Genomic DNA, 247,154 nt, shown 5'->3' with positions numbered 1-247,154 from the left:
CGATCAAGATGTCATTATCCAGCTTCAGTTAACCCGATGTTCGAAGCCGGGATTTTCCTGTTTCACAAAGGTGGATTCAGTCTCGTTAACTCAAGCCAGACTTGCGAGTCAGGCTAAATGCGCGCGGCCGTTTTAGGTGAAAAGCCAGCACGTATCGATGGCAGAGATCCTGATTCTCAACGGCATTGATTGATTAATTGATTAAGACTTTATTGACAGATTGCAATACGGCTCAATCGCCTCGCCGACAAGTTAAATGCGTTATCTATAGGCTAATTCTAAGTCCCTCATTACCTCAATCAATCAGATTATATTTCTTTAAACTTGCCTGCTGGAATTGAATAATCAAATGAGATCTTGCTAGCGAAAATTATTAGTTAACTGTTATACAGAATTACGATACGGCTCTCTTACCCATTGATTGATGTATAGTCAATCTTTTACTTATCTTCTCTGTGGTGTAACGGGTTCTTCTTTTGACTTTCACACGGACGACCCGGGTTCAAGACCCTAGTCTTTTCCTTCTTTTTGCAATATAGGAATCATTCAATTTGGTGCACGTTGAGAGCTATATAAAGAATGACATCCTCAATGCATGTAGATTTATAATATTTTAACTTAAAACCAGGCTACTTTGGCGTATAATCATTAATATTATATTCAAAAAAATCATATTGGGAAACACCAGGATTTGAACCCCTCGGTCGCTGGATTGGCAAGCTTGAGCACTACCGCTGGGGCCACTGGGCCAGATGGGATAAATTCATTGTTTATACATTAATGAACGAGAGACCCGTGTTTAGAATATCCTTTGTTTTGAATGAAGTTTATCTCTTTATCCTCATTCATTAATGTGACGTCAACGGCTCATTCAATTTCTCAAATCCGTCAAACAGCGCATCTCATCAGACATCTTAATCCCAGTTACAATTAAAAATAACCACATCATGTGTACATCGCACGAGCGAGCGCCACCGTCGCCACGGTATATATAACGTGCATTATTTAGGACAAAGTGAATTTTAATATCAGCATTTTGGGGTCTATTTTACATTTCAAAAGCCCCCTCTGGAAGAATGGAGCACAAAAAACGTAATTCAGAATGGTATAATGCAGATCGTAGACTGTGGGAATAGTTTCAGGAAACGGGCTGTCACTTCTTTGCGGGGGCGTGGCGATAGTTCAGGCTAACTTGAACTTGAACTCTGCTTTCGACCAGGCTCAAACTTTTGGATATGTTGTCATGGTGATTTGGAAAATCCACGTACATGAAACCGGAAAGTCCAGCTAACCCAGTTAGACAGCTAAAGTTATCCGGCTAACTCAGTTATCCAGGTACAAGAAACAGGGCCCTGGTGACCTGTGTTTAACAGACAGACAGACCATATAGACCTTTTCTGAGGACTTCTGTCGCTGTTCTGTTGCTAGAGCATCGGCCATGTTTATCTCCTGTCAGCTATTATTATTGGCAAACCGTGCAACAGGAAATAAACGTGGGCCCGATTTAGAACGTTTGTCAGTTATAAAAGGTCTGTAGAAAGCCTTCTCAGGCCACTGTCTGTGATTTAGACATGTAGCTACATTTAAAAGATGTGACAAGTTAAACCTTGACTGCGCTTGATGACAATGAAGCATACTGCAACGACGTCTAGACTCAGATGTTTATTACGAGCCTTCAAATCTGGTGGACATTTTGTTGTTAGTGGGGCTATTCCTAGATATAAAGTGTAACTTTAGAGTGACGTAAACACAAGTTCAAGACAATTACAGGTGCTGTCAAATAAATGTTAAATAGCTCTACATTCTGACAGCCATCACTGAGTGTTTGGTCCGTAACATGGGTCTCCCAGTCCCTCCTGCTCTGCAGTAAACAGCCATCACTGATATAGTGTCTGGTCAGTAACATGGGTCTCACCAGTCCCTCCTGCTCTGCAGTAAACAGCCATCACTGATATAGAGTGTCTGGTCAGTAACATGGGTCTCCCAGTCCCTCCTGCTCTGCAGTAAACAGCCATCACTGATATAGTGTCTGGTCAGTAACATGGGTCTCCCAGTCCCTCCACTCTGCAGTAAACACAAAATACATGTTCTGGTATCCATTCCCACTTCAATCAGGAGAGATATTTTACTTATTTCAAGAATAAGCCAAATTTACTCACTGCACTGGTAGATTATTTTACTTGTTTCAAGCACATTATTTGCTTAAACCCAGTTTTTATTTTGCAGTGTGAATTCTCTCTCCTGATTGGATTAAAACGCACTTTTTGTACAAAAGAAAGAGCAAACCCCTCGCCTCCCCTCTGCTCTCTCAGTGGCTGCTACCACTGCTCCACAGTGCTCAGTTGGAGCCAGTATACCGTAGTCTATCTCTCTCACAGACGAACACAACATCTGTCAACATCGTTTGGGAAGAACGAACACACATCTTGTTTTCAACACAACATTATGTGCTTAGTTACATAATACACATGTTGACAAAACATGTGTTGCCGGTAATGATAGATGTGTTGAGAGGTAATGCGTAATATGCTGTCACAAGCAGCAACACACATACAGAGATAGTTATTATCTCCTCCAGACGGCACATATTCTCAGTCTGGTCTGTGTGTGTGTGTGTGTGTGTGTGTGTGTGTGTGTGTGTGTGTGTGTGTGTGTGTGTGTGTGTGTGTGTGTGTGTGTGTGTGTGTGTGTGTGTGTGTGTGTGTGTGTGTGTGTGTGTGTGTGTGTGTGTGTGTGTGTGTGTGTGTGTGTGTGTGTGTGTGTGTGTGTGTGTGTGTGTGTGTGTGTGTGTGTGTGTGTGTGTGTGTGTGTGTGTGTGTGTGTGTGTGTGTGTGTGTGTGTGTGTGTGTGTGTGTGTGTGTGTGTGTGTGTGTGTGTGTGTGTGTGTGTGTGTGTGTGTGTGTGTGTGTGTGTGTGTGTGTGTGTGTGTGTGTGTGTGTGTGTGTGTGTGTGTGTGTGTGTGTGTGTGTGTGTGTGTGTGTGTGTGTGTGTGTGTGTGTGTGTGTGTGTGTGTGTGTGTGTGTGTGTGTGTGTGTGTGTGTGTGTGTGTGTGTGTGTGTGTGTGTGTGTGTGTGTGTGTGTGTGTGTGTGTGTGTGTGTGTGTGTGTGTGTGTGTGTGTGTGTGTGTGTGTGTGTGTGTGTGTGTGTGTGTGTGTGTGTGTGTGTGTGTGTGTGTGTGTGTGTGTGTGTGTGTGTGTGTGTGTGTGTGTGTGTGTGTGTGTGTGTGTGTGTGTGTGTGTGTGTGTGTGTGTGTGTGTGTGTGTGTGTGTGTGTGTGTGTGTGTGTGTGTGTGTGTGTGTGTGTGTGTGTGTGTGTGTGTGTGTGTGTGTGTGTGTGTGTGTGTGTGTGTGTGTGTGTGTGTGTGTGTGTGTGTGTGTGTGTGTGTGTGTGTGTGTGTGTGTGTGTGTGTGTGTGTGTGTGTGTGTGTGTGTGTGTGTGTGTGTGTGTGTGTGTGTGTGTGTGTGTGTGTGTGTGTGTGTGTGTGTGTGTGTGTGTGTGTGGTGTGGTGTGTGTGTGTGTGTGTGTGTGTGTGTGTGTGTGTGTGTGTGTGTGTGTGTGTGTGTGTGTGTGTGTGTGTGTGTGTGTGTGTGTGTGTGTGTGTGTGTGTGTGTGTGTGTGGTGTGTGTGTGTGTGTGTGTGTGTGTGTGTGTGTGTGTGTGTGTGTGTGTGTGTGTGTGGTGTGTGTGTGTGTGTGTGTGTGTGTGTGTGTGTGTGTGTGTGTGTGTGTGTGTGTGTGTGTGTGTGTGTGTGTGTGTGTGTGTGTGTGTGTGTGTGTGTGGTGTGTGTGTGTGTGTGTGTGTGTGTGTGTGTGTGTGTGTGTGTGTGTGTGTGTGTGTGTGTGTGTGTGTGTGTGTGTGTGTGTGTGTGTGTGTGTGTGTGTGTGTGTGTGTGTGTGTGTGTGTGTGTGTGTGTGTGTGTGTGTGTGTGTGTGTGTGTGTGTGTGTGTGTGTGTGTGTGTGTGTGTGTGTGTGTGTGTGTGTGTGTGTGTGTGTGTGTGTGTGTGTGTGTGTGTGTGTGTGTGTGTGTGTGTGTGTGTGTGTGTGTGTGTGTGTGTGTGTGTGTGTGTGTGTGTGTGTGTGTGTGTGTGTGGTGTGTGTGTGTGTGTGTGTGTGTGTGTGTGTGTGTGTGTGTGTGTGTGTGTGTGTGTGTGTGTGTGTGTGTGTGTGTGTGTGTGTGTGTGTGTGTGTGTGTGTGTGTGTGTGTGTGTGTGTGTGTGTGTGTGTGTGTGTGTGTGTGTGTGTGTGTGTGTGTGTGTGTGTGTGTGTGTGTGTGTGAGAGAAGAGCCAAACAATTAGCAAGATATTGCTCAGTGTCAGCAATTATTGGCAGCCGCGCAATTTGGAGAAGACGCTGCTATCTGTATCCATGAGCTGTGTGTAGATTGTCAGGTTCATCATCCATGTGTGTGTGTAACTTTGGTTGCCATTGTCAATTTGGGCACGAATGTATCAGAATAATCCACAATGTACAAGTGCACTGATAATATTTGTGTCCTTTAAATATTGTCTTTATGTGGACATAAATAAAAAATTCTAAATGTGTGTGTGTGTGTGTGTGTGTGTGTGTGTGTGTGTGTGTGTGTGTGTGTGTGTGTGTGTGTGTGTGTGTGTGTGTGTGTGTGTGTGTGTGTGTGTGTGTGTGTGTGTGTGTGTGTGTGTGTGTGTGAGAGAAGAGCCAAACAATTAGCAAGATATTGCTCAGTGTCAGCAATTATTGGCAGCCGCGCAATTTGGAGAAGACGCTGCTATCTGTATCCATGAGCTGTGTGTAGATTGTCAGGTTCATCATCCATGTGTGTGTGTAACTTTGGTTGCCATTGTCAATTTGGGCACGAATGTATCAGAATAATCCACAATGTACAAGTGCACTGATAATATTTGTGTCCTTTAAATATTGTCTTTATGTGGACATAAATAAAAAATTCTAAATGTGTGTGTGTGTGTGTGTGTGTGTGTGTGTGTGTGTGTGTGTGTGTGTGTGTGTGTGTGTGTGTGTGTGTGTGTGTGTGTGTGTGTGTGTGTGTGTGTGTGTGTGTGTGTGTGTGTGTGTGTGTGTGTGTGTGCATGCGTGCATGCGTGCGTGTGTGTGTGTATGCATATGTGCAACTGTGTGTGAGTTTGCCGGCATTAGGGATGCAACAACTAATTGACTAATCAACAACTAATCAATAATGAAAATAGTTGGCATTAGTTGGGTCTATGTTATGATGCACCTCCATGCCCTGTTGTTGAAGCCGTTTGATGTGAAGCCTGTTAACCCAAGTTTCAAGTTTCTTTAATAGTTGTCATACAGAAGTACAGAATACTTTTATACAAAATGCTTCTTACTGTTACGCTCCAGAGACTGTGCTAGACAAGATAAGTACGAAATAAAATAGTATAGCATGTAGAATAGAAGTAAAAATAGAGGTCACAGTGTTCAGTATAGACATATGTACAATGTTCGATGCAGAATAGAAGTAACTGAGTTACCATACAATATACAATATACTATGCAATGTACTAATATACAATACTATATAGTGCAGAGCAGAAATGGGATGAGGTACAATTTAGGTACAATTTACAGTAAGGTGTACGAGTTGTAGTGCAAATTCTTTACCAATAAATATAAAGTGTAAAGTGTGTTTCGGTGATCTAAAGTGTGGAGAGTGGGTGCTGCAGTGTGTTGTTTGTTTAAGTGAGTGTGTGCGTGTGGGTGTGTGTGCTGTGTGCATTTGATGGTTGTTGCATAGTGTTTATTGTTCGTTGAGCAGCCTGATGGCCTGGGGATAGAAGCTTCTTCTGAGTCTTTCTGTGCTCGCCTTAAGACTCCGGTATCGCTTGCCTGACCGCAGCAGTTCAAAGAGGCAGTTGTTCGGGTGGCTGGAGTCCTTTATGATTCTCTTAGCCTTACCCCTGCACCGCTTGTTGTAAATGTTCTGGAGGGTGGGAAGCCCCCCTCCAATTGTGCGTTCGGCTGAACGTGTCACTCTTTGTAGTCTGCTACGGTCTTGTGCAGTGCTATTCCCAAACCAGGAGGTGATGTTGCCAGTCAGGATGCTCTCTATTGTACATGAGTAGAAGTTCTTAAGGATCTTCTGACTGACTTGGAACTTCCTTAGGCGCCTGAGGAAGTAGAGGCGTTGTCGTGCCTTCTTCACTACACTGTCAATGTGTGTGGTCCATGTCAAGTCCTCGGATATGTGGACTCCGAGGTACTTGAAACTGTTCACTCTCTCAACCGGTGCCCTTAGTTTGTGTTTCATGTTGTCTTTATTATTATTTAAACCGTTCAGCTCCTTTCAAACTGAAACCATAAACAGGTTTTTGTTATGAAGACATCAACAACTCTTGATGTGTATAGCATACGTTTGCTTTTTGTTTTATAACCGTCATTTTGCAAGTCGTTTTGAAAGAGCATTGTACAAAACAAGGAATAACCTTTCGTTTTTTTTTTGTGCATAAAACTTAGCTTTTTTCTTTAGATCAGATTAAGCGAAGTAATAACCGGCAGATGTTAGTCTGAGCCGGCATGCGTCTCTGAGTGAATGAAGGCACGCAGGTCCTTGTGTCTATCTGTGACTTCCTGCAGGGTTCTATAAATAAGCCCACAGGCGGGTCAGGTAATGGCAGATACTGTTATTATCCTCCTCCAGCAGCAGCAGGCTTCTCTTACTGAGGTCTCGGCTCCAGGGCTGACCTTCCCACCCAGAGCCTCACAGAGAGAGAGACACACCCTGGACAATGTGGACTGTATTTAGTACCACTAGGCCACAGACTCTCTGGATTCATGTGGTCGGATTTCCTCTTTCACTTGAACTTGGTTATTCTTATTTTAGTGAAGAAGAAGAAGAAGAAGAAGAAGAAGAAGAAGAAGAAGAAGAAGAAGAAGAAGAAGAAGAAGAAGAAGAAGAAGAAGAAGAAGAAGAAGAAGAAGAAGAAGAAGAAGAAGAAGAAGAAGAAGAAGAAGAAGAAGAAGAAGAAGAAGAAGAAGAAGAAGAAGAAGAAGAAGAAGAAGAAGAAGAAGAAGAAGAAGAAGAAGAAGAAGAAGAAGAAGAAGAAGAAGAAGAAGAAGAAGAAGAAGAAGAAGAAGAAGAAGAAGAAGAAGAAGAAGAAGAAGAAGAAGAAGGGGGGGGGGGGGGGGAAACGACTTTGAAGTTTTTGTGAAACTTTTTTATACATTGCCCATCTGGCCTGACATGGTTTTACTGTTTGCGTGGTTTAGATTATATTTTCCAAGATGTGGGTTAAATGTGAGTCATATGAAAGAGGAGAGAGAGAGGTTCTGGGGGGCTGGGACGAGGACGGGACGGGGGCCACCCCATTTATAAATATCAAGAGTTGCCGGCACTTTAAATATAGTGTCTGAGAGGGTGCGGATGAAATGCTTCCATGAGCTCTCTCTGTAAACATAGTAGCCCACACCAAGAACCCTTTGGGGGGTTACATTTGACCCAAGTGCAGTACACACACACACACACACACACACACACACACACACACACACACACACACACACACACACACACACACACACACACAGACTGTCCTAGAAGTACACTTTGTACTGGCAGAAGTACAGTATGACCTTTGTTCATTTTACGAGGTTGAAAAGGTGTCATATGGAAGATGGCTTAACCGGTATATGTTTATTGCTCCGTGTAATAGTCCTGTTAAATGTAATGCTTAGCCATAACCGGAGACACAATGTACAGACAATAAAGCGCTAGTTTCCGACATACCATAAGTGCTTATAAGCGCAATATTCATAGTATTATGGGGTGTTAACGCCTTCCTATATGGCACAGTGCTACACGACTAATTGATTACAATCACCTGTTGCTTGCCTACCAAGATGTCTGCTATGATCACAGACTTGGTACCTTACAGCTTGACCAGTATCACTTTGCCTTGTTTACATTTAGGCTGATTATCTATTTCACTAGATTACATGTAGATCTATATCTATACATATCCTACTCTTACTAGGTACGCTGCTAGACAGTATGGCTTACTACCATAGTGTCTTTATACCTGTATCACTGTACATATTAATACAACAACTCTACATACACATCTGATTAGCAGTAGCACTATTACTCAGTAGTATTAATTTATATATTTTGAGTTTAATCACCTGTACGTTGTATATTACTGTTGCACTTTACTGTTACATTTGCACTCAAACCTCTTTTTGTTGTACTATACTTGTTGCTGTATAATTACAATATATTTGAATTAGTGGTGGGACTCGATTAAATAATTTGATCGGATTAATTCGAGATTTTATAGTTAATTAATTGAATTTAATCGCATTTTAATCGCATATCAATATTTGATGCAAAAAGCTAAAATGTTCAATTCAAATTAATTTTGGTATACGAGTGAATAAATGAATAATATACATTATACATACATTTAACCAACAGATAAATGCAATTTTTAACAAAGTGCAGCAATTTTAGGAATAATATATATATATATAGTGCAAAGGACCTTTTGTAAACTCAAGCACTTTCGAGGTAAAAGTAAAACGCAGTACTTTCAAGTACATTCCAGAACAGTTGACCATTGGAAAAAAAAAACTCTCAATTGATCTCAATTTGTATTCTGCATGAACAAACCAGACTAAGAAAAAAAGTTATTTGCTATGTATTATACTTTATACTTATAGCACATGCATGAGTCTGGTCTCCTTTGAAATGTAACATCCTTACACAATAAAGAAAAATCATCATGCGATTAAATGCATGAATTTTTTTAACTTTTAATTCTTTCTGTAGTTAATTAATCGAAATTAATGCGATAAAGACCCAGCCCTGGGGCGCCCCAGTGGCGAACCACATAGTGTGCTCAGCCGCGACATGGCCGACCCGGGTTCGACTCCCGAACCCGTCGTTATTTGCCGAATGTCTTCCCCCCACTCTGTCTCCCATTCCTCCTCTGTCTCTCTCTACTGGACTGCCCAGTAGCAATAAACCGATAAAAACACCAAAAAAAAAATCTTAAAAAAAAAAAAGACCCAGCCCTAATTTGAATCTAATCTAATCTACAAACACAAGTAACAAGGAGCTATTTTCCTGTGCAGGGGACCCAAATAAAATCATCAAAACCCAAAGCTTCTGTCTTGGTTTAATTACAGTTATAACAGTTAATAACGGTTATGTTGTGCAAAAGCAGGAACATGTTGAAGGTCGTACGAGGTTGTGATTATCTCTGTGTGCTGACCTCTAGATTACAAGCAAACAGAGAAGGTAAAGACAACTTTAAACTGTTAAACAGTAAACCAGAACTATTCTATTGCACTGTAAAAAATGTAAACTGATTTTATATGTCTGCACTTTATGTGCTCATTTCATGTCTATTCTATTCTACTACTTATTGCACTATTTTACTCTGTCAATTCTATCTTACACTTTTTATTATTGTCTATTTTTATTTTATTTTTTATCAACTTTTTCTCCCGATTTTCAATTTTTCTCCCTTCCCCAATTTCGTATTGTCCAATAAACCTGTCGCTAAACCACGCCCCAAATAGAATTTGTCCAATCATATCACACCGAAAATCCTCGCTGGCAAAAAACTCGGACATCAACAGAAAAGCCATTTGTAGGGCGCATCAAACCAAACGTCTGTGATCTCAACTGGTCTAGCCTCGGGACCCAACATTTTCCCTAGTCATTAAGTCGCGACCCACATTTTTTAACCACTATGATTTATTAAAAAAAATTAAAAAGTGCAACAAAAGTGCAACTAGGGCTAAAAACCCAATGAAATTAAATAATAATAAATAATATATGCTTCTTAGCAGACTTCTTAGCTTAACATAACAGACCGACAGTAAATTTGGGGGAACTAATGGGATAACTGGGGTTGCAACAAAAGTGAAACTAGGGCTAAAAACACAATGAAATAAAAGAATAATAATAAGTAAGGGATAATGTATAGCTTACGAGGTCATTGTCGCAAAATAATTGACCGACACAGAGTTTAGAACACAGAGGCGCCTCGCCGAGGTGTTCTTTAAACGTAGTGAAGGTCAATTATTTTGCGACAATGACCGAGTATAGCTATACATTATCCCACTTATTACATGGCTAACTTACTAACAATATACCTAATTCATTTTACACCATCGACAAGACGAGATCAAATGCAGACGCAGTTCTGTTCTGTCGCTCCGCTGTCATCGCCGGCAGCTTCGCCAGCAGCCGGCAGGTGTGTCTGAGTGGCTGCACTGATGCAGTGTGTGTCAGTGGGCTTGATTGCTACAGCTGCGCACAGCTGTCATTATTGCTCGGCAGAGGTCCGTTATCGAGTAATAACGGACCTCTGACGAGCGCTATTGACCAATCACAATCAAGCATTTCGGCAAATGTTAAAACGCCATGTAATAATAATAAATAATATATCCTTCTTAGTAGACTTCTTAGCTTAACATCCCAGGGAACTAATGGGATAACTGGGGATGTTGTTTGCTCCTGACAAGAGTCTCAAAGTCTGGGGTGATGGTAGACAAAGCAACTCTGAGGTCATGCTCAATGTCCAATCTGTTCCTCTGCTTTGTCTTCAGCTGGACCAGAGCTGAGAAGCCACGTTCACAAAGATAGGTAGTGCAAATATATTCACATCCGCGACCCACTCAAAATGGCCCCGCGACCCACTTTTGGGTCGCGACCCACCAGTTGAGAAATACTGATCTAAACCACTGTGAAGAGTTCAGTTTCTATGTTTATTATCTAGCTAATATCTGATGGTGAAACTCTGTGCGTGGGGTACCTGTAATTGGGACACCAGGTACCCTGAAAGACTGGATGGAGGAGTATATTTTGTACCTTTTCCGAAGCCCAAAAGAAAACTCTGCAAATGCAAGCGGTGGATTCTACTGTGTCGTCGACCACATACACAACTGAATGTGAAGACCATTTCCAAGGACACTTATGTTTGCTCAAAGGTAAGGTCAATTCATAAAGACATAATATTTGACGGCATGTATTATAAACGTAGACCAAACTATTAGTTAGCTAACTAACGTTTGCTAACTGTCTTTTCCCCTCAAAGCACTTCTGCCGGCCTGTGGAGCAGCCTCCCCCAAATGGAAGAAGGTGGACAAGAGGAGCGAGATGAACGATTGAGAAATCAACAAGCACAAATCGAATCACTGACGAGTATAAATACTGTTCTGAGACATAATCAAGTACCAAATAGATTAACACCAGAGGTCTTGCAGAACAGCCTATGTACCAGCCTATTTCAAATATGCCACTGGATTCACTTATGATCAATTCAATAATCTATGTACTGTGTTTAGCATACCTAGCAGTGAAACAGCACAGCAAACGTCAGTCCCATTGACTTGACATACTGTAGCAGAAGTGATTAGCAAATTAACACAATGCCCCTGCGTGTGCAGCTCTTGCTTGTTCTTATGAAACTGAGACAAAATCATGATTTAAAAGATTTGGCATTTAAATTTATGATTGATGAATGAAGTGTTGGTACTTTGTTCAATGCATGGGTGGACTGGACTACATGTTCACAGTTCTAGGGGAACTACCCGCATGGCCTCATAGAGACATAATAATGGCACAAATGCCAGGAAAGTACAGAGAGGAATTTCCTACAACAATGGCAATATTAGACTGTACAGAGTTAAAAATTCAAACCCCAACTTCCAAAGCTACTCAACCTACAAGTCTGCAAACACATTGAAATCCCTCATAGCATGTGATCCACGAGGTTCTGTAATATTTTGTTCAACTCTTTTCACTGGATCTATGTCTGACAAAAAAAATTGTTAGGCAGAGCAACTTTATTAAGCCAATGAAAAATCTGCTTAAACATGGCAGGAAGGGGATGGGCTTATGGTAGATAAAGGATTTTTAATTTAAAATGATCTACAAGAAATTGGACTTGAAATAAACATCCCACCCTTCGTCAGAGGAAAAAGGCAGATGCCCTCTACAGATGTCTGCCTGACAAAAAAAAGTGGCTGCACACAGGACACATGTTGAACGTGCTATATGAAAGATAAAGAAATAAAAAATTGTGTCAGAGAGGATCTCTAACATAAGGTTGACAAACATCAACCAGATCTGGTATGTTGTGAGCATGCTGTCTAACTTCCAGCCAAGAATACCATTACCTGATAGCTCAAGCCACAACCAATGGGCTATTATTCTTTCACATCAAACTGCATGACAGTGCAAAAACCTTTTTTCAATAAACTGTGAATGAGCACCATTTTGCCTTTATTACCAAATGTATCTGTGTTTTTATTGTGCTTTGAAACTACCTGTTAGGAGTGTAAGTGGGGATCACTTTTGCCACCACTGCAAAGGTTATAGGCTGGCCTGCTACCGTCTTCCCTCTGGGTTTATGCCACTGCTGTGGCCGACTTGTACAGGAGGCAGTGTCTTCATTTTATGCACGAGAAATGTCTAAACTGTACATGAGCCCAATGATGTGTGCACAGTACCCTGGTGCCCTATGGTTTCAACAGAAATGAGAAGGGGAGAAAAGAAATAGGCTACTGTTTGAGAACACTGCTCGTACTAGCTGCTACTTGAATATAGCTCCCCTCTCCACTAAAATGTATCAGCAATAGTAGTAATCATGGATTATCGTCATAGTTCTTGTAATCTTCAATCAAGTCAACTGTAAGTAATGCTTGAGAGTAGCTAGCTAACGTTATATATAGCTAATGCTTCCATCACCATGGAGGTCTAAGGTAAATATGTATCTCATGAACGTACTTTTCCACTGCATATTGTAACCCTCTCTGTCTGCTTCTAGATGAAATATTTGTGTTATCTTTAAAAAACAGGTCTATTACCTGCTGTGGTAAATCTCCCGCGGCCTAGCCCCTTTCGTGACTGTGAAGCAAGGCTTGCATCACAGTCAGGAAAGGGGCTACCTGCGGCCATCGTCAACAGTCATTCACGGTCGACTTTGTTTGTTCGACTTTTCAAAGGGGGCGTGGCTTAGCGATAGGTCTATTCTACCCTCCCCTGTCTCGAACGTTGTTAGGCCATGCCTCCCACAAGCCGGCTGCAATGTGGACGAAGCCTTGCATCACGTGTCCCCTCCGGTACACGAGAAGGCAGCCATCGCATTTTTTCACCTGCACAGCACGATCTCTCAGCGGCGAGGGTCTGCGTGGGAGGGACACGCCGCCCTCGTCGCTTCCTGATTCTACTGCGCGTGCGCACCAACCGACCTGTAGGAGTCACTGTCGACAACGTCCGATCCCCACCCACCAGCTTCCCACCCCCTAATACTGCCAATTGTATTAGTATGAACGACCAGCCAAGCTGGTAGCAACGCCAAGAGCTGGGCTCGAGCCCAGCATCTCCTGCGTTGGTGGCGAGCGCCTTGCCCACTGCGCCACCTAGCCGCCCCATTATTGTCAATTTTTAAAACTGAATCACATCATAAACAAGGTGGCCTGTTGGGATGTTAGATCCTAATGTGAAAAACTGTGATTTTATATGTCTGCACTTCCTGTCTTTTTCTGTTGTGAAGGAAGCACTTTGAGCTGCAGTTTCTGTATGAAAGGTGCTATACAAATAAAGGTTATTATTATTATTATTATTATTATTATTACAGCACCTCCCTGCAGCGGCCTAGAGGCTGTGTACCTGCTAGCAGTGACTAAAATTTGGTAAATAGTGCATTTATATAGTGCTTTTATCCAAAGTGCTTTACAATTTGTTCCTCACATTCACTCATTCACTCACAGCAGGTGAATCGAGAGCAGTTAGGGGGTTAAGTGTCTCGCTCAAGGACACTTCGACATGCTGCCCGAGAAGAGCGGGAATCGAACCAGGAACCTTCCGACGACCAGACGACCGCTCTACCTCCTGAGCCACCGTCGCCTGACTAGTACAGGTTGAACGTACTTGACTAGAAGACAAGTATAATTGACTTAATGTTTTCTAATAAGACTGATAAAATTAGTGCTTGTGGTGTTTTTGAATTAGGTGTTAGTGATCACTGTCCTATAGCTTGTGTTAGAAACTCTCGATTAGAGAAATCACAGTCTCGCATTATTAACAAAAGGAATATGAAAAACTTTAGTGATCAGGCTTTTCTAATTGACCTATTCCATAGCGACATCCACTACACACTGGAGATTCCCGATGTCGAAGTAGCACTCAACTTTTTTTCAAAAACCTTTCTCTCAATTGCTAATAAACATGCACCTTATAAAAGGCTTAGAATAACAAATAGATTAATCCCTTGGTTCACACCTGAATTATCTGCCTTGCTTAAGGAGAGAGATAGAGCCTGGTCACTTGCCAGACGCTCTGGTGATCAGTCACACTGGGCAGCATTTAGACGGCTCAGAAATAAATGTACAGCATCTGTGAGAACGGCTAAAGTTGAGTATCACTTAGAACTAGTAACCAGATCCTACTCAGATCCTGCAAAACTTTGGAAGGTGGTGAATTTAAATAAGACCAGAACCACAATTTCCCTCCCTACAGAGATTAGAAAGGGTGAATCCTTGATCTCGGAACAAAAAGAGGTCTGTTTAGCCATAAACCAACATTTGATGGAAGCTGGTCATCTATTTGAGAATAGCCATGTAGGGCCACCAGGTGGACAGGATCAGGAGCCCTGTACATTCCCTGTGCAGATAGGAAATGATTTTCAGTTTAATTTACAACCCTTGTCTGTAAACTCTGTTCTTGAGGCACTTCAAGCCATTGATACCAGGAAATCAACTGGAGAGGATGGGTTGGATCCTTTTTTCCTCAAACTAGCTGCACCATTGGTTTCAAAGCCAATAACACACATATTTAATCTTTCACTACTAACAGGTGTGGTTCCTGTTGCCTGGAAAACAGCCCATGTGACCCCCTTGCATAAAGGGGGGGATAAAAGTGACCTAAATAATTACAGACCAATCTCCAAGTTATCCTGTCTAGCAAAAATCCTGGAGTCATTGGTAAACAACCAACTTAAAACATTCATCACAAAACACTCTATATTAAACCCACACCAATCTGGTTTTAGAGGAAAAACACAGTACAATCTCGGCGGCTACTGTAGTTATAAATGACATTGTATCAGCCCATGACAAAGGAAAGCATTGTGCTGCCCTGTTTGTAGATTTGTCTAAGGCGTTTGATACTGTTGACCACCTTCTCCTCTTACAAAGATTGCAGAGTGTTGGCTTTGACACAGGTGCTTGCAGTTGGTTTCAAAACTATTTAACAGAAAGATTTCAGTGTGTGAAAATGGGAAATGCCCAATCAGAGCTTCTACCCATCACAAAAGGTGTTCCACAGGGATCAATCCTCGGCCCGGTCTTATTTACCATTTATATTAATAATATTGTCTCATCTCTGAGCAGCTGTCAAAGCCACCTTTACGCGGATGACACGGTTCTCTATTGTACTGCTGATTCTGTGCAACTGGCCACTAAATATTTACAACTCTCCTTTGACGCCCTGCAAGATGCACTTATTAGTCTAAAATTGGTGCTTAATGCCAGTAAAACTAAATTCATGTTGTTTTCCAAAGCCAAAAATATTGTTTATAGTGACTTGCATATATCGACTCTGAACAGTTCTGATATCGAGAGAGTTTCAGAATACAAATACCTTGGTATTTGGATTGATGAAGGACTTACATTTAAATATCATGTGGGCGTTCTCGCCAGTAAATTACGGAAAAATATTGGCTTTTTGTATAGAAATAGAGCCAACTTGATTAGTAGAAAGAGAGTTGTTGAAGCAGTGTTCCTATCTGTTTTGGATTACGGAGATGTGATTTATAGACATGCAGCGGCTTCCACTCTTAAGCCCTTAGACTCTGTTTATCATTCAGCCATTAGATTTATCACCGGTGATAGTTATGGTACTCACCATTGTAGCCTATATAATGAGGTCGGATGGGCCTCTCTGGCAGAGAGACGTAAGTTGCATTGCAATCTTTTTATCTATAAAGCCATAATTAGAGATTGTCCAAATTATATTAGTTCTTTATTGGAATGGACCACTGGACCCTGTCGTACACGATCCAGTTTTTGGCTTACACTGAGGTCGCTTTCACACAGGGGCTGTTTGGTCCGGACTATCGGACCAGAATTCGATAGTCCGGTTTTTCGGGTTTGTGTGAATGCGCGTCGAACTCGGTCCGCGGACCAAACACACGAACTCTGGTCCGCCTGAAAACGTAGGTCTCGGTTCGCTTCATCGGACCAAACGCGAACCAAATATAGGAAGTGCTTATTATTACCACTGCGCTCGGCATTCACTGCAAAACAAGCACACTGTACACATATGGGCAGAAGACCAAATAAAACAGCTACTTGTGGGCACTCATAAAAACAACGCGGTGTACAAGTTGTTTAGCGAGAGGATGGTGGTAATGGGCTTCAATAGAACAATGGATCAATGTCACGTCAAAATAAACAATTCCGCCTCCGCTGATCTGGAGGGCTCGCAGTCCACACACAGACGCGCGCGCGCACACACGGGCTCGCAGCCACACACACACATTTGCGTCCAATAGACGAGCGCCCTTTTCGACCGCGTGACATTGTTCAGAAAGTTCGGTGCGCCTGACAAATTGCTATGTGAACGCAGACGAACCAAATGAAGAATGCAACAATGTTGCAACTTCACCACCAGAACCGCACCGAGTCCACCAGAACTATATGTGAAAGCGACCTTAGAGTGCCTAGAGTTTGTACTGAACTTGGTAGATCTGCTTTTGGCTTTTTTGCCCCTACATCATGGAATACCCTGCAGGAAACACTGAAACTAGACACTCTAGTGTCTATGGGTCGGTTTAGAACCTTAATGACCAATCAGGTCACCACAATATGTAATTGTTTTTAAATTATTACCTCTGTTTTAATTTTGAGCTATTTTATTCTTTTTAAAAGATTTTTTATTATTATTATAATATTTTTTTTTGTATTTTAAAATGTGCTCTCAATTATTCTGATTGTCTGATGTCTTTATATCTATGAACACACTGTGACACTTGTGTATGTAACATCTCGACGGCACTGTAAATGAGTTTAATTACTCAGTGTATTATCGAGTATAAATAAAGATTGAATGAATGAATGATCCTTCCGTAATGAAAACACGACTGGCTTTTTGTTTATATTTACTGGCCACTATCCACACCACAGGAAGGACATCCATATTGTCTTGTGATTATTTGGTTTTGTGGAGCTCATTATCTTATCAGAATCAGAATCAGAAAGGTCTTTATTGCCAAGCAAGTTTGCACATACAAGGAATTAGTTTTGGTCGTTTTGGTGCAAGTTCAAGTTTCAAGTTTCAAGTTTCAAGTTTTGCTCCTGAGAGTGTGCTAGATAAAAAATAGATAAAGTATAAAATAGAAAGTCAAAAGTACGTAAAAACAAAGTGTAAACAAAAGTGTTCAATATACAATAATGCATAATGCAATAATGCATCGACATTAACAGACGATTAAAGTAGAATAAAAATTGTATGGAATATAAAAACTAAACATCCACATCGGTTCCGTCTCGGTTGACAAACACCACCATCGTTCTGAAGGCAGCAAATATCACCTATCGGCACATTGAGTGAATACGATGTCCACCTGTATCTGCCTGACAGCCCGCGGTGGATCTGCTCCTCCGCACGGCGTGTTATGTGGCCGGCCCGGCCCAGCCGCCTGCGCCTATTTCTGGAAGCAGGCTGCCGTCAGATGGTTACCGCTCTGGTATGTGGGCTTGTGGGAACGGAAGAAGACACGTGTGTGTGTGTGTGTGTGTGTGTGTGTGTGTGTGTGTGTGTGTGTGTGTGTGTGTGTGTGTGTGTGTGTGTGTGTGTGTGTGTGTGTGTGTGTGTGTGTGTGTGTGTGTGTGTGTGTGTGTGTGTGTGTGTGTGTGTGTGTGTGTGTGTGTGTGTGTGTGTGTGTGTGTGTGTGTGTGTGTGTGTGTGTGTGTGTGTGTGTGTGTGTGTGTGTGTGTGTGTGTGTGTGTGTGTGTGTGTGCGTGCGTGTGTGCGTGCGTGCGTGTGTGTGCGTGCGTGCGTGCGTGCGTGTGTGTGAAATAGACTACTGTGCACTGGCCCCGACCACATAACGTTGTGCTGAAAACAAGATGTGTGTTCGTTCTTCCCAAAACGATGTTGACAGATGTTGTGTTGGTCTGTGAGAGAGATAGACTACGGTATACTGGCTCCAACTGAGCACTGTGGAGCAGTGGTAGCAGCAGCCACTGAGAGAGCAGAGGGGAGAAATGGTCAATGGAATGGAGTGCATTTATTTATTCACTCACACATCCACACACACTGACGGCAAAGGCAAGCCGTGCCAAGGTGCCCACCTGCTCATCGGGAGCAGTTAGGGGTTCAGTGTCTCGCCCCAAAGTGACACTTCGACACGCTGAAGAGCGGGAATCAAATGGGAAACCAAGTCAAGTCAAGAGTCAAGTCAAGAGTTTTATTTGTCACGGCATACGAGTATACAATGAAATGCGGGGGGGGGTATTGACCGCAATGATGTGCATAATACAATAGTAATATATAATAAGAATCCAATAGAACGACATTGTGCAATAAAACAAGTAAACAAAGTAGGGCATATCGGTATATGTACATGAGTTATTTACAGAGCATGGTAGGACATGCTAGGTCCTGTGGTAGTGCAATACACTGTTAGCTACGGATGAGGCACTGGGTCTTTATGTACACATGTGTTATACAATGCTATATTATACAATCTCAAGTTATACTATACTATTCTTAAAGTGACCTTTCCTTTTGTAAAGTGACCATAAGTGTGAGTGTGTGCAGCATGAGTGTGTGTGTGCTCATGTTAAAGTGGCTGCTAGTGTGTGAGCGTGTACAGTGTGTGTGTGTTGTGTGTGTGCTCATGTGTGCTTGTGTGTGGAGAGTTCAGTGTTCAAGGCTCTGATGGCCTGGGGGAAGAAGCTGAGCCGCAGCAGCATGAACAGGCTGTTGTTGGGGTGGTGAGGGTCTTTCATTATTCTGCAGGCTCTGGATTTGCACCACTTGTTATATAAGGCCTGCAGGGGTGGTAGTGCAATACCCGTGGTACGCTCGGCTGAGCGCACCACTCTCTGTAGGGCCTTCTTGTCCTGTGCCGTGCTGTTTCCATACCAGGCAGTGATGTTTCCATGCAGTCAAGATGCTCTCTACAGCTCCGGAGTAGAAGGACTGGAGTATCTTCCCAGATACTCTGAACTTCCTTAACTGTCTCAGGTGGTAGAGGCGCTGCTTCGCCTTTTTTACGACTGAGTCTATGTGTGTTGTCCATGTCAGATCCTCTGATATGTGGACCCCCAGGTACTTGAAGCTGCTCACCCTGTCCACGGTAGCCCCGTTTATCCTCAGTGGTGTGTGTGTCTCCTGCTGTCTCCTCCTAAAATCCACGATCAGCTCCTTGGTTTTACCAATGTTCAGGAGCAGGCTGTTCCAGTACCTCAACCTCCTCCCGGTAGGCCTTCTCGTCGTTGTCCGAGATCAGCCCCACCACCACTGTGTCGTCCGCAAACTTCACTATGGAGTTGGAGCTGAACGTGGCCACACAGTAATGTGTGTATAGTGAGTACAGCAGGGGGCTCAGAACACAGCCCTGGGGGGACCCGATGCTCAGGGTGATGGTGTTGGAGGTCTGACCCCCCACCCTGACCGCCTGGGGCCTTTCACTCAGAAAGTCCAGTATCCAGGCGCTCAGAGCGGAGCTCAGACCCAGCTCGGTCAGCTTGTCCACCAGTCTGGTGGGGACTATGGTGTTGAACGCTGAGCTGTAGTCAATGAACAACAGTCTCACATAGCCCCCCTTCTGACGGTCTAGGTGAGAGAGGGTGCTGTGCAGTACAAGGGAGACCGCATCATCAGTGGACCTGTTTGGCCTGTATGCAAATTGCATAGGGTCCATATCACTGGGGAGGGAGGCACAAATGTGATCATTGACCAGCCTCTCAAAACATTTCATGGCCACAGAGGTGAGTGCCACCGGTCTGTAGTCATTGAGACCTGTTGGGGAGGATTTCTTTGGTACCGGGATAATGGTAGACATCTTGAAGCAGGCAGGGACCACTGACTCCGCCAGGGATCGATTAAATATGGTGGTGAACACAGGGGCTAGCTGGTTAGCACAGGACTTAAGTATGCGTCCTGTTATTCCATCTGGGCCAGCAGCCTTTCTGGTGTTCACCTGCATAAATGCTCTTCTCACACTGTGTACCGTCAATGAGGGAGCGTCCCCGCCCCCCCGCGGATGCCCCCCCCCCCCCCCCTCCACAACAGCTAGCGGCGCCACTGTTTGCACCAAACCGTGCGTAGAAGGAGTTGAGCTGGTCCGCGAGAGAGGCGTCGTCGCTCCCCATTGAGGGGCCGCTGACTTTGTAGCGAGTTATCGTCCTCAGTCCCCGCCATAAGCCTCTTGTGTCATTCTGTGCCATTTGTGCCTCCATTTTGTCAGCATACAGCCTTTTGGCAAGTTTAACAGCCTAGTTTAAAACCATTCGATTACCAGACGACTGCTCTAGGGCTGACCTTCGAATTTTTTTGTGGAATTCGAAGCTTCTGGGCCGAGATTCGGATTTTAATTCGAAGCTTCGAGATAAAAAAAAAAAATATATATATATATATATATATATATATATATATATTTTTTTTTATGTTGTGGGACTTGTACAGCACTTTGTTCAACTTTGTCAGTGCTGTAAAGTTTAAACCTTTTAAAATCTTAGACAAATGAAACACTTTGCTTTCATGAAATATTGTAAGCCGTCATTTGAGGCTTTATAAAAGCAGCACAATGAACACAAATCTGTCAGTGCCGAGTCCGACCTCATCTTAAATAACAAACAGCATTGCTTGTTGTAATTAACAAAGAGAGGCAGAGTTGATTTTGCACAAATTATTATTAAAATGTTTTATAAATACATATATATTATTATTTTAATATATTCAAATTTTATTTTCATATTCGAATCCCATGCCCATCGAACAAAGCTTCGAAGCTTCGAAGTATTTAAGGCCTAGACTGCTCTACCTCCACCGTTGCCCCAAAAAGGTTGAATGTGTGCATCTGTTTTGTCTGGTTTTTTTTTTACGTATTATCTGGAATGTGTTCATTTATTTGGATAATAAATGGTCAACTAGTCCTTTATCAGACTTTGTTTTAAGACGTCACTGCAGGGACAGACAGGCAAGGACACCACCACGTTAGAGAATAACAAACAAGGTTCCAGACAGTCAAGTAAAATGTGCAGCTGAGCTGAATATGAGTCATTTATTGTTACTTAAAGGGAAACACCATCCATGAGAGGGCATACATACCCTCATCTCGCACCTTGTTGCCCATATACGTATGTCCAGAGTTAATTATATTGTATATAGTTTACACTTTTTATTCTATTTTTATTTTTACTTCTCCACTGTACTATAATTCTGTGACCTGTACCTGTATGTCTTCTACTACCTGTACCTCCCCTCCCCCCTGCTGCTATGATGCCTGAATTTCCCCAAGGGGATCAATAAAGGAATATCTTATCTTATCTTAAATTAAAGGAGCTGTAAGCTGTATTATTTTGTTAATAACAGCCATCACAGATATAGAGTGTCTGGTCAGTAACATGGGTCTCCCAGTCCCTCCACTCTGCAGTAAACAGCCATCACTGATATAGAGTGTCTGGTCAGTAACATGGGTCTCCCAGTCCCACCACTCTGCAGTAAACAGTCATCACTGATATAGAGTGTCTGGTCAGTAACATGGGTCTCCCAGTCCCTCCACTCTGCAGTAAACAGTCATCACTGATACAGAGTGGCTGGTCAGTAACATGGGTCTCCCAGTCCCTCCTGCTATGCAGTAAACAGCCATCACTGATATAGAGTGTCTGGTCAGTAACATGGGTCTCCCAGTCCCTCCACTCTGCATGTCTTCTACTACCTGTACCTCCCCTCCCCCATGCTGCTATGATGCCTGAATTTCCCCAAGGGGATCAATAAAGGAATATCTTATCTTATCTTAAATTAAAGGTGCTGTAAGCTGTATTATTTTGTTAATAACAGCCATCACATATATAGAGTGTCTGGTCAGTAACATGGGTCTCCCAGTCCCTCCACTCTGCAGTAAACAGCCATCACTGATACAGAGTGGCTGGTCAGTAACATGGGTCTCCCAGTCCCTCCTGCTCTGCAGTAAACAGACATCACTGATATAGAGTGTCTGGTCAGTAACATGGGTCTCCCAGTCCCTCCACTCTGCAGTAAACAGCCATCACTGATATAGAGTGTCTGGTCAGTAACATGGGTCTCCCAGTCCCTCCACTCTGCAGTAAACAGCCATCACTGATATAGAGTGTCTGGTCAGTAACATGGGTCTCCCAGTCCCTCCACTCTGCAGTAAACAGCCATCACTGATATAGTGTCTGGTCAGTAACATGGGTCTCCCAGTCCCTCCACTCTGCAGTAAACAGCCACACTGATATAGAGTGTCTGGTCAGTAACATGGGTCTCCCAGTCCCTCCTGCTATGCAGTAAACAGTCATCACAGATATAGAGTGTCTGGTCAGTAACATGGGTCTCCCAGTCCCTCCACTCTGCAGTAAACAGCCATCACTGATATAGAGTGTCTGGTCAGTAACATGGGTCTCCCAGTCCCTCCACTCTGCAGTAAACAGCCATCACTGATATAGTGTCTGGTCAGTAACATGGGTCTCCCAGTCCCTCCACTCTGCAGTAAACAGCCATCACTGATACAGAGTGTCTGGTCAGTAACATGGGTATCCCAGTCCCTCCACTCTGCAGTAAACAGTCATCACTGATACAGAGTGTCTGGTCAGTAACATGGGTCTCCCAGTCCCTCCACTCTGCAGTAAACAGCCATCACTGATATAGAGTGTCTGGTCAGTAACATGGGTCTCCCAGTCCCTCCACTCTGCAGTAAACAGCCATCACTGATATAGAGTGTCTGGTCAGTAACATGGGTCTCCCAGTCCCTCCACTCTGCAGTAAACAGCCATCACTGATATAGAGTGTCTGGGTCTCCCAGTCGCTCCACTCTGCAGTAAACAGCCATCACTGATATAGTGTCTGGTCAGTAACATGGGTCTCTCAGTCCCTCCTGCTCTGCAGTAAACAGCAATCACTGATACAGAGTGTCTGGTCAGTAACATGGGTCTCTCAGTCCCTCCTGCTCTGCAGTAAACAGCCATCACTGATATAGAGTGTCTGGTCAGTAACATGGGTCTCCCAGTCCCTCCTGCTCTGCAGTAAACAGTCATCACTGATACAGAGTGTCTGGTCAGTAATAGGGATGCACCGATATGAAAATTTGCCACCGATACCGATACCGATTGTTCAACTAACACAATCGGCCGATACCGATACCGATATTTGTGGCAACAATTTTTTTTTTTATATTTTTTAAATATAAATTTTTTTTGTAATATTTAATTTTTTGTAATATATATATATTTTTTTTATGAAACTACTGTATATTTGTGTTACAAATTGTGCTCACCGATATGAACATAGGCCTCTTTACTTACTTAAAAAAAGGAAACATCAAGAAATAGCACTATCTCTCTCCCAGTATGTTCTGCAGGGCTGCAGCTAGATACTAGTTCTCCCAGCATGGTCTACCTGCTGGGCTGCAGCTAGGTACTATTGTCTCAACCAATGACATTTTGATTGACAGTCGATTCTGCCAATTACGTCACACACCGCTTGCACCCGCCTCTGCTGTTACCACCAATCGGCAAGCGCGTATAAATTTTTTACTTCGGCTTTTGTCCGCCATTGATTTTGACAAGAGCTTTTCTACAACAGCAAAGCGGCTGACGTTTAGCTTTTTTTTTTTTTAAACTTTGACCAGTCAGCTGGTTCTTTTCGCGTTTATCGCTTTTTCTGGTCAAGTATGACCGACAGAAACAGGTTGAATGGGGGTATAGATGGGGGGAAAGACACTCTGAGAAAGTACGGCTTGTCCGGGAGTCGAACTCGCTACCCCAGATCCGTGACGCGCACGGTTGTCCCCGACGCCGAAATGGCGTTCGAGGTACGCGGTGAGCTACTGGAGCTCCCCGACGTTTAGCTTTTAGCTCCGCAGGATGACTTAAATGAGGCATAATGATTTTACTGCAACTAATGTTATAATAAAACAAAGCCTTTCTATACATGTGTCTGGTTGAAAACGTTATTAACAGATTGCAGAATGGGTAAAACTCAGGGCTCTGTGAGCAACGGAAGGAACTGAGCTAGTATGAACGCTTGCTACGTTCGGGTAAATAATATGCTGATGTTATTGAACGTGTAACACTAACTATATAACGTTAATGCCACAAAACGAATGCCTTGTTAATCATAAGTAGTAACTTTGATGCAGTAGCTTGTGTGTGTGTGTGTGTGTGGGGGGGGGACTGGGGACGGCGTTGTGCAGGTCGCGAGTGAACTTTTTTTTGTCTTGACGCCACACAAATTGATGGATATTTATCGGCTACTGCCATCGGCACATTCGAGCTTATCGGCCGACAGGCCGATTGCAGTCAACAAGGCACTTATTGGCCGATACCGATACCCGACCGATACATCGGTGCACCCCTAGTCAGTAACATGGGTCTCTCAGTCCCTCCTGCTCTGCAGTAAACAGCCATCACTGATATAGAGTGTCTGGTCAGTAACATGGGTCTCCCAGTCCCTCCTGCTCTGCAGTAAACAACCATCACTGATATAGAGTGTCTGGTCAGTAACATGGGTCTCTCAGTCCCTCCACTCTGCAGTAAACAGCCATCACTGATACAGAGTGTCTGGTCAGTAACATGGGTCTCCCAGTCCCGCTCTTTACTGCAGAGCGGAGGGACTGGGAGACCCATGTTACTGACCAGACACTATATCAGGAATGGCTGTTGTAATGTGGAGCTACTTAACACTTGTGATCGCTCTAACATGTGATCGCTCTAACGTGTGATCGCTCTAACATGTGATCGCTCTAACATGTGATCGCTCTAACATGTGATCGCTCTAACATGTGATCGCTCTAACATGTGATCGCTCTAACGTGTGATCGCTCTAACGTGTGATCGCTCTAACATGTGATCGCTCTAATGTGTGATCGCTCTAACATGTGATCGCTCTAACGTGTGATCGCTCTAACATGTGATCGCTCTAACATGTGATCGCTCTAACTTGTGATCGCTCTAACATGTGATCGCTCTAACGTGTGATCGCTCTAACATGTGATCGCTCTAACATGTGATCGCTCTAACATGTGATCGCTCTAACATGTGATCGCTCTAACATGTGATCGCTCTAACGTGTGATCGCTCTAACGTGTGATCGCTCTAACATGTGATCGCTCTAATGTGTGATCGCTCTAACATGTGATCGCTCTAACGTGTGATCGCTCTAACATGTGATCGCTCTAACATGTGATCGCTCTAACTTGTGATCGCTCTAACATGTGATCGCTCTAACGTGTGATCGCTCTAACATGTGATCGCTCTAACATGTGATCGCTCTAACATGTGATCGCTCTAACATGTGATCGCTCTAACTTGTGATCGCTCTAACATGTGATCGCTCTAACATGTGATCGCTCTAACATGTGATCGCTCTAACATGTGATCGCTCTAACATGTGATCGCTCTAACGTCACATCTGCTTCTCTCTCTCTGCACAAGAGAATCACAAAAACGCCCATTAAACTCCCCAGAGGTCTGTTAAACCCCCCAGAGGGTCTGTTAAACCCTTTGACGATTGCAACAACAATATAACCTCAGAGGAAAACCGTTTACATGGAATGCAATAAATTTAAGGCTTCGGCGTTCACTTAAGGGTGAACCGTAAAAACGCCAGTTTAAATCTGTACTTTATTTTCTTACAAGCGGTGGCTTCATTTGTCGACGCTCGTGTCAGATAAGAGAAGCTGAATGCCGCTTCTAGTTGTAGGTAATTGAACGCAGGAGGGTAGAACTAACACCACATTAATCAGAAGACTGTTTAAACTGAGACGTACAGTAGCCTATTATGTATTAAATGTACATGTAATGTATAGAAGCGTATTAACATAAAGTGGCTCGGACTCCTCCCGCTCCAACTCGACACACACACATACACACACACACACACACACACACATAAACACACTCAGATAACACACACTCACATAACACACACTCACACACACGCACACATAAACACACACGCATAACACACACTCACACACACACGCAGACACATAAACACACTCACATAACACACACTCACACAGAAACACACACTGACATAACACACACTCACACACTCACATACCACACACTCACATAACATCAGTGGTGGAAGAAGTACACAGTTCCTTTACTTAAGTAAAGGTAGAAATACCCAGATAAATGAGTACTCTGGTAAAAAGTAAAAGTCCTCCATTCAAACGTAAGTAAAAGTAGAGAAATATTTTCTATTGGATGTACTTAAGTATCTAAAGTAAAAGTATGCATTCTACATAACGTCTGTGTGTTCCAGTGCTTGGGAGCATTCAATCCTCGATCCATTTACCTCTAAAATGTATGTTAAAGTGGTATGTGGTCCACGTATGCTGCTCTGATGAAAGGTTATGTTAAAGTGGTATGTGGTCCTGCTGCTCTTTATACATAGTTTTATACATTTTTGCCATGTTTTCTATGCAAAATATTTTTCTTCAAAGTAACTAGTAACCGATGGGTTCAGATAAATGTAGTGGAGTAAAAAGTACAATATTTCCTTTGAAATGTAGCGGAGTAAAAGTATAAAGTTCCCCTAAAATTTAAATACTCAGTTAAAGCACAAGTAGCTCGAAATTGTACTAAATTGAAGTACAGTACTTGAGTAAAAGTACTTAGTTACTTTCCCACCACTGCATAACACACACTCACCAGGTCTAAACATGTACAGTAAGAAGATGGCAGAGCGAAGCGGCATTGTGCTGCTAATTAAGACTGTTGTGCACACTGCAGAAGTAGAGACCAGAGAGACTGGGAAACACACACACACTGTTCCAACACATACCCTCTAGAACTGAGCAAAAAACAACAACTAAGGAGGGAACAGGACCTGGAGACATTCTGCAGGGAGGCGCAAATAACAATTAAAACCCTTTCACTGCCACACTACAGAAGGTTAACCCTTTACTATCACACTCACCGTCGGTCGTGTGATAGTAAAGGGTTAACCTTCTGTAGTAGTGCGGCAGTGAAAGGGTTAACCGGCTGTCGTGTGGCAGTGAAAGGGTTAACCTTCTGTGTGTTGTTGTCGCAGTGAAAGGGTTAACCGTCGGTAGTGTGATAGTAAAGGGTTAACCTTCTGTCGTGCGGGAGTGAAAGGGTTAGCATGCTGTGTTTTGTCGCAGTGAAAGGGTTAACCGGCTGTCGTGTGGCAGTGAAAGGGTTAACCTTCTGTGTGTTGTCGTCGCAGTGAAAGGGTTAACCGTCGGTAGTGTGATAGTAAAGGGTTAACCTTCTGTAGTGCGGGAGTGAAAGGGTTAACCTTTTGTGTGTTGTCGCAGTGAAAGGGTTAACCGTTTGGTGGTGCGGCAGTGAAAGGGTTAAGTTAAGTACCTAGGAAACGAATGAGGAAATGTATGTTAACCAAGCGTAGGCTATATTAACAAATGTTGTTTAAAGGTTTTAAAGGATCAATAGCTGGACTGGCCGCCCTATTGGAAACATTTTAGATTTCTTATCATATCTCGACGGTAATCAATAGTACTAAAAAGAAGGGGGGGAAAAAATCTGTCATTCCGCTAAGGGGCAGGAGCGAAAAAACAACGACATCCAATCAAACGACCGACCGAGTCGAAACGATTGGAGCGAGCGAGCTGTCTATCAAAACCCTCTAGTGACAGACTGTTAACTGACTAATGCTACCTGGCTAGCTAGCGAGCTGTACCCCTCTCAATAGACTACAGAATAGAGTACCCTAAAAACAAGGGTACATTTATTTTTTGAGACAAAACTGTACACCTGAATCACTCGTGGTTCCTCTGTGCTGGGAGACTCCCTGCTCTCAGATGGTATAAAAGGCCTCAAAACAGGGTTCGATAACTACCGTCGTCCTCAGTTCCTGCAGTGCGAACACAAACAAAAATGGAGTATTTACGGCAACAGTTCCTGAACTATGAAAAGGTCCCCCCCCCCCCCCCCCCCCCCCCCGATGTAGTTGATCATCACTTCCTCATCACTTCCTTAACCACTTGGTAGTGTGGCAGTGAAAGGGTTAAAGTGTTGACCATTTCCAGCACTTCCTCATCACTTCCTCATCACTTCCTCATCACTTCCTCATCACTTCCTCATCACTTCCTCATCGCTTCCTTTGTACTTGATCATTACTGCTGTGCTAAAATAAAGCGTTACCATTTTCATGATATTCACTTGTATGAAATAAATAAGTGAGATTTAAAACAATGCAATGCTGAACTCAACTGGATGGATCAAGTTGTACGTGTTTTAATTGATTTGTTATCCTTGCTCTTTGCCTCGTCTTGTTGTCTTATTGTTATGATTTCATATACTGTGTGATTTTATATATGCTTTTCTTTGCTTATTTCTGTGTACACTCAACATGAGGGAAACCTCAGTTGCCTTTCGAGTTCAAACAAAGGTTAGATATTTTACAACAAACACACACTTGCATAACACACACTCGCACACAAACACACACTCACATAACACACACTCACATAACACACACTCACACAAAAACACACACTCTCATAACACACTCACATACAGACACAAACTCACATAGCATCAGTGGTGGAAGAAGTACACAGTTCCATTACTTAAGTAATGGTAGAAATACCCAGATAAATGAGTACTCTGGTAAAGAAACGTCCTCCATTCAAATTCTAAAAGTAAAAGTAGAGAAGTATTTTCTATTGAATGTACTTAAGTATCTAAAGTAAAAGTATGCATTCTACATAACGTTTGTGTGTTCCAGTGCTTGGGAGCATTCAACCCTCGATCCATTTACCTCTCAAATGTATGTTAAAGTGGTATGTGGTCCACTTATGCTGCTCTGATTAAAGGTTATGTTAAAGTGGTATGTGGTCCACTTATGCTGCTCTGATTAAAGGTTATGTTAAAGTGGTATGTGGTCCACTTATGCTGCTCTGATTAAAGGTGATGTTAAAGTGGTATGTGGTCCACTTATGCTGCTCTGATTAAAGGTTATGTTAAAGTGGTATGTGGTCCAGTTATGCTGCTCTGATTAAAGGTTATGTTAAAGTGGTATGTGGTCCACTTATGCTGCTCTGATTAAAGGTTATGTTAAAGTGGTATGTGGTCCACTTATGCTGCTCTGATTAAAGGTTATGTTAAAGTGGTATGTGGTCCACTTATGCTGCTCTGATTAAAGGTTATGTTAAAGTAGTATGTGGTCCAGTTATGCTGCTCTGATTAAAGGTGATGTTAAAATGGTATGTGGTCCAGTTATGGTGCTCTGATTATGTCCTCTTGAAATTGACGGGCGTCAAATGTGAATTATATAATCTTCTTTATGCATTTTTGCCATGTTTTCTATGCAAAATCTTTTTCTTGAATAATGAATGAATGAAAAAGTTTATTTTTGAACATGTTTTCTCCACATTCCTCCAAACAAATCACAGCTCAAGCTCTGTCAAACAGAACAATCATAATAAAAAAGAAATTATAAACAAAAAGTCAAGAGCAATGTAGTTAGTTGACATGTTCAAAAAAGGAGCAGAGGGAAGCTAAGCTTATTGATCCCTACCCCCTTACATTTACATTTGTTCTTCCATTAATTTTACTTACATAATACACATAAATAAACATAAATAAAGGTTAGATCTTTTACCAGTGTCGCTCGGTACTGTACATGTTTTCAAATCTTAAGAGCCTGTGAGAAATAACGTACAAATACTAAAACACAACAAACGGTTAACAACATTAAAGGTGGCGTGTCAGGTTTTGGGTTCATCTTAATTCCAGGTCAGCTCACTGTTTGTGGAATCAAACGTTCTGTGAGGTCAGAGAACAAGCGAGCTGTTGTGTCACAGTCTTTAATTACTGACTGAGCTGAGCTGGGAGCCAAGGCTTCAGTTAGTCAACTCTTTCCACCACTCTGCAAACTACACACACACACACACACACACACACACACACACACACACACACACACACACACACACGCACGCACGCACACACACACACACACACACACACACACACACACACACACACACACACACACACACACGCACACACACGCACACACACACACACACAGACAGACAGACAGACAGACAGACAGACAGACAGACAGACAGACAGACAGACAGACAGACAGACAGACAGACAGACAGACAGACAGACAGACAGACAGACATGTCATGTATACACACACACATACATTCGCATACACACGCATGCACACGTACGTGCACACAAACACACTTAAATCACCTACTAGCCTACTCATATTTCCCGTCGTCAGCCAAATATGACCTCATAGCAATTCCCCTCCTTCAAAATAGCAGCTTCTTCTTCTTCCTCCTCCATTATGTTTATTTGTGTATGTGACGTATGAGCGTGAGTGTGTGTGTGTGTGTGTGTGTGTGTGTGTGTGTGTGTGTGTGTGTGTGTGTGTGTGTGTGCGTGCGTGCGTGCGTGCGTGCGTGCGTGTGTGTGTGTGTGTGTACCCTAACGTGTGTGTGTATACCATCCCAGTTTCATTAGACCCAGTAAAGCTGCTAAACTCCCCCGGCTGATGACGAGAGAGAGCGCTGGTGGCGACACAATGGCCGTTGTCATGGTGATTTATATGTGGACAGAAATGTCACACGACGCTGACTGGATAAAAAGGTGTTTCGGCTCCGCCGCCGGCCCCCGGTGAACCGCTGGGCTTTGTGCCGCGGCCAAGAACGCCTCGCATGACTGAAATACAACCTCTCTTATGATCCAGCCGCGGGTTAAGGAGGCCTTTCCTCCGCTTCCTCTCTCCCTGGTTTGTTAGTGACGATAAGAGGAGGGTCAGGGGGGAGCGCACCTTAACCCTTTCACGGCCGCACTACCAAACGGTTAACCCTTTCACTGCCACACTACAAAAGGTTAACCCTTTACTATCACACTACCGACGGTTACCGGTTAAATAGGACGGTTAAATAGGATGCCCGGGGTGACACCTTCCGCTAACTGGCAAGGTGACGGGTACAGTGTAGATACGGTGATATATACGGTTTGATTGATTGATTGAAAACTTTATTAACAGATTGCAGAATGGGTACAGTATGCGTCTATTCGAAACCCAAACGGTGCATGCTTCCGCGTTCGCCTTTTGCGCTCTGATTGGCTACTGACCTACGCTAGTTTTCCCCCCCGCGGTATGAGCGTAGAAATAATGCGTGGACTGTACACTTTGAAATGGGTATCACAGTAGTACGCCCTACTGTAGAACATATTATTAGCATGACATCTGAATGCGTGGACACTTTGAAATGGGTATCACAGTAGCAAGTCCTACTGTAGAACATGACATAGTAGCATGACATCTGATTTATTAATGTCAATCGTCTTCTCCAGAGACAGAGACAAGAAGACAGATACCAGTTTCCTCTCTGTGCGCTAACAGGCACTGTCCGCTTCCATTCATTGTGCTAAGCTAGGCTAACGTGCAGCCAGATGGCTTTTCTACAGCTTCTCTCTGGAGAAGACGGTAAGCTAATTTCCCAAAATATTGGCGTGTTCCTTTAAGCATTTAAAGAGGTCCTTATTACCTCTGTTTACATTTTCTGCTATTTTATTCTTTTAAAAATATTTTCTTTTATGTATTTTAAACTGGGCAGCGTGTCGAAGTGTCCGTGAGCAAGACACTTAACCCCTAAGCGCTCCTCCCGATGTGCAGGTTGTAGGGCTGACCCCCTAATCTACTAATCGGTCGAAAGGAGCCGTAGTCGACTGCCAACCTCTTAGTCGAATACAAAAAAATTCGAATACAAAAGAAAAGAGGCCTAGAAACGTGGCTAACGCTAATGGCACGCATACCAGAGGCTAACTGCCTACGAAAACAGGCACAGAGGCACTGAAAGAGGATTTCACCCATCTAATGAACACACTAGACTAGACAAATATCAAGATGTATCCATCAGTCAGTGGACCAATTGCATGCTTTTGCAGAGGACAAGAAGCCTTCAGTCGACTCCTTCAGACATTAAGCACCCCCCACAGCCCAAATGGAATGATAAAAAAAAAATAATAATAATAATAATAATTAAAAAAATATTATACTTTTTTTTATTTATTTTTTTTGTCTACTAATAGTCGACTAACTGCAAATGTTGGCGAATCATAGTCGACTATCCAAATCTTTAGTCGGGGACAGCCCTAGCAGGTTGGCACTTTGCATGGTTGCCTCTGCCATCGGTGTGTGAATGTGTGAGTGAACGGGTAAAATGTGAGAAAAAAATTGTAAAGCGCTTTGGATATGAATGCAGCCATTTACCATTTAACTAAGAATCGATTTAGTCAAAAGGCTGCCCGAGATATTGTCGTGTCACTTTGCATTCTGTGCTGAATCCATTTCCCATCAGCGACCTGTAACAGTCATAGACCACTGCACTTCCGCGTTACATTGAGCTCATGGAGGAGAGAGCGGGGCGAGAAAATTAATTAATGTGGATGAGAGCCTTGACATTAAGTGGTTGTAGTTGTGTGGGGGGGGGGTGCTGGAGACATGATCCAATAGACCTTTATACGCCTGAGTCTCCTGAACACGGAGCGACCAGTCCCAAGTCGATCGGCACTTTCTCTGCCGAGCTATAGTCACTTTTCCGCACCTACTCCCGAACTCCGCATGCGCAGATTGCCCACGAGGTCTCTCTGGATTGTACAGAGATCTAGATTTATCAATCTGCGCCTGCAGAGTTCGGGAGTAGGTGCGGAAAAGTGACTATAGCTCGGCTGAGAAAGTGCCGATCGACTTGGGACCCCCACAGCCGTAGCTACGACCACTTAATGTCAAGGCTCTCATCCACATTCATTCATTTTCTCCCCCCGCTCTCTCTTCCATGATCAGAATACCGGAAGTGTTGCGGTGGTCTATTCCATAGATATATATAGAACACTAGATAGCTTGCCCGCGCTGCCGGCCAATGGAGAGCGACGTCACTGAACCGCCGCCATCTTGCGGAGGTCAGCCTTGAGTGAGAGTGAGTGAGCTGCACAGACAAAAATACTCATAACTCGCTGAAATATTGACGGATTTACAAACGGTTTGGTTTATTACAAGCATTATTAACGTGGCTATGATTCAAGCGGTTTGTAAAAAAAAAACATCTTTAATTTTTTTTTATAAGTATGCATTATCATAACTACATATTTGATGTTTATAGCAAACCAACCCGTTTGTAAATCCGTCAATATTTCAGCGAGTTATGAGTATTTTTGTCTGTGCAGCTCACTCACTCTCACTCAAGGCTGACCTCCGCAAGATGGCGGCGGTTCAGTGACGCTGGTGACTCCGCCTTAAGCTATCTAGTGTTCTATATATATCTATGGTCTATTCCCTACAGATGCTGCCATTGTAGAGGTCCTGCTGTTCACACGCCTGTCTACTGCTGCTGCAATGCTGCTTCACTCCCAGAAATGCTTGGAGAATCCTGGATGATCGATGGAGGGTAGGGGGACATCTGCAATGGTTATCCCCAAAGTTTAGGCAACCACTGTAGGACACCGAGTCCTATTAGGTTATGATATTTAAAAGGTGCTGTAAGTGGTATTTCTTTGTTAAAATAAGTGTTAAATAGCTCTACATTCCGACAGCCATCACTGATATAGAGTGTCTGGTCAGTAATGTGTGTCTCCCAGTCCCTCCGCTCTGCAGTAAACAGCCATCACTGATATAGTGTCTGGTCAGTAACATGGGTCTCCCAGTCCCTCTGCTCTGCAGTAAACAGCCATCACTGATATAGAGTGTCTGGTCAGTAATGTGTGTCTCTCAGTCCCTCCGCTCTGCAGTAAACAGACATCACTGATACAGAGTGTCTGGTCAGTAACATGGGTCTCTCAGTCCCTCCACTCTGCAGTAAACATCCATCACTGATACAGAGTGTCTGGTCAGTAACATGGGTATCCCAGTCCTCCACTCTGCAGTAAACAGCCATCACTGATATAGAGTGTCTGGTCAGTAACATGGGTCTCCCAGTCCCTCCGCTCTGCAGTAAACAGCCATCACTGATACAGAGTGTCTGGTCAGTAACATGGGTCTCCCAGTCCCTCCTGCTCTGCAGTAAACAGCCATCACTGATACAGAGTGTCTGGTCAGTAACATGGGTCTCTCAGTCCCTCCACTCTGCAGTAAACAGTCATCACTGATATAGAGTGTCTGGTCTCCCAGTCCTCCACTCTGCAGTAAACAGTCATCACTGATATAGAGTGTCTGGTCTCCCAGTCCTCCACTCTGCAGTAAACAGCCATCACTGATATAGAGTGTCTGGTCAGTAACATGGGTCTCTCAGTCCCTCTGCTCTGCAGTAAACACAAAATACATTTTCAGATTTGCTGCACTGGCAGATTATTTCACTTGTTTCAAGCACATGTTAGCTTAAAACTAGTTTTTATTCCTTATTTTTGTCAGACCATTTTTGCAGTGTGGAGTTCTCTCTCCTGATTGGATAAAGTGAGATATCAGAAAATGTATTTCCTGTTTACTGCAGAGTGGAGGGACTGGGAGACCTATGTTACTGACCAAACACTCTATATCAGTGATGGCTGTCGGAATGTAGAGCTATGTAACAGGGAAATAGAGAGAGAGAGAGAGAGAGAGAGAGAGAGAGAGAGAGAGAGAGAGAGAGAGAGAGAGAGAGAGAGAGAGAGAGAGATACCCAGGCACGGAAAAGAGAGAGAGAAGAGAGAGACAGAGACAGAGACACAGAGGGACTTTACAGATAGCAGAGGGGAATTCTCGGCAACTGGTGTCTTTAAATAACCTCTATTTATCATGTGCTATATTGCGTGTCATAGATAGCAGATAATATGAAAGCATTTGGGGAATACAGGCCTCCAGTATGTCAGGTGGTATATAAAGTATCAATGTGGCCACAATATAAACATTAATAACAAACACTGAGGAAGATGGTATTCTACTTTGTTGTCCTGTAGGCGGTTTACAGTGGAGTTGTGTTGCTAGAGAGAGCAGCTGGGACCCAAGTGTATTCCCTGTTGCAAGTGTTTGATAATATCAATGGGGATTCCCTAAAAACCAGGCATCTCATGTACCTGCGCCGTGTACCGTGTCAAATGGGAGGTCCAGTGAGCTTAAGGTTAGGCTTAAGGTGAGGGGTGAGGTTAAGGTTAGGCTTAAGGTGAGGGGTGAGGTTAAGGTGAGGGGGTGAGGTTAAGGTTAGGCTTAAGGTGAGGGGGGTGAGGTTAAGGTTAGGCTTAAGGTGAGAGGTGAGGTTAATTAAGGTGAGGGGTGAGCTTAAGGTTAGGCTTAAGGTGAGGGGTGAGGTTAAGGTTAGGCTTAAGGTGAGGGGTGAGGTTAAGGTTAGGCTTAAGGTGAGGGGTGAGGTTAATTAAGGTGAGGAGTGAGCTTAAGGTTAGGCTTAAGGTGAGGGGGGTGAGGTTAAGGTTAGGCTTAAGGTGAGGGGTGAGGTTAAGGTTAGGCTTATGGTGAGGGGGGTGAGGTTAAGGTTAGGCTTAAGGTGAGGGGTGAGGTTAAGGTTAGGCTTATGGTGAGGGGGGTGAGGTTAAGGTTAGGCTTAAGGTGGACAAACCACCGCACATGTGCACCGTGACTCGTGACTGGAGTCTAGCTCTGCTAGCACACATAGCCTACTGTGTACAGACAGTTTCAAACTGTATTTTAAATTAGAAAGCAAACAAAATAAATGGACAAGAGAAAAATAAATCTCAATTTGGTCAGTATTGTCATTTGGACAAGCAAAGCCATTACTTTAAGTTGCAGGCAAGAAAGACAAGTCTGTCCACTTTCTCGATTTTTATTTTATTTCGATATTCGATATCGATTATTAAAATATATCGCGATATTTATCGTTATCGTTATATCGCCCAGCCCTAGGTTAAGGTTAGGCTTAAGGTGAGGGGTGAGGTTAAGGTTAGGCTTAAGGTGAGGGGTGAGGTTAAGGTTAGGCTTAAGGTGAGGGGTGAGGTTAAGGTTAGGCTTAAGGTGAGGGGTGAGGGGTGAAGTTAAGGTTAGGCTTAAGGTGAGGGGTGAGGTTAAGGTTAGGCTTAAGGTGAGGGGTGAGGTTAAGGTAAGGGGTGAGGTTAAGGTTAGGCTTAAGGTGAGGGGTGAGGTTAAGGTTAGGCTTAAGGTGAGGGGTGAGGTTAAGGTGAGGGGTGAGGTTAAGGTTAGGCTTAAGGTGAGGGGTGAGGTTAAGGTAAGGGGTGAGGTTAAGGTTAGGCTTAAGGTGAGGGGTGAGGTTAAGGTAAGGGGTGAGGTTAAGGTTAGGCTTAAGGTGAGGGGTGAGGTTAAGGCTTAAGGTGAGGGGTGAGGTTCGTTAAGGTAAGGCTTAAGGTGAGGGGTGAGGTTACGGTTAGGCTTAAGGTGAGGGGTGAGGTTAAGGTTAGGCTTAAGGTGAGGTTAAGGTTAGGATTAAGATGAGGGGGGTGAGGTTAAGGTTAAGGGGTACGTCACCAAAAAACAATGCTGATTTATTTTGCACATAATCTCACACACATCCAAAAGTTCTAAACGGTTTTGCACACGCTCATTCCGTTTGACAGTTATTAAGAGTAAATTAGTTTGAATATTTATTTAACCTTTATTTGACCAGGTACTCACCAGTGATGCCATCTGAGATATGTTGTGTTAATTACAGCTCAATGAAATAATAATGTAGCATGTAACAAGATATTGCTATTGTTTCATCGACGTCGTTTCATGGAGCTGTAATTAACACAACACAAGGATTCAATGTCCCCGATGACATCACTGGTGGCAATATTCAAACTCATTTACTCTCAATAACTGTTACTAAATCTTACTAAATGAATGTGTGCATAACTGTTTAGAGTTTTGAGATGTGTGTGCGATGATGTGTTTAATAAATCAGCATTGTTTCTATTGGTGAAGTGTCCCTTTAAGGGTGGGTTTATATACGATGTTGTACATGAGACACCTGGCTTCAACATCGACATCAACAGCTGACGGGAAATCAAGTGTAGTCCACTCCAGAATGTTTGTTTGTTTTTGTTGTCAAGTCGTGGTAAACAGAAATGGCCAAACTGTTGTTTTCCCCAAACACTTCCTCTTCTGAGATGTATAATTAAAAAGGTGAGGGGCATTGATTGATTGAAAATTGTATTAACAGATTGCAGAATGGGTCCAATACAGTACAGCTCAATACACACAATTGTTAAGGGGATGCAGACCAAGAGAAAGACTTTCATCTTGTTTACATCAGGGTCCCCCATTTTCAATTCATCATAACATATATGACATACATGACATACAGATAGACAGTACTGCTACATCTATACATTTATGACATACCAGATTTACAAATACAGTACTGTTTGTGATACAAAAAGAGTCTAAAAAAAGAGAGTATATACATTTGAGGAAGAAACTGTACATTGGAGGAGGTTGGGTAGGTGGGGTGGATGGGGGGGGGTTGGGTAGGTGGGATGGGGGGGGGGGGCTACTGTACATTGGAAGTGGTTGGGTGGGTGGGGTGGGGGGGGGGTAACTGTACATTGGAAGTCAAGTCAAGTCAAGAGTTTTATTTGTCACGGCATACAAGTATACAATGGTTGGGTGGGTGGGGGGGGGGGTAACTGTACATTGGATTATCCACGAAACCTTACTTGGTCCCCAAGAAGAGGGTCTTATGTATATCAGCTAAAGAAAACGACAGGAGGACTGTTTCCGACTGGACGATCTTAGCTCTTAGAGTGATCAGGTGTTGGCGGGTCAGAAACACAGACCGCAGTGGAAAAGGACTATGTTAAGACTAGCGTGTTATTACGTCTATTTGAGAAACGTGCTTATGGGTCTCCGCCAATAAGTGTACACGAATGCGACTACTACTATAGCCTTTCCGGGGACCGTGCAGGGGTATACTTTGCGAGGGGGGTAGAGGTTACAGAAGCATGTTGATTCAACCCATGATGATGAGGTGACAAAAGAACTAAAGAGACAGTACAAATTCAGTTACAGGGGCCGAGCCCCAAACAAAAGACACTTTTGTGCAGCGAAGGCCACGGTTGTTGTGTTTTTTTCTCCTCTCCTATACCAGCAGTCAAACAAGTCTCGTTCCAATAGAAACCACACACATTAGGCTATGGACCCTCTCCTGTTTGTGCTTATTGTGCTTACTGTTGTGTGAAGGCAAAAGGGCTGTAGGCTGTGGTAGTGAGGGATACAGACGGGACACCCCTGGCAACTGGAATCCTCCCTCTATTCTCTGACTACTACTCTGCTGTGACATGGCATTTAGGGTACATAATACTGTTATTTGTCGCCAGCTGCTATCGTGGTCCTGAACTTGCTGTAATCACTATTGCTACTAAGTAAACGCAGTATACCTGTATGCCGTGACAATTAAAACTCTTGACTTGACTTGACTTGACTTCCCTGATTAGATTCAAATGTAATTGTCATCATTCAGCACAAGTACAGTACAACGAGAAAAAAAAAGTTTGGCATCCGACCAGAGTGCAAATGTAAAAGTGGAACAGTAATATACAATGTACAGGTGATCAAATTATATTTAATGAGTACTAGTAGTGAGTAATAATGCTAATCAGATGTATGTACAGAGTTGTAGTATTAATATGTACAGTGATACAGGTATAAAGACACTATGGTGGTAAGTCATACTGGCCAGCAGCGTAACTAAGAGTAGGTAAGGGATAAGTACAGATATAGATATAGTGTGTATGTAAAGGGAGATTGCTGTAATCAACACTATTGCTAAGTGAATATAGGACTTCACTTCATTGATGGTATCAATCATCATAATGCTGATGATGATCAAATAATTTTATTGGACGTTATATTCCTATATATAGGAAACGTATTATGTCTGGTATTATACAAACGTTATAGACTAGTAGTAGAGAACTATGCCTACTACCTTGAGGTGAATGATTATCATTTCAAATTATAGGCTGTTTGAGAAGAATTTGGAAAGAGAAAAAGTGAAGAGCAATTTAGAAGGCAATAAATTCAGTTATTTCAAATAAATAAATAAATAACTTATGATGATGATGATGATGATAACTCACCCTATAGGCGGCTTCGTGGCTGCAGCGTTGACCTCCCCGTGGTTCATCATCATCACGCTGGGAAAGTGACACAACGCCGGCGACAGCTTTTTATTAATATCCAACTTCAAAATGATATGATCCGCGACAATATCCTTCTGCCTTTGCTCTCAACCAAGGAGGACACCCGAATTTCGCCGATTTCAAAACCCATTTATGTCCACAATCATCACCTGTGGGGGAAAAGACAGGCCACGTCAATAATGCTGCTATAATGTCTGTAAATATAACACAAATATGAAATATCAACAACAACATGACATTTCTCAAGTGACTGTGACAGTGAAGCGCAAAGATGAAAGGGAAGGACAAAGTAAAAATAATAATTAATAAAACGGTCTCCACGTAGACTAACATTATATAACTTTTTGTTACAGTGTCAAATAAACAACTTACAACTGGCCAAAACATGATGTCTTCTTCTCATTCATACACTTGTTGTTGTCAGAGAGTTGATCATAATAATCCATGTCTTCTCCTCCCGACTCTCTCTCTCTCTCTCTTCCCCCCTCTCGCTCTCTCTCTCTCTCTCTCTCTCTCTCTCTCTCTCTCTCTCTCTCTCTCTCTCTCTCTCTCTCTCTCCCCCCTCTCTCTCTCTCTCTCTCTCTCTCTCTCTCTCTCTCTCTCTCTCTCTCTCTCTCTCTCTCTCTCTCTCTCTCTCTCTCTCTCTCTCTCTCTCTGGCCCCGTTGTCCCTGCTGCGCCAGCGAGAGCCCGCCTTTTTTCGTCATCAGCAACAACTCTCACGTCAATCAAGCTATTTGGGAATTCATTTTACCACCACAAGAGGTCGCTCAACCGCCATCTGTTGCATCTACTTTTTTTTAGATATATTTTTAATTTCATTTTATATTTTTTAGATCATTGTACAAACATGACAAACAGTATACTAACATGACAGACAAACACTCAGACGGTGAAAGTAAAAAATGCATTAAAGAAAAAAATAAAGAAAAGTTTAACATTTGCTGTTGTAAGTGGGTCTCATTTCTGGGTCAACCCCCTTTTCTGACGTCTATTTTACGTAACCACTCCCCTTTCTGACGTCCATTTTACGTAACCACGTCTCCCCTCAACCCCCTACATCCAACAACTCTCACGTCAATCAAGCTCTTTGGGAATTCACTGAGCGCGCGCACCAGCAGCTGGCAGGCGGCGACAGAAGCAGCTGCTCTAGCGGACGGGGAGGAGGGGAAGCGAACTATTTAGTTAAATAAAATAGCCATTTAGACAAACGTGAGACTTATTTAGAGTAGTCTATAAACCCCAGTTGAGAGGCAGAGCATAAAAGTGTGTGTGGGCCGGGGGGGGGGTGTTTGAGGGTCGAGTTTGAGGCATCGAGTGGAACAACTTTCAACAGTTAGGTTTTTGTTAAAACCTTTTCTGAATAGTCCTACGTTTCACCGTAGATAGTTGTATATAAAACCATTTGAATGAATTCATTGAGATCAACGTTTTTTTCCCAACATGCTTTGTGAACTTTCACCATGTTCGCTCCTCCCTCTGCAACTCCCCTTTACCGCCACAAGAGGTCGCTCAACCACCATCTGTTGCATCTACTTCACTGAGTCTCGTGCAGTGGGTCTGATTGATTGAAAATTGTATTAACAGATTGCAGAATGGGTACAATACAGTACAGCTCAATTCAGTTCAGACTGTATTGTCCCTCAAGGGGAAATTTGCTTTGCAGCAGTGGTAGAGACAACAACAACAACAAATAACACAACACAAGAAACATCACATCTTACAGAATCCAACCAGGAAAAAGAAAAGGAAAATGCATTACTGTTATTTTAAAGGAAGTTAAATGCATTTAGTGGGGATGTACAGACATTTAAATCTGTTGCTCTTTAGCCTGGGGAGCCTGAGGGAGGGGGACAAACAGAGCTGTCTTAAGATCGTCTGAGCCTTCCGCAGAATTTGTCTGTTATAAATGTCTGTCAAGGAAAGCTGCTGGGTCCCAATTATCTTGCTGGCCATCTTGACTATGTTGGCCAGACTGTTTTTGTTCTGTATTGACAGGTTGCCATACCAGGAGACAATACAAAAGGTTAAAATGGACTCAACAAAATATTTGTAAAAAATAAACATAAGTGTCAACGCCCCCTTTCTGGCGTCCATTTTACGTAACCACTCCCCTCAGTCAACCCCCTACATCCAATGGGAATTCAATTTTCGGGTCTCAATTATGATTATTTTATAATAATAATAATAATAATAATAATAATAATAATAATAATAATAATAATAATAATAATAATAATAATACATTTGCTTTAGAGAGAGAATCGCCTTTCTCAGACTCAAGGACACTTTACATAAAAAGAGAGAATCCATATAAAATATAAGAATATGAATACAATCAAAATGAAAAGGAAGCTAGATGCAGTCCATTTGCAAGAAACAGAAACACCAAAATAAACAAAAACAACAGGATCAGTAGCTTAAAAAGAGAGTCAGGGGGAGAATGGGGTGCTTGGGGCAGCACCGTGTTGCGAGAAGTGCATGTTTATTGACTGATTGATTGAAATTTGTATTAACAGATTGCAGAATGGGTACAATACAGTACAGCTCAATACACACAATTGTTAAGGGGATGCAGACCAGAGAAAGACTTTCGTCTTGTTTACATCAGGGTCCCCCATTTTCAATTCATCATAACATATATGACATACAGGTATCTGAAATTCTCAACCATTAATGTTTATATTTGGCTCAGTTTGTACGGTCAATTAAGTCAGTGTTGTCAAAAAACCCTACTAACCTTCGTACTGTTTTACTATTATGTACTTTGCTACTAAGGATTCTCCCTTGCCTATATTACTACCTAGTGACCGGCCCGGCCCCTGTAACTGCTTGTGTAATAATGACCTTTCCTCTAGAATCTAACCATAGTTGTAACAGATTACAGAAATTCAAGAAGCCTATTGAGGTCCTGATATGATTTGATTAATATATCTGCATTATTTTATCCCACTTTATGCTTTGCTCTTGTGTATACCTTTGGGTTTAGTGTGGGATTAATAGTGCTTTAAGATCCATACTGTACAAACCAAATCAGTGCTGTTGAGAGAATGTACTGTGGTAACACAGGGTATGAAAGAGAATGGTGTGAGTGTTCCCTATACAGGTTATGGAGAATGATGACTACCTGATACCAGATAATCAACAGCTACTGGATGAGGCCACAGCCGTCTATAATCAACTGCCACTAGATGAGACGAGAGCTGACTATAACCAACAGCGAGTGATTCTATTCTCCAATAAAGTGGAAAGAATCACCAAAACATATAACTACTTAACAGGCCTCTCAGACCACAATATAATTTAATTTTCTAGAAAACTGAAAACAACATTTCAGTAAAACTCAGCCCCAACCATTAATCAGAACCATCCCAAAGCATCTCCAACATAGCCTTGAGGTCGCCCTACAAGGGCTTGAGTGGAATGAAATCTATACATGTGATGATGTTGAAATGGGGTGTAATGTCTTGCTGTCTAAAATAAGCAAAGTAATGGAATCTTTCACCAGAAATAGGAGCCAGGGGAAAGGGCAAAAAATCACTCTTCCCTAGATAGATAATGAATGCAGAGGGCTAATGACAAAAAGAGATATATTGCTTAAACAAGCATTAAAGTCTGGCCTAACAGCAGACAGGCAAAAGTTATCCCATGCACGAAACCTAGTCACCCACTTCTTAAGGAAGGCCGAAGCCAAATATTACGTCTACATCATAGAGAGTGCTAAAGGAAACGGCAAAAAAGTCTGGGAGTATATAAACAAAATGACAGGGAAATACCATAAGCAGAATAACAACAATTTAGAACTAAAGATAGACAATGTCCTGGTGAAAGATCCCTGCACTCTTGCTAGTAACCTAAGTATGTTCTTTCTAGACTCTGTTAATGAAATCACGCAGATGTTTAAACCCTCCGAGTTTGTACCACGCCCTGTCCAAAATGACCTCCCCATCTTTAATTTGGAGGAAATCACTGAAACCGAGGTGGAAAATACTATTATATCACTGAAAGCATCCAAGGCCAAGGATGCTCATGGGCTTGATACAAACTTTCTAAAAACAAATGCTGACTCCCTGGTGACACCTATTACACACCTGGTTAATTTGTCCATTAGACAATGTACTGTCCCATCTCAGTGGAAGGTTGCAGTAATAACACCAATCTTCAAATCTGGCGCCAAAACAGACATATCAAATTATAGACCCATAAGCATCTTACCAATGATCTCAAAAGTGGCTGAAAAGTGGATTGTTAAGTCCATTATTAAACATCTAGACAAAGGTCACAACACCCCACTACATCCTATGCAGTTTGGGTTCCGGGCCTTCCACTCCACTGAGTCGGCAAACTGCCTTTTCACTGAAAAGGTGAAGTGTGCTTTGGACAAAGCCCCCTGCGCAATGGCAGTGTTTCTGGACTTCAAAAAAGCCTTTGACTCCGTCAGTCACTCCAAATTATCACATTTAAATTTGTCCCCAGAGGCTATCCAGTGGTTTAGCTCATATTTATCCAACAGGGAACAGTATTTAAGTGTTAACGGTATCAAGTCTCCTTACCACACTTGCTCGGTTGGTGTCCCCCAGGGATCAATACTAGGACCAATTCTGTTCTCACTGTTTATAAATGATCTACCTGATGTGTGTAACAATGTACATGTCCAGATGTATGCAGATGATGCTGTTATATTTACCCATGGCAAAAGCTATGCAGAGGTATCAACAGTCTTAACCTCTGTCTTGACCAGTGTTCAGGACTGGCTCATAGACTCATGTCTGCTCCTGAACGCAAAAAAGACAGTCTGCATGGCTTTAAAAAAAAATCTGTTGTATTAGAGTCCTCAAATGTGTTGCTGGGCGGGGAGGAACTTGAACTTGTGTCAGAGTTCAAGTACCTCGGGGTCATGCTAGACTCAACCTTAACCTTCAAAAAACATGTGAAGAAAGTTACAAATACAAACAATCAAATTCAACCTTCAAAACTTCAAACATATTAAACCCTTCCTGACGGTCAGTGCTGCTAGATGCTATCTTCACTGTATGATTCTATCACAAACTGGTCTTGCACACAGGTGTGACGATCCTCAAACCCATAGAACAGCTATACAAGAGTGCACTTAAAGTATTCGATAAGAAACCTCACTCATATCACCACTGTCACATTCTTCAGAGGTAACATTTTTTGAGTTTTGCCAATAAATCTTTTTTTAAACAGGCCATTGTTATTTACAAGACCCTACATGGTCTGTGCCCGCTCCCTCTGAGGGAATTCATAGAAAGGAAGCCCGATAGAGGAATCAGCACTAGAGCAACTACTAGAGGGGATTGTGAAGTGTCCGGCCGGCAAACAGCCTCTCAGTCCAGGGATGTTTAATCTGGAATGATCTACCACTGACCATACGAGATCGTACATCATTTCCATCTTTTAAATTCAATCTAAAAAAATGTGTTACTCGACAACCAAACCTGTGACCATGTATAGTCAAATAGTATTGTAGTGCACCCTTTATACCTTGTATTTTTTTCTGTATGTATGTTTGTATGCCTTGTCTCATATGTTATGCTTCACTGCCTGCATGTTTCGTTTTTATGCTTTGTGTGGGGACTGTGGATGAAAATTAGCATCCTTGCTAAATCCGGTGTATTTACACTGCATTTATTTGTAGTGTCCAATATGCTCTGTCCCGTCTAAATAAACAAAATAGGGATAGGGAACAGCTGCTGGATGTAGCCACAGCAATCGATAATCAACATGCTTGGATGAGAGCCTCGATAGGGAAAGAATATATCCCCATGTCTTTGTTTTTCTTCTTCTCTCTGTCTGCTATCAGGTGACCTGGACATCGGGACAAGCGCAACACATTAGAGTTGCGCCCACAAACACAAGGAAATTAAGAACTGTGCTGAATGGCTATGTGCATTAAAGATTGCTTGCTTGCGGTTATGTATGAATTGCCAAGAATAAAATACACGCTGGACACATAATCACTCCAATATAGGACTCATGTGGGATAAGTGGGACATCAAAGGAAACTGTTGGTAGCTAGGATGATGGGAAAGGGTTGGGCAGGGGGACCACCCACATACGTAAAGACGCTGTCACTAGCTACCCGCTTTTATAGGTTTGACACAATAATTAGGTCATGTCAACAAGGGGGATATAATGACTAGATGTTGAAGTTAATTGTATTTCTTATTACTATAAAGTAGCTGCAATTTTCTTTAATTAATTTAAATTATTCTTATATCTTATTTTCTTTTTATAATGAGTAAGCATCTAGCAATGTGAAACTAGGGGAAGTTTAGATGATGCGTGCTGCTGACTGACTGAGCTTAAAGTGGTGACATAATTATTATTATGTCAAAATGGGGATTGTAAGTAATTTAATTAATCTAATTCGGCCTTATAAAGATTCATTGTTCTTTAAAGCATCTATGAGTGAATCCTCACCCATTGTAAATGTACTGAGAAACACCTTATCTGTTGTGATAGGACTGCAGGCCTTATAGTGCCCCATTGTATGAGAACATTCTTAAAATGTATCTTCTCCAACCAGAACAGACTGGATCTCAAGGATGTTTCGACTGGGTGAGGTTGAACTCAAGTAACGCAACCCATGACAAACGCTATCGCCTTTTTGGCGTGAACAACCATTGCCTCATCACTTTATTGACCAGTCACCTTTCAGTACGTATCAAAGCTCTCTCCCTCTTTCTCCAGCTTGTAGGAGACTGGCTGGATGGCCACAGCGGCTGGACACGCTCCACCTCCAAGATCTTATGTTGTCATGGTCCCAGCCGGGGTTCCTTCCTGAACAATGTAAACAGTGGTTTTCTGCCGCCCTCTGGTGGCCAAACGCAGCAACTCCAGATACTGAACCTTCTCAGGCATTTAGGCCTAGGTTTGCTGGATACTATTAATGCTATGATTAATGTTCTGCATCTGTTCATGTTGTCTTTCCCCGGTCTGGGTTGTGTTCCAGGGCCCTGTTTCATGTACGTGGTTCAACTAAGTCGATCAACATGTCCATTATCCAGCTTCAGTTAACCCGATGTTCAAAGCCGGGATTTTCCTGTTTCACAAAGGAGGATTCAGTCTCGTTAACTCAAGCCAGACTTGAGAGTCAGGCTCAAGTCAGGCTAGATGCGCGCTCCCGTTTTAGGTGGAAAGCCAGCACGTATCGATGGCAGAGACCCTGATTCTCAACGGCATTGATTGCTTAATTGATTTAAGACTTTATTGACAGATTGCAATACGGCTCAATCGCCTCGCCGACAAGTTAAATGCGTTATCTATAGGCTAATTCTAAGTCCCTCATTACCTCAATCAATCAGATTATATTTCTTTAAACTTGCCTGCTGGATTGAATAATCAAATGAGATCTTGCTAGCGAAAATAACTAGTTAACTGTTATACAGAATTACGAGACGGCTTTCTTGCCCATTGATTGATGTATAGTCAATGTTTAACTTATCTCCAATGTGGTCTAACGGGTTGTTCTTTTGACTTCCACACGGACGACCCGGGTTCAAGACCGGGGTCCTTCTTTTTGCAATATAGGAATAATTCAATTTGGTGCACGTTGAGAGCTATATAAAGAATGACATCCTCAATGCATGTAGATTTATAATATTTTAACTTAAAACCAGGCTACTTTGGCGTATAATCATTAATATTATATTCCAAAAAATCATATTGGAAACACCGGGATTTGAACCCAGATCGCTAGGTTGGCAGACTTGAGCGCTACCGCTGGGCCACTGTGCCAGATGGGATAGATTTATTGTTTATACATTAATGAACGAGAGACCCGTGTTTAGAATATCCCTTATTTTGAATGAAGTTTTATTTCTTTATCCTCATTCATTCATGTGACGTCAACGGCTCATTCAATTTCTCAAATCCGTCAAACAGCGCATCTCATCAGACATCTTAATCCCAGTTACAATTAAAATAACCACATAATGTGTACGTCGCACGAGCGAGCGCCACCGTCGCCACGGTATATATAACGTGCATTATTTAGGACAAAGTGAATTTAGTATCAGCATGTTGGGTCTATTTTACATTTCAAAAGCCCCCTCTGGAAGAATGGAGCACAAAAACGTAATTCAGAATGGTATAATGCAGATCGTAGACTGTGGGAATAGTTTCAGGAAACGAGCTGTCACTTCTTTGCGGGGGCGTGGCTCTGCGTGATCGGGCTAACTTGAACTTGAACTCTGCTTTCGAGCAGGCTCAAACTTTTGGATCTGTTGGCATGGTGATCTGGAAAATCCACGTATATGAAACCGGAAAGTCCGGCTAACCCAGTTATCCAGCTAAAGTTATCCGGCTAACTCAGTTATCCAGGTACATGAAACGGGGCCCAGGACTCAGTAGCCCCCCTTAGACTAAAAAAACAAACAAAGTCTAAAGGCCAGCCGTGGCTAAATGACACCACCAGAGCCCAGAAGAGAGAGTACAGGAGAGCAGAGCGTAAGTGGAAAAATTATAGACTCCATATATGGTCATGAAAATGAGGAAACACCCCCCATGGGATGTGAAATAATGGACTGACCCGAGCGGAACCCTGAGAAACTCCACGAAGATTGTTCACTGCTGTCGAACCAAGAAGACACTATCGCGTATTATGGGATAAATAATAAAAGGCGGACTTGTAAACGGTGATGTCAGATATCAACGGCTCCCTAAGACCATTGCTGCAATTCTGCCTGGACAGCTCAGAATACTAATAAAGACCGTTCGTTGACCACTGTTTGGCGTTGGTTGTGTGTCATTATAACCGTGCTGTAATATGAATGCCTTTATTAGTTGTGTTCGATTGGCTATATGATTTTTAGAGGCATCTATTTTGTTGTCGGCTAATAAAGACCAAGCTGGAATATGACTGCCTTTTCCCGTGTTGTTTGATTGATACCCAGGGATTAAAGTTCTCCTCAATTCTATTCCAAATCGCGATGGATCTCCCGTCAATTTTCTACCTGCTGCATATGATTTCTATACTACAATCTATTTTGATGTCAGTATTGGGTAGCCTATATAAACAATAATAGAGAGCATATACAAGAACAATGAATCTCACTGCATGTATGATAGCCTGCCTTTCAATACATGAACTTGAATTCCATCATGTTTGTGTGCGGGACTCACAAGGCTGTTGTCACAATGGGTGGTACCGGTACAGTAATAATTACAGTCCACACAATATCACGATCCATGCCATAGCCTATGTTCTATTAGGACATGATCTGTGACGACAAATGTTCTAGAATGTTTGATTAAGATATCATACTCTGACAGCATGCCTATGAGCAACAAAAACGCGAACTTGAATCCCATCATATACATAGTCTGTCCACTATCTGCATGGTGTCATTGCAATGCGTTTTCTATTCTTTCTTATACAGTAAAAAGGGGGAAGAACACTATATTCATATGACTTATTCTGCTTACAGCTTCGAAATTCCACTTGTTTCGTTTAACGTAAAGCCTTTTAAATATAATCAAAACGTTCCCGTGTTTCGGCGGTCTGTGCGCAAAATAATAACGAGTTGAGCTTTATGATTTATGATGAATTGAAAATGGGGGACCCTGATGTAAACAAGACGAAAGTTGGTCTGCATCCCCAATTAACAATTGTATGTACTGAGCTGTACTGTACTGTACCCATTCTGCAATCTGTTAATAAACTTTTCAATCAATCAATCAATCAAGCTACGCGGAGCGCAGTCAGTCAGTAGCCTACACCCCGTATATTCCGATAATGCTATATAAACCATGCTGCATTCATTCTGAGAGAAAGATCTATTATTCCAAATGCTATTTATAGGGTTTTGACCATAATTACACTACTGTTGCTATTTTACAATGAACTATAATCAGGGGTGTAAAAAGTACCCAGAAATTATACTTAAGTGAAAGTATGGGTACTGTCTCAAAATCTGACTCAAGTAAAAGTCAAAGTATCTGGCTAAAAACACACTTGAGTAAAAGTCAAAAAGTCCTACTTTTAAATGTACTTAAGTACTAAAAAGTAAAAGTACATTTTTTTTAAAAGGGTAATACCAGGGGTCTCAAACTCATTCCATCGTGGGCCATGTTTTCATTTTAACTACACATTGCACCAGGTGAGTTAGTTGAAGAGGTGAGCCAATTAGTGAAATCATCAGCTGGTGTTTAGGCAAGGCTGGAATAAAACCAAGCAGACACTCTGCCCACAATGGAATTTGTTCTGTGATAGACCATGCTGAAATGAAAGAACAGAGGACACTTTTTTTGCATTAAAATTATTTAATGCACTTCTCCATTGAAGGTAAACTAACATGGACGGCATTCACATCACAGCATGAATAATATCACAATATTAAAAACAATGGTGTATCCTGAATAATATCACAATATTAACCACAGCATACTGGATTATCCTGAATAATATCACAATAAAGGCAGAATACTGGAGTACCCTGAATAATATCACAATATTAAAGACAGAATACTGGAGTATCCTGAATAATATCACAATATTAAAGACAATACTGGAGTACCCTGAATAATATCACAATATTAACCACAGCATAATGCGGATCTGACTGTCTATTCTTCTGATAGCAGGTGTTTAATCAAAGATCCCCGCTTTCTAGTTTTGCACAAGGACCAATCAGCATGGGTATGGGCGGGTTCATTTTCCATTGATGGGGATTTGATTGGCTGTTTACCTGCGGTCACAGGATTAATAAAGTTGAATGAATGAATGCATGAATGAAAACTATTTAACAGATTGCAGAATGGGTACAATACAGTACGGCTCAATACACACAATTGTTAAGGGGATGCAGACCAGAGAAAGACGTTTGTCTTGTTTACATCAGGGTCCCCCATTTTCAATTCATAGTGACATTTATGACATACACAACATACATGACATCATGACATTTATGGCATAGGGACATACATGACATACAGGTATTTAGTACTGTTACATTTGTGACATATACGACATGCAAATATACAGTACTGTTACCCATAGATCCTGCCAGAGTATATAGATATGATGTGGTGGGGACTTTATATTAGGAGGGGGTGGGTGGGAGAGAAATATACAATAGAATATATAACTAACGTTAATGTTAGTTCGGCCTGATAAACAATTCAAATATACTAATTAAAATGGTTGGACCTGTGAGATTTGTACTTTGTACTTTGTAGGTCTGCATTTTAAATGTAAGGAGTAAAAAGTGTGTTTTTTTCCTCTGAAATGTAATGGAGTAAAAGTACAAAGTATACAAACCTAATAATACTCGAGTAAAGTACAAATCCCCCAAAACAGTACTTAAGTATTGTAATGAAGTACAATTACTCAAGTACTTTACACCCCTGACTATAATGAACTACGGTTCGTACAGAACATGCCAGTGTTATTATGCACAGAAGCTCATTTCCTTGTTGTAATAATATATTCTACCACTGGGCGTCAGGTAAGTGTGGTCTGACCTGTGCGTAGATGTAAGCACGGAGTCAAGTTCAAATCGAAATTGATGAATCCCACTCTTTGCTTAGAAATGATCGTACGCACAGGGTAAGCACAGATCTGTGCGTAGAACACGCAGACCAGGCTGCAGAAACAAATGAGTGGGGGGGCATAAAATGTTCTCGGGGGGGCACAATGGTTTTTCAACACAGGTTCCCTTTTATACATTTCAGCTGGGACAACGGCGCTGTGGCTTGCTTGGCGCTGCCCACGGTGCTGAACTAAACAGCAGAGAGGCAATTGAAAAATCTAATTTCTCTCTATCTTAAGAACATTCACTTATACAAAAACAGACTGAACGGATATATATATAACAGACCTGCTGGGGCAGCGGACTTAAAGCAGGGGACACAAACAGGCTGGATAAGATGGTCAGGAAGGCCAGTAGCGTGGTTGGGGTGGAGCTGGACTCTAGCGAGGGTGGCGGCGAGGAGGAACCTTGCTAAGCTCCAGGCCATCAGGGAAAACCCCTCCCACCCACTATACACAGACTTGGCTGACAGGAGGAGCATGTTCAGTGCTAGGCTCGCACTACCTAAATGCAGCACTGAACGGCACAGGAAGTCCTTCATTCCGACAGCCATCAGACTATACAATGCATCACTGTGCCTCACTGCATCACTGAGCACAGAGTGACAGTTACCATTTCCTGGACTCTTACTTTTTAAACAGCACTGTGCAATATTACACCTACTGTAGACCTCAGTATATTTTTACTGTATTTATTTACTGTATCTTTTATTCTATTTTTATTCTAGTTCATTTTATTCTATTCTTAGGCCATTTGTTTTGTTATTCTTATTTGTGACTTGTTCTGTCTAAATGTTTAATGTTGAGTGATTTGCAGTGTCAAATTTCCCTCAGGATAATACATTTCTATTCTATTCTATTCTATATCTTTGAAAAGTCTCCATTTATTCAACACTTCTGAATTCACTGACAAACTGAACTGAACTCACAAAAATAAGGTGCATAAAAAAGCAAACAAAATTCCTCCACAGGCTACTCACCATCATTAGTAGAGCGACAAGCAGCGTTTGGGGACAGAGTGAAATCTTCTTAAAACACTGCCCCTCCACTCATTCCTGAACTTTTTTGTTAAGTCCTTCTCAAATGCCAACTGAATTAAATTGGCCTTGCGTCGATGAAGCATACTAAGGCGATGTTCTGTAAAGATGTTCTTGAGGGTAGAAAACGAATTCTCACAGAGTGCCATGCTAGCTTCAGTAGTGTTGTTGTTGACATCAGTGCCCACTAGGGCTGTCCCCGACTAAGGATTTGGATAGTCGACTTTGATTGAAAAAAAAAAAAAAAAAATTGTTATTTTTTTTTTTTTACCAGGGTGGGCACAGCTGACTCAGTGGGCGGGCCCGGCCCCCTAATGCCCGCCCATGGCGCCGGGTCTGAGAACACGTTGATGAATGAGGGCCATGTCTCTCTCGAGATGCTTAGAGACACTCATATCAGATATCAGTTAGCAGTTAAAGCAGCGAGAGCCGCATACTTCTCAGACCTCATCCGTAACTCTCAAAACCCCAGGACCCTCTTTGCCACCATTAACTCTTTCATCAGCCCCCCCCTAGAACTAGCCTGAATGTGTCTCCAACCAAATGTGAGGAATTCTTAAAATTCTTCATAAACAAAGTTGAGGTAATCAGAAACAACATCATACCACCTACACGTAGCTTACTGCGTACAATTTTGCTTGTTTGTGATTGATTGATTGATTGATTGAAAACTTTATTAACAGATTGCAGAATGGGTACAATACAGTACAGCTCAATACACACAATTGTTAAGGGGATGCAGACCCTGTTTCTTGTACCTGGATAACTGAGTTAGCCGGATAACTTTAGCTGGATAACTGGGTTAGCCGGACTTTCCGGTTTCATGTACCTGGATTTTCCAAATCACCATGACAACATATCCAAAAGTTTGAGCCTGGTCGAAAGCAGAGTTCAAGTTCAAGTTAGCCTGAACTATCGCCACGCCCCCGCAAAGAAGTGACAGCCCGTTTCCTGAAACTATTCCCACAGTCTACAATCTGCATTATACCATTCTGAATTACGTTTTTGTGCTCCATTCTTCCAGAGGGGGCTTTTGAAATGTAAAATAGACCCAAAATGCTGATATTAAATTCACTTTGTCCTAAATAATGCACGTTATATATACCGTGGCGACGGTGGCGCTCGCTCGTGCGATGTACACATGATGTGGTTATTTTAATTGTAACTGGGATTAAGATGTCTGATGAGATGCGCTGTTTGACGGATTTGAGAAATTGAATGAGCCGTTGACGTCACATTAATGAATGAGGATAAAGAGATAAACTTCATTCAAAACAAAGGATATTCTAAACACGGGTCTCTCGTTCATTAATGTATAAACAATGAATTTATCCCATCTGGCCCAGTGGCCCAGCGGTAGTGCTCAAGCCTGCCAATCCAGCGACCGGGGTTCAAATCCCGGTGTTTCCAATATGATTTTTTTGAATATAATATTAATGATTATACGCCAAAGTAGCCTGGTTTTAAGTTAAAATATTATAAATCTACATGCATTGAGGATGTCATTCTTTATATAGCTCTCAACGTGCACCAAATTGAATTATCCCTATTATTGCAAAAAGAAGGAAAAGACTAGGGTCTTGAACCCGGGTCGTCCGTGTGAAAGTCAAAAGAAGAACCCGTTACACCACAGAGAAGATAAGTAAAAGATTGACTATACATCAATCAATGGTAAGAGAGCCGTATCGTAATTCTGTATAACAGTTAACTAATAATTTTCGCTAGCAAGATCTCATTTGATTATTCAATCCAGCAGGCAAGTTTAAAGAAATATAATCTGATTGATTGAGGTAATGAGGGACTTAGAATTAGCCTATAGATAACGCATTTAACTTGTCGGCGAGGCGATTGAGCCGTATTGCAATCTGTCAATAAAGTCTTAAATCAATTAATCAATCAATGCCGTTGAGAATCAGGATCTCTGCCATCGATACGTGCTGGCTTTTCACCTAAAACGGCCGCGCGCATTTAGCCTGACTCGCAAGTCTGGCTTGAGTTAACGAGACTGAATCCACCTTTGTGAAACAGGAAAATCCCGGCTTCGAACATCGGGTTAACTGAAGCTGGATAATGGACATCTTGATCGACTTAGTTGAACCACGTACATGAAACAGGGAAAGACTTTCGTCTTGTTTACATCAGGGTCCCCCATTTTCAATTCATCAGGACATATATGACATACATGACATACAGATAGACAGTAGGCTACTGCTACATCTATACATTTATGACATACCAGATTTACAAATACAGTACTGTTTGTGATACAAAAAGAGTCAAGAAAAGGGAGTATATACATTTGACGTAGAAACTGTACATTGGAGGAGGTTGGGTGGGGTTGTGTGGGGGGGGGGGGTTGGGTACATTGGGAGATTGACAACCATACTGGGTAATTTACATTAGAGGTGGTTGGGGGGGGGGGGGGGGGGAGAAACACTGTATAAACAAGCAAAACTGTACATTGGGGGGGGGACACACACTGTACAAACAAGCAAAATTGTACATTGGAATATTGACAAAACCATACTAGGTAAATTACTGTACATTGGAGGGGGATGGGTTAGGACATTTACAGGGGCCAGTTTCGAATTGCAGTCTCCCGTAGGTGTCCCTTGAGAGTGGTTTTGAAAGTGGGTAGTGATTCACATTCCTTTACAGTTTTGAGTAGGGCGTTCCACATTGATGTGGCATAAATGCGAAACGTGTTTAGTCCCTTGTTTGAGCCGAATCTGGGTTTAACATGATTTGTGGAGCTCCCTCTGGTGTTGTGATCGTGGTATTCACCGACCTTTGGGAAGTATTTTGACATGTACATGGGTACCTTGGTCGTGTAGTGTATCTTGTATCTTGTAGACCAGCCCCCCCCCCCCCCCCCCAATGTACAGTTTTGCTTGTTTATACAGTGTTTCTCCCCCCCCCCCCCCCAACCACCTCTAATGTAAATTACCCAGTATGGTTGTCAATATCCCAATGTACCCAACCCCCCCCCCCCACACAACCCCACCCAACCTCCTCCAATGTACAGTTTCTACGTCAAATGTATATACTCCCTTTTCTTGACTCTTTTTGTATCACAAACAATACTGTATTTGCAAATCTGGTATGTCATAAATGTATAGATGTAGCAGTACTGTCTATCTGTATGTCATGTATGTCATATATGTCCTGATGAATTGAAAATGGGGGACCCTGATGTAAACAAGACGAAAGTCTTTCTCTGGTCTGCATCCCCTTAACAATTGTGTGTATTGAGCTGTACTGTATTGTACCCATTCTGCAATCTGTTAATAAAGTTTTCAATCAATCAATCAATCATGTATGTCCCTATGCCATAAATGTCATGATGTCATGTATATTGTGTATGTCGCCATAGCCAGGATCAAGGCCATTCTCTCCCCCTCAGACCTGGAAAGAGTAATTCACACCTTCATATCTTCACGCTTAGACTACTGTAACTCCCTATACCTGGGGCTTAATAAGTCAACCATAGCCCGTCTACAACTTCCCCAAAACGCTACCGCTGCTCACAGGTACCCGGAAGAGAGCTCACATCACCCCTGTACTTGCCTCCCTCCACTGGCTCCCGGTGCGCTTTAGAATAGACTTCAAGGTCCTCTTATTGGTCTACAAAGCCCTTAATGGTAATGCCCCTGCTTACCTAGCAGACCTCCTCACCCCCTATACCAACATCAGGGGCCTCAGATCGTCTGACTAGGGTCTCTTAACCACCCGTAGGTCTAATTTCAAGTCTAGGGGCGGACGTGCTTTGCGGTCGCAGCCTCTGACCTCTGGAACAGCATCCCCATGTCCATTAAATCTGCCCCCTCCATCGAGTCTTTTAAATCGAAACTCAAAACCCACCTATATCGCCTGGCCTTCCCTGACTCACTTTGACTCTTGCCTTGCTTGTTGACGTGTTGTTCAGTTTTCCTTTGTCTATCCGTTGGTTGTTTTTTCTGTTTATTCTATACTTTTCTTTGTTCTTAGCTATGTGAAGCACTTTGGTTGACAAGCGTCATGTCTAAATGTGCTATATAAATATATTTGATTGATTGATTGATTGATGTCATAAATTGATTGATTGAATAGTTTATTGGTTTAGAATGGAAAATCACACATATACATTTGATCACAATATGAAAACAGGTATACATTTTCTCCATTTACCAATAGGATTTCATAAAACACAATAAAGCCATAGGCTTGTTTCCATTGTGGTCCTTCATCATTGGTGTCAGTGGATTTATGTACTGGTGTGTGGGCGTGGGTGTTTGTAGTGTCTGTATGTCAGGATGTGTGGTATAAAAACAAAAAAAAACATACAATAATATTCCATTTTATAGACAATAAAAGAATAAAAAAGGAACAACACATATTAAAACCCTTTGTTCACTACTCCCAGCTTCTACTACTTATGATCCACCTCTTTATAGCTAATTTAAAAGTGGAGAAGGGGCTTATGGTCTTCAACTCCATTGGTAGGCTATTCCATTGTACTGCTGCTGAATATAGGAATGCGTTTTGGCCTATTTTCCTATTGCATCTCACTGGGACGATGTCTGTAGGGCTCCCCCTGGTGGCGTGTCCGTGTACATCCCTTACCATGTTAAAATATCCACTGAGGTACTGAGGGACAGTATTCCCGAGTATCCTATGTGTTATGTTGAGTTTTATTTGAGAGACCCTCTCCTCAACCCTGAGCCATTTGAGGCTGTTAAAATGTGTCTGTGTAAGGAGAGTCCTGGGATGGAGTTTTAAAATCATTCTAACTAATTTGTTCTGAGCTGTCTGTAGCCTACCTTTCAGTGCTACTGTGATGCCAGTGTACCAGGAGGAGCATGCATAGTCATAATGACATTGGATCAGTGCCCCTGCCAGGACTTCCATTGCTGACCTGTTAATATAGGTGGACACTCTACTGAGACATTTTATTCTCTGATTGATCTTTGTGATCACCTTTTGTGCCATGCTCACCCCTGATAAGGTGTTGTCCAAAATACATCCTAAGTATGTGACTTCCTCCTTTGCTGTTAACTCGATATCTCCTACCACTACCTTGAACCCAGGAGACCTCTTAAGTCGTATGGCCGAGCCAAAAAGGATAGCTTCGGTTTTACCCAGGTGTAGGGATAACCTGTTTTCGACCAGCCAATGACTGATCTTGACAAGCTCTAGACTGAGTGACCTCTCTACTTCTCTTTTGTCCTGATGGGAGACCATGAGTGCAGCATCGTCCGCAAATAAAAACAGTTTACAATCACATGCAGTTTTCATGTCATTGATATATAAAAGAAATAAAAGTGGTCCTAAAATACTTCCTTGCGGCACCCCGCACGTCTGTTGGAGTGAGGAGGATATGGTCCCATTAATTTCCACTACTTGTTTCCTGCCTCTCAGATAAGACTCCATCCACCTTAAGGATATACTGTTAAAACCCATAGCCTTCAGTTTATATAAAAGTATGTCGTGGTTAACAGTGTCGAAGGCTTTTTGTAAGTCTATTAAAACCATCCCACAGAATTGACCTTTGTCCACCTCTGTTCTAATTTGGTCTGTCAGATATAATAAACATGTGTCTGTGGAATATGATGTTCTAAATCCAGACTGGAGCTCGTACAACAGGTTGTTTGTAGAGAGGTATTCGTTTATTTGATCATTAATGATCCTTTCTATGACTTTGGATATTGCACTAAGAATCGACACAGGCCTATAGTTCCCTATGTCACTATGAATTGAAAATGGGGGACCCTGATGTAAACAAGATGAAAGTCTTTCTCTGGTCTGCATCCCCTTAACAATTGTGTGTATTGAGCCGTACTGTATTGGACCCATTCTGCAATCTGTTAAATAAAGTTTTCATTCATTCAGATAATAAAACAATGATAATAAATAAAAATGTGGCCTATTTTATTTAAATACATTTATTGATATAGATAACCAGCTATGATGTCCTATTTTGACAATATTTTGTAACAAGATCAAATCTAAATAAATATATTACCTTATATAAATTAGTAGTCTCTCTCCCCATCTCTCTCTCTCTCTCTCTCTCTCTCTCTATCTCTCTCTCTCTCTCTCTCTCTCCGTCTTGCGCCAGCCTGCCTCTCTTCCGGTGTGTTGGTTGCCGGGGCAACAGTACACACAAATATAAACCAAACCTGACGCTGCCTGCAATAGAAAAAGCTACTTCGCTTAAAGCTCAGAGACCGTCGTAAGAAGTGGTTTTGTAGGACAAATTTACAACACTTATTTAAAACATTTAGTTCGAAGGTAGATTCTGTTGTTTTTGAGCCAACTTTAAAAATGAGCCAACAACGACAGGCATTGCAAGGTACGATCTAATAACGTTTGAGTTAAGTTACCTATAATAGCTCTACAAATCAAAATCAAATCAAATCAAATTTATTTATAACTGTTTCGATTTGACGGTGTTGCGCTAACTAACGTTCCACACCTTGTGCAGTGTTTGAGCAGTACCAGGCAGCACGGTTGCAGTTTGTTCAGACTATCGCTGTACTCTCAACCAGACCGCAGAACATAGAGACCCTGCAGAATGCAAGTAAATATGCAGGTCTATATTCATGTGTTTACATTACAGTAAATATGCAGGTCTATATTCATGTGTTTACATTACAGTAAATATGCAGGTCTATATTCATGTGTTTACATTACAGTAAATATGCAGGTCTATATTCATGTGTTTACATTACAGTAAATATGCAGGTCTATATTCATGTGTTGACATTACAGTAAATAATGTTTCATGTGTTTACATTACAGTAAATGTGCAGGTCTATATTCATGTGTTGACATTACAGTAAATAATGTTTCATGTGTTTACATTACAGTAAATAATGTTTCATGTGTTTACATTACAGTAAATCTGCAGGTCTATATTCATGTGTTTACATTACAGTAAAGCTGCAGGTCTATATTCATGTGTTGACATTACAGTAAATAATGTTTCATGTGTTTACATTACAGTAAATAATGTTTCATGTGTTTACATTACAGTAAATCTGCAGGTCTATATTCATGTGTTTACATTACAGTAAAGCTGCAGGTCTATATTCATGTGTTGACATTACAGTAAATAATGTTTCATGTGTTTACATTACAGTAAATAATGTTTCATGTGTTTACATTACAGTAAAGCTGCAGGTCTATATTCATGTGTTTACATTACAGTAAATATGCAGGTCTATATTCATGTGTTGACATTACAGTAAATAATGTTTCATGTGTTTACATTACAGTAAATAATGTTTCATGTGTTTACATTACAGTAAATATGCAGGTCTATATTCATGTGTATGTGGAAAGGAAACAATTCTAAAAAAATAATATTAAAACAATAATTTTTTTTTTTATAAAAATAATAATAAAATTACTATGTTGGTCATTCTTGTACGTGTCTAAATGAGAATGATGGTCGACAACAACTGAATTTGGAGGAACTTTGGTCCCCCCTCTCCCAGACGTGATGTCCCTGCTGCGCCCGCTGCTTCTGGACGCGGTGCCCACCATCCAGCAGACGGCGGCCCTGGCCCTGGGACGCCTGGCCGACCACAGTGACCACCTGGCCGAGGCCGTGGTGAAGGGAGACATCCTTCCCCTGCTCGTCTCCTCTCTGGCCCAACAGAACGTACGTATCTCAGAGACATCCTGCCCAGGGGCGTAATTAACGGGGGGGGGACACGGGGGACATGTCCCCTGCATGTTTTCAGAATGCAGTTCTTGTCCCCTGCACTTTTTTACCGTCCAAAACAATGTTACACGATAATAAACGGGGACGCGACGCGGCACTATAGGACCACACGGAAAACGTCTGCTTGTTCCCTCTCTGAGCTCAGGTCTCTGACGACCTGCTATTGTTATGCAAAGACAAGTAGCCAGGTGGGCGCGGCCGGGTAGCGCAACGGACTAAGCGTCTGTCTACCACCACAGAGACAGTGGGATCGAATCCAGCTGTGGTGCCTCCGGCTGTCAGCGGTACCTCCGGCTTGGTCGGTCGTCCATACTGACACAATTGGCAGTGTCAGCGGGTGGGAAGCCGGCGAGGGTGGGTCCTGGTCGTTGTAAAACAGCGACTCCTACAGTTCGGTCGGGGCGCCTGCACAGCAAGGGAAGGATCTGGGAGAGGTAGTGTGACCTTCCACACATTACACTCTCCCAGTGAGAGTCCGCGCTGCCAGGTGAAAAGAAGCGGTGGGCTTGTATACATACCTTGCTGGCTACATGTGTCGGAGGAAGCATGTGATAGTCTCCGCCCTCCCAGACCGACGGTAGGGGGTAGAGTGCGCAACGACCAGGAAGGGGATTGGGAATTGGCATAACGACTAACATTGGGATGGGAGAAAAACGGAAAAAGAAGGAGGAAAAAGATAAGAAAAAAAAGAAAAAAAAGGGGGGGTAGCCAGGTCGGTACTTGATGAGGGACGAGTCACATTTTTGTGCGCACACGCCAAGTACCGACCTGGCTACTTGTCTTTGCATAACAATAGCTCAGGTCGTCAGGTGTGTTCAAATACATAGGACGGAACACACAGAGCTCCCTGCCCCCTCCCCTCAAAGTTAGGTGTGAACGATGGTCTGCGTGATTGCCATGCCATGCAACAGCATTGCTTGGTGTCTGTGAAATATCTGTCTATGACCTTGTTGTATTTAAAAGCCTCTCTAGGCTGTTGTTTTATACATACAGTATGTTGTCTACTTGACCCTCAAAGTGCACCAGATTGATGCATTTGAAATTCTAAATGTTCAACATTTTCGCCGGACCACGGCCATTAAAACACAGTGCCACTAGGTATGAAATCACCAACGCACCACCGACCACGCCCCCAAATGTGTCCCCTCCCTCCACCATTGAAAACAAAACTACGCCCTTGATCCTGGTCTCCTCTCTGGCCCAACAGAACGTAACATAGCCCCTTCTCCACTTTTAAATCAACTATAAAGAGGTGGATCATAAGTAGCAGAAGCTGGGAGTAGTGACCAAAGGGTTTCTAATATGTGCTATTCCTTTTTATTCTTTTATTGTCTATAAAATGGAATATTATTGTATGTATGCAATGTATTATTGGTATTACACAGTTGAACAATTTTATTGTAAGTTGTATGCAATATATCGCCCCCCCCCCCCCCCCCCCCCCCCCCTACCCCCCTCCCTGTTTTCACCCATGCGTGTGGATACTACGTTTGTGGCTGCCTCCCCCTCCTCCCCGGATTCAGCTGAAGCTAACCCGGCCAGCGGCAGCAAGACTGGTGAGCAACATATAGCAGCTTTTTTTCACGCTCCGCTGGCTAACAAGTCTACCCGTTCCAAATCAATAACAAACGCTATCGGGAAAACCTGAAAGTAAGATATATGAGTTAAATCACTCAGTGAGGTGTTATGTCCATGAGAGTGGTGTTTAGTTTACAGCAGCCTTTGAATGAATGAATGAATGAATGAATGAATGAATGAATGAATGAATGAATGAATGAATGAATGAATGAATGAATGAAAACTGTATTTAACAGATTGCAGAATGGGTACAATACAGTACGGCTCAATACACATTTAAGGGGATGCAGACCAGAGAAAGACGTTTGTCTTGTTTACATCAGGGTCCCCCATTTTCAATTAATATATGACTGCCAATAATAGTTTAAATGTCTTCCTTACAATTGTAAGCAGTTATGAAAGACCTGTTTGTGAAAGGCTATTTTTTATTGTTCATATAGAAATCACACCACTGCTTTCTGCTCACTGCTGAGTTAGTCTACCTGCTGAAAGAGTGTTAAGCACATCAGCCTGGCAGACAGTAGTATGGGCATTGCACTATGGTAATTGTATTTTTGCACATTGTTAATCGTGGGCAATGCATCCTTAAATTGTTCAACTGTGAGGTGTTATAAAAGTGTACTGTAAACTGGAGACGGAGAACAATTTTTAAGGTAAAAAATAAACAGCATAATGGGATGCGCAGCAGGGGCATTTTTAGGGTTAGAACACATTGGGGGCTTCAGCCTCTAATGATTCTAGTTCTTCAGTATTCATCTCTAATTACTCTAAAATTGCGTATTTCTGTGTTTTTAAACGATAGCTCCTGATGGGGCTGGTTTCCCAACAAGAGACTCGGTTGATGAAATATGAATTCAGATCGCTAATAAAAAAAATAACATGCGAATTGTCGTGGTGGGCATTCAGGGGGCGGGCTGATAACACGTGTTATGTCGTGGTGGGTTCTCCAATCGGAAAAAAAACTGTATTGTGTGTTTCATTATATACATATGTTTCAGTCTTCTCATAAAAAAAATATTCGATTTTGGGTTCTTTTCCTGCCTTTGGTCCGCTTTGCATTCACATCTCAAATGAACCGCAGCAGGGTTCACTTGCAAGAGTGAATGAGCTTTCACACCACCCGAAACCAACCGGACTATCCGAGGAAATGAACCAGGGTTCGATTAAAGTTTATTATAGTTTGTCACAGTATCATGAGCATGTCTTTGTCAGTGGACACTGGACATGGGTATGGATGGCTCCAGGTGCTGCTGCGTTAAAGTGCACATCTTCAATACCTATCTGTACTATTTAAAAGCACAGTGCAGGACACACTCAAAGGTTATCGCACCTCAGAGATGGCAGTGGATGTATGACAGGACAAAGGCCATAATGGCCTTTGTTGGATTGAGGAACATACTACCAGCCAAAGGAGGAAGCAGAAAAGGATGGACGAGTATGTAGTTGAGTCATCTACTCATCTTGTGGCACAAGCTCAGACCTCAGCTCAGGAGATCAGCTGAGACAGAGACTGTTCTATCCAGTCGTCGACAGAATGCTGCAAGAGCTTGAGAGCAGGTTCTCATGAGTTGGATAACAACTTATGAGAGGCATACAGGCATGTTATCCAGCCTCAGACCAGTTTCTCTCAGTGGAATTGCTGCAACCCCTCGCCAATATCCAACAATTGCCAGAGGAGATCACAGTTGCAAAGTGTTTCCTGGTCAGGACAGGCAGAGATGCAGTCCCTACTATCCAAAGTGTCTTTTCCCTCCTGGATGATAATAATAATAATAATAATAATAATAATAATAATAATAATAATAATAATAATAATAATAATAATAATAATAATAATAATAATAATAATAATAATAATAATAATAATAATAATAATAATAATAATAATAATAATAATAATAATAATAATAATAATAATAATAATAATAATAATAATAATAATAATAATAATAATAATAATAATAATAATAATAATAATAATAATAATAATAATAATAATAATAATAATAATAATAATGCATTTGATTTATAAGGCGCCTTTCAGGACACTAAAAAAATAAGTCCACAAATCGGTGAATGAAAAAATTATAGGATCAAATGAAAACTACTTACTAAAAATGGATGTTTAAAAGTACTAAAAACCAACAATGGGGATGCTGACATCTTAAAAAAAAAATCTTTATTTTATTTTTTTAACTGTACATTTTTTCTTTAAAGCTCCGGGGCTAGAAGAAAAACATCCGGGGCTTTAGGGCTAACGACGCCACTGATGCGCAGTACTAGTAGAGAGAACCAAATATGTAAATCCCTTTTTGTTAATTTATGATTTGCTGCATATATAAGTTATAAAACCAAATCCTATGTCATACCATAGAATTGTATCATTATTTTGCATCGCGTTGAATCGCATCGTATCGCCCTGAATCGCATTATGTTGAATCAAATCGTATCGAATCGAACTGTATCTCAACAGAGGTGAATCGTATCGCATCGCATCGCCCAGTGCTTCAAATGTATCTTTAATGTCCTCAGTGATGGAGATGCACATCCCTAGTGTCCACAGACTCTGACCATGGTTTGTTTTTCTTGTTTTTCTTTTTTCTTTTTATACCACACATCCTGACATACAGACACTACAAACACCCACGTCCACACACCAGTACACAAATCCACTGACACCAATGATGAAGGACCACAATGGAAACAAGCATATGGCTTTATTGTGTTTATTTTTAATCCTATTGGTAAATGGTGATATGTGTATGTGTTATTCCATTCTAAACCAATAAACTATTCTATCTATCTATCTATCTCTCCCCTCCAAACATCCGCAGTGCTACATCCCTGGACTCATTCAAATCTCAACTAAAATCTCACCTCTTCACCAAATTTATTAATGGCTGCCTGATTTCCCTCTTTTCTTTTATTTTTTTTAACTTAATTGTTCCTCTGATCTCCTTCCCCTTAGTTGCCCCCCCCCCCCCACGATGAAAGGCGCTATATAAATCTAAGAAATTATTATTATTATAAATTATTATTATTTTTATTATATTAGTTAAACCACTGGCTATAATGATTTATTACCATAGTGTATTCATACTTGTACCACTGTATATAATAGTTTGATTGTGTTATCTGCATGTAGGCTCCTCTCTGGTCCCAGTCAAGTTGTTGTCCTGATAATAAAACTGTCGTAGTCTATTTATCAAGTCAAGTCAAATGTATTTATAAACCACATTTCATACACAGAGGCGATCCAAAGTGCTGTACACAAAAAAGAAACGATAAAAAGGAGCAGGCACAGCATAAAAGAAAGAATGATTATCTGGAATTAAAAAAATATATAAAAGGAACACAGAAGGGTACAGTATAAAAGTGGTACATTCTCACAAATCTAAGATCTTCTGGCAGTTTATTCCAGCTATGTGTGTCATCATAGTAGCAGAATCCGGCTTCACCATGTCTTGTTTGTGTCCTAGGAACAGTTAGCAGACCAGTCCCTGATGACCTAAGTGGTCTAGAGGAACAGTTAGCAGACCAGTCCCTGATGACCTAAGTGGTCTAGAGGAACAGTTAGCAGACCAGTCCCTGATGACCTAAGTGGTCTAGAGGAACAGTTAGCAGACCAGTCCCTGATGACCTAAGTGGTCTAGAGCAGGGGTTCCCAAACTTTTCAGGCCGGGGCCCAGAAAATAAAGCGTCAGAGAGCCGCGGCCCAATGCACATCGTCTGGCTTTTATTTTTATTTTTTTTGCCAGGCGACCGATTTTTTAAGCCAAATATCACTTCAATCCTATTAAGTTAGTTCAAGTTAGTTATTCATTTATATGTGCTATTTATGAGAGGGCTAACTTGTTGCAAAATAATAATGATAATAATAATAGCCTCATTAAAATACTATTGTTGCTTCGGTTGTTTTCAGCGTTTTATGTGCATAATCTGTTATTTAGTTTGAAATGTTCGTTGAAATAAGTAGATTTTTCGTTTTTGTTTATTTATTAAGTTAATATAAAACCATATAGTCACATTTTAGAATACAATAGAATAGAATTTTAGAATACAACTAGAAACACTGTCCTGGCCTGCTTCTAAGTTCAGTGGCCTGACAAAAAAAAAAAAAAAAAAAAAAAAAAAAAAAAATTTAAATCATCTCGCGGCCCATCCGTGACTGCTCGCGGCCCACCTTTGGGTCGCGACCCCGACTTTGGGAACCACTGGTCTAGAGGAACAGTTAGCAGACCAGTCCCTGATGACCTAGAGGAACAGTTAGCAGACCAGTCCCTGATGACCTAGAGGAACAGTTAGCAGACCAGTCCCTGATGACCTAGAGGAACAGTTAGCAGACCAGTCCCTGATGACCTAGAGGAACAGTTAGCAGACCAGTCCCTGATGACCTAGAGGAACAGTTAGCAGACCAGTCCCTGATGACCTAAGTGGTCTAGAGGGTTCATAGTGTAGAAGCAACTCAGAGATATATTTAGGACCTGACCCGCTAAGTGATTATCGGTTGGTTTGGTCTCACATTTAACTATATCTGTATACATATATCCATACCTATTTCATATTAGTTAAACCACTGGCTAGAAGGATTTATTACCATAGTGTATTCATACTTGTACCACTGTATATAATAACACTGTACATACATTAGCTTAGCATATATACTCCACATTATTCACACTCCACACAAAGTATATCACGGCATACATACCTTATATGTATACTGTATACTTACGGTACTTCATCAGAGCATACATTTAGCATTTTTAGCTTTTAGCATTTTTAGATTATATTATATTATATATATATTGTAACTATATTTATTGTAGGGCAAATATAACTGAGACTCTGAGAGGGCATACATACATACATACCCTCATCTTGCACCTTGATCTTTTTACACTGCCTACTTGCCCATATGTGCATGTCCAGAGTTAATTATATTGTTATATTGTTTACACTGCCTATTTTTATTCTATTTCTATTTTTACTTCTCCACTGTACTATAATTCTATGACCTGTATATCATGTCTTCTACTACCTGTACCTCCCCTCCTCCCTCCCAATGCTGCTATGATGCCTGAATTTCCCCATGGGGATCAATAAAGGAATATCTTATCTTGCACGCACACACACACACACACACACACACACACACACACACACACACACACACACACACACACACACACACACACACACACACACACACACACACACACACACACACACACACACACACACACACACACACACACACACACACACACACACACACACACACACACACACACATGCTATACTGTATACTGCAGTGCACTTTACTGCTATGTTGCACTCTGGTTAGATGCAAACTTTATTTCGTTGTACTCCGTACTTGTACTTGTGCAATGAGTCAATGACAATAAGATAAGATATTCCTTTATTGATCCCCTTGGGGAAATTCAGGTATCATAACAGCATGGAGATGGGGGGGGGGGGGGGGGGGGGGTACAGGTATGGGCAGGGTAATAGTAGAAAGACATAAATGCAGGCAATACAATTATAGTATAGTAGAAAAGTAAAAAAAATAGGCAGTGTAAACATAAACAATATAATTAACTCTGAGTATACACATAATGAGCAAGTGGGCAGTGTGATCAAAGGTGCAGATGGGGGTCTGTCTGCCCTATCAGTTATATTATACATAAATATGGGGGGCGACAGTAATTCAGGAGGTAGGGCGGTCATCTGGTAATCGGAAGGTTTCCGGTTAGAATCCCGCTCCTCCCGGGCAGCGTGTCGAAGTCTCCTTGAGCAAGACACTTAACCCTTAACTGCTCCCAATGAGCAGGTTGGCACCTTGCATGGTCGCCTCCGCCGTCAGTGTGTGAATGTGTTGAGTGAATGAGGGAATGTGAGGGACAAAATTGTAAAGCGCTTTGGATAAAAGAGCTATATAAAATGCACCATTTATAACAATAAATATGGTTACAATAAACACTAGAATCTAAATATATACTAGATTGAAATGTAAACTAATCTATCCACACAGCCCCCTCCGGACCCCTTGTTGCGACTCAGCACCCTCTTGCCCTGCAAGACTCTGTGTAAACCATAGATATATATAAGAAAGGCTAGATGACTCAGCCGCGCTGCTGGCCAATGGAGACCGACGTTGCCACATGGCGGCCATCTTGCCACAGGCAGCACATAACATGAATGTCTATGTCGCATGTACTATTGAAATAACCATAGCTTGCTCAATTCTCAACCGATTTGCAAACAGACAACATCAACAGCTCTACAAAGACGCCCTCAACTCTGCACGCTCCTCCCACTACTCCACTATAATACAGTCTGGCAGCAACAACCCCAGGACTCTGTTTTCCACCATCAACACACTTCTTAAACCCTCTCTGACACAATCTCCTGTTCCTTCACTGTCAGTAAATGTGTCTCCTATCTGTCACATCTCCAAACAAAAATTTACTAAATCCACACCCAACTAACAATTGCCTCCGCCAACACGATCCCCCCTCCGGATTCAACCCCCCCCACCACCGCCCAACCCCCCTTTTACATCCTTCACTGAAATCACCGCATCGGACCTATCCTCCATTCTCTCTACAATGAAAACTTCAACCTGCATCCTGGACCCTATCCCCTCCATCCTAGTCAAGGCTTGTCTCCCTGCCCTTTCTCCCCTAATCACCTCCATCGTAAACTCCTCTCTGACCACTGGCCTATTCCCCCCCGCCCTCAAAATTGCTTCCGTCACCCCCTTACTAAAAAAGCCCGGACTCAACCCTGATACCCTTGATAATTTCCGCCCCATTTCCAACCTCCCCTTCCTCTCAAAAATAATTGAGCGAGCCATTGCCTCCCAATTAAAATCCTACCTCGACAACAATAACCTTTATGATACCTTTCAATCCGGATTCCGCACCAGACACAGCACCGAAACTGCTCTTCTAAAGGTCACCAACAACATACTCCTCTCTGCCGACTCTGGTTCCCTCTCCATCCTCATCCTCCTAGACCTCAGCGCTGCTTTTGAAACCATCAGTCACCCCATCCTCATCACTCGTCTCCAGTCCTCCGTTGGCATCTCCGGAATCCCCCTCACCTTGCTCCAATCATACCTCTCATACAGGCACCAATTCATCTCCATCAACAACTGCAAATCCCCCACTGCCCCCATCACTCATGGTGTCCCCCAAGGCTCAGTACTTGGTCCCCTGCTCTTCATCCTCTACATCAGTGGTGCCCAACCAGTCGATCGCGATTGACAGGTAGATCGCGGGCTGATTTCAAGTAGGTCTCGATTAATAAAATCCGATAATTTTTTTTTATTTATAATTTTTTTTTGCAAAATCAACTCTGCCTTTGTTAACTACAACAAGCAATGCTGTTTGTTATTTAAGATGAGGTCGGACTCGGCACTGACAGATTTGTGTTCATTATACTGCTTTTATAAAGCCTCAAATGACGGCTTACAATATTTCATGAAAGCAAAGTGTTTAGTTTGTCTAAGATTTAAAAAGGTTTAAACTTTACAGCACTGACAAAGTTTAACAAAGTGCTGTACAAGTCCCACAACATTAAAAAAAAATATTATAATTCTCGAAGCTTCGAATTAAAATCGAATCTCGGCCCCAAAGCTTCGAATTCCCCAAAAAATGTTGGTCAGCCCTACTACGGATAGCTCATTATATCAACAGCGTTGTTGTTTGCAGGCTTGCAGCTGTTGGTTAGCTAGCTATCGGTTTCAGTTGGCTAACGTTAGCTACTAGCTAGCTAATACTGGCCTACCTTTTAATTCGCAATGGAATGGCTAGCTAACTAACTGTACAAATCGATGTGATAGGCTGAGACCGTAATTTGTACGGTTGGCTGGATTGGGGGTGGCCAGCTGGCTAGCTTTTCAATCAATCAAGCTGGCAGTTCGTAGTGCAGTAGCTGGCTGGATAGCTGTTGTATTGTGGGTTAAGGTAGCCAGCTGGCTGGCTGGCAGTTCGTGGTGCAGTAGCTGGCTAGATAGCTGTTGTATCGTGGGTTAAGGTAGCCAGCTGGCTGGCTGGCAGTTCGTGGTGCAGTAGCTGGCTAGATAGCTGGCTAATGTTGGCCAATATAGCTGTAACTGAATGATGCTAGCCTTATGTGGTCTTATGAGTTTCAGTTAATAGGAAAATACTTTGACTATAATGGTCAGAAGTAAATTAACTGTATATACTCTCTTTTAGAAACGCTGTCTCTTAAACAGTACTGTATATCTTGTATGTCATAAATGGCTGGATGAGTGGATGTAACAGTACTGTTTATCTGTATGTCAAATGTTATGAATTGAAAATGGGGGACCCTGATGTAAACAAGATGAAAGTCTTTCTCTGGTCTGCCTCCCCTTAACAATTGTGTGTATTGAGCCGTACTGTATTGTACCCATTCTGCAATCTGTTAATAAAATGTTCAATCAATCACTCAATCTGTTATGCTTAACATGCAGTACTATTAACTTTACTTAATTTCTAAGATTAGATTATTTAGTTATTTTTAAATGTCTGATCTAAAGATAAACAAAGGGTTTTAAAAGTGTTATATTTATCTTCTCTTATAGTACCAGAGAGAAGCTGAGGAGAATCGACCAGCAACAAAAGCAAACTTTAGTTAAAAAAAATATATATATATATATATCTTTATTTTAAATTTTTTTACATTTTAAGATTTAACATTTTTCCCTGTGGTATCGAAAATGGTATCGAATATCGATACTTTTCAAGGTATCGTATCGAAGTTCGAAATTCCAGTATCGTGACAACAATTGTCAGTTGCAATGTGACAGCTCTGTTTACACATCATTCCTATTCCCTTTTAATTGTACATATATCATTTTTGTTTTGATTGTATTGTTCCACTTTTGCTTTGGCAATGTAAACTCATGTTTTCTCATGCCCATTGAATTGAGTGTGTGTGTTGTCTGTGTATGCAGAGTGTGAAATAAATGGGTCATGTTGCCTGCATGCCCAACGTGAGAAGTTAGTCTCGTCATTCTTGTAATTGCTACACTACACCGTTACAATTATATATAAAATATCATATTATATTATATACCCATTCAATATGCACATGACAGAAAATATTATATGCCATATAATATGTTCTGTCATGTGCATATTGAATGGGTATTACTAATACTATTAATACTAATACTAGCCGAGAGTAGGTACAATTTTGGCTGGTAGCTCTCGGCTAGGTGGTAAATTAAAAAGTAGATCTTGGTTCAAAAAAGGTTGGGCACCCCTGCTCTACATCCTTCCACTTGGTCTGATTCTCCGCCAACATGGCCTCCGTTTTCATTGTTATGCAGACGACACTCAGCTCTACCTCTCCACCAAGACTATCACTCCAGCCACTCTCTCCACCCTCACCACCTGCCTCACAGACATCAAAACATGGATGCAAAATTACTTTCTCAAACTAAACTGCAATAAATCAGAAATCATCATTATCGGTCCAAAATCCCTCACCAGCCACACCCAGGATTTCTCCCTAAATATTGATGGTTCCATTGTCACCCCCTCCACTCACGTCCATAACCTTGGCATCATCCTGGACTCCACCCTTTCTTTCCTCCCCCATGTGAACCACATAACCAAAACAGCCTTCTACCACCTCCGGAACATTGCTCGTCTCCGCCCCTCCCTATCACTCCCCGCTGCTGAAACACTGGTTCATGCATTCATATCATCAAGACTAGATTACTGTAATAGCATCCTCTACGCCGCCGTAGACTCTACGGCTCACCAAACACTATCCTCAATAAACTCCAATATGTCCAAAACTCTGCTGCCTGCATGCATGCTCACCTCCACCCGTCGCTCTGATCACACCACCCCTGTCCTCCACAACCTCCACTGGCTTCCAATCAAATACAGGATACAATTTAAAATACTACTCATCACATTTAAAGCCCTCAACAACCTTTCCCCTCCCTACCTGTCCGACCTCCTCCACCGTCACACGCCCACCCGTCGCCTTAGGTCTGCAGATGCCAACCTCCTAACACCTCCCATGACGACCAAGCTCCGGACCTGGGGCGACAGGGCCTTTGCTGTTGCTGCCCCCTCCCTCTGGAATGCCCTCCGCAGCCATATCCGTGATGCAAACACCCTGACATCTTTTAAATCAGCCCTCAAAACCCACTTTTTCAATCTTGCTTTTGACCTCTAATTCTGTCGGTTTTATTTTATTTTGGCATGTATTATTTTTGTTCTGTTTTTCTTCTGTTTTTTTTGTTTGGCCATAGTTTTGTCTCTCCTACCCATGTAAAGCGTCTCTGAGCACCTGGAAAAGCGCTATATAAGATAGATGTATTATTATTATATATATCTATGGTGTAAACACTGTGTGTGTGCGTGCGTGTGCGTGTGCGTGTGTGTGTGTGTGTGTGTGTGTGTGTGTGTGTGTGTGTGTGTGTGTGTGTGTGTGTGTGTGTGTGTGTGTGTGTGTGTGTGTGTGTGCGTGCGTGCGTGCGTGCGTGCGTGCGTGCGTGCGTGCGTGCGTGCGTGCGTGCGTGCGTGCGTGCGTGCGTGCGTGCGTGCGTGCGTGCGTGCGTGCGTGCGTGCGTGTGTGTGTGTGTGTGTGTGCGTGTGCGTGTAGAGGTTCTATAAGAAGGCGGCAGCATTCGTGCTGCGCGCGGTGGCCAAGCACTCCCCTGCGCTGGCCCAGACGGTGGTGGACTGCGGAGCGCTGGATGAGCTGGTCTACTGCCTGGAGCAGTTCGACCCCGACGTGAAGGAGGCGGCCGCCTGGGCCCTGGGCTACGTCGCACGCCACAACGCACGTAAGGACCGCAGAGAAACAGGCACTTTCTGTCTGTCTCTCTTTCTCCATCTCTCTCTCTCTCCAACACAGCCTAGTTTTTTTTGCACTATTACTCAGTAGTAGGTAGGGTGTAACGGTACACAAAAACCACGGTACGGTACGTACTTCGGTTTTGAAGTCAAGGTTCGGTACGGGTTTTTGGTACAGTGGGGGAAAGTTTGGCTTTCCATGTTCCACTCAGGGGTGATGTAGTGTGCAGTAACTTAATTGTACGTGTAGGGCTGTCAACGAATATTCTATATTGAAATGAATAATCGACTTGTAAATTATTAATTTTTTTTATCCACTTTTTCTCCTCCTGTTTTTCTGTGTTTTTCTCCCATCCCAATTTAGTCGTTATGCCAATTCCCCCCTCCCCTTCCTGGTCGTTGTTCGCATGTGCCCCCCACTGGCCGGTCTAGGGAGCCCTGAAGTCTATCAGATGCTTCCTCCGAGACATAGGAGACAGCCAGCAGCATCTTTTCACCTGCCAGCACGGACTCTCATTGGTGTAACGTGTGGGAGGCTCACACTACCCTCACCATCTCCCTTCCTCGCTGTGCAGGCGCCCTGACCGACCTGTAGGAGTCGCTGTTTACAACGACCAGATTACCACCCACCGGCTTCCCTCCCGCTGACATTGCCAATTGAGCCAGTATGACGGCCGGCCAAGCCGGAGGCAACGCTGACAGCCGGATTAGATACCGGTGTCTCTTGCGTTGGTGACGAGCGCTTAGTCCGCTGCGCCACCCAGCCGCCTCAACTTGTACATTTAAAAAAATATATATAATAATTATATTAGATTGTGAAAAAAACATCCCCCGGTGGGCGGTCGTTAGTGGTTAACATACCGTTGTATTTGTTCGGTACACTACACAGCCATTCGGTACAGTACGGTACACACTGAAACGGTTCGCGTCTATTCTTATCCTAACGCATGTTTGCTTCCGCGTTCGCGTTTTGCTAATCTGATTGGCCACTGCCGTTTCTGGTGCGATCTGATTGGCCACTGACGTGTCTGGTCATGTGACATGTGCGCCCAATCGCGTGATGCGCCCATTTCCGCCTCGACCAGCAGCAAACTACCTAACGCCTAGTTTATCACTGGTTAAGCTTAGGCGACTCTTTCGAAGTTGGTTAAGGTTAGAGTTTGGAATCAGGGCTGGTGTTATATCGCCCTGCTCTAAGACAAACTCTAACCTTAACCAACTTCGAAAGAGTGCCTAAGCTTAACCGGCGAAAGAACTTGCCGTCACACGATTGGCGCGACCAGAAACGTCAGTGGCCAATCAAAACACAAAACGCGAACATGGAAGCATACATGCGTTAGGATAAGAATAGACGCGTTCGGTACGGATACGTGAACCTTTACACCCCTACTCAGTAGTACTAATTTATGTATTTTATATACAGTTCAATCTCCTGTACATTGTATATTACTGTTGCACTTTACTGTTACATTTGCACTCTGGTTGGATGCCAGACCTCTATTCGTTTGTACTGTAGGCCTACTTGTGTTGTATGATGACAATACATTTTAATCTAATCTAATATTCACTCACTTCCTGCCATTAACCCCTTTACTCACCTGTCTGCTGGCTGTACTGGACTCCATCACTAACTCTCTCCTCCTCTTCATCACTAACTCTCTCCTCCTCTTCATCACAGGTTCTGCCCCACGACAGTAAAGCACGGCGTCTCTTCATCACTAACTCTCTCCTCCTCTTCATCACTAACTCTCTCCTCCTCTTCATCACTAACTCTCTCCTCCTCTTCATCACTAACTCTCTCCTCCTCTTCATCACTAACTCTCTCCTCCTCTTCATCACTAACTCTCTCCTCCTCTTCATCACTAACTCTCTCCTCCTCTTCATCACAGGTTCTGCCCCACGACAGTAAAGCACGGCGTCTCTTCATCACTAACTCTCTCCTCCTTTTCATCACTAACTCTCTCCTCCTCTTCATCACTAACTCTATCCTCCTCTTCATCACTAACTCTCTCCTCCTCTTCATCACTAACTCTCTCCTCCTCTTCATCACAGGTTCTGCCTCACAACAGTAAAGCACGGCGTCTCTTCATCACTAACTCTCTCCTCCTCTTCATCACTAACTCTCTCCTCCTCCTCTTCATCACAGGTTCTGCCCCACGACAGTAAAGCACGGTGTATTTTCGTTGTACTGTACTTGTGCTGTATGATGACAATACATTTTAATTAGGGATGTCTGATATTATCGGCCTACTGATATTATCGGCCGATATTGGCATTAAAATGTAATATCGGAAATTATCGGTATCGGTTTAAAAAAAAATTATTTACATTTATTGAACCTTTATTTACCCAGGCAAGCAAGTAAGAACAAATTCTTATTTTATTTATTGTCAGAAGTATGCATAATGTTGTGTTAATTCCACGACAAGAGATATGTAATGTTAATTACCTGAAATTATTCCGTTTTTTTGGGGGGGAAATCCTGCATATGTAACGGATATGTGCCGCGATAGTGTGACTACGGCACATAGAAGTAAAACTCACTCCCCAGAGGCATCCAAACTGAGCGCTTAGGAGGGAATTCCTTTCTTGGCGCAGCGGTTTGCGATGCTGGCCCCGGTGCGGACGCCCGGGGTTCGACTCCCACTCAAGGCATGGTCGAAATAGTGGCAGGTTCAGCGTTGGACCAGCTACACATATATCGGTATCAGAAATTAAGAGATGGACAATATCGGTATATCGGATATCGGTAAAAAAGCCAATATCGGACATCCCTAATTTGAATCTATAATCTAACCCGCCCCCTGCCCGCCTGTCTCTGTGAAGAGCTGGCCCAGGCCGTGGTGGACGCGGGGGCCGTGCCCCTCCTGATCATGTGCCTCCAGGAGCCCGAGGTGGAACTGAAGCGCATCGCGGCGTCGGGCCTCAGCGACATCGCCAAGCACTCCCCCGAGCTGGCCCAGATGGTGGTGCACTCCGGAGCCATCGCTCACCTGGCGCGGATGATCCTCAACCCAGACGCCAAGCTCAAGGTGGGGGCCCGCCGCTCCGTTCAAAAGTCATGCAACGGTTATTTTGATTGATACTGAAATCACGATCATTTGATTTTTTTTTTTTTTTTTTATCTTTATTTCGAACATGTAAATAAATACAAACAATATAACATCAAAACAAATCATTGATCAAGAAATTAAATGGAAAAAGAATATATATAAATAAACAAAAGCAAAACATAACTCAATTTACATTCGAAAAGAGTAGGAAGAAGTATACACTTATTTAATCCTACCCCTTTTCCACTACTCAAATGAGTATACTCATTTAAAACCTTACAAAACAAATATATATATATATATATGTAAAACATGAAAGAAATCAAATAAAAATGTAAACACCTGTGAATGTCAAATCCCTTCCTCATCCCTGTACCTCGTGAACATCATTTGCTTATAATTCAGTTTGAATTGTCTCATATTTGGACATTGCTTTAGCACCACATTCAGACTGTTCCACAGTTTGATTTTATTTTATTAGACATTTAAAAAATATACAAGATTCCAGAAAAGTTTCAAGGATGCTACACAAAAAAGTCAAGACTTATTTCCATTGTGGTCCTTGGTCTCAGACAGACAAGCAATACAAAACATGACCACAAATAACAATTTGACAAACTACATAGACATGAACATTTAAAATGCAGTAAAAACGTATCCACAGGCAACAATGTAACAGACAACATTTTCATGCATTTTAAAATCTAGTTTTTGACATTGTCGAGGAGCCATGATTTCTTCTTTTTTCTTAAAATTGTGTCGGCTACTGATGCATTTTAGCTGTGAAGGTAGCAAATTCCAATTTGTGGCTCCCCAGAATTTAAAATAACATTTGCCCATATTTGTTTTGAACCTTGGAATACGCAGGTCAGCAATGCTGGCTCTGGTGTTATGGGTATGTATGTCCCTGTTCCACTGAAAATAATTTGTAAGATAAGAGGGGGCCCTATTATTATAAATGTTGTGAACTATGTTGAGCTGAAGTTGAACGGACCTGCTTCCAGAGGGACCCAGGCTCAGCCAGCCCAGCAACTGGAAGTGTTGTTTGCCCACATGTGCTCTAGACGTAATGTCAATTTAGCAATACAATTGAAAAAGTTATAGCCCTGTAAAGAAGGTGAACATCTCCATAGACAAATAGCGCTGGCAGAGGATGGTTTAGGATGATCAAAGTGGTGGCAGAGAATGGGTTAATCTTAACTTTGTTCATAGGACTTACCTGACCCCTAGACGATTGCACCTAATGGGTCTCAGACCGGACTCTCGATGCTCCTTGTGTTCAAACGATGCTATTGGTACATATATGGATATGTATTGGGAATGCCCTCCTGTCAAGACTTTCTGGGAAAATGTCACCACTCAATTATCAGAATTCTTGTCTCTGACCATACCGACACTTCCTTCTGTATTGTTGTTGAATGATGTTTCTCAGTTATCGTCCTCTGTACATGTAAAGAGACTCATTTTGGCGGGTCTTACGGCTGCCAAAAAGTTGATAGCGTCACGCTGGATTCAACCGGATAAAATGTGCCGGAAGGTATGGGTTCTCACCTATCTTGATGTGATTTATCTAGAGATATCCACTGCAAAAATGTTAGGTGTTAATGAAGCCAGCATAGCAGTCTGGGTAGCTGTGGTGGATAAGATAAAGGAACGCATATACATTTGGAATTTTCTGATGTTGAATGAAGTAGTGGATGTATAGTCCAAGTGGGGGTCCTGAAGGGGGGGGGGGGGGGGGGGGGGGGAGAGCGAGCAAGAGCCCATGTATATTTTTATGTCTTTTAATCTGCTTTCATTCTGATTTAATTACTGGACTGTCATTATTGTTATTATTAGAGAGAGAGAGAGAGAGAGAGAGAGAGAGAGAGAGAGAGAGAGAGAGAGAGAGAGAGAGAGAGAGAGAGAGAGAGAGAGAGACAAACACAGACATAGACACAGACATCAGGGCGCAGGGAGCGCTTATTGATTTGCGTCATCTATTATTAACTCGCTAAACTCTATCTCATTTGATCGCGAAATGCTTTATCCGAGAGCAAGAAGGGTTTAAACCCCATGGCTATAGCAAACCAACTATGTGCATACGCCACCTGCTGTAGCGGAGTGTTGCTCTCCTCCTCTTGTGCTTGGGAACGAAACGAGACTGTAGTGTGTACACAGACCAGAGGGGGGGGCTATCGTTCTCGAGGGCGGAGCTAGGACGGAACGGACCTACCGTGCCTAATGAGAAAACGCCCTTAGGCTGGTCATCGGTATCGAAGTCAAAATTGTTGGTATCGCGACGCCGCTATTCCAGACGCGCTTTGAGTTCTACGTGTGGCGATGACCGATGAGGACGAGCAGATCGGTGTTTGAACCTGTCCGTCCGCTCTCTCTCTCTCTGACCTCTGACCCTCCAGAGGCAGGTGCTGTCGGCCCTGAGCCAGATCAGTAAGCACTCGGTGAACCTGGCGGAGATGGTGGTGGAGGCGGAGATCTTCCCCGCGGTGCTGCGCTGCCTGAGGGACCCCGACGAGTACGTGAGGAAGAACACCACCACACTGATCAGAGAGGTGGCCAAGCACACGCCTGAGGTAAACACACACACACACACACACACACACACACACACACACACACACACACACACACACACACACACACACACACACACACACACACACACACACACACACACACACACACACACACACACACACACACACACACACACACACACACACACACACACACACACACACACACACACACACACACACACACACACACACACACACACACACACACACACCACGCTGATCAGAGAGGTGGCCAAGCACACGCCTGAGGTAAACACACACACACACACACACCACCACGCTGATCAGAGAGGTGGCCAAGCACACGCCTGAGGTAAACACACACACACACACACACACACCACCACGCTGATCAGAGAGGTGGCCAAGCACACGCCTGAGGTAAACACACACACACACACACACCACCACGCTGATCAGAGAGGTGGCCAAGCACACGCCTGAGGTAAACACACACACACACATCTGAGGTACGAATGTAGACGTACATTCAAGATACAACACATGATACAAGTACATACATGATACATGTCTTTCTGGACTTCCGGTTTGAGAACGACATGTAGCAGACACGTTTGGTCAACGCTCCGCTCCCGTCAACGTTAATTTAGCTTCAAAACCTTATTTGCACAACACTAATGAGTTTAAACCTCATCGTATATATTAAATAAGACCTTCTACTAACTATATCAAAAGAAATAAAGATTCAACATGGGACCTAAGGAAAAGAAAGAGACTGGAAAGAAACACGGAGTAGACAGTACAACGGATCAGGCTGTTACACGCTCAGCGAGGGATGCAGCAGCGGCCAGTACAACGGCACCGATGTTGACTTGCCCCGTTGGGGAGACAGTAGCTGATAATATAACGGGCCCGATGACGACTTGCCCCGAGAGGGAGACAGCAGACGACAATATAACGGCACCGGCGGGGACGAGCTCCGTGAAAGAGAAAGCAGTGGAAATTGAGAAGAAAATATCCGACAACACCGCCGTGACTCCCAACGCTCCTACAACCACAACTGATACAGGCAGGGAGGATACACCACCCGATTTCAAGTCTCTGACTAACCTGATAAAGGATCGGATGAATAAAGCGGACGTTAACTGGGTTAAGGCGGATGCCAAGGCTGACGCTTTCAAATTACACATCGACGACTTCAAATTACACATTGAAGCTAAATTCGAAGAGGTTAAAATAGCGGCCGCAAATCAAACCGAGCGTATTACTGCAGTGGAAAGCACTGTGCTCGAAATCACATTGAAAGTCGAGGAGAACAAGAAGACTGTTCACGGTGGATTCATGGAGCTAGCGGCGGAGATACAACAGGTGGACAAAGCGATTTGGAAGAAAATACAAGACATCGAAGAGGAAGCAATGGAGAGGTGGCTCGAGACCGAACGTCACTACCGTAGATATAATGTCCGTATTGTGGGATTGGATGAATCAGTCAATTGCACAGACGACACATTTCCAACAGTGTTAGCTGGAATTCTAGGTAAACAGATCCTCCCCACAGTGCCGTTAGTGGACCATTGTTATAGAATCGGTACACGGGACCCCAAAGGCAACAAGACGAGGGTTATCATTGCTACTCTGCGCAAAACAGAAATAAGAGACGCGATCATCAGAGAGGCACGCAATCAATGGGGGACACTGAAATATAATGACAAACCAGTGTCTTTCTACAAGGATTTATGCAGGGAGGCCATTTCCCAACGTGCATCTTACAAAGAGGTGCTGCAGAAACTCTACAGGAGAAAACTCAAACCCAGCCTTCGCTACCCAGCGTCTCTCTCCATCTTGGGGGAAGATGGTAAAAGATTCGGGTTACGCTCGCCTAAAGACGCAGAAGAATACATGAAGCAACATGATATCGGCCCCCTGGGGCCGGTCGCACCATAGGCCCGTCTCAGAAGACAAGCCTATTCATCTCTCTCTTTTTCTTACTTTTTATTATGTTTATTAGAATGACTTTGCCACGGCTCAACTACAAAAGCGACAGCAGATATGCCTGTAGGCAACACTGAGGTACAAAGTGTTTAATACGAAACGATAGGCACTATATTTATAGATTTCTGGTTTTTGGGCAGGCAATAATCCAACATTGACATTGGGAACACTCTGGAATATTCTGGATTCTTCTTTCGACCACTCAGGGACACACTGGAATATACTGGAAAACACTAGAAGGACATAACTCTTGGACAGGAAGAATATTCTGGAACATAACATCAGTGTTTACAAATTTACAAGGGTATTCTACAACTTTCTAGATCTAGAATACACTGTACTCCTACAATGAAGGCCTGTAACAATAACATCCGGTATGTATATGCATATGAACCAGATATGGAAGTTCAATAAGGTTTTAAAAACATCATCCTCATCTAAAGGTATAAGCATGACAAGGTTATTTTAATATTTTAAGCAATTGCTCCACTGCTTTAGGGATTTGCATAATTTAGTTCTAAAAATCTATTTTTTTTGTTGAGTTTTATTTTATTTCTTATTTGTTTAGTTTTTTTTCTCTCTTTTCTTTTTCTCCTTTTTTTTTTTTGAAGGTTCCAACATATACAAGTTAGTAGAAGGTTCAAATAAATATACCAATGGAGGTATATTTTTCATTTTTCACACTATTTTTATTACATTAATGGGAAGGCGCTAGACCAAGAGTGACATTCTATTAAATTAGAATGAAAGTTTTAGATCCTATGGCAATTAGCATAGGAAGGTTAGGGTTAGAAGGCTCATTTTGGGCAACCCGTGGTTTAAGGGAGGGAGTCATACGCGTAGGGTGTGTCTATGGAACACAGCCCTGTACGACTCTCTGAGGGAGGGGGACTTAGGGGATTATTATTTGTATATATGTATGTTTTTAAGCTCGGCTCTCAACGGGACCTCAATAGTTGGATGTATATCCATTGTAGATTCGCACTCCAGAAGCATTACCAACAACTACACAACAACATGTATAGATTACTCGTTTCACTCCTGTATTTCCCTGTGAGTCCGTTCCTTATCCTTAGTCCACTTTTTCCAGCAATGCTGTGTTTTATTTCCGGGTTTTACAGTTTGCTTTGTTTTGTACCGTTTCAACGTGTATCCCTGTTTTGCAACTGTTAAAGTAAAAGCCCGTTCATCTTCATCCCGTCGTCTCTGCCTCTACTCTCTCTGCTAGTGTCCTGCTTTTGGGGTCTCCTCATCTACCCATCGAACCCTCACATATATATATATAATATATATATATAACTTTCACTTTCTCAGACAAAGAACGTACAACTTTGCAGCTGAATTGTGTAGGGAACTGAGTAAATATATATATATATATATATTTATTTATGTATTGTAAAACCAACGTGTGTGTGTGTGTGTGTGTGTGTGTGTGTGTGTGTGTGTGTGTGTGTGTGTGTGTGTGTGTGTGTGTGTGTGTGTGTGTGTGTGTGTGTGTGTGTGTGTGTGTGTGTGTGTGTGTCCAGCTGTCCCAGTTGGTAGTGAATTCTGGTGCTGTCGCAGCCGTGGTCGACTACCTGGGCAACTGCAAGGTAATTAAACTGCAAGGTAATTAAACTGTAACGTAATTAAACTGCAAGGTAATTAAACTGCAATGTAATTAAACTGCAAGGTAATTAAACTGCAAGGTAATTAAACTGCAAGATAATTCAACTGTAATGTAATTAAACTGCAAGGTAATTAAACTGCAAGGTAATTAAACTGTAACGTAATTAAACTGCAAGGTAATTAAACTGCAACGTAATTAAACTGCAAGGTAATTAAACTGCAAGGTAATCGGGGCGCCCCAGTGGCGAACCACATAACGCGCTCAGCCGCGGCACGGCCGACCCGGGTTCGATTCCCGAACCCGTCGTTATTTTCCAAATGTCTTCCCCCCACTCTGTCTCCCATTCCTCCTCTCTCTCTCTACTGGACTGCCCAGTAGATAAAAGCGATAAACGCTAAAAAAAACACCTAAAAAAAATAAAAAACTGCAAGGTAATTAAACTGCAACGTAATTAAACTGCAAGGTAATTAAACTGCAAGGCAATTAAACTGCAAGGTAATTAAACTGGCAATTAAAGGTGGTCTTGTCAACCCTTTCAACATGTATCCCACAATCCTTCACAATCTCTCTGCATGGGTCCAGAGGAATGAATGGGATTCGATTGGCCTGATATAATCAAAGTGTAAAATATCCATTAAAACATCCATTGTGAATATTAGATTAGATTAGAAAATGTATTGTCATTATACAGCACAAGTACAGTATGACTGCCCATTTTGACAACCTAGGATGGCTTAGAGTAGATGACAGAGTACAGCAACTTGCAATGGGCCTGGTCTACAAGATACACTACACCACTATTAAGATACCCATGTACCTGTCGAAATACTTCCTAAAGGTCAGTGAAGTCCACAACCACAACACCAGAGGGAGTTCCACAAATCACGTTCAACCCAGATTCGGCACAAACAAGGGACTAAACACGTTTCGCAATTATGCCCTACCCACAGCCGTAAAGGAATGTGAATCCCTACCCTCCTTCAAAACCGCTCTCAAAGAGCACCTACGGGTGGCTGCAATTAGAAACTGGCCCCGGTAAATGTCAAAATCAAAATATTTTTCTGGTCTTCATCCTCTTAGCAGTTGTTAGTATTGAGCTGTATTTCATGTACCCATTCTGCAATCTGTTAATAAAGTTTTCAAACAATCAATCAATCAATCAATGACGAAAAGAGGTTTGGCATCCAACCAGCGTGCAAATGTAACAGTAAAGACGTGCAACAGTAATATACAATGCATAGGTGATTAAACTAGATATGAAATATATAAATGAGTACTACTGAGTAATAGTGCTAATCAGATATATGTACAGAGTTGTAGTATTAATATGTACAGTGATACAGGTATAAAGACACATAGTAAGTCATACTGCTAGGAGGATTAAATGCAGGTATATTCAGACAGTATGTATATATACAGCACTGTTGTACATGCCATCATACAGAGTTATATGGGTAGACTATAGTATGAGGTAGGTAGTTATGATTATTATATGATTACAGTGTAGGGCAGTTGTAGAAAGCAGTAGGTAGGTATAAATCGAGTCTAGGCAAGTTTAGCAGGGTTGCTGACTGACTAGTTTGCTGCTTTTCAGTGGATCCTATTGATTGCTTGATTGAATTCTTTATTAACAGATTGCAGAATGGGCGGCCGGGTAGCACAGCGGACTAAGCGTCTGTCTACCACCGCAGAGACAGTGGAATCGAATCCAACTGCCAGCGGTACCTCCGGCTTGGTCGGTCGTCCGTGCTGACACAATTGGCAGTGGGTGGGAAACCCGGCGAGGGCGGGTCCTGGTCGTTGTAAACAGCGACTCCTACAGTTCGCTCGGGGTGCCTGCACAGCGAGGGAAGGATCTGGGGGAGGTAGTGTGACCTTCCACACGTTACACTCTCCCAGTGAGAGCCCGCGCTGCCAGGTGAAAAGAAGCGGTGGGCTGGCTACACATGTGTCGGAGGAAGCAATGACCAGGAAGGGGATTGGGAATTGGCATAACGACTAACATTGGGATGGGAGAAAAATGGAAAAAGGAGGGGGGAAAAGATAATAATAAAAAAAAAAAAAAAAAAAAAAAAGATTGCAGAATGGGTACAATACATACAGTACGGCTCTTACTTACTTACTTACTTAGGCCTTTTTATTCCTTTCGGAACATAGGCCATTGATGAAAAGTTTCCACCCCCGTCTGTCTTGGGCCATCCTCTCCAGCTGTTTCCACGTCAGTCCCCTTGTCTTGAGTTCCTGCTCAGTGTCTCTTCTCCAGGTGTTTTTGGGTCTTCCTCTGCCTCGCTTGCCTTGTGGGTTCCAGGTTAATGCCTGTTTGGTTATTGCGGTTTTGTGTCTTCGAAGTGTGTGCCCAATCCAGCTCCATTTTCTCCTGGTCAGCTGGACCTCCACTGATTCTTGCTTGGTGCATTCCCACAGCTTGATGTTGGTGATTGTGTTTGGCCAGAAGATCCTGAGGATACGTCTCAGACAATGGTTGATGAAGGTCTGCAGTTTATTGTTGATGTTAGTGGTGGTTTTCCAGGTTTCAGAGCCATATAGCAGAATGGATTTGACATTGGAGTTGAAGATTTTGAGCTTGGTGTTGAGTTTGATGTTTTGGGTTTTCCATATCTTGTTTAACATGTTGAATGTTGCTCTTGCTTTTCCTATTCTTGCCCTTACGTCTTCCTCAGTCCCGCCATCAACAGCTATAACACTACCCAAGTATGTGAATTTGTCAACCTCTTCCAGTGTCTGGCCCCCGATGGTTATGGGGTTTGTGCTTTTATTATTGACTCTGATTACTTGAGTTTTTTGTCCATTTATTTTGAGCCCAAGTCCAGCTGCAGTTGTTTCTAGCAGCTGGGTTTTGTCTTGCATCTGTTGATGGTTGTGTGAGAGTAGTGCGATGTCATCCGCAAAGTAGGTCTTCGAGGTGCTCCGTTAGACTCCACTGGATGCCAGTCTTTTTATTGGTTGTGGTTTGCCTCATGATCCAGTCGATGCATAGGAGGAAGAGGAAGGGGGAAAGTAGGCAGCCCTGTTTCACGCCGGTGAGCACTTTGAAGTGTTCTTGTGCACATCCGTTATGTAACACTTGGCATTTCATGTCCTGATACATGTTCTTGATTATGCTGATGTATTTTTTAGGGATTCCATAGTGTGCCATGAGTTTCCAAAGCAGCTCGCGGTCTACACTATCGAATGCCTTTTCAAAATCTATGAAATTGACATAGACAGGTGCGTGCCATTCTATGGATTGCTCGATGATGATCCTGAGGGTGGCAATTTGGTCAGTGCACGATCTACCGTTCCTGAAACCGGCTTGGTTTTCTCTCAGTTCATCATCGACCCCTTTTCGCAGTCTGTCCAAGATAATGCGGTTGAAAACTTTGCCTGGTGTTGAGAGCAACATAATCCCACGATAGTGGGTATAATAGCAATGAGCCCGTCCTTCCAGTCTGTTGGTACATTTCCTTCTTTCTCCCAGATCCTTTTGATCAGCTGGTGTAGCATGGTGGCTGAGGTTTCAACGTCTGCCTTTAAAGCTTCTGCTGGAATGTCATCTGGCCCTGCTGCCTTGTCACGTCGCAATGCATTGATAGCCTTTTTCACCTCATATCTTGTTGGGGGGGCACAGTTGATCTCCAGCATGTGGCCAGCTGGCGGAATCTCCACCTCTTGGACAGGGGGCTCTCTGTTGAGGAGCTCCCTAAAGTGCTCAGTCCACCTTTGGTGTTGTTCTTCCTTGGTGGTGAGCAGTCGTCCTTGTTTGTCACGGATTTGTGTGTTTGTCTGTCTAAACCTCCCGGTTAGTTTCTTGGTGGTCAGGTAGAGTTCCTTGAGGTTATTCTTTCCCGCTGCTTCCTCTGCTTCTTGCGCCAAGTCTTCTATGTATTTCTGTTTGTCGCGTTTGATGCTTTTCTTCACCTCCTTGTTTGCTACTTCGTAGTCTCTGTGAGCTGCTCCCTTTTTTGCTCGAGTTTTGCATTTGTTTATTGTGTCTTTTTTTGCCCTCCTCTCCTCTATTCTTTTCAGTGTTTCAGTGGATATCCAGGGTTTGTTGCTTGTTTTCTTTCTCCCTACCACTTCTAGGCATGTCTCCTTCCATACGGTTTTCAGGTTGTTCCAGTGCTCTTCCACTGGTTTTTGAGCTTGTTCTTGCAGAGCTTGGAACCTGTTCTGTAGGGTGATTTGGTATAGTTCCGTTGTTCCTATGTCCTGGAAAAGCTGGATGTTGTACTTTGCTCTGTTGTCAGTGGGGCTGTTACAGCGCTTCAGCTTGAGTTGGAGTTTTGCAGCCAGTAGGTGATGATCTGACCCCGCATCTACCCCCCTCTTCACTCGTACATCCAGGAGGGAACGTCTGAACTTCCTGTTTATACATATATGATCTATTTGGTTTTCTGTGGTGTGGTCAGGTGATATCCATGTGGCTTTGTGAACAGGTTTGTGGGGGTAAACTGTCCCTCCTATGACCAGGTTGTAGTCCGCACAGGCGTTTGCTAATCTTTCACCATTTTCATTCATGCTGCCGATTCCATGCTTTCCCATAATCAGCTCGTATCCATTGTTGTTGTTCCCAACCTTTGCATTCATGTCGCCCATGAGGAGAAAGATGTCTTTTTCTCTCCTGGCCTGGAGTAGCTGTTGTAGCTGGTTGTAGAAGTTGTCTTTTATTTCCTCATCTGTGGTGTTGGTGGGTGCATAACATTGGATGACATGTAGGTTAATTCTTTTATGGGTGGTTTTAAATCTTGCGGTGATGATTCTGGAATTGATGGGCTCCCAACTGATGAGGGCCCTCTGCGCTTCTTTGGAGAGCATGAGTGCCACTCCCTCCGTGTGTGGTGCTTTCTCATCCGGGTGTCCAGAGAAGATTATGGATTCACCACTGGTCAGTTTGACTTCTCCTGTCTGGAGCCATCTGGTTTCACACAAGCCGAGGATAGAGAGCTTGTATCTTTTCATCTCTTCTGCGATGACTGACGTTTTCCCCGCTGTGTACATGGTCCTGATATTCCAGGTTGCGATGTTGGTAGACCGCCTAGGGGATAGAAGGTTCTGACGCACCCTCTCCATGTGGTTTTCAGCATGCGTCTTCATAGTCTCTTCAGCTCGTATGCTTGAAGAGCTTCCATCTCCTAGGGTGCAGAGTTTCTTACTTTTCTTCAATGTTTCTGTAATCCAATTATCCACTTCACAGGGGATTGGCCCATGAGTTTTACCATTGCCCTATTTGTCAGCTTAACCTGCTTCCCCCTCCCACGACGAGGACGTTAGGGTTGGATTTTGGGAGGGACAGTACGGCTCAATACACACAATTGTTAACCCTTTTACTGCCGCACTACCACACGGTTAACCCTTTCACTGCCACACAACAGCAGGTTAACCCTTTCACTGCCACACTACAGAAGGTTAACCTCCTGTAGTGTGGCAAGTGAAAGGGTTAAGGGGATGCAGACCAGAGAAAGACTTTCGTCTTGTTTACATCAGGGTCCCCCTAGTGGTTGAAAACAGCTGCCTTGACACTCGACTTACCATCTGTTGGCATACTGATGGTCGTGTCTCTGCTTGACCCCTCCCTCTCTGTGACCCCTCTCCCAGGGACGTTGCCGTGGAAACCTGCAGCTGCCAGGCATCATGATGCTGGGCTACGTGGCGGCTCACGCGGAGAACCTCGCCATGGCCGTCATCGTCTCCAAGGTACGACCTCGCCGACCTTGAGACCCTCCTCAATAGTTTTTATTACAGGGTTCGGTTAACCATCTGTAGTGTGATAGTAAAGGGTTAACCTTCTGTAGTGTGGTAGTGAAAGGTTTAACCTGCTGTTGTGTGGCAGTGAAAGGGTTAACCTGCTGTATTGTCGCAGTGAAAGGGTTAACCATTTGGTAGTGCGGTAGTGAAAGGGTTAAAGTGCTTGATTTTTTTAAAAAGAAAGAAAGTCAAGGCCTGGAATTCCTTGAAACCACCCCATTTTTTTAACAAGGTGCTTAAAATTCAAATCAACCATTCGCATTGAAAGTTTTTATTATAAAACTGCATTTAAAAGTGAATTGTATCCTTTTAAATGCCCTTTTAAAATGAAAAATAGTGCTTGGAAAATTACTTGAAAGTCCTTGAATTTCATTTAGCAATGTCTGTGGAACCCTGTTATTATTTTTATTTAACCAGGTCCAGGCAGGTATTTTCAGTGAGGGCCTGGTGAGAGGAAAAAAGGTCCCCTCGAAAGGGTAACAGGGAAAGTAAAAGAAATGTATAAATAAAGAAATAGAAGAGAGACAGGTGGTACAAACATCACAGAGGCACGGGGAATAGTGAAAACACACATCAAACAAGCAACCAAAGGAAATGACATACATGATACCTGATACAGTGGGGACTGAATCCAGAGGTTCCCAGTTCGGTTCCCGCTCCTCCCGGGCAGCGTGTCGATGTGTCCTTGAGCGAGACACTTAACCCCTAACTGCTCCCGATGAGCAGGTCGGCACCTTGCATGGTTGCCTCTGCTGTCGGTGTGTGAATGTGTGAGTGAACAGGTCAAATGTGAGGAACAAATTGTAAAGCGCTTTGGATAAGAGTTAATTATATTGTTTACACTGTTCATTTGTTTCTTAATATTTTTATATTCAGATAAAATTGTATTGCCTATATTTATATATTTATGTCTTTCTTCTATTACCCTGCCCATACCTGCTATGGTATGAAGCCCTAATTTCCCCCAAGGGGATCAATAAAGGAATACAATACTAGATGCATTATGCTGTGTGTCCACCAGGGGGTGCCCCAGCTCAGCCTGTGTCTATCCGAAGAAGACCCCGTCCCCGAGGATCACATCAAGGCGGCCACAGCCTGGGCCATCGGCCAGGTGGGGCGACACACCCCAGAGCACGCCAGGGCCGTGGGGGCGTCAGGCCTGCTGCCCAGGCTGCTGGCTCTCTACATGGACGCCAACAGCTCAGAAGACCTGCAGGTCAAGGTGAAGGCAGAGGAGGTGTTTAAATCATGAGTCTGAGATGCAGTGTGGGGGCTTGGTTTTACATTGAGCGGATTATGTCTTTCTCTTGTACTCAATCGACATTCAATTTGATTCGATTCGATTATAAGTTTAAAATGTGAGTGCCGCCCCCCCTCTCAAAGATTTACTCAAAGGGTAACTGGAGACTGCCACCTATCGGGATTCGATCGTCATCGCAGTTTTACGAAATCCATACAGAAGGGTCAACGGGACTAGTCTAGTATCATAATTAAAAATAAAAACATAAAACGAGTACACTCGCTTTTGGCGTTCAACGCATGGGCGCCACTCATTTTTGGCAGTCAATGAGTTTTAAGGTACATTTACACATAAACTGGAAGACTAGGGAAGTGATAAATCAGCACTCCATTGATTAAATACTTGCCTCATACAAATATGATACAATTCTAATTCCTACAATATGTGATTTAATTCATGCATGTGGTGGTTATCACGAACTTGGACAGGCAAAACCGTGAATCTCTGAACGACTGCAGGTCCACTCTCTTCCCCATCTGTCCTTATTTGACTGTGTCTCTGTCCTGTGTCTCTGTCCTGTGTCTCTGACTGTCCTGTGTCTCTGTCCTGTGTATCTGACTGTCCTGTGTCTCTGTCCTGTGTCTCTGTCCTGTGTCTCTGACTGTCCTGTGTCTCTGTCCTGTGTCTCTGTCCTGTGTCTCTGACTGTCCTGTGTCTCTGTCCTGTGTCTCTGTCCTGTGTATCTGACTGTCCTGTGTCTCTGTCCTGTGTCTCTGTCCTGTGTCTCTGACTGTCCTGTGTCTCTGTCCTGTGTCTCTGTCCTGTGTCTCTGTCCTGTGTCTCTGTCCTGTGTCTCTGTCCTGTGTCTCTGTCCTGTGTCTCTGTCCTGTGTCTCTGACTGTCCTGTGTCTCTGTCCTGTGTCTCTGTCCTGTGTCTCTGACTGTCCTGTGTCTCTGTCCTGTGTCTCTGTCCTGTGTCTCTGTCCTGTGTCTCTGTGTCTCTGTCCTGTGTCTCTGTCCTGTGTCTCTGTCCTGTGTCTCTGTCCTGTGTCTCTGTCCTGTGTCTCTGTCCTGTGTCTCTGACTGTCCTGTGTCTCTGTCCTGTGTCTCTGTCCTGTGTCTCTGTCCTGTGTCTCTGTCCTGTGTCTCTGTCCTGTGTCTCTGTCCTGTGTCTCTGTCCTGTGTCTCTGACTGTCCTGTGTCTCTGTCCTGTGTCTCTGTCCTGTGTATCTGACTGTCCTGTGTCTCTGTCCTGTGTCTCTGTCCTGTGTCTCTGACTGTCCTGTGTCTCTGTCCTTTGTCTCTGACTGTCCTGTGTCTCTGTCCTGTGTCTCTGTCCTGTGTCTCTGTCCTGTGTCTCTGTGTCTCTGTCCTGTGTCTCTGTCCTGTGTCTCTGTCCTGTGTCTCTGTCCTGTGTCTCTGACTGTGTCTCTGTCCTGTGTCTCTGACTGTGTCTCTGTCCTGTGTCTCTGTCCTGTGTCTCTGTCCTGTGTCTCTGTCCTGTGTCTCTGTCCTGTGTCTCTGTCCTGTGTCTCTGACTGTCCTGTGTCTCTGTCCTGTGTCTCTGTCCTGTCTAGTGTAAGAAGGCACTGAAGAGCGTCCTGCAGAAGTGCACTGACTTCCCGACCCTGGAGCCCCTGCTGCACGACGCGCCCTCCAACATCCTGAAACACGTGGTCAACCAGATGAGCAAGGTACGGTGCACGTTTAGATTAGATTAGATTTGTTTAGATTAGATTAGATTAGATTAGATTAGATTAGATTAGTTTAGTTTAGTTTAGTTTAGATTAGATTAGATTAGATTAGTTTAGATTAGTTTAGATTAGTTTAGATTATATTAGTTTAGATTAGATTAGATTCGTTTAGATTATATTAGATTAGATTAGTTTAGATTAGATTAGATTATATTAGATTATATTAGATTAGATTCGTTTAGATTATATTAGATTAGATTAGTTTAGTTTAGTTTATATTAGTTTATATAATTAGTTTAGATTAGATTAGATTATATTAGTTTAGATTAGATTAGATTAGATTAGATTAGTTTAGATTCGTTTAGATTATATTAGTTTAGATTAGATTATATTAGTTTAGATTAGATTAGATTCGTTTAGATTATATTATATTAGATTAGTTTAGTTTAGTTTATATTAGTTTATATAATTAGTTTAGATTAGATTAGATTAGATTAGTTTAGATTAGATTAGATTAGTTTAGTTTATATTCGATTAGATTCGATTAGTTTAGATTAGATTAGTTTAGATTAGATTAGATTAGATTAGTTTAGTTTATATTCGATTAGATTCGATTAGTTTAGATTAGATTCAATGAGATTAGATTAGATTAGATTAGATTAGATTAGATTAGATTAAAATGTATGGTCATCATTCAGCACAAGTACATTACAACAAAAAGAGGTTTGGCATCCAACCAGAGTACAAATGTAACAGTAAAGTGCAACAGTAATATACAATGTACAGGTGATTAAACTAGGTATAAAATATATAAAATAGTACTACTGAGTATTAGTGCTAATCAGATGTATGTACAGAGTTGTATATATGTTATACCCAGTTTAATCACATGTACATTGTATATTACTATTGCACTTTACTGTTACACTTGCACTCTGGTTGGATTCCAAACCTCTTCTTTTAGTTGTACTGTACATCATACTGTTGTATGATGACGATACATTTCAATCTAATCTAACATTCACTCACTTCCTGCCATTAACCCCTTTACTCACCTGTCTGCTGGCTGTACTGGACTCTCATCACAGGTTCTGCCTCAGGACAGTAAAGCAGGGTGTCTCTTCATCACTAACTCTCTCTCTCCTCCTCTTCATCACAGGTTCTGCCCCACGACAGTAAGGCCCGGCGTCTCTTCGTGACCAGCGGAGGACTGAAGAAGATCCAGGAGATCCAGGCCGAGGCCGGCTCCGCCCTGCAGGAATACATCACCGCCATCAACAACTGCTACCCCGAGGAGATTGTCAGGTAGTAGGTCCTGTTGTCAGGTAGTAGGTCCTGTTGTCAGGTAGTAGGTCCTGTTGTCAGGTAGTAGTAGGTCCTGTTGTCAGGTAGTAGGTCCTGTTGTCAGGTAGTAGGTCCTGTTGTCAGGTAGTAGGTCCTGTTGTCAGGTAGTAGGTCCTGTTGTCAGGTAGTAGTAGGTCCTGTTGTCAGGTAGTAGTAGGTCCTGTTGTCAGGTAGTAGGTCCTGTTGTCAGGTAGTAGAAGGTCCTGTTGTCAGGTAGTAGGTCCTGTTGTCAGGTAGTAGGTCCTGTTGTCAGGTAGTAGGTCCTGTTGTCATGTAGTAGGTCCTGTTGTCAGGTAGTAGGTCCTGTTGTCAGGTAGTAGTAGGTCCTGTTGTCAGGTAGTAGTAGGTCCTGTTGTCAGGTAGTAGGTCCTGTTGTCAGGTAGTAGGTCCTGTTGTCAGGTAGTAGGTCCTGTTGTCAGGTAGTAGGTCCTGTTGTCAGGTAGTAGGTCCTGTTGTTGTCAGGTAGTAGGTCCTGTTGTCAGGTAGTAGGTCCTGTTGTTGTCAGGTAGTAGGTCCTGTTGTCAGGTAGTAGGTCCTGTTGTCAGGTAGTAGTAGGTCCTGTTGTCAGGTAGTAGGTCCTGTTGTCAGGTAGTAGGTCCTGTTGTCAGGTAGTAGGTCCTGTTGTCAGGTAGTAGGTCCTGTTGTCAGGTAGTAGGTCCTGTTGTCAGGTAGTAGGTCCTGTTGTCAGGCAGTAGTAGGTCCTGTTGTCAGGTAGTAGGCCCTTTTGTCAGGTAGTAGGTCCTGTTGTCAGGTAGAAGGTCCTGTTGTCAGGTAGTAGGTCCTGTTGTCAGGTAGTAGGTCCTGTTGTCAGGTAGTAGGTCCTGTTGTCAGGTAGTAGGTCCTGTTGTCAGGTAGTAGGTCCTGTTGTCAGGTAGTAGTAGGTCCTGTTGTCAGGTAGTAGGTCCTGTTGTCAGGTAGTAGGTCCTGTTGTCAGGTAGTAGGTCCTGTTGTCTGGTAGTAGGTCCTGTTGTCAGGTAGTAGGTCCTGTTGTCAGGTAGTAGGTCCTGTTGTCAGGTAGTAGGTCCTGTTGTCAGGTAGTAGGTCCTGTTGTCAGGTAGTAGGTCCTGTTGTCAGGTAGTAGTAGGTCCTGTTGTCAGGTAGTAGGTCCTGTTGTCAGGTAGTAGGTCCTGTTGTCAGGTAGTAGTAGGCCCTGTTGTCAGGTAGTAGGTCCTGTTGTCAGGTAGTAGGTCCTGTTGTCAGGTAGTAGTAGGTCCTGTTGTCAGGTAGTAGGTCCTGCTGTCAGGTAGTAGGTCCTGTTGTCAGGTAGTAGGTCCTGTTGTCAGGTAGTAGGTCCTGTTGTCAGGTAGTAGGTCCTGTTGTCAGGTAGTAGGTCCTGTTGTCAGGTAGTAGGTCCTGTTGTCAGGTAGTAGTAGGTCCTGTTGTCAGGTAGTAGGTCCTGTTGTCAGGTAGTAGGGGTAGTAGGTCCTGTTGTCAGGTAGTAGGTCCTGTTGTCAGGTAGTAGGTCCTGTTGTCAGGTAGTAGGTCCTGTTGTCAGGCAGTAGTAGGTCCTGTTGTCAGGTAGTAGGCCCTTTTGTCAGGTAGTAGGTCCTGTTGTCAGGTAGAAGGTCCTGTTGTCAGGTAGTAGGTCCTGTTGTCAGGTAGTAGGTCCTGTTGTCAGGAAGTAGGTCCTGTTGTCAGGTAGTAGGTCCTGTTGTCAGATAGTAGGTCCTGTTGTCAGGTAGTAGTAGGTCCTGTTGTCAGGTAGTAGGTCCTGTTGTCAGGTAGTAGGTCCTGTTGTCAGGTAGTAGTAGGTCCTGTTGTCAGGTAGTAGGTCCTGTTGTCAGGTAGTAGGTCCTGTTGTCAGGTAGTAGGTCCTGTTGTCTGGTAGTAGGTCCTGTTGTCAGGTAGTAGGTCCTGTTGTCAGGTAGTAGGTCCTGTTGTCAGGTAGTAGGTCCTGTTGTCAGGTAGTAGGTCCTGTTGTCAGGTAGTAGGTCCTGTTGTCAGGTAGTAGTAGGTCCTGTTGTCAGGTAGTAGGTCCTGTTGTCAGGTAGTAGGTCCTGTTGTCAGGTAGTAGTAGGCCCTGTTGTCAGGTAGTAGGTCCTGTTGTCAGGTAGTAGGTCCTGTTGTCAGGTAGTAGTAGGTCCTGTTGTCAGGTAGTAGGTCCTGCTGTCAGGTAGTAGGTCCTGTTGTCAGGTAGTAGGTCCTGTTGTCAGGTAGTAGGTCCTGTTGTCAGGTAGTAGGTCCTGTTGTCAGGTAGTAGGTCATGTTGTCAGGTAGTAGGTCCTGTTGTCAGGTAGTAGGTCCTGTTGTCAGGTAGTAGTAGGTCCTGTTGTCAGGTAGTAGGTCCTGTTGTCAGGTAGTAGGGGTAGTAGGTCCTGTTGTCAGGTAGTAGGTCCTGTTGTCAGGTAGTAGGTCCTGTTGTCAGGTAGTAGGTCCTGTTGTCAGGCAGTAGTAGGTCCTGTTGTCAGGTAGTAGGCCCTTTTGTCAGGTAGTAGGTCCTGTTGTCAGGTAGAAGGTCCTGTTGTCAGGTAGTAGGTCCTGTTGTCAGGTAGTAGGTCCTGTTGTCAGGTAGTAGGTCCTGTTGTCAGGTAGTAGGTCCTGTTGTCAGATAGTAGGTCCTGTTGTCAGGTAGTAGTAGGTCCTGTTGTCAGGTAGTAGGTCCTGTTGTCAGGTAGTAGGTCCTGTTGTCAGGTAGTAGTAGGTCCTGTTGTCAGGTAGTAGGTCCTGTTGTCTGGTAGTAGGTCCTGTTGTCAGGTAGTAGGTCCTGTTGTCAGGTAGTAGGTCCTGTTGTCAGGTAGTAGGTCCTGTTGTCAGGTAGTAGTAGGTCCTGTTGTCAGGTAGTAGGTCCTGTTGTCAGGTAGTAGGTCCTGTTGTCAGGTAGTAGGCCCTGTTGTCAGGTAGTAGGTCCTGTTGTCAGGTAGTAGGTCCTGTTGTCAGGTAGTAGGTCCTGTTGTCAGGTAGTAGGTCCTGTTGTCAGGTAGTAGGTCCTGTTGTCAGGTAGTAGTAGGCCCTGTTGTCAGGTAGTAGGCCCTGTTGTCAGGTAGTAGGTCCTGTTGTCAGGTAGTAGGTCCTGTTGTCAGGTAGTAGGTCCTGTTGTCAGGTAGTAGGTCCTGTTGTCAGGTAGTAGGTCCTGTTGTCAGGTAGTAGGTCCTGTTGTCAGGTACTGTTGTCAGGTAGTAGGTCCTGTTGTCAGGTAGTAGGTCCTGTTGTCTGGTAGTAGGTCCTGTTGTCAGGTAGTAGGTCCTGTTGTCAGGTAGTAGGTCCTGTTGTCAGCTAGTAGGTCCTGTTGTCAGGTAGTAGGTCCTGTTGTCAGGTAGTAGTAGGCCCTGTTGTCAGGTAGTAGGCCCTGTTGTCAGGTAGTAGGTCCTGTTGTCAGGTAGTAGGTCCTGTTGTCAGGTAGTAGGTCCTGTTGTCAGGTAGTAGGTCCTGTTGTCAGGTAGTAGGTCCTGTTGTCAGGTAGTAGGTCCTGTTGTCAGGTAGTAGTAGGCCCTGTTGTCAGGTAGTAGGCCCTGTTGTCAGGTAGTAGGTCCTGTTGTCAGGTAGTAGGTCCTGTTGTCAGGTAGTAGGTCCTGTTGTCAGGTAGTAGGTCCTGTTGTCAGGTAGTAGGTCCTGTTGTCAGGTAGTATGTCCTGTTGTCAGGTAGTAGGTCCTGTTGTCAGGTAGTAGGTCCTGTTGTCAGGTAGTAGGTCCTGTTGTCAGGTAGTAGGTCCTGTTGTCAGGTAGTAGGTCCTGTTGTCTGGTAGTAGGTCCTGTTGTCAGGTAGTAGGTCCTGTTGTCAGCTAGTAGGTCCTGTTGTCAGGTAGTAGGTCCTGTTGTCAGGTAGTAGGTCCTGTTGTCAGGTAGTAGGTCCTGTTGTCAGGTAGTAGGTCCTGTTGTCAGGTAGTAGGTCCTGTTGTCAGGTAGTAGTAGGTCCTGTTGTCAGGTAGTAGGTCCTGTTGTCAGGTAGTAGGTCCTGTTGTCAGGTAGTAGGTCCTGTTGTCAGGTAGTAGGTCCTGTTGTCAGGTAGTAGTAGGTCCTGTTGTCAGGTAGTAGGTCCTGTTGTCAGGTAGTAGGTCCTGTTGTCAGGTAGTAGTAGGTCCTGTTGTCAGGTAGTAGGTCCTGTTGTCTGGTAGTAGGTCCTGTTGTCAGGTAGTAGGTCCTGTTGTCAGGTAGTAGGTCCTGTTGTCAGGTAGTAGGTCCTGTTGTCAGGTAGTAGGTCCTGTTGTCAGGTAGTAGGTCCTGTTGTCAGGTAGTAGTAGGTCCTGTTGTCAGGTAGTAGGTCCTGTTGTCAGGTAGTAGGTCCTGTTGTCAGGTAGTAGTAGGCCCTGTTGTCAGGTAGTAGGTCCTGTTGTCAGGTAGTAGGTCCTGTTGTCAGGTAGTAGGTCCTGTTGTCAGGTAGTAGTAGGTCCTGTTGTCAGGTAGTAGGTCCTGTTGTCAGGTAGTAGGTCCTGTTGTCAGGTAGTAGTAGGCCCTGTTGTCAGGTAGTAGGTCCTGTTGTCAGGTAGTAGGTCCTGTTGTCAGGTAGTAGGTCCTGTTGTCAGGTAGTAGGTCCTGTTGTCAGGTAGTAGGTCCTGTTGTCAGGTAGTAGGTCCTGTTATCAGGTAGTAGGTCCTGTTGTCAGGTAGTAGGTCCTGTTGTCAGGTAGTAGTAGTAGGTCCTGTTGTCAGGTAGTAGGTCCTGTTGTCAGGTAGTAGGTCCTGTTGTCAGGTAGTAGGTCCTGTTGTCAGGTAGTAGGTCCTGTTGTCAGGTAGTAGGTCCTGTTGTCAGGTAGAAGGTCCTGTTGTCAGGTAGTAGGTCATGTTGTCTGGTAGTAGGTCCTGTTGTCAGCTAGTAGGTCCTGTTGTCAGGTAGTAGGTCCTGTTGTCAGGTAGTAGGTCCTGTTGTCAGGTAGTAGGTCCTGTTGTCAGGTAGTAGGTCCTGTTGTCAGGTAGTAGGTCCTGTTGTCAGGTAGTAGTAGGTCCTGTTGTCAGGTAGTAGGTCCTGTTGTCAGGTAGTAGGTCCTGTTGTCAGGTAGTAGGTCCTGTTGTCAGGTAGTAGTAGGTCCTGTTGTCAGGTAGTAGGTCCTGTTGTCAGGTAGTAGGTCCTGTTGTCAGGTAGTAGGTCCTGTTGTCAGGTAGTAGGTCCTGTTGTCAGGTAGTAGTAGGTCCTGTTGTCAGGTAGTAGGTCCTGTTGTCAGGTAGTAGGTCCTGTTGTCAGGTAGTAGGCCCTGTTGTCAGGTAGTAGTAGGTCCTGTTGTCAGGTAGTAGGTCCTGTTGTCAGGTAGTAGGTCCTGTTGTCAGGTAGTAGGTCCTGTTGTCAGGTAGTAGGTCCTGTTGTCAGGTAGTAGGTCCTGTTGTCAGGTAGTAGATCCTGTTGTCAGGTAGTAGGTCCTGTTGTCAGGTAGTAGGTCCTGTTGTCAGGTAGTAGTAGGTCCTGTTGTCAGGTAGTAGGTCCTGTTGTCAGGTAGTAGGTCCTGTTGTCAGGTAGTAGTAGGTCCTGTTGTCAGGTAGTAGGTCCTGTTGTCAGGTAGTAGTAGGTCCTGTTGTCAGGTAGTAGGTCCTGTTGTCAGGTAGTAGGTCCTGTTGTCAGGTAGTAGGTCCTGTTGTCAGGTAGTAGTAGGTCCTGTTGTCAGGTAGTAGGTCCTGTTGTCAGGTAGTAGGTCCTGTTGTCAGGTAGTAGGTCCTGTTGTCAGGTAGTAGTAGGTCCTGTTGTCAGGTAGTAGGTCCTGTTGTCAGGTAGTAGGTCCTGTTGTCAGGTAGTAGGTCCTGTTGTCAGGTAGTAGGTCCTGTTGTCAGGTAGTAGGTCCTGTTGTCAGGTAGTAGGTCCTGTTGTCAGGTAGTAGTAGGTCCTGTTGTCAGGTAGTAGGTCCTGTTGTCAGGTAGTAGGTCCTGTTGTCAGGTAGTAGTAGGCCCTGTTGTCAGGTAGTAGGTCCTGTTGTCAGGTAGTAGGTCCTGTTGTCAGGTAGTAGTAGGTCCTGTTGTCAGGTAGTAGGTCCTGTTGTCAGGTAGTAGGTCCTGTTGTCAGGTAGTAGTAGGCCCTGTTGTCAGGTAGTAGGTCCTGTTGTCAGGTAGTAGGTCCTGTTGTCAGGTAGTAGGTCCTGTTGTCAGGTAGTAGGTCCTGTTGTCAGGTAGTAGGTCCTGTTGTCAGGTAGTAGGTCCTGTTATCAGGTAGTAGGTCCTGTTGTCAGGTAGTAGGTCCTGTTGTCAGGTAGTAGTAGTAGGTCCTGTTGTCAGGTAGTAGGTCCTGTTGTCAGGTAGTAGGTCCTGTTGTCAGGTAGTAGGTCCTGTTGTCAGGTAGTAGGTCCTGTTGTCAGGTAGTAGGTCCTGTTGTCAGGTAGTAGGTCCTGTTGTCAGGTAGTAGTAGGTCCTGTTGTCAGGTAGTAGGTCCTGTTGTCAGGTAGTAGGTCCTGTTGTCAGGTAGTAGTAGGCCCTGTTGTCAGGTAGTAGGTCCTGTTGTCAGGTAGTAGGTCCTGTTGTCAGGTAGTAGTAGGTCCTGTTGTCAGGTAGTAGGTCCTGCTGTCAGGTAGTAGGTCCTGTTGTCAGGTAGTAGGTCCTGTTGTCAGGTAGTAGGTCCTGTTGTCAGGTAGTAGGTCCTGTTGTCAGGTAGTAGGTCCTGTTGTCAGGTAGTAGGTCCTGTTGTCAGGTAGTAGGTCCTGTTGTCAGGTAGTAGTAGGTCCTGTTGTCAGGTAGTAGGTCCTGTTGTCAGGTAGTAGGTCCTGTTGTCAGGTAGTAGGTCCTGTTGTCAGGTAGTAGGTCCTGTTGTCAGGTAGTAGGTCCTGTTGTCAGGCAGTAGTAGGTCCTGTTGTCAGGTAGTAGGCCCTTTTGTCAGGTAGTAAGTCCTGTTGTCAGGTAGAAGGTCCTGTTGTCAGGTAGTAGGTCCTGTTGTCAGGTAGTAGGTCCTGTTGTCAGGAAGTAGGTCCTGTTGTCAGGTAGTAGGTCCTGTTGTCAGATAGTAGGTCCTGTTGTCAGGTAGTAGTAGGTCCTGTTGTCAGGTAGTAGGTCCTGTTGTCAGGTAGTAGGTCCTGTTGTCAGGTAGTAGTAGGTCCTGTTGTCAGGTAGTAGGTCCTGTTGTCAGGTAGTAGGTCCTGTTGTCAGGTAGTAGGTCCTGTTGTCTGGTAGTAGGTCCTGTTGTCAGGTAGTAGGTCCTGTTGTCAGGTAGTAGGTCCTGTTGTCAGGTAGTAGGTCCTGTTGTCAGGTAGTAGGTCCTGTTGTCAGGTAGTAGGTCCTGTTGTCAGGTAGTAGTAGGTCCTGTTGTCAGGTAGTAGGTCCTGTTGTCAGGTAGTAGTAGGCCCTGTTGTCAGGTAGTAGGTCCTGTTGTCAGGTAGTAGGTCCTGTTGTCAGGTAGTAGTAGGTCCTGTTGTCAGGTAGTAGGTCCTGCTGTCAGGTAGTAGGTCCTGTTGTCAGGTAGTAGGTCCTGTTGTCAGGTAGTAGGTCCTGTTGTCAGGTAGTAGGTCCTGTTGTCAGGTAGTAGGTCATGTTGTCAGGTAGTAGGTCCTGTTGTCAGGTAGTAGTAGGTCCTGTTGTCAGGTAGTAGGTCCTGTTGTCAGGTAGTAGGGGTAGTAGGTCCTGTTGTCAGGTAGTAGGTCCTGTTGTCAGGTAGTAGGTCCTGTTGTCAGGTAGTAGGTCCTGTTGTCAGGCAGTAGTAGGTCCTGTTGTCAGGTAGTAGGCCCTTTTGTCAGGTAGTAGGTCCTGTTGTCAGGTAGAAGGTCCTGTTGTCAGGTAGTAGGTCCTGTTGTCAGGTAGTAGGTCCTGTTGTCAGGTAGTAGGTCCTGTTGTCAGGTAGTAGGTCCTGTTGTCAGATAGTAGGTCCTGTTGTCAGGTAGTAGTAGGTCCTGTTGTCAGGTAGTAGGTCCTGTTGTCAGGTAGTAGGTCCTGTTGTCAGGTAGTAGGTCCTGTTGTCAGGTAGTAGTAGGTCCTGTTGTCAGGTAGTAGGTCCTGTTGTCAGGTAGTAGGTCCTGTTGTCAGGTAGTAGGCCCTGTTGTCAGGTAGTAGGTCCTGTTGTCAGGTAGTAGGTCCTGTTGTCAGGTAGTAGGTCCTGTTGTCAGGTAGTAGGTCCTGTTGTCAGATAGTAGGTCCTGTTGTCAGGTAGTAGTAGGTCCTGTTGTCAGGTAGTAGGTCCTGTTGTCAGGTAGTAGGTCCTGTTGTCAGGTAGTAGGTCCTGTTGTCAGGTAGTAGTAGGTCCTGTTGTCAGGTAGTAGGTCCTGTTGTCAGGTAGTAGGTCCTGTTGTCAGGTAGTAGGCCCTGTTGTCAGGTAGTAGGTCCTGTTGTCAGGTAGTAGGTCCTGTTGTCAGGTAGTAGGTCCTGTTGTCAGGTAGTAGGTCCTGTTGTCAGGTAGTAGGTCCTGTTGTCAGGTAGTAGTAGGCCCTGTTGTCAGGTAGTAGGCCCTGTTGTCAGGTAGTAGGTCCTGTTGTCAGGTAGTAGGTCCTGTTGTCAGGTAGTAGGTCCTGTTGTCAGGTAGTAGGTCCTGTTGTCAGGTAGTAGGTCCTGTTGTCAGGTAGTAGGTCCTGTTGTCAGGTACTGTTGTCAGGTAGTAGGTCCTGTTGTCAGGTAGTAGGTCCTGTTGTCTGGTAGTAGGTCCTGTTGTCAGGTAGTAGGTCCTGTTGTCAGGTAGTAGGTCCTGTTGTCAGCTAGTAGGTCCTGTTGTCAGGTAGTAGGTCCTGTTGTCAGGTAGTAGTAGGCCCTGTTGTCAGGTAGTAGGCCCTGTTGTCAGGTAGTAGGTCCTGTTGTCAGGTAGTAGGTCCTGTTGTCAGGTAGTAGGTCCTGTTGTCAGGTAGTAGGTCCTGTTGTCAGGTAGTAGGTCCTGTTGTCAGGTAGTAGGTCCTGTTGTCAGGTAGTAGTAGGCCCTGTTGTCAGGTAGTAGGCCCTGTTGTCAGGTAGTAGGTCCTGTTGTCAGGTAGTAGGTCCTGTTGTCAGGTAGTAGGTCCTGTTGTCAGGTAGTAGGTCCTGTTGTCAGGTAGTAGGTCCTGTTGTCAGGTAGTAGGTCCTGTTGTCAGGTAGTAGGTCCTGTTGTCAGGTAGTAGGTCCTGTTGTCTGGTAGTAGGTCCTGTTGTCAGGTAGTAGGTCCTGTTGTCAGCTAGTAGGTCCTGTTGTCAGGTAGTAGGTCCTGTTGTCAGGTAGTAGGTCCTGTTGTCAGGTAGTAGGTCCTGTTGTCAGGTAGTAGGTCCTGTTGTCAGGTAGTAGGTCCTGTTGTCAGGTAGTAGGTCCTGTTGTCAGGTAGTAGTAGGTCCTGTTGTCAGGTAGTAGGTCCTGTTGTCAGGTAGTAGGTCCTGTTGTCAGGTAGTAGGTCCTGTTGTCAGGTAGTAGGTCCTGTTGTCAGGTAGTAGGTCCTGTTGTCAGGTAGTAGTAGGTCCTGTTGTCAGGTAGTAGGTCCTGTTGTCAGGTAGTAGGTCCTGTTGTCAGGTAGTAGTAGGTCCTGTTGTTAGGTAGTAGGTCCTGTTGTCTGGTAGTAGGTCCTGTTGTCAGGTAGTAGGTCCTGTTGTCAGGTAGTAGGTCCTGTTGTCAGGTAGTAGGTCCTGTTGTCAGGTAGTAGGTCCTGTTGTCAGGTAGTAGGTCCTGTTGTCAGGTAGTAGTAGGTCCTGTTGTCAGGTAGTAGGTCCTGTTGTCAGGTAGTAGGTCCTGTTGTCAGGTAGTAGTAGGTCCTGTTGTCAGGTAGTAGGTCCTGTTGTCAGGTAGTAGGTCCTGTTGTCAGGTAGTAGTAGGCCCTGTTGTCAGGTAGTAGGTCCTGTTGTCAGGTAGTAGGTCCTGTTGTCAGGTAGTAGGTCCTGTTGTCAGGTAGTAGTAGGTCCTGTTGTCAGGTAGTAGGTCCTGTTGTCAGGTAGTAGGTCCTGTTGTCAGGTAGTAGTAGGCCCTGTTGTCAGGTAGTAGGTCCTGTTGTCAGGTAGTAGGTCCTGTTGTCAGGTAGTAGGTCCTGTTGTCAGGTAGTAGGTCCTGTTGTCAGGTAGTAGGTCCTGTTGTCAGGTAGTAGGTCCTGTTGTCAGGTAGTAGGTCCTGTTATCAGGTAGTAGGTCCTGTTGTCAGGTAGTAGGTCCTGTTGTCAGGTAGTAGTAGTAGGTCCTGTTGTCAGGTAGTAGGTCCTGTTGTCAGGTAGTAGGTCCTGTTGTCAGGTAGTAGGTCCTGTTGTCAGGTAGTAGGTCCTGTTGTCAGGTAGTAGGTCCTGTTGTCAGGTAGAAGGTCCTGTTGTCAGGTAGTAGGTCCTGTTGTCTGGTAGTAGGTCCTGTTGTCAGCTAGTAGGTCCTGTTGTCAGGTAGTAGGTCCTGTTGTCAGGTAGTAGGTCCTGTTGTCAGGTAGTAGGTCCTGTTGTCAGGTAGTAGGTCCTGTTGTCAGGTAGTAGGTCCTGTTGTCAGGTAGTAGTAGGTCCTGTTGTCAGGTAGTAGGTCCTGTTGTCAGGTAGTAGGTCCTGTTGTCAGGTAGTAGGTCCTGTTGTCAGGTAGTAGTAGGTCCTGTTGTCAGGTAGTAGGTCCTGTTGTCAGGTAGTAGGTCCTGTTGTCAGGTAGTAGGTCCTGTTGTCAGGTAGTAGGTCCTGTTGTCAGGTAGTAGTAGGTCCTGTTGTCAGGTAGTAGGTCCTGTTGTCAGGTAGTAGGTCCTGTTGTCAGGTAGTAGGCCCTGTTGTCAGGTAGTAGTAGGTCCTGTTGTCAGGTAGTAGGTCCTGTTGTCAGGTAGTAGGTCCTGTTGTCAGGTAGTAGGTCCTGTTGTCAGGTAGTAGGTCCTGTTGTCAGGTAGTAGGTCCTGTTGTCAGGTAGTAGATCCTGTTGTCAGGTAGTAGGTCCTGTTGTCAGGTAGTAGGTCCTGTTGTCAGGTAGTAGTAGGTCCTGTTGTCAGGTAGTAGGTCCTGTTGTCAGGTAGTAGGTCCTGTTGTCAGGTAGTAGTAGGTCCTGTTGTCAGGTAGTAGGTCCTGTTGTCAGGTAGTAGTAGGTCCTGTTGTCAGGTAGTAGGTCCTGTTGTCAGGTAGTAGGTCCTGTTGTCAGGTAGTAGGTCCTGTTGTCAGGTAGTAGTAGGTCCTGTTGTCAGGTAGTAGGTCCTGTTGTCAGGTAGTAGGTCCTGTTGTCAGGTAGTAGGTCCTGTTGTCAGGTAGTAGTAGGTCCTGTTGTCAGGTAGTAGGTCCTGTTGTCAGGTAGTAGGTCCTGTTGTCAGGTAGTAGGTCCTGTTGTCAGGTAGTAGGTCCTGTTGTCAGGTAGTAGGTCCTGTTGTCAGGTAGTAGGTCCTGTTGTCAGGTAGTAGTAGGTCCTGTTGTCAGGTAGTAGGTCCTGTTGTCAGGTAGTAGGTCCTGTTGTCAGGTAGTAGTAGGCCCTGTTGTCAGGTAGTAGGTCCTGTTGTCAGGTAGTAGGTCCTGTTGTCAGGTAGTAGTAGGTCCTGTTGTCAGGTAGTAGGTCCTGTTGTCAGGTAGTAGGTCCTGTTGTCAGGTAGTAGTAGGCCCTGTTGTCAGGTAGTAGGTCCTGTTGTCAGGTAGTAGGTCCTGTTGTCAGGTAGTAGGTCCTGTTGTCAGGTAGTAGGTCCTGTTGTCAGGTAGTAGGTCCTGTTGTCAGGTAGTAGGTCCTGTTATCAGGTAGTAGGTCCTGTTGTCAGGTAGTAGGTCCTGTTGTCAGGTAGTAGTAGTAGGTCCTGTTGTCAGGTAGTAGGTCCTGTTGTCAGGTAGTAGGTCCTGTTGTCAGGTAGTAGGTCCTGTTGTCAGGTAGTAGGTCCTGTTGTCAGGTAGTAGGTCCTGTTGTCAGGTAGAAGGTCCTGTTGTCAGGTAGTAGGTCCTGTTGTCTGGTAGTAGGTCCTGTTGTCAGCTAGTAGGTCCTGTTGTCAGGTAGTAGGTCCTGTTGTCAGGTAGTAGGTCCTGTTGTCAGGTAGTAGGTCCTGTTGTCAGGTAGTAGGTCCTGTTGTCAGGTAGTAGGTCCTGTTGTCAGGTAGTAGTAGGTCCTGTTGTCAGGTAGTAGGTCCTGTTGTCAGGTAGTAGGTCCTGTTGTCAGGTAGTAGGTCCTGTTGTCAGGTAGTAGTAGGTCCTGTTGTCAGGTAGTAGGTCCTGTTGTCAGGTAGTAGGTCCTGTTGTCAGGTAGTAGGTCCTGTTGTCAGGTAGTAGGTCCTGTTGTCAGGTAGTAGTAGGTCCTGTTGTCAGGTAGTAGGTCCTGTTGTCAGGTAGTAGGTCCTGTTGTCAGGTAGTAGGTCCTGTTGTCAGGTAGTAGGTCCTGTTGTCTGGTAGTAGGTCCTGTTGTCAGGTAGTAGGTCCTGTTGTCAGGTAGTAGGTCCTGTTGTCAGGTAGTAGGTCCTGTTGTCAGGTAGTAGGTCCTGTTGTCAGGTAGTAGTAGGTCCTGTTGTCAGGTAGTAGGTCCTGTTGTCAGGTAGTAGGTCCTGTTGTCAGGTAGTAGTAGGTCCTGTTGTCAGGTAGTAGGTCCTGTTGTCAGGTAGTAGGTCCTGTTGTCAGGTAGTAGTAGGCCCTGTTGTCAGGTAGTAGGTCCTGTTGTCAGGTAGTAGGTCCTGTTGTCAGGTAGTAGGTCCTGTTGTCAGGTAGTAGTAGGTCCTGTTGTCAGGTAGTAGGTCCTGTTGTCAGGTAGTAGGTCCTGTTGTCAGGTAGTAGTAGGCCCTGTTGTCAGGTAGTAGGTCCTGTTGTCAGGTAGTAGGTCCTGTTGTCAGGTAGTAGGTCCTGTTGTCAGGTAGTAGGTCCTGTTGTCAGGTAGTAGGTCCTGTTGTCAGGTAGTAGGTCCTGTTGTCAGGTAGTAGGTCCTGTTATCAGGTAGTAGGTCCTGTTGTCAGGTAGTAGGTCCTGTTGTCAGGTAGTAGTAGTAGGTCCTGTTGTCAGGTAGTAGGTCCTGTTGTCAGGTAGTAGGTCCTGTTGTCAGGTAGTAGGTCCTGTTGTCAGGTAGTAGGTCCTGTTGTCAGGTAGTAGGTCCTGTTGTCAGGTAGAAGGTCCTGTTGTCAGGTAGTAGGTCCTGTTGTCTGGTAGTAGGTCCTGTTGTCAGCTAGTAGGTCCTGTTGTCAGGTAGTAGGTCCTGTTGTCAGGTAGTAGGTCCTGTTGTCAGGTAGTAGGTCCTGTTGTCAGGTAGTAGGTCCTGTTGTCAGGTAGTAGGTCCTGTTGTCAGGTAGTAGTAGGTCCTGTTGTCAGGTAGTAGGTCCTGTTGTCAGGTAGTAGGTCCTGTTGTCAGGTAGTAGGTCCTGTTGTCAGGTAGTAGTAGGTCCTGTTGTCAGGTAGTAGGTCCTGTTGTCAGGTAGTAGGTCCTGTTGTCAGGTAGTAGGTCCTGTTGTCAGGTAGTAGGTCCTGTTGTCAGGTAGTAGTAGGTCCTGTTGTCAGGTAGTAGGTCCTGTTGTCAGGTAGTAGGTCCTGTTGTCAGGTAGTAGGCCCTGTTGTCAGGTAGTAGTAGGTCCTGTTGTCAGGTAGTAGGTCCTGTTGTCAGGTAGTAGGTCCTGTTGTCAGGTAGTAGGTCCTGTTGTCAGGTAGTAGGTCCTGTTGTCAGGTAGTAGGTCCTGTTGTCAGGTAGTAGATCCTGTTGTCAGGTAGTAGGTCCTGTTGTCAGGTAGTAGGTCCTGTTGTCAGGTAGTAGTAGGTCCTGTTGTCAGGTAGTAGGTCCTGTTGTCAGGTAGTAGGTCCTGTTGTCAGGTAGTAGTAGGTCCTGTTGTCAGGTAGTAGGTCCTGTTGTCAGGTAGTAGTAGGTCCTGTTGTCAGGTAGTAGGTCCTGTTGTCAGGTAGTAGGTCCTGTTGTCAGGTAGTAGGTCCTGTTGTCAGGTAGTAGTAGGTCCTGTTGTCAGGTAGTAGGTCCTGTTGTCAGGTAGTAGGTCCTGTTGTCAGGTAGTAGGTCCTGTTGTCAGGTAGTAGTAGGTCCTGTTGTCAGGTAGTAGGTCCTGTTGTCAGGTAGTAGGTCCTGTTGTCAGGTAGTAGGTCCTGTTGTCAGGTAGTAGGTCCTGTTGTCAGGTAGTAGGTCCTGTTGTCAGGTAGTAGGTCCTGTTGTCAGGTAGTAGTAGGTCCTGTTGTCAGGTAGTAGGTCCTGTTGTCAGGTAGTAGGTCCTGTTGTCAGGTAGTAGTAGGCCCTGTTGTCAGGTAGTAGGTCCTGTTGTCAGGTAGTAGGTCCTGTTGTCAGGTAGTAGTAGGTCCTGTTGTCAGGTAGTAGGTCCTGTTGTCAGGTAGTAGGTCCTGTTGTCAGGTAGTAGTAGGCCCTGTTGTCAGGTAGTAGGTCCTGTTGTCAGGTAGTAGGTCCTGTTGTCAGGTAGTAGGTCCTGTTGTCAGGTAGTAGGTCCTGTTGTCAGGTAGTAGGTCCTGTTGTCAGGTAGTAGGTCCTGTTATCAGGTAGTAGGTCCTGTTGTCAGGTAGTAGGTCCTGTTGTCAGGTAGTAGTAGTAGGTCCTGTTGTCAGGTAGTAGGTCCTGTTGTCAGGTAGTAGGTCCTGTTGTCAGGTAGTAGGTCCTGTTGTCAGGTAGTAGGTCCTGTTGTCAGGTAGTAGGTCCTGTTGTCAGGTAGAAGGTCCTGTTGTCAGGTAGTAGGTCCTGTTGTCTGGTAGTAGGTCCTGTTGTCAGCTAGTAGGTCCTGTTGTCAGGTAGTAGGTCCTGTTGTCAGGTAGTAGGTCCTGTTGTCAGGTAGTAGGTCCTGTTGTCAGGTAGTAGGTCCTGTTGTCAGGTAGTAGGTCCTGTTGTCAGGTAGTAGTAGGTCCTGTTGTCAGGTAGTAGGTCCTGTTGTCAGGTAGTAGGTCCTGTTGTCAGGTAGTAGGTCCTGTTGTCAGGTAGTAGTAGGTCCTGTTGTCAGGTAGTAGGTCCTGTTGTCAGGTAGTAGGTCCTGTTGTCAGGTAGTAGGTCCTGTTGTCAGGTAGTAGGTCCTGTTGTCAGGTAGTAGTAGGTCCTGTTGTCAGGTAGTAGGTCCTGTTGTCAGGTAGTAGGTCCTGTTGTCAGGTAGTAGGCCCTGTTGTCAGGTAGTAGTAGGTCCTGTTGTCAGGTAGTAGGTCCTGTTGTCAGGTAGTAGGTCCTGTTGTCAGGTAGTAGGTCCTGTTGTCAGGTAGTAGGTCCTGTTGTCAGGTAGTAGGTCCTGTTGTCAGGTAGTAGATCCTGTTGTCAGGTAGTAGGTCCTGTTGTCAGGTAGTAGGTCCTGTTGTCAGGTAGTAGTAGGTCCTGTTGTCAGGTAGTAGGTCCTGTTGTCAGGTAGTAGGTCCTGTTGTCAGGTAGTAGTAGGTCCTGTTGTCAGGTAGTAGTAGGTCCTGTTGTCAGGTAGTAGTAGGTCCTGTTGTCAGGTAGTAGGTCCTGTTGTCAGGTAGTAGGTCCTGTTGTCAGGTAGTAGGTCCTGTTGTCAGGTAGTAGTAGGTCCTGTTGTCAGGTAGTAGGTCCTGTTGTCAGGTAGTAGGTCCTGTTGTCAGGTAGTAGGTCCTGTTGTCAGGTAGTAGTAGGTCCTGTTGTCAGGTAGTAGGTCCTGTTGTCAGGTAGTAGGTCCTGTTGTCAGGTAGTAGGTCCTGTTGTCAGGTAGTAGGTCCTGTTGTCAGGTAGTAGGTCCTGTTGTCAGGTAGTAGGTCCTGTTGTCAGGTAGTAGGTCCTGTTATCAGGTAGTAGGTCCTGTTGTCAGGTAGTAGGTCCTGTTGTCAGGTAGTAGGTCCTGTTGTCAGGTAGTAGGTCCTGTTGTCAGGTAGTAGTAGGTCCTGTTGTCAGGTAGTAGGTCCTGTTGTCTGGTAGTAGGTCCTGTTGTCAGGTAGTAGGTCCTGTTGTCAGGTAGTAGGTCCTGTTGTCAGGTAGTAGGTCCTGTTGTCAGGTAGTAGGTCCTGTTGTCAGGTAGTAGTAGGTCCTGTTGTCAGGTAGTAGTAGGTCCTGTTGTCAGGTAGTAGTAGGTCCTGTTGTCAGGTAGTAGTAGGTCCTGTTGTCAGGTATTAGTAGGTCCTGTTGTCAGGTAGTAGGTCCTGTTGTCATGTAGTAGGTCCTGTTGTCAGGCAGTAGTAGGTCCTGTTGTCAGGTAGTAGGTCCTGTTGTCAGGTAGTAGGTCCTGTTGTCAGGTAGTAGGTCCTGTTGTCAGGTAGTAGGTCCTGTTGTCAGGTAGTAGGTCCTGTTGTCAGGTAGTAGGCCCTGTTGTCAGGTAGTAGGTCCTGTTGTCAGGTAGTAGTAGGTCCTGTTGTCAGGTAGTAGGTCCTGTTGTCAGGTAGTAGGTCCTGTTGTCAGGTAGTAGGTCCTGTTGTCAGGTAGTATGTCCTGTTGTCAGCTAGTAGGTCCTGTTGTCAGGTAGTAGGTCCTGTTGTCAGGTAGTAGGTCCTGTTGTCAGGTAGTAGGTCCTGTTGTCAGGTAGTAGGCGGGCGGCTACGTGGCGTAGTGGGCAAGGCGCTCGCCACGAAATCTGGAGACGCTGGGCTTGCCTGTTCGAGCCCAGCGCTCCACATTTGCTCTCAGTTTAGCTGGTCGTCCATACTAATACACATTGGCCGTATTAGGGGGTGGGAAACTGATGGGTGGGGATCGGGCGTTGTGGACAGCGACTCCTACAGGTCGGTTGGTGCGCCTGCGCAGTAGAATCAGGAAGTGTCGGGGGCAGCGTGAGCCTCCCACGCGTTACTCCTCGCCACTGAAAGATCGAGCTGCGCAGGTGAAAAGATGCGACTGCTGTTACCTCAAGTACCGGAGGGGACTTGTGCTATGTATGACTTAGTCCACATTGCAGCCGGCTTGTGGGAGGCAAGAAACAGCGTTTGTGACAGGGGAGGGTTGAATTGGATGATACGAAATTGGGATGGGAGAAAATATAGAAAATGGGAGAAAAAGTGGATAAAAAAAAGGTAGTAGGTCCTGTTGTCAGGTAGTAGGTCCTGTTGTCAGGTAGTAGGTCCTGTTGTCAGGTAGTAGTAGGTCCTGTTGTCAGGTAGTAGGTCCTGTTGTCAGGTAGTAGGCCCTGTTGTCAGGTAGTAGGTCCTGTTGTCAGGTAGTAGGTCCTGTTGTCAGGTAGTAGGCCCTGTTGTCAGGTAGTAGGTCCTGTTGTCAGGTAGTAGGTCCTGTTGTCAGGTAGTAGGTCCTGTTGTCAGGTAGTAGGTCCTGTTGTCAGGTAGTAATAGGCCCTGTTGTCAGGTAGTAGGCCCTGTTGTCAGGTAGTAGGTCCTGTTGTCAGGTAGTAGGTCCTGTTGTCAGGTAGTAGGTCCTGTTGTCAGGTAGTAGGTCCTGTTGTCAGGTAGTAGGTCCTGTTGTCAGGTAGTAGGTCCTGTTGTCAGGTACTGTTGTCAGGTAGTAGGTCCTGTTGTCAGGTAGTAGGTCCTGTTGTCTGGTAGTAGGTCCTGTTGTCAGGTAGTAGGTCCTGTTGTCAGGTAGTAGGTCCTGTTGTCAGCTAGTAGGTCCTGTTGTCAGGTAGTAGTAGGCCCTGTTGTCAGGTAGTAGGCCCTGTTGTCAGGTAGTAGGTCCTGTTGTCAGGTAGTAGGTCCTGTTGTCAGGTAGTAGGTCCTGTTGTCAGGTAGTAGGTCCTGTTGTCAGGTAGTAGGTCCTGTTGTCAGGTAGTAGGTCCTGTTGTCAGGTAGTAGGTCCTGTTGTCAGGTAGTAGTAGGCCCTGTTGTCAGGTAGTAGGCCCTGTTGTCAGGTAGTAGGTCCTGTTGTCAGGTAGTAGGTCCTGTTGTCAGGTAGTAGGTCCTGTTGTCAGGTAGTAGGTCCTGTTGTCAGGTAGTAGGTCCTGTTGTCAGGTAGTATGTCCTGTTGTCAGGTAGTAGGTCCTGTTGTCAGGTAGTAGGTCCTGTTGTCAGGTAGTAGGTCCTGTTGTCAGGTAGTAGGTCCTGTTGTCAGGTAGTAGGTCCTGTTGTCTGGTAGTAGGTCCTGTTGTCAGGTAGTAGGTCCTGTTGTCAGCTAGTAGGTCCTGTTGTCAGGTAGTAGGTCCTGTTGTCAGGTAGTAGGTCCTGTTGTCAGGTAGTAGGTCCTGTTGTCAGGTAGTAGGTCCTGTTGTCAGGTAGTAGGTCCTGTTGTCAGGTAGTAGTAGGTCCTGTTGTCAGGTAGTAGGTCCTGTTGTCAGGTAGTAGGTCCTGTTGTCAGGTAGTAGGTCCTGTTGTCAGGTAGTAGTAGGTCCTGTTGTCAGGTAGTAGTAGGTCCTGTTGTCAGGTAGTAGGTCCTGTTGTCAGGTAGTAGGTCCTGTTGTCAGGTAGTAGTAGGTCCTGTTGTCAGGTAGTAGGTCCTGTTGTCTGGTAGTAGGTCCTGTTGTCAGGTAGTAGGTCCTGTTGTCAGGTAGTAGGTCCTGTTGTCAGGTAGTAGGTCCTGTTGTCAGGTAGTAGTAGGCCCTGTTGTCAGGTAGTAGGTCCTGTTGTCAGGTAGTAGGTCCTGTTGTCAGGTAGTAGTAGGTCCTGTTGTCAGGTAGTAGGTCCTGTTGTCAGGTAGTAGGTCCTGTTGTCAGGTAGTAGTAGGCCCTGTTGTCAGGTAGTAGGTCCTGTTGTCAGGTAGTAGGTCCTGTTGTCAGGTAGTAGGTCCTGTTGTCAGGTAGTAGGTCCTGTTGTCAGGTAGTAGGTCCTGTTGTCAGGTAGTAGGTCCTGTTGTCAGGTAGTAGGTCCTGTTATCAGGTAGTAGGTCCTGTTGTCAGGTAGTAGGTCCTGTTGTCAGGTAGTAGTAGTAGGTCCTGTTGTCAGGTAGTAGGTCCTGTTGTCAGGTAGTAGGTCCTGTTGTCAGGTAGTAGTAGGTCCTGTTGTCAGGTAGTAGGTCCTGTTGTCTGGTAGTAGGTCCTGTTGTCAGGTAGTAGGTCCTGTTGTCAGGTAGTAGGTCCTGTTGTCAGGTAGTAGGTCCTGTTGTCAGGTAGTAGGTCCTGTTGTCAGGTAGTAGTAGGTCCTGTTGTCAGGTAGTAGGTCCTGTTGTCAGGTAGTAGGTCCTGTTGTCAGGTAGTAGGTCCTGTTGTCAGGTAGTAGGTCCTGTTGTCAGGTAGTAGGTCCTGTTGTCAGGTAGTAGGCCCTGTTGTCAGGTAGTAGGTCCTGTTGTCAGGTAGTAGGTCCTGTTGTCAGGTAGTAGTAGGTCCTGTTGTCAGGTAGTAGGTCCTGTTGTCAGGTAGTAGGTCCTGTTGTCAGGTAGTAGGTCCTGTTGTCAGGTAGTAGGTCCTGTTGTCAGGTAGTAGGTCCTGTTGTCAGGTAGTAGGTCCTGTTGTCAGGTAGTAGGTCCTGTTGTCAGGTAGTAGGTCCTGTTGTCAGGTAGTAGGTCCTGTTATCAGGTAGTAGGTCCTGTTGTCAGGTAGTAGGTCCTGTTGTCAGGTAGTAGGTCCTGTTGTCAGGTAGTAGGTCCTGTTGTCAGGTAGTAGTAGGTCCTGTTGTCAGGTAGTAGGTCCTGTTGTCAGGTAGTAGGTCCTGTTGTCAGGTAGTAGGTCCTGTTGTCAGGTAGTAGGTCCTGTTGTCAGGTAGTAGGTCCTGTTGTCAGGTAGTAGTAGGTCCTGTTGTCAGGTAGTAGGTCCTGTTGTCAGGTAGTAGGTCCTGTTGTCAGGTAGTAGTAGGTCCTGTTGTCAGGTAGTAGGTCCTGTTGTCTGGTAGTAGGTCCTGTTGTCAGGTAGTAGGTCCTGTTGTCAGGTAGTAGGTCCTGTTGTCAGGTAGTAGGTCCTGTTGTCAGGTAGTAGTAGGCCCTGTTGTCAGGTAGTAGGTCCTGTTGTCAGGTAGTAGGTCCTGTTGTCAGGTAGTAGTAGGTCCTGTTGTCAGGTAGTAGGTCCTGTTGTCAGGTAGTAGGTCCTGTTGTCAGGTAGTAGTAGGCCCTGTTGTCAGGTAGTAGGTCCTGTTGTCAGGTAGTAGGTCCTGTTGTCAGGTAGTAGGTCCTGTTGTCAGGTAGTAGGTCCTGTTGTCAGGTAGTAGGTCCTGTTGTCAGGTAGTAGGTCCTGTTATCAGGTAGTAGGTCCTGTTGTCAGGTAGTAGGTCCTGTTGTCAGGTAGTAGTAGTAGGTCCTGTTGTCAGGTAGTAGGTCCTGTTGTCAGGTAGTAGGTCCTGTTGTCAGGTAGTAGGTCCTGTTGTCAGGTAGTAGGTCCTGTTGTCAGGTAGAAGGTCCTGTTGTCAGGTAGTAGGTCCTGTTGTCTGGTAGTAGGTCCTGTTGTCAGCTAGTAGGTCCTGTTGTCAGGTAGTAGGTCCTGTTGTCAGGTAGTAGGTCCTGTTGTCAGGTAGTAGGTCCTGTTGTCAGGTAGTAGGTCCTGTTGTCAGGTAGTAGTAGGTCCTGTTGTCAGGTAGTAGGTCCTGTTGTCAGGTAGTAGGTCCTGTTGTCAGGTAGTAGGTCCTGTTGTCAGGTAGTAGTATGTCCTGTTGTCAGGTAGTAGGTCCTGTTGTCAGGTAGTAGGTCCTGTTGTCAGGTAGTAGGTCCTGTTGTCAGGTAGTAGGTCCTGTTGTCAGGTAGTAGTAGGTCCTGTTGTCAGGTAGTAGGTCCTGTTGTCAGGTAGTAGGCCCTGTTGTCAGGTAGTAGTAGGTCCTGTTGTCAGGTAGTAGGTCCTGTTGTCAGGTAGTAGGTCCTGTTGTCAGGTAGTAGGTCCTGTTGTCAGGTAGTAGATCCTGTTGTCAGGTAGTAGGTCCTGTTGTCAGGTAGTAGGTCCTGTTGTCAGGTAGTAGTAGGTCCTGTTGTCAGGTAGTAGGTCCTGTTGTCAGGTAGTAGGTCCTGTTGTCAGGTAGTAGTAGGTCCTGTTGTCAGGTAGTAGGTCCTGTTGTCAGGTAGTAGTAGGTCCTGTTGTCAGGTAGTAGGTCCTGTTGTCAGGTAGTAGGTCCTGTTGTCAGGTAGTAGGTCCTGTTGTCAGGTAGTAGTAGGTCCTGTTGTCAGGTAGTAGGTCCTGTTGTCAGGTAGTAGGTCCTGTTGTCAGGTAGTAGGTCCTGTTGTCAGGTAGTAGTAGGTCCTGTTGTCAGGTAGTAGGTCCTGTTGTCAGGTAGTAGGTCCTGTTGTCAGGTAGTAGGTCCTGTTGTCAGGTAGTAGGTCCTGTTGTCAGGTAGTAGGTCCTGTTGTCAGGTAGTAGGTCCTGTTATCAGGTAGTAGGTCCTGTTGTCAGGTAGTAGGTCCTGTTGTCAGGTAGTAGGTCCTGTTGTCAGGTAGTAGGTCCTGTTGTCAGGTAGTAGTAGGTCCTGTTGTCAGATAGTAGGTCCTGTTGTCTGGTAGTAGGTCCTGTTGTCAGGTAGTAGGTCCTGTTGTCAGGTAGTAGGTCCTGTTGTCAGGTAGTAGGTCCTGTTGTCAGGTAGTAGGTCCTGTTGTCAGGTAGTAGGTCCTGTTGTCAGGTAGTAGTAGGTCCTGTTGTCAGGTAGTAGTAGGTCCTGTTGTCAGGTAGTAGTAGGTCCTGTTGTCAGGTAGTAGTAGGTCCTGTTGTCAGGTAGTAGTAGGTCCTGTTGTCAGGTATTAGTAGGTCCTGTTGTCAGGTAGTAGGTCCTGTTGTCATGTAGTAGGTCCTGTTGTCAGGCAGTAGTAGGTCCTGTTGTCAGGTAGTAGGTCCTGTTGTCAGGTAGTAGGTCCTGTTGTCAGGTAGTAGGTCCTGTTGTCAGGTAGTAGGTCCTGTTGTCAGGTAGTAGGTCCTGTTGTCAGGTAGTAGGTCCTGTTGTCAGGTAGTAGGCCCTGTTGTCAGGTAGTAGTAGGTCCTGTTGTCAGGTAGTAGTAGGTCCTGTTGTCAGGTAGTAGGTCCTGTTGTCAGGTAGTAGGTCCTGTTGTCAGGTAGTAGGTCCTGTTGTCAGGTAGTATGTCCTGTTGTCAGCTAGTAGGTCCTGTTGTCAGGTAGTAGGTCCTGTTGTCAGGTAGTAGGTCCTGTTGTCAGGTAGTAGGTCCTGTTGTCAGGTAGTAGGCGGGCGGCTACGTGGCGTAGTGGGCAAGGCGCTCGCCACGAAATCTGGAGACGCTGGGCTTGCCTGTTCGAGCCCAGCGCTCCACATTTGCTCTCAGTTTAGCTGGTCGTCCATACTAATACACATTGGCCGTATTAGGGGGTGGGAAACTGATGGGTGGGGATCGGGCGTTGTGGACAGCGACTCCTACAGGTCGGTTGGTGCGCCTGCGCAGTAGAATCAGGAAGTGTCGGGGGCAGCGTGAGACTCCCACGCGTTACTCCTCGCCACTGAAAGATCGAGCTGCGCAGGTGAAAAGATGCGACTGCTGTTACCTCAAGTACCGGAGGGGACTTGTGCTATGTATGACTTAGTCCACATTGCAGCCGGCTTGTGGGAGGCAAGAAACAGCGTTTGTGACAGGGGAGGGTTGAATTGGATGATACGAAATTGGGATGGGAGAAAATATAGAAAATGGGAGAAAAAGTGGATAAAAAAAAGGTAGTAGGTCCTGTTGTCAGGTAGTAGGTCCTGTTGTCAGGTAGTAGGTCCTGTTGTCAGGTAGTAGTAGGTCCTGTTGTCAGGTAGTAGGTCCTGTTGTCAGGTAGTAGGCCCTGTTGTCAGGTAGTAGGTCCTGTTGTCAGGTAGTAGGTCCTGTTGTCAGGTAGTAGGCCCTGTTGTCAGGTAGTAGGTCCTGTTGTCAGGTAGTAGGTCCTGTTGTCAGGTAGTAGGTCCTGTTGTCAGGTAGTAGGTCCTGTTGTCAGGTAGTAGGTCCTGTTGTCAGGTAGTAGTAGGCCCTGTTGTCAGGTAGTAGGCCCTGTTGTCAGGTAGTAGGTCCTGTTGTCAGGTAGTAGGTCCTGTTGTCAGGTAGTAGGTCCTGTTGTCAGGTAGTAGGTCCTGTTGTCAGGTAGTAGGTCCTGTTGTCAGGTAGTAGGTCCTGTTGTCAGGTACTGTTGTCAGGTAGTAGGTCCTGTTGTCAGGTAGTAGGTCCTGTTGTCTGGTAGTAGGTCCTGTTGTCAGGTAGTAGGTCCTGTTGTCAGGTAGTAGGTCCTGTTGTCAGCTAGTAGGTCCTGTTGTCAGGTAGTAGGTCCTGTTGTCAGGTAGTAGTAGGCCCTGTTGTCAGGTAGTAGGCCCTGTTGTCAGGTAGTAGGTCCTGTTGTCAGGTAGTAGGTCCTGTTGTCAGGTAGTAGGTCCTGTTGTCAGGTAGTAGGTCCTGTTGTCAGGTAGTAGGTCCTGTTGTCAGGTAGTAGGTCCTGTTGTCAGGTAGTAGTAGGCCCTGTTGTCAGGTAGTAGGCCCTGTTGTCAGGTAGTAGGTCCTGTTGTCAGGTAGTAGGTCCTGTTGTCAGGTAGTAGGTCCTGTTGTCAGGTAGTATGTCCTGTTGTCAGGTAGTAGGTCCTGTTGTCAGGTAGTAGGTCCTGTTGTCAGGTAGTAGGTCCTGTTGTCAGGTAGTAGGTCCTGTTGTCTGGTAGTAGGTCCTGTTGTCAGGTAGTAGGTCCTGTTGTCAGCTAGTAGGTCCTGTTGTCAGGTAGTAGGTCCTGTTGTCAGGTAGTAGGTCCTGTTGTCAGGTAGTAGGTCCTGTTGTCAGGTAGTAGGTCCTGTTGTCAGGTAGTAGGTCCTGTTGTCAGGTAGTAGTAGGTCCTGTTGTCAGGTAGTAGGTCCTGTTGTCAGGTAGTAGATCCTGTTGTCAGGTAGTAGGTCCTGTTGTCAGGTAGTAGATCCTGTTGTCAGCTAGTAGGTCCTGTTGTCAGGTAGTATGTCCTGTTGTCAGGTAGTAGGTCCTGTTGTCAGGTAGTAGGTCCTGTTGTCAGGTAGTAGGTCCTGTTGTCAGGTAGTAGGTCCTGTTGTCAGGTAGTAGGTCCTGTTGTCAGGTAGTAGGTCCTGTTGTCATGTAGTAGTAGGTCCTGTTGTCAGGTAGTAGGTCCTGTTGTCAGGTAGTAGTAGGTCCTGTTGTCAGGTAGTAGGTCCTGTTGTCAGGTAGTAGGTCCTGTTGTCAGGTAGTAGTAGGTCCTGTTGTCAGGTAGTAGGTCCTGTTGTCAGGTAGTAGGCCCTGTTGTCAGGTAGTAGGTCCTGTTGTCAGGTAGTAGGTCCTGTTGTCAGGTAGTAGGTCCTGTTGTCAGGTAGTAGTAGGTCCTGTTGTCAGGTAGTAGGTCCTGTTGTCAGGTAGTAGGTCCTGTTGTCAGGTAGTAGGTCCTGTTGTCTGGTAGTAGGTCCTGTTGTCAGGTAGTAGGTCATGTTGTCAGGTAGTAGGTCCTGTTGTCAGGTAGTAGTAGGTCCTGTTGTCAGGTAGTAGGTCCTGTTGTCAGGTAGTAGTAGGTCCTGTTGTCAGGTAGTAGGTCCTGTTGTCAGCTAGTAGGCCCTGTTGTCAGGTAGTAGGTCCTGTTGTCAGGTAGTAGGTCCTGTTGTCAGGTAGTAGGCCCTGTTGTCAGGTAGTAGGTCCTGTTGTCAGGTAGTAGGTCCTGTTGTCAGGTAGTAGGTCCTGTTGTCAGGTAGTAGGTCCTGTTGTCAGGTAGTAGTAGGCCCTGTTGTCAGGTAGTAGGCCCTGTTGTCAGGTAGTAGGTCCTGTTGTCAGGTAGTAGGTCCTGTTGTCAGGTAGTAGGTCCTGTTGTCAGGTAGTAGGTCCTGTTGTCAGGTAGTAGGTCCTGTTGTCAGGTACTGTTGTCAGGTAGTAGGTCCTGTTGTCAGGTAGTAGGTCCTGTTGTCTGGTAGTAGGTCCTGTTGTCAGGTAGTAGGTCCTGTTGTCAGGTAGTAGGTCCTGTTGTCAGCTAGTAGGTCCTGTTGTCAGGTAGTAGGTCCTGTTGTCAGGTAGTAGTAGGCCCTGTTGTCAGGTAGTAGGCCCTGTTGTCAGGTAGTAGGTCCTGTTGTCAGGTAGTAGGTCCTGTTGTCAGGTAGTAGGTCCTGTTGTCAGGTAGTAGGTCCTGTTGTCAGGTAGTAGGTCCTGTTGTCAGGTAGTAGGTCCTGTTGTCAGGTAGTAGTAGGCCCTGTTGTCAGGTAGTAGGCCCTGTTGTCAGGTAGTAGGTCCTGTTGTCAGGTAGTAGGTCCTGTTGTCAGGTAGTAGGTCCTGTTGTCAGGTAGTAGGTCCTGTTGTCAGGTAGTAGGTCCTGTTGTCAGGTAGTAGGTCCTGTTGTCAGGTAGTAGGTCCTGTTGTCAGGTAGTAGGTCCTGTTGTCTGGTAGTAGGTCCTGTTGTCAGGTAGTAGGTCCTGTTGTCAGCTAGTAGGTCCTGTTGTCAGGTAGTAGGTCCTGTTGTCAGGTAGTAGGTCCTGTTGTCAGGTAGTAGGTCCTGTTGTCAGGTAGTAGGTCCTGTTGTCAGGTAGTAGGTCCTGTTGTCAGGTAGTAGTAGGTCCTGTTGTCAGGTAGTAGGTCCTGTTGTCAGGTAGTAGATCCTGTTGTCAGGTAGTAGGTCCTGTTGTCAGGTAGTAGATCCTGTTGTCAGCTAGTAGGTCCTGTTGTCAGGTAGTATGTCCTGTTGTCAGGTAGTAGGTCCTGTTGTCAGGTAGTAGGTCCTGTTGTCAGGTAGTAGGTCCTGTTGTCAGGTAGTAGGTCCTGTTGTCAGGTAGTAGGTCCTGTTGTCATGTACTAGTAGGTCCTGTTGTCAGGTAGTAGGTCCTGTTGTCAGGTAGTAGTAGGTCCTGTTGTCAGGTAGTAGTAGGTCCTGTTGTCAGGTAGTAGTAGGTCCTGTTGTCAGGTAGTAGGTCCTGTTGTCAGGTAGTAGGTCCTGTTGTCAGGTAGTAGTAGGTCCTGTTGTCAGGTAGTAGGTCCTGTTGTCAGGTAGTAGGTCCTGTTGTCAGGTAGTAGGTCCTGTTGTCAGGTAGTAGTAGGTCCTGTTGTCAGGTAGTAGGTCCTGTTGTCAGGTAGTAGGTCCTGTTGTCAGGTAGTAGGTCCTGTTGTCAGGTAGTAGGTCCTGTTGTCAGGTAGTAGGTCCTGTTGTCAGGTAGTAGTAGGTCCTGTTGTCAGGTAGTAGGTCCTGTTGTCAGGTAGTAGGTCCTGTTGTCAGGTAGTAGGTCCTGTTGTCAGGTAGTAGTAGGTCCTGTTGTCAGGTAGTAGGTCCTGTTGTCAGGTAGTAGGTCCTGTTGTCAGGTAGTAGGTCCTGTTGTCAGGTAGTAGGTCCTGTTGTCAGGTAGTAGTAGGTCCTGTTGTCAGGTAGTAGGTCCTGTTGTCAGGTAGTAGGTCCTGTTGTCAGGTAGTAGGTCCTGTTGTCAGGTAGTAGGTCCTGTTGTCAGGTAGTAGTAGGTCCTGTTGTCAGGTAGTAGGTCCTGTTGTCAGGTAGTAGGTCCTGTTGTCAGGTAGTAGGTCCTGTTGTCAGGTAGTAGGTCCTGTTGTCAGGTAGTAGTAGGTCCTGTTGTCAGGTAGTAGGTCCTGTTGTCAGGTAGTAGGTCCTGTTGTCAGGTAGTAGGTCCTGTCAGGTAGTAGGTCCTGTTGTCAGGTAGTAGGTCCTGTTGTCAGGTAGTAGGTCCTGTTGTCAGGTAGTAGGTCCTGTGGTAGTAGGTCCTGTTGTCAGGTAGTAGGTCCTGTTGTCAGGTAGTAGGTCCTGTTGTCAGGTAGTAGGTCCTGTGGTAGTAGGTCCTGTTGTCAGGTAGTAGGTCCTGTTGTCAGGTAGTAGGTCCTGTTGTCAGGTAGTAGGTCCTGTTGTCAGGTAGTAGGTCCTGTTGTCAGGTAGTAGGTCCTGTTGTCAGGTAGTAGGTCCTGTGGTAGTAGGTCCTGTTGTCAGGTAGTAGGTCCTGTTGTCAGGTAGTAGGTCCTGTTGTCAGGTAGTAGGTCCTGTTGTCAGGTAGTAGGTCCTGTTGTCAGGTAGTAGGTCCTGTTGTCAGGTAGTAGGTCCTGTTGTCAGGTAGTAGTAGGTCCTGTTGTCAGGTAGTAGTAGGTCCTGTTGTCAGGTAGTAGGTCCTGTTGTCAGGTAGTAGGTCCTGTTGTCAGGTAGTAGGTCCTGTTGTCAGGTAGTAGGTCCTGTTGTCAGGTAGTAGGTCCTGTTGTCAGGTAGTATGTCCTGTTGTCAGGTAGTAGGTCCTGTTGTCAGGTAGTAGGCCCTGTTGTCAGGTAGTAGGTCCTGTTGTCAGGTAGTAGGTCCTGTTGTCAGGTAGTAGGCCCTGTTGTCAGGTAGTAGGTCCTGTTGTCAGGTAGTAGGTCCTGTTGTCAGGTAGTAGGCCCTGTTGTCAGGTAGTAGGTCCTGTTGTCAGGTAGTAGTAGGTCCTGTTGTCAGGTAGTAGGTCCTGTTGTCAGGTAGTAGGTCCTGTTGTCAGGTAGTAGTAGGTCCTGTTGTCAGGTAGTAGTAGGTCCTGTTGTCAGGTAGTAGGTCCTGTTGTCAGGTAGTAGGTCCTGTTGTCAGGTAGTAGGTCCTGTTGTCAGGTAGTAGGTCCTGTTGTCAGGTAGTAGGTCCTGTTGTCAGGTAGTAGGTCCTGTTGTCTGGTAGTAGGTCCTGTTGTCAGGTAGTAGGTCCTGTTGTCAGGTAGTAGGTCCTGTTGTCAGGTAGTAGGCCCTGTTGTCAGGTAGTAGGTCCTGTTGTCAGGTAGTAGTAGGTCCTGTTGTCAGGTAGTAGGTCCTGTTGTCAGGTAGTAGGTCCTGTTGTCAGGTAGTAGGTCCTGTTGTCAGGTAGTAGTAGGCCCTGTTGTCAGGTAGTAGGTCCTGTTGTCAGGCAGTAGGTCCTGTTGTCAGGTAGTAGGTCCTGTTGTCAGGTAGTAGTAGGTCCTGTTGTCAGGTAGTAGGTCCTGTTGTCAGGTAGTAGTAGGTCCTGTTGTCAGGTAGTAGGTCCTGTTGTCAGGTAGTAGGTCCTGTTGTCAGGTAGTAGGTCCTGTTGTCAGGTAGTAGGTCCTGTTGTCAGGTAGTAGGCCCTGTTGTCAGGTAGTAGGTCCTGTTGTCAGGCAGTAGGTCCTGTTGTCAGGTAGTAGTAGGCCCTGTTGTCAGGTAGTAGGTCCTGTTGTCAGGTAGTAGGTCCTGTTGTCAGGTAGTAGTAGGCCCTGTTGTCAGGTAGTAGGTCCTGTTGTCAGGTAGTAGGTCCTGTTGTCAGGTAGTAGGTCCTGTTGTCAGGTAGTAGGTCCTGTTGTCAGGTAGTAGGTCCTGTTGTCTGGTAGTAGGTCCTGTTGTCAGGTAGTAGGTCCTGTTGTCAGGTAGTAGGTCCTGTTGTCAGGTAGTAGGTCCTGTTGTCAGGTAGTAGATCCTGTTGTCAGGTAGTAGGTCCTGTTGTCAGGTAGTAGATCCTGTTGTCAGGTAATAGTAGGTCCTGTTGTCAGGTAGTAGGTCCTGTTGTCAGGTAATAGTAGGTCCTGTTGTCAGGTAGTAGGTCCTGTTGTCAGGTAGTAGGTCCTGTTGTCAGGTAGTAGGTCCTGTTGTCAGGTAGTAGGTCCTGTTGTCAGGTAGTAGGTCCTGTTGTCAGGTAGTAGATCCTGTTGTCAGGTAATAGTAGGTCCTGTTGTCAGGTAGTAGGTCCTGTTGTCAGGTAATAGTAGGTCCTGTTGTCAGGTAGTAGGTCTTGTTGTCAGGTAGTAGGTCCTGTTGTCAGGTAGTAGGTCCTGTTGTCAGGTAGTAGGTCCTGTTGTCAGGTAGTAGTAGGTCCTGTTGTCAGGTAGTGGGTCCTGTTGTCAGGTACTGTTGTCAGGTAGTAGGTCCTGTTGTCAGGTAGTAGGTCCTGTTGTCTGGTAGTAGGTCCTGTTGTCAGGTAGTAGGTCCTGTTGTCAGGTAGTAGTAGGTCCTGTTGTCAGGTAGTAGGTCCTGTTGTCAGGTAGTAGGTCCTGTTGTCAGGTAGTAGGTCCTGTTGTCAGGTAGTAGGTCCTGTTGTCAGGTAGTAGTAGGTCCTGTTGTCAGGTAGTAGGTCCTGTTGTCAGGTAGTAGGTCCTGTTGTCAGGTAGTAGGTCCTGTTGTCAGGTAGTAGGTCCTGTCAGGTAGTAGGTCCTGTTGTCAGGTAGTAGGTCCTGTTGTCAGGTAGTAGGTCCTGTTGTCAGGTAGTAGGTCCTGTTGTCAGGTAGTAGGTCCTGTTGTCAGGTAGTAGTAGGTCCTGTTGTCAGGTAGTAGTAGGTCCTGTTGTCAGGTAGTAGATCCTGTTGTCAGGTAGTAGGTCCTGTTGTCAGGTAGTAGATCCTGTTGTCAGCTAGTAGGTCCTGTTGTCAGGTAGTATGTCCTGTTGTCAGGTAGTAGGTCCTGTTGTCAGGTAGTAGGTCCTGTTGTCAGGTAGTAGGTCCTGTTGTCAGGTAGTAGGTCCTGTTGTCAGGTAGTAGGTCCTGTTGTCATGTACTAGTAGGTCCTGTTGTCAGGTAGTAGGTCCTGTTGTCAGGTAGTAGTAGGTCCTGTTGTCAGGTAGTAGTAGGTCCTGTTGTCAGGTAGTAGTAGGTCCTGTTGTCAGGTAGTAGGTCCTGTTGTCAGGTAGTAGGTCCTGTTGTCAGGTAGTAGTAGGTCCTGTTGTCAGGTAGTAGGTCCTGTTGTCAGGTAGTAGGTCCTGTTGTCAGGTAGTAGGTCCTGTTGTCAGGTAGTAGTAGGTCCTGTTGTCAGGTAGTAGGTCCTGTTGTCAGGTAGTAGGTCCTGTTGTCAGGTAGTAGGTCCTGTTGTCAGGTAGTAGGTCCTGTTGTCAGGTAGTAGGTCCTGTTGTCAGGTAGTAGTAGGTCCTGTTGTCAGGTAGTAGGTCCTGTTGTCAGGTAGTAGGTCCTGTTGTCAGGTAGTAGGTCCTGTTGTCAGGTAGTAGTAGGTCCTGTTGTCAGGTAGTAGGTCCTGTTGTCAGGTAGTAGGTCCTGTTGTCAGGTAGTAGGTCCTGTTGTCAGGTAGTAGGTCCTGTTGTCAGGTAGTAGTAGGTCCTGTTGTCAGGTAGTAGGTCCTGTTGTCAGGTAGTAGGTCCTGTTGTCAGGTAGTAGGTCCTGTTGTCAGGTAGTAGGTCCTGTTGTCAGGTAGTAGTAGGTCCTGTTGTCAGGTAGTAGGTCCTGTTGTCAGGTAGTAGGTCCTGTTGTCAGGTAGTAGGTCCTGTTGTCAGGTAGTAGGTCCTGTTGTCAGGTAGTAGTAGGTCCTGTTGTCAGGTAGTAGGTCCTGTTGTCAGGTAGTAGGTCCTGTTGTCAGGTAGTAGGTCCTGTTGTCAGGTAGTAGGTCCTGTCAGGTAGTAGGTCCTCTTGTCAGGTAGTAGGTCCTGTTGTCAGGTAGTAGGTCCTGTTGTCAGGTAGTAGGTCCTGTGGTAGTAGGTCCTGTTGTCAGGTAGTAGGTCCTGTTGTCAGGTAGTAGGTCCTGTTGTCAGGTAGTAGGTCCTGTGGTAGTAGGTCCTGTTGTCAGGTAGTAGGTCCTGTTGTCAGGTAGTAGGTCCTGTTGTCAGGTAGTAGGTCCTGTTGTCAGGTAGTAGGTCCTGTTGTCAGGTAGTAGGTCCTGTTGTCAGGTAGTAGGTCCTGTGGTAGTAGGTCCTGTTGTCAGGTAGTAGGTCCTGTTGTCAGGTAGTAGGTCCTGTTGTCAGGTAGTAGGTCCTGTTGTCAGGTAGTAGGTCCTGTTGTCAGGTAGTAGGTCCTGTTGTCAGGTAGTAGGTCCTGTTGTCAGGTAGTAGTAGGTCCTGTTGTCAGGTAGTAGTAGGTCCTGTTGTCAGGTAGTAGGTCCTGTTGTCAGGTAGTAGGTCCTGTTGTCAGGTAGTAGGTCCTGTTGTCAGGTAGTAGGTCCTGTTGTCAGGTAGTAGGTCCTGTTGTCAGGTAGTATGTCCTGTTGTCAGGTAGTAGGTCCTGTTGTCAGGTAGTAGGCCCTGTTGTCAGGTAGTAGGTCCTGTTGTCAGGTAGTAGGTCCTGTTGTCAGGTAGTAGGCCCTGTTGTCAGGTAGTAGGTCCTGTTGTCAGGTAGTAGGTCCTGTTGTCAGGTAGTAGGCCCTGTTGTCAGGTAGTAGGTCCTGTTGTCAGGTAGTAGTAGGTCCTGTTGTCAGGTAGTAGGTCCTGTTGTCAGGTAGTAGGTCCTGTTGTCAGGTAGTAGTAGGTCCTGTTGTCAGGTAGTAGTAGGTCCTGTTGTCAGGTAGTAGGTCCTGTTGTCAGGTAGTAGGTCCTGTTGTCAGGTAGTAGGTCCTGTTGTCAGGTAGTAGGTCCTGTTGTCAGGTAGTAGGTCCTGTTGTCAGGTAGTAGGTCCTGTTGTCTGGTAGTAGGTCCTGTTGTCAGGTAGTAGGTCCTGTTGTCAGGTAGTAGGTCCTGTTGTCAGGTAGTAGGCCCTGTTGTCAGGTAGTAGGTCCTGTTGTCAGGTAGTAGTAGGTCCTGTTGTCAGGTAGTAGGTCCTGTTGTCAGGTAGTAGGTCCTGTTGTCAGGTAGTAGGTCCTGTTGTCAGGTAGTAGTAGGCCCTGTTGTCAGGTAGTAGGTCCTGTTGTCAGGCAGTAGGTCCTGTTGTCAGGTAGTAGGTCCTGTTGTCAGGTAGTAGTAGGTCCTGTTGTCAGGTAGTAGGTCCTGTTGTCAGGTAGTAGTAGGTCCTGTTGTCAGGTAGTAGGTCCTGTTGTCAGGTAGTAGGTCCTGTTGTCAGGTAGTAGGTCCTGTTGTCAGGTAGTAGGTCCTGTTGTCAGGTAGTAGGTCCTGTTGTCAGGTAGTAGGTCCTGTTGTCAGGTAGTAGGTCCTGTTGTCAGGTAGTAGTAGGTCCTGTTGTCAGGTAGTAGTAGGTCCTGTTGTCAGGTAGTAGGTCCTGTTGTCAGGTAGTAGGTCCTGTTGTCAGGTAGTAGGTCCTGTTGTCAGGTAGTAGGTCCTGTTGTCAGGTAGTAGGTCCTGTTGTCAGGTAGTATGTCCTGTTGTCAGGTAGTAGGTCCTGTTGTCAGGTAGTAGGCCCTGTTGTCAGGTAGTAGGTCCTGTTGTCAGGTAGTAGGTCCTGTTGTCAGGTAGTAGGCCCTGTTGTCAGGTAGTAGGTCCTGTTGTCAGGTAGTAGGTCCTGTTGTCAGGTAGTAGGCCCTGTTGTCAGGTAGTAGGTCCTGTTGTCAGGTAGTAGTAGGTCCTGTTGTCAGGTAGTAGGTCCTGTTGTCAGGTAGTAGGTCCTGTTGTCAGGTAGTAGTAGGTCCTGTTGTCAGGTAGTAGTAGGTCCTGTTGTCAGGTAGTAGGTCCTGTTGTCAGGTAGTAGGTCCTGTTGTCAGGTAGTAGGTCCTGTTGTCAGGTAGTAGGTCCTGTTGTCAGGTAGTAGGTCCTGTTGTCAGGTAGTAGGTCCTGTTGTCTGGTAGTAGGTCCTGTTGTCAGGTAGTAGGTCCTGTTGTCAGGTAGTAGGTCCTGTTGTCAGGTAGTAGGCCCTGTTGTCAGGTAGTAGGTCCTGTTGTCAGGTAGTAGTAGGTCCTGTTGTCAGGTAGTAGGTCCTGTTGTCAGGTAGTAGGTCCTGTTGTCAGGTAGTAGGTCCTGTTGTCAGGTAGTAGTAGGCCCTGTTGTCAGGTAGTAGGTCCTGTTGTCAGGCAGTAGGTCCTGTTGTCAGGTAGTAGGTCCTGTTGTCAGGTAGTAGTAGGTCCTGTTGTCAGGTAGTAGGTCCTGTTGTCAGGTAGTAGTAGGTCCTGTTGTCAGGTAGTAGGTCCTGTTGTCAGGTAGTAGGTCCTGTTGTCAGGTAGTAGGTCCTGTTGTCAGGTAGTAGGTCCTGTTGTCAGGTAGTAGGCCCTGTTGTCAGGTAGTAGGTCCTGTTGTCAGGCAGTAGGTCCTGTTGTCAGGTAGTAGTAGGCCCTGTTGTCAGGTAGTAGGTCCTGTTGTCAGGTAGTAGGTCCTGTTGTCAGGTAGTAGTAGGCCCTGTTGTCAGGTAGTAGGTCCTGTTGTCAGGTAGTAGGTCCTGTTGTCAGGTAGTAGGTCCTGTTGTCAGGTAGTAGGTCCTGTTGTCAGGTAGTAGGTCCTGTTGTCTGGTAGTAGGTCCTGTTGTCAGGTAGTAGGTCCTGTTGTCAGGTAGTAGGTCCTGTTGTCAGGTAGTAGGTCCTGTTGTCAGGTAGTAGATCCTGTTGTCAGGTAGTAGGTCCTGTTGTCAGGTAGTAGATCCTGTTGTCAGGTAATAGTAGGTCCTGTTGTCAGGTAGTAGGTCCTGTTGTCAGGTAATAGTAGGTCCTGTTGTCAGGTAGTAGGTCCTGTTGTCAGGTAGTAGGTCCTGTTGTCAGGTAGTAGGTCCTGTTGTCAGGTAGTAGGTCCTGTTGTCAGGTAGTAGGTCCTGTTGTCAGGTAGTAGATCCTGTTGTCAGGTAATAGTAGGTCCTGTTGTCAGGTAGTAGGTCCTGTTGTCAGGTAATAGTAGGTCCTGTTGTCAGGTAGTAGGTCTTGTTGTCAGGTAGTAGGTCCTGTTGTCAGGTAGTAGGTCCTGTTGTCAGGTAGTAGGTCCTGTTGTCAGGTAGTAGTAGGTCCTGTTGTCAGGTAGTGGGTCCTGTTGTCAGGTACTGTTGTCAGGTAGTAGGTCCTGTTGTCAGGTAGTAGGTCCTGTTGTCTGGTAGTAGGTCCTGTTGTCAGGTAGTAGGTCCTGTTGTCAGGTAGTAGTAGGTCCTGTTGTCAGGTAGTAGGTCCTGTTGTCAGGTAGTAGGTCCTGTTGTCAGGTAGTAGGTCCTGTTGTCAGGTAGTAGGTCCTGTTGTCAGGTAGTAGTAGGTCCTGTTGTCAGGTAGTAGGTCCTGTTGTCAGGTAGTAGGTCCTGTTGTCAGGTAGTAGGTCCTGTTGTCAGGTAGTAGGTCCTGTCAGGTAGTAGGTCCTGTTGTCAGGTAGTAGGTCCTGTTGTCAGGTAGTAGGTCCTGTTGTCAGGTAGTAGGTCCTGTGGTAGTAGGTCCTGTTGTCAGGTAGTAGGTCCTGTTGTCAGGTAGTAGGTCCTGTTGTCAGGTAGTAGGTCCTGTGGTAGTAGGTCCTGTTGTCAGGTAGTAGGTCCTGTTGTCAGGTAGTAGGTCCTGTTGTCAGGTAGTAGGTCCTGTTGTCAGGTAGTAGGTCCTGTTGTCAGGTAGTAGGTCCTGTGGTAGTAGGTCCTGTTGTCAGGTAGTAGGTCCTGTGGTAGTAGGTCCTGTTGTCAGGTAGTAGGTCCTGTTGTCAGGTAGTAGGTCCTGTTGTCAGGTAGTAGGTCCTGTTGTCAGGTAGTAGGTCCTGTTGTCAGGTAGTAGGTCCTGTTGTCAGGTAGTAGGTCCTGTTGTCAGGTAGTAGTAGGTCCTGTTGTCAGGTAGTAGTAGGTCCTGTTGTCAGGTAGTAGGTCCTGTTGTCAGGTAGTAGGTCCTGTTGTCAGGTAGTAGGTCCTGTTGTCAGGTAGTAGGTCCTGTTGTCAGGTAGTAGGTCCTGTTGTCAGGTAGTAGGCCCTGTTGTCAGGTAGTAGGTCCTGTTGTCAGGTAGTAGGTCCTGTTGTCAGGTAGTAGGCCCTGTTGTCAGGTAGTAGGTCCTGTTGTCAGGTAGTAGGTCCTGTTGTCAGGTAGTAGGTCCTGTTGTCAGGTAGTAGGTCCTGTTGTCAGGTAGTAGTAGGTCCTGTTGTCAGGTAGTAGGTCCTGTTGTCAGGTAGTAGGTCCTGTTGTCAGGTAGTAGTAGGTCCTGTTGTCAGGTAGTAGTAGGTCCTGTTGTCAGGTAGTAGGTCCTGTTGTCAGGTAGTAGGTCCTGTTGTCAGGTAGTAGGTCCTGTTGTCAGGTAGTAGGTCCTGTTGTCAGGTAGTAGGTCCTGTTGTCAGGTAGTAGGTCCTGTTGTCTGGTAGTATGTCCTGTTGTCAGGTAGTAGGTCCTGTTGTCAGGTAGTAGGTCCTGTTGTCAGGTAGTAGGCCCTGTTGTCAGGTAGTAGGTCCTGTTGTCAGGTAGTAGTAGGTCCTGTTGTCAGGTAGTAGGTCCTGTTGTCAGGTAGTAGGTCCTGTTGTCAGGTAGTAGGTCCTGTTGTCAGGTAGTAGTAGGCCCTGTTGTCAGGTAGTAGGTCCTGTTGTCAGGCAGTAGGTCCTGTTGTCAGGTAGTAGGTCCTGTTGTCAGGTAGTAGTAGGTCCTGTTGTCAGGTAGTAGGTCCTGTTGTCAGGTAGTAGTAGGTCCTGTTGTCAGGTAGTAGGTCCTGTTGTCAGGTAGTAGGTCCTGTTGTCAGGTAGTAGGTCCTGTTGTCAGGTAGTAGGCCCTGTTGTCAGGTAGTAGGTCCTGTTGTCAGGCAGTAGGTCCTGTTGTCAGGTAGTAGTAGGCCCTGTTGTCAGGTAGTAGGTCCTGTTGTCAGGTAGTAGGTCCTGTTGTCAGGTAGTAGTAGGCCCTGTTGTCAGGTAGTAGGTCCTGTTGTCAGGTAGTAGGTCCTGTTGTCAGGTAGTAGGTCCTGTTGTCAGGTAGTAGGTCCTGTTGTCAGGTAGTAGGTCCTGTTGTCTGGTAGTAGGTCCTGTTGTCAGGTAGTAGGTCCTGTTGTCAGGTAGTAGGTCCTGTTGTCAGGTAGTAGGTCCTGTTGTCAGGTAGTAGATCCTGTTGTCAGGTAGTAGGTCCTGTTGTCAGGTAGTAGATCCTGTTGTCAGGTAATAGTAGGTCCTGTTGTCAGGTAGTAGGTCCTGTTGTCAGGTAATAGTAGGTCCTGTTGTCAGGTAGTAGGTCCTGTTGTCAGGTAGTAGGTCCTGTTGTCAGGTAGTAGGTCCTGTTGTCAGGTAGTAGGTCCTGTTGTCAGGTAGTAGGTCCTGTTGTCAGGTAGTAGATCCTGTTGTCAGGTAATAGTAGGTCCTGTTGTCAGGTAGTAGGTCCTGTTGTCAGGTAATAGTAGGTCCTGTTGTCAGGTAGTAGGTCCTGTTGTCAGGTAGTAGGTCCTGTTGTCAGGTAGTAGGTCCTGTTGTCAGGTAGTAGGTCCTGTTGTCAGGTAGTAGTAGGTCCTGTTGTCAGGTAGTGGGTCCTGTTGTCAGGTACTGTTGTCAGGTAGTAGGTCCTGTTGTCAGGTAGTAGGTCCTGTTGTCTGGTAGTAGGTCCTGTTGTCAGGTAGTAGGTCCTGTTGTCAGGTAGTAGGTCCTGTTGTCAGGTAGTAGTAGGTCCTGTTGTCAGGTAGTATGTCCTGTTGTCAGGTAGTAGTAGGTCCTGTTGTCAGGTAGTAGGCCCTGTTGTCAGGTAGTAGGTCCTGTTGTCAGGTAGTAGGTCCTGTTGTCAGGTAGTAGGTCCTGTTGTCAGGTAGTAGGCCCTGTTGTCAGGTAGTAGGTCCTGTTGTCAGGTAGTAGGTCCTGTTGTCTGGTAGTAGGTCCTGTTGTCTGGTAGTAGGTCCTGTTGTCAGGTAGTAGGTCCTGTTGTCAGGTAGTAGGGCCTGTTGTCAGGTAGTAGGTCCTGTTGTCAGGTAGTAGGTCCTGTTGTCAGGTAGTAGGTCCTGTTGTCAGGTAGTAGGTCCTGTTGTCTGGTAGTAGGTCCTGTTGTCAGGTAGTAGGTCCTGCAGGTAGTAGGTCCTGTTGTCAGGTAGTAGGCCCTGTTGTCAGGCAGTAGGTCCTGTTGTCAGGTAGTAGGTCCTGTTGTCAGGTAGTAGTAGGTCCTGTTGTCAGGTAGTAGATCCTGTTGTCAGGTAGTAGTAGGTCCTGTTGTCAGGTAGTAGGTCCTGTTGTCAGGTAGTAGGTCCTGTTGTCAGGTAGTAGTAGGTCCTGTTGTCAGGTAGTAGGTCCTGTTGTCAGGTAGTAGGTCCTGTTGTCAGGTAGTAGGTCCTGTTGTCAGGTAGTAGTAGGTCCTGTTGTCAGGTAGTAGGTCCTGTTGTCAGGTAGTAGGTCCTGTTGTCAGGTAGTAGGTCCTGTTGTCAGGTAGTAGGTCCTGTTGTCAGGTAGTAGGTCCTGTTGTCAGGTAGTAGTAGGTCCTGTTGTCAGGTAGTAGGTCCTGTTGTCAGGTAGTAGGTCCTGTTGTCAGGTAGTAGGTCCTGTTGTCAGGTAGTAGGTCCTGTTGTCAGGTAGTAGGTCCTGTTGTCAGGTAGTAGTAGGTCCTGTTGTCAGGTAGTAGGTCCTGTTGTCAGGTAGTAGGTCCTGTTGTCAGGTAGTAGGTCCTGTTGTCAGGTAGTAGTAGGTCCTGTTGTCAGGTAGTAGGTCCTGTTGTCAGGTAGTAGGTCCTGTTGTCAGGTAGTAGGTCCTGTGTCAGGTAGTAGGTCCTGTTGTCAGGTAGTAGGTCCTGTTGTCAGGTAGTAGGTCCTGTGAGGTAGTAGGTCCTGTTGTCAGGTAGTAGGTCCTGTTGTCAGGTAGTAGGTCCTGTTGTCAGGTAGTAGGTCCTGTTGTCAGGTAGTAGGTCCTGTTGTCAGGTAGTAGGTCCTGTTGTCAGGTAGTAGGTCCTGTTGTCAGGTAGTAGGTCCTTGTAGGTAGTAGGTCCTGTTGTCAGGTAGTAGGTCCTGTTGTCAGGTAGTAGGTCCTGTTGTCAGGTAGTAGGTCCTGTTGTCAGGTAGTAGGTCCTGTTGTCAGGTAGTAGTGTTCCTGTTGTCAGGTAGTAGGTCCTGTTGTCAGGTAGTAGGTCCTGTTGTCAGGTAGTAGGTCCTGTTGTCAGGTAGTAGGTCCTGTTGTCAGGTAGTAGGCCCTGTTGTCAGGTAGTAGGTCCTGTTGTCAGGTAGTAGGTCCTGTTGTCAGGTAGTAGGTCCTGTTGTCAGGTAGTAGGCCCTGTTGTCAGGTAGTAGGTCCTGTTGTCAGGTAGTAGGTCCTGTTGTCAGGTAGTAGGTCCTGTTGTCAGGTAGTAGGTCCTGTTGTCAGGTAGTAGTAGGTCCTGTTGTCAGGTAGTAGGTCCTGTTGTCAGGTAGTAGGTCCTGTTGTCAGGTAGTAGGCCCTGTTGTCAGGTAGTAGTAGGTCCTGTTGTCAGGTAGTAGGTCCTGTTGTCAGGTAGTAGGTCCTGTTGTCAGGTAGTAGGTCCTGTTGTCAGGTAGTAGGTCCTGTTGTCAGGTAGTAGGTCCTGTTGTCAGGTAGTAGGTCCTGTTGTCTGGTAGTAGGTCCTGTTGTCAGGTAGTAGGTCCTGTTGTCAGGTAGTAGATCCTGTTGTCAGGTAGTAGGCCCTGTTGTCAGGTAGTAGGTCCTGTTGTCAGGTAGTAGTAGGTCCTGTTGTCAGGTAGTAGGTCCTGTTGTCAGGTAGTAGGTCCTGTTGTCAGGTAGTAGGTCCTGTTGTCAGGTAGTAGTAGGCCCTGTTGTCAGGTAGTAGGTCCTGTTGTCAGGCAGTAGGTCCTGTTGTCAGGTAGTAGGTCCTGTTGTCAGGTAGTAGTAGGTCCTGTTGTCAGGTAGTAGGTCCTGTTGTCAGGTAGTAGTAGGTCCTGTTGTCAGGTAGTAGGTCCTGTTGTCAGGTAGTAGGTCCTGTTGTCAGGTAGTAGGTCCTGTTGTCAGGTAGTAGGTCCTGTTGTCAGGTAGTAGGCCCTGTTGTCAGGTAGTAGGTCCTGTTGTCAGGCAGTAGGTCCTGTTGTCAGGTAGTAGTAGGCCCTGTTGTCAGGTAGTAGGTCCTGTTGTCAGGTAGTAGGTCCTGTTGTCAGGTAGTAGGTCCTGTTGTCAGGTAGTAGGTCCTGTTGTCAGGTAGTAGGTCCTGTTGTCAGGTAGTAGTAGGTCCTGTTGTCAGGTAGTAGGTCCTGTTGTCAGGTAGTAGGTCCTGTTGTCAGGTAGTAGGTCCTGTTGTCAGGTAGTAGTAGGTCCTGTTGTCAGGTAGTAGGTCCTGTTGTCAGGTAGTAGGTCCTGTTGTCAGGTAGTAGGTCCTGTTGTCAGGTAGTAGGTCCTGTTGTCAGGTAGTAGGTCCTGTTGTCAGGTAGTAGTAGGTCCTGTTGTCAGGTAGTAGGTCCTGTTGTCAGGTAGTAGGTCCTGTTGTCAGGTAGTAGGTCCTGTTGTCAGGTAGTAGGTCCTGTTGTCAGGTAGTAGGTCCTGTTGTCAGGTAGTAGGTCCTGTTGTCAGGTAGTAGTAGGTCCTGTTGTCAGGTAGTAGGTCCTGTTGTCAGGTAGTAGGTCCTGTTGTCAGGTAGTAGGTCCTGTTGTCAGGTAGTAGGTCCTGTTGTCAGGTAGTAGTAGGTCCTGTTGTCAGGTAGTAGGTCCTGTTGTCAGGTAGTAGGTCCTGTTGTCAGGTAGTAGGTCCTGTTGTCAGGTAGTAGGCCATGTTGTCAGGTAGTAGGCCCTGTTGTCAGGTAGTAGGTCCTGTTGTCAGGTAGTAGGTCCTGTTGTCAGGTAGTAGGCCCTGTTGTCAGGTAGTAGGTCCTGTTGTCAGGTAGTAGGTCCTGTTGTCAGGTAGTAGGTCCTGTTGTCAGGTAGTAGGTCCTGTTGTCAGGTAGTAGTAGGTCCTGTTGTCAGGTAGTAGGTCCTGTTGTCAGGTAGTAGGTCCTGTTGTCAGGTAGTAGGCCCTGTTGTCAGGTAGTAGTAGGTCCTGTTGTCAGGTAGTAGGTCCTGTTGTCAGGTAGTAGGTCCTGTTGTCAGGTAGTAGGTCCTGTTGTCAGGTAGTAGGTCCTGTTGTCAGGTAGTAGGTCCTGTTGTCTGGTAGTAGGTCCTGTTGTCAGGTAGTAGGTCCTGTTGTCAGGTAGTAGATCCTGTTGTCAGGTAGTAGGCCCTGTTGTCAGGTAGTAGGTCCTGTTGTCAGGTAGTAGTAGGTCCTGTTGTCAGGTAGTAGGTCCTGTTGTCAGGTAGTAGGTCCTGTTGTCAGGTAGTAGGTCCTGTTGTCAGGTAGTAGTAGGCCCTGTTGTCAGGTAGTAGGTCCTGTTGTCAGGCAGTAGGTCCTGTTGTCAGGTAGTAGGTCCTGTTGTCAGGTAGTAGTAGGTCCTGTTGTCAGGTAGTAGGTCCTGTTGTCAGGTAGTAGTAGGTCCTGTTGTCAGGTAGTAGGTCCTGTTGTCAGGTAGTAGGTCCTGTTGTCAGGTAGTAGGTCCTGTTGTCAGGTAGTAGGTCCTGTTGTCAGGTAGTAGGCCCTGTTGTCAGGTAGTAGGTCCTGTTGTCAGGCAGTAGGTCCTGTTGTCAGGTAGTAGTAGGCCCTGTTGTCAGGTAGTAGGTCCTGTTGTCAGGTAGTAGGTCCTGTTGTCAGGTAGTAGGTCCTGTTGTCAGGTAGTAGGTCCTGTTGTCAGGTAGTAGGTCCTGTTGTCAGGTAGTAGTAGGTCCTGTTGTCAGGTAGTAGGTCCTGTTGTCAGGTAGTAGGTCCTGTTGTCAGGTAGTAGGTCCTGTTGTCAGGTAGTAGTAGGTCCTGTTGTCAGGTAGTAGGTACTGTTGTCAGGTAGTAGGTCCTGTTGTCAGGTAGTAGGTCCTGTTGTCAGGTAGTAGGTCCTGTTGTCAGGTAGTAGGTCCTGTTGTCAGGTAGTAGTAGGTCCTGTTGTCAGGTAGTAGGTCCTGTTGTCAGGTAGTAGGTCCTGTTGTCAGGTAGTAGGTCCTGTTGTCAGGTAGTAGGTCCTGTTGTCAGGTAGTAGGTCCTGTTGTCAGGTAGTAGGTCCTGTTGTCAGGTAGTAGTAGGTCCTGTTGTCAGGTAGTAGGTCCTGTTGTCAGGTAGTAGGTCCTGTTGTCAGGTAGTAGGTCCTGTTGTCAGGTAGTAGGTCCTGTTGTCAGGTAGTAGTAGGTCCTGTTGTCAGGTAGTAGGTCCTGTTGTCAGGTAGTAGGTCCTGTTGTCAGGTAGTAGGTCCTGTTGTCAGGTAGTAGGTCCTGTCAGGTAGTAGGTCCTGTTGTCAGGTAGTAGGTCCTGTTGTCAGGTAGTAGGTCCTGTTGTCAGGTAGTAGGTCCTGTGGTAGTAGGTCCTGTTGTCAGGTAGTAGGTCCTGTTGTCAGGTAGTAGGTCCTGTTGTCAGGTAGTAGGTCCTGTGGTAGTAGGTCCTGTTGTCAGGTAGTAGGTCCTGTTGTCAGGTAGTAGGTCCTGTTGTCAGGTAGTAGGTCCTGTTGTCAGGTAGTAGGTCCTGTTGTCAGGTAGTAGGTCCTGTTGTCAGGTAGTAGGTCCTGTGGTAGTAGGTCCTGTTGTCAGGTAGTAGGTCCTGTTGTCAGGTAGTAGGTCCTGTTGTCAGGTAGTAGGTCCTGTTGTCAGGTAGTAGGTCCTGTTGTCAGGTAGTAGGTCCTGTTGTCAGGTAGTAGGTCCTGTTGTCAGGTAGTAGTAGGTCCTGTTGTCAGGTAGTAGTAGGTCCTGTTGTCAGGTAGTAGGTCCTGTTGTCAGGTAGTAGGTCCTGTTGTCAGGTAGTAGGTCCTGTTGTCAGGTAGTAGGTCCTGTTGTCAGGTAGTAGGTCCTGTTGTCAGGTAGTATGTCCTGTTGTCAGGTAGTAGGTCCTGTTGTCAGGTAGTAGGCCCTGTTGTCAGGTAGTAGGTCCTGTTGTCAGGTAGTAGGTCCTGTTGTCAGGTAGTAGGCCCTGTTGTCAGGTAGTAGGTCCTGTTGTCAGGTAGTAGGTCCTGTTGTCAGGTAGTAGGTCCTGTTGTCAGGTAGTAGGTCCTGTTGTCAGGTAGTAGTAGGTCCTGTTGTCAGGTAGTAGGTCCTGTTGTCAGGTAGTAGGTCCTGTTGTCAGGTAGTAGTAGGTCCTGTTGTCAGGTAGTAGTAGGTCCTGTTGTCAGGTAGTAGGTCCTGTTGTCAGGTAGTAGGTCCTGTTGTCAGGTAGTAGGTCCTGTTGTCAGGTAGTAGGTCCTGTTGTCAGGTAGTAGGTCCTGTTGTCAGGTAGTAGGTCCTGTTGTCTGGTAGTAGGTCCTGTTGTCAGGTAGTAGGTCCTGTTGTCAGGTAGTAGGTCCTGTTGTCAGGTAGTAGGCCCTGTTGTCAGGTAGTAGGTCCTGTTGTCAGGTAGTAGTAGGTCCTGTTGTCAGGTAGTAGGTCCTGTTGTCAGGTAGTAGGTCCTGTTGTCAGGTAGTAGGTCCTGTTGTCAGGTAGTAGTAGGCCCTGTTGTCAGGTAGTAGGTCCTGTTGTCAGGCAGTAGGTCCTGTTGTCAGGTAGTAGGTCCTGTTGTCAGGTAGTAGTAGGTCCTGTTGTCAGGTAGTAGGTCCTGTTGTCAGGTAGTAGTAGGTCCTGTTGTCAGGTAGTAGGTCCTGTTGTCAGGTAGTAGGTCCTGTTGTCAGGTAGTAGGTCCTGTTGTCAGGTAGTAGGTCCTGTTGTCAGGTAGTAGGCCCTGTTGTCAGGTAGTAGGTCCTGTTGTCAGGCAGTAGGTCCTGTTGTCAGGTAGTAGTAGGCCCTGTTGTCAGGTAGTAGGTCCTGTTGTCAGGTAGTAGGTCCTGTTGTCAGGTAGTAGTAGGCCCTGTTGTCAGGTAGTAGGTCCTGTTGTCAGGTAGTAGGTCCTGTTGTCAGGTAGTAGGTCCTGTTGTCAGGTAGTAGGTCCTGTTGTCAGGTAGTAGGTCCTGTTGTCTGGTAGTAGGTCCTGTTGTCAGGTAGTAGGTCCTGTTGTCAGGTAGTAGGTCCTGTTGTCAGGTAGTAGGTCCTGTTGTCAGGTAGTAGATCCTGTTGTCAGGTAGTAGGTCCTGTTGTCAGGTAGTAGATCCTGTTGTCAGGTAATAGTAGGTCCTGTTGTCAGGTAGTAGGTCCTGTTGTCAGGTAGTAGGTCCTGTTGTCAGGTAGTAGGTCCTGTTGTCAGGTAGTAGGTCCTGTTGTCAGGTAATAGGTCCTGTTGTCAGGTAGTAGGTCCTGTTGTCAGGTAGTAGATCCTGTTGTCAGGTAATAGTAGGTCCTGTTGTCAGGTAGTAGGTCCTGTTGTCAGGTAATAGTAGGTCCTGTTGTCAGGTAGTAGGTCCTGTTGTCAGGTAGTAGGTCCTGTTGTCAGGTAGTAGGTCCTGTTGTCAGGTAGTAGGTCCTGTTGTCAGGTAGTAGTAGGTCCTGTTGTCAGGTAGTGGGTCCTGTTGTCAGGTACTGTTGTCAGGTAGTAGGTCCTGTTGTCAGGTAGTAGGTCCTGTTGTCTGGTAGTAGGTCCTGTTGTCAGGTAGTAGGTCCTGTTGTCAGGTAGTAGGTCCTGTTGTCAGGTAGTAGTAGGTCCTGTTGTCAGGTAGTATGTCCTGTTGTCAGGTAGTAGTAGGTCCTGTTGTCAGGTAGTAGGCCCTGTTGTCAGGTAGTAGGTCCTGTTGTCAGGTAGTAGGTCCTGTTGTCAGGTAGTAGGTCCTGTTGTCAGGTAGTAGGCCCTGTTGTCAGGTAGTAGGTCCTGTTGTCAGGTAGTAGGTCCTGTTGTCTGGTAGTAGGTCCTGTTGTCTGGTAGTAGGTCCTGTTGTCAGGTAGTAGGTCCTGTTGTCAGGTAGTAGGGCCTGTTGTCAGGTAGTAGGTCCTGTTGTCAGGTAGTAGGTCCTGTTGTCAGGTAGTAGGTCCTGTTGTCAGGTAGTAGGTCCTGTTGTCAGGTAGTAGGTCCTGTTGTCTGGTAGTAGGTCCTGTTGTCAGGTAGTAGGTCCTGTTGTCAGGTAGTAGGTCCTGTTGTCAGGTAGTAGGCCCTGTTGTCAGGCAGTAGGTCCTGTTGTCAGGTAGTAGGGCCTGTTGTCAGGTAGTAGTAGGTCCTGTTGTCAGGTAGTAGATCCTGTTGTCAGGTAGTAGTAGGTCCTGTTGTCAGGTAGTAGGTCCTGTTGTCAGGTAGTAGGTCCTGTTGTCAGGTAGTAGTAGGTCCTGTTGTCAGGTAGTAGGTCCTGTTGTCAGGTAGTAGGTCCTGTTGTCAGGTAGTAGGTCCTGTTGTCAGGTAGTAGTAGGTCCTGTTGTCAGGTAGTAGGTCCTGTTGTCAGGTAGTAGGTCCTGTTGTCAGGTAGTAGGTCCTGTTGTCAGGTAGTAGGTCCTGTTGTCAGGTAGTAGGTCCTGTTGTCAGGTAGTAGTAGGTCCTGTTGTCAGGTAGTAGGTCCTGTTGTCAGGTAGTAGGTCCTGTTGTCAGGTAGTAGGTCCTGTTGTCAGGTAGTAGTAGGTCCTGTTGTCAGGTAGTAGGTCCTGTTGTCAGGTAGTAGGTCCTGTTGTCAGGTAGTAGGTCCTGTTGTCAGGTAGTAGGTCCTGTTGTCAGGTAGTAGGTCCTGTTGTCAGGTAGTAGTAGGTCCTGTTGTCAGGTAGTAGGTCCTGTTGTCAGGTAGTAGGTCCTGTTGTCAGGTAGTAGGTCCTGTTGTCAGGTAGTAGGTCCTGTTGTCAGGTAGTAGGTCCTGTTGTCAGGTAGTAGGTCCTGTTGTCAGGTAGTAGTAGGTCCTGTTGTCAGGTAGTAGGTCCTGTTGTCAGGTAGTAGGTCCTGTTGTCAGGTAGTAGGTCCTGTTGTCAGGTAGTAGTAGGTCCTGTTGTCAGGTAGTAGGTCCTGTTGTCAGGTAGTAGGTCCTGTTGTCAGGTAGTAGGTCCTGTTGTCAGGTAGTAGGTCCTGTCAGGTAGTAGGTCCTGTTGTCAGGTAGTAGGTCCTGTTGTCAGGTAGTAGGTCCTGTGGTAGTAGGTCCTGTTGTCAGGTAGTAGGTCCTGTTGTCAGGTAGTAGGTCCTGTTGTCAGGTAGTAGGTCCTGTTGTCAGGTAGTAGGTCCTGTTGTCAGGTAGTAGGTCCTGTTGTCAGGTAGTAGGTCCTGTGGTAGTAGGTCCTGTTGTCAGGTAGTAGGTCCTGTTGTCAGGTAGTAGGTCCTGTTGTCAGGTAGTAGGTCCTGTTGTCAGGTAGTAGGTCCTGTTGTCAGGTAGTAGTAGGTCCTGTTGTCAGGTAGTAGTAGGTCCTGTTGTCAGGTAGTAGGTCCTGTTGTCAGGTAGTAGGTCCTGTTGTCAGGTAGTAGGTCCTGTTGTCAGGTAGTAGGTCCTGTTGTCAGGTAGTAGGTCCTGTTGTCAGGTAGTATGTCCTGTTGTCAGGTAGTAGGTCCTGTTGTCAGGTAGTAGGCCCTGTTGTCAGGTAGTAGGTCCTGTTGTCAGGTAGTAGGTCCTGTTGTCAGGTAGTAGGCCCTGTTGTCAGGTAGTAGGTCCTGTTGTCAGGTAGTAGGTCCTGTTGTCAGGTATGTCAGGTAGTAGGTCCTGTTGTCAGGTAGTAGGTCCTGTTGTCAGGTAGTAGTAGGTCCTGTTGTCAGGTAGTAGGTCCTGTTGTCAGGTAGTAGGTCCTGTTGTCAGGTAGTAGGCCCTGTTGTCAGGTAGTAGTAGGTCCTGTTGTCAGGTAGTAGGTCCTGTTGTCAGGTAGTAGGTCCTGTTGTCAGGTAGTAGGTCCTGTTGTCAGGTAGTAGGTCCTGTTGTCAGGTAGTAGGTCCTGTTGTCAGGTAGTAGGTCCTGTTGTCAGGTAGTAGGTCCTGTTGTCTGGTAGTAGGTCCTGTTGTCAGGTAGTAGGTCCTGTTGTCAGGTAGTAGGTCCTGTTGTCAGGTAGTAGGCCCTGTTGTCAGGTAGTAGGTCCTGTTGTCAGGTAGTAGTAGGTCCTGTTGTCAGGTAGTAGGTCCTGTTGTCAGGTAGTAGGTCCTGTTGTCAGGTAGTAGGTCCTGTTGTCAGGTAGTAGTAGGCCCTGTTGTCAGGTAGTAGGTCCTGTTGTCAGGCAGTAGGTCCTGTTGTCAGGTAGTAGGTCCTGTTGTCAGGTAGTAGTAGGTCCTGTTGTCAGGTAGTAGGTCCTGTTGTCAGGTAGTAGTAGGTCCTGTTGTCAGGTAGTAGGTCCTGTTGTCAGGTAGTAGGTCCTGTTGTCAGGTAGTAGGTCCTGTTGTCAGGTAGTAGGTCCTGTTGTCAGGTAGTAGGCCCTGTTGTCAGGTAGTAGGTCCTGTTGTCAGGCAGTAGGTCCTGTTGTCAGGTAGTAGTAGGCCCTGTTGTCAGGTAGTAGGTCCTGTTGTCAGGTAGTAGGTCCTGTTGTCAGGTAGTAGTAGGCCGTGTTGTCAGGTAGTAGGTCCTGTTGTCAGGTAGTAGGTCCTGTTGTCAGGTAGTAGGTCCTGTTGTCAGGTAGTAGGTCCTGTTGTCAGGTAGTAGGTCCTGTTGTCTGGTAGTAGGTCCTGTTGTCAGGTAGTAGGTCCTGTTGTCAGGTAGTAGGTCCTGTTGTCAGGTAGTAGATCCTGTTGTCAGGTAGTAGGTCCTGTTGTCAGGTAGTAGATCCTGTTGTCAGGTAATAGTAGGTCCTGTTGTCAGGTAGTAGGTCCTGTTGTCAGGTAATAGTAGGTCCTGTTGTCAGGTAGTAGGTCCTGTTGTCAGGTAGTAGGTCCTGTTGTCAGGTAGTAGGTCCTGTTGTCAGGTAGTAGGTCCTGTTGTCAGGTAGTAGGTCCTGTTGTCAGGTAGTAGATCCTGTTGTCAGGTAGTAGGTCCTGTTGTCAGGTAGTAGGTCCTGTTGTCAGGTAGTAGTAGGTCCTGTTGTCAGGTAGTAGGTCCTGTTGTCAGGTAGTAGGTCCTGTTGTCAGGTAGTAGGTCCTGTTGTCAGGTAGTAGTAGTAGGTCCTGTTGTCAGGTAGTAGGTCCTGTTGTCAGGTAGTAGGTCCTGTTGTCAGGTAGTAGGTCCTGTTGTCAGGTAGTAGTAGGTCCTGTTGTCAGGTAGTAGTAGGTCCTGTTGTCAGGTAGTAGGTCCTGTTGTCAGGTAGTAGGTCCTGTTGTCAGGTAGTAGGTCCTGTTGTCAGGTAGTAGGTCCTGTTGTCAGGTAGTAGGTCCTGTTGTCAGGTAGTAGTAGGTCCTGTTGTCAGGTAGTAGGTCCTGTTGTCAGGTAGTAGGTCCTGTTGTCAGGTAGTAGGTCCTGTTGTCAGGTAGTAGGTCCTGTTGTCAGGTAGTAGTAGGTCCTGTTGTCAGGTAGTAGGTCCTGTTGTCAGGTAGTAGGTCCTGTTGTCAGGTAGTAGGTCCTGTTGTCAGGTAGTAGGTCCTGTCAGGTAGTAGGTCCTGTTGTCAGGTAGTAGGTCCTGTTGTCAGGTAGTAGGTCCTGTTGTCAGGTAGTAGGTCCTGTGGTAGTAGGTCCTGTTGTCAGGTAGTAGGTCCTGTTGTCAGGTAGTAGGTCCTGTTGTCAGGTAGTAGGTCCTGTGGTAGTAGGTCCTGTTGTCAGGTAGTAGGTCCTGTTGTCAGGTAGTAGGTCCTGTTGTCAGGTAGTAGGTCCTGTTGTCAGGTAGTAGGTCCTGTTGTCAGGTAGTAGGTCCTGTTGTCAGGTAGTAGGTCCTGTGGTAGTAGGTCCTGTTGTCAGGTAGTAGGTCCTGTTGTCAGGTAGTAGTAGGTCCTGTTGTCAGGTAGTAGTAGGTCCTGTTGTCAGGTAGTAGGTCCTGTTGTCAGGTAGTAGGTCCTGTTGTCAGGTAGTAGGTCCTGTTGTCAGGTAGTAGGTCCTGTTGTCAGGTAGTATGTCCTGTTGTCAGGTAGTAGGTCCTGTTGTCAGGTAGTAGGCCCTGTTGTCAGGTAGTAGGTCCTGTTGTCAGGTAGTAGGTCCTGTTGTCAGGTAGTAGGCCCTGTTGTCAGGTAGTAGGTCCTGTTGTCAGGTAGTAGGTCCTGTTGTCAGGTAGTAGGTCCTGTTGTCAGGTAGTAGGTCCTGTTGTCAGGTAGTAGTAGGTCCTGTTGTCAGGTAGTAGGTCCTGTTGTCAGGTAGTAGGTCCTGTTGTCAGGTAGTAGTAGGTCCTGTTGTCAGGTAGTAGTAGGTCCTGTTGTCAGGTAGTAGTAGGTCCTGTTGTCAGGTAGTAGGTCCTGTTGTCAGGTAGTAGGTCCTGTTGTCAGGTAGTAGGTCCTGTTGTCAGGTAGTAGGTCCTGTTGTCTGGTAGTAGGTCCTGTTGTCAGGTAGTAGGTCCTGTTGTCAGGTAGTAGGTCCTGTTGTCAGGTAGTAGGCCCTGTTGTCAGGTAGTAGGTCCTGTTGTCAGGTAGTAGTAGGTCCTGTTGTCAGGTAGTAGGTCCTGTTGTCAGGTAGTAGGTCCTGTTGTCAGGTAGTAGGTCCTGTTGTCAGGTAGTAGTAGGCCCTGTTGTCAGGTAGTAGGTCCTGTTGTCAGGCAGTAGGTCCTGTTGTCAGGTAGTAGGTCCTGTTGTCAGGTAGTAGTAGGTCCTGTTGTCAGGTAGTAGGTCCTGTTGTCAGGTAGTAGTAGGTCCTGTTGTCAGGTAGTAGGTCCTGTTGTCAGGTAGTAGGTCCTGTTGTCAGGTAGTAGGTCCTGTTGTCAGGTAGTAGGTCCTGTTGTCAGGTAGTAGGCCCTGTTGTCAGGTAGTAGGTCCTGTTGTCAGGCAGTAGGTCCTGTTGTCAGGTAGTAGTAGGCCCTGTTGTCAGGTAGTAGGTCCTGTTGTCAGGTAGTAGGTCCTGTTGTCAGGTAGTAGTAGGCCCTGTTGTCAGGTAGTAGGTCCTGTTGTCAGGTAGTAGGTCCTGTTGTCAGGTAGTAGATCCTGTTGTCAGGTAGTAGGTCCTGTTGTCTGGTAGTAGGTCCTGTTGTCAGGTAGTAGGTCCTGTTGTCAGGTAGTAGGTCCTGTTGTCAGGTAGTAGGTCCTGTTGTCAGGTAGTAGATCCTGTTGTCAGGTAGTAGGTCCTGTTGTCAGGTAGTAGATCCTGTTGTCAGGTAATAGTAGGTCCTGTTGTCAGGTAGTAGGTCCTGTTGTCAGGTAGTAGGTCCTGTTGTCAGGTAGTAGGTCCTGTTGTCAGGTAGTAGGTCCTGTTGTCAGGTAGTAGGTCCTGTTGTCAGGTAGTAGATCCTGTTGTCAGGTAATAGTAGGTCCTGTTGTCAGGTAGTAGGTCCTGTTGTCAGGTAATAGTAGGTCCTGTTGTCAGGTAGTAGGTCCTGTTGTCAGGTAGTAGGTCCTGTTGTCAGGTAGTAGGTCCTGTTGTCAGGTAGTAGGTCCTGTTGTCAGGTAGTAGTAGGTCCTGTTGTCAGGTAGTGGGTCCTGTTGTCAGGTACTGTTGTCAGGTAGTAGGTCCTGTTGTCAGGTAGTAGGTCCTGTTGTCTGGTAGTAGGTCCTGTTGTCAGGTAGTAGGTCCTGTTGTCAGGTAGTAGGTCCTGTTGTCAGGTAGTAGTAGGTCCTGTTGTCAGGTAGTATGTCCTGTTGTCAGGTAGTAGTAGGTCCTGTTGTCAGGTAGTAGGCCCTGTTGTCAGGTAGTAGGTCCTGTTGTCAGGTAGTAGGTCCTGTTGTCAGGTAGTAGGTCCTGTTGTCAGGTAGTAGGCCCTGTTGTCAGGTAGTAGGTCCTGTTGTCAGGTAGTAGGTCCTGTTGTCTGGTAGTAGGTCCTGTTGTCTGGTAGTAGGTCCTGTTGTCAGGTAGTAGGTCCTGTTGTCAGGTAGTAGGTCCTGTTGTCAGGTAGTAGGGCCTGTTGTCAGGTAGTAGGTCCTGTTGTCAGGTAGTAGGTCCTGTTGTCAGGTAGTAGGTCCTGTTGTCAGGTAGTAGGTCCTGTTGTCAGGTAGTAGGTCCTGTTGTCAGGTAGTAGGTCCTGTTGTCAGGTAGTAGGCCCTGTTGTCAGGCAGTAGGTCCTGTTGTCAGGTAGTAGGGCCTGTTGTCAAGTAGTAGTAGGTCCTGTTGTCAGGTAGTAGATCCTGTTGTCAGGTAGTAGTAGGTCCTGTTGTCAGGTAGTAGGTCCTGTTGTCAGGTAGTAGGTCCTGTTGTCAGGTAGTAGTAGGTCCTGTTGTCAGGTAGTAGGTCCTGTTGTCAGGTAGTAGGTCCTGTTGTCAGGTAGTAGTAGGTCCTGTTGTCAGGTAGTAGGTCCTGTTGTCAGGTAGTAGGTCCTGTTGTCAGGTAGTAGGTCCTGTTGTCAGGTAGTAGGTCCTGTTGTCAGGTAGTAGTAGGTCCTGTTGTCAGGTAGTAGGTCCTGTTGTCAGGTAGTAGGTCCTGTTGTCAGGTAGTAGGTCCTGTTGTCAGGTAGTAGTAGGTCCTGTTGTCAGGTAGTAGGTCCTGTTGTCAGGTAGTAGGTCCTGTTGTCAGGTAGTAGGTCCTGTTGTCAGGTAGTAGGTCCTGTTGTCAGGTAGTAGGTCCTGTTGTCAGGTAGTAGTAGGTCCTGTTGTCAGGTAGTAGGTCCTGTTGTCAGGTAGTAGGTCCTGTTGTCAGGTAGTAGGTCCTGTTGTCAGGTAGTAGGTCCTGTTGTCAGGTAGTTGGTCCTGTTGTCAGGTAGTAGTAGGTCCTGTTGTCAGGTAGTAGGTCCTGTTGTCAGGTAGTAGGTCCTGTTGTCAGGTAGTAGGTCCTGTTGTCAGGTAGTAGGTCCTGTTGTCAGGTAGTAGTAGGTCCTGTTGTCAGGTAGTAGGTCCTGTTGTCAGGTAGTAGGTCCTGTTGTCAGGTAGTAGGTCCTGTTGTCAGGTAGTAGGTCCTGTCAGGTAGTAGGTCCTGTTGTCAGGTAGTAGGTCCTGTTGTCAGGTAGTAGGTCCTGTGGTAGTAGGTCCTGTTGTCAGGTAGTAGGTCCTGTTGTCAGGTAGTAGGTCCTGTTGTCAGGTAGTAGGTCCTGTTGTCAGGTAGTAGGTCCTGTTGTCAGGTAGTAGGTCCTGTTGTCAGGTAGTAGGTCCTGTGGTAGTAGGTCCTGTTGTCAGGTAGTAGGTCCTGTTGTCAGGTAGTAGGTCCTGTTGTCAGGTAGTAGGTCCTGTTGTCAGGTAGTAGGTCCTGTTGTCAGGTAGTAGTAGGTCCTGTTGTCAGGTAGTAGTAGGTCCTGTTGTCAGGTAGTAGGTCCTGTTGTCAGGTAGTAGGTCCTGTTGTCAGGTAGTAGGTCCTGTTGTCAGGTAGTATGTCCTGTTGTCAGGTAGTAGGTCCTGTTGTCAGGTAGTAGGCCCTGTTGTCAGGTAGTAGGTCCTGTTGTCAGGTAGTAGGTCCTGTTGTCAGGTAGTAGGCCCTGTTGTCAGGTAGTAGGTCCTGTTGTCAGGTAGTAGGTCCTGTTGTCAGGTAGTAGGTCCTGTTGTCAGGTAGTAGGTCCTGTTGTCAGGTAGTAGTAGGTCCTGTTGTCAGGTAGTAGGTCCTGTTGTCAGGTAGTAGGTCCTGTTGTCAGGTAGTAGGCCCTGTTGTCAGGTAGTAGTAGGTCCTGTTGTCAGGTAGTAGGTCCTGTTGTCAGGTAGTAGGTCCTGTTGTCAGGTAGTAGGTCCTGTTGTCAGGTAGTAGGTCCTGTTGTCAGGTAGTAGGTCCTGTTGTCAGGTAGTAGGTCCTGTTGTCAGGTAGTAGGTCCTGTTGTCTGGTAGTAGGTCCTGTTGTCAGGTAGTAGGTCCTGTTGTCAGGTAGTAGGTCCTGTTGTCAGGTAGTAGGCCCTGTTGTCAGGTAGTAGGTCCTGTTGTCAGGTAGTAGTAGGTCCTGTTGTCAGGTAGTAGGTCCTGTTGTCAGGTAGTAGGTCCTGTTGTCAGGTAGTAGGTCCTGTTGTCAGGTAGTAGTAGGCCCTGTTGTCAGGTAGTAGGTCCTGTTGTCAGGCAGTAGGTCCTGTTGTCAGGTAGTAGGTCCTGTTGTCAGGTAGTAGTAGGTCCTGTTGTCAGGTAGTAGGTCCTGTTGTCAGGTAGTAGTAGGTCCTGTTGTCAGGTAGTAGGTCCTGTTGTCAGGTAGTAGGTCCTGTTGTCAGGTAGTAGGTCCTGTTGTCAGGTAGTAGGTCCTGTTGTCAGGTAGTAGGCCCTGTTGTCAGGTAGTAGGTCCTGTTGTCAGGCAGTAGGTCCTGTTGTCAGGTAGTAGTAGGCCCTGTTGTCAGGTAGTAGGTCCTGTTGTCAGGTAGTAGGTCCTGTTGTCAGGTAGTAGTAGGCCCTGTTGTCAGGTAGTAGGTCCTGTTGTCAGGTAGTAGGTCCTGTTGTCAGGTAGTAGGTCCTGTTGTCAGGTAGTAGGTCCTGTTGTCAGGTAGTAGGTCCTGTTGTCTGGTAGTAGGTCCTGTTGTCAGGTAGTAGGTCCTGTTGTCAGGTAGTAGGTCCTGTTGTCAGGTAGTAGGTCCTGTTGTCAGGTAGTAGATCCTGTTGTCAGGTAGTAGGTCCTGTTGTCAGGTAGTAGATCCTGTTGTCAGGTAATAGTAGGTCCTGTTGTCAGGTAATAGTAGGTCCTGTTGTCAGGTAGTAGGTCCTGTTGTCAGGTAATAGTAGGTCCTGTTGTCAGGTAGTAGGTCCTGTTGTCAGGTAGTAGGTCCTGTTGTCAGGTAGTAGGTCCTGTTGTCAGGTAGTAGGTCCTGTTGTCAGGTAGTAGGTCCTGTTGTCAGGTAGTAGATCCTGTTGTCAGGTAATAGTAGGTCCTGTTGTCAGGTAGTAGGTCCTGTTGTCAGGTAATAGTAGGTCCTGTTGTCAGGTAGTAGGTCCTGTTGTCAGGTAGTAGGTCCTGTTGTCAGGTAGTAGGTCCTGTTGTCAGGTAGTAGTAGGTCCTGTTGTCAGGTAGTGGGTCCTGTTGTCAGGTACTGTTGTCAGGTAGTAGGTCCTGTTGTCAGGTAGTAGGTCCTGTTGTCTGGTAGTAGGTCCTGTTGTCAGGTAGTAGGTCCTGTTGTCAGGTAGTAGGTCCTGTTGTCAGGTAGTAGTAGGTCCTGTTGTCAGGTAGTATGTCCTGTTGTCAGGTAGTAGTAGGTCCTGTTGTCAGGTAGTAGGCCCTGTTGTCAGGTAGTAGGTCCTGTTGTCAGGTAGTAGGTCCTGTTGTCAGGTAGTAGGTCCTGTTGTCAGGTAGTAGGCCCTGTTGTCAGGTAGTAGGTCCTGTTGTCAGGTAGTAGGTCATGTTGTCTGGTAGTAGGTCCTGTTGTCTGGTAGTAGGTCCTGTTGTCAGGTAGTAGGTCCTGTTGTCAGGTAGTAGGCCCTGTTGTCAGGTAGTAGGTCCTGTTGTCAGGTAGTAGGTCCTGTTGTCAGGTAGTAGGTCCTGTTGTCAGGTAGTAGGTCCTGTTGTCTGGTAGTAGGTCCTGTTGTCAGGTAGTAGGTCCTGTTGTCAGGTAGTAGGTCCTGTTGTCAGGTAGTAGGCCCTGTTGTCAGGCAGTAGGTCCTGTTGTCAGGTAGTAGGTCCTGTTGTCAGGTAGTAGTAGGTCCTGTTGTCAGGTAGTAGATCCTGTTGTCAGGTAGTAGTAGGTCCTGTTGTCAGGTAGTAGGTCCTGTTGTCAGGTAGTAGGTCCTGTTGTTAGGTAGTAGGTCCTGTTGTCAGGTAGTAGGTCCTGTTGTCAGGTAGTAGGTCCTGTTGTCAGGTAGTAGGTCCTGTTGTCAGGTAGTAGGTCCTGTTGTCAGGTAGTAGGCCCTGTTGTCAGGTAGTAGGTCCTATTGTCAGGTAGTAGGTCCTGTTGTCAGGTAGTAAGTCCTGTTGTCAGGTAGTAGGTCCTGTTGTCAGGTAGTAGGTCCTGTTGTCAGGTAGTAGTAGGTCCTGTTGTCAGGTAGTAGGTCCTGTTGTCAGGTAGTAGTAAGTCCTGTTGTCAGGTAGTAGGTCCTGTTGTCAGGTAGTAGGTCCTGTTGTCAGGTAGTAGGTCCTGTTGTCAGGTAGTAGGCCCTGTTGTCAGGTAGTAGGTCCTGTTGTCAGCTAGTAGGTCCTGTTGTCAGGTAGTAGTAGGTCCTGTTGTCAGGTAGTAGATCCTGTTGTCAGGTAGTAGTAGGTCCTGTTGTCAGCTAGAAGGTCCTGTTGTCAGGTAGTAGGTCCTGTTGTCAGGTAGTAGGTCCTGTTGTCAGGTAGTAGGTCCTATTGTCAGGTAGTAGGTCCTGTTGTCAGGTAGTAGTAGGTCCTGTTGTCAGCTAGAAGGTCCTGTTGTCAGGTAGTAGGCCCTGTTGTCAGGTAGTAGGTCCTGTTGTCAGGTAGTAGGCCCTGTTGTCAGGTAGTAGGCCCTGTTGTCAGGTAGTAGGTCCTGTTGTCAGCTAGTAGGTCCTGTTGTCAGGTAGTAGTAGGTCCTGTTGTCAGGTAGTAGATCCTGTTGTCAGGTAGTAGTAGGTCCTGTTGTCAGGTAGTAGGTCCTGTTGTCAGGTAGTAGGTCCTGTTGTCAGCTAGTAGGTCCTGTTGTCAGGTAGTAGGCCCTGTTGTCAGGTAGTAGGTCCTGTTGTCAGGTAGTAGGTCCTATTGTCAGGTAGTAGTAGGGCCTGTTGTCAGGTAGTAGGTCCTGTTGTCAGGTAGTAGTAGGTCCTGTTGTCAGGTAGTAGGTCCTGTTGTCAGGTAGTAGGTCCTGTTGTCAGCTAGAAGGTCCTGTTGTCAGGTAGTAGGTCCTGTTGTCAGGTAGTAGGTCCTGTTGTCAGGTAGGTCCTGTTGTCTGGTAGTAGGTCCTGTTGTCAGGTAGTAGGTCCTGTTGTCAGGTAGGTCCTGTTGTCAGGTAGTAGGTCCTGTTGTCAGGTAGTAGGCCCTGTTGTCAGGTAGTAGGCCCTGTTGTCAGGTAGTAGGTCCTGTTGTCAGGTAGTAGGTCCTGTTGTCAGGTAGTAGGTCCTGTTGTCAGGTAGGTCCTGTTGTCAGGTAGTAGGTCCTGTTGTCAGGTAGTAGGTCCTGTTGTCAGGTAGTAGGCCCTGTTGTCAGGTAGTAGGTCCTGTTGTCAGGTAGTAGTAGGTCCTGTTGTCAGGTAGTAGGCCCTGTTGTCAGGTAGTAGGTCCCGTTGTCAGCTAGTAGGCCCTGTTGTCAGGTAGTAGGTCCTGTTGTCAGGTAGTAGGTCCTGTTGTCAGGTAGTAGGTCCTGTTGTCAGCTAGTAGGCCCTGTTGTCAGGTAGTAGGTCCTGTTGTCAGCTAGTAGGTCCTGTTGTCAGGTAGTAGGTCCTGTTGTCAGGTAGTAGGTCCTGTTGTCAGGTAGTAGGCCCTGTTGTCAGGTAGTAGGTCCTGTTGTCAGGTAGTAGGTCCTGTTGTCAGGTAGTAGGTCCTGTTGTCAGGTAGGTCCTGTTGTCAGGTAGTAGGTCCTGTTGTCAGGTAGTAGGTCCTGTTGTCAGGTAGTAGGCCCTGTTGTCAGGTAGTAGGTCCTGTTGTCAGGTAGTAGGTCCTGTTGTCAGGTAGTAGTAGGTCCTGTTATCAGGTAGTAGGCCCTGTTGTCAGGTAGTAGGCCCTGTTGTCAGGCAGTAGGTCCTGTTGTCAGGTAGTAGGTCCTGTTGTCAGGTAGTAGGTCCTGTTGTCAGGTAGTAGGTCCTGTTGTCAGGTAGTAGGTCCTGTTGTCAGCTAGTAGGTCCTGTTGTCAGGTAGTAGGTCCTGTTGTCAGGTAGTAGGTCCTGTTGTCAGGTAGTAGGTCCTGTTGTCAGGTAGTAGGTCCTGTTGTCAGGTAGTAGGTCCTGTTGTCAGGTAGTAGTAGGTCCTGTTGTCAGGTAGTAGGTCCTGTTGTCAGGTAGTACGTCCTGTTGTCAGGTAGTAGGTCCTGTTGTCAGGTAGTAGGTCCTGTTGTCAGGTAGTAGTAGGCCCTGTTGTCAGGTAGTACGTCCTGTTGTCAGGTAGTAGGTCCTGTTGTCAGGTAGTAGGTCCTGTTGTCAGGTAGTAGGCCCTGTTGTCAGGTAGTAGTAGGTCCTGTTGTCAGGTAGTAGGTCCTGTTGTCAGGTAGTACGTCCTGTTGTCAGGTAGTAGGCCCTGTTGTCAGGTAGTAGGCCCTGTTGTCAGGTAGTACGTCCTGTTGTCAGGTAGTAGGCCCTGTTGTCAGGTAGTAGTATGCCTGTTGTCAGGTAGTAGGTCCTGTTGTCAGGTAGTAGGTCCTGTTGTCAGGTAGTAGGTCCTGTTGTCAGCTAGTAGGTCCTGTTGTCAGCTAGTAGGTCCTGTTGTCAGGTAGTAGGTCCTGTTGTCAGGTAGTAGGTCCTGTTGTCTGGTAGTAGGTCCTGTTGTCGGGTAGTAGGTCCTGTTGTCCGGTAGTAGGTCCTGTTGTCAGGTAGTAGGTCCTGTTGTCAGGTAGTAGGTCCTGTTGTCAGGTAGTAGTAGGTCCTGTTGTCAGGTAGTAGGTCCTGTTGTCAGGTAGTAGGTCCTGTTGTCAGGTAGTAGGTCCTGTTGTCAGGTAGTAGGCCCTGTTGTCAGGTAGTAGGTCCTGTTGTCAGGTAGTAGGTCCTGTTGTCAGGTAGTAGTAGGTCCTGTTGTCAGGTAGTAGGTCCTGTTGTCAGGTAGTAGGTCCTGTTGTCAGGTAGTAGATCCTGTTGTCAGGTAGTAGTAGGTCCTGTTGTCAGGTAGTAGGTCCTGTTGTCAGGTAGTAGGTCCTGTTGTCAGCTAGTAGGTCCTGTTGTCAGGTAGTAGTAGGTCCTGTTGTCAGGTAGTAGTAGGTCCTGTTGTCAGGTAGTAGGTCCTGTTGTCAGGTAGTAGGTCCTGTTGTCTGGTAGTAGGTCCTGTTGTCAGGTAGTAGGTCCTGTTGTCAGGTAGTAGGTCCTGTTGTCAGGTGGTAGGTCCTGTTGTCAGGTAGTAGGTCCTGTTGTCAGGTAGTAGGTCCTGTTGTCAGGTAGTAGGTCCTGTTGTCAGGTAGTTGGTCCTGTTGTCAGGTAGTAGGTCCTGTTTTCATGTAGTAGATCCTGTTGTCATGTAGTAGGTCCTGTTGTCAGGTAGTAGGTCCTGTTGTCAGGTAGTAGGTCCTGTTGTCAGGTAGTAGGTCCTGTTGTCAGGTAGTAGGTCCTGTTGTCAGGTGGTAGGTCCTGTTGTCAGGTAGTAGGTCCTGTTGTCAGGTAGTAGGTCCTGTTGTCAGGTAGTAGGTCCTGTTGTCAGGTAGTAGGTCCTGTTGTCAGGTAGTAGTAGGTCCTGTTGTCAGGTAGTAGGTACTGTTGTCAGGTAGTAGGTAATGTTGTCAGGTAGTAGGTCCTGTTGTCAGGTAGTAGGTCCTGTTGTCAGGTAGTAGGTCCTGTTGTCAGGTAGTAGGTCCTGTTGTCAGGTAGTAGGTCCTGTTGTCAGGTAGTAGGTCCTGTTGTCAGGTAGTAGGTCCTGTTGTCAGGTAGTAGGTCCTGTTGTCAGGTAGTAGTAGGTCATGTTGTCAGGTAGTAGGTCCTGTTGTCGGGTAGTAGGTCCTGTTGTCCGGTAGTAGGTCCTGTTGTCAGGTAGTAGGTCCTGTTGTCAGGTAGTAGGTCCTGTTGTCAGGTAGTAGGTCCTGTTGTCAGGTAGTAGTAGGTCCTGTTGTCAGGTAGTAGGTCCTGTTGTCAGGTAGTAGGTCCTGTTGTCAGGTAGTAGGTCCTGTTGTCAGGTAGTAGGTCCTGTTGTCAGGTAGTAGGTCCTGTTGTCAGGTAGTAGGCCCTGTTGTCAGGTAGTAGGTCCTGTTGTCAGGTAGTAGGTCCTGTTGTCAGGTAGTAGTAGGTCCTGTTGTCAGGTAGTAGGTCCTGTTGTCAGGTAGTAGGTCCTGTTGTCAGGTAGTAGATCCTGTTGTCAGGTAGTAGTAGGTCCTGTTGTCAGGTAGTAGGGCCTGTTGTCAGGTAGTAGGTCCTGTTGTCAGCTAGTAGGTCCTGTTGTCAGGTAGTAGTGGGTCCTGTTGTCAGGTAGTAGTAGGTCCTGTTGTCAGGTAGTAGGTCCTGTTGTCAGGTAGTAGGTCCTGTTGTCTGGTAGTAGGTCCTGTTGTCAGGTAGTAGGTCCTGTTGTCAGGTAGTAGGTCCTGTTGTCAGGTGGTAGGTCCTGTTGTCAGGTAGTAGGTCCTGTTGTCAGGTAGTAGGTCCTGTTGTCAGGTAGTAGGTCCTGTTGTCAGGTAGTAGGTCCTGTTTTCATGTAGTAGGTCCTGTTGTCATGTAGTAGGTCCTGTTGTCAGGTAGTAGGTCCTGTTGTCAGGTAGTAGGTCCTGTTGTCAGGTAGTAGGTCCTGTTGTCAGGTAGTAGGTCCTGTTGTCAGGTGGTAGGTCCTGTTGTCAGGTAGTAGGTCCTGTTGTCAGGTAGTAGGTCCTGTTGTCAGGTAGTAGGTCCTGTTGTCAGGTAGTAGTAGGTCCTGTTGTCAGGTAGTAGGTCCTGTTGTCAGGTAGTAGGTCATGTTGTCAGGTAGTAGGTCCTGTTGTCAGGTAGTAGGTCCTGTTGTCAGGTAGTAGGTCCTGTTGTCAGGTAGTAGGTCCTGTTGTCAGGTAGTAGGTCCTGTTGTCAGGTAGTAGTAGGTCATGTTGTCAGGTAGTAGATCCTGTTGTCAGGTAGTAGGTCCTGTTGTCAGGTAGTAGGTCCTGTTGTCAGGTAGTAGGTCCTGTTGTCAGGTAGTAGGTCCTGTTGTCAGGTAGTAGGTCCTGTTGTCAGGTAGTAGTAGGTCCTGTTGTCAGGTGGTAGGTCCTGTTGTCAGGTAGTAGGTCCTGTTGTCTGGTAGTAGGTCCTGTTGTCAGGTAGAAGGTCCTGTTGTCAGGTAGTAGGTCCTGTTGTCTGGTAGTAGGTCCTGTTGTCAGGTAGTAGTAGGTCCTGTTGTCTGGTAGTAGACCCTGTTGTCAGGTAGTAGGTCCTGTTGTCAGGTAGTAGGCCCTGTTGTCAGGTAGTAGGTCCTGTTGTCTGGTAGTAGTAGGTCCTGTTGTCAGGTAGTAGGTCCTGTTGTCAGGTAGTAGGTCCTGTTGTCAGGTAGTAGGTCCTGTTGTCAGGTAGTAGTAGGTCCTGTTGTCAGGTAGTAGGTCCTGTTGTCAGGTAGTAGGTCCTGTTGTCAGGTAGTAGGTCCTGTTGTCAGGTAGTAGGCCCTGTTGTCAGGTAGTAGGTCCTGTTGTCTGGTAGTAGTAGGTCCTGTTGTCAGGTAGTAGGTCCTGTTGTCAGGTAGTAGGTCCTGTTGTCAGGCAGTAGGTCCTGTTGTCAGGTAGTAGGTCCTGTTGTCAGGTAGTAGGTCCTGTTGTCTGGTAGTAGGTCCTGTTGTCAGGTAGTAGGTCCTGTTGTCAGGTAGTAGATCCTGTTGTCAGGTAGTAGGTCCTGTTGTCAGGTAGTAGATCCTGTTGTCAGGTAATAGTAGGTCCTGTTGTCAGGTAGTAGGTCCTGTTGTCAGGTAATAGTAGGTCCTGTTGTCAGGTAGTAGGTCCTGTTGTCAGGTAGTAGGTCCTGTTGTCAGGTAGTAGGTCCTGTTGTCAGGTAGTAGGTCCTGTTGTCAGGTAGTAGTAGGTCCTGTTGTCAGGTAGTAGTAGGTCCTGTTGTCAGGTAGTAGGTCCTGTTGTCAGGTAGTAGGTCCTGTTGTCAGGTAGTAGGTCCTGTTGTCAGGTAGTAGGTCCTGTTGTCAGGTAGTAGGTCCTGTTGTCAGGTAGTATGTCCTGTTGTCAGGTAGTAGGTCCTGTTGTCAGGTAGTAGGCCCTGTTGTCAGGTAGTAGGTCCTGTTGTCAGGTAGTAGGTCCTGTTGTCAGGTAGTAGGCCCTGTTGTCAGGTAGTAGGTCCTGTTGTCAGGTAGTAGGTCCTGTTGTCAGGTAGTAGGTCCTGTTGTCAGGTAGTAGGTCCTGTTGTCAGGTAGTAGTAGGTCCTGTTGTCAGGTAGTAGGTCCTGTTGTCAGGTAGTAGGTCCTGTTGTCAGGTAGTAGGCCCTGTTGTCAGGTAGTAGTAGGTCCTGTTGTCAGGTAGTAGGTCCTGTTGTCAGGTAGTAGGTCCTGTTGTCAGGTAGTAGGTCCTGTTGTCAGGTAGTAGGTCCTGTTGTCAGGTAGTAGGTCCTGTTGTCAGGTAGTAGGTCCTGTTGTCAGGTAGTAGGTCCTGTTGTCTGGTAGTAGGTCCTGTTGTCAGGTAGTAGGTCCTGTTGTCAGGTAGTAGGTCCTGTTGTCAGGTAGTAGGCCCTGTTGTCAGGTAGTAGGTCCTGTTGTCAGGTAGTAGTAGGTCCTGTTGTCAGGTAGTAGGTCCTGTTGTCAGGTAGTAGGTCCTGTTGTCAGGTAGTAGGTCCTGTTGTCAGGTAGTAGTAGGCCCTGTTGTCAGGTAGTAGGTCCTGTTGTCAGGCAGTAGGTCCTGTTGTCAGGTAGTAGGTCCTGTTGTCAGGTAGTAGTAGGTCCTGTTGTCAGGTAGTAGGTCCTGTTGTCAGGTAGTAGTAGGTCCTGTTGTCAGGTAGTAGGTCCTGTTGTCAGGTAGTAGGTCCTGTTGTCAGGTAGTAGGTCCTGTTGTCAGGTAGTAGGTCCTGTTGTCAGGTAGTAGGCCCTGTTGTCAGGTAGTAGGTCCTGTTGTCAGGCAGTAGGTCCTGTTGTCAGGTAGTAGTAGGCCCTGTTGTCAGGTAGTAGGTCCTGTTGTCAGGTAGTAGGTCCTGTTGTCAGGTAGTAGTAGGCCCTGTTGTCAGGTAGTAGGTCCTGTTGTCAGGTAGTAGGTCCTGTTGTCAGGTAGTAGGTCCTGTTGTCAGGTAGTAGGTCCTGTTGTCAGGTAGTAGGTCCTGTTGTCTGGTAGTAGGTCCTGTTGTCAGGTAGTAGGTCCTGTTGTCAGGTAGTAGGTCCTGTTGTCAGGTAGTAGGTCCTGTTGTCAGGTAGTAGATCCTGTTGTCAGGTAGTAGGTCCTGTTGTCAGGTAGTAGATCCTGTTGTCAGGTAATAGTAGGTCCTGTTGTCAGGTAATAGTAGGTCCTGTTGTCAGGTAGTAGGTCCTGTTGTCAGGTAATAGTAGGTCCTGTTGTCAGGTAGTAGGTCCTGTTGTCAGGTAGTAGGTCCTGTTGTCAGGTAGTAGGTCCTGTTGTCAGGTAGTAGGTCCTGTTGTCAGGTAGTAGGTCCTGTTGTCAGGTAGTAGATCCTGTTGTCAGGTAATAGTAGGTCCTGTTGTCAGGTAGTAGGTCCTGTTGTCAGGTAATAGTAGGTCCTGTTGTCAGGTAGTAGGTCCTGTTGTCAGGTAGTAGGTCCTGTTGTCAGGTAGTAGGTCCTGTTGTCAGGTAGTAGTAGGTCCTGTTGTCAGGTAGTGGGTCCTGTTGTCAGGTACTGTTGTCAGGTAGTAGGTCCTGTTGTCAGGTAGTAGGTCCTGTTGTCTGGTAGTAGGTCCTGTTGTCAGGTAGTAGGTCCTGTTGTCAGGTAGTAGGTCCTGTTGTCAGGTAGTAGTAGGTCCTGTTGTCAGGTAGTATGTCCTGTTGTCAGGTAGTAGTAGGTCCTGTTGTCAGGTAGTAGGCCCTGTTGTCAGGTAGTAGGTCCTGTTGTCAGGTAGTAGGTCCTGTTGTCAGGTAGTAGGTCCTGTTGTCAGGTAGTAGGCCCTGTTGTCAGGTAGTAGGTCCTGTTGTCAGGTAGTAGGTCATGTTGTCTGGTAGTAGGTCCTGTTGTCTGGTAGTAGGTCCTGTTGTCAGGTAGTAGGTCCTGTTGTCAGGTAGTAGGCCCTGTTGTCAGGTAGTAGGTCCTGTTGTCAGGTAGTAGGTCCTGTTGTCAGGTAGTAGGTCCTGTTGTCAGGTAGTAGGTCCTGTTGTCAGGTAGTAGGTCCTGTTGTCAGGTAGGTCCTGTTGTCAGGTAGTAGGTCCTGTTGTCAGGTAGTAGGTCCTGTTGTCAGGTAGTAGGCCCTGTTGTCAGGTAGTAGGTCCTGTTGTCAGGTAGTAGTAGGTCCTGTTGTCAGGTAGTAGGCCCTGTTGTCAGGTAGTAGGTCCCGTTGTCAGCTAGTAGGCCCTGTTGTCAGGTAGTAGGTCCTGTTGTCAGGTAGTAGGTCCTGTTGTCAGGTAGTAGGTCCTGTTGTCAGCTAGTAGGCCCTGTTGTCAGGTAGTAGGTCCTGTTGTCAGCTAGTAGGTCCTGTTGTCAGGTAGTAGGTCCTGTTGTCAGGTAGTAGGTCCTGTTGTCAGGTAGTAGGCCCTGTTGTCAGGTAGTAGGTCCTGTTGTCAGGTAGTAGGTCCTGTTGTCAGGTAGTAGGTCCTGTTGTCAGGTAGGTCCTGTTGTCAGGTAGTAGGTCCTGTTGTCAGGTAGTAGGTCCTGTTGTCAGGTAGTAGGCCCTGTTGTCAGGTAGTAGGTCCTGTTGTCAGGTAGTAGGTCCTGTTGTCAGGTAGTAGTAGGTCCTGTTATCAGGTAGTAGGCCCTGTTGTCAGGTAGTAGGCCCTGTTGTCAGGCAGTAGGTCCTGTTGTCAGGTAGTAGGTCCTGTTGTCAGGTAGTAGGTCCTGTTGTCAGGTAGTAGGTCCTGTTGTCAGGTAGTAGGTCCTGTTGTCAGCTAGTAGGTCCTGTTGTCAGGTAGTAGGTCCTGTTGTCAGGTAGTAGGTCCTGTTGTCAGGTAGTAGGTCCTGTTGTCAGGTAGTAGGTCCTGTTGTCAGGTAGTAGGTCCTGTTGTCAGGTAGTAGTAGGTCCTGTTGTCAGGTAGTAGGTCCTGTTGTCAGGTAGTACGTCCTGTTGTCAGGTAGTAGGTCCTGTTGTCAGGTAGTAGGTCCTGTTGTCAGGTAGTAGTAGGCCCTGTTGTCAGGTAGTACGTCCTGTTGTCAGGTAGTAGGTCCTGTTGTCAGGTAGTAGGTCCTGTTGTCAGGTAGTAGGCCCTGTTGTCAGGTAGTAGTAGGTCCTGTTGTCAGGTAGTAGGTCCTGTTGTCAGGTAGTACGTCCTGTTGTCAGGTAGTAGGCCCTGTTGTCAGGTAGTAGGCCCTGTTGTCAGGTAGTACGTCCTGTTGTCAGGTAGTAGGCCCTGTTGTCAGGTAGTAGTATGCCTGTTGTCAGGTAGTAGGTCCTGTTGTCAGGTAGTAGGTCCTGTTGTCAGGTAGTAGGTCCTGTTGTCAGCTAGTAGGTCCTGTTGTCAGCTAGTAGGTCCTGTTGTCAGGTAGTAGGTCCTGTTGTCAGGTAGTAGGTCCTGTTGTCTGGTAGTAGGTCCTGTTGTCGGGTAGTAGGTCCTGTTGTCCGGTAGTAGGTCCTGTTGTCAGGTAGTAGGTCCTGTTGTCAGGTAGTAGGTCCTGTTGTCAGGTAGTAGTAGGTCCTGTTGTCAGGTAGTAGGTCCTGTTGTCAGGTAGTAGGTCCTGTTGTCAGGTAGTAGGTCCTGTTGTCAGGTAGTAGGCCCTGTTGTCAGGTAGTAGGTCCTGTTGTCAGGTAGTAGGTCCTGTTGTCAGGTAGTAGTAGGTCCTGTTGTCAGGTAGTAGGTCCTGTTGTCAGGTAGTAGGTCCTGTTGTCAGGTAGTAGATCCTGTTGTCAGGTAGTAGTAGGTCCTGTTGTCAGGTAGTAGGTCCTGTTGTCAGGTAGTAGGTCCTGTTGTCAGCTAGTAGGTCCTGTTGTCAGGTAGTAGTAGGTCCTGTTGTCAGGTAGTAGTAGGTCCTGTTGTCAGGTAGTAGGTCCTGTTGTCAGGTAGTAGGTCCTGTTGTCTGGTAGTAGGTCCTGTTGTCAGGTAGTAGGTCCTGTTGTCAGGTAGTAGGTCCTGTTGTCAGGTGGTAGGTCCTGTTGTCAGGTAGTAGGTCCTGTTGTCAGGTAGTAGGTCCTGTTGTCAGGTAGTAGGTCCTGTTGTCAGGTAGTTGGTCCTGTTGTCAGGTAGTAGGTCCTGTTTTCATGTAGTAGATCCTGTTGTCATGTAGTAGGTCCTGTTGTCAGGTAGTAGGTCCTGTTGTCAGGTAGTAGGTCCTGTTGTCAGGTAGTAGGTCCTGTTGTCAGGTAGTAGGTCCTGTTGTCAGGTGGTAGGTCCTGTTGTCAGGTAGTAGGTCCTGTTGTCAGGTAGTAGGTCCTGTTGTCAGGTAGTAGGTCCTGTTGTCAGGTAGTAGGTCCTGTTGTCAGGTAGTAGTAGGTCCTGTTGTCAGGTAGTAGGTACTGTTGTCAGGTAGTAGGTAATGTTGTCAGGTAGTAGGTCCTGTTGTCAGGTAGTAGGTCCTGTTGTCAGGTAGTAGGTCCTGTTGTCAGGTAGTAGGTCCTGTTGTCAGGTAGTAGGTCCTGTTGTCAGGTAGTAGGTCCTGTTGTCAGGTAGTAGGTCCTGTTGTCAGGTAGTAGGTCCTGTTGTCAGGTAGTAGTAGGTCATGTTGTCAGGTAGTAGGTCCTGTTGTCGGGTAGTAGGTCCTGTTGTCCGGTAGTAGGTCCTGTTGTCAGGTAGTAGGTCCTGTTGTCAGGTAGTAGGTCCTGTTGTCAGGTAGTAGGTCCTGTTGTCAGGTAGTAGTAGGTCCTGTTGTCAGGTAGTAGGTCCTGTTGTCAGGTAGTAGGTCCTGTTGTCAGGTAGTAGGTCCTGTTGTCAGGTAGTAGGTCCTGTTGTCAGGTAGTAGGTCCTGTTGTCAGGTAGTAGGCCCTGTTGTCAGGTAGTAGGTCCTGTTGTCAGGTAGTAGGTCCTGTTGTCAGGTAGTAGTAGGTCCTGTTGTCAGGTAGTAGGTCCTGTTGTCAGGTAGTAGGTCCTGTTGTCAGGTAGTAGATCCTGTTGTCAGGTAGTAGTAGGTCCTGTTGTCAGGTAGTAGGGCCTGTTGTCAGGTAGTAGGTCCTGTTGTCAGCTAGTAGGTCCTGTTGTCAGGTAGTAGTGGGTCCTGTTGTCAGGTAGTAGTAGGTCCTGTTGTCAGGTAGTAGGTCCTGTTGTCAGGTAGTAGGTCCTGTTGTCTGGTAGTAGGTCCTGTTGTCAGGTAGTAGGTCCTGTTGTCAGGTAGTAGGTCCTGTTGTCAGGTGGTAGGTCCTGTTGTCAGGTAGTAGGTCCTGTTGTCAGGTAGTAGGTCCTGTTGTCAGGTAGTAGGTCCTGTTGTCAGGTAGTAGGTCCTGTTTTCATGTAGTAGGTCCTGTTGTCATGTAGTAGGTCCTGTTGTCAGGTAGTAGGTCCTGTTGTCAGGTAGTAGGTCCTGTTGTCAGGTAGTAGGTCCTGTTGTCAGGTAGTAGGTCCTGTTGTCAGGTGGTAGGTCCTGTTGTCAGGTAGTAGGTCCTGTTGTCAGGTAGTAGGTCCTGTTGTCAGGTAGTAGGTCCTGTTGTCAGGTAGTAGTAGGTCCTGTTGTCAGGTAGTAGGTCCTGTTGTCAGGTAGTAGGTCATGTTGTCAGGTAGTAGGTCCTGTTGTCAGGTAGTAGGTCCTGTTGTCAGGTAGTAGGTCCTGTTGTCAGGTAGTAGGTCCTGTTGTCAGGTAGTAGGTCCTGTTGTCAGGTAGTAGTAGGTCATGTTGTCAGGTAGTAGATCCTGTTGTCAGGTAGTAGGTCCTGTTGTCAGGTAGTAGGTCCTGTTGTCAGGTAGTAGGTCCTGTTGTCAGGTAGTAGGTCCTGTTGTCAGGTAGTAGGTCCTGTTGTCAGGTAGTAGTAGGTCCTGTTGTCAGGTGGTAGGTCCTGTTGTCAGGTAGTAGGTCCTGTTGTCTGGTAGTAGGTCCTGTTGTCAGGTAGAAGGTCCTGTTGTCAGGTAGTAGGTCCTGTTGTCTGGTAGTAGGTCCTGTTGTCAGGTAGTAGTAGGTCCTGTTGTCTGGTAGTAGACCCTGTTGTCAGGTAGTAGGTCCTGTTGTCAGGTAGTAGGCCCTGTTGTCAGGTAGTAGGTCCTGTTGTCTGGTAGTAGTAGGTCCTGTTGTCAGGTAGTAGGTCCTGTTGTCAGGTAGTAGGTCCTGTTGTCAGGTAGTAGGTCCTGTTGTCAGGTAGTAGTAGGTCCTGTTGTCAGGTAGTAGGTCCTGTTGTCAGGTAGTAGGTCCTGTTGTCAGGTAGTAGGTCCTGTTGTCAGGTAGTAGGCCCTGTTGTCAGGTAGTAGGTCCTGTTGTCTGGTAGTAGTAGGTCCTGTTGTCAGGTAGTAGGTCCTGTTGTCAGGTAGTAGGTCCTGTTGTCAGGCAGTAGGTCCTGTTGTCAGGTAGTAGGTCCTGTTGTCAGGTAGTAGGTCCTGTTGTCTGGTAGTAGGTCCTGTTGTCAGGTAGTAGGTCCTGTTGTCAGGTAGTAGATCCTGTTGTCAGGTAGTAGGTCCTGTTGTCAGGTAGTAGATCCTGTTGTCAGGTAATAGTAGGTCCTGTTGTCAGGTAGTAGGTCCTGTTGTCAGGTAATAGTAGGTCCTGTTGTCAGGTAGTAGGTCCTGTTGTCAGGTAGTAGGTCCTGTTGTCAGGTAGTAGGTCCTGTTGTCAGGTAGTAGGTCCTGTTGTCAGGTAGTAGTAGGTCCTGTTGTCAGGTAGTAGTAGGTCCTGTTGTCAGGTAGTAGGTCCTGTTGTCAGGTAGTAGGTCCTGTTGTCAGGTAGTAGGTCCTGTTGTCAGGTAGTAGGTCCTGTTGTCAGGTAGTAGGTCCTGTTGTCAGGTAGTATGTCCTGTTGTCAGGTAGTAGGTCCTGTTGTCAGGTAGTAGGCCCTGTTGTCAGGTAGTAGGTCCTGTTGTCAGGTAGTAGGTCCTGTTGTCAGGTAGTAGGCCCTGTTGTCAGGTAGTAGGTCCTGTTGTCAGGTAGTAGGTCCTGTTGTCAGGTAGTAGGTCCTGTTGTCAGGTAGTAGGTCCTGTTGTCAGGTAGTAGTAGGTCCTGTTGTCAGGTAGTAGGTCCTGTTGTCAGGTAGTAGGTCCTGTTGTCAGGTAGTAGGCCCTGTTGTCAGGTAGTAGTAGGTCCTGTTGTCAGGTAGTAGGTCCTGTTGTCAGGTAGTAGGTCCTGTTGTCAGGTAGTAGGTCCTGTTGTCAGGTAGTAGGTCCTGTTGTCAGGTAGTAGGTCCTGTTGTCAGGTAGTAGGTCCTGTTGTCAGGTAGTAGGTCCTGTTGTCTGGTAGTAGGTCCTGTTGTCAGGTAGTAGGTCCTGTTGTCAGGTAGTAGGTCCTGTTGTCAGGTAGTAGGCCCTGTTGTCAGGTAGTAGGTCCTGTTGTCAGGTAGTAGTAGGTCCTGTTGTCAGGTAGTAGGTCCTGTTGTCAGGTAGTAGGTCCTGTTGTCAGGTAGTAGGTCCTGTTGTCAGGTAGTAGTAGGCCCTGTTGTCAGGTAGTAGGTCCTGTTGTCAGGCAGTAGGTCCTGTTGTCAGGTAGTAGGTCCTGTTGTCAGGTAGTAGTAGGTCCTGTTGTCAGGTAGTAGGTCCTGTTGTCAGGTAGTAGTAGGTCCTGTTGTCAGGTAGTAGGTCCTGTTGTCAGGTAGTAGGTCCTGTTGTCAGGTAGTAGGTCCTGTTGTCAGGTAGTAGGTCCTGTTGTCAGGTAGTAGGCCCTGTTGTCAGGTAGTAGGTCCTGTTGTCAGGCAGTAGGTCCTGTTGTCAGGTAGTAGTAGGCCCTGTTGTCAGGTAGTAGGTCCTGTTGTCAGGTAGTAGGTCCTGTTGTCAGGTAGTAGTAGGCCCTGTTGTCAGGTAGTAGGTCCTGTTGTCAGGTAGTAGGTCCTGTTGTCAGGTAGTAGGTCCTGTTGTCAGGTAGTAGGTCCTGTTGTCAGGTAGTAGGTCCTGTTGTCTGGTAGTAGGTCCTGTTGTCAGGTAGTAGGTCCTGTTGTCAGGTAGTAGGTCCTGTTGTCAGGTAGTAGGTCCTGTTGTCAGGTAGTAGATCCTGTTGTCAGGTAGTAGGTCCTGTTGTCAGGTAGTAGATCCTGTTGTCAGGTAATAGTAGGTCCTGTTGTCAGGTAATAGTAGGTCCTGTTGTCAGGTAGTAGGTCCTGTTGTCAGGTAATAGTAGGTCCTGTTGTCAGGTAGTAGGTCCTGTTGTCAGGTAGTAGGTCCTGTTGTCAGGTAGTAGGTCCTGTTGTCAGGTAGTAGGTCCTGTTGTCAGGTAGTAGGTCCTGTTGTCAGGTAGTAGATCCTGTTGTCAGGTAATAGTAGGTCCTGTTGTCAGGTAGTAGGTCCTGTTGTCAGGTAATAGTAGGTCCTGTTGTCAGGTAGTAGGTCCTGTTGTCAGGTAGTAGGTCCTGTTGTCAGGTAGTAGGTCCTGTTGTCAGGTAGTAGTAGGTCCTGTTGTCAGGTAGTGGGTCCTGTTGTCAGGTACTGTTGTCAGGTAGTAGGTCCTGTTGTCAGGTAGTAGGTCCTGTTGTCTGGTAGTAGGTCCTGTTGTCAGGTAGTAGGTCCTGTTGTCAGGTAGTAGGTCCTGTTGTCAGGTAGTAGTAGGTCCTGTTGTCAGGTAGTATGTCCTGTTGTCAGGTAGTAGTAGGTCCTGTTGTCAGGTAGTAGGCCCTGTTGTCAGGTAGTAGGTCCTGTTGTCAGGTAGTAGGTCCTGTTGTCAGGTAGTAGGTCCTGTTGTCAGGTAGTAGGCCCTGTTGTCAGGTAGTAGGTCCTGTTGTCAGGTAGTAGGTCATGTTGTCTGGTAGTAGGTCCTGTTGTCTGGTAGTAGGTCCTGTTGTCAGGTAGTAGGTCCTGTTGTCAGGTAGTAGGCCCTGTTGTCAGGTAGTAGGTCCTGTTGTCAGGTAGTAGGTCCTGTTGTCAGGTAGTAGGTCCTGTTGTCAGGTAGTAGGTCCTGTTGTCTGGTAGTAGGTCCTGTTGTCAGGTAGTAGGTCCTGTTGTCAGGTAGTAGGTCCTGTTGTCAGGTAGTAGGCCCTGTTGTCAGGCAGTAGGTCCTGTTGTCAGGTAGTAGGTCCTGTTGTCAGGTAGTAGTAGGTCCTGTTGTCAGGTAGTAGATCCTGTTGTCAGGTAGTAGTAGGTCCTGTTGTCAGGTAGTAGGTCCTGTTGTCAGGTAGTAGGTCCTGTTGTTAGGTAGTAGGTCCTGTTGTCAGGTAGTAGGTCCTGTTGTCAGGTAGTAGGTCCTGTTGTCAGGTAGTAGGTCCTGTTGTCAGGTAGTAGGTCCTGTTGTCAGGTAGTAGGCCCTGTTGTCAGGTAGTAGGTCCTATTGTCAGGTAGTAGGTCCTGTTGTCAGGTAGTAAGTCCTGTTGTCAGGTAGTAGGTCCTGTTGTCAGGTAGTAGGTCCTGTTGTCAGGTAGTAGTAGGTCCTGTTGTCAGGTAGTAGGTCCTGTTGTCAGGTAGTAGTAAGTCCTGTTGTCAGGTAGTAGGTCCTGTTGTCAGGTAGTAGGTCCTGTTGTCAGGTAGTAGGTCCTGTTGTCAGGTAGTAGGCCCTGTTGTCAGGTAGTAGGTCCTGTTGTCAGCTAGTAGGTCCTGTTGTCAGGTAGTAGTAGGTCCTGTTGTCAGGTAGTAGATCCTGTTGTCAGGTAGTAGTAGGTCCTGTTGTCAGCTAGAAGGTCCTGTTGTCAGGTAGTAGGTCCTGTTGTCAGGTAGTAGGTCCTGTTGTCAGGTAGTAGGTCCTATTGTCAGGTAGTAGGTCCTGTTGTCAGGTAGTAGTAGGTCCTGTTGTCAGCTAGAAGGTCCTGTTGTCAGGTAGTAGGCCCTGTTGTCAGGTAGTAGGTCCTGTTGTCAGGTAGTAGGCCCTGTTGTCAGGTAGTAGGCCCTGTTGTCAGGTAGTAGGTCCTGTTGTCAGCTAGTAGGTCCTGTTGTCAGGTAGTAGTAGGTCCTGTTGTCAGGTAGTAGATCCTGTTGTCAGGTAGTAGTAGGTCCTGTTGTCAGGTAGTAGGTCCTGTTGTCAGGTAGTAGGTCCTGTTGTCAGCTAGTAGGTCCTGTTGTCAGGTAGTAGGCCCTGTTGTCAGGTAGTAGGTCCTGTTGTCAGGTAGTAGGTCCTATTGTCAGGTAGTAGTAGGGCCTGTTGTCAGGTAGTAGGTCCTGTTGTCAGGTAGTAGTAGGTCCTGTTGTCAGGTAGTAGGTCCTGTTGTCAGGTAGTAGGTCCTGTTGTCAGCTAGAAGGTCCTGTTGTCAGGTAGTAGGTCCTGTTGTCAGGTAGTAGGTCCTGTTGTCAGGTAGGTCCTGTTGTCTGGTAGTAGGTCCTGTTGTCAGGTAGTAGGTCCTGTTGTCAGGTAGGTCCTGTTGTCAGGTAGTAGGTCCTGTTGTCAGGTAGTAGGCCCTGTTGTCAGGTAGTAGGCCCTGTTGTCAGGTAGTAGGTCCTGTTGTCAGGTAGTAGGTCCTGTTGTCAGGTAGTAGGTCCTGTTGTCAGGTAGGTCCTGTTGTCAGGTAGTAGGTCCTGTTGTCAGGTAGTAGGTCCTGTTGTCAGGTAGTAGGCCCTGTTGTCAGGTAGTAGGTCCTGTTGTCAGGTAGTAGTAGGTCCTGTTGTCAGGTAGTAGGCCCTGTTGTCAGGTAGTAGGTCCCGTTGTCAGCTAGTAGGCCCTGTTGTCAGGTAGTAGGTCCTGTTGTCAGGTAGTAGGTCCTGTTGTCAGGTAGTAGGTCCTGTTGTCAGCTAGTAGGCCCTGTTGTCAGGTAGTAGGTCCTGTTGTCAGCTAGTAGGTCCTGTTGTCAGGTAGTAGGTCCTGTTGTCAGGTAGTAGGTCCTGTTGTCAGGTAGTAGGCCCTGTTGTCAGGTAGTAGGTCCTGTTGTCAGGTAGTAGGTCCTGTTGTCAGGTAGTAGGTCCTGTTGTCAGGTAGGTCCTGTTGTCAGGTAGTAGGTCCTGTTGTCAGGTAGTAGGTCCTGTTGTCAGGTAGTAGGCCCTGTTGTCAGGTAGTAGGTCCTGTTGTCAGGTAGTAGGTCCTGTTGTCAGGTAGTAGTAGGTCCTGTTATCAGGTAGTAGGCCCTGTTGTCAGGTAGTAGGCCCTGTTGTCAGGCAGTAGGTCCTGTTGTCAGGTAGTAGGTCCTGTTGTCAGGTAGTAGGTCCTGTTGTCAGGTAGTAGGTCCTGTTGTCAGGTAGTAGGTCCTGTTGTCAGCTAGTAGGTCCTGTTGTCAGGTAGTAGGTCCTGTTGTCAGGTAGTAGGTCCTGTTGTCAGGTAGTAGGTCCTGTTGTCAGGTAGTAGGTCCTGTTGTCAGGTAGTAGGTCCTGTTGTCAGGTAGTAGTAGGTCCTGTTGTCAGGTAGTAGGTCCTGTTGTCAGGTAGTACGTCCTGTTGTCAGGTAGTAGGTCCTGTTGTCAGGTAGTAGGTCCTGTTGTCAGGTAGTAGTAGGACCTGTTGTCAGGTAGTACGTCCTGTTGTCAGGTAGTAGGTCCTGTTGTCAGGTAGTAGGTCCTGTTGTCAGGTAGTAGGCCCTGTTGTCAGGTAGTAGTAGGTCCTGTTGTCAGGTAGTAGGTCCTGTTGTCAGGTAGTACGTCCTGTTGTCAGGTAGTAGGCCCTGTTGTCAGGTAGTAGGCCCTGTTGTCAGGTAGTACGTCCTGTTGTCAGGTAGTAGGCCCTGTTGTCAGGTAGTAGTATGCCTGTTGTCAGGTAGTAGGTCCTGTTGTCAGGTAGTAGGTCCTGTTGTCAGGTAGTAGGTCCTGTTGTCAGCTAGTAGGTCCTGTTGTCAGCTAGTAGGTCCTGTTGTCAGGTAGTAGGTCCTGTTGTCAGGTAGTAGGTCCTGTTGTCTGGTAGTAGGTCCTGTTGTCGGGTAGTAGGTCCTGTTGTCCGGTAGTAGGTCCTGTTGTCAGGTAGTAGGTCCTGTTGTCAGGTAGTAGGTCCTGTTGTCAGGTAGTAGTAGGTCCTGTTGTCAGGTAGTAGGTCCTGTTGTCAGGTAGTAGGTCCTGTTGTCAGGTAGTAGGTCCTGTTGTCAGGTAGTAGGCCCTGTTGTCAGGTAGTAGGTCCTGTTGTCAGGTAGTAGGTCCTGTTGTCAGGTAGTAGTAGGTCCTGTTGTCAGGTAGTAGGTCCTGTTGTCAGGTAGTAGGTCCTGTTGTCAGGTAGTAGATCCTGTTGTCAGGTAGTAGTAGGTCCTGTTGTCAGGTAGTAGGTCCTGTTGTCAGGTAGTAGGTCCTGTTGTCAGCTAGTAGGTCCTGTTGTCAGGTAGTAGTAGGTCCTGTTGTCAGGTAGTAGTAGGTCCTGTTGTCAGGTAGTAGGTCCTGTTGTCAGGTAGTAGGTCCTGTTGTCTGGTAGTAGGTCCTGTTGTCAGGTAGTAGGTCCTGTTGTCAGGTAGTAGGTCCTGTTGTCAGGTGGTAGGTCCTGTTGTCAGGTAGTAGGTCCTGTTGTCAGGTAGTAGGTCCTGTTGTCAGGTAGTAGGTCCTGTTGTCAGGTAGTTGGTCCTGTTGTCAGGTAGTAGGTCCTGTTTTCATGTAGTAGATCCTGTTGTCATGTAGTAGGTCCTGTTGTCAGGTAGTAGGTCCTGTTGTCAGGTAGTAGGTCCTGTTGTCAGGTAGTAGGTCCTGTTGTCAGGTAGTAGGTCCTGTTGTCAGGTGGTAGGTCCTGTTGTCAGGTAGTAGGTCCTGTTGTCAGGTAGTAGGTCCTGTTGTCAGGTAGTAGGTCCTGTTGTCAGGTAGTAGGTCCTGTTGTCAGGTAGTAGTAGGTCCTGTTGTCAGGTAGTAGGTACTGTTGTCAGGTAGTAGGTAATGTTGTCAGGTAGTAGGTCCTGTTGTCAGGTAGTAGGTCCTGTTGTCAGGTAGTAGGTCCTGTTGTCAGGTAGTAGGTCCTGTTGTCAGGTAGTAGGTCCTGTTGTCAGGTAGTAGGTCCTGTTGTCAGGTAGTAGGTCCTGTTGTCAGGTAGTAGTAGGTCATGTTGTCAGGTAGTAGGTCCTGTTGTCGGGTAGTAGGTCCTGTTGTCCGGTAGTAGGTCCTGTTGTCAGGTAGTAGGTCCTGTTGTCAGGTAGTAGGTCCTGTTGTCAGGTAGTAGGTCCTGTTGTCAGGTAGTAGTAGGTCCTGTTGTCAGGTAGTAGGTCCTGTTGTCAGGTAGTAGGTCCTGTTGTCAGGTAGTAGGTCCTGTTGTCAGGTAGTAGGTCCTGTTGTCAGGTAGTAGGTCCTGTTGTCAGGTAGTAGGCCCTGTTGTCAGGTAGTAGGTCCTGTTGTCAGGTAGTAGGTCCTGTTGTCAGGTAGTAGTAGGTCCTGTTGTCAGGTAGTAGGTCCTGTTGTCAGGTAGTAGGTCCTGTTGTCAGGTAGTAGATCCTGTTGTCAGGTAGTAGTAGGTCCTGTTGTCAGGTAGTAGGGCCTGTTGTCAGGTAGTAGGTCCTGTTGTCAGCTAGTAGGTCCTGTTGTCAGGTAGTAGTGGGTCCTGTTGTCAGGTAGTAGTAGGTCCTGTTGTCAGGTAGTAGGTCCTGTTGTCAGGTAGTAGGTCCTGTTGTCTGGTAGTAGGTCCTGTTGTCAGGTAGTAGGTCCTGTTGTCAGGTAGTAGGTCCTGTTGTCAGGTGGTAGGTCCTGTTGTCAGGTAGTAGGTCCTGTTGTCAGGTAGTAGGTCCTGTTGTCAGGTAGTAGGTCCTGTTGTCAGGTAGTAGGTCCTGTTTTCATGTAGTAGGTCCTGTTGTCATGTAGTAGGTCCTGTTGTCAGGTAGTAGGTCCTGTTGTCAGGTAGTAGGTCCTGTTGTCAGGTAGTAGGTCCTGTTGTCAGGTAGTAGGTCCTGTTGTCAGGTGGTAGGTCCTGTTGTCAGGTAGTAGGTCCTGTTGTCAGGTAGTAGGTCCTGTTGTCAGGTAGTAGGTCCTGTTGTCAGGTAGTAGTAGGTCCTGTTGTCAGGTAGTAGGTCCTGTTGTCAGGTAGTAGGTCATGTTGTCAGGTAGTAGGTCCTGTTGTCAGGTAGTAGGTCCTGTTGTCAGGTAGTAGGTCCTGTTGTCAGGTAGTAGGTCCTGTTGTCAGGTAGTAGGTCCTGTTGTCAGGTAGTAGTAGGTCATGTTGTCAGGTAGTAGATCCTGTTGTCAGGTAGTAGGTCCTGTTGTCAGGTAGTAGGTCCTGTTGTCAGGTAGTAGGTCCTGTTGTCAGGTAGTAGGTCCTGTTGTCAGGTAGTAGGTCCTGTTGTCAGGTAGTAGTAGGTCCTGTTGTCAGGTGGTAGGTCCTGTTGTCAGGTAGTAGGTCCTGTTGTCTGGTAGTAGGTCCTGTTGTCAGGTAGAAGGTCCTGTTGTCAGGTAGTAGGTCCTGTTGTCTGGTAGTAGGTCCTGTTGTCAGGTAGTAGTAGGTCCTGTTGTCTGGTAGTAGACCCTGTTGTCAGGTAGTAGGTCCTGTTGTCAGGTAGTAGGCCCTGTTGTCAGGTAGTAGGTCCTGTTGTCTGGTAGTAGTAGGTCCTGTTGTCAGGTAGTAGGTCCTGTTGTCAGGTAGTAGGTCCTGTTGTCAGGTAGTAGGTCCTGTTGTCAGGTAGTAGTAGGTCCTGTTGTCAGGTAGTAGGTCCTGTTGTCAGGTAGTAGGTCCTGTTGTCAGGTAGTAGGTCCTGTTGTCAGGTAGTAGGCCCTGTTGTCAGGTAGTAGGTCCTGTTGTCTGGTAGTAGTAGGTCCTGTTGTCAGGTAGTAGGTCCTGTTGTCAGGTAGTAGGTCCTGTTGTCAGGCAGTAGGTCCTGTTGTCAGGTAGTAGGTCCTGTTGTCAGGTAGTAGGTCCTGTTGTCTGGTAGTAGGTCCTGTTGTCAGGTAGTAGGTCCTGTTGTCAGGTAGTAGATCCTGTTGTCAGGTAGTAGGTCCTGTTGTCAGGTAGTAGATCCTGTTGTCAGGTAATAGTAGGTCCTGTTGTCAGGTAGTAGGTCCTGTTGTCAGGTAATAGTAGGTCCTGTTGTCAGGTAGTAGGTCCTGTTGTCAGGTAGTAGGTCCTGTTGTCAGGTAGTAGGTCCTGTTGTCAGGTAGTAGGTCCTGTTGTCAGGTAGTAGGTCCTGTTGTCAGGTAGTAGATCCTGTTGTCAGGTAATAGTAGGTCCTGTTGTCAGGTAGTAGGTCCTGTTGTCAGGTAATAGTAGGTCCTGTTGTCAGGTAGTAGGTCCTGTTGTCAGGTAGTAGGTCCTGTTGTCAGGTAGTAGGTCCTGTTGTCAGGTAGTAGGTCCTGTTGTCAGGTAGTAGTAGGTCCTGTTGTCAGGTAGTGGGTCCTGTTGTCAGGTACTGTTGTCAGGTAGTAGGTCCTGTTGTCAGGTAGTAGGTCCTGTTGTCTGGTAGTAGGTCCTGTTGTCAGGTAGTAGGTCCTGTTGTCAGGTAGTAGGTCCTGTTGTCAGGTAGTAGTAGGTCCTGTTGTCAGGTAGTATGTCCTGTTGTCAGGTAGTAGTAGGTCCTGTTGTCAGGTAGTAGGCCCTGTTGTCAGGTAGTAGGTCCTGTTGTCAGGTAGTAGGTCCTGTTGTCAGGTAGTAGGTCCTGTTGTCAGGTAGTAGGCCCTGTTGTCAGGTAGTAGGTCCTGTTGTCAGGTAGTAGGTCCTGTTGTCTGGTAGTAGGTCCTGTTGTCTGGTAGTAGGTCCTGTTGTCAGGTAGTAGGTCCTGTTGTCAGGTAGTAGGTCCTGTTGTCAGGTAGTAGGGCCTGTTGTCAGGTAGTAGGTCCTGTTGTCAGGTAGTAGGTCCTGTTGTCAGGTAGTAGGTCCTGTTGTCAGGTAGTAGGTCCTGTTGTCAGGTAGTAGGTCCTGTTGTCAGGTAGTAGGTCCTGTTGTCAGGTAGTAGGCCCTGTTGTCAGGCAGTAGGTCCTGTTGTCAGGTAGTAGGGCCTGTTGTCAAGTAGTAGTAGGTCCTGTTGTCAGGTAGTAGATCCTGTTGTCAGGTAGTAGTAGGTCCTGTTGTCAGGTAGTAGGTCCTGTTGTCAGGTAGTAGGTCCTGTTGTCAGGTAGTAGTAGGTCCTGTTGTCAGGTAGTAGGTCCTGTTGTCAGGTAGTAGGTCCTGTTGTCAGGTAGTAGGTCCTGTTGTCAGGTAGTAGTAGGTCCTGTTGTCAGGTAGTAGGTCCTGTTGTCAGGTAGTAGGTCCTGTTGTCAGGTAGTAGGTCCTGTTGTCAGGTAGTAGGTCCTGTTGTCAGGTAGTAGTAGGTCCTGTTGTCAGGTAGTAGGTCCTGTTGTCAGGTAGTAGGTCCTGTTGTCAGGTAGTAGGTCCTGTTGTCAGGTAGTAGTAGGTCCTGTTGTCAGGTAGTAGGTCCTGTTGTCAGGTAGTAGGTCCTGTTGTCAGGTAGTAGGTCCTGTTGTCAGGTAGTAGGTCCTGTTGTCAGGTAGTAGGTCCTGTTGTCAGGTAGTAGTAGGTCCTGTTGTCAGGTAGTAGGTCCTGTTGTCAGGTAGTAGGTCCTGTTGTCAGGTAGTAGGTCCTGTTGTCAGGTAGTAGGTCCTGTTGTCAGGTAGTTGGTCCTGTTGTCAGGTAGTAGTAGGTCCTGTTGTCAGGTAGTAGGTCCTGTTGTCAGGTAGTAGGTCCTGTTGTCAGGTAGTAGGTCCTGTTGTCAGGTAGTAGGTCCTGTTGTCAGGTAGTAGTAGGTCCTGTTGTCAGGTAGTAGGTCCTGTTGTCAGGTAGTAGGTCCTGTTGTCAGGTAGTAGGTCCTGTTGTCAGGTAGTAGGTCCTGTCAGGTAGTAGGTCCTGTTGTCAGGTAGTAGGTCCTGTTGTCAGGTAGTAGGTCCTGTGGTAGTAGGTCCTGTTGTCAGGTAGTAGGTCCTGTTGTCAGGTAGTAGGTCCTGTTGTCAGGTAGTAGGTCCTGTTGTCAGGTAGTAGGTCCTGTTGTCAGGTAGTAGGTCCTGTTGTCAGGTAGTAGGTCCTGTGGTAGTAGGTCCTGTTGTCAGGTAGTAGGTCCTGTTGTCAGGTAGTAGGTCCTGTTGTCAGGTAGTAGGTCCTGTTGTCAGGTAGTAGGTCCTGTTGTCAGGTAGTAGTAGGTCCTGTTGTCAGGTAGTAGTAGGTCCTGTTGTCAGGTAGTAGGTCCTGTTGTCAGGTAGTAGGTCCTGTTGTCAGGTAGTAGGTCCTGTTGTCAGGTAGTAGGTCCTGTTGTCAGGTAGTAGGTCCTGTTGTCAGGTAGTATGTCCTGTTGTCAGGTAGTAGGTCCTGTTGTCAGGTAGTAGGCCCTGTTGTCAGGTAGTAGGTCCTGTTGTCAGGTAGTAGGTCCTGTTGTCAGGTAGTAGGCCCTGTTGTCAGGTAGTAGGTCCTGTTGTCAGGTAGTAGGTCCTGTTGTCAGGTAGTAGGTCCTGTTGTCAGGTAGTAGGTCCTGTTGTCAGGTAGTAGTAGGTCCTGTTGTCAGGTAGTAGGTCCTGTTGTCAGGTAGTAGGTCCTGTTGTCAGGTAGTAGGCCCTGTTGTCAGGTAGTAGTAGGTCCTGTTGTCAGGTAGTAGGTCCTGTTGTCAGGTAGTAGGTCCTGTTGTCAGGTAGTAGGTCCTGTTGTCAGGTAGTAGGTCCTGTTGTCAGGTAGTAGGTCCTGTTGTCAGGTAGTAGGTCCTGTTGTCAGGTAGTAGGTCCTGTTGTCTGGTAGTAGGTCCTGTTGTCAGGTAGTAGGTCCTGTTGTCAGGTAGTAGGTCCTGTTGTCAGGTAGTAGGCCCTGTTGTCAGGTAGTAGGTCCTGTTGTCAGGTAGTAGTAGGTCCTGTTGTCAGGTAGTAGGTCCTGTTGTCAGGTAGTAGGTCCTGTTGTCAGGTAGTAGGTCCTGTTGTCAGGTAGTAGTAGGCCCTGTTGTCAGGTAGTAGGTCCTGTTGTCAGGCAGTAGGTCCTGTTGTCAGGTAGTAGGTCCTGTTGTCAGGTAGTAGTAGGTCCTGTTGTCAGGTAGTAGGTCCTGTTGTCAGGTAGTAGTAGGTCCTGTTGTCAGGTAGTAGGTCCTGTTGTCAGGTAGTAGGTCCTGTTGTCAGGTAGTAGGTCCTGTTGTCAGGTAGTAGGTCCTGTTGTCAGGTAGTAGGCCCTGTTGTCAGGTAGTAGGTCCTGTTGTCAGGCAGTAGGTCCTGTTGTCAGGTAGTAGTAGGCCCTGTTGTCAGGTAGTAGGTCCTGTTGTCAGGTAGTAGGTCCTGTTGTCAGGTAGTAGTAGGCCCTGTTGTCAGGTAGTAGGTCCTGTTGTCAGGTAGTAGGTCCTGTTGTCAGGTAGTAGGTCCTGTTGTCAGGTAGTAGGTCCTGTTGTCAGGTAGTAGGTCCTGTTGTCTGGTAGTAGGTCCTGTTGTCAGGTAGTAGGTCCTGTTGTCAGGTAGTAGGTCCTGTTGTCAGGTAGTAGGTCCTGTTGTCAGGTAGTAGATCCTGTTGTCAGGTAGTAGGTCCTGTTGTCAGGTAGTAGATCCTGTTGTCAGGTAATAGTAGGTCCTGTTGTCAGGTAATAGTAGGTCCTGTTGTCAGGTAGTAGGTCCTGTTGTCAGGTAATAGTAGGTCCTGTTGTCAGGTAGTAGGTCCTGTTGTCAGGTAGTAGGTCCTGTTGTCAGGTAGTAGGTCCTGTTGTCAGGTAGTAGGTCCTGTTGTCAGGTAGTAGGTCCTGTTGTCAGGTAGTAGATCCTGTTGTCAGGTAATAGTAGGTCCTGTTGTCAGGTAGTAGGTCCTGTTGTCAGGTAATAGTAGGTCCTGTTGTCAGGTAGTAGGTCCTGTTGTCAGGTAGTAGGTCCTGTTGTCAGGTAGTAGGTCCTGTTGTCAGGTAGTAGTAGGTCCTGTTGTCAGGTAGTGGGTCCTGTTGTCAGGTACTGTTGTCAGGTAGTAGGTCCTGTTGTCAGGTAGTAGGTCCTGTTGTCTGGTAGTAGGTCCTGTTGTCAGGTAGTAGGTCCTGTTGTCAGGTAGTAGGTCCTGTTGTCAGGTAGTAGTAGGTCCTGTTGTCAGGTAGTATGTCCTGTTGTCAGGTAGTAGTAGGTCCTGTTGTCAGGTAGTAGGCCCTGTTGTCAGGTAGTAGGTCCTGTTGTCAGGTAGTAGGTCCTGTTGTCAGGTAGTAGGTCCTGTTGTCAGGTAGTAGGCCCTGTTGTCAGGTAGTAGGTCCTGTTGTCAGGTAGTAGGTCATGTTGTCTGGTAGTAGGTCCTGTTGTCTGGTAGTAGGTCCTGTTGTCAGGTAGTAGGTCCTGTTGTCAGGTAGTAGGCCCTGTTGTCAGGTAGTAGGTCCTGTTGTCAGGTAGTAGGTCCTGTTGTCAGGTAGTAGGTCCTGTTGTCAGGTAGTAGGTCCTGTTGTCTGGTAGTAGGTCCTGTTGTCAGGTAGTAGGTCCTGTTGTCAGGTAGTAGGTCCTGTTGTCAGGTAGTAGGCCCTGTTGTCAGGCAGTAGGTCCTGTTGTCAGGTAGTAGGTCCTGTTGTCAGGTAGTAGTAGGTCCTGTTGTCAGGTAGTAGATCCTGTTGTCAGGTAGTAGTAGGTCCTGTTGTCAGGTAGTAGGTCCTGTTGTCAGGTAGTAGGTCCTGTTGTTAGGTAGTAGGTCCTGTTGTCAGGTAGTAGGTCCTGTTGTCAGGTAGTAGGTCCTGTTGTCAGGTAGTAGGTCCTGTTGTCAGGTAGTAGGTCCTGTTGTCAGGTAGTAGGCCCTGTTGTCAGGTAGTAGGTCCTATTGTCAGGTAGTAGGTCCTGTTGTCAGGTAGTAAGTCCTGTTGTCAGGTAGTAGGTCCTGTTGTCAGGTAGTAGGTCCTGTTGTCAGGTAGTAGTAGGTCCTGTTGTCAGGTAGTAGGTCCTGTTGTCAGGTAGTAGTAAGTCCTGTTGTCAGGTAGTAGGTCCTGTTGTCAGGTAGTAGGTCCTGTTGTCAGGTAGTAGGTCCTGTTGTCAGGTAGTAGGCCCTGTTGTCAGGTAGTAGGTCCTGTTGTCAGCTAGTAGGTCCTGTTGTCAGGTAGTAGTAGGTCCTGTTGTCAGGTAGTAGATCCTGTTGTCAGGTAGTAGTAGGTCCTGTTGTCAGCTAGAAGGTCCTGTTGTCAGGTAGTAGGTCCTGTTGTCAGGTAGTAGGTCCTGTTGTCAGGTAGTAGGTCCTATTGTCAGGTAGTAGGTCCTGTTGTCAGGTAGTAGTAGGTCCTGTTGTCAGCTAGAAGGTCCTGTTGTCAGGTAGTAGGCCCTGTTGTCAGGTAGTAGGTCCTGTTGTCAGGTAGTAGGCCCTGTTGTCAGGTAGTAGGCCCTGTTGTCAGGTAGTAGGTCCTGTTGTCAGCTAGTAGGTCCTGTTGTCAGGTAGTAGTAGGTCCTGTTGTCAGGTAGTAGATCCTGTTGTCAGGTAGTAGTAGGTCCTGTTGTCAGGTAGTAGGTCCTGTTGTCAGGTAGTAGGTCCTGTTGTCAGCTAGTAGGTCCTGTTGTCAGGTAGTAGGCCCTGTTGTCAGGTAGTAGGTCCTGTTGTCAGGTAGTAGGTCCTATTGTCAGGTAGTAGTAGGGCCTGTTGTCAGGTAGTAGGTCCTGTTGTCAGGTAGTAGTAGGTCCTGTTGTCAGGTAGTAGGTCCTGTTGTCAGGTAGTAGGTCCTGTTGTCAGCTAGAAGGTCCTGTTGTCAGGTAGTAGGTCCTGTTGTCAGGTAGTAGGTCCTGTTGTCAGGTAGGTCCTGTTGTCTGGTAGTAGGTCCTGTTGTCAGGTAGTAGGTCCTGTTGTCAGGTAGGTCCTGTTGTCAGGTAGTAGGTCCTGTTGTCAGGTAGTAGGCCCTGTTGTCAGGTAGTAGGCCCTGTTGTCAGGTAGTAGGTCCTGTTGTCAGGTAGTAGGTCCTGTTGTCAGGTAGTAGGTCCTGTTGTCAGGTAGGTCCTGTTGTCAGGTAGTAGGTCCTGTTGTCAGGTAGTAGGTCCTGTTGTCAGGTAGTAGGCCCTGTTGTCAGGTAGTAGGTCCTGTTGTCAGGTAGTAGTAGGTCCTGTTGTCAGGTAGTAGGCCCTGTTGTCAGGTAGTAGGTCCCGTTGTCAGCTAGTAGGCCCTGTTGTCAGGTAGTAGGTCCTGTTGTCAGGTAGTAGGTCCTGTTGTCAGGTAGTAGGTCCTGTTGTCAGCTAGTAGGCCCTGTTGTCAGGTAGTAGGTCCTGTTGTCAGCTAGTAGGTCCTGTTGTCAGGTAGTAGGTCCTGTTGTCAGGTAGTAGGTCCTGTTGTCAGGTAGTAGGCCCTGTTGTCAGGTAGTAGGTCCTGTTGTCAGGTAGTAGGTCCTGTTGTCAGGTAGTAGGTCCTGTTGTCAGGTAGGTCCTGTTGTCAGGTAGTAGGTCCTGTTGTCAGGTAGTAGGTCCTGTTGTCAGGTAGTAGGCCCTGTTGTCAGGTAGTAGGTCCTGTTGTCAGGTAGTAGGTCCTGTTGTCAGGTAGTAGTAGGTCCTGTTATCAGGTAGTAGGCCCTGTTGTCAGGTAGTAGGCCCTGTTGTCAGGCAGTAGGTCCTGTTGTCAGGTAGTAGGTCCTGTTGTCAGGTAGTAGGTCCTGTTGTCAGGTAGTAGGTCCTGTTGTCAGGTAGTAGGTCCTGTTGTCAGCTAGTAGGTCCTGTTGTCAGGTAGTAGGTCCTGTTGTCAGGTAGTAGGTCCTGTTGTCAGGTAGTAGGTCCTGTTGTCAGGTAGTAGGTCCTGTTGTCAGGTAGTAGGTCCTGTTGTCAGGTAGTAGTAGGTCCTGTTGTCAGGTAGTAGGTCCTGTTGTCAGGTAGTACGTCCTGTTGTCAGGTAGTAGGTCCTGTTGTCAGGTAGTAGGTCCTGTTGTCAGGTAGTAGTAGGCCCTGTTGTCAGGTAGTACGTCCTGTTGTCAGGTAGTAGGTCCTGTTGTCAGGTAGTAGGTCCTGTTGTCAGGTAGTAGGCCCTGTTGTCAGGTAGTAGTAGGTCCTGTTGTCAGGTAGTAGGTCCTGTTGTCAGGTAGTACGTCCTGTTGTCAGGTAGTAGGCCCTGTTGTCAGGTAGTAGGCCCTGTTGTCAGGTAGTACGTCCTGTTGTCAGGTAGTAGGCCCTGTTGTCAGGTAGTAGTATGCCTGTTGTCAGGTAGTAGGTCCTGTTGTCAGGTAGTAGGTCCTGTTGTCAGGTAGTAGGTCCTGTTGTCAGCTAGTAGGTCCTGTTGTCAGCTAGTAGGTCCTGTTGTCAGGTAGTAGGTCCTGTTGTCAGGTAGTAGGTCCTGTTGTCTGGTAGTAGGTCCTGTTGTCGGGTAGTAGGTCCTGTTGTCCGGTAGTAGGTCCTGTTGTCAGGTAGTAGATCCTGTTGTCAGGTAGTAGGTCCTGTTGTCAGGTAGTAGGTCCTGTTGTCAGGTAGTAGTAGGTCCTGTTGTCAGGTAGTAGGTCCTGTTGTCAGGTAGTAGGTCCTGTTGTCAGGTAGTAGGTCCTGTTGTCAGGTAGTAGGTCCTGTTGTCAGGTAGTAGGCCCTGTTGTCAGGTAGTAGGTCCTGTTGTCAGGTAGTAGGTCCTGTTGTCAGGTAGTAGTAGGTCCTGTTGTCAGGTAGTAGGTCCTGTTGTCAGGTAGTAGGTCCTGTTGTCAGGTAGTAGATCCTGTTGTCAGGTAGTAGTAGGTCCTGTTGTCAGGTAGTAGGTCCTGTTGTCAGGTAGTAGGTCCTGTTGTCAGCTAGTAGGTCCTGTTGTCAGGTAGTAGTAGGTCCTGTTGTCAGGTAGTAGTAGGTCCTGTTGTCAGGTAGTAGGTCCTGTTGTCAGGTAGTAGGTCCTGTTGTCTGGTAGTAGGTCCTGTTGTCAGGTAGTAGGTCCTGTTGTCAGGTAGTAGGTCCTGTTGTCAGGTGGTAGGTCCTGTTGTCAGGTAGTAGGTCCTGTTGTCAGGTAGTAGGTCCTGTTGTCAGGTAGTAGGTCCTGTTGTCAGGTAGTTGGTCCTGTTGTCAGGTAGTAGGTCCTGTTTTCATGTAGTAGATCCTGTTGTCATGTAGTAGGTCCTGTTGTCAGGTAGTAGGTCCTGTTGTCAGGTAGTAGGTCCTGTTGTCAGGTAGTAGGTCCTGTTGTCAGGTAGTAGGTCCTGTTGTCAGGTAGTAGGTCCTGTTGTCAGGTGGTAGGTCCTGTTGTCAGGTAGTAGGTCCTGTTGTCAGGTAGTAGGTCCTGTTGTCAGGTAGTAGGTCCTGTTGTCAGGTAGTAGGTCCTGTTGTCAGGTAGTAGTAGGTCCTGTTGTCAGGTAGTAGGTACTGTTGTCAGGTAGTAGGTAATGTTGTCAGGTAGTAGGTCCTGTTGTCAGGTAGTAGGTCCTGTTGTCAGGTAGTAGGTCCTGTTGTCAGGTAGTAGGTCCTGTTGTCAGGTAGTAGGTCCTGTTGTCAGGTAGTAGGTCCTGTTGTCAGGTAGTAGGTCCTGTTGTCAGGTAGTAGGTCCTGTTGTCAGGTAGTAGTAGGTCATGTTGTCAGGTAGTAGGTCCTGTTGTCGGGTAGTAGGTCCTGTTGTCCGGTAGTAGGTCCTGTTGTCAGGTAGTAGGTCCTGTTGTCAGGTAGTAGGTCCTGTTGTCAGGTAGTAGGTCCTGTTGTCAGGTAGTAGTAGGTCCTGTTGTCAGGTAGTAGGTCCTGTTGTCAGGTAGTAGGTCCTGTTGTCAGGTAGTAGGTCCTGTTGTCAGGTAGTAGGTCCTGTTGTCAGGTAGTAGGTCCTGTTGTCAGGTAGTAGGCCCTGTTGTCAGGTAGTAGGTCCTGTTGTCAGGTAGTAGGTCCTGTTGTCAGGTAGTAGTAGGTCCTGTTGTCAGGTAGTAGGTCCTGTTGTCAGGTAGTAGGTCCTGTTGTCAGGTAGTAGATCCTGTTGTCAGGTAGTAGTAGGTCCTGTTGTCAGGTAGTAGGGCCTGTTGTCAGGTAGTAGGTCCTGTTGTCAGCTAGTAGGTCCTGTTGTCAGGTAGTAGTGGGTCCTGTTGTCAGGTAGTAGTAGGTCCTGTTGTCAGGTAGTAGGTCCTGTTGTCAGGTAGTAGGTCCTGTTGTCTGGTAGTAGGTCCTGTTGTCAGGTAGTAGGTCCTGTTGTCAGGTAGTAGGTCCTGTTGTCAGGTGGTAGGTCCTGTTGTCAGGTAGTAGGTCCTGTTGTCAGGTAGTAGGTCCTGTTGTCAGGTAGTAGGTCCTGTTGTCAGGTAGTAGGTCCTGTTTTCATGTAGTAGGTCCTGTTGTCATGTAGTAGGTCCTGTTGTCAGGTAGTAGGTCCTGTTGTCAGGTAGTAGGTCCTGTTGTCAGGTAGTAGGTCCTGTTGTCCGGTAGTAGGTCCTGTTGTCAGGTGGTAGGTCCTGTTGTCAGGTAGTAGGTCCTGTTGTCAGGTAGTAGGTCCTGTTGTCAGGTAGTAGGTCCTGTTGTCAGGTAGTAGTAGGTCCTGTTGTCAGGTAGTAGGTCCTGTTGTCAGGTAGTAGGTCATGTTGTCAGGTAGTAGGTCCTGTTGTCAGGTAGTAGGTCCTGTTGTCAGGTAGTAGGTCCTGTTGTCAGGTAGTAGGTCCTGTTGTCAGGTAGTAGGTCCTGTTGTCAGGTAGTAGTAGGTCATGTTGTCAGGTAGTAGATCCTGTTGTCAGGTAGTAGGTCCTGTTGTCAGGTAGTAGGTCCTGTTGTCAGGTAGTAGGTCCTGTTGTCAGGTAGTAGGTCCTGTTGTCAGGTAGTAGGTCCTGTTGTCAGGTAGTAGTAGGTCCTGTTGTCAGGTGGTAGGTCCTGTTGTCAGGTAGTAGGTCCTGTTGTCTGGTAGTAGGTCCTGTTGTCAGGTAGAAGGTCCTGTTGTCAGGTAGTAGGTCCTGTTGTCTGGTAGTAGGTCCTGTTGTCAGGTAGTAGTAGGTCCTGTTGTCTGGTAGTAGACCCTGTTGTCAGGTAGTAGGTCCTGTTGTCAGGTAGTAGGCCCTGTTGTCAGGTAGTAGGTCCTGTTGTCTGGTAGTAGTAGGTCCTGTTGTCAGGTAGTAGGTCCTGTTGTCAGGTAGTAGGTCCTGTTGTCAGGTAGTAGGTCCTGTTGTCAGGTAGTAGTAGGTCCTGTTGTCAGGTAGTAGGTCCTGTTGTCAGGTAGTAGGTCCTGTTGTCAGGTAGTAGGTCCTGTTGTCAGGTAGTAGGCCCTGTTGTCAGGTAGTAGGTCCTGTTGTCTGGTAGTAGTAGGTCCTGTTGTCAGGTAGTAGGTCCTGTTGTCAGGTAGTAGGTCCTGTTGTCAGGCAGTAGGTCCTGTTGTCAGGTAGTAGGTCCTGTTGTCAGGTAGTAGGTCCTGTTGTCTGGTAGTAGTAGGTCCTGTTGTCAGGTAGTAGGTCCTGTTGTCAGGTAGTAGGTCCTGTTGTCAGGTAGTAGTAGGTCCTGTTGTCAGGTAGTAGGTCCTGTTGTCAGGTAGTAGGTCCTGTTGTCAGGTAGTAGGTCCTGTTGTCAGGTAGTAGGTCCTGTTGTCAGGTAGTAGGTCCTGTTGTCAGGTAGTAGGTCCTGTTGTCAGGTAGTAGTAGGTCCTGTTGTCAGGTAGTAGGTCCTGTTGTCAGGTAGTAGGTCCTGTTGTCAGGTAGTAGGTCCTGTTGTCAGGTAGTAGTAGGTCCTGTTGTCAGGTAGTAGGTCCTGTTGTCAGGTAGTAGGTCCTGTTGTCAGGTAGTAGTAGGTCCTGTTGTCAGGTAGTAGGTCCTGTTGTCAGGTAGTAGGTCCTGTTGTCTGGTAGTAGGTCCTGTTGTCAGGTAGTAGTAGGTCCTGTTGTCTGGTAGTAGACCCTGTTGTCAGGTAGTAGGTCCTGTTGTCAGGTAGTAGGCCCTGTTGTCAGGTAGTAGGTCCTGTTGTCTGGTAGTAGTAGGTCCTGTTGTCAGGTAGTAGGTCCTGTTGTCAGGTAGTAGGTCCTGTTGTCAGGTAGTAGGTCCTGTTGTCAGGTAGTAGTAGGTCCTGTTGTCAGGTAGTAGGTCCTGTTGTCAGGTAGTAGGCCCTGTTGTCAGGTAGTAGGTCCTGTTGTCTGGTAGTAGTAGGTCCTGTTGTCAGGTAGTAGGTCCTGTTGTCAGGTAGTAGGTCCTGTTGTCAGGCAGTAGGTCCTGTTGTCAGGTAGTAGGTCCTGTTGTCAGGTAGTAGGACCTGTTGTCAGGTAGTAGGTCCTGTTGTCTGGTAGAAGTAGGTCCTGTTGTCAGGTAGTAGGTCCTGTTGTCAGGTAGTAGGTCCTGTTGTCAGGTAGTAGGTCCTGTTGTCAGGTAGTAGTAGGTCCTGTTGTCAGGTAGTAGGTCCTGTTGTCAGGTAGTAGGTCCTGTTGTCAGGTAGTAGGTCCTGTTGTCAGGTAGTAGGTCCTGTGGTAGTAGGTCCTGTTGTCAGGTAGTAGGTCCTGTTGTCAGGTAGTAGGTCCTGTTGTCAGGTAGTAGGTCCTGTTGTCAGGTAGTAGGTCCTGTTGTCAGGTAGTAGGTCCTGTTGTCAGGTAGTAGGCCCTGTTGTCAGGTAGTAGTAGGTCCTGTTGTCAGGTAGTAGATCCTGTTGTCAGGTAGTAGGTCCTGTTGTCAGGTAGTAGGTCCTGTTGTCAGGTAGTAGGCCCTGTTGTCAGGTAGTAGTAGGTCCTGTTGTCAGGTAGTAGGTCCTGTTGTCAGGTAGTAGGTCCTGTTGTCAGGTAGTAGTAGGTCCTGTTGTCAGGTAGTAGGTCCTGTTGTCAGGTAGTAGTAGGTCCTGTTGTCAGGTAGTAGGTCCTGTTGTCAGGTAGTAGTAGGTCCTGTTGTCAGGTAGTAGGTCCTGTTGTCAGGCAGTAGGTCCTGTTGTCAGGTAGTAGGTCCTGTTGTCAGGTAGTAGGTCCTGTTGTCAGGTAGTAGTAGGTCCTGTTGTCAGGTAGTAGGTCCTGTTGTCAGGTAGTAGGTCCTGTTGTCAGGTAGTAGATCCTGTTGTCATGTAGTAGGTCCTGTTGTCAGGTAGTAGGTCCTGTTGTCAGGTAGTAGGTCCTGTTGTCAGGTAGTAGGTCCTGTTGTCAGGTAGTAGGTCCTGTTGTCAGGTAGTAGGTCCTGTTGTCAGGTAGAAGGTCCTGTTGTCAGGTAGTAGGTCCTGTTGTCAGGTAGTAGTAGGTCCTGTTGTCAGGTAGTAGGTCCTGTTGTCAGGTAGTAGGTCCTGTTGTCAGGTAGTAGGTCCTGTTGTCAGGTAGTAGGTCCTGTTGTCAGGTAGTAGGTCCTGTTGTCAGGTAGTAGGTCCTGTTGTCAGGTAGTAGGTCCTGTTGTCAGGTAGTAGTAGGTCCTGTTGTCAGGTAGTAGTATGTCCTGTTGTCAGGTAGTAGGCCCTGTTGTCAGGTAGTAGGCCCTGTTGTCAGGTAGTAGGTCCTGTTGTCATGTAGTAGTAGGTCCTGTTGTCAGGTAGTAGGTCCTGTTGTCAGGTAGTAGGTCCTGTTGTCAGGTAGTAGGTCCTGTTGTCAGGTAGTAGGTCCTGTTGTCAGGTAGTAGGTCCTGTTGCTAGGTAGTAGGTCCTGTTGTCAGGTAGTAGGTCCTGTTGTCAGGTAGTAGTAGGTCCTGTTGTCAGCTAGAAGGTCCTGTTGTCAGGTAGTAGGTCCTGTTGTCAGGTAGTAGATCCTGTTGTCAGGTAGTAGTAGGTCCTGTTGTCAGCTAGAAGGTCCTGTTGTCAGGTAGTAGGTCCTGTTGTCAGGTAGTAGGTCCTGTTGTCAGGTAGTAGGTCCTATTGTCAGGTAGTAGGTCCTGTTGTCAGGTAGTAGTAGGTCCTGTTGTCAGCTAGAAGGTCCTGTTGTCAGGTAGTAGGCCCTGTTGTCAGGTAGTAGGTCCTGTTGTCAGGTAGTAGGCCCTGTTGTCAGGTAGTAGGCCCTGTTGTCAGGTAGTAGGTCCTGTTGTCAGCTAGTAGGTCCTGTTGTCAGGTAGTAGTAGGTCCTGTTGTCAGGTAGTAGATCCTGTTGTCAGGTAGTAGTAGGTCCTGTTGTCAGCTAGAAGGTCCTGTTGTCAGGTAGTAGGTCCTGTTGTCAGGTAGTAGGTCCTGTTGTCAGGTAGTAGGTCCTGTTGTCAGGTAGTAGGTCCTGTTGTCAGGTAGTAGGTCCTGTTGTCAGGTAGTAGTAGGTCCTGTTGTCAGCTAGAAGGTCCTGTTGTCAGGTAGTAGGCCCTGTTGTCAGGTAGTAGGTCCTGTTGTCAGGTAGTAGGTCCTGTTGTCAGGTAGTAGGTCCTGTTGTCAGCTAGAAGGTCCTGTTGTCAGGTAGTAGGTCCTGTTGTCAGGTAGTAGATCCTGTTGTCAGGTAGTAGTAGGTCCTGTTGTCAGCTAGAAGGTCCTGTTGTCAGGTAGTAGGTCCTGTTGTCAGGTAGTAGGTCCTGTTGTCAGGTAGTAGGTCCTATTGTCAGGTAGTAGGTCCTGTTGTCAGGTAGTAGTAGGTCCTGTTGTCAGCTAGAAGGTCCTGTTGTCAGGTAGTAGGCCCTGTTGTCAGGTAGTAGGTCCTGTTGTCAGGTAGTAGGCCCTGTTGTCAGGTAGTAGGCCCTGTTGTCAGGTAGTAGGTCCTGTTGTCAGCTAGTAGGTCCTGTTGTCAGGTAGTAGTAGGTCCTGTTGTCAGGTAGTAGATCCTGTTGTCAGGTAGTAGTAGGTCCTGTTGTCAGCTAGAAGGTCCTGTTGTCAGGTAGTAGGTCCTGTTGTCAGGTAGTAGGTCCTGTTGTCAGGTAGTAGGTCCTGTTGTCAGGTAGTAGGTCCTGTTGTCAGGTAGTAGGTCCTGTTGTCAGGTAGTAGTAGGTCCTGTTGTCAGCTAGAAGGTCCTGTTGTCAGGTAGTAGGCCCTGTTGTCAGGTAGTAGGTCCTGTTGTCAGGTAGTAGGTCCTGTTGTCAGGTAGTAGGTCCTGTTGTCAGGTAGTAGGTCCTGTTGTCAGCTAGTAGGTCCTGTTGTCAGGTAGTAGGCCCTGTTGTCAGGTAGTAGGTCCTGTTGTCAGGTAGTAGGTCCTATTGTCAGGTAGTAGTAGGCCCTGTTGTCAGGTAGTAGGTCCTGTTGTCAGGTAGTAGTAGGTCCTGTTGTCAGGTAGTAGGTCCTGTTGTCAGGTAGTAGGTCCTGTTGTCAGCTAGAAGGTCCTGTTGTCAGGTAGTAGGTCCTGTTGTCAGGTAGTAGGTCCTGTTGTCAGGTAGGTCCTGTTGTCTGGTAGTAGGTCCTGTTGTCAGGTAGTAGGTCCTGTTGTCAGGTAGTAGGTCCTGTTGTCAGGTAGTAGGTCCTGTTGTCAGGTAGTAGGCCCTGTTGTCAGGTAGTAGGCCCTGTTGTCAGGTAGTAGGTCCTGTTGTCAGGTAGTAGGTCCTGTTGTCAGGTAGTAGGTCCTGTTGTCAGGTAGGTCCTGTTGTCAGGTAGTAGGTCCTGTTGTCAGGTAGTAGGTCCTGTTGTCAGGTAGTAGGCCCTGTTGTCAGGTAGTAGGTCCTGTTGTCAGGTAGTAGTAGGTCCTGTTGTCAGGTAGTAGGCCCTGTTGTCAGGTAGTAGGTCCCGTTGTCAGCTAGTAGGCCCTGTTGTCAGGTAGTAGGTCCTGTTGTCAGGTAGTAGGTCCTGTTGTCAGGTAGTAGGTCCTGTTGTCAGCTAGTAGGCCCTGTTGTCAGGTAGTAGGTCCTGTTGTCAGCTAGTAGGTCCTGTTGTCAGGTAGTAGGTCCTGTTGTCAGGTAGTAGGTCCTGTTGTCAGGTAGTAGGCCCTGTTGTCAGGTAGTAGGTCCTGTTGTCAGGTAGTAGGTCCTGTTGTCAGGTAGTAGGTCCTGTTGTCAGGTAGGTCCTGTTGTCAGGTAGTAGGTCCTGTTGTCAGGTAGTAGGTCCTGTTGTCAGGTAGTAGGCCCTGTTGTCAGGTAGTAGGTCCTGTTGTCAGGTAGTAGGTCCTGTTGTCAGGTAGTAGTAGGTCCTGTTATCAGGTAGTAGGCCCTGTTGTCAGGTAGTAGGTCCTGTTGTCAGGCAGTAGGTCCTGTTGTCAGGTAGTAGGTCCTGTTGTCAGGTAGTAGGTCCTGTTGTCAGGTAGTAGGTCCTGTTGTCAGGTAGTAGGTCCTGTTGTCAGCTAGTAGGTCCTGTTGTCAGGTAGTAGGTCCTGTTGTCAGGTAGTAGGTCCTGTTGTCAGGTAGTAGGTCCTGTTGTCAGGTAGTAGGTCCTGTTGTCAGGTAGTAGGTCCTGTTGTCAGGTAGTAGGTCCTGTTGTCAGGTAGTAGTAGGTCCTGTTGTCAGGTAGTAGGTCCTGTTGTCAGGTAGTACGTCCTGTTGTCAGGTAGTAGGTCCTGTTGTCAGGTAGTAGGTCCTGTTGTCAGGTAGTAGTAGGCCCTGTTGTCAGGTAGTACGTCCTGTTGTCAGGTAGTAGGTCCTGTTGTCAGGTAGTAGGTCCTGTTGTCAGGTAGTAGGCCCTGTTGTCAGGTAGTAGTAGGTCCTGTTGTCAGGTAGTAGGTCCTGTTGTCAGGTAGTAGCGTCCTGTTGTCAGGTAGTAGGCCCTGTTGTCAGGTAGTAGGCCCTGTTGTCAGGTAGTACGTCCTGTTGTCAGGTAGTAGGCCCTGTTGTCAGGTAGTAGTATGCCTGTTGTCAGGTAGTAGGTCCTGTTGTCAGGTAGTAGGTCCTGTTGTCAGGTAGTAGGTCCTGTTGTCAGCTAGTAGGTCCTGTTGTCAGGTAGTAGGTCCTGTTGTCAGGTAGTAGGTCCTGTTGTCAGGTAGTAGGTCCTGTTGTCAGGTAGTAGGTCCTGTTGTCGGGTAGTAGGTCCTGTTGTCCGGTAGTAGGTCCTGTTGTCAGGTAGTAGGTCCTGTTGTCAGGTAGTAGGTCCTGTTGTCAGGTAGTAGGTCCTGTTGTCAGGTAGTAGTAGGTCCTGTTGTCAGGTAGTAGGTCCTGTTGTCAGGTAGTAGGTCCTGTTGTCAGGTAGTAGGTCCTGTTGTCAGGTAGTAGGTCCTGTTGTCAGGTAGTAGGCCCTGTTGTCAGGTAGTAGGTCCTGTTGTCAGGTAGTAGGTCCTGTTGTCAGGTAGTAGTAGGTCCTGTTGTCAGGTAGTAGGTCCTGTTGTCAGGTAGTAGGTCCTGTTGTCAGGTAGTAGATCCTGTTGTCAGGTAGTAGTAGGTCCTGTTGTCAGGTAGTAGGTCCTGTTGTCAGGTAGTAGGTCCTGTTGTCAGCTAGTAGGTCCTGTTGTCAGGTAGTAGTAGGTCCTGTTGTCAGGTAGTAGTAGGTCCTGTTGTCAGGTAGTAGGTCCTGTTGTCAGGTAGTAGGTCCTGTTGTCTGGTAGTAGGTCCTGTTGTCAGGTAGGTAGGTCCTGTTGTCAGGTAGTAGGTCCTGTTGTCAGGTGGTAGGTCCTGTTGTCAGGTAGTAGGTCCTGTTGTCAGGTAGTAGGTCCTGTTGTCAGGTAGTAGGTCCTGTTGTCAGGTAGTTGGTCCTGTTGTCAGGTAGTAGGTCCTGTTTTCATGTAGTAGGTCCTGTTGTCATGTAGTAGGTCCTGTTGTCAGGTAGTAGGTCCTGTTGTCAGGTAGTAGGTCCTGTTGTCAGGTAGTAGGTCCTGTTGTCAGGTAGTAGGTCCTGTTGTCAGGTGGTAGGTCCTGTTGTCAGGTAGTAGGTCCTGTTGTCAGGTAGTAGGTCCTGTTGTCAGGTAGTAGGTCCTGTTGTCAGGTAGTAGGTCCTGTTGTCAGGTAGTAGTAGGTCCTGTTGTCAGGTAGTAGGTCCTGTTGTCAGGTAGTAGGTAATGTTGTCAGGTAGTAGGTCCTGTTGTCAGGTAGTAGGTCCTGTTGTCAGGTAGTAGGTCCTGTTGTCAGGTAGTAGGTCCTGTTGTCAGGTAGTAGGTCCTGTTGTCAGGTAGCAGGTCCTGTTGTCAGGTAGTAGGTCCTGTTGTCAGGTAGTAGTAGGTCATGTTGTCAGGTAGTAGGTCCTGTTGTCGGGTAGTAGGTCCTGTTGTCCGGTAGTAGGTCCTGTTGTCAGGTAGTAGGTCCTGTTGTCAGGTAGTAGGTCCTGTTGTCAGGTAGTAGGTCCTGTTGTCAGGTAGTAGTAGGTCCTGTTGTCAGGTAGTAGGTCCTGTTGTCAGGTAGTAGGTCCTGTTGTCAGGTAGTAGGTCCTGTTGTCAGGTAGTAGGTCCTGTTGTCAGGTAGTAGGTCCTGTTGTCAGGTAGTAGGTCCTGTTGTCAGGTAGTAGGTCCTGTTGTCAGGTAGTAGTAGGTCCTGTTGTCAGGTAGTAGGTCCTGTTGTCAGGTAGTAGGTCCTGTTGTCAGGTAGTAGATCCTGTTGTCAGGTAGTAGTAGGTCCTGTTGTCAGGTAGTAGGGCCTGTTGTCAGGTAGTAGGTCCTGTTGTCAGCTAGTAGGTCCTGTTGTCAGGTAGTAGTGGGTCCTGTTGTCAGGTAGTAGGTCCTGTTGTCAGGTAGTAGGTCCTGTTGTCAGGTAGTAGGCCCTGTTGTCAGGTAGTAGGTCCTGTTGTCAGGTAGTAGGTCCTGTTGTCAGGTAGTAGTAGGTCCTGTTGTCAGGTAGTAGGTCCTGTTGTCAGGTAGTAGGTCCTGTTGTCAGGTAGTAGATCCTGTTGTCAGGTAGTAGTAGGTCCTGTTGTCAGGTAGTAGGTCCTGTTGTCAGGTAGTAGGTCCTGTTGTCAGCTAGTAGGTCCTGTTGTCAGGTAGTAGTAGGTCCTGTTGTCAGGTAGTAGTAGGTCCTGTTGTCAGGTAGTAGGTCCTGTTGTCAGGTAGTAGGTCCTGTTGTCTGGTAGTAGGTCCTGTTGTCAGGTAGTAGGTCCTGTTGTCAGGTAGTAGGTCCTGTTGTCAGGTGGTAGGTCCTGTTGTCAGGTAGTAGGTCCTGTTGTCAGGTAGTAGGTCCTGTTGTCAGGTAGTAGGTCCTGTTGTCAGGTAGTTGGTCCTGTTGTCAGGTAGTAGGTCCTGTTTTCATGTAGTAGGTCCTGTTGTCATGTAGTAGGTCCTGTTGTCAGGTAGTAGGTCCTGTTGTCAGGTAGTAGGTCCTGTTGTCAGGTAGTAGGTCCTGTTGTCAGGTAGTAGGTCCTGTTGTCAGGTGGTAGGTCCTGTTGTCAGGTAGTAGGTCCTGTTGTCAGGTAGTAGGTCCTGTTGTCAGGTAGTAGGTCCTGTTGTCAGGTAGTAGTAGGTCCTGTTGTCAGGTAGTAGGTCCTGTTGTCAGGTAGTAGGTAATGTTGTCAGGTAGTAGGTCCTGTTGTCAGGTAGTAGGTCCTGTTGTCAGGTAGTAGGTCCTGTTGTCAGGTAGTAGGTCCTGTTGTCAGGTAGTAGGTCCTGTTGTCAGGTAGTAGGTCCTGTTGTCAGGTAGTAGGTCCTGTTGTCAGGTAGTAGTAGGTCATGTTGTCAGGTAGTAGGTCCTGTTGTCGGGTAGTAGGTCCTGTTGTCCGGTAGTAGGTCCTGTTGTCAGGTAGTAGGTCCTGTTGTCAGGTAGTAGGTCCTGTTGTCAGGTAGTAGGTCCTGTTGTCAGGTAGTAGTAGGTCCTGTTGTCAGGTAGTAGGTCCTGTTGTCAGGTAGTAGGTCCTGTTGTCAGGTAGTAGGTCCTGTTGTCAGGTAGTAGGTCCTGTTGTCAGGTAGTAGGTCCTGTTGTCAGGTAGTAGGTCCTGTTGTCAGGTAGTAGGCCCTGTTGTCAGGTAGTAGGTCCTGTTGTCAGGTAGTAGGTCCTGTTGTCAGGTAGTAGTAGGTCCTGTTGTCAGGTAGTAGGTCCTGTTGTCAGGTAGTAGGTCCTGTTGTCAGGTAGTAGATCCTGTTGTCAGGTAGTAGTAGGTCCTGTTGTCAGGTAGTAGGGCCTGTTGTCAGGTAGTAGGTCCTGTTGTCAGCTAGTAGGTCCTGTTGTCAGGTAGTAGTGGGTCCTGTTGTCAGGTAGTAGTAGGTCCTGTTGTCAGGTAGTAGGTCCTGTTGTCAGGTAGTAGGTCCTGTTGTCTGTTGTAGGTCCTGTTGTCAGGTAGTAGGTCCTGTTGTCAGGTAGTAGGTCCTGTTGTCAGGTGGTAGGTCCTGTTGTCAGGTAGTAGGTCCTGTTGTCAGGTAGTAGGTCCTGTTGTCAGGTAGTAGGTCCTGTTGTCAGGTAGTAGGTCCTGTTTTCATGTAGTAGGTCCTGTTGTCATGTAGTAGGTCCTGTTGTCAGGTAGTAGGTCCTGTTGTCAGGTAGTAGGTCCTGTTGTCAGGTAGTAGGTCCTGTTGTCAGGTAGTAGGTCCTGTTGTCAGGTGGTAGGTCCTGTTGTCAGGTAGTAGGTCCTGTTGTCAGGTAGTAGGTCCTGTTGTCAGGTAGTAGGTCCTGTTGTCAGGTAGTAGTAGGTCCTGTTGTCAGGTAGTAGGTCCTGTTGTCAGGTAGTAGGTCATGTTGTCAGGTAGTAGGTCCTGTTGTCAGGTAGTAGGTCCTGTTGTCAGGTAGTAGGTCCTGTTGTCAGGTAGTAGGTCCTGTTGTCAGGTAGTAGGTCCTGTTGTCAGGTAGTAGTAGGTCATGTTGTCAGGTAGTAGGTCCTGTTGTCAGGTAGTAGGTCCTGTTGTCAGGTAGTAGGTCCTGTTGTCAGGTAGTAGGTCCTGTTGTCAGGTAGTAGGTCCTGTTGTCAGGTAGTAGTAGGTCCTGTTGTCAGGTGGTAGGTCCTGTTGTCAGGTAGTAGGTCCTGTTGTCTGGTAGTAGGTCCTGTTGTCAGGTAGAAGGTCCTGTTGTCAGGTAGTAGGTCCTGTTGTCTGGTAGTAGGTCCTGTTGTCAGGTAGTAGTAGGTCCTGTTGTCTGGTAGTAGACCCTGTTGTCAGGTAGTAGGTCCTGTTGTCAGGTAGTAGGCCCTGTTGTCAGGTAGTAGGTCCTGTTGTCTGGTAGTAGTAGGTCCTGTTGTCAGGTAGTAGGTCCTGTTGTCAGGTAGTAGGTCCTGTTGTCAGGTAGTAGTAGGTCCTGTTGTCAGGTAGTAGGTCCTGTTGTCAGGTAGTAGGTCCTGTTGTCAGGTAGTAGGTCCTGTTGTCAGGTAGTAGGTCCTGTTGTCAGGTAGTAGGCCCTGTTGTCAGGTAGTAGGTCCTGTTGTCTGGTAGTAGTAGGTCCTGTTGTCAGGTAGTAGGTCCTGTTGTCAGGTAGTAGGTCCTGTTGTCAGGCAGTAGGTCCTGTTGTCAGGTAGTAGGTCCTGTTGTCAGGTAGTAGACCCTGTTGTCAGGTAGTAGGTCCTGTTGTCTGGTAGTAGTAGGTCCTGTTGTCAGGTAGTAGGTCCTGTTGTCAGGTAGTAGGTCCTGTTGTCAGGTAGTAGTAGGTCCTGTTGTCAGGTAGTAGGTCCTGTTGTCAGGTAGTAGGTCCTGTTGTCAGGTAGTAGGTCCTGTTGTCAGGTAGTAGGTCCTGTTGTCAGGTAGTAGTAGGTCCTGTTGTCAGGTAGTAGGTCCTGTTGTCAGGTAGTAGGTCCTGTTGTCAGGTAGTAGGTCCTGTTGTCAGGTAGTAGGTCCTGTTGTCAGGTAGTAGTAGGTCCTGTTGTCAGGTAGTAGGTCCTGTTGTCAGGTAGTAGGTCCTGTTGTCAGGTAGTAGGTCCTGTTGTCAGGTAGTAGTAGGTCCTGTTGTCAGGTAGTAGGTCCTGTTGTCAGGTAGTAGGTCCTGTTGTCTGGTAGTAGGTCCTGTTGTCAGGTAGTAGTAGGTCCTGTTGTCTGGTAGTAGACCCTGTTGTCAGGTAGTAGGTCCTGTTGTCAGGTAGTAGGCCCTGTTGTCAGGTAGTAGGTCCTGTTGTCTGGTAGTAGTAGGTCCTGTTGTCAGGTAGTAGGTCCTGTTGTCAGGTAGTAGGTCCTGTTGTCAGGTAGTAGGTCCTGTTGTCAGGTAGTAGTAGGTCCTGTTGTCAGGTAGTAGGTCCTGTTGTCAGGTAGTAGGCCCTGTTGTCAGGTAGTAGGTCCTGTTGTCTGGTAGTAGTAGGTCCTGTTGTCAGGTAGTAGGTCCTGTTGTCAGGTAGTAGGTCCTGTTGTCAGGCAGTAGGTCCTGTTGTCAGGTAGTAGGTCCTGTTGTCAGGTAGTAGGACCTGTTGTCAGGTAGTAGGTCCTGTTGTCTGGTAGTAGTAGGTCCTGTTGTCAGGTAGTAGGTCCTGTTGTCAGGTAGTAGGTCCTGTTGTCAGGTAGTAGTAGGTCCTGTTGTCAGGTAGTAGGTCCTGTTGTCAGGTAGTAGGTCCTGTTGTCAGGTAGTAGGTCCTGTTGTCAGGTAGTAGGTCCTGTGGTAGTAGGTCCTGTTGTCAGGTAGTAGGTCCTGTTGTCAGGTAGTAGGTCCTGTTGTCAGGTAGTAGGTCCTGTTGTCAGGTAGTAGGTCCTGTTGTCAGGTAGTAGGTCCTGTTGTCAGGTAGTAGGCCCTGTTGTCAGGTAGTAGTAGGTCCTGTTGTCAGGTAGTAGATCCTGTTGTCAGGTAGTAGGTCCTGTTGTCAGGTAGTAGGTCCTGTTGTTAGGTAGTAGGCCCTGTTGTCAGGTAGTAGTAGGTCCTGTTGTCAGGTAGTAGGTCCTGTTGTCAGGTAGTAGGTCCTGTTGTCAGGTAGTAGTAGGTCCTGTTGTCAGGTAGTAGGTCCTGTTGTCAGGTAGTAGTAGGTCCTGTTGTCAGGTAGTAGGTCCTGTTGTCAGGTAGTAGTAGGTCCTGTTGTCAGGTAGTAGGTCCTGTTGTCAGGCAGTAGGTCCTGTTGTCAGGTAGTAGGTCCTGTTGTCAGGTAGTAGGTCCTGTTGTCAGGTAGTAGTAGGTCCTGTTGTCAGGTAGTAGGTCCTGTTGTCAGGTAGTAGGTCCTGTTGTCAGGTAGTAGGTCCTGTTGTCAGGTAGTAGGTCCTGTTGTCAGGTAGTAGGTCCTGTTGTCATGTAGTAGGTCCTGTTGTCAGGTAGTAGGTCCTGTTGTCAGGTAGTAGGTCCTGTTGTCAGGTAGTAGGTCCTGTTGTCAGGTAGTAGGTCCTGTTGTCAGGTAGAAGGTCCTGTTGTCAGGTAGTAGGTCCTGTTGTCAGGTAGTAGTATGTCCTGTTGTCAGGTAGTAGGCCCTGTTGTCAGGTAGTAGGCCCTGTTGTCAGGTAGTAGGTCCTGTTGTCATGTAGTAGTAGGTCCTGTTGTCAGGTAGTAGGTCCTGTTGTCAGGTAGTAGGTCCTGTTGTCAGGTAGTAGGTCCTGTTGTCAGGTAGTAGTAGGTCCTGTTGTCAGGTAGTAGGTCCTGTTGTCAGGTAGTAGGTCCTGTTGTCAGGTAGTAGGCCCTGTTGTCAGGTAGTAGTATGTCCTGTTGTCAGGTAGTAGGCCCTGTTGTCAGGTAGTAGGTCCTGTTGTCAGGTAGTAGGTCCTGTTGTCAGGCAGTAGGTCCTGTTGTCAGGTAGTAGTAGGTCCTGTTGTCAGGCAGTAGGTCCTGTTGTCAGGTAGTAGGTCCTGTTGTCAGGTAGTAGGTCCTGTTGCTAGGTAGTAGGTCCTGTTGTCAGGTAGTAGGTCCTGTTGTCAGGTAGTAGGTCCTGTTGTCAGGTAGTAGGTCCTGTTGTCAGGTAGTAGGTCCTGTTGTCAGGTAGTAGGTCCTGTTGTCAGGTAGTAGTAGGTCCTGTTGTCAGGTAGTAGGTCCTGTTGTCAGGTAGTAGGTCCTGTTGTCAGGTAGTAGGTCCTGTTGTCAGGTAGTAGTAGGTCCTGTTGTTGTCAGGTAGTAGATCCTGTTGTCAGGTAGTAGGTCCTGTTGTCAGGTAGTAGGTCCTGTTGTCAGGTAGTAGGTCCTGTTGTCAGGTAGTAGGTCCTGTTGTCAGGTAGTAGGTCCTGTTGTCAGGTAGTAGGTCCTGTTGTCAGGTAGTAGGCCCTGTTGTCAGGTAGTAGTAGGTCCTGTTGTCAGGTAGTAGATCCTGTTGTCAGGTAGTAGGTCCTGTTGTCAGGTAGTAGGTCCTGTTGTCAGGTAGTAGGCCCTGTTGTCAGGTAGTAGTAGGTCCTGTTGTCAGGTAGTAGGTCCTGTTGTCAGGTAGTAGGTCCTGTTGTCAGGTAGTAGTAGGTCCTGTTGTCAGGTAGTAGGTCCTGTTGTCAGGTAGTAGTAGGTCCTGTTGTCAGGTAGTAGGTCCTGTTGTCAGGTAGTAGTAGGTCATGTTGTCAGGTAGTAGGTCCTGTTGTCAGGCAGTAGGTCCTGTTGTCAGGTAGTAGGTCCTGTTGTCAGGTAGTAGGTCCTGTTGTCAGGTAGTAGTAGGTCCTGTTGTCAGGTAGTAGGTCCTGTTGTCAGGTAGTAGGTCCTGTTGTCAGGTAGTAGGTCCTGTTGTCAGGTAGTAGGTCCTGTTGTCAGGTAGTAGGTCCTGTTGTCAGGTTGTCAGGTAGTAGGTCCTGTTGTCATGTAGTAGGTCCTGTTGTCAGGTAGTAGGTCCTGTTGTCAGGTAGTAGGTCCTGTTGTCAGGTAGTAGGTCCTGTTGTCAGGTAGTAGGTCCTGTTGTCAGGTAGAAGGTCCTGTTGTCAGGTAGTAGGTCCTGTTGTCAGGTAGTAGTAGGTCCTGTTGTCAGGTAGTAGGTCCTGTTGTCAGGTAGTAGGTCCTGTTGTCAGGTAGTAGGTCCTGTTGTCAGGTAGTAGTAGGTCCTGTTGTCAGGTAGTAGGTCCTGTTGTCAGGTAGTAGGTCCTGTTGTCAGGTAGTAGATCCTGTTGTCAGGTAGTAGGTCCTGTTGTCAGGTAGTAGTAGGTCCTGTTGTCAGGTAGTAGTAGGTCCTGTTGTCAGGTAGTAGTATGTCCTGTTGTCAGGTAGTAGGCCCTGTTGTCAGGTAGTAGGCCCTGTTGTCAGGTAGTAGGTCCTGTTGTCATGTAGTAGTAGGTCCTGTTGTCAGGTAGTAGGTCCTGTTGTCAGGTAGTAGGTCCTGTTGTCAGGTAGTAGGTCCTGTTGTCAGGTAGTAGGTCCTGTTGTCAGGTAGTAGGTCCTGTTGTCAGGTAGTAGGTCCTGTTGTCAGGTAGTAGGTCCTGTTGTCAGGTAGTAGGTCCTGTTGTCAGGTAGTAGTAGGTCCTGTTGTCAGGTAGTAGTAGGTCCTGTTGTCAGGTAGTAGTAGGTCCTGTTGTCAGGTAGTAGTAGGTCCTGTTGTCAGGTAGTAGTAGGTCCTGTTGTCAGGTAGTAGTAGGTCCTGTTGTCAGGTAGTAGTAGGTCCTGTTGTCAGGTAGTAGTAGGTCCTGTTGTCAGGTAGTAGTAGGTCCTGTTGTCAGGTAGTAGTAGGTCCTGTTGTCAGGTAGTAGTAGGTCCTGTTGTCAGGTAGTAGTAGGTCCTGTTGTCAGGTAGTAGTAGGTCCTGTTGTCAGGTAGTAGGTCCTGTTGTCAGGTAGTAGTAGGTCCTGTTGTCAGGTAGTAGGTCCTGTTGTCTGGTAGTAGGTCCTGTTGTCAGGTAGTAGGTCCTGTTGTCAGGTAGTAGGTCCTGTTGTCAGGTAGTAGGTCCTGTTGTCAGGTAGTAGTAGGTCCTGTTGTCAGGTAGTAGGTCCTGTTGTCAGGTAGTAGGTCCTGTTGTCAGGTAGTAGTAGGTCCTGTTGTCAGGTAGTAGGTCCTGTTGTCTGGTAGTAGGTCCTGTTGTCAGGTAGTAGGTCCTGTTGTCAGGTAGTAGTAGGTCCTGTTGTCAGGTAGTAGGTCCTGTTGTCAGGTAGTAGGTCCTGTTGTCAGGTAGTAGGTCCTGTTGTCAGGTAGTAGGTCCTGTTGTCAGGTAGTAGGTCCTGTTGTCAGGCAGTAGGTCCTGTTGTCAGGTAGTAGGTCCTGTTGTCAGGTAGTAGGTCCTGTTGTCAGGTAGTAGGTCCTGTTGTCAGGTAGTAGGTCCTGTTGTCATGTAGTAGGTCCTGTTGTCAGGTAGTAGTAGGTCCTGTTGTCAGGTAGTAGGTCCTGTTGTCGGGTAGTAGGTCCTGTTGTCAGGTAGTAGGTCCTGTTGTCAGGTAGTAGGTCCTGTTGTCAGGTAGTAGTAGGTCCTGTTGTCAGGTAGTAGGTCCTGTTGTCAGGTAGTAGGTCCTGTTGTCAGGTAGTAGGTCCTGTTGTCAGGTAGTAGGTCCTGTTGTCAGGTAGTAGGTCCTGTTGTCAGGTAGTAGGTCCTGTTGTCAGGTAGTAGTAGGTCCTGTTGTCAGGTAGTAGGTCCTGTTGTCAGGTAGTAGTAGGTCCTGTTGTCAGGTAGTAGGTCCTGTTGTCAGGTAGTAGGTCCTGTTGTCAGGTAGTAGGTCCTGTTGTCAGGTAGTAGGTCCTGTTGTCAGGTAGTAGGTCCTGTTGTCTGGTAGTAGGTCCTGTTGTCAGGTAGTAGGTCCTGTTGTCAGGTAGTAGGTCCTGTTGTCAGGTAGTAGGTCCTGTTGTCAGGTAGTAGGTCCTGTTGTCTGGTAGTAAGTCCTGTTGTCAGGTAGTAGGTCCTGTTGTCAGGTAGTAGGTCCTGTTGTCAGGTAGTAGTAGGTCCTGTTGTCAGGTAGTAGGTCCTGTTGTCAGGTAGTAGGTCCTGTTGTCAGGTAGTAGGTCCTGTTGTCAGGTAGTAGGTCCTGTTGTCAGGTAGTAGGTCCTGTTGTCAGGTAGTAGTAGGTCCTGTTGTCATGTAGTAGGTCCTGTTGTCATGTAGTAGGTCCTGTTGTCAGGTAGTAGGTCCTGTTGTCAGGTAGTAGGTCCTGTTGTCAGGTAGTAGGTCCTCTAGACTTTTGCTTGTGTCTGAAAAACAGACCTATAGGCTACATGTTTTATGTCTAATTAAAATAATATGCAACATGAGAAGACCCAATCAACTGGCTGCCCTGTACTCGCAATGGAGGTTCCTCTCCTACCTTGGCTGCTCCGTTGCCAGCAAGGTCTCCCCTACATTTTCAAATGGTCAAATGGTAAATGTTGCATTTATATAGCGGCTTTTATCCAAAGCGGTTTACAATTTGTTCCTCACAATTTTTGTATCCATTCACTCACACATTCACACACCGATGGCGGAGGCGACCATGCAAGGTGCCAACCTGCTCATGAGGCGCAGTTAGGGGTTAAGTGTCTTGCTCAAGGACACTTCGACACGCTGCCCGGGAGGAGCGGGAATCGAACCAGAAACCTTCCGATTACCAGGCCCCAGATATACGTCATACGCTACAGGTTTTGGTGGTTAAGAGTCGGATAGTCTACGATACTTTATACATAAAATACAATCGCAAATATGTTTGTGTGATTATCAGTGACGGTCCTCCTTTTAAAAACCAAACCGTATCTCTGGAGTATGAGGGGTGGAAGAAACACAAATTGATAAATGAATGTGTAACCGATTAAAATGCAATCAAATCAAATAGTCACTTGATGAATTGGCAAATGATTTAATTCATTCAGAACCAAACTGAATAAAACATCGTCAATAAAATGAAATAACAATCACAACACATCATTTAAATAAACTAGACTGGTTTTATCTAATCACCTTGAAATTCAATCCAGTGCACCGCAATTCCGTTCGCCACCACTTTCATCGCATCGAGGACACTTTCGTTGTTGAACGGTTCATTAGCGGTTTGTTATGAGGGGTGGTGGTAACAACAATGTAGGAATTGATGAACTGGTTTGAATTTCAAGGTGATTAGATAAAAACCAGTCTAGTTTATTTAAATGATGTGTTGTGATTGTTATTTCATTTTATTGATGATGTTTTATTCAGTTTGGTTCTGAATTAATTCAATCATTTGCTAATTCATCAAGTGACTATTTGATTTGATTGCATTTTAATCGGTTACACATTCATTTGTACATTTTTGGTACTTCTTCCACCCCTCATACCTGGAGGTCCAGGATGTGTGCTGAATGTGTGCCTTCTCACCTCCTCAGGTACCACTCACCAGGCTACTCAGAGGCTCTGCTGGAGACGCTGGAGAATTACCAGCCGGCCTGACTGCCCCCCCACCCTGACTGCCCCCCCCCCCTAACCCTAACCCCCCCTGCAGAGAGAGACCAGATCACACCCCCACAGCCTTCCGACACCTCATTTGCATGCAGATCTGAGGAGTAAATTAAACGTTTTATTATTATTATTATTATTATTATTATTATTATTATTATTATTATTATTATTATTATTATTATTATTATTATTATTATTATGTTTATGTTGTGTGTGGATTTTTGTCAGTAGATGCATGTTATGGATTATTAATGTGAGCACCGCTTACATTAGGATAAGACACGTGTATAGAGCATAATAGCAAAGTGCCTCTGTGAGATTTCAATATAGATGCTGACAAATATCGGTCATGGAAATCATACTATATATATACCTATGGATAAGTCATGGAATTTTCATTAGCAGAAATGTGTGGGGAACATCATGGCCAAATGTCATTGTTTTATATTGAATTACGAAATGTTTTCTATATATTTGTAAGTATTTTGTAGAGCAGCGTTGAGCATTTCTTTAACTGTGAGTTGGGATCCAACAAGGGTCACGTGCCTCCTTCTGGTTACTACAGTGGCAAGAAGCTATTTCTGAAATTGACTTATCTCAAGCCCCACACCCTCTTTTCCCGATCCTCCAATCACAACGGAGGATCTATATCAAGCCCTGCCCTCTTTTCTTGATCCTCTGTTGTGATTGGAGGATAAAGAAAAAAGGGTGAGGCTTGAGATAGGTCAGTTGGGTCTCAGGATGATAACATATAAGAACTGTTTTAGACAATTAGTTTCACTTGTTTTTTTAAAGGAACACTGCAAATTTTTTGGGGAAATACGCTACTTTTTCCCCCTCCGTTTTGGAGTTGTTGGAAGTTGTATTTCTTCACTTTTGACGGAGCTAGGCTAGATGCTCCCTACTGCTTCCAGTCCTTATGCTAAGCTAGGCTAGCTGCTCCCTACTGCTTCCAGTCCTTATGCTAGCCCTACTGCTTCCAGTCCTTATGCTAAGCTAGGCTAGCTGCTCCCTACTGCTTCCAGTCCTTATGCTAAGCTAGGCTAGCTGCTCCCTACTGCTTCCAGTCCTTATGCTAAGCTAGGCTAGCTGCTCCCTACTGCGTCCAGTCCTTATGCTAAGCTAGGCTAGCATGCACCTGGACCTCTCTCTCTCCGGGGCTAACTGGACACAAAGATGAAACCAATATCAATCCTCCTGTCTGACTCTGGGCAAGATGGCGAATAAGTATATTTCTCAAAGTGTTGGGAGTGTTCCTTTTAAAGCACCTTTTTCAACATCTTACAGCCAGGGGCCTCTGTCAACAACCACTCTGTAAAGTGACAAAAAGTGTTCCTCTATTAAGATGATGTACTATTGAGTCTACAACTAAATGATTTAAAACTCTTCTATTCAATAAATCAATTCCTTCTCAAACCTACTGTCTCTCCTGAACTGTGTACATAGACATAATGTAGGTGGACAGGTACATACTGCAACGTTCTTGGCATCAGATTAACCCTTTTCACTGCCACGCAACAAAGGGTTAACCCTTTCACTACCACACTACTACACAACAGTAAGCTGCTTGTATTTGTTCTGTGGCTGAAACACTTTGGGTATGTTGGCAATGTTTGCAAACATAGTAAAACTGATCTATATTACGATTTACAATAGGTTCAGAAAGTTCCAAATATCTTATATTCCATGTACAGATCAAGGTAGACTTAGTATGGAGTACTGTATATATTGCACACGATAAACTTATATTTATTATAGCTACAATATATATATTGTACCGGGAGTAGACATAAGATAGAGTTAGCTATATTTGTACCGTGAATAGACTTAGCATAGTTATTTGTATATTTATAACAGGGTGGGCTGTACACATACACACATATTTGATACTGTAGACTAGACCAGTGGTTCCCAAAGTCGGGGTCGCGACCCAGAGGTGGGCCGCGAGCAGCCACGGATGGGCCGCGAGATGATTTAAAAAAAATATATATATATTTTTTTTTATTTTATTTTTTTTTGTCAGGCCACTGAACTTAGAAGCAGGCCAGGACAGTGTTTCTAGTTGTATTCTAAAATTCTATTCTATTGTATTCTAAAATGTGACTATATGGTTTTATATTAACTTAATAAATAAACAAAAACGAAAAATCTACTTATTTCAACGAACATTTCAAACTAAATAACAGATTATGCACATAAAACGCTGAAAACAACCGAAGCAACAATAGTATTTTAACACTTTGGTTGCCTAAGGTTAAATTCATGATATACCATAGATTGCCAGCGCTATTTGTCTATGGAGAAAGTCCCCTTCTTTGCAGGGCTATAACTTTTTAAATTCTATTGCTACATTGCCATTATTAGGGCCCATTCAAAGTCCTATATGTATTGTTCATTGAGTAGCAACGTTAAACTTTTTCATTCACATATTCATAGTAAAGTATGGTCTAATGTAGAGATGTTCCGATACCATTTTTTCCTTTCCGATCCGATTCCGATACCTAAGCTTTGGGTATCGGCCGATACCGATACTTATCCGATACCAGTGCATACATCAAAAAAAAAAAAAAAAAAAAAGTATATAAATTATATATATATATATTTACAGATACTGTTTTATATATACTGTTTTTTAGTAATAACAAGAAAGTAATGGTATTTATTCAACAGGTGATTGTATAGATTTGTATTAGTATCATTAATCAATGAGTATGGGGCTGCAGCACTGCAGATATACCCTACTCCAATGATCCACTCGCTTTGCACTCGCTACCCAGTGGCTCTGCAGATATACCCTACTCAGTCTACAAGGCTCCGTTGGAGAGGATCTGTTGTGATTTTTGCACAATAAATATTCAACATTCTCTTTTGAGACTCCGCCTCAGACTCTTATCATTTGGCACTAAAAGCTAGCCGATATGGCTGTCCGCAACATGTCATTAATTGTATACGCGAGGTGGTTCAGTGACGACGCTAACGTGAGCTAGGTTAGCTAGCATGGAGCTACCGGCAGATGGGAAGACCATAGAAGACTGTAACGTTACTGGTGACATTGTGATTTAACTTGGAATACTCCTTTGCCAACTTGCTGTACTTTGCTTGCAGGTCTGCAGCCATTATTGCTGGATTATGAATAGCCCCAACTTTAGCCAAGGTAACGTCAAAGCTAGCTTTCGGTTAGCTGTTCAATGCTAATAACACCAGCCACCAAGCGAACCCATCAGAGCTCCCCGTCAACAGCGCTCTGTCGGGACGATGGTATTTTAAGAAAGTATCTGCTCTGCTGTTAAAATGACAAATGGCAATTGACACTTTAATTCACGGTCGATTAAGCACACGTTTGTTTTATAATGCTCACTCAGCGAGTAGGGTATATCTACAGAGCCCAACGTCCGCAGTGTTGTTGATAAATTACGTCATATGGTATCGGAGCGCAACATTAGAGGGTACTCGCCGATACCGATACCAGCATTTTAGGCAGTATCGGCGGCATTTCCGATACTGGTATCGGTATCGGAACAACTCTAGTCTAATGTATAAGTATGTTTTCATCTCTTTCTGCAGCTTTCTCCAGAACGTGATATATAGCCCCAAATGCATTATATTGATGATGAAATACAGTTTGATGGCAATCAGCGCGATATAAAAAATTCCAACTAGACGTACTTCTAGAAGTTACTACACGTCATCTGATGTTGACCGGATGGGCGAGGGGGCGTTTATAATTCCGTGGGCAGCGTTATACCAATCATCTAATGTGGGTCAAATGTTGATAATAGCAGTTAGTATCGAAGACAGTAACGTTACACGCTGAAACTCACCCCAGTCTCCGCGCGCCGTTGGGCGATCATCGTCGAGTAGAAATCTTATCATTATGGGATATATTTTTACCCGGTCCATCTCCAGCTTGTATAATGGTATATACGTCCAAATCATGTTGTTTATCGAGTTATTGCCAATCGATCACCGTGTAGCGTGACGAGCCAGAGTCCCATGAACTATAGCGAGCGCCCGGAAGTACTACGGTCGTCATGACAACCTCTATTCAACATCCTGTTTGGCGATTGCGCCGATCGGCCACCAGATGGCGCTCCTGAACCGCCAGAGAGCTCAGTGGGTCCTGCTGGTGGATCTCAGGCCAGCGGAGGGGACATATGAATCCGATCGCAGATTTTTGAAATATTGATATAAGGACGCTGTACAGCGTCCCCCCGCAACTTGAGCATGGCCAGCAATGACGTGAAAAGACGTTTCATGGCAGTCAAAGTGTTAATGAGGCTATTATTATTATCATTATTATTTTGCAACAAGTTAGCCCTCTCATAAATAGCACATATAAATGAATAACTAACTTGAACTAACTTAATAGGATTGAAGTGATATTTGGCTTAAAAAATCGGTCGCCTGGCAAAAAAAAAAAAAGAAAAGAAAAGCCAGACGATGTGCATTGGGCCGCGGCTCTCTGACGCCTTATTTTCTGGGCCCCGGCCTGAAAAGTTTGGGAACCCCTGGACTAGACGACTAGAGTATACTTATGTTTCTATGAACTCTAACTTGTTTCATTTGAACACTATTGAATTTCACTGGTAATGTTAGATTTTAACTGCATTTCTCGTGTAGCACATGGAAATAGTGAGTTCAAGTCAATTCCTTTGCGTTTTGTTCAAAGTTCTATTGAGGTTCAGTCAGTGAAACGGCAAGTTTCAAGCAAATATCCACACGGGTCCTTCTGGGTTTAGATGTCCACGTTTATTTAGTAAGAACAAAAGAACAAAAGACAAAATGCACAATATTCAATGAATGGTCATCATTCTTCCTAAACCAGCTCCTATCTAGGTCTGTCTCCCTCAAAGTCTGCCACCAGAAGAACAACTCTCTCTCTCCTTGAGCTCTTCTGATAACGCAGGTGGGTCTGTTCTGAAACAAGATAGTTGATTTGATTTGATTTACGACTGAAACATTGTGGGTTCAACCGAAGGCCTTGAAGATAGAAGAGTGTCCCGTATGAAGTGTCCCGGCTGCCCAGGGATAAGAGGTGAGGGAGAAGGTTATAGGCAGAATCCACCTCCCCATGGAGGTCCGGCCCCCACATTGTTACCAACCCCCCCTGGAACAGAGAGAGGAGAGACAGACCCAAATCCCACAGTAGTGACCAGAATGACCAAAGGTGATCAAATACAAATACAATGGTTGCATATTGTTGTCCAACCTACCCAGAGTATGAAAATAAAGATTTGTCCCCACATGCAAAGGGACAGAGGTATTGAAGATAGGAATCAAATATGTGAATATGCAAAGATCTAATCAAACAAACTTTACCCCGGTAGGCTAGAAACTAGAAACAAAGCTAAACATAGTGTGTGTGTGTGTGTATGTGCGTGTGTGCGTGTGTGTCCCTCAGAACAACATAGTGTGTGTGTGTATGTGCGTGTGTGCGTGCGTGCGTGTCCCTCAGAACAACATACTGTAGTGTGTGTGTGTGTATGTGTGTGTGTGTCCTTCAGAACAACAATAGAGTGACTGCGTGAATGAATGTAACTCCTAATTACCTCATCTTTCACAACTCAGCATCTTCAAGATCAATTTAAACCCCAAACCCTGGGTAGAGGAGCTGTGAACGTCACTGATCTCTACTTCAGCTCACAGAACTCAGCCCTCCCAGAGTGATATACCCAAAGTCCAGGATAGAGAGGCTGAGTGAATGTGGTGTTGACTCTGTGCAGGAGGGTCATGGTGTCAGAGACGCTGTAGAAGGACAGAGTACCTGCGCTGTGATCCAGGTACACTCCTATTCTGGAGGACCGGGGGCCCTGTACTCTTATGTCCTCGTTATTGTGGCTGAAGAAGTAAACACTTTGTGTGCACTCTAAAGCCCAAGATTTGGAATTTAATCCAAATACACAGTTATTCCAGGTGCTTGTTCTACTAATGTCTTTGTAGGAGGCTGCTACAGAAACCCCTCCACTCCACTCCACCTCCCAGTAACAGCGTCCAGTCAGACCTTCTGTACCCAGAACCTGACGCCATCCAATAAATCGTTCTGGGTGATCAGGATATGACTGCTCTTGCAGCATACATGTTGCTTTTCTGTTCCCCTCAGACGAAGACAGTTTTCTGTCTGTTGTGTTTGGGTCCAGTGTGATCTGAGAGGAATATTGTAAGAAGTCAGCTCTGGTCTTGGGCTCTGGTGAGTAAAACATTAACTGCATTCACTGTTGTTGAGATTCTGGGCCACTGCTCTTTCAGAACGTCCTCTAGTTTGTCTCTCAGCTCAGACATGACCTCAGTCACATCTGCAAAGTACAGGAGAGGAAGGACACTGATGCTGGGTGAGTCTGTAGACTCACTGGGACTGGAGAGGGGGGGGTAACTCTGTAGAAAGTGGATGTGGTCCTCTGTGTGTGAGAGCTGCTCCAGCTCAGTGGCTCTCCTCCTCAGGTCCGCTATCTCCTGCTCCAGTCTCTTCTGCACTTCTTCAGCCTGAGTCACTGTGGTCCTCTGTCGGGCTCTGATGACCTTCTCCAGCTCAGAGCGCCTCGTCTCCAAGGAGCGTATCAGCTCAGTAAAGACTCTCCCACTGTCCTCCACTGCTTTATCAGCAGAGCGATTGAGAAAATAAACAGCCTGTCGGGCCTCTTTGAGTAGCTTCTCTCTCTCCTGGACTCTCTGGTGGACTTTCTGCTGACTCATGCCAAGCTCTTTCTGTCTCTCCGTACTTTCTGCTGCAGCTGAGACTGTATCATGGCCATGTTCATCCATGGAACACAAATAACAGATGCACTGCTGATCAGTACGACAGAAAACATCCAGAATCTTGTCATGACGAGAGCAGATGTTCTCCTGAAGCCGTGTGGAGGCTTTGACCAGCTTGTGTTTCTTTAACGGAGGTACAGTATGATGAGGCTGGAGGTGAGTTTCACAGAAAGAGGTCCGACATACCAGGCAGCACTCGAGGGCTTTCCGCTTTCTCCCAGTGCAGAAATCACAGGCCACATCTGCAGGTCCAGCATAACAGTGATCAGGAGGAGCAGCTTGGGGTCCTGTCTTCATTAGTTGTTCGATCACTTCAGCCAGCATGTTGTTTTTCTTCAGAACAGGCCTCTGAGTAAAGTCTCCCTGCACTGGGGACATTTGTAGATCCCCTTCTGATCACCGTGATCCCAGCAGTCTGTAATACAGCCCAAACAGTAGCTGTGTCCACAGGGAATAGTTACCGGATCCTTCAGTACATCCTGACAGATACAACAGCGGAACTGGTCCCGGTCCAGATCAACTCCTTGCTGCGCCATTTTATTCTACAAAGACAACGACACTCTAAGTTTTGTTTTCTCAGGAAGAGTGAACTCGTGTGGGTGGGAGGTACTTCCTGGTTATAGAGTAAACTCTGAATGCGTCACGGGCAGTGGTGCAGTCGTGGTCACACGCGGTTACACGCCGTGTTACCAGATCACTGAGGCAGAAGTACGCGCGATCGCGCACGGATGTGTACTCGCGTGTACGCGCACACAAAAATGCGCTGTATCCATTCGTTGTGACTAAGTACCCGGCCACCGTTTTACATAACAAAAAGCGCAGGTAGACTAAGTGTCTGGGTGTTGGCTAACTGAATGCATCTCCCCCTTCATTCTGTGTGACACAGGCAGTGGAGGTGATTCGGTGAATACTAATGTGGCTCGGAATTCGTGATGGGGGTCTACCTGCTTATGATATTGAATCAAGCATCTGTGCTGCGCGCCAGCTTTCCACGCGCACATTCACACAAATAGAGAGCAAGAAGAGCTTGTATGATAGAAAGATTGCACTTGCGTATATGCGCTTGTGTGTGTGTGTGTGTGCGTGCGTGTGTGTGTAAAAATCAGTTCTGTGCGCATGCACGTACCCGCGAGCGCGTGCTCGTGGCGTGTTTCGCTTCAACCCTATCTGAGGCGGCGCGGGAGGCGTGCGCCACGCGCATTGTCACAGAAATACAATTGAATATCTGCATTCTTACCACAGATATAGATGTTGTTCAACCAGCTGTGTCTGTATCTGCAAATAAACGCCTCGAATGTTTGTCTGTATGTTTGCTTATGTAACTGGTCTAAGGCCACCCTCTTTATCGTCGTTGTGCATGTGAAGTGAAGACTCAGTTGTGGCCAGTCATTGTGTTTATTTCTCCTGGTGGCAAAATAGATAAACACCATTATCTTTTGTCCACAGGATGGCGCCAAAACAGCTAGCAGACTCTTCCTCATTTAGGTCAGACTGAACGGGAAGAGGCGCGCGACAAAGTAAATACGTCACTTCGGCAGGAAGTGACGATTTCAAAATAAAAGACTTTGAGAATAAAAATAATAATAAACAAATTAAAATAAAACGTTAGGGAGGGATTCTTTGTGGAATACATAACAGTATATTTTATATATACCTGCTACATACTCCCCCCCTGAATTCCGCTAAAATCCCGAACCGACAGGACACACTAACTGGGACCTCCAACACTACGTCAGAACCGGCACGGGTTTACCTGAAGATACACATCTTCAAAATCAACTAGAAGTTACCTGTCACACAGGTTCAGAGAAAACAAAAAGATGATCGGTCCTATGTTTCTCCTAGAATCACTCGGTGCCTTGTACACCAAACCACCCGGCCTACTCGAATCCCATACCTCATCTGTGAGCACATGTGGTAAATACGCCACTTACAGTGTCACAGTGCAAGATAAAATAAAAATCAATAAAACAAAAAAAACTGAAAGAGATAGCACAGAAAGCCTAGGACAGAGTTAGAAGAGACTGGGAACTCCTACCAACCGAACGGCCTCTGAACCATCGTCTCTATCAACCGGTTGACTCCCCTAACCACCCTGCCAGCCCGTGTCCTGACTACACCCTCTGTGCCCCTCAGTGTAGGTGCACGGCAGTCTCGGTCCCGTTCTACAATAGCCGGAATGACTACCGGAATAACGGTCGGGGCCCTTGGCACTGTGTCTGATGTGTCAACTGTAGACACTGGTCTGGAGGACTGGGCACTACTTGCATCAACCACCGACACTGTCTCTATATCAGACTGATCTTCGTCCACGTCAGCTACGTCACAGGAGCCATGACTGGTAGCCTCTTCAGCCCCACTCAACACCCATGCCTCCGTCCTATCCTCCGAACCCCTCTCTCCCTCCAGAGAGTTGACGAGACCCATCTGAGACCCGTCCTCCGATCCTCTCTCTTCCTCCAGAGAGTTGATGAGGCCCAACTGAGACCCATCCTCCGATCCTCCAAGACTGTCTTCAGTCTCCGGCGCGTTCCCATCAGCAGTCTCTATGGGTAGGAAGCTGATATCCAGAATCAGGTTGCGATGCACCACTCTCGTCTTCCCCTTGTCATCTTCCAACTTGTAGACATGAGTCTGTGGGTTGCTGTCCATGACAGTATAGACTGTTGGTTCCCACTTGTCCGCAAGTTTCTTCTTCCCCCTCTCACCTTTGTTTGCGAGGAGCACCCTGTCTCCCACGTTCAAGCAGATCCCCTTGACTTTACGGTTGTAACCTCTGGCTTGCTTGTCTTGCTCCTTGACAGCATGTCTCCGAGCAACGTCTGCTGCTTCATGGAGGTGGGACATAAGCGTTGTCGCGTAACTGCTGTAGTCAACAACCACTGGGTCATGCAGAACCTGTCTGAACATCACATCAACAGGGAGCCTCGGAACCCGCCCAAACATTAGGTGGAAAGGTGCATACCCAGTTGTCTCATGCACCGTAGCATTGTATGCAAATGTCAGAGTCTGTATTTGCTGAGGCCACCTGGCCTTCTCCCTCAGCGGCAGCGAACGGATCATGCCTCCCAGGGTTCTGTTAAACCTCTCGGTCCCTCCGTTCCCCATGGGATGGTAGGCGGTAGTGTGTGACTTGGAGACTCCCGACAGTCTAAGCAGTTCCGCAATGAGCTCGCTCTCGAAGTTGGCTCCTTGATCCGTATGTATGCGCTTCGCAAATCCATACACACAGAACACGTGATCCCACAACTTCCTCGCAACTTGCTTCGCTTGTTGATTCGAGCAGGGAAAGGCATGTGCCAACTTCGTGAAATGATCCGTCAGGACAAGGACATCTACTGAACGCTGATTGTTATCCTCTGCACTCCAGAAGTCCAAACACACTAGTTCCATGGGAGCGGAGGTCCTTATACTCTCAAGTGGAGCCCTGGCAGACGGATCTGGAGTCTTGGCCAAAATGCACCTCTGGCAGCACTTCACATAGTCCTTAACTTGGCGCTCCATCCTCGGCCAAAAGAAGCGTTGTCTTGTCAGGTAGATCGTCCTTGCCTGCCCTTGATGTCCGGCTAGGTCATGTACGCCCCGCAAGGCCTTGTCCACTAGACTCCGGGGTAAGACGAACTGAAGCCTCCTCTGCTTGCTCAACAGATCTTTGGTGACTCTATAGAGCACTCCGTCAGTGACCTTCAGTCTCTCCCATTGTCTGATCAGCACCAGAGCACTCGCGCCCAGACCGTCTCTCTCTCGCCTCGATGGCCTCCTCTGTCGAGTCAGAAAAGACGTGACCTTTGAGATGTCAGGGTCACTCTCTTGGCTCCTCTGAAGCTCTGCCAGGGAAAAGGCAGGCAGCGAATCCTGTCCCGGCGGAGCAAGATGTTGAACGGTCTGTACCAACTCTGTTGCCCTGGACTCTGCAGCTGCATCCCAATGGTCATGAGAATCAAGGACCGCCTTCACAGTGCTGTTACACAGGGGCGGCGAACACTGGGACTGCATCACAGCGATGCTCTCTGACCTCTCCGCCCGTTGACACTGGACCCTCAAACGGAAGGCATCTTGAACTCCGTTCACTCCAACCTCACCCGCTTCGGCGAGCAGATTGCCGTAGGACTCAGTGACCAGCCGGCGCCCAACCGTCTTGGCAAACGGATCCCGACTGAGAGCATCAGCCACCACATTCTTGATTCCTGCGATGTGCTTCAGGCTGAACGTATAAGGAGCGAGCTTCGCGACCCACCGTTGTTCATAAGCGTCGAGCTTAGGCTTTGTCATTATATAGGTGAGTGGATTGTTGTCCGTCCATACAGTGAAGGAGTTGCCCTTCAGCCAATGGCTGAACTTGTCACACACACTCCACTTCAGTGCCAAAAACTCGAGCCGATGGGCTGGGTAATTCTTCTGAGAACTGCTCAGGGTCTTGCTTGCGAAAGCTATGGGGCGCGCTTTACTTTCACCAGCTGGTACTTGCGACAACACCGCCCCGAGCCCGTCCAATGAAGCATCGGTCGACAGAATCAAGGGACGTGAGAAATCAGGATGCGCCAGAACCACACAGTCCAGCAGACTCTCTCTTAGACTGACGAAGGCGACGTCACACTCTGAAGTCCAGTCATCGGGTCCCAGTCTCCTGAATGTTCCTGCCTTCACCTTCACCTTCGTCCTTCCTTTCCTCTTCTGTCCCCCAGTCAGGGCGAACAGCGGTTTGGCGATGGAAGAGCAATTAGGGATGAAGTGCTGATAGAAGAAGACCATTCCCAGATAGGACTTTATCCTCCGTACTGAGGGCGTGCACCCGTCTTCTTCCATCAGATCTGTCCTAGACATGCTGGATATGACCTCCACCTTTGCAGGATCCACAGCCACTCCGTTACCATCTATGATATGGCCCAGAAACTTGACAGACGACCTCATCAGATGACACTTTTTCGGACTCAACTTGAGGTTGTGGTCTCGCAGTCGCTGGAAGACGACCTCCAGTCTTTGTAACGCCTCCTCTTCCGTCGATCCGAAGACCAGTAGGTCGTCCAGATAGCATAACAGGCTGCTGAAGTTCATGTCCCCGAATATACTCAGCATCATGCGCATAAATGAGGCAGGACTATTGCACAGTCCCTGCGGCATTCTATTATACTCATGCAGGCCTATCTGTGTAGTGAACGCCGTGTATCTCTTATCCTCTTCAGCCATGGGAACGTTGTAGAAGCCGGACGTCAAGTCCATCGTGCTGAAGAAGGTGTTCCCCCCCAAGGCGGCCAGACAGTCCGACTGATGTGGAAGAGGATGGGCGTCTTTGAGTGTTCTTGCATTCAACCATCGGAAATCGGTGCAGATCCTCAGATTACCGTCCTTTTTCCATACCATCACCAGCGGTGAAGCATAATCACTCACTGATTTTCGGATTATCCCTTGCTGCTCCATGTCTGTCAAGACCTGCCGTAGTTTCTGGTAGTGAGCAGGGGGTACTCTCCGGTAAGGAAGGCGGAATGGACGATCATCGGTCAGTCGAATGCGGTGGACGAAGCCCTTTGCCTCACCACAGTCCATCTCATGCTTGGAGAAGATGTCGGTGTAAGACTCGAGCAGCTGGACCAACTTCTCCTTTCCTGCGTTGCTGGTATGACAGGGTTGGATATCGAGTTTGTCAAGACCAACATCACGTAGCCTCTGCTCGAAGTCAGAGGGACTGGTTGCCGTATGGTGCTCAGTCGGGGGAGCCCTGTCGATCCGACTACAGCCTTGGAGTAGCTCCAAATCCTCCACAGCTAAGCAGGGAGACACATCTGCCAGCTTACAGTTCCTCTTCAGCGTAACAGGTCTATCAGACAGGTTGGTGACCTTCATGGGGACCCACCCATCACCCCACAGAGGTGTCACGACCCGACCAACCATGATATTACGTGGCATGGACCTTGATGAAGTCGGCTCCACTATCACAGTGCTTCCCGGCGACATTCTTGGGTAGTTTACCCCAGACGAGGTGTTCTTGCATCGCCAGAAGAGTGATCGACTGCTTGAGCTTGACCGTGCCGATCTTATCCGGTACCTTTTCACCCCTCCAACGGGACGTATTCGCCATGAGGTCCAAGAACTGTTCACACCCTGGGGATGAGGATGGACTACAGACGGAGATGAGCCGCCAGTAATCGTCACTGTCCTTCAACTTGTGCATGAGGAACTTGATCACATTCGTGCCGATGATGAGATCATCCCTCTGGCCCGGCACCACAAGGACTGGTACGATGCAGCTCACCCCATATACTTTCAGTTCAACTTCGTACACACACTTCGGTTTAGTGAGTTTTCCTCCACACCCCACTAAAACCACGTCCTCAGTCATCGGTCTTTGTTCTTGCAATACTTTTCCTTTCAACATCCTTTCCTCTGCATCTTCACTGAAAGTACAGGCCATGGAGCCTGAGTCGAGCATCCCTTGCATCTGAAACATATTATTCACGCTGACTGGAGCATAGAACAGCTCATCATACGGCTCAACTCTTTGCGTGTTCTGTGCTATGATCTTCACACCAGCCGGTGCTGCACTGCACTCTTTCACATAACACTGTTCATGTTCACTTTCAGCACTGAGGGTCTGACTGTCCTCACCCACACGTTCCCTCCTCCAATGCGGGTTAGTCAGTTTAAAGATTGCTGCTCTCTGGGTGAGCGCGCGCCCTGGTCTCTCTGTCTGGGAGGGGAACTGCGACAGTCTCTGCGAATATGGCCAGGTTTAAAGCAACCCAAACACAGGTGCTCCCGCATGCAGTGTGCCACAGTGGAGTGCTCCGCCGATCTGCATATCTTGCAGTCAAACTGTTGTCGTCCATACATTGGCTGGTTGTTCTGAGCCATCGGCTGGTAGCTCTGAGAGATCGGCTGATTGTTCTGAGCCATCGGCTGGTAGCTCTGAGAGATCGGCTGATTGTTCTGAGCCATCGGTCGGTTGTTCTGAGCCAGTACTTGGCTGTTCTGCGCCATCGCTTGACTGTTCTGAGAGAGTGTCCGGTCCAGCAGGCCAATCAAAGTCATCAGACAGTTCCCATCTATCTGAGGAGCAGACGTGACCCTCGCTCCCACCTGGACAGGGGGCGACTCTGGAAGGTTAGGCGTAGACACCTCCTCGAACACAGGTGTCTGGACATGAACTGTTAAAGGTCTCCCCAGACCTGCACGGTTTGTTCTAGTGTCCCGCTGTCCTCTCATGCTGATCTGATGACGGTCAACATGCTCCTGTATTTCACCAGCTGTCCACTTCTCTGGCGCTTTGAACCGCAAGATTGCAGCAAGGGAAGGATCAGGGCAATACTTTACGAACATCATGGTCACCTCTCGACGGGGGTCATCAATATGTCGCCCATGCCTGCTCAGGCCCTCCTCTGCTGCATCAACAGCCTTGTTAAGTCGGATCCAATACTCAACAGGGTCCTCCCCTGTCACAGGCACAGTGTTATAGAAATCCGCAAGAGGCATACTTGAGCATGACACGCCACCGAAATGCTGTTTCAGTATGTCAGTCACAACCCTTGGGTTCTCTTGAGGCTTTAGTAATGGGTTGCTACGGAGCGTTACTTTCACAACGTCTCTGGCTCTGCCCATCAGTCTGGACAACATCTCTTGATGCTGCTCGTCCACTCCTATACCTCTCTTCCTCAGGTAGGTGTCCATGAGCTCCTCCCACTCATGCACTGAGAGCTTGTCAGACCCATCTCCTCTGTACACTGGAGGCTCCCTCACATCCGACTGCATGACCAGCTTTACACCAGTCAGGTTGAGTGTGGAGTCGACGCGTGGTTGGCTCCCACCCGGGTATTGAACCCGCTCTTGACTGCCTTCATTCGCCCGGCTCTCTCCTCTCATCTGAGCCGATATTGACTGTCCCACCTGCTGGGCGATGTGTGATATCAGGTCACTCAATGCTGGGTCGTTCCTGTCGGGGATGGCCGCAGGTGAAAAGGTAGGCCTGTGGGCAAAGGGTGTGTGGCTCGGTAGATGGGTTGAGGTGAAGACTGGGGAACCTTCATTGCCCGGGGCACTAACCTGCTGGGTCTGACTGGGCGCTCGTGACCTCCCCTCACCACCCTGCCAGCCCAGTGAGTTAAATCGAGCCAACAGCTGTGCCCCCCTCCCGGACGCAAAATCACTAGGGCCATGAACCACCCTCTCCCCAATGGCTCCCCCCTCTACAACAGACCCGCTCTCTGAAACGGCCCCCACCTCTACATTATCGTGATCCATTCTATTTTATTTTCTAAAATGGGCTATCAACAAAGAAGGAGAAAAAAAATTAAATATATTCTGCGGATCACAATATGTTTACCTTGGCCATTACCAATACTATGCCAAAAGAGTGGAGAAATATTTGATTACAATATTTTTCTTGGCTATTCCACCACAAAAGAGGAGAAGAAAAATATATAATTAGGTCACTATATTTTTCTATTGGCTATTCCTATACCAGGAAAAAGAAGAAAAATATATAATTAGGTCACTATATTTTTCTATTGGCTATTCCTATACCAGGAAAAAGAATAAACATATATAAGTTGGTCACTATATTTTTCTATTGGCTATTCCTATACCAGGAAAAAGAATAAACATATATAAGTTGGCCACTATATTTTTCTATTGGCTATTCCTATACCAGGAAAAAGAATAAACATATATAAGTTGGCCACTATATTTTTCAAGAAACCAGAAATCAGAAATTAAAGAGAGAAGAAAAAAAATATTCACTTTGACGACTCTTCCCGGCGACCAATCTGGCGTTGGTTCTTGTGTTGTCCTGGTCATCGGCACCACTGTAACTGGTCTAAGGCCACCCTCTTTATCGTCGTCGTGCATGTGAAGTGAAGACTCAGTTGTGGCCAGTCATTGTGTTTATTTCTCCTGGTGGCAAAATAGATAAACACCATTATCTTTTGTCCACGGGATGGCGCCAAAACAGCTAGCAGACTCTTCCTCATTTAGGTCAGACTGAACGGGAAGAGGCGCGCGACAAAGTAAATACGTCACTTCAGCAGGAAGTGACGATTTCAAAATAAAAGACTTTGAGAATAAAAATAATAATAAACAAATTAAAATAAAACGTTAGGGAGGGAGTCTTTGTGGAATACATAACAGTATATTTTATATATACCTGCTACACTTATACCTATAACTATTACAATGTTGCATAATAATAATTGTAACTGAGGGGTTACAAAACCCTGACTGTATTAAAGATTGTGATATATTAAACCACTGCTAGTTATGTACTTTAATTACTGGCCAAACATTACATCAAATATAGATGGTGAACACTCACAAGAACACGGCATTGACACAGAAATACTATTGGAGGGTAATTTATTATTATTAGGCAACGTTAGGTTACAGAATGAGAATTAGGGTCGCGCTTGTATGGCGAAGAATATACGTAAAGTCAGTCAAGAGCATAAGTCACTAAGAATAGCAGGAATACTATGATGGGTCTAAGCTGACGCCACCTGTGGTGTAGTAGCAATTATATAGGGCAACACCGGTACCAACTGGAGACAATGGGTTCCCTCCGGGTGTAAGGCCGGGAGGGTAGAGAAATGTTCGGGTACTCCGTCTGAGTCAACGAGGAATAAAGAGACTCCAGGTACAGGAGTCAGTGCTTGTACTCCCTTGATCAGCAGACAAAAGCAATAGTTGTAATACAAGATGCTCGACAGCATTGACGACAGCTAGCCAGCCCCTTCCACGAGGCAGGCCCGAGTGGTAATCCTCACGAGGTTAAATCCCAAACGATAGTGGAATCAACGGTGCTCTTCTCCGGTAGTCACGGTCCCAAAGCAATATAATCCAACCAGGAATGGTTCTGCAATCGCCGGCGCCGATTCTCCTGTGTACATGTCCAACGGTTCTCGCCTAGGACTCCTCGGGTGTGGGCGACGTATTTAGGCCACACAGCCTGGATAAGTGCACTAGCTAAAGACACGACGAACTGATGGGTAATGCTACACACGGAAGAACTGTGGCCGCACAATATACAATAAATGATCGACTATTAACTTCACATTAGATTAAGTCGAACTCAACGTTACTGCATTAAACTCTGACACTTTAACATTCTATTCGCACGCGGTTCTCAATGCTCTATTTAGATGCAAGGTTGCTCACTTCACTGCACGTTGACTCGTGGTGAAGGTAGGTAAGGTTTTGAACTAGTTACTGCTGTTTACACCTGCGCCGTATTTATACTTAAGTGAATATCTAGTCCCAACCTCAGTCCTTGTCTCGTATTACTACGCAGACTCTGGGCATGTTCTGACATGCCTGCAGTTGTCTTTGAACTTGCCGTTGGGGGCTTGCGCGTTGGCGCCTGGGGCGCTGTCCAATAGGAGAGCGAATATTACTCTGGTCTGTACGCAGGTAAAGGGATATTCCATGTATATATATAAATAATATACAAAGTATATCAAACGATACATATATCTATTCAGTTTAATCTGGCCCTTCACAATAATAATAATAATAATAATAATAATAATAATAATAATAATAATAATAATAATAATAATAATAATAATAATAATAATAATAATAATAATAATAATAATAATAATAATTAAATAATAATAATAATAATAATAATAATAATAATAATAATAATAATAATAATAATAATAATAATAATAATAATAATAATAATAATAATAATAATAATAATAATAATAATAATAATAATAATAATAAGCTCTTGCTGCAGCCTGCAGCAAATGGTGCAAATGGTTGAATGAAAACGACCCACTTAACAGCTATTAAACTGTGTTTTTCTTTAAATTATTGCTGTTTAACAGTACTGTATATTTGCATATCTTGTCTGTCACAAATGGAACAGTACTGTATATACCTGTATGTCATAATTAGATTAGATGATTAGATTTGTATATCTGTATGTCATGAATGTCATTATGAATTGAAAATGGGAGACCCTGATGTAAACAAGACGAAAGTCTTTCTCTGGTCTGCATCCCCTTAACAATTGTGTGTATTGAGTACTGTATTGTACCCATTCTGCAATCTGCATGTTAATGAAATGTTCAATCAATCAATGTCATTCTTATATAGGCTGGCCTATAACAGTTAAAGGGGAACTTCACCAAAAATAATGCTTATTTATTTTGCACATGCTCTCACACATCCAAAAACGTTTAACAGGTTTGCACACATTCATTTAGTTTTACATTTATTGAGAGTAAATTAGTTTGAATATGGTCACAAGTGATGTCATCGGGGACATTGCATCCTTGTGTTGTGTTTACATTTACATTTAGCTGACGCTTTTATCCAAAGCGACTTAGAAGTTCTGTACGACAACGACAAGTCATCAGGAAGGGCACAACTCAGGAAGGGCACAAATCTATCAAATCTATTTGTTTTTCATCACTGAGAATAGGCGGCTTCTCCTTGAGGCGACCCTCAATTCTTGGGACCAAGTAATATATAAGGTTTCGTCGATAATTCAATATACAGTTACCCCCCCCCCCCCACTCTTTTTTAGACTCTTTTTGTATCACAAACAGTACTGTATTTGTAAATCTGGTATGTCATAAATGTATAGATGTAGCAGTACTGTCTATCTGTATGTCATATATGTTATGATGAATTGAAAATAGGGGACCCTGATGTAAACAAGACGAAAGTCTTGTGTATTGAGCCGTACTGTATTGTACCCATTCTGCAATCTGTTAATTAATAAAATGTTCAATCAATTCAATCAAAATTTATATTCACCACTAGATGCCATCATATACATTGATATACATATACATCACAATAGCACTCTGAGACTTGGTTTCCAGATATCGAGTGCATTATAAATCGAATGTATTATTATTATTATTATTAATAGACTTTGGTGACGTCACCTTTTTAAAAGACAAAAGCCCGACTGGTCCCTCCACCTCTCGCCGGGTGTGGTGGCGCGCGCCTATAATCCAAGCTGCTGGGAGGCTGACGCCTAAAGGTGTGCACGAGTTTAGTAGTCGGACGAGCCTGTGAATAGACACTGTAGCTCAGCCTGAGTAATACAGCGGGACGCAGTCTTTTCATGTTTTTTTTTTTTTTTTTTTTTTTATCAAACTTTCTACGTTCACACTGCATGCTTTGCTCAGTCTGACCCGCTCAGGTGGTTTCAATCACTCTCTTGATAATATATGAGTGACGTGAATAAATAGTGCCTTGGTCCATCCTAACTTAAATCTCCGTCAATGTAAAGACATACATTTGGTTATTTATTTTGACAAAAAGATTACAACAAAACAAGACAAAATGCCATGTACATGACTGCCTCCTACTGGATATATGGGGTAAATACAACCCCTTTTCTGAGCACTTTCCAAATACGTCCAAAGTATAGGCACCAACAGATTACTGACATTGTCACTGAACGGTGCAAAACGATAGGTTATGACTATAACCAAGTTCTGTTAGTTAGGGGCGATGCTTGGCATCACACTGCACTATCTCGCGTACGTGCACGCGTACTGAATAAACCACAAATGTACCTCTAATACCAGTATTAGTCTGACCACACCCCTCATCAGCTTACCTTCATAAGCAGGTGTGTGGTCACCTGCTCTCCTCCTTCCCAAGCTTTCACCACAAGGTGAGGACAAGGGCTGCAGCGGCCGTCTGATGCCAAGCATCGCCCCTAACTAACAGAACTTGGTTATAGTCATAACCTATCGTTCTGTATCGTTAGTGGCTTAGCTTGGCATCACACTGCACAAGGGAGGCCAAGCGGAGCCACTTGGCTGACAAATACACCCCGCTGACAGCCCCCCAAAACCATCAGAACAGGGAGGGCCGAGCCCCCCCGACCCCCCCTAATGGAGGGTATCCCCCCTATTAGAGGCTTCACGGGAAGGCGACGGACCCGACCGTGCGAAGAGGCACTCAAGCAACTTAACGCACAGGGTGAGCAGACCGTGGCTTGACCCCACGACTACACACACGCACAACCCGCATGCCACCCGGGAACGAACGGAGGAACAACCTCGTCACTGCCCCCAGAATCACGGGGTCAAGGGCAAACCCAACCCCGTGGCAAGGCCGTAGCAGCGGAGCGCGAAGGAAGACCCAGACCCACCAAAAGGACTGGACTCCCTGGAATGGGGGCCCGGAGAAGTCCATGATGCCAGCATCAAGACCCCACCAGGTGGGCACGTAGTGCCCCGCCCCCCACATCGCCAGCGTATTCGGACAAAGGCCCCCCAGTTACTGCACCTGGTAATCCCAGGCGGTATCCCACCAAGTACTAACCAGGCCAGAACCTGCTTAGCTTCCGAGATCGGACGAGATCGGGCGTGTTCAGGTCGGTATGGCCGTAAGCCGAGCGGGCCCCGTCCCCCCAACAGTACACCGCCTGGCACACTAACCCTGCAGAACAGACAGTCAGCATGGCCGTAAGCACACAAAAAAGGTTAACCAACGGAAGCAGGCAGCGCACCGGGGAAAAACCAGGCAACAGGCTGTTAACCCTAGCCTGGAGACTGCGGACGAGACAGGCGCCAGAGGGGACAGCTGAACACAGCTGCCCCGGCGGAAGGGGCGTATGCTGGCGTTGTTGCATGACCAAGCCTCCATTTAAAAACCCCCACCCAGAGGGGTCGAGGCAGAGAAGGCTGACACGATTGGCAGACGTCATGAACGTGCAGGGGCACCCTCAAACGGTGAACCCGGGAGTTGACACTGCACCAACACACCAGGGAACCAACCACCTCGGTGTTACCCAATGCGGTGGTTGTTCCTATAACCCCTCAAGAAAAAACTCCAAAACACACCTGCGGGTATACACCGGCTATACCGCAGTACAAGTGTTTCAGTTTTCAAAAAAGGGTTAACCCAGGCCTACGGGTCGCAAACATCACTTCGGACCGGGCCTGGCGGTACGGGAAGCACAGGGTCACCAGAGGAGGTCAAAAAACCACCCCCACAGGCCCCTCTTCGCCATGCGTGAGAGAGGAGCGAAAAATAATGGAGAACCAGCCCCTAAGCACACCGTACCTGGTATTCCCAGGCGGTCTCCCAACCAAGTACTAACCAGGACCAACCTGTGTAGCGGCCGAGATCCGACGAGATCGAGCGCGTACAGAATGGCATGGCTGTAAGCCATGACGACAGTGCTGAGTAAAAACATACCCAACCAGGGTCTCCATAGCGCTTAACCCTGTGACACCCAGACCGACCTGGCATTTTTCCCCCTGAAAAAAGCCCAAGTCCCTCAGGGTACCAGAACAGCAGATCTGCATCCCCGGCGGACAACGGGTTCAACTGATCTGGACCAGCGTGACCAGAACCAGTCCCGTGCCCTAACCACGCCGATATGCCTACTCCAGGAGAAGGGCAGATATGCGTGTGGATCTTAACATGAAAAGAAGGCGCCACCCAGACGTCCGGACGAACCGCGCCTGGTGGCCCACCCCAAGGGCGTGAGACCCCACTACATATGTTCAGATCCATCCCGTCATCATCCCCCAGACATGAACGAGAATCCGTCGACAACCCACCCAGGTCATGGGATGTGGTCATCGGAAGAGGAAAAACCCCCATCTCAGTTGCTTTATAAAAACGCTGTTTCAACCACAAGCAACCAAGGCGTGCCAGTCAATCGCCGGTTTACAGCGAGCTAGCACTATACGTGCGTCGGGACACACCCCCATCAATGAACAGGCTATTTAGACCTGTCATTGAATCCCCAAGGCGCCCAGGGGAACGACAAGAGGGGTGTGACACTCCCTAACTCCAACACTTCTGGAATAGAAAGAAGGAAGCATCAACAGTATGTATCCCAGTCTACACAGCCGGGGTAAAAAAATTTCACATTTTTACATCCCACCACCCTCCCATAGGAAAGAGACGGGGATCCCCAGAGAGACTTCCCACGCGAGCTGTACAGATTGAAAAGAATATATTGCACCTCGAGCCATGTAAAAAACTGGTTTTAGGGCCTCCGGGGAAGAGGCACTGAACCCATACACACTCAATAAACGAATTGAATCGAATATACATACAATAGAAAAGGACCCTTCTAGAGGGTCCACTCACTTTGACAATCTGAGGAGGAAGGCTCTGTACTCTGATGGAGGCTTCCTCACATGGAAGAAGGAGTCCGAACTCACAGAAGGCCTGAATAGGCGCTTGGTGAGGAGGAGCCCTGACCACCCCCCCTGAAAACAGATCCATCACATGGACCTGAACAGCACACGGAAGTCCTACCAACAGAGACGCGCACGGTGACGTACTCTATGGCGGGGGAATTCCTGCGGTGCACACGCCCAATATACCAGGCCGTGGGACCAGGAACTCCCTCCCCCCCCCCCGTAACGTGCCGAACCGCCACGTGACGGGAACCTTGAAGGACAGGGGGTGTACCCCTGACCGACAGAACAATGGGGAGAGGAAAGGTTACCAGTTCACCCCTTTACGACCCCACACCCATGATACGACGTAACGACAAAAAGAGAATATGACACAGTCATAGTCAGCTCTATGAAGCGTTTCACAGCTCCACACAGCGCATGAGCTAACCTGCTATCTGATTTTTACTAAGGAAAAACACAGAATAGAGAGGGCTCTAAGAACCCCGGTCCAACATACACATGTGCTTCTGTGGCCAGTACAACCCAGTTGTAGGTCACATGACACACACAACCCATCATCACCTACAAAAAATGGCAAAAACACTCAACAGAGGAACGCCGTTTTTTTTTTCACAATGAGAGAATACATCATTCTTGATTAGTATCGACCACAGGCCTTGCTAAGCACACATGACAGCAACCAAACCAATTTCCCTTTAGGAAATAAGTTTCTCCAGCAGATTTAGCACAACCTCAGCAATCAAGCTAAGAGTTACATCGTATCCCTACCACACAAAAGACACAATTAATGCACAACATGTCTGATAGGAGGTGATAAAGTCCCCAGGGAACCGGGGGGGAAAAACACAATCCTCCTATTTTACCCTCAATACGGCCAGTTAAAACAGGAAAACCTGTTAATGTGTGAACACACTGTTCATTGTCATTACAGTCTGAGAAAGAACATTCTTTTACTCACTTGTCACCAAGCATAGCTTCATAGGTTAGTTACCTTAGTTGTGAGTACACGGCCGTGTTACTCACACAACAACCAGATCTATAAAGTCAGCGCCCCGTCAATGGGGAGCGACGACGCCTCCCTCGCGGACAAGCTCAACACCTTCTACGCTCGGTTTGGTGTAGACAGTGGCGCTGCTGGCTCTCCGGCTAGTGACGTCACTGGCGCGCCGGCTGTTGTGGAGGGGGGGGGGCAACCGCGAGGGGGGGGGGACGCTCTCTCGTTGTCGGAACACAGTGTGAGAAGAGCATTTATGCAGGTGAACACCAGGAAGGCTGCTGGCCCAGATGGCATAACAGGACGTATACTCAAGACCTGTGCCAACCAGCTGGCCCCTGTGTTCACCGTCATATTTAATCAATCACTGGCGGAGTCAGTGGTCCCTGCCTGCTTCAAGAGGTCTACCATCATCCCTGTGCCGAAGAAACCCTCCCCAGCATGTCCAAATGACTACAGACCGGTGGCACTCACCTCTGTGGTCATGAAATGTTTTGAGAGGCTGGTCAAGGACCACATTTGTGCCTCCCTCCCCAGTGATATGGACCCTATGCAATTTGCATACAGGACAAACAGGTCCACCGACGACGCGGTCTCCCAGGTACTGCACAGCACCCTCTCGCACCTTGACCGTCAGAAGGGGGGCTATGTGAGACTGTTGTTCATTGACTACAGCTCAGCGTTCAACACCATAGTCCCCACCAGACTGGTGGACAAGCTGATCGAGCTAGGTCTGAGCTCCGCCCTGAGCGCCTGGGTACTGGACTTTCTGAGCGAAAGACCCCAGGCGGTCAGGGTGGGGGGTCAGACCTCCAACACCATCACCCTGAGCATCGGGTCCCCCCAGGGCTGTGTTCTGAGCCCCCTGCTGTACTCACTCTACACACACGACTGTGTGGCCAAGTTCAGCTCCAACTCCATAGTGAAGTTCGCAGATGACACGGTGGTGGTGGGGCTGATCTCGGACAACGACGAGAAGGCCTACCGGGAGGAGGTGGAGGTACTGGAACGCTGGTGCCAGGACAACAGCCTGCTCCTGAACATTGGCAAAACCAAGGAACTGATCGTGGATTATAGGAGAGGACAGCGGGAGACACACACACCACTGATGATAAACGGGGCTACCGTGGACAGGGTGAGCAGCTTCAAGTACCTGGGGGTCCACATCTCAGAGGACCTGACATGGTCAACACACATAGGCACAGTAGTAAATAAGGCGAAACAGCGTCTCTACCACCTGAGACAGTTAAGGAAGTTCAGAGTATCGGGGAAGATACTCCAGTCCTTCTACTCAGGAGCTGTAGAGAGCATCCTGACCGGAAACATCACTGCCTGGTATGGAAACAGCACGGCACAGGACAAGAAGGCCCTACAGAAAGTGGTGCGCTCAGCCGAGCGTACCACGGGTATTGCACTACCCCCCCTGCAGGTTCTATACAACAAGAGGTGCAAATCCAGAGCCTGCAGGATAATGAAAGACCCTCACCACCCCAATAACAGCCTGTTTCAGCTGCTGAGGTCAGGCAGACGCCTGCAAATCTCAGCTACTAGGACAGAGCGGTTTAGGCTCAGCTTCTTCCCCCAGGCCATCAGAGCCATGAACAATGTACATTGAGTGCTCAGAACATTGAACTGTCCACACACAAGCACACATGAACACACACACGACACGCACACTGTGCACGCTCACACACGAGCAGCCACTTAACACTTTAACATGAGCGGGCACACACTCATGTCGCACACACGCACACTTATGGCCAAAGGAAAGGTCACTTTAAATTAGAATAACAGGAACAGTGTATTGCACTACCAAAGCTAACTAGCATGTCACACATGCGCTGTAAATAACTATGTACAGATATCGAGATGTCACTCCATGTTACCTGCTATCTGTTACTGCACAATGTTGTTTCTTCTTTTGATTCTATTATATGTACCACTGTATTGCACATCGTTGCGGGCAAGACCACCCGCATTTCATTGTATACCTGTATGCCGTGACAATTAAAACTCTTGACTTGACTTGACTTGACTTGATCATTACATCCCGTTTGCACGGAGAAGCTAACTGCCAGTGACAAAAACAGCTCACACATAACCCGCAACGTATCCTAAATGCATTGTAGCAACACACGTTTTGGGAAAAACACCGTTATTCACAATACATTTAGCAAAGTAAAACCAGAAGACGTGTTATGAGGTCTGGTCAACCCCGTTCCTACCCGGAACGCAGATCAGCGAAGTGCAGTCACAAGACACCGTAGAACACAGCCGTCCTGTGTTGTTCGATCCGGGCAGCGTCGCCGCTCCAACCAGTCGCTACAGTCCTCTTTGTTGACGCAATCCCCGTCCAGGCTCAGGGCAGGGTCGACGAACATCCCCTGTCAAGGATGACGTCGTGGTCAAGAGTGTAAAACATGTTAAAATCAAAGCACGTTCAACAGAATAGCATCAAGCTAACGGCTGCTCCAACCGTTCGGGTGCTATTGCTTCTGCTCGCGAGACGCCGATCTAACGACGCACGCGATCAGAAGCGAGCTCCCGGCGGCGCGCGAGAAGCTAAGCTACCCCGCGCCAGGCCATGGCCATAGCAGCAAGCTAACGTTACCTAGCGACCACGACATGCTAGCCCCGCAGCTAACAGCTGACTGGCTAATAGTAGGCCTTAAGCAGGCCATGCAGCGATCCAGCAGGCTAACGCAGCAGTTAACAGCTGACCGGCTAACCGTAAGCTATGAACATGTAAACAATGACATAACACTCACCCAGACAGGCCGCCGTTCTGAACCTCTCCTCACTTTTTAAGAGAAAAGAGAAAACAAGATGTCAACACCGCTTCACAACGGTGACATTAACACATCCGACGGAATCAGCACAGTACCAACTGGCCTGTGTAGCTGACTTTGAACATGAATCTGCCGCTATCGCACATTACATGCACATATCCCCTCGTGAAGGAATACTCTCATTTGGATATGAAAGATGGGGCCTTAACACGGTGACAGAGAGAATCCACTCGTCCAGAACACACAGGGATCACCAGTGTCAATGGTCGCGGCCCACTAGTTAAAACTATAATGGTCTCCAGACCAAGGCCTTCTGTCGCCTAGGTGGCTGAACAAAGGACCCTAGTCTGGGGCCGGTTTCCATAAACTTTGTCAAGTAGCCCCCATAGCACTAACAGACAAGTGGAGCCCGCCAGCAAACACTACTCACCCAACCTGGAACGCACCGCTTCTCACAACAGCGGCATGTCCGACAGTTCAGCTGTGGCCTGACAGGTTTCACCCCAACAAACACAGCAAGGAACTGCAGTTGAGAAGCATGCAGCGGCGTGCTCCCAATACGAAAACCGGTGGAGGGTTTTTAGAATGATCATCATCTTCCAGACACTCCAGTACGAAGACAATATCGCCGTATTTTCTCGAAAATAGTGAGAGAGAAAATAAAGATATGATGTCAACGTATCCTTGTTTCCCAAAGCTGTTCCTAATCCAATTTCTTCCATCATGGTGTCAAGTGTGGGGATCTACCGAGGCACTTCTTCCTTGTGGTGAAAGCGAGAAGGAGGAGAGCAGGTGACCACACACCTGCTTATGAAGGTAAGCTGATGAGGGGTGTGGTCAGACTAATACTGGTATTAGAGGTACATTTGTGGTTTATTCAGTACGCGTGCACGTACGCGAGATAGTGCAGTGTGATGCCAAGCTAAGCCACTAACGATACAGAACTGATACATGCAAATGGTTGAATGAAAAAACGACCCACTTAACAGTTATTAAACTGTGTTTTTCTTTAAATTATTGCTGTTTAACAGTACTGTATATTTGCATATCTTGTCTGTCACAAATGGAACAGTACTGTATATACCTGTATATGTCATAATTAGATTAGATTATTAGATTTGTATATCTGTATGTCATGAATGTCATTATGAATTGAAAACAGTACCACGTTCCTCCACTTTGAAATGTTAATGTCGGCGGGAGTCACGTGGCTACGGCGGTATGGCACGGTAGTTCGCTCTCGTAAGTGACAGACCAATTAAGTTATTATTTCACCTCTAAAGAAAGAAAAATCCGCGCAACTTCAGGAAAAGGTTTCAATACACTAGATGTGTGAATGACACGTCCTGGCAACCGTGCAGAGACAAGACTGTTGTCTAAGAAACGTGAAATCGATTGGCGTTCTGCCAAACAAATTATGTCAGACAAAGACACCCCTGCTTGGGCGTCGCACCTAATTGCGGAGGTATCTATCATCAAAGATTCATTCCAGCTAAGGTTTGATGAGCTCAGTGAATCGATCAACGGAGTAAAGAAGGACACACGGGCTATTCTGCAAAGAATATCCAACGCGGAGAACCGTATCGGAGCGGTAGAAGACCAGATGGCCGTAGACGGCAAAACTTTGAAAGACCTGACGGGAGACGTGGTGTGGACTACTTGAAAACCAAATTAACCTACATGGAAGCGCAGAGCAAGAGAAATAACATCGTATTGGTCGGCCTGAAAGAGGGAGAGGAAGCCGGTGACCCGAATAATATGATTAATGGCATTCTGAGATACATCCTGGATTTAAAGGACACTGACCAGGTACCAGAGGTAGAAAGGCACCATCGGACTCTCCGACCCAGACCAGACCCATCGGCACCTCCTCGCCCGTACATTATACGGCTGCTGAGATGGAACGACAGGCAGGACATCTTGAGAGCCGCGGGGAAGAAAAAGAAGCTGACATGGGGAGGAAAGCCGCTTCACGCATTCCAGGATCTACCCGTGGAAATTAAAAAGCAGCGCGCCGGTTATACCGACATCAAGAAGAAATTGTGGGACGCGGATGTCCGTAATGGTATACTGTACCCTGCGAGGCTGATAGTCACCATCGACGGCGAAACATCCATCTATAATAACCCCACGGATGCAGCGAAAGGATGGAAGATCAAGCTTCCTAATATTTTTGGTTAATGGACAGAGCATAGAGGTATGACACGCCCACCACTCACTGACAGTTGACAGTTGACAGTAGACATGACAACTGAGTTATTTAGTGTGGGTGATGACTTGAGCAAGATCCCGTGCAAGGTATGCAATGAACATTAAGGGCAGCCTCTTTCATTATACTGTTTATTATTATAATAAAAAAAAATTGGTTTGTGTGTATGTATGTATGTGTATATATATATATATATATATATATGTGTATATGTAGGTATATATATATTTTTTTGTTTTCTGAGGTTATGTATTGCACTGCCCCTATAGTAATAATTTCGGATGCACGGATCATGCATTTAATAAGGACATGGTCTGATCACTGCGTGCGGATAACTGTGTTTATCAGTTTGTTAACGGACAGGGGATGGACACAGGTTCTATCTCCCTTATATTATGTGTGTGCCCTTTTATTGGCACTTCTTGTATGGTTTGTTATGTGTTTTGTGTGTATTTCCCCTTGTTGGTGCAGACCATTGATAACTTCAACATATATTCAGTATTTTCCTTTTTATCCAACCTTTTCAACAAGCTAAAGCGCAATATAATTTTTGATGGCCACAATTAACATGATTAGTTGGAATGTAAACGGGGTTTCAAATAAAACAAAGAGATATAAAGTCATTAGTCATTTGAAATCCCTGGACTGTGATGTTGCGATGTTGCAGGAGACACATTTGAAGGATGAGGACTCTATTAAGTTGAGACAGAGATGGGTAGGCCAGGCCTACTCAGCACCAGGTACCGGGGCATCTAGGGGCGTCAGTATTTTAATAGCAAAACGACTGACGTTTAGACTATCTCAAAAAATTATTGACAAGGATGGCAGGTTTATCATTCTATCAGGTTTTTTACAAAATACTAAATGCACGTTAGTAAATGTCTATGCACCCAATATTGGTCAGGCCGAATTTCTATCCAAATTGAGTGTGGCATTATCTCATTTTGCGGCAGACCATATTTATTTAGGAGGTGATCTCAACCTAGTTAGTGACCCGGCAGTGGATAGATCGGGCCACCCACTCATATCAGATGGTGCATTGTCAGCAGCGCTCAATGAGTTGCAGGTATCTCTGGCTTTGACAGACATATGGCGGGTAGTAAACTCTCTTGCCCGAGAATATACTTTCTATTCACACGCTCATAATTCGTACTCAAGGGTTGATTACTTTCTTTTTTCACAATGTACAGTTGAGAATGTGATAGAGTGCAACATCCATAATATTATAATCTCAGATCATGCCCCCATGTCAGTGCGCTTAGCTCTCTCTGTAAACAATCACAAAAGTAAACAATGGAGATTTAACAACTCTTTGCTAAAAGATCAAGAGTTTGTATCTTTGATAAATGAGAGAATAACTGAATTTATAAATATTAATCTCAAATCTGTCCCTTCAATACAAATGGTGTGGGAAGCATTCAAAGCAACTTGCAGAGGGTGGATTATTAGCTATTCTACAGCCAGAAAGAAGAAAATGATAATGAAGAAAAACAACTTAATATTAGAACTTAAGGCTGTAGAAACACAACACATGCTTAACCCTGGAAATATACAACTGAAAAATACTATGTTGATTCTTAAGACAGAGTTGCAATCAATTATACATGAGGAGACAGCGTTTGCTCTTTTCAGACTCAGTAGGAAATATTTTGAATCAGGAGATAAAGCCGGTAAGATGCTAGCACTAAGATTAAAACAATTAGAAAATCGCCAATCAATACCATTTATATGTGATAGTACAGGTGCAGTTATTTATGAACAAACAGAAATTAATAAAGCTTTCAGTGATTTTTATAGTAAACTCTTATCAGTCAGAAGGATCTAAAAAACAGGAAGACATGGATATATTTTTTAAGGACATATCCTTACCCACATTACAAGAGGTAGAAAGGGAGCATTTAGAGGGTCCTATCAGAGAATCAGAAATCATATCTGCCATGAACCTCCTTTCAACAGGGAAAGCACCAGGGAATGATGGATACACCTTAGAGTTTTACAAACAGTTTCAACACAGGCTAACCCCACTGCTTACACTAGTATTCAATGACATAATAGTTCATCAATCCATGCCTCAGAGTATGTGCCAGGCTACTATCTCTTTGTTACCTAAACCTGATAAAGATCACTCACAAATGGGTAATTATCGTCCCTTAAGTTTATTGAACAGCGATTATAAGCTATTTGCTAAGATCCTGGCCATGCGCATAGAGACAGTCATGCCTTCACTGATCCACCTTGATCAAGTAGGGTTTATTAAAGGCCGCCACGTTTCTAATAATATGAGGAGACTATTTCATGTCATGTCAAAAGCGGGCAACCTACAACAACCAGCGGTAGCTTTATCCTTGGATGCTGAGAAAGCTTTCGACAGAATAGAATGGCACTATCTGTTTTATGTTCTTACCAGATTCGGTTTTGGACCCACGGTCATACATTGGGTGATGGCGCTCTACAACAAACCACTAGCTTCAATTAAAACAAATGGCATTATATCTCAACCGTTTCAGCTATTCAGGTCCACCCGACAGGGTTGTCCGGTTTCTCCATCACTCTTCATCCTCGCCCTCGAACCGCTGGCATGTGCCATACGAGCAGAGGAGAAAATCACGGGCATCAATATTGGGGGGCATGACTTTAAAGCTAATCTGTATGCAGATGATGTACTATTAACACTAACACAACCCTGTCAATCAATCCCACAGGTGATGAAGCTGATTAAAGCATTTGGGGAGTTTTCAGGATATAAGGTGAACTTTAATAAGAGTGAAGCTATTCCTCTGAATAACCTGACCCATCCTTCACATATTGGTTCTGCCCCCTTACAGTGGAGATCACAAGGTATGAGATACCTCGGAATAAACATCCGGACACCTATAGACACGATTTTTGATTCTAATGGTCCACACCTCTTGAAGACAATTAGGGAGGATATTAAGAGATGGACAGTGTTACCCATTTCATTATGGGGTAGAGCAGAGATAATAAAAATGAATATTTTACCTAGAATATCATTTCTAATATCAGCTGTTCCACTCAAATTCCCCTCGTATTGGTTTAAAGAGATAAATAAGCTATTTACAGGTTTCTTATGGAGGGAGAAGACACCTAGAATCAGCTACAAGAAATTGATGAGACCAAGAAATAGCGGTGTACTTAGTATTCCGGATGTTTACTCATACTATCTCTCTTATAATGCCAGATTCCCCTTGTCATGGGGTTACATATGCAAGACCGAAATAGGCAGTTGGAAATGGATTGAGGAGAATATTTTATCAGAACTTAGTAAGACGGTATCCTTGGTATCATTATGGTTTCACCCCAAACCTAACTTTAAAATGGATAACCCGATAATAAGATTTTCATGTGAGATAATCAAAACCCTACAGAAACGGCTAGCCTTCAAAGGGATCTCTTTACCTTCATGCCCCATATGGTCTAACCCCCTGTTAATGGCTGGGGGCAGCACACTAGTAAATACTTCATGGCAGGGTAAAGGAATACATCAACTAGGACAGATTGTGAAGGATGGAGAGACGATACCTTTTAATGAATTGAAAGATCTGTATAATTTAAGAGATGGTGAATTCATGTTGTACTTTCAGTTGAGATCTGTAGTAAGATCAGTATCCATGAAAAATAGAGATATGGGGATACATAAGGATTTGGATGACAGACTAAGAAGGATCGCTTCAGAAAGGAGGTCAGTATCTAAGATCTATAGGTTACTGTCACTTAGCTCATCAGATGGCCTGGCCTCCATTAAACAGCAGTGGGAGAGGGATTTGAAGGTCTCCTTGACTGCTCCACAATGGGAGACGGTTTTAAAAAATACAACAACATCATCAAAATGTGTAAGATATAAAATGATACAATTAAAGGTAGTTCATCGAGCTTATATTACACCATGTAAAATTAAAAAAATGGATCAAGCCATCTCAGATTTGTGCTGGCATGGATGTGGGGAGGTAGGAACACTCATCCACATGTTGTGGCATTGCCCCACAGTGAAGAGTTTTTGGCACAAGGTCATTTTAAGACTATCCTCTATTCTCAGTGTTAAGATACCCTTATGTCCAAAAGTCTGCCTCTTGGGCATAGGGGTAGTTGGTATACAATCAGCACTTACGCAACGCATCATTACACTAGCACATATGTCAGTTAAGCGTACTATCATGATGAACTGGAAGATCCAAAAGCCAAATTGTTTCTGCATGGACACCTGGATGAGGGATTTCATGGACCTATTGACAATGGAACGAGCAGCCTCAACGCTCGCTGAACATGACCATGGAGAGGACGGTCCCTGGATCTATATAAGGACATATTTGGAGAATACTTATGACTGAAAGCAGGAGTGTTTGATCTGCACCCCCCCCACCCCCCCCCCCCCCATTTTGTTAGTATGTTTTGTCTGTATTGTACCGTTTGTGAGTTTTGTTTTGTCTGTATTGTACTGTATTGTATTGTTTATTGTTTGTGAGTTTAGTTTTGTCTGTATGGTACTGTATTTATGTTGAGCTGTTTTGTGTTTCAAACTATTAATTAAAAAAAAAATGAATTGAAAATGGGGGACCCTGATGTAAACAAGACGCAAGTCTTTCTCTGGTCTGCATCCCCTTAACAATTGTGTGTATTGAGTACTATATTGTACCCATTCTGCAATCTGCATGTTAATGAAATGTTCAATCAATCAATGTCATTCTTATATAGGCTGGCCTATAACAGTTAAAGGGGAACTTCACCAAAAATAATGCTTATTTATTTTGCACATGCTCTCACACATCCAAAAACGTTTAACAGGTTTGCACACATTCATTTAGTTTTACATTTATTGAGAGTAAATTAGTTTGAATATGGTCACAAGTGATGTCATCGGGGACATTGCATCCTTGTGTTGTGTTTACATTTACATTTAGCTGACGCTTTTATCCAAAGCGACTTAGAAGTTCTGTACGATAAGTCATCAGGAAGGGCACAAATCTATCAGCTGAGTAAGAATGTTCATCAAATTAGTTGTTTTTTTTCAGTTTGTTTTTCATTACGCTATGTTTTGTTTGCAGCGTGTCATGGTGTTTATTATTGTTTTTTGTCAAGTGCCCCGTGTTTGTCGACATGGTTAAAAATACTTCACTTAGGGCGGTCAGGTGGCGTAGCGGAGATTGCGTTCGTCACCAACGCCGGAGACGCTGGATTCGCCTGTTCGAATCCAGCTCCCGGCGTGTCACCAGCTTGGCTGGCCGTTCACACTAATACAATTGGCAGTATTAGAGGGTGGGAAAGCTGGCGGGGTGGGTCCGGGTCGTTGTAAACAGCGACTCCTACAGTTCGGTCAGGGCGCCTGCTCAGTGCGGATAGGATCTAAGGGGGGTAGTGTGATCCTTCCACACGTTACACCCTCTCAGTGAGAGTCCGCGCTGCCAGGTGAAAAAGAAGCGGTTGATTGGCTAGACGTGTGTCGGAGGAAGCACGTGATAGCCTCCACTCTCCCAGACCGACTGTGGGGGGTAAGTGCGCAGCGACCAGGAAGGGGATTGGGAATTGGCATAACGACTAACATTGGGATGGGAGAAAATCGGAGGAAAAAGGAGGGGGGGAAAGATTAAAAAAAAATAAATAAAAAAATACTTCACTTAGTTGTCAGGATATCACTGGTCATTATTACTATTCTGCATGTCCATGTCTGCTCAGAATAATAATAAACTGTGCCTCGCCACATGGAATGTAAATGGTCTGGGTAATGTCATCAAGAGGAACAAGGTACTTTATAAATTGAAATCCTCCAGGTATGATATAATGTTTTTGCAGGAATGCCATTTGTCATTGGAAGAATCAAAGCGCCAGGGTCACGTGGGTCACGTGTTCTGCAGTGCCGCCGGTACCAGTCAAAGTAGGGGAGTCATTATACTAGTGAACAAACAGCTGCAATTTAAATGTCTGAGAGAGCTCAAAGATGAAGAAGGGAGGATTGTTATTATTTTGGCTGAGATTCAGGGGAAAGTATTTATTCTAGCTAATACATATGCTCCTAATGGGGATGTCCCAAGGTTTTTTACTGACCTGGAATTTAAATTAAATGACATGGGTGACTATCCAATCATATGGGCAGGGGACTTGAATATTACTATGGATGCTGTTCTGGATGGGAGTACATGTCACCAACCACTGCTAGACCCCCCAGATCAACCTCCACAGTGGGAGGAATGTGTTCTGCCTTGGGGCTTGTGGATGCTTGGCTTATGCTAAATCCTAAGGGGAGGGACTATACCTTTTTTTCTTCGGTTCACGGTGTATTCTCAAGGCTTGATTCTTTTTTTTATCTCTAAAGACCTGCTCCCATCTACATTGGCCTGTTCAATTGGCAACATTATAGTGTCAGATCATGCAAGGGTGACCCTTGAGCTGCTCCCCATTGACCGTGCAAAGAGGTCCTCTAAATTTAACTTGTCTCTACTGCAGGATATCGACTTTAAAGCCATGCTGAAAAATCAGATTGATATGTATATAGAGACAAATGTTCCGCGGGGGTTGCTTGGGAAGCTCTGAAGGCTTTTGTGAGGGGTCACATAATTCAATATGCATCATATAAGAAAAAGCAGAACGCCAAAAAAATTGGTGATTTAGAAAAAAGGCTGGGAGGGACAGCTTAAAACAAAAAATATCACCAAATAACCTAAGGCTTGTAACTCAAATAAAGTATGAGTATAATTGTATCCTTTCGCAGAAGGTCGAGTTTGGATTGTTTAGGAAACTTTAGGGCCAGGCAGAATTACTTTGAATCGGGGGACAAAGCCGGGAAGTTGCTGGCCAGGTATATTAAACACAAGGAGTCATCATCCACTATTTCGGCTATCCAGGTACAGGGGGGAGCCCTCGTGACTAAATCTAGTGATATTAACAATGCGTTTAAAGAATTCTACATGGGTCTTTACACTTCCTCTTCCAAGGCGACACAGCAGGAAATTCCTTAATTTTTTAGCGGGCTGGATCTCCCTACATTAGATGCGGGTCAACATGAGTATCTAGACGCCCCAATAACAGAGGATGAAATAGCAGAGGTTATTAGGAAATCGCCGTCCGGTAAAGCGGACGGCAAGATCATAGTTGCAACCTATTGTAGCACCCTGAATATGTTGCTATTATTCAGAAGTGCTGACTTGCCTTTTATCTCCCCTTGGTGCACCAAGATATATTAACTAGTTTCCATTGATATTCCCTCGAACAATGACGCAGGTTTCTCCTTCTCCTACCGGCTGGAATATGGATTATAAACGGTAAACTGGATCATATTCTTCCACCCAGTGCTTCCTGTGGGGCTAGTTGGCGGTACCAGCAGGGGGCGGCGGTGGCAGGCAGAGTGTACGAGAGAGACGGAGAAGGAAGCAAGTCAACTGAGACGGAAGTGGGAGGAACCAGCCTCTTCGGCGTTGAACGTGAACCCAGAAGGACGTGTGTCGTTGAGCCCCGTTGTGGATCATGCGGGTGAACGTATTGAACTTGAGTATATTACGGGTTATACTAGAAATGTGAACGTAGTAGCGTGTTGCATGTTTCCCCACTGAATAACCCTAGTGATACAACGAGTTATCCTAGAAGAAGCGCGGTATAACCAAGTGTTGGTTTATGTTAACGATATTCCCTCTAGTGAGGTGCCCCAGCCAGCGTTGCTTGAAGAGGACCGGTGTTTAGAGGCACCTTGCGTCATTATATGTTGCGGCTAGCAGGAGGGCTGTTTGGGACCCAAAGACTAGCTTCAGTTAAGGTAGGGCTAGATTATTGCCGCGCGTCTACCCAGCACCGGCCATCAACAACCAGTCTTCGCCGGCGTTCGACGTCTGCTCTGCACCGGCTGTCTTCAGCCCAGCACGGGAGTTCTTCCCGTCCAGCAGAGGTCGCCATCACCCAGCGCTCTCAGCCCGCTACTGCTCCCTCTGCTCCAGCCCCGCTTGCTAGCGCCCGTGACGAGAGTGTTCGACGCCATCTTGCTACCCGGACAGTGGTGGCGCGGCAAGGCCGCCATCTTGGTTGAGTACATTAGAGCGTCAGTGCTCAGGATCTTATTGCACAGTACACAGTGTGATGCGGCCTGCGGGTGAAGCTAATGTTGCTAAATACAGTTCATAGGGGTACCCCATAAACATTATATGCCGGCATTAGTATAGGACTTTTGTTTTGGTAAAGTGGGCCCACCTTTTTGATTTCCTTTGAGTGTAATAACGTGTTGGTTCTTTAATAATAATTTCCCATCTAATTAACCCTTCCCCTGCGGGAAGGTTACTGACCAGTGGTGTCATAAGTAAAGCCTTAGAGAGGTATTATCCTTACCATATAATTAAAGCCTGAGAGGTATTATACATGGTACTAACCCAGACGTGGGTGATGAGTTAAGCACATTGGTGTGTCATATAGGTGCCTAACAGGTATTGAGTTACAGCTTGAGTAATAGTAAGATTCCATGCTAATTAAACATGCCATTAAATCATTGTAACTGAACCGTACAATTAACATAAAGAATTAGATGGGGTTCTGTGTGCGTGTCCATTCCTGTGCCCAGTATTAACTCTTTTGGTGTGGGTAACGTTAATACAATTAACCCCTTCCTATTCAACCCTTTCCTTTCTACTGTAAGGTTTATAATGTCACTGAGGGAGGGTACTGCTTGCGGGGGGAACTAAGTTATTTATTTACAATTCAGTCACTAGGTGTGGGAGGGTTAAAGGAGTAATTGGGGGAAGTGAGAGCGAGTTGGGGAGTACTGCTGACCGCCCTGCTGCAGGGGAGGAAGACCAGAGTACCAGACCAGGTTGGTAAATCCCGGGCCCCATCCACTCCCACTGCCAGCCTCCAGTTGATGCTCCAGACCCAAAGATGGAGGTGCAGTCAGACGGAGCTCTACTGTGTCTCGCTACCCAGTGGCTGTGCACACCCGTTACCACGAAGCAGGGATAATCCACCCTGCTATCATGCGATCTGAAAACTCTGTTGTGATGTCAGCTGACTTCAAGTTGGTGGAGACTAGGCTTTACAGAAGAGGACAACTGATAATATGTCAGTAGCATGATATGGGAATACCAGGAGCCTGCTCTTTGTTAAAGTTACTGTCTATATGTTTGTTACATGCGCTCTCACGTAACTCAGTAGCCATTTATACACTTGATGATTATAATAGTTGTGTGTATATATTTCTGTAGATACTACTGTAGCCTATCATGTCCCACAGCTGTAAAGGAATGTGAATCACTACCCACTTTCAAAACCAGTCTCAAAGAGCACCTACGGGAGACTGTAATTCGAAACTGGCCCGTAAATGTCCTAACCCAACCCCCTCCAATGTACAGTAAATGTCCTAACCCAGTAATACACGAGACCCTCTTCTTGGGACCAAGTAATATATAAGGTTTCGTCGATAATTCAATATACACCACCCACTCTTTTTTAGACTCTTTTTGTAAATCTGGTATGTCATAAATGTATAGATGTAGCAGTACTGTCTATCTGTATGTCATGTATGTCATATATGTTATGATGAATTGAAAATAGGGGACCCTGATGTAAACAAGACGAAAGTCTTGTGTATTGAGCCGTACTGTATACCCATTCTGCAATCTGTTAATTAATAAAATGTTCAATCAATTCAATCAAAATTTATATTCACCACTAGATGCATCCATATACATTGATAGACATTGATTGTACAGTGTCCCCCCCCCCCCTCAATGTACAGTTTTACTTGTTTATACAGTGTGCCCCCCCCCCCCCCTCCAATGTAAATTACCCAGTATGGTTGTCAATATCCCAATGTACCCAACCCAACCCCCCCCCCCCCCACCCAACCTCCTCCAATGTACAGTTTCTACGTCAAATGTATATACTCCCTTTTCTTGACTCCTTCTGTATCACAAACAGTACTGTATTTGCAAATCTGGTATGTCATAAATGTATAGATGTAGCAGTACTGACTATCTGTATGTCATGTATGTCATATATGTCCTGATGAATTGAAAATGGGGGACCCTGATGTAAACAAGACGAAAGTCTTTCTCTGGTCTGCATCCCCTTAACAATTGTGTGTATTGAGCTGTACTGTATTGTACCCATTCTGCAATCTGTTAATAAAGTTTTCAATTAATCAATCAATCAATCAAGACATATACATATACATCACAATAGCACTCTGAGACTTGGTTTCCAGATATCGAGTGCATTATAAATCGAATGTATTATTATTATTATTAATAGACTTTGGTGACGTCACTTTTTTTTAAAGACAAAAGCCCGCCTGGTCCCTCCAACTCTCGCCGGGTGTGGTGGCGCGCGCCTATAATCCAAGCTGCTGGGAGGCTGAGGCTGGCGGATCGTTTGAGCTCAGGAGTTCTGAGCTGCAGTGGACTATGACGACCGGGTGTCCGCGCTAAGTTCGGTATCGATAAAAAAAATAAGTGCAGACCTCCTGTGCCGTTTAGTAGTCGGACGAGCCTGTGAATAGACACTGTAGGTCAGCCTGAGTAATACAGCGGGACGCAGTCTTTTCATGTTTTTTTTTTATTTTTATTATCAAACGTTCTATGTTCACACTGCATGCTTTGCCGCTCAGTCTGACCCGCTCATAGTCCGTTAACATGGGAGCGGAAGTGAAGAGGCAGCCGCCCGTACGGCGTGAATATTAAAGGCAACCAACTTGTGTTCGGCTTTTCTCTGATTGGCCGAACCCCCCCCCCCCCCCCCCCCCCGCCCCCACGCGCAGGCAAGCGCAGTCGTCCCACGTCCCAAATGAAATCCAAGGAGCGCAAGCGAGCGGCAGCGCGGGCAACCAACTTGTGTCAACCAACTTGTGTTCAGCTGCGGTAGCAGTGGAGCGCTATGAAATGCGCTGAACTAGAAAGCGTAACGTTATTATGTTTCGCGTTTTTAACAACCAACTACCAGATTCACTCGTGTATAAACAAAGCCCATACAGTTATGAAATGCGCTGAACTAGAAAGCGTAACGTTATTATGTTTCGCGTTTTTAACAACCAACTACCAGATTCACTCGTGTATAAACAAAGCCCATACAGTTATGAAATGCGCTGAACTAGAAAGCGTAACGTTATTATGTTTCGCGTTCCATTGATTAACGCCAAATGCTGTGCTGTAGGAAGCAGAGGTACAGTAGGTTACATGTTTAATCAAAGCCCATACAATTTTTTAGATGAATGATTGTGGATATAATATAGAAAACACATCATTATGATATTGTCAGATGGCGCAAAATACAATGGTGAGTGAGAAATATATCTCCAGTGATAAAACCCAGTGCTCTATGTCTCTATGATACACAGCGTGAATGGGCTTTCAGAGGGAGAGGCATGACTTCGCGACAGCCATATTAGACACTCACTGTACATCAGTGTGGAACTGTAACGTTATATGTTATTTCGCCCATGGAGGCTGCTGAGCCTGAAGCGCAGCAGGGCGACGTGGTGGTTTATCCCCGGCTTCCATGCGCCGCCCGCGGCTTGACTCGGTTCAGCTCCAGCAGCAGCAGCGGCCGTTCCTCCGTTGTAGAAGCCCTTCAATGACAGCGGCTCTCATATTTTGCGAATGCATAAACTATATCTTAAATTATGGCTATGTGTCTAATATGGCTGTCGCTTATCAATGACTTCGCGACAGCCATATTAGACACATCGCCATAATTTAAGATATAGTTTATGCATTCGCAAATATGAGAGCTCTGTCATTGAAGTGGGTTTTGATTGATTGATTGAAAACTTTATTAACAGATTGCAGAATGGGTACAATACAGTACAGCTCAATACACACAATTGTTAAGGGGATGCAGACCAGAGAAAGACTTTCGTCTTGTTTCCACCAGGGTCCCCCATTTTCAATTCATCAGGACATATATGACATACATGACATACAGATAGTCAGTACTGCTACATCTATACATTTATGACATACCAGATTTGCAAATACAGTACTGTTTGTGATACAGAAGGAGTCAAGAAAAGGGAGTATATACATTTGACGTAGAAACTGTACATTGGAGGAGGTTGGGTGGGGGGGGTTGGGTACACTGGGATATTGACAACCATACTGGGTAATTTACATTGGAGGTGGTTGGGGGGGGGGGGGGCACACTGTATAAGCAAGCAAAACTGTACATTGAGGGGGGGGGAGACTCTGTACAAACAAACAAAATTGTACATTGGACTATTGACAAAACCATACTAGGTAAATGACTGTACATTGGAGGGGGTTGGGTTAGGATATTTACAGGGGCCAGTGTTGAATGGTGGTGGCAGCATTACTAACAGTAGCGATTTTTATTGTTTTGTCATGACCAAACATAATCCCAACATAGATAGCTGTCAACACGCACGGTTTTACCGGGATTCTCCTGTATTTCGACCCTCTGCACGCCGTCTTTACGGCGCACGGATTGGTACGTATTTTGTACTGATTATTATTTTTTATTTTTTTACAAAATGGGTGCAATTCTCCTCCGTGACGACAGGTGGCAGCAGTGTAGATTAGACCGTTATCACAGGAAGTCAGACCGGGAGACGGTTTCGAGCCGAAGAAGAATAAGAACAGAACAGCGAGCGGATTTGCTCAGAGCTCAGGGGAGAGACTGATGCGGCACCGAGGGTGTCAAGTCAACTTAGCCAGTGTCTCTTGACTGCCCACTCTGTGGCTTTTGTCTCTGGAACAAAGGGTTTGCAAATCTTCTGTGGATAAAACAATACAAAGTTACTGTGTATGTGATGCAGGAAGGAATGTGTAAATGTCTTGGTGAACAGCCGTTTGCTCTGCGCCTCGGCGTCCCCCTCCTTCACTCTGACGCCCAATTTCCTGAATGCGATTTATAAATAATAATTGATCCGTTTAAAAGTTGTCGTGAATTGTCATGGTATGACAGTTACTGGTAACTCGCAGGCATTGCAGAGATAGGCTATTGAGGAAAAACACAAAATCGCATTGGCTTTTTTTCTATCTCACATTTCTCTGTAGACACACACTGTTCCAAAATGATATTTCCACTGCTAAATTAATGACCATAGGTATTTTTTTATAGCTTTAACGAGTTGTAGTATTAATATGTAGCCTACAGTGATGAAGGTATAAAGACACTATGGTAATACATTGATTGATTGCTTTTATAGTTTCACAAACACATCAAGACAAATCACAAACACAAAGAAATAAAAAGAATGAATGAATGAAAACTTTATTAACAGATTGCAGAATGGGTACAGTACAGTACAGCTCAATACATACAATTGTTAAGGGGATGCAGACCAGAGAAAGACTTTCGTCTTGTTTACATCAGGGTTCCCCCATTTTCAATTCATCAATAGTATGTTGCCAGACACTGTCACATCAATGAACAAACATACACCATGTCATATGCTTTACACTAAGGACGCAAGGGGCTGATTCTCTGACATATATACACACATTACATATATACACATTATATATATATATATATATATATATATATATATATATATATATATATATATATATATATATATATATACACCAGCGCCGCCAATAGATAAAAAAAATTATCTAATCAATCTCACAATTTTCTGTAATCAATCTAGATTAATCTAGATTAAAAACAGCATTTTTCTACATAAAACCGAAGCTTGTAACAGATATTTACTTGAGTAAAATCATGGAATTAATGTAAAATCAACACAAAGAAAGTATATTTAGATTCAAAGACTATTTTAATAGCTTTCTTTGAATACAGTTTCTCTCCTGTGAAATACAAATGTTCAACAAAACCATAATTTACATAGCATTTACACTCTAAGTAGGAAAAGTTTACCCTACAACGAAATGGCTGGGTACATACAGGTTTTGACCAGCAGATGGCAGCGACGAGGCAGCTCCATTGGGAGGGGGCGGGGCCGGGTTGGAGGGGGCGGGGCCAGGAGAAGGGGCGGGGCTAAAACGTGCACGTTTTCTCAAAACGAAATGTTGACAGCTATAGGAGGTGTACTGTATGTCAAATGTCGGTCATGTGGTGGAAGAGTTTAGTACAGTCACACAACAGAACACCGCTGTAGTACAGTCACACAACAGAACACCGCTGGTTCTGCCGCGTCTCTCTTGCCGGCCGCAAGGGCGTGTGCTAGTGGATTGATTGATTGGCCGTGCGGCCAATCAGAGAAACGCTGAACGAAAAGCTGAACACAAGTTGGTTGCCTTTAATATTCGTGAGCAGTGCGCTCGGGCGTTACCAGTTCCCATATTACGACTGCACCACTGGTCACGGGGTGGGACTGGGAGGTGCTTCCTGGTTCTAGCTGTCCAGGGGAGGAGTCGCTTTAAAGAGACGGTGTCTATTTTACTGTGATTCATAGATAGACGTTTTTTTTTTTTTTACTTAGTTCAGGACTTTCTATCGGCATCAACTACCTCTAATTAGCTTACTTTGTCAAGGAAACCCCACTAAAACTCATAAGCACAAAGAGAGACAGGCAAAATGGTAAACATACTCAATAAAAACACTCTCTCTCTCTCTCTCTCTCTCATTTCCTCTCTCTCTCTCTCTCTCTCTCTCTCTCTCTCTCTCTCGTTATTTCACTGATTTGATTTACTGATTTGTTTGAAGGCTGGTTTCCTTTATGTCTCAGAAATACCTTGACTTTATTGCTGGGCAATGCATTGGTGTCAAAGTAAAGCTGCAGTAATTATCATTTCATGAGCAAAGTTATATGAAATGATAATGCAAGATTCAAGATTCAAGATTGTTTATTGTCATACGCACAGTTAAAAACGACAGTTTGCCATACAATGAAAATCTTACTTTGCTAGTCCACCCTTCACAAAAAATTACACAGTACTTAACTTAAACATATTATTTTAAATACAAGCGAGTGCTAGAAAATCAGATAAAATAGATAAAAATAGATAAAAATATATATACAATACAACAAGGCACAGTGAGTTACATTGCACGTTCCATGGAGGTGACAGTGGGTCATAGCAGCAGTTAAAAGTGTCTTTAGTGATTCATAGTTCATAGTTCATAGTAGAAGGTGTGTGTGGAGGGGGGGGGGGGGGGGCTTGAAGGAGGTTGAAGAGTCTGTGCTGGGGGTGTGCTGTCCTTAATGATGTTGTGTGCTCTCCTGGTGGCCCTGGTAGAGTAAATGTCCTGTAGTGAGGGGAAGGCTGCTGCAGAGATGTACTGAGCAGTTTTAATCACTCGCTGGAGTGCCTTCCTCTCCTTAGCAGTGCAGTTTCCATACCAGACCGTGATTGAGCTGGTAAGGACACTCTCAGCCGTACTTCTGTAGAAGTTGCTGAGAATCTTGGGTGGCGTGCCAAATTTTCTCAGCCTTCTTAGGAAGTACAGTCGTTGGTGGGATTTATTAATGATCTGTTGGGTGTTGTGAGCCCAGGTGAGGTCCTCGCTGATGTGGATACAGAGGAATTTAAAGGTGCAATGAAAACCTATAAAACCCATGATTACAGTTGTTAATATGATAACTGAATAACTTGATGCTACCATTGATTGATTGATTGATTGATTGAAAAGTTTATTAACAGATTGCAGAATGGGTACAGTACAGTACAGCTCAATACATACAATGGGGATGCAGACCAGAGAAAGACTTTCGTCTTGTTTACATCAGGGTCCCCCATTTTCAATTCATCATAACATATATGACATACATGACATACAGATAGACAGTACTGCTACATCTATACATTTATGACATACCAGATTTGCAAATACAGTACTGTTTGTGATACAAAAAGTGTCCAGAAAAAGAGTGTATATACATTTGACATAGAAACTGTACATTGGAGGAGGTTGGGTAGGTGGGGTGGGGTTGGGTGGGTGGGTGGGGGGGGGGGCTGACTACACTACACTACACTACACTACACTACACTACATACAACTACACTACACTACACCACACTACACTACACTACACAGGGGCGTAGCTGGGGGGGGGTAGCTTAGGATGATTCCAAGGGCCCAGCACTGGGGGGGCCCCCAATTTTTTTTTTTTTTTTTTTTTTTAACTAGACATCACTCAGGTGTATTATTGATGCTCTCATTGATACTATGTTTGTTTCTGAAGTGTGTGTGTGTGTGTGTGTGTGTGTGTGTGTGTGTGTGTGTGTGTGTGTGTGTGTGTGTGTGTGTGTGTGTGTGTGTGTGTGTGTGTGTGTGTGTGTGTGTGTGTGAGATATATAGAGAGAGAGGGGGGGGCTTTGGTAGACTATTGCATTGGTCCATTCATTGAAGATGAACGCAATGCGACATCCTTTACTAGGCTCACCCACCAACAGTGCAGGTGCTGAACTGCTGATCCGAATGTATAGGTAAAAACCATATTATGCGTTTTCATCAATAAAAAAATGGCACAAACAAATTCTTTCAGGGGGCCCAGAATCTGGAGCTACACCACAACTACACAATCCGCACAGAAGCCAAAGACCAGAGCACCTTGAAATGTCCCAAGAGGCAGAGAGGGTTAGCCTTAATCTGCTTTCTTGACGAAAATATGCGATCTCCTGATTAGGTGACGAGAGAAAGTCCTGAACTGTGTAAAAACATCTTCTATCTATGAATCACAGTAAACTATAGACACTGCCTCTTTAGTAAAGTATTTAAATACAGTAGTACAAGTACTTTCTTTCCTCCCCTGGGTTCTCTACTTTCTTTGTTACTGTACCTATTATAATGCATATTTGGTACAAAAGGCCTTCGACACTGTCAATCACACCATTCTGATTGACAAGCTAAAAGCAATTGGTTTTGATAGTCTATCAGTGAGCTGGATACAATCCTACCTGGAGGGGAGAGAACAGATGGTGGAGGTAAACGGTACCCTATCCCCCCCCCCCCTCCCAGTGAGCTGTGGTGTTCCACAAGGAAGCATACTAGGACCGCTACTGTTCCTAATTTATGCAAATGACATGTCGTCAGCTTCTGACTGCATCTTGTTCCTGTTCGCGGACGACTCAGCCCTGCTGGTCTCTGACAAGAACAAGTTACAGGTTGAAAAAACCCTCAGCTCGGAACTAGGCAAAATCTGCATATGGCTCGCCGACAACAAACTATCATTACACATGGGCAAAACAGAGTCCATTCTCTTCGGTTCAAATAACAAACTCAGCAAGACCGACGGCTTCTCAGTTACAGTGGGTGACAATATTGTCACAAGGAAAGATGAAATTACCTACCTGGGTTCCATCCTAGAGGCTAATCTTTCCTGTGACAAAATGGCATCCAATGTAATAAAAAAAAAGTCAACCAACAAACTCGATTCTTGTACCGGATCTCCTCTCTGGTAAACAAGAATACCCTGAAGACTCTGGCAGGAGCGCTTATAGCTTATCCGCAACAGTAAGTTACTTCCGGGGTAGGCCTGATTGGCCCCGACAGGCACGTGACGCGACAGTAAGTTACTTCCGGGGTAGGCCTGATTGGCCCCGACAGGCACGTGACGCGCAACTTTCTCTGCCGCGCGGCACGCTCCGCAGAGCGGAGCGGCAGAGCTTGCGGAATTATGTAACCGCCCAAATCCGCAATGATTTTCATTCGGCGCTTCAGCTCACCTGGCAGAGCAGCGGTCCTGCGGTCCTGCGGTCCGTTGTTGACGAGTTCGAATCCCATCAAATTTTCTTTTTTTAACATGATTTTTTTTTAGCATGTATTCTTTCGCCGGTTAAGGTTAGGCATGGTTAAGGTTAAGGTTAAGGTTAGGCATTGTTTCGGAGTTGGTTAAGGTTAGAACGGTTAAGTTTAGGCGCTGTTAAGGAGCTGGTTAAGGTTAGAGTTTGTCTTAGAGAATGGCAATATTCTTTCTATGGTTAAGGTTAGGCATGGTTAAGGTTAAGGTTAAGGTTAGGCATTGTTTCGGAGTTGGTTAAGGTTAGAACGGTTAAGTTTAGGCGCTGTTAAGGAGCTGGTTAAGGTTAGAGTTTGTGTTAGAGAATGGCAATAGACAGCCTATTTCCGCGCGACAGCTCTCAGCAGCCTCGTTGCGCGTCCTGAGTTTGCCGCGTCACGTGCCTGTCGGGGCCAATCAGGCCTACCCCGGAAGTAACTTACTGTTGCGGAACAGTTACAGGCGGCAGGAGCACTCATTCAAGGGTACTACGACTATGCTTGCACCTCATGGTACCAAAGCACCTCAAAGGCACTAAAAACAAAATTACAAACATCTCAAAACAAACTAGTCAGACTACTGCTTGACCTGACTCCTAGAACCCACCTCACCCCTGCCCACTTTGACAACCTAGGATGGCTTAGAGTAGACGACAGAGTACAGCAACTTGCAATGGGCCTGGTCTACAAGATACACTACACGACCAAGGTACCCATGTACATGTCAAAATACTTCCCAAAGGTCAGTGAATACCACGATCAGAACACCAGAGGGACCTCCACAAATCATGTTAAACCCAGATTCGGCTCAAACAAGGGACTAAACACGTTTCGCAATTATGCCACATCAATGTGGAACGCCCTACCCAAAGGTGTAAAGGAATGTGAATCACTACCGACTTTCAAAGAACACCTACGGGAGACTGCAATTCGAAACTGGCCCCTACAAATGTCCTAACCCAGTTGTACAGTAAATGACCAAGTATGGCTTTGTCAGTATTCCAATGTACAGTGTACAGTGTCCCCCACCCACCCCTTACCCCCCCCCCCCCCACCTCCAATGTACAGTGTAGTGTAGTGTAGTTGTATGTAGTGTAGTGTAGTGTAGTGTAGTGTAGTTGTATGGCTATATTTTGCCCTAGAGGAATGTATTCACCTAACGAAGCACTTGTTTTGTCTTGTTGCACATAATCTCACGCACATCCCAAAAACTCGAAACAGTTTTGCACACATTAATTTAGTTTGATAGTTATTGAGAGTAAATTAGTTTGAATATGGCCATCAGTGATGTCATCAGGGACATTGGATCCTTGTGTTAATTACAGCACCATGATGTAGATGACAATGTATGACACTACTACAGACGGTTAATCCTTTACTACAGACGGGTGTGATAGTAAAGGGTTAACCTTATGTAAATGGTAAATGGCTTCTTTTTTATAAGCGCTTTACAATTTGTTACTCACATTTGACTCACATTCACTCACACACCGACGGCGGAGGCAACCATGCAAGGTGCCAACCTGCTCATCTGGAGCAATTAGGGGTTAAGTGTCTCGCTCAAGGACACATCGACACGCTGCCCGGGAGGAGCGGGAATCGAACTGGGAACCTCCGGATTGCCAGACGACTGCTCTACCTCCTGAGCCACTGTCACCCCTATGTAGTGTGGTAGTGAAAGGGTTAAGTGGTATTGTAACCTCCCTATGACACCCACCACCGACCCTGATACAAACACAGCAATACTATGGTGATGGTTCGTTCTAATGTTACATTTGTATGGTTAAGATGGAAGGTAGGGATAACATTAAGGTTATGGTTAGTTTAAGGGTATAACAGTGTGGTTAATTAAGGTTAGGGTTCTCAGAAAAGTGTGTCTCAGCAGTTTTGAGGTAAAGGCACTTTACCATGCAAGTGTCCAGGGCCAGGGGTGTGCAATCCTACACACAAGAGCAGGATTAGAACGAGGCAGGTACAGATAGAATCAAGAGGTTTATTTGTCACATACATACCAGGGCATACAGTGAAATGCGGGTGGTCATGCCTGCATCGATTGTGCAAAATACAATAATAAAATAGGCATAGAAAAAAAAAAAAAATAGTAAGACACAAGATATGCATGATAAAAAAAGACATGCTAAGTTCCTGAGAAACTGGTTCCTATCATTTTATACTTAATGTATCTAAACTATACAATACCTCCTTCCTGGCGGTCAGGTGGCGTAGCGGAGATTGCGTTAGTCACCAACCCCGGAGACGCTGGTTCGAATCCAGCTCACAGCTCCGGGGTTGTCACCAGCTTGGCTGGCCGTTTACACTAATACAATTGGCAGTATTAGAGGGTGGGAGAAGCTGGCGGGGTGGGTCCGGGTCGTTGTAAACAGCGACTCCTACAGTTCGGTCGGAGCGCCTGCTAAGCGCGGATAGGATCTAAGTGGGATAGTGTGATCCTTCCACACGTTACACCCTCTCAGTGAGAGTCCGCGCTGCCAGGTGAAAAGAAGCGGTTGATTGGCTAGACGTGTGTCGGAGGAAGCACGTGATAGCCTCCACTCTCCAAGACCGACTGTGGGGGGTAAGTGCGCAGCGACCAGGAAGGGGATTGGGAATTGGCATAACGACTAACATTGGGATGGGAGAAAATCGGAGGAAAAAGGAGGGGGGAAAAGATTAAAAAAAAGAAAAAAAACAATACCTCCTTCCTTTAAAGTGACTTTTTCATTATTTAAAGTGACATTTTGTTTAAAGTGATTTCTTTTGCGGTTGCAGCATGAGTGTTGATGAGTGTGTGTGTGTGCTCTTGTGTACTTGTGAGTGGAGGGTTCAGTGTTCAGTGTGACTCACTATAATATAATAATAATGCAGGACCTCTTTAGAACATTCAAATCTCAACTGAAAACCCATCTTTTCAAACTCGCATATTCACTGTAACCTCTGCCACTGTCCTATACCCCCTGCTGTTTGTTTTGCTATTTAACTTAACTGTTTTTATACTTCCTGTTGCTTGTTTTATTGTTAACCTTGACTTTTAACTGCCTTAGTTGTGTTTTTTTTTCTATGATCTGTAAGGTGACCTTGGGTGTCCTGAAAGTCACCACCAAATAAAATTTATTATTATTATTAGTATTTATAGTGTGTTTATAGGAATGTCTGACCAGAGTATGTGACCCTTCACCACCAAAACATGCGTGGATACAATGTACACCCTGGCTACAGACCCTCACCTGCACCTTGTGTAGTTTATTTCGCTCATATTTTTACATTCAGATTAAATTGTATTGCCTATTGTAAAGGCAATCCTACGGACCAAAGTGGCCTCGAGGCTCCAGGTGTGACGTCGGTAGTCTGACACTCTCCGAATTGCAGTCCAAAAGAAAAGATGATAAAGATCTGATGTACCTTGACATTTTTTTTTATTTATTTTAAAGCTAATTATACAGCCCCAATAGCTGCCTATAACTACAAACAAACAAACAAACAAAAAGGGCTTGGTAAATTAACGTAAACTGGCAATTAAGCGCGGTCAAATAAGATATGGTACCGCTCTACCTGGGGCCTACATGAACTCCCAACTACCTGCCATGTTATAGGAGTGGTAAGGGCAACATGGGGGAAAAAGGGGAGACGACAAGGTAAATCTCCATCTTGGAATTCATTATGACATTAATACACGCAAAGCAGAGACCATAATAAACGATATGCCTAATGGGGCAATACAGGTACAATTGTCATCCTAGAATTTGGCTCCTACACCTATGTTTAGGTATTTTGTCAGATAAATGTAAATGAGTATCATTACCTCGGGGTCGGGGTGCAGGTAGGACAAGATACCAAACATGTCCCATTAGTAATATACTCAAATGTTGAGAATCAACATCAATTTGACCAAAAGGTACATTTAAAAGTAACATTTTCAATTCCAACAATGGAATCTTTCAAATCAGCTTCCAACATGTTTTCTACTGAATTATGGGCATCGTCAAAGAGGAAAATCAATCGAGCTCAATCAGAATTTACATAAAATGTATACTATACTAGCTCATGCAGCCTGTAAACATGCCCTGCAATAGAATAGTTTCTCATGCTGACCGTTGGATTTCTGCACCATCAACAGCAGTCCCTCGAATAGCATCCTTGAGCAGCTTAACCCTTTCACTACCACACTACAGGTTAACCTTTCACTACAGTTGAAGAATTAAGGGGAGGGGAAAAAATTATGCTCCAGGTAGATAACCACAAAGATTGCTGCATGTTGGGAGGTCCATTCTCTCAATCATCTAGATGTCCCTAGACCCAGCTCTGAGGCAGGGGATTCATTAAGTTTTTAGCAGTTTTATTTATATTATTTTCTAGGGGGAGGGGCTCAAATTAACATCAGTCTTCCCAAAGCTATATGCCACTAAATCAAGTATTCTACAAGAGCGATGCTTTTGTCAAGACACAGGGGCTGGTAATCCTGAAGGTTCAGTTCGATTCCTGCTCCTCCCGGGTAGCACGTCAGTGACCTCGAGCCAGACGCGTAACCACCCCCAACTGCTACCGACAAGCAGGTTGACGCCTTGCATGGTTGCCTGCGCCGTCGGTGTGTGAATGTGTAAAATGTGAGTAACAAATTGTAAAGCGCTTTGGACAAAAGCACTATTATATAAATGCACCATTTAGACATGTACAGCTATTCATGTGCTACCAGATGAGCAGAATGTTTTTGCTCCTTTCCCCTCCAAGCACAGGGGAACAGGCATTTCACATCAGTGTTACCTGGAACTAGGAATCTCGGGGTGTACACTAGACTCGCAGTGTATCTCAACTGGTGGGTCGCGACCTGTCATTTTGATTAGGTCGCGGCTGTGTGTAAATTTTCTTTTTTTAATACATCATTTTTTTTGTGCTACCTATCTTTGTGGAAGTGGCTTAAGACAAAGCAGAGGAACAGATTGGACATTGAGCATGACCTCAGAGTTGCTTGTCTACCATCACCCCAGACTTAGAGACTCTTGTCAGGAGCAAACAACATCCCCAGCTATCCCATTAGTTCCCTGGGATGTTAAGCTAAGAAGGATATATTTATTATTATTTTATTTCATTGGGTTTTTAGCCCTAGTTGCACTTAAAGAGTTATTTCATGTTTTTAACAATGCATGAAAGATTGTGTATTACTGCAAAAAAGGAAAATAAATCATAGTGGTTAAGAAATTTGGGTCGCGACTTAATGACTAAGGAAAATGTTGGGTCCCGAGGCTAGACTAGTTGAGAACCACTGCACTAGAGGTTCCAGCTGTTTCATTCACTACAGGTTAACCTTTACTACCATAATTCTGTAGTGTGGCAGTGAAAAGGTTAACATTCTGTATTTGTCGCAGTGAAAGGGTTTAAGTGTGGCCAGACAGCAGAGCATCAGGGGGTGTAGGAAACTTGTGATAGCAGGCATAATAACTCATTAAAGTATAAAACCGAGGATGAAACATCTTATTTAATTTTTTTTTTAATCATTTCTTTAATAAATCCTTCATGCATTCACAAAAGATTGATTACAAGTTACTGGGCTCCTGGTGTCTTTTATAGAAAAGTCATATTGTTCCAATTGTGCTCCGCTGATCGAATAAGAGCCGCTTTTGTTAACTTGTATATATATATCCTATATAACATAACACCCGGTCGGCCGCAGCAGTTTAGATGATGCCGATCTTGTTGGCCACATCCAGGGCGTCGTAATCCGGCGCCAGGCGCACGTAGGCCTTCTTCTCCCCGTCGGGCCTGATGAGGGTGTTGACCTTCGACACGTCGATGTCGTACAGCTTCTTCACGGCGTGCTTGATCTGATGCTTGTTCGCCTGTCATCAAAAAGTGGAGAATACAGACAGTGAGTACGGTGTGTGGGTTCCTGGTGGAAGTTTGACTGACTCTCCCAACTATGGTGCTTAACCCTTTCACTTCCACACTAGCAAATGGTTAACCCTTTCACTGCGACAATGGTACAATAATATTTAACTCTTTCACTACGGAAGGTTAACTCTTTACTATCACACTAGTAAATCTTGTGTAGTGTGGTAGTGAAAGGGTTAATCTTATTGTACCATTGTAAAAATATTTTAAGAAAAAAAAAAACTTTTCCCCTTGAAGCTTCCAACACCTGGAACGTCCTCCGACTGAATCTGAAGGTTCTTCCTTCTCTTGCTGCATTTAAAAGTATGATCTCTGACCACCGTGTGTCGACTTGTAACTGGTGTTGCAGATTTTTTTATTGTGCCTATATGTATGAGATTGTTGTTTTGTAAGCTTGTAAATGAGTTCAAATAATGGTGAAGTAAAAATGTTACATACCATATTTAAAAAAAAATATATATATAATTCAAAAAAACACTTCACATTCTCTTATTTCTTATCTTTTCACCTCAATAATTTTTTTAAGTTATAGCACTGCAATAAAGGGAAATTATTCCTTGCACTTGCATAAGCTGCATGTGGTCCTTGTAAATATGAGCAGGCAATATGAATGAGCATTAATGTCAAGTGTGACAAGAGGGTTCAGTTAAATTGTATTACTTAAGTAATTTGCATGTTCAGACAAATGACACATTCGAGTCTCCTGCATAAACAAACAATTTCCACAGACAACATCAGGTATACAGCAGCAGTCTGAGATGCAATTATAGTTATGGGCTGCTATATAATCTTGATCATGTCTAACATCATTAACCACCTGTACATTATATATTACCATTAGACTTTACGGTTACATTTGCACTCTGGTTGGATGCAACTTATTTCCGTTGTACTGTACGACAACACATTTAATCAAATGTGTAGACAATGCATGAGACTAGTAGAAATGTTCCACATAACTGTCAGTTAACCTAGCATCCGTTTAGTTTCTACAGCAAAGTTATACCTGTACCACTGTACATAATAATACTCTGAACATGAATAAATAAATAAGTATATAGGAACATTAGGATGCATTTAATTGCCTTGATTTGTCTAGGAATGCCCATTCTACCTACCTATTCTAAGTGCAGCTCTATGACAGAAGACAGATACTCCAAGGAGCCTGTAGATGCCAGTATAGGCAAAGTACCAGTGTCTTTATACCTGTACCACTGTACATAAATAAATAAGTATATAGGAACATTAACATGCATTTAGTTGCCTTTAGGAATGCCAATTCTACCAAGAGCAGCTCTATGACAGAAGTCATACTCGAAGGAGCCTGTAGATGGCAGTATAGGGCACCATTCCCAGAGATCTAAAAACACCGCCATCTTTTCGTCTCGTTCGAGCAAAATTGACTTTTAACATCAATGTTTTACAAAAACAAATAACTAAAGTCAGCCCCTCCTCACCTTAACGTCCACGATGAACACCAGGGTGTTGTTGTCCTCGATCTTCTTCATGGCGGACTCGGTGGTCAGGGGGAACTTGATGGTGGCATAGTGGTCGAGCTTGTTGCGGCGCGGAGCAGACTTGCGAGGGTACTTGGGCTGCCGACGGAGACGCAGGGTCTTGGGCCGACGGAAGGTGGGAGAAGTCCTCACCTTCTTCTTCCTCTGGCTGTGGACTCCCTTCAGCACCGCCTTTTTCGCCTTCAGAGCCTTGGATTTGGCCTCTGTCTTCACGGGGACCGCTTCTTTCTTCGCCGCCTTGGGTGCCATGCTGCTGCTGAGCTGAAGAGAGCTGGAAAGGCCTGCGTGATGACGCGGCGCGTTTTTGTACGCTGTTTCTAGCCACGCCCCCCGATTTTTAGGACCTAGTAGCTGCCAGAGCTGCCTGAGCGGAAAGAGGCTTCACACTGAATTCAAGGAGATTACAAAAGAAGGAAGGGTTTCGATTGATTGATTGATTGATTGATTGATTGAAAACTTTATTAACAGATTGCAGAATGGGTACAAACAATACAGTACGGCTCAAGACACACAATTGTTAATAAGGGGATGCAGACCAGAGAAAGACTTTCGTCTTGTTTACATTTTCAATTCATCATAACATTTATAACATACTGTGCAGGCGCACCAACCGACCTGTAGGAGTCGCTGTCCACAACGCCCGATCCCCACCCATCAGTTTCCCACCCCAATACAGCCAATGTGTATTAGTACGGACGGCCAGCTAAACAGAAAGCAAGGTGGAGCGCTGGGCTCGAACAGGCAAGCCCAGCGTCTGCGTCATTCGTGGCGAGCACCTTGCCCACTACGCCACGTAGCCGCCCAATACATACAATTGTTAAGGGGATGCAGACCAGAGAAAGACTTTCGTCTGGTTTACATCAGGGTCCCCCATTTTCAATTCATCATAACATATATGACACACACGACATACAGATAGACAGTACTGCTACATCTATACATTTATGACATACCAGATTTGCAAATGGGCAATTCCAGCGTTATGGATGTTACATTCAGAGAGAACATTGGAAACTTAACTTAACATTGACAAGGCATCGATTTGAATTGGAAGTATAATTTACACATTTTAGTTACACTTATTGAGATAAAGATGAGCCTGCAGTAAGAAATGTTTTGACCTTTTGGATTTTGAGATAGGTGACAAAATACACAGCGTTATGGATGTTACGGAAATTTACAAGCTTTTCGGACTCACTGAACACATGATGAAAACTCTGTGAATATCTTTTTCAAAGAATAACATGTTTACTATCACTTTGTAGGGAAGGCTTTGAGGTACCCAAAAAGCACATTCAGGAAAACCTGGCATTTCCTCTCAAGGAATGAATCACAAAAAAGTGCCGTTATGGATGTTAAATTTTTGCGTTATGGATGTTACACGTCTGAAATAGACAAAAAACACTATCAAAAATAGGGCTTTACCCACATGTGTTTGACTTCGGTGGACCATTTTGAGGGTCAAACCAGTCTGGATTCATGTTGTAGTCTGAAAAAATGCCAGGAAATGCTTCTTCTTCTTCTTCTTATTTGAATTTCCGGCAGTGTAGACGCATCGTGGCGTATTACTGCCCTCCGCAATTCTTTTTATGGGCTCTTCTTCTCCTTCTTCTCCTTCTTCACCGTCTTTTTCTCCTTCTACTGGACCCCGTCATCAAATTTGTTGAATATATATAGAACACAAATGTTCTAGAATGTTCGATTATGACATCATACTGTGACATCACAAATGTTCTAGAATGTTTGATTATGACATCATACTGTGACATCACAAATGTTCTAGAATGTGCTATTATGACATCATACTGTGACATCACAAATGTTCTAGAATGTTCTATTATGACATCATACTGTGACATCACACACACAAAAAATCTTTTCTTTTTTTTTGTCTTAAATAGGGTACTACGACTATGCTTGCACCTCATGGTACCAAAGCACCTCAAAGGCGCTAAAAACAAGATTACAAACATCACAAAACAAACTGGTCAGACTACTACTTGACCTTACCCCTAGAACCCACCTCACCCCTGCCCACTTTGACTACCTAGGATGGCTTAGAGTAGACGACAGAGTACAGCAACTTGCAATGGGCCTGGTCTACAAGATACACTATACAACTAAGGTACCCATGTACATGTCAAAATACTTCCCAAAGGTCAGTGAATACCACGACCAAACCACCAGAGGAAGCTCAACAAATCATGTTAAGCCCAGATTCGGCTCAAACAAGGGACTAAACACGTTTCGCAATTATGCCACATCAATGTGGAACGCCCTACCCAAAGCTGTAAAGGAATGTGAACCCCTACCCACATTCAAAACCGCTCTTAAAGAGCACCTACGGGAGGCTGCAATTCGAAACTGGCCACCGTAAATGTCCAAACCCCCCCACCCCCTCCTAATAGACAGTCTCCTCCCCACCGTATTCTCTCCCCACCGTATGTATATTTCTCTCCCACCCACCCACCGTATTCTCCCCCCACCGTATGTATATTTCTCTCCCACCCACCCACCCCCTCCAAATGTACAGTCTCCTCCCCACCGTATTCTCTCCCCACCGTATGTATATTTCTAAGTATCTAAAGTAAAAGTATGCATTCTACATAATGTTTGTGTGTTCCAGTGCTTGGGAGGGAATTCAACCCTCAATCAATTGACCTCTAAAGGTTATGTTAAAGTGGTATGAGGTCCAGTTATGCTGCTCTGATTAAAGGTTATGTTAAAGTGGTATGTGGTCCAGTTATGCTGCTCTGATTATGTCCTCTTGAAGTTGACAGGCTTCAAATGTGAAAGTATATAATCTTCATACATCTTTGCCATGTTTTTTCTTTTTCTTTTTTTTGTGATCTTTTTCCCCCTCCTTTTTCCTCAGTTTTTCTCCCATTCCAATGTTAGTCGTTGTGCCAATTCCCAATCCCCTTCCTGGTCGCTGCACACCTAGCCCCTACAGTCGGTCTGGGAGAGTGGAGGCTATCACATGCTTCCTCCGACACATGTGTAGCCAATCAACCGCTTCTTTTCACCTGGCAGCGCGGACTCTCACTGAGAGGGTGTAACGTGTGGAAGGATCACACTACCCCCCTTAGATCCTTTCCTCGCTGAGCAGGCGCCCCGACCGAACTGTAGGAGTCGCTGTTTACAACGACCAGGACCCACCCCACCAGCTTTCCCACCCCTAGTGTAACGGGGAAGCCCGTGGGTATAAACAGGTGTGTTGACGAGTGACTGTGGCAGTGCGGGCTGGTAAATTAAACTCACTTCCCCATAACAGGGTTAACAGACGCATAGGTACGGTAGTTAGGAGTGAATTCACTTCTTAGTGCAGCAGCCTGTGTCGTCGCCCGCGGACGCGGGAGCCCCCTGTTCGACTCCCCCTTGGGACATTCTCATTTAACATCAAACACAACGCAGACCCAGTATGATCCGTCACAGTGGTGCCCAGTGACCCGGATGTCCTGAGGGGCGTGAGTTTAGGGAGGTGAGTGTAACGGGGAAGCCCGTGGGTATGTCCACGGTCACGGAAACAGGTGTGTTGACGAGTGACTGTGGCAGTGCGGGCTGGTAAATTAAACTCACTTCCCCATAACAGGGTTAACAGACGCATAGGTACGGTAGTTAGGAGTGAATTCACTTCTTAGTGCAGCGGCCTGTGTCGTCGCCCGCGGACGCGGGTGCCCCCTGTTCGACTCCCCCTCGGGACATTCTCATTTAACATCAAACACAACGCAGACCCAGTATGATCCGTCACACTAGCACTGCCAATTGTGTTTGTATGAACGACCAGCCAAGCTGGTAGCAACGGCGAGAGCTGGGCTCGAAC

The 247,154-nt window shown here is 46.0% G+C and overlaps 3 protein-coding genes across 3 annotated transcripts in view; 1 reads left to right on the top strand and 2 right to left on the bottom strand.

The window, feature by feature from the left end:
• The window catches only part of cobl (cordon-bleu WH2 repeat protein), a gene marked incomplete at its 3' end in the record, with an annotated part of 324,393 nt that extends 284,686 nt beyond the window's left edge, over window positions 1-39,707 (bottom strand). The window contains 2 exon segments of the mRNA XM_084308326.1: window positions 39,190-39,401; window positions 39,625-39,707. Coding sequence (XP_084164452.1) covers window positions 39,190-39,242 — 53 coding nt within the window. The 5' untranslated portion in view covers window positions 39,243-39,401; window positions 39,625-39,707.
• Window positions 39,708-59,324: 19,617 nt separating this feature from the next.
• LOC311223104 (sperm-associated antigen 6-like) lies at window positions 59,325-190,421 on the top strand (the record flags this gene model as incomplete). The annotated part of the gene is made up of 10 exons (XM_084307846.1): window positions 59,325-59,486; window positions 71,766-71,949; window positions 74,786-74,991; window positions 77,412-77,585; window positions 81,071-81,136; window positions 86,761-86,847; window positions 87,920-88,120; window positions 89,716-89,832; window positions 90,992-91,137; window positions 190,358-190,421. The coding sequence occupies 10 exons, from the start codon at window positions 59,325-59,327 to the stop codon at window positions 190,419-190,421; spliced, it is 1,407 nt and encodes a 468-aa protein (XP_084163972.1).
• A 50,976-nt stretch (window positions 190,422-241,397) lies between these two features.
• rpl23a (ribosomal protein L23a) lies at window positions 241,398-243,628 on the bottom strand. Its single transcript, XM_084337911.1, has 2 exons — window positions 243,272-243,628; window positions 241,398-241,762 (listed from the first exon to the last, which is right to left on the bottom strand). Exons 1-2 carry the CDS (start codon window positions 243,578-243,580, stop codon window positions 241,601-241,603), a joined length of 471 nt encoding a protein of 156 aa, XP_084194037.1. The 5' UTR covers window positions 243,581-243,628; the 3' UTR covers window positions 241,398-241,600.
• Between the last annotated feature and the right edge of the window lie 3,526 nt (window positions 243,629-247,154).

Source organism: Notolepis coatsorum, assembly GCF_963971535.1.
Source record: "Notolepis coatsorum genome assembly, chromosome: 2".
NCBI lineage: Eukaryota > Metazoa > Chordata > Actinopteri > Aulopiformes > Paralepididae > Notolepis > Notolepis coatsorum.
Note: the sequence above shows the minus strand (reverse complement) of the source record. Positions and strands in the feature narration are given on the sequence as shown.

Coding starts and splice junctions, on each gene's coding strand:
- rpl23a (XM_084337911.1), bottom strand. CDS start 243,580: ATGGCACCCAAGGCGGCGAAGAAAGAAGCGGTCCCCGTGAAGACAGAG. Junction 241,763..243,271: donor TGTTCATCGTGGACGTTAAG/GTGAGGAGGGGC, acceptor TTTTGATGACAG/GCGAACAAGCATCAGATCAA.